A 249,870-nucleotide genomic window follows, 5' to 3' on the forward strand; every position below is an offset into this window, starting at 1 on the left:
GCATTATCTATTCAGGTCTTTTTTCCACTTGCAATTGTATATTCTCTTGATACTGAATTTATAATTTCTGCATCTTATGCCCTCATCAGCTTGTTTACACATGTCTTCTTCTACTCTCTAGTTTCTTATGCTGTTTCTTTTGCCATGCATAAATGTTTTAATTTGATGTAGCCCCATTCATTTGTTTTGCTTTGGATATCTTACTTTTCAAAATACTTGCTCAGACCTATTATATACAATATTCCCTGAGGTCTAATTCAGAAAATTCAAAATGCTCCTAAATGTTCACACAATGCCAGAAATGGAAAATTCTACTTGACCATAGGTGACAGGTTGTAGTCAAAATCCAGGCATACCAATTGTACAAATGAGTTCAGGTGTGTGTAAGGTACACATATACAAAATATAGCAATTTCATGGTTCCCTCTTTAAATTTGGTCATTTCATCCCCATGATCTGTCATCCGAAACATTTCTGGCCAAGGCATTTGGAAAAGGATGACTCACCTTGTAGGAGTCTCATTGTTTTGAGTCCAATGTTTGGACTTTGCTTTGAAGTCTTATATTTTGAGTTGATTTCCTGTATGAGTTAGAGGTCTAGCTTCCAAGTATGACTATCGAGTTTTCCCAGCATGATTTATTGATGAGGACCTTCTCACTGTTGTGTACTTTGGGCTTTTGAAAATCAGTTGCCTATAAATGCTGGTTTGTTTCTGGTCTCTGTCCTGTTCTGCTGTTCTTATCCCAGCACCATGCTGTTTGGGTTCCAACAGCTTTGTAGTATATTCTGAGGTCAAACATAGCTCTAGCTTTATACTTTTTCCTCAAGATTGCTCTGGTCATGGTGAGGCCCTCTCTGGTGCCATTAGATTATAGGTGATCATAATGACCTCAATTTAACTTGAATTACTTCTGCAAATACCCAGTCTTTAAAGACATTTCCTTGGGTACAGTTGGTTAGGATTTCAAAAGTTTATTGAAGAAGATTTCCACGCTTGAAATGACAATATCCTTCATCTTATGCCCACTGTGAGCTAAACATAAGTAACTCAGCCCTGCATTCACAGGTATAGCAAGATTATGGAGTTTCTTCTGTTCTAGCAAATAGCCCTACTAAAGGTCAGTGAACAGCTGATCTGGAGTGTAGCTTGGAGCTGTGGGATTTATCCTATATAACTTCTGGGGCCTGATTTTCATGGGTCAGGTGATATAGCCTTAGAAACTGGACATGGACTATGTTCATGAAACCTCCCTGGGCAGAGCTTGTTTGGCAGTAAGGCCTTGGTGACCTTAGTGGATGATTTTGTGGTGATCTCAGGGGTGACCTTGGTGGATCAGACCTTGCTGGAAATTAGACTTGAATTGGAAAGATCCCAAGAAAGCTAAGCCATGGAGGATGGATGCTTCCTGACTGGTAAGAATGGGACTCCAAGGAAAACAGATTAAAAAAAAAATACAGCAGAGGGCCCATCAGCTGTACTGGACATTGTGAAAGTGAGCTAAGCAAATCAAGGGCAGAGATGGGAAGGAGAGAATGAAAGAGAAAGAGGGAAGAGCTTACACTAAGCAAAAGGAAAGAAATATACATATCAACTGATTTGGAAGAAATGGTTGTATTGTCAAAATCTGTAGTGTTCATAAGCTTTATAGACCATGAAAATGTCAGTTCTTGGAAGTGGTGCTGTGGCTCAAGTAGTAGGGCACTCACCATGAGCTGTAAGAGCTGAGGGATAGTGCCCAAGCCCAGAGTTCAAGCCCCACGACAGACAAAAAGAAAAAACACTGTCAGTTCTCCTTGTAAAGGTTACAATGTTTGTGACTAAGTATCACAATCTCACAATACTGTGAAATTTATGCAATTACTTAATCTCAATAAAGACATTTTTGTAAAAAAAATCCTAAAAACAGAAAAAAATGTGACTCCAGGAACCTGTCCTAGCCTCTTAGCAGCAGGTCAGGAGGTGAAGTTTAAGGTATTAGGATGCAAAATACTGACTCTGGCAGGCTCCTTCCAAACTCTCTAGAATTGAAATCCTAATGTGCTTGGGACACATAACTTTTAAGTTATTCACCTCTTTGAATGGGCAGGAGCAAAGACAGAGCTACAACAAAGATGGCATACTACATATGGGTGTCTTAACCTATAGGTAAGACTTGAGACTAAAGACTTCTGGCTGGGAGGCAGGCTAGCTTCCTGGATCTGGGTGTACCAGTCCTGGATCTCTGAACTCTGCTCCCTACAGATGGCAGCCACCATCTGGCTTGAGTCAAGCAAGGGATATTTCTGGACCTAGTTCCTTCTGTGTTTGCTGTTGTTATGTTTTCTATCTGGTGTACATGTCCAGCACTGAAACATAACCAGATATTGGAAGTAGAAATCTTCCCTGAGTCCTTTCTTGTGACCTAGCCTAAAAGGGAAAAACACACCAGATCTCCCAAAGATGCTTGTCACTACAAACACAGGAAGTCTGTGATGTAACATTTAGGCACTTTTCTCATTTGCCTCACTTTATTGTCTTCTGGACAACAGTTTGAAGAGTTACAATTATCCTGTGAGTGGTGCATTCATATGACAAATATGGAAACATACTTGGTTCTATTTTTGAACTTTATTCTTCCAGGATTGCAGTAACTTTCCTCTTTTCAGAAAAGAGCACAGGAGATGAATTATATCCTCTTCTGTCCTCCAGAACATCCCATTCACATTGAGTATCGTTTCAAACAAGGCTCAAAGCAGAGGCACTCATGCCTTCCATATCAGATCAGAGGCCTTCTTGGATCTGAACCTGTTTGTTGACTAGCCATAGTGGGAGTTATCCATGAGCCTACCGAGACGAGAGCAGCACTGTCCCAATGTCATAATCTCTGTCTAATCCAATTCTATGCAAGGTCTATTCTTCAGTGATCTCAAGACTATCTTTGACTAGATGGAGAGCCTGGAAGCTGTCCACAGGTCTTCTTTGGTGCTACATAACTCCTGAAAGTTGGTGAAGTTTGAGGCAGGCATCTTGTTCTGTGGTTTGGTGTGGCAGAGCCTGGAGATGAGTCTGCACCTGCGGGCTGGGAACAAAACCCATTCCAGGGTCTCTGTGGTCACAGCAGCCCACTATGGAGGGATGTGTCATGCTGAGACCTTGCTAAGCCAGGTTAAACGCCATGGAGAAGATGCATCTAAGGATGAAATGAAACCTTTTTTTCTTGTGGATGACTGAGTTATATTCCTGGTCTTCAAGTTGTTTTTCTACCTGCTAGGGTAGGTGTACCTGTATGTCACCCATCTCATTGCTTGGGCATCTGGAAAGTTGGTCTGCAAGGTTGCTGGTTGGTGTAAAACGTGATCTCTCCCTCATACATGGTGCTTCCATCCCTGGACTTGGGCAGCACATATACCTTGTATGTGGCAGGTGGTATATACATTATGTGACTGTCGGAGGTCAGGGTCGAACCCTTTCTTTGATCTTTATTCTTACAGGTATATTCTAAACCTGTTGTTGTCCTTCAATACCCTTCAAGTTTTGTGCTATTATTTGTCTACTTTACTCTCCAGGTATGGCACAACATATACTAGACTATATTGCTCATGGTAGCAAGTTGTATGGCCATCTCTAGGGGAACCATGAGGGCTACAGCATCTCCATCTTTTCTGGGATGCAGCTTTGCATCCTGTTGGCTTATCTTGCACAACTAGCTCTCCCTGCAAGTATAAGCCTTGTGCTCCCTCCTGGGTGCTCAGTTACCCTGCTTGTGTCCTACTCGGCTTTCCTCATTCTGAAGCACTTCTCCTGTCCATGGCCCTGCTGCCCTGTGCATTGTGCCTGTTAGGCTACTTCTGCCTGGTTTTCTTAAGTTTTGGTGAGGGTTCCAGATGCTTCTGTCTTGGTACTGCCTCTTGATAAGTCACATGCTGCTTCCATGATGTGGCTTTTTTTGGCGAGGTCAATACAACTGTCATTGATCTGGCCTCCAGAGGGCATCCTAGCAGCAGCTCCCCACTGGAATCAAATGGAATTCTCCTTTGCACTCTCCTGTCTTAACCTCTTAGGCTTAGCATATTCTCCTAAGGCCCTGTTGGCTTTATCTTCCTATTGCTCCTGAGTCTACTTCCCTGTTATATCTGCATAAGTGGCAGGAAATTCTCATGCTTTCTCTTTCTCCAGGCATGTGGGCTTTCTTCCTGTGATTGCTCAGGACAATCATGTCCCTGAATCTTCTGGTGATATCCACAAACTTTGAGTAGATGACTATTAGGACATTATGGGTGTTTGTAAGTTTTAGGGAACTATTTATATAATCTGCCAGCTATTCATCGGCTAAAAGCTTAATAGCCAAAAATTTTCCTCCCATTCTGTGTGTTGTCTCTTGATTCTGACAATTGTCTGTGTATGTGTGTGTCAGATTTCCCCTAGCAGTTTCAGGTCTTTACCATAAGATCTGTGATCTACTTTAAATAGCTTGTCGGGGGGGAAGAGAAGGCTCTACCTTCAGTCTTCTACATATTGCTATCCAGCTTTCCCAGCACCACTGCTTTTTAAAAATATTGTCAAGGTGATGTATAGAAGGGTTACAGTTACATAAGTAAGGTAATAAGTACATTTCTTGTTGAACTTCTTACCCCTTCCCTCGCTTTTCTCCTACTCTCCCTATCTCCCCAATCCCCCTCAAGTTGCATCTTGTCTTGTGTATGTCACTGTTGCATTGGTTCCCCCCTTGTCCTTTGTCTCATGACTCTGTTGTTCACTTCTCTTTCTAATTCAAATAAACATATACACAATCCAGGGTACCAAAATCAAATACAGTGACAACAGGGGATGGATATACCATAGGGGGAAGAACAGACAAGAGAAACAAGAAATCACATAGTACATTAAAAACAACAAAGAAAAACCTCTGTGTCCATATCTTGGAGTTCATTTCCCTTAGCATCATCTTATATGGTGGTATGTGCATAGCTTTTGAGCTATTCTGCTCATCTGATAAGATTACCCTAGACATACACTAATTATTGCCAATAAGGGAAACCATGGACCTGTGATTCTTTGGGTCTGGATTACTTCATTTATCATATCACCATGTGGTCATAATTAGCTTAACTTTTTAAGACTTTGTTTACATTTTCATAATTGGAATTGGCCTGTGACTTGCCTATCCAGAACTTTCCATTGCATTCAATCATTCTGTCTCAAAGTGGCAAAGTACAGTTAAGGTTACATTTTCTGCAATGTGTGGAAACAACCAAGCTTGGAAAGAAGGGTTTATTTTCTAGTCCCTCATGCAGACCCTGTGCAAATTTTTACTAGTCATGGTGGGCTTCCTGTCAGAGAGGCGGTGTAACCATGTCTGACCATGGAGCACTTCATCCACCACCCCTATCCCTTTGGAGACTGTTCTGACAATACATGTCTTTTCAAGCATCTCTGGTGTGGGAGACAAGCACACTTTTCCTATAGAACAGCAGAGTCTGTGGCACTGTGGCTCAAGTGGTAAAGCATTAGCCTTGAGCTGAAGAGCTAAGGCACAGCACCCAGGCTGAGAGTTCAAGCCCCATGACTGACTACATAAAAAAGAACAGAGGAAGCTGTATGGGGACCATTTCTAAGAGCTTCATGTCTATCAAGCCTTTGACTTTAGTGAAATAAGACATAGTGTACTTCTCTAGATTCTTCTTTGCTTTTAGCTTTTCTCTTTGATCAGAGCAGTATACTGCCAGAGCTGCCTTCAGCCAGAACACATGTGTTGGAACTCTTCCTCTGAATGTTTCTGTGTATTCCTTTTTTACATTTTGATTGGAAAACTTGTAGAAGGAAATAATGCATAAGATAAAATAAACTTTCTTGTCTAAACCATGTGGCAGTCTCCTTTCATCAAACCTTTCAGAAGGGAACTCAACAACCAGGCTCAGAGCATTTCGCTTCTCTCTATATTCTGAGGACATATTAAGTGGGAGGTCAGGAGAGTATTGATTATCAACCTTCCCACAGGAAAGTAAGATTACTTTGTCAGATCTAATCAGACCCTGCTCTCACCCCTCCTTAGCCCATATATTTGTCAAACACCTATTGCTACCATGTGAATCACTACAGATATCAAGCTACCCATGTTAAATTGGAACAGAAACTCTCGTTCTAAACCGTACATCTAGTCTAACATTTTGCTGAGAGTGCCTTAGAGTTTCTGCTCAGGATGGGTTTGAATCTCAGTTTTCTGCCTCCTGAGTAGGTGGATTACAAGTGTGAGCCACCAGCTTTTGCCCACATCATTTTATACAAAGCACTGAAGTATCCTCAGATTCTGGTAGCCAATGTGGTACTAGAGCCAATTGCATGTCCATACCAGGGGCAAGAACAAACGTGTGTTTTTTGGTTTGATTTGTTGTTGTTGTTGTTGTTCTAGTCCTGAGGTTTGAACTCAGGGCCTGAACACTGTCCCTGAGCTTCTTTTTGCTCAAAACTAGTGCTCTACTAGTGGGTCACAGCTCTATTTCCAGCTTTTTCTGAGTAGTTTATTAGAGAAAAGAGTCTCACAAACTTTCCTACTCAGGCTCCCTTTGAACCTCAATTCTCAGATCTCAGCCTCCTGACTAGCTAGAATAATAAACTTGAGTCACCAGTGCCCACCTACCTAGCTGGTTTTATTTTATTTATTAATTTAATTTTGGGTCCAGTTGTTGGTCAGACCTCCTTAATCCAGTCAACCAGGCACAGGGAGAGGTCAGATGTGACATTTCAAGAAACAAGCCTGAGAGGTGCTTACAATGAAGACCTATGATGGAATTAACATGGTCAACATTTCCAACAGTACTTCACATGCCGGATCTCTAGTTGGGGAGAATTGTTCCTTCTGATCTGCACTGTGACATTTTTATAGTAGCTTCTAAATAAATACATACCTACCATAGGACTTGGCAATCTCTTTCTTGGAATCAAAACAAGTATACTAAAAGTGGATGTCCATCCAAAGTCTGCAATGTGGGTGTTCCTTCCTAACAGCTTCAAGTGTCTGAGCCAAATGTCCATCCCCAGTGAATTGATAAAAACTATACATGTACTAAGTAATACTATCAAATAAACAGTTGTACTTCAATATCTTTCATATAAAAACAAAGAACTAACATTTATACAACATATAGGACAGTATTGTCCTGCTCTTCTGTGGGAAGGTTGATAATCGCTAGTTTCCTGATCTTCTTTTGAAATATACAAAAGTTGAATCTCTGAATCTCTGTTGGGTTCTCTAATGCAAGCTTCAATAAATTGAGACCACAACATCCTTCAGATAGGTAAGAGTTTATTTTATTTTATTGCTTCCAACTATGAAAGATTTTACAAAATTTACAATATTACAAAATTTTACATTACAAATAAAAATATAAAACACCAAAATGTGGAAACATCTAGAGGAAGCATCCTGAGTCAGGATGCTGTTGTTTCTTCCAAAGTTTAGCCATAGCCAGAAGTTTGAGGTTAGCTTGGCTGGCAGCTTCATCTTCTGGAAAGATGTAGTCACAGTATTCTTCCCAGCCTGTATCACACCCGTCATCAGTCAGAACCTTTCTTCTCTTCTTCACTTTCTCTGGCATGAGTCTGTCTAATCTCTCCTTATCTGATACTGTTCCAAATTCATCCTCAAAGCGTCTCCAAGATTGCAGCAGCATAAGCCTCGCTTCCTTTTCTTCACAGTTCTGCATGGTTTTGTTAGCCTCTTCATAAATCTGTCTGCATTTAGACACACTTCGGTTTTCTCCTGCAGACAACTCAAAGTGAGCCAAACTGATCCATACCTTGACATGCTGTGTCCGTTGGAGCAACTGTCGGTAAAGATTTCGTGTTCTCTCAATTTCTCCCTGTTCCATCTCAAAGTCGATGTAGGATTTCCAAAGCACCTCTGGCATGTCTAAGCGAGGCTGGCTGATGGCTAACTCATAGATTGCCCTGGCTCTCTCCACATCACCAAGGATTGTCTCTAGTTCTGCAAACTTAATCCAGGAGGTACAATTTTCAGGTGCAAATTCCAACAGCTTTGCATACAGCTTCCGGCATCTGTCAAATTCTCGAAGCTTCACTTCCAGTTCTATGTAGCCTTTAAATAACTTGCTCTTTGGACACTTGCCTATTGAAATCCCCAAAGCTCTTCTGGCAGAGGGAGCAAGACCAACCTGAGCGCCTACCTGCACTGGAGGGAGGCTGGCCCAGAGACAAAGCTGAGCACCAGCCAGAGGGCTTATATAGTGCCAGGCGGGGAGGAGGCGTGGCCACAGCGGAGGCGGAAATGACCTCAGAGCTTAGGGAGCCTCTCACTGGTGGAAACAGGCAGGGCTGAGCAGATGAGGGAGTGACTGGGCTTATCAGGGTGTGACAGGGTGGATAAGGGCGTGGCTGGGCTTAGGGAGACAGGGCTGGGTGGGTGAGGGGGTGACCTCAGAGGGTGAGGTGGTGACCTCAGAGCCTGGAGCCCTTTGCTGACTCTCATTCAGGACATTGACTGAGGAGATTACTGCTTTCCAGCAGGAGAATTCTGGAAAGGCTACCATGCTGCCCTCTCCTGGAAAGGAGGAGGAGAGCAGAAGGGGAGGGAGTGGTGTTATCCTGGGTACACAGAACATTCCAGCCTTTTGAAGATTCTCTGGGCTACTTCCTGCTGACACAGGGGTATCATTCTTAGGAATAGAATGCAGAGATGTCATCCGGATCAGGACAAGGCAGCAGAGATGGTTCCTTGATTGTGAACGTGGATATTCTTCTAGGGAAAGAAGACTTAGGAAACAGAGTCTGAATAAGAAAGGTGAAAGCTTAGTTTAGAAGTAGAGCGTCTGTTCCAATTTAACATGGGTAGCTTGATATCTTTAGTGGTTCACATGATGGCAGTAGGCTTTTGACCAATACATGGGCTAAGGAGGGATAGGAGCAAGATCTCATGAGATCTGACAAAGGATTCTTACTTTCCTGTGAGAAAATTGATCATCATTACTGTGCTGACCTCCCACTCAAAATGTCCTCAGAACATAGAGAGAAGCCAAACCCTCTGGGCCAGGTTGTTGGGCTCCCTTGTGTAGGGTTTGCCGAAAGGAGACCACCACATGGTTCGGGCAGAAAGAGTTTATTATATAGTATTTTATTTTGTTCCTTCCACAAGGAAGGAATTTTATTCTGCAAGTTTACAAATAAAAATAAAACAAAGGAAAACGTGGAAACGTTAAAAATAACTTTTCCTATTTTTTTTATTGTGAAAATACCATACAAAGGGGTTACAATCACGTGGGCAAGGTAATGAGTACATTTATTATCAAGCATTGTTGCCTCCTGCTTTGCTTCCCCTCCCCATCCCTTCCAATCTGCCACCTCCCCACCCCAGCCAAAGTTGTAAAGTTCGTTTTTTTTTAAAATTTTATTGTGAAAATACTGTACAGAGGAGTTACAATTACATGGGCAATATAGTGAATACATTTCTTATAAAGCCTCCTTATTATAGCTTCCTCCTTTGTTTACCCTTCCCATCCTTTCCCATCCTCCTTCCCCACCCACCCAATCCTCCCAAAGTTCATTTTTTTGACAAAACAACTTGTATATCTCATTGTTGCGATGGGTCTACCTGTATCCCTATTTAATCGACGTGTTTCTTCCCTTCCCCTCCACAAATTATACCAACATCAAATACAGTGAAAGCAGGGGTTATACGGTGGGAGAGGGACACACAAAGCAACAAAGAAATCATCTTATAACTATGTTAGTAACAATTGCAAGAAAGAAAAAAAATTTGAATACTCATTTTGGCGTTTATTTCACCGAACATCAATTTACGTAACCTTTTCTACTTGTCTCAGACATACACTAGTTATTGCAAATAAGGGAAACCATGGGACCTATGTTTCATTGGGCCTGGCTTACTTCACTTAATAGAATTTTTTCCAAGTCTTCCCTTTTCCTAACAAATGGGGCAATGTCCTTCTTTCTGCTGGAGGCATAGAATTCCATTCTGTATATATACCACATTTTCTTGATCCATTCATCTACTGAGGGGCATCTGGGTTGGTTCCATATCTTCGCTATGGTAAATAATGCTGCAATAAACATAGTCATGCTGGTAGCTTTAGTGTGGTCTTGTTTGTAAACACTTGGGTAAATGCCCCAAAGTGGGATTCCTGAGTCCTAGGGGAGCTCTGTGTGTAGTCTTTTGAGGAACCTCCATAGTGCTTTCCAAAGTGGTTGCACAAGTTTACACTCCCACCCACAATGCAGTAAGGTTCCCTTCTGTCCACATCCCCTTCAGCATCTGTTGTTATTAGAGTTCTTGATTATAGCTAGCCATTCTAACTGCGGTGAGGTGGTATCTCAAGGTTGTTTAGATTTGCATTTCTTTTGACTAGAGAGGTTGAGCATTTCTGCCTGTGTCTATTGGCCATCCTTCTTTCCTCTTCAGAGAAGTTTCTCTTTAAGTCTTTAGCCCACTTATTTATTGGGTAGGTGTTTCTTTGAAGATTTGTTGCTGGGGGATTTAATTTTTTGAGTTCCAGGTCTATTTTAGATATGAGACCCTTGTCCGTTGTGTGGCTAGTGAAACTCTTCTCCCAATCCGTGGGCTTTCTATTGATCTTGCGAGCTATGTCCTGTGCCATGCAGAAGCTCTGCAATTTCATGCAGCCCCATTTGTCCAAGCTTTCTTGGATTTGTTGTGTTTCTGGGTCTCTGAAGACAATTTTGGCCTGTGTCAAGCAGACCTAGGCTTTCTCCTCTTCCATCCTGTAAAATTTTCTGAGGGTCTGCTTTGACTCCGAGGTCTTAGATCCATTTGGAGTGGATCCAGATTTGGATTTTACTGTGACCCTTTCCAAAGCATATCCCCACGACTTGCATCACTAGGGTTCTGGATGAAGTTCATTGAGTGGGAAGAGAGAAGTATCTACGGCTTCCTCCTCTTCTTGCCTTCATGCTCATGCTCCTCAGGTCGGCTGGTATCTGCAAGTCTTTTGGAGCCACTGTGCTGTTTAGCTTCTTGCAGAAACTTGTCCAAACCAAAAGGATCCTCCTCAAACTGCACTGGCCCTTCTCTGGCGGTCTGCCTATGTTCTGAACCGGAAAACTCTTGAACTGGAAGAAAGCTGTTGGACTGGATTTTGGTTTTTAGGTCATCACCATCCATGTCCTTGTCCAGATTTGTCCTGGGCCTATAGATGGTCTGGGCCATGTCTTTATCACCTCTCCAGGTGAGATCATGAACGCTGTAAATGTCATCTTCTCCACCTGCAAATCCGCTGTCCATACCTTTGCACTGGTTGAAGAGCCTCTGGTCATACCAAACTTCCTTGGAGGTTCCAGGATTGGGGACACCCAGAGCAATGACTTCAGTGATATCTCGATGTTCCTTCCTCTGCGTTGGTTTCCATCTCTTCTCAGCAGCTGCCCTGGAAAGATGCCGGTTGTGCTGTCTCTGTTTTTGCCTCTCGTGCCGGATCTCCTCCCTCCCACAGGCCTCCCCATCTTCTCTGTCCACACGGGTTTTGATGCCAGCTCTCCTCTTCCTGGCTTTTTGGGCCATCACTCTAAGTTTCTCTTCATGCTTCTCTTTTGCTTTCTGAGCCCTTTTTCTCTCCACTTGGGCCCGTGTTTCCACAGCCTCCCGAGCCTTCCGATCGGCAATGTAGAGAGCTTCGGCGAGTTTGGCAAAGTTCTCATTGATGTGTACCATCTGAAGTCCTCTTGCATCGGCGGCCAGTCGCTTGTCTAAGGGAATTGTATAACCCTTTGCATTTTTCCAGTTGGAGATGCAAGGAGGAATCTTCCACTCTTGTTGCTCCTTGGCAGTCATCTTTTGGCTTGGAGAGTGCATGACAGGTGCAGGAGGAGAAGGTGGTCCCCGGGGAATCTTCTGGTTGATCCGGAACCTCGGAGGCTCCATTGGATCTGTCTGCATCTCTACCATGCGAATGAGCCTCTGTGTAGCTCCAGAGTTCAATGCCACTCCTTGCTGAGATGGTGTGTATCGCAGATACTGAGCAGGAGCCAGTTGATCAGCTGCCCGAACTGGCATGGCTGAGGCAACCTTCTGCTGCACACACTTCTCTAAGGCTACCCTTGTCTTTGCTGTGATCTCTTGAATAGCTTCTTCGCCGGGTCTCTGTGGGTCTGGATCACCGGCATTCATCCCCTCCTGTGGCAGCAGGTCAGTATATTTGCTGTAAATGACCTTGTCTTTTGACTGACCTTGTCGAGCAACTGCATCGTACCGAATTCTTCCTTCTGGATCGACCTGAATGGTCAGCGCATTGGCCCTGGTTTGTTGTCGTCCCATATCTAGTGGATACTGGGCCAAATGGATCTCTGGAAAAGCACCTCCATCTCCAAAATCTTCTAGCGAGCGAGGATTCCAACCTTTTCGGCACCCATACGGGGGAGGTTCTCTGCGTGAGGAGGCCAAGGAGGTCTGCCAGGAACTGTGAGATCTTGCCTTCTCTTCAGCTTCATGTTGGTCCTGGGATAGCTGAGTAGGTGCGGGTAAAAAGCTGGTGAGCGCCATCTTCTTTGGGAAGAGTTGATTTACCCAAAAGCAAGAGCAAGAAGGAGAACACACTGCCAGCCAGCCTGAGCTGGAAACCACAGTGCAGAGAGTGAAAGTTTAGGGCAAGGGAGAGGGATTAAATAGGGGAGGGCCAGGAGGAGGTGTGGCCACAGGGGATTCAGAAAGGACCTCAGAGCCTAGGGAGCCTCTGGGGAAAGCAGGTGTGGCCTGGCCCAAGAGGGCTTGGCAGGTTGGATCTGGGTGTGACCTTGTGGATGAGGGTGTGACTGGGTGGAGGAGGCCTGGACCTCAGAGCATTAGGCAGTGACTGGCAGTCAGAGGATGAACCCTCAGAGTTGATTACTGGTTTCCAGTAGGCCATTTGTGCTAAGGCTACTGTGCTGTCCTTCTAGGGGAGGAGGAGAGGATGGGGGGAGGGGACTATTCTCCCAGGTAGACCTTACATTCTACTCTGTTTCTAGTGATGAAGGGTTTCTGATTCTCCATGGATACACAGGGTGTTATTTTTAGGGGTATAAGCCTGAGATGTCATCAGGGTCTGGGACAAGGCACCAGTAACACTTCCTTGGCTGAGAATGCACATATGCTTCTATGGAAAGTAGTCTTAGGAGGTAGAGGCTAGATAAGAAGAAAGTTGAAAGTTTAGTATGGCTTGAGAACTTCCATTCCACTATAAATGGGTAACTGGATGTCATTAGGGTTTCCCGTGGTGGCAACAGGAGTCTAACCCAGAAGGGGCGAGGGCTGATTAAATTCTAGAAAATGATCCTGCTTTTATGTGGGAAGGTGGATAATCGCCAGTCTCCTGACCTCCTCCTTAAAGTGTCCTCGGTATCTGTAGAAAAGCCAAACCCTCTGGGCCAGGTTATTGGGCTCCCTTGTGTAGGGTTTGCCGAAAGGAGACTGCCACATGGTTCAGGCAGAAAGAGTTTATTATATTGTATTTTATTCCTTCCACAAGGAAGGAATTTTATTCTGCAAATTCACAAATAAAAATACAAAAAAGGAAAATGTGGAAAGGTAAAAAAGAAGTTTTCCATATCCGGTGTCCTGGCTAAGGGCGGCTCTGGATGGAGGAGCCAGGTTTGCATGGGGCTGGGTGTCTGGAATGCTATCGGTTGAAGCTGAATTCCATGCCCAGTACTGGGATTATCCGGTTTGTGATGTTGAGGTGGAAGCCAGTCTGTTTTAGGTCTACTTGCCCATCTGGCTGTAACATAGACTGCCGTTGGAGCTGCTGCGGCCTGGGTCATTTTCCACCTTCTGTGACTTGGTCGATGTAGGCCACTTTGGTAATGTGGAAGGGTCGTTAGCCTCTTCTTCTGGTCTCTGCAGGTTTGCATCATCCACTTTCATAACCTCATTTAGAACCTGGTCAGTATATTTGCTATAAATGACGTTACCTTTTGGCTGTCCTTGTCCAGCAATTGCATCATATTGAATTCTTCTTTTAGGATTGAACTGAATATGCAATATATTTGACCTAAATTTTATGTCATTCCCATATCTAGGAGATACTGGACCACATGGATTTCTGGAAAAGCAACTTCATCTCCAAAATCCCCTAACAATTGCGGTATCTAGCCTTTCTGTTCCCCGTAGGAGGAGGTTCTCTGTGGGAAGATACCAAGGAGGTCTGCTTTGACGTTTACATCCTGCTTCTTTTCAGCTTCAAAAGTCCTGAGATAGCTGAATAGGAGCAGGTAAAAAGCTGTTGAGTGCCATTTTCTTCAGAAAATTTTTTAACAGTTCAAAATGGTTTTCCTTGCAACTCTCCACCTTCAACTAACCCAAAAGAGCAGATACTCTCCTCAGCCTGTGTTTCAAAGGGTGAAAACCTTCATGGCCCCTGATTCAAAGGGAGGTGTTCTTCTTACCTTTTATTTGGGGTTATGTTTATTGGTTTCTGCCCCCATTCTTTCAGTCTAGCTTGTATGCCAAATCCCTGCTAGATTTGGAGTAACTGCTTGGAATTGAATAATACAATTATATCCCTTAGGGTTCTATGAGTCACCTTCAGATATTACAGATAATGTGGGTCCCTCCATCTAGCTGTTGGCTTCATTAGTCAATTTGGTCTCCACAGTCTGGGTCCAGAGTACTTAGAGAAGAGATTGTAAACAGCTGCTCACATCTTGCTCACATCTTGCTTTATTCAGGCTTAATCCTGGATCTGGTTGTTAGATGGGTTATGTCCATATCTCTCAAAAACTCCAGTTTATACTCCTAGTTACATCAGAGTCTTGGTGGTATGGAATTGAAAGAATTTTCCGGTGTCTCTTATTACTATTCATGATTAGAAAGGTGCTCTGGAAAGCTAGCTGTCTGTGCCCCCAGTCATGCTAGGTGGTGTTTGAACTTGGCTCTGGAAGTGTCCCCTCTGAGGCTGGTGGTCATCTGGGAAACACAGGATGAGCCTGTAGGGCCCATGCTCAAAGCTAAGACCTCCATTCTGAATACCTAGGGATATTGGATAGTCTCACTGTGGTCCCAATCAAGCTGGATTTGATGACTTGCCAGGCTTTCTTAGTAGGGCTTCTTGAGGCCTAGTGGAGCCTCTTTTCCCACTTACCTCTTTTTCTTAAGTATTGTTATACACAGGGGCTATAACAGATCATGGTAAGTATCACTGATCTGGGGCTTTGAGTAGGTTCCCTGTGAAGCTTATCGGCAAGAGTCTTTCCTGCTGTGTGGCCTGTTACTGGTATCTTCCACCTTGGCCAGCTATTTCCCTGAACAATTGTGGTGGCAGCTACCATAATAGTCATGTAGTGGAGTCATGTAGTTTTTAAGCTCCTTGCTATAAGTAGGGCCCAATACCTGTTCAGTCAAATCTCCTCTGCCTTTAAGCTGATGCCCCTTGGACCTCTGGAAATGAGCTTTTAGTAACAGCTGTGTTCCCAAACCTACAAACTGGGCAAGTACATCCGGGTTTTGTGAGTGCTAATCTTAGGTTTGATTCCTGAGATTTTGATAAAGGCTTTGCTGCCTGACACCATGGTACCAGTTTTTGCAAGGAGTAATTGACAAGGGGACAGGAGAAATACTGAAATCTGTCTGCCTCATTGGCAGGTAGTGAAGGAATTGAAATGCCCTGAGATTAAGTGTGAGCAGCATCTGGTTGTAACTGGGGTTCTCTGGAAGCTGAAAATCCAATATGAAGGTCGTTGAGGGTCTGTGGTCCCATATTATAGGTGGGTTCCCCTTACCACCCTATGAGTAATTTAGAATCCCTTAGATTCCTATTCTTTCTCTTGCCCTTGTGATGGTTATACAGGATTAGGTGGGCAGATTTGGAGATAACTCCGTACTTGAGGGGGGAAAGTAAGATTCATGGGGCAATCCCTGGAGTCAGATACTATCATGGAGGCCTCCCAGAGGAGAGGCTTAAAATACAATGGATTTAAAGCACACCTTGAAATGAGCTTAAGGGCATACTGATGTAAAATGTTGAAGACTAGTTGGATGTTATTTCTGTTAAAATGTTTCCTGGAATTACTACTCTGATCTTAAATTGTAAAACGTTCTTCAAAACTTTTCATTGACTTAACTGAATACTTATGGGGTATGGTTTGTTACATATATGCATAGTATCATATATGCATGGTATCATCTCAAATACTAGAAATCTCCTCCTAGATTTTTGAAATACTCAATATAATCGTCTCTCTCCTGGGCAACAAACACTAGAATTTATCTGTTCTATTGTACTTGGTGCGTTTTGGCCCATCTTTCGCTATCTTCTCTTTCTATGCTTCCCAGCTTGTGACTACCAATATTCCAAGGGGAGCTTCTTCAACTTCAAGACCATAGATTATCATTCTGTGCCTCAGCACTTAATTCTTCCAGGTTCATGCAAGTTCCAATAAATGACAGGATTTCCCTATGGCTAAATGTTATTCCATTGTGTATACAAACTACATTTTCTTTATCCACTTGTCAACTGATGTCTAAGACTCCATAGCCTGTGAATTATGAACATTATTGTGAGTAATCCTGCAGTAGACTCAGGAATACAGACAGGATTTGTTCTCTGGTTATATACCCAGTAGCCAATCCCATGTACCCAGTAGTAGATCCCATGGTAGTTGTATCTTTAAATTTTAAGGAAACATCCATATAGTTTTCTATAAGGCTGTATATAATGTTTTCCTCTCTATGAACATTTTAAAAACCTGTAAACTTAAAAACACTCTTCTAAATGTGGTAAAGTGACAATTAATTGTGGCTTTTAAGTTACATTATCCTAATTAGCAACATTTTTGTAGGCCTGTTAAGTAATTTGCATGTCTCTTGAAAGGTCTATTCAAGTTTTAGGTCCACTTTTAATTGTATATTCTCTTGATATAGAGTTTACACATTAGGAATGTTAATCTCTCATCAGCGAGTTTGTAAATGTTTTCTTCCATTCTCTACATTTTTTATTCTGTTTCTTTTGCCATGCAGAATGTTTCAATTCCATATAACCCCATTTATCTGTTTTTGCTTTGGAGATCTTATTTTTAAAAATCCTTGCTCAGGCCAATGATATGGAAAATTACCTGAAGTCTAATCCAAAAAACCAAACATGCTTCTAAACTTCCAATTCTTGAGTGTTCACACCATGCCAGAAACGGAAAATTCCACTTGACCATAGATCACAGGTTCTAGGAAAAATGCAAGCATGCCAAACTGTATAAGATGAGCTTCAGGTGTGTGTAAGGAACACACACCACTTAGGAATTTCACTTTTCCCTCTTCAGATCTGGGTCATTTCCAAAACACCCCATTATGTGACATCCAAAACATTTCTGACCCAAGCCTTCTGGAAAAGGATGACGCCTCCTGTATGAGTCTCATTGAGTCTAATGTTACAACTCGGGAACCTATCACGTGGGTTACGATCGTCCCTCTTCTCATCCTGGGCTCATCTCACTGAGTTCTCCATCTGTGCCACATTTCAGCAGTATACGCTTCTGTTCTTTTCCCACATTAAAAATAGCTTCTTTCTTGGAGCTAGGTTGAAGTAGCCCTGGATAAGGCTATGAGTAAGTCATTGTGTCTTCTCTATGTCTTGGCCTGAGCTTTCCATTCCAGATTCTGCTTCCTGCTTTTTGACCTTGTCTTTACTTTGCCTAGTTCAGCTACAGACAGTCCCCTGACCACAAGGTCTTTCTGAGGTCTATGGGAACAAGCACAATTGTAGAGCTCAGACCTGTTGATCCAATAGGTCTGAACTACCTTAATATATGCTACAGTGACAGTGGCTACTTTGGTTTTTGAGGCCCTAAGTACATGTGCTGGAAAGAAGGGAACTCTAGGAATTTGTCCAGGCTCTTAGCAGTAGGCCAGGAGGTGAAGTATAAGGCATTGATATGCAAGATACTGACTCTGGCAGATCCTTCCAACTCTCTAGGCTTGAGATCCTAATGTCTCTGGGACAAATAACTTCCAAACTTTTAACTTCTTCAGAAAGGCAGAAACAAAGAAAAACCTACAACAAAGATGTCATACTACCTATGGGTGTCTACCATCTAAGTAAGACTTGGGACTAAAGACTTCTGGCTGGGAGACAGGCTAGTTTCCTGGATGTCTGACCTCTGTTCCCAACAGATTGCAGCCACTATCTGGCTTTGCCTCAAGCAAGAGATCTTCCTGGATCTAATTTCTTCCCTGTGTTTGATGTTATTCTTTTTCCTCTCTGAGGTACATGCCCAAGACTAACACATAACCACATATTGGAAAGGTAAAAAACCTTCCCTGAGTCCTTTCCTGTGACCTAGCCTAACTGGGAAACAAGACACCAGATGTCCATTAAGGTAGCTTGACATCTCCCAAAGCAAGACTTCCTGTGTTGGTTGTGTCATCTGTGATTTATCATTAGCCTGTTTCCCCAGTTTCCTCAGTGTTGAGAAGTTGACAATAAAGTCTAAAGAATTAGCATTATCCTGTGAGTGTTACCTTGATATGCCAAAAATGGAAACATACTTGATTCTGTTTCTGAACTTTAGTCTTCCAGGATTGCAGTAATTGTCCTTGTTTTGGACAAGACCATAGGAGATAAAGGATGCCTCTTCCTTCCTCCAGAGCATCCATTTCACATTGAGAATCCTTTCAAACAAGGCCTAAAACAGAGATATACATGCCTTGCATATCAGATCAGATCCAAGTAGTAGTTCTAAGTAAAGCCCATTCTTCAGTGTTCTCAATACTGTCTTTGACTAGATGGAGTGTCTGGAAGATGTCTGCAGGTCTCCCGTGTGTCCTGAAACTTGGTGAAGTTTGAGGCAGGCATCTTGTTTTGTGGTTTGGTGTGGCAGAGCGTGGAGATGAGTCTGAAGCTGAGGGCTTGAAACTAGGGCCCATTCCAGGGTCTCTGTGGTCACAGCAGCCCACTATGCAGGGATGTGTCATGCTGAGACCTTGCTAGCCAGGGTAGAGGCCATGGGGAAGGTGCATTGAGTATGGAATGAAACATTTTTTTCTTTCCCTGGACGACTCAACTATAATCTTGGCTTTCAAGTTGCTGTTTAACCTGCTATGGTATGTATACCTCATTACTTGGGCTTCTGGAAAGTTGCTCTTCAAGGTTCTTGGCTGGTGTAAAACCTTATTTCTCTCTCGTGCCTGCTACCTCCATCTCTGGCAGCACATATAACTCCTATGTGGTAGGAATGGCATATTTGGCTTGCTTGAGATCAGGTTTGAAACTTTCTAAGATCTTTAGTCCTACAGGTGTGTCCTAAATCTCTTGTTACCCTTCAAGTCTCTATTATCTGTCTCCTTTGCTTTCTAGGTGTGAGACAAAATATGCTTGCCTATACTATTCAGTGTCCAGTTGTGTGGTCATCTCTGGAAGGGCCATGAGAGCTAGAGTATCTGACCTTATCTTCTAGGACGCAGCTTTCCACCCTCATAGGTGTCTTCCTGTAGATTTATCTTACACAACTAGCTCTCCCTGCAGGTGTAAGCCTGGTTCTCCCTCCTGGGTGCCCACCCCCGGGGGGTCATCACCCCCATGCCCACGCCATCGCCCACTTTGGTGGAACAGGGAATCTTCCTGGTATCGTGGGGCGCCCCTGCCTGCTTTGCCAGTGTGTGCAAACTCAGGGAAGAACCACCTCTACTTCAGGCTGGGCTCAGGGAAGGTCAAGGGGGGGGGTAAACAGGGTCCCCTCCACCCACCACCCCTGCCCAATCTGGTCCCTGGCTGTTCCCAAATGCTTGGTTCAGCCTGGGCCCCAGCAGAACAGCAGCTCTCCCAGCTCCAGCAGCAGCATGCCCAGTGCTCAGCTCCAGGTCCATGTGCTCCTGTGGCCGGACTCAGGAGCCTCTCCCCTGTGCTCTCTCCCTGGCCCCAGCCTCTACCTCTGGCTGTGCCAGCTGGTGAAAGCAGCTGCAGGCAAGCTGGATGAGGGCTGCCCTGCATCTCTCAGGAAGCAGGCTCCAATGCGCCCCCTCTTGGCGCTTCCCAAGGTGCTGCGGCCTCCTGGCAAAAGCATTCCCTGGACTCTCTAGCCCAGGATCTGAAGTTGATCTACCAAAACCCAGGGATCTCAGGGGTGCTCTGGAAGCCATGCAAGTCCCTGGTATGCGCCTCTCTGTCCCTGCTTCTTCCCGGTGGTTAAGGAGCCCTAGCCTTCTATCTCCAATTAAACACCCAAAGACTGGAAGTGACACTGTGGATCAAGAGGTGGAGGGCTCTCCTTGAACTGAAGAGCTCAGGGACAGTGCCCAGGCCCAGAGATCAAGCCACACGACTGACAAACAAACAAACAAACAAACAAAAATGGCTGGATTTGAACCACAATCCTCAGATCTCAGCCTCCTGAGTAGCTAGGATTACAGGTGTGCTTTTTATGGTAGTGAACTGGAGATAAGATTCTCAGGGCCTTTCCTGCGCAGGCTAGCTTCAAACTGGGATCCTTGGATCTCAGCCTCCTGAGTAGCTAGGATTACAGTATGAGTCAACAGAGCCCAGTAAGATGCTGATATTTAAACATGGGTTAAAAATGAAATAGGGGCTGGGAATGTGTCTTAGTGGTAGAGTGCTAGCCTAGCATGCATGAAGACCTGGGTTTCTTTCCTCAATACCACATACACAGAAAAGGCCAGAAGTGGTGTTGTGGCTCCATTGGTGGAATGCTAGCCTTGACCGAAAGAAGCTCAGGGGCAGTGCCAGGTCTCTGTGTTCAAGCCCAGGACTGACTTTAAAGAGAGAGGGGGGGAGAAGAAAAAGGGGGAGAGAGAAGACGAGGGGGGGGAGGGAGAGAAAGGGGGAGAGAGAAGGTAAGAGAGAGGGGGAGGAAAGAAAGAAGAAACAGAAAAGAAATTGAAATAGTTCAAGTATGTCTCCTTGGGGTCACCTGACCGCAGCTATGTTTGACTGACAATCAGGTGGCTTTTTCAGTGGTTTGCAAAGAAATGATATTTAAGCCAGCAGGTAGTTTGGCCTGGAGTCAGGCCTGGAGTCACCCCTGGAGGGTGTGGTCCTGGCCCATGTACTCCAGCTGTGGAGTGAGGCTGCCTCCTGGCAGCTGCAATACTGGGTGAGGTGGACAGTGAACCTCCTGTCAGCTCCTGTTGAGGGTGGGGGAACACTCCCAAATCTGGGGGTTGGCTCTCAGCCTAGGTCACAGGCCAGCAACATGAGACATAAGAGAAATAGCCTAAGTCAGGCCACCCCAAGAACTAACAGATGGGGCCTCACCAGGTCTAAGACCACAACCCTGTGGTCATTCTATGAAATCTTCTCACAGTGAGACCTTGGAGCCAAGAGTCTCCCTGGTCTTAAGCAGGCCCTCTGGGTAGGCCTAAGCCAGACTTCCACAGCTGAATTCCATGCACAGCAAGGGCAGTGGCAACAGGATTCCAACCTGGGGAGTTGGTGATTTTAGCATCAAATTGAAGCCTCTCAACAACTCCAGGTTAGTAGTTTCAGTTGAAAAAAAACAGAAGGAAGGCATGTGCCAGTGGCTCACGATTGTAATCCTAGCTATTCAGGAGGCTGAGATCTGAGGATTGTGGTTCAAAGCCAGCCTGGGCAAGAAAATCATGAAACGCTTATCTGCAATAAACCACCAGAAAATGATTTGGCTCTGTGGGTCAAGTGGTAGAGTACTAGCTTTGAGTGAAGAGCTGAGGGACAGCACTCAGAATTCAAGCTCCATGACCAACAACAACAACAACAACCAAAAAAAAAAAAAAAAAAACGGGACTCAGAGTTCAAGCCCCATGACCAACAACAACAACAACCAAAAAAAAAAAAAAAACTAGAATGCAGGGCTGAGAAGGTGAAGTCATAGAGTGCTTGCCTTGCATGCATGAGGCCCTGGGTTCGATTCCTCAGCACCACATAAGCAGAAAAAAAATCCAGAAGTGGCGCTGTGGCTCAAGTGGTAGAGCGCTAGCCTTGAGCTGAAGAGCTGAGGGACAGCGCCGAGGCCCAGAGTTCAGGCCCCACGACTGGACCCAAAACAATAACAACAAAAACAAACAAACAAAAAAAAACAGAAGGCAAAAACCCACAAAGATTCAGAAAGGTTAAGCAACTTGCCTAAAGTCATGCAGCTGACCATGTGGGGAATCATAATTCAAACCTAAGCATGTGGCACTTCAAATCCCAAATGCTTCAGTGAACTGCTCTGCCCCCAAAGTGGGTTGGAGAAAGCCCTGTCATGTGGCTCTCTACAGGCTATGGGACTGGTCCCCATGTTATGGGGGACATCTGTCTCATCTGTAGAGCTGGGATGGAATCGTAAGAAATCTGGTGAGATTCTCAGGTTTCCCTCCTGAGCTCACCACCAAGCCATGATGGTAGAACAGAGCAAAAGCCCACCCACTGTTCAGGAGATTTGGGGGCGTAGGCATAGCTGGGCCTTGATCATGTGGGGTCCCTGGCTCTGCAGCATTGTGGCCCTAGGGAAGTCACTCCCAGGTGTGGTGCTCCTGCTTTGCTCATGGCTTGGGTAGCAGGCCTGGCACCTGTACACTCAAAGAGCACATGCGTGAAAAAGAGGAAAACAAGACTGACTTCTCCATCACCACTCCATCTCCCTCGAGCTTGGTTAGCAATTGTTAAAATGAAGGGACTGCCTGGTGACATTGATGCGATTATATTTGAGTGGGAGACACTGGTTTGCAAAGCAAGCTTGAAAAAGGAAAAGCAGCACAAACTGAGTGCAGGCCTTGGTTTCTCTTAACTAACAGGTAAGCTAAATATTCAAATTTCTTTGTTACTGTACATATATACCATCAGAATATGAAATGTATATATTGTAAAATCTATGTGCACAAGTGTGTAATGTAGAAAACAGCTTTCTGTATCCAAGAAATAGGTATCATTGTTGTCAATCAAACCCAAAATCAAGCTGGGCACTTGTGGCTTACACCTGTAATCCAGTTACTCAGGAGGCTAAGATCTGAGGATCACAATTTGAAGCCAACCCAAGCAGGGAAATCTGTGAGACGCCTCTCTTTCATTGACCACCAGAAAGCAGGAAGTAGAGCTTTAGCCTTCAACAAAAAAGCTCAGGGACATTTCCAAGCCCTGAGTTCAAGCACAAGACCACACCGGCACACACACACACACACACACACACACACACACACACATATACACACATATACACACACACACAATCACCTCCAATACCACCAGCAACAGCCACCAACACCACCACAACTAAGGAAACATTAAGACATCCAGAAAATCAAGTGGACCATTCTTAGCCATTCCCCAAATCCTGAAGCTATTGTGTACAGACAATCCTGGCTGATGGCCCTCCACTGGCTATCGACTCTGGAGACTTCGGAACAGTAGGTCTCAATATGGAGGCAGTAGAATAGTAATATTAGTGCCACCTGGGAACCAAGCATGTTGGGAGGCAAATTCTCGAATTCTAGCCCAGGCCTACTGAATCAAGGACTCTGGGGATGGGGCCCAGAGGGTGTGTTTTAATAAGCTCTCCAAGTGATTCTAATGCAGGCTGCAGAGTTGAGAACAGCTGATCTAGAAGAATGAGCCCAAGCGGGTCTATAAAAACCTCCTTCCCAGCAAGCCCTCAACTCCGCTTTGTAACGGTGGTTCTAGCCAGCCATGCTGTAGGCCAAAACAGGTCTCTAGTGGAAGCTAAAGTTATCTTTGTCTGACAGAGCAGAGGGTATCTTGGGCTTCTGTCCATGGACTAGAAGGAGTGATTGCACTGGGAAGTAGACCGACCTGGCTGAGTCTGGAGGGGATTCGTGGCTTTTAGGGAAGCCAGGAACAAATGCATGCTGAGGATGAATAGGGACTTTCTCTTCCATAGGGTGTGGGCCTGCTTCTCCAGAAGATGGACTTTGTCTAGGCAGGGAGAAGACAAGTGGCTAGATGAGCCCTTTTGCACTAGGAATGCTCACCCTGGCTTCAGCATGGAGTTCTGGGCACAGGCCTGAAGTCCGGGGGGGCGGGGGGGGGGGGAAGTTGATCCTGCCAGTCCTCAGTTAAGCAGCAGCTTGAGAAGAAAGAACTGTGGGTGGGGGTCAAGAAATTTGCAGAGTGTGAGGTGGAGTGTAGGCTCCCACTGGTAAAAGGTGACAGAAGAGGAGGGAGAAGGAAGTTGGAATTCTAGCAGCTTCTGGTCTGAAGAAAAGTAATGTTGGCTACTGGGTTGGCTGGAAAGGGAGCCAGGGAGGTGCTGCTACCACTGGTTCTGTTCAGATCTGACACCGAGCAATGGTACAAGGGGCTTTCTGAGGCTGCCTGGTCTGCCTGGTGAAATTTAGGGGTTGGGAGTTTGGATGGGAAAAACCATGTTGGCCTCAGTTACTGAAGAGTGGTCCTTTAACCCTGTCTAGCTCCCAGAAGAGCTGAATGCAACCCCAGTTCCGGAGGGAATATCATAGTCAGGACCCCGGGAAAGGCCTCTCCTAGCCCATGCTGGGGTACTTTGGGCCTGGAATCAGGAGGTTTTTGCTTTGTTTTCTAAAAGGGCTGGGGTCAAAACCAGAGGCATCACTCGTCAGGAAGTTGGCTGTTAGATGCCAGGAATAATCTTGTTTGCTTCTAAAGCCTTGTGGCCATCCAGCTCTGGTGCTGGAGTCTGACTTGCCTGGTAGCTCAGGGATGTACTCTGAGCCCAAGGCTTGAGTGTGGACAACCGAAGCTGTCTGTGACTCTTATCTTATCTGCCATGTGTGAGCCACTGCCCAGCCATGACAGGAAGAGGGCCAGAACCCAGAACTTGAAGGGTTCCCTGGATAGGGAGCAAGAGAGGGGGAGAATGGACCCAAGCTGGACCTCAGAAGTGGGCTAATTGGAGCTCATGACAGGTCTCTTGATACAAGCATGGGCAGGGCCACTTTGGCTTGAGGTCTCTACTGTAGCATGACAGGTTTCTAGCTCTTAGGGGAGACCTTATACTGGCTGTGATCTCAGGGAAGGAAGGCACAAATGGCTTCAGTTGTTGGACCAAGGAGAGGGAAGAACCAGAAGGGCCTAACCCTAGCTCAGGTGGAAGATGTTGAAGCCTCCCTCTTCAGTCATGCCGTGGTATGGAGATGACTGAAAATGGTGACAAAGTTGAGGCTTCTCTCAAACAAGAAACCAAGGGCAGGGAGAATGGGCGAGGCCCCATTCCCAAGAGGTTTGAGTAAGGCTAGCAGCAAGCTAAGTGTAGGCAGCTGGGTAAATGAAATCAGGTGTTTGCAAAGTGCCTGCTCTTGGTGGGGGTGGAGAGTCCAGGTGGGCTGCCCTGGAGCTTGTGGCTAGGCTGCGCTGCTCCAGGGAGCTAGGGGATTTGTCCCAGTCCACTCTTTTCTCTATGGTCTCAGGAAGTAACATTCCCGGACTGGGGCAACTTCCTGTATGTTTTTGACAGCAAGGAATTGGTAGTTCTCTGGAAAGGTGCTGCCTCCAAAGAGCCTGGTATCCCACTCTCCAAGCACCTGCTGATGTCAGTCACCTGCTTTCCCAGCTCTGATCTTCCTTTTCAGTAAAGTACATGCCAGAGCCAACTAGCTGGGCCTGAGCTGTGCACCCTGGTGTTCTCTACACTCTCAAACTTAGAATATTCCTTCATACATACCTCCATCTCTTCCCCTCCTCTCATTTCATGTATCTGGAGATGATTTTCTTTTTGGTCAATCCAGATTTCAGTGAAGCTCACTTGTTTTTCAGTTGAAACAATTCTGCTTGCAGAGCCTTTACATACCATATTTGAATGGTTTTTCAGGCCTCATTTACTATTGGCTTATAGCCTTGAGCCCCTTGGCCTATCTTAAATGCTTAACCTCTGACAGGTGATCTAGTAGCTATTGTGAAGGAGTCTGTTTCACTTTGGTTTGAGTTCATTTCTCATGGAGAGCTTTTGTCTGGTCCAACCACATCTATGAGGAGGGCCAGACCTCAGCCCTTGAAGCATTCAACCTCCATCCCTTGGGAAAAGAAATAGAGAAGGATGAGTCTTGGGACAGAGCATCCTGAAAACAGGTCAAATGTCTTCTTGTGCAGAATCTCCATTGTTAGCAGGCAGAGGGTCACAGGAGAGCAGCATGACGTTTATAAGAACTCACTGGTTTTGGATGTGGTGGTAACAGGGATGGTGAAGTGGGTAAAGGAGCTTCCTTGTCAAGGATGGATGTGGGGATTTCTCACCTGTTTTTCCTTGGCTCAGAGATTTCTGACTTCAATATCTTAGGAAAAAAGTCACCAGAGGTAGTGGATTCCGCCAGTATGAAGCAAGCTAGGGCCTAATCTATTTGTGGAGGAGCAGGAGTTGAATGGGTCTTGGTCCTTTCTCCTCTGCTGTACCAAGCTACCTCCACCTTGGGCTAGAGACAGCCACCCTCTTGTACCAGGTCAAAGTAGTGCCTTACCTCGAGACCTTTTCTTTTCCCTTCAGTTTCTTTAGTTGTATCTCTGGGAGGGCGGAGCTTGGCAACTCTGCCAAAAATCTTCAGGGCTGGAACCAGGTCTGATCTTGGACTGAAGAATTTAGTGAGGAAAGTACTGACTTACTGAGCAATGACTTTGCCCTGCTTTGTTGAGTCCCAGTAAATAGAAGCAAATCAAATACTTAGTAATGTGGACGAAAAGTCCTGTTGAGAAGTGCACAAACCTCTGCAGCTGCTCTATACTGACTTCTAGCTGTGTTCCCAAGAAAGGTTCCTTTGCCTTCATGGCAGGGTCAAAGTTTCCAAACTTTGGTTTTCTTTCCTTCCTGGGACACTCATCTGAGCTATGATGTTGGTAATCCTAAAAGTCCTTGCTCAATTCCGGACGAAGCCCTTTGGAGCCTGCTCCTGACCTTGATTCTTCCCCCTGTCACTCTGAGGATGAGGTGATTTGCCTCTTGGTGAGGTTGATGGCTAGATGTAGGGGCAGAAGGGAAGGTCAGCCTGAGCTCAGGGAGCTGCCAGTTACCTGACTGGGGCCACAGACAGTTCACGTATTCTACTTGGATGTCCTGAAGGTAAAGGACACAAAGTTTAAATCTAGGCTCTCATTGCTTTGGTGACCACACAGCATGGGTTCTGTGTTTTGCCTGTCTTCATGCTTTTTGAATATTCAGGAGAACAGAATAGAAATGTGTGTCTGGTGACATAGCATGTTAATGAGGAGAAAAGGATCCAGTCCAGATGGAACCAGATCTTCAGGATTGCATATTTTCTAAGGATTTGGGGAATGAGACATCCAAAGATTGGAAAAGGACATCTTAGATCAGCCCACAGCTTACCATTATTAAGAAAAAGGAAGTGCTGAGAGCCCCTGTCTTGGAATCCATTCCAAGCATAACAAATGACTTTCCTCCAGTTTCCTTTGGGACTCCAGTTATGCTGGGGAAAGCCCTGCTCAGACAGCATGCACACACTTTCCTTTGGTTTCCATTCTTGTGGAGAAGAAAAAGTAGTGAATAGTCTTCGGTAAAAATTTTAGTTCAGCACTTACAAAACAAGAAAAGCTAGAGGTTTGTTTTAATTGTTTGAGTCTTCCACCTAGAATCTCTAAATCTTACCAAGTCAGATGTCAGGTGAATCTAAGATTCTGCTCTCCTCACTAGGACAGATGACGCTTCCTTGGTTATAGAAGCCAGGTTTGCAGTCCACCAGATAAGATTCTTGGCAATGGGTTTTTGGGGTCCTTGACTGACTAGACCAGCTGTGGACTATGGGAAGTGAAAAGTATGTGTGTCTAGGGCCAGCATGGGCAGGTGAGGCTAGAGATCATTTTGGCAGAAGGATAGCAGGGTTACTGGGGTAACACTGAGGTAACTGGCCATGGAAGATGGATTTGTTCAGCCTTCCGCAGTCCTTGGTTGGTCTGACCTCGGTTTTCTCTTAGGCTTGCTTTTGGACCTGAGCAAATTTTCTGCATCTCCATTGTGTCCTGGCTTTGATCATTTCATTCCTTCCTTCCTGATCTCTTCCCTCTCTCCCCTCTCCCCTTCCTCCCCACCCGCCATTTCTAGCTCAGTAGCTGTGAGTCTGTTGGTGTCTCACAGCTTTACAACCTTAACATGTAAAGATCATCATGGAGAAGAACTCTGGCTTCATTTCCTTTCCTTGCACAGGGACGATGATGTTCTACTGTCTTCTGGCTGCTTACTTCTTGGAGATAGTTAATGGCACTGAAGTGTATCAACGTATGGAGGATGAACAAATACTGGGGTCTTGAATTCTTGGTGGCTCTTGACCACCTAGGCCTACTGAGCTTTGACAAAACTATGGAGGTAGTGTCTTGGGCTGAAGCCACCACCCAGAATACCCAGTTTACTAGAGAACCTGCTTCTCCTTGGAGAAGCCAGGTAAGCCTTTCCTATTTCCCCTTGCAGAGAGGAAGCCTCCCTAGGGAATGGTATAGGGGCCATTCTCTTGAAATATGCTAATATATTATATATATTATATGTACATATATATTAATTGCTCTGATGTCCTAATAGCTAATGTCTGCCTAAGAGCTAATACTCCAGGATGTCAGGAACTTGGGGGTACCAGGACATGCTAGAAATCTGAAAGTATCTCGAGGATTCTGGGGGACTACTTTCTTATCTACCAAAATTACTATTGAAGGGGCTAGAAACATAGCTGAACTGACTGATTATGCACCTAGCAAGCAAGAGGCCCTGAGTTCAAACACCAGTACTGCCAAGAAATATTGTTCTGCGCAGTGCATTGTCCAGGTATCCAAACTCTTAATTTTTCTACCAGACATCAAAGGCCAGCCTAAAAGAAAACTCTGACCCAAGTTGAATGGCAAAGATTCAGCAGGAAAACACAAGTGCATCACAAAACGTAGGGGTGTGTAGAAAATGGGAATGCTCTAGAGCTCTTCCTTTTGTCCACATTCAGAATTTGGGGATGCCTCTGGGAGGGAAAACCTACCTCAAGGTGGTCCAGGCACCTCTTCTTCACTCTGGGAATGATTATATCTGAGTGTTATGATGCTGAATCCTGTAGTCAGATGTCCTGAGCAGCTGTGCAGTCTTCCTGTGGGACTAGTCTATTAACATAGTTTCAAGCTCAATTATTCTGGTCCACTGTTATTAAGACATGGAGTTGTTTTTGATGCTCTACCTTTTCCCTTATATCAACCATTTGTTCTCATGATATCTAATTAATAGAGATTTACACATATGTCTTCTCTTTTGTACTTTGCCTGAATACAAAACTCTGAAGATCTGACATCTGATTATGATGCTGAGTGATTCTCTTTGGAATGATCCTGCTTCTGGCATTCACTAGCAATTTTTGGAGAAAGCTAGACATCACCAGTTAGAGAAAGAATGGATGTTGTTTGAATTTTGGTGTTTGAGTTTTGTGAAAAGATGTATGCTCCTTTGGCTAGGAATGTGTCACATACAGTGGTAGCTGCAAGGGACAGATGCTCTGGTGGCCTTTCTCTGGGTTTCCCTAAGGACTCTCAATAGCATTGTCCTGGAGCTTCTATTTAGCAATCTATTATTCCCACTTTCTCTGGGAAAGCTTGTGAAGCCTTATGATTGGATCTCAGGCTTTTAGTGCCTGAAGCATATCTTAGCCTTTCTGGTCCCATCACTGAAGACAGGAGGGCCAGAGTAGGTTGAAGCCAGCGAGTTGTTCTTATGCAGGACAAGGGATCTAGCAATGAGATCTTCAAAGACAGACCCTTGTTAGGGAGGCTGCTAAGCATAGTTCAAGATGACATTCTCCTCCACATTGCCTGAGATAAGCTCCCTCCAATACTCAGTGTTCACAGGAGTAAATGCTAGAATGTACAGCCATTGGCTTTCTAGCTACTTTTCAGATTTAATGATTATTGCCAGCTTACTCTTTCTCAAGCTAGTGACTCTAGCAGGTTCTGCAATTGAGATTCTCTTGGCTGATTCTGTACTTTCCTCAATGTTGAGGTGAACATTTTCTCTAGCACTTAAGTAGAAGTCTAAGAGATAGTTGTTCACCTTTAACCAGTAGGCAGGGAAGGAATTGGTAGCTTCAAACTCCATGCACAAGGGTTAATATCCTCTAAATACCTCCAATAGCAAGAAGACCCTAAACTCTCCAAACTGACCTAGGACCTCTCAGGAATGTGGACTCATTTAAGCATCTGTTATGGAGGCAGAATCCAATAAGAGGAACTGGACCCAGCTCCTCACAATAGAGCTTCTATCTTGATCCTGGGATGCTGAGAAATCTGGGACCATGCTTGCTCTTAGTGCCTTGGCCCTCTTCATTCAAAGGGAACTTTGAATGGGTTTTCAATTTTTATTTATGATGTAGATTCTAGACTTCTCTGGTAAAGGAGGGGAAGAACCTGTTCTGAATTGGCTTCCCTGGCTTCATTTCTTCAGAGACTGAGGTTTCCCTAACATCAACCTCTCTGAGCACTAGGTGAGCACCAAGTGAAGTGATTTAAGCTCCAGTCACTGAGACAACATGGATCTAAAAACCTGGTGCGTTAATCACTAGGTCTAAGGCCATGCAAGTTGTTGCATGGACTTCTTGATTCAAGGATCTCTAATTGTTATTGCTAGGTGAATTTGGCTATTTCATCAGAAAGGCTCTAATACATGTATATTTGTGTGTGTGTGTGTGTGTGTGTGTGTGTGTGTGTGTGTGTGTGTGTGTGTTTGTTGGTGCTGGGTCCTGAACTCTGGGCCTGGACACAGTCCCTTAACTTTTTTTAGTTCAAGACTAATGCTCTACCACTTGAACCAAGTTCCACTTGTGATTTTTTTCTGCATATGTGCTGCTGAGGTATCAAACCCAGGGCCTCATGCCTAGGAGGCAGGCACTCTAACACTGAGCCACCATCCCAGCCCCTCTACTACATTTAAACCCTTACAGAGCTTCAGGCTTATGCAACCACTATGAAACCTCAAATACCAAATGGCCAATTTGGACAGCATGTGTCCTAGGAAGGTGGGTCTTAGCTCTGTGGAATTGGGCTGAGCCTGGAGGAAAATAAACATGAAGTCAATGAAGGGGTTCTTAGAAGAGCCTTTATTGGCTATGAGCTACCCAAGCAGCTATAGTTTACCCCAGCAGCAGGCTTCAGGACCGGGGTATCGTTGACATTGGGGACCGCCAGGGATTCCTTGCCTTTCTGGTGCTCAAGGGAGGGAAGGATTGGGCAGTAAGAACACTGCTGCCCCACTGGTATCTGTGGCTCGGCTTGATCTGCTCTGTGGGGCTGAGGATACCATGGCTAGGTTCTAATCTTTTGGGGGAGCATTAATGACTTTTATTTGTACAATCTTCAACTGTCAGCTAAACAGTGCTAAGATGGTACAAAATACCATGGTATCCTGATAAATGTGGACAGAGATTTCTTCCCATGCCTGATTCCCACATTGATTTTTCAAGATTATTTTAGAAGTCAAATAAATGGAACTCAAACCCTTAACACAGCAAACTAACCATTTCCACTATCCCCAATTCCTTTCCTGACTCCAGGGCAGGAAGGGAGAAGGCTAGACTCCAATGGAGCCATGGTGGCTGGCATCTGAGAGTGGGGATGAATCACCTAAGGACAGCATCAGCTCCTTCAGTGGGATGTGTTCCCTTGAGACCCTTACTTCCAGTTAGGGTTACCTAACTGGGGATTCATCACTGTCTGACCCTCATGTTAAAACATGATAAACCAAGTTTTTACATGTTCAAAATCCACATTCCCCTCTGAAGAAAAAGCCTACAATATCACCTTTATGCCAGGAACCACTTTCTTCCTTTGAATGCTCAGGGCTTTCAGCCCCAGATCTGCCCTCAGATGGCCCACTGCACATTGATTCCAATCCTGACTCATAAAATGACTTATTTTCCTGCTTTGGAAGTGGAAAAATCAGAGATGTTATTGTTATTGGTCTTATTTTTTGGCTTTTTAGGAAGTGTTCTTGACTAATGCCTGGGAAAGGGTATGGGACTAGGAAGAGATGATCCTGTTTTTCCTTATGTTGTCTTCAATAGCCATCCTTTTCCTTGACTTAATTTCATCTGTGATCTGTTGAGGTGGAAGTAGAAGAAGCTCCATCTCTCGGTCTTAGCTTCTCTTAAAGAGTTGCTCAGCCTGGGGTCTGTTCTTGTGGGAGTACCAAGGTGTTTTGATTACTATGGCTTTGTAGTAGGGTTTCAAATTGGGTATTGATGTTCCTCCAGCACTGCTCTTTCTGTTAAGGATCCTTTTTGCTATCCGGGGTCTTTTATTGTTACATATGAAGTTTTGGATAACTCCTCTATTTCCTTGAAGAATGAGGCTGGAATATTGATAGGTATCGCACTGAATTTGTAGATAGCCTTGGGAAGTATTGTCATTTTCATGACGTTGATCTTTGCAATCCAGGAGCATGGGAGTTTTTTGCCACTATCTAAGCTCTGTTTTGATTTCCTTTTCAAGTTTTTAGCATTTTCATCGTAGAGCTCCTTCACTTAATGGGTTAAGTTTATTCCTAGGTATTTCATTTTTTTTGTGGGGCTATTATGAATGGAGTTGCTTTCTGGATTTAAGCCACACTTTTCTCATCGGTTGCATAAAGAAAAGCGATTGATTTTTGAGGGTTAATTTTATACCCTGGCAGTTATCTGTACTGGGCTGGAGCTTTCATTTGTTACCGTAGCCACTTTAGGAATCCATTGTCTACTTATAGTGATGAAGACTGCTATGTATGCAGGAGGGGACCCCAGAAATCCTCCCTCACACTTGAACCCCAGAAACCTGACCAAGAACTTGCAGACATTAGGAGGCTTCCGCACAAAACCGAGTCCCAGGAAAGAGTTTATTTAGTTGTAAGACCAAAATGCCAGCCTGCTTCCCCAGCAGCTATAGACGTAGGTAGTAAGAACACTCCTGTCCAAGGGCAGCATTTTTGTCTTGAGGATAGTGGTGATTGTGGCTCAGCTTGATCTGCTCTGTGGGGCGGAGCACAGCATGACTGGGTGCTAATCTCACAGGGTTTATTTTGAGGCATTTTAGGAAGTACTCTGGACCAATGTCTGGGAAAAGGGTGTGGGACTAGGCAGAGAGATGAGCTGGGTTGAAGTTTCCTTTAAAGCTTGTCAGATTAATGGAAGGGTTTGGAAACTAACCAGCTCTAAAGGTTTTCAAGTTGGGACAGAAAAATAGGTCAGTCTGGAAGTGAGTGGCTTTTCTTCAGAGGCATTGCCCTGTAGGGCTGGGCTCTGAAATTTCTGGAGGCCAGGGGTAGCACCATTCCTGCAGAGGGATGTGGAAGCCTATTGGTGCCTGCCTACTACACTTTTGGTCTCTGCCCTGCTGTAGTGGAGTGAAGACTTCAGAAATAGGTGTGCTGTCATGATATCGTTTAGAGATCTTTGGGGCAACTGTTTCTAAGGTCATAGCATGTCCTTGTTATGTGCATCTGACCTTAGGCTCCTGTCTCCTGTGTACTTGCAAGGTCTAAGGATTGGCCACTTCTAAGCCTGATATGCCACAGATCAGGTTCAATAAGTACAGCTCCAAGTTGAATTGGTTGCACAGCCATTCCCACTGTACCTCTATCTCCACTAGAATGCAGACTTGTATCTTGTAGGTGAGAAATAACCACCATGAACCAGTGGGCAGACTGATATATAGTGTGCCTGTCATTGTACAATTCATTGGCATATCCTTCCTCACTGTTCTAAACTCATCAATCCCCTTCCAATATTGCTGTGATTTCCCTACTTTGGAGATTCTCCTTGTCTAGGAACCTATTTTCATATTGCTGAAAAATCTAACATTGGTCTAATTCTGATCTGACTTATAGACAATAAGAATAAATTGATGCTCCTCCCTGTCTTTAGTCTTCCGACTTGATTTTTAGTGTTAATAGTGTTAATAGTGTTATTCCTTCACTGTGAAGACTATTCTAGAAATTTCAAACAGAAGTAAAGCAGAATATTTTGGTTTTGAAGTTTCTGGTTTGTGGAGGTTCACTGTTCAGGAAGTAAAGCTAACTTTCCAACTTAGTAGGGGGAAGGTCAGATTCTGTTCAAAATGCTCTGGTTTTTTGAAGCCTTTTTTAACCCCATCAGGAACAATGGGAATGTCTCTGGCAGGAATGCAAAAAATTGGATGACTTGGAGATAAGAAAAGGAAGGAGGTAGACAGGGACAGAGAGGAGAGCAGTCAGCCCAGTGTTACTCTCATCTTCAGAGATGGATGGTAGCTTGATGTTAGTCGGTCTGAGAGAGGAGCTGGGCTACCTTGGAGTCAGTGTTGATATAGAAGGGGCAGGAGAACAAGCATTTTTTACTCTTGATTGATGAACCCATTGTGGCTGTCCGTTGAGCTTTACTGCGGTGGCACTGGTCAGCAGGACATGGTGAGGGCTTGTCCAGCTAAGATGTAAACCCGATGCATTAAGGGTTTTGAGAAAGACTTGATCCCCAGACAAACTCTGAGGAGAAGGAAAAGGGCCTTGATGAGGACAGGGGTGTATTTTGTCAGCATGTTGACATCATATATGTCTAAGACAAGTTAAGACAGCAAGAGAACTCAAACATTTCCTTTCTCAAAATGGATTATCTGACTATGACCAGGAGAGCTGGTCTTTCTTCTGGACTCCATGTTAGGCCTCTCTGAGCCCCCACCATGTGTAGCTAGTATGAACCATCAGGAAACTGTATACCTGAGAACTCCGTAACTTCAGAAGCTCCTCTCAATTGAAGCCAGTCAATAATGCTCTACTACGGATATATTCTGGAGCATTTTTTTCCAGTCCTGGGGCTTGAACTTCGATTGCTTTTTTTGCTCAAGGCTAGTGCTGTACCACTTGAGCCACAGCACCACTTCTATCTTTTCCTGTGTTTGTGGTACTGAGGAATTGAACCCAGGGCTTCATGCATGCTAGGCAAGCACTCAACCACTAAGCCACATACCCAGCCATTCTTGAGTACTTTTTCAAACTAACAAATAAGATTCTTAAGTAGGAAGACTCTTTGAAGTGGAGAAGACATGGAAATGAAATTCAGATGCCCTGTTAACACTGTCAATCGAATGGAAGGGTGTATTTTGTCAAGGCAGGAGCACTTGGACAGGTCACAGAATGGTAGATGAGCTAGTAGTTATGACAGAGGTATGAAATGATCTTCCTGTAGTATTTTTTTCACCTTTCATGCTGGGGCGGGAAAATGCTAGATGAAGTACATTTCTAGCCCTTGGTTTTGGCAATGGGGTACCTTGAATTTGTGGCCCTTCTTCCTCATCCTCAAGGGCATGTAGACATGAGGTGTTCTCACCTCCTTGCCTTCCCATGTTGTCTGTGGCTATAATACCCAGTGGGTGCTAAGGATGGGAGAAAATGAAGATGTACTAGATTCAAATGCTACTTGATTCAGGAGGCCCTCTGTGGCATCTTCCTGAAAGCCTGGGCCTGTGAGTTGACTTGATGTCCCTGAGTAGTTCCTGTTCCTGAGCAGTTCTTGTTTGGCTCACAGGAGATAAAACCCTGAATCTTATTATTGGAGGTAGACTTGACAGTAAGAGTACTCCATTGAGCTAATCCTGACATAAGCCTAACTAATGTGGACCTTAGTCAGTCTGTGAGAGGAGCAGGTGTACCTTGGAGTCAGGGTTGGTATAGAAGGAGCAGGAGCATAAGGCTTTTTTACTCTTGACAGATGAAACCATTATGGCTGTCCATGGAGCTTAACTGCAGTGAGAATGGTCAGCAGGACCTGACAAGGGCCTGTAAACCAGAAGCATTAGCAAAAAGCTCAGGGACAGTCCCAAGGCCCTGAGTTCAAGTCACAAGACCAATAACCCATGACTGACCAAAAAACCAAAACCAAACCACACACAGCCATGAGGTTCTGAGTTTGAAACCCAGTCCAGAATGATATAAGAATATAGGCATTCACACAGAGTGAGACCAAAGGAGGATATTTTTAGGAGATGAACGCAAAGGTGCAATGCCTACGTAGTCTGATCATACAAAATAATTATTTATTAACATGAACTCCAGGTAATAGCAACAAGAAAAAAAACAGATGCATTAAAGATTTTGAGAAAACCTGAGAGTAGTTTTGGCCCCTAATGATCAGCAGAGGATATGATCTGCATTCTTCTTAGAGATTCACAAGGGAGCCCAGGAAAAGACTTGTGAGCATATTTCATTTGCTATCATGTCCTAGTATTCAATGAGCTGAAAGAAGCTTGTCTAATTTTCAGAAATGTCCTATGTATGTGTGTATTTACATATATACATATGTAGATATTTGTGTCTTTCTATAATGTGTGTGTGTATATACATACATATACATATGTAAGTATTTTTAGGTCTAGATTCTGCAAATTGGAAAGCATGTAATATATCTCAACTGAATACAATGAATTTAAAAGCCAATATAAATGGCAAAACAAATTTGAGTCTCATACATTCTCGACCCATGACTCAGGTTCAAAGTGAGTAGTTTTTATGTAATGATGCAGCCTATGGAACACTGTGTTCACCTTGGTCAGCTAAGCACACAGCAGATGTTTGGAGGCATCTCCAAGACATGGCTGAGTGGCTGCCATGTCTGTGCTTCTCTTTTCTCTTCTCTTTGCAGCGATGGGCCTTTGCTCGCCGAGACATCTGCTGTGAGGGATGGATGGCCAGAAACTCCTCTTCTTCTCCCCTGTCTTCCATTGAGTCCTCTCTTGTGTAGGGCGAGGTTCTGATTGTGATCTCCGTTGGGGGATCTCTCTGCTCCCCTTGTTCAGCGGAGTCCTGCTTGGAATCCCTGTCATTAGAACATTTTAAGCGTTCTATCTCTGCTTTCTCCTCTTGTTTTCTCCTTCTCTTCTTTTCTTGGAGAATTTCTTCTAAAGTTTTCACTCTTCACGAGTCCTGTCCACCACCCATTTGAATTAAAACCGCCTGTGGTGGACTTCTTCTGAAAGAGATTATTCAGGAGAAAGACCAGCTTACTGGCCTGCCAGAGATGGAGATGGGCAGAGAATGAAGGTTTAGGACAGGGGAGAGGAATTATATAGGGAAGGACAAGGAGGTATGGGCCACAGCAATGCAGAAATGACCACAGAGCCTAGGGAGCCTCTCACTGTTGGAAGGAGGCAGGACTGAGCAGATGAGGGCCTGGCTGGGCAGCTGAAGACAACACAAGGAGGGTTGAGGGCGTGGCTGGTCGAATGAGGGTATGGCTGGGAGGATCAGGGCCAGGTAGCAAGGCTTGAAGGCCGGCCCATCAGATGAGGGCATGGCTGGGCCACAGAGGTGATTTTGGATCAGGCTGTGGTGGGGTCCTTCTGAGGAAGATAAGCTAAGGGGATGATGGGTGCTGTTCTCCTGGGCAGATCTATCATTCCTACCTTGTTATAGTTCTGAAGCACATCCATGCTGCCTAATTGTGCTGATTTTTCAAGGCCAAGATCAGTAGTAATACTTCCTTGGTTGTGACTAGGCTTATGCATCTAAGGAAAGTGGTCTTGGGAGACAGGGGCTGAACATTAAGAATAAAGCCATTAGAGAAGTTATTAGAGGGCACACAAAAGTCACACGGAAGGGCAACTATCCATTCAGGGAAGAAGTGAGAAAAATGACTTGGAAATGACAAAAGAAATGGAAAGGATTACAGAAGAGGGCAGTGAACTGGGTGTTAATCTTAACTTCAGGGATGAAGACAGCTTTACCTTAGTAGGCCTGAGAGAAGCAGGTGTACCTTGTAGTCAGTGTCAGTCTAGGAGGAACCGGAGCATAAACCTTTTTCACTCTTGACAGATGAAACCACTGTGGCTGTCCACTGAGCTACACTGGGCTGGGAGTTGTCAGCAGAACCTGGTGAGACCCTGTCCAGCTAACATGTAAATCAGATGTATTAAGGGCTTTGAGAAAGACTTGATCCCCAGAAAAAAAAAAACTGGGAGAAAGGAAAAGGCTTTGATGAGTGTGGGGGAGGCATTTGTCAGCTTGTTGGCATAGCATATGTCTAAGAAGAATTAAGATAGGAAGATAATCCATTTTGAGAAAGAAAATGTTTGAGTTATCTATGACCAGGAGAGCTGATCCTTCCCTCTGGTCTCTATGTCAGGCTTCTCTGATTCCCAACCTTGTGTAGCTAGTGTGAATCATCAGAAAACTGTATACCTGAGATCTCCATACCTTCAGAAGCTCTTCTCAATTGAAGCCAATCAAGAATGTTCTACTTTTCATGTACTCTTGAGTATTTTTGAAAACAGAAATAGAAATTTTTGTATGAAGTATGAAGATACTGTGATGTGAAGAAGACATGGGAATGGAGAATAGATGGCTTGTTAACACTGTGAGGAGAATGGAAGGATGTGTTTGTCAAGGCAGGAGCACTTGAACTGACAGGACACAGGTGATAGCTAAGCCAGCACAGTTATCATAAAGGTAGGATATGATCTTCCTTTAGGATTTTCCTCCCCACCCCCCACCTTGAAATTGGGGATGGAAAATGCCAGCTGAACTACATTCCAGGCCCTTTTTTGAACTTGTGACCCTTCTTTCTCAGGCTCATGAGCTCCTGATAATGAAGGAATGCACCACCTTTTAATAAAAGATCCATGACAGGTGGATAATTGGCTTTTCTGTTTCCTCAACATTGTTTTGTGTACAGGCGTAGTGATGGCAGGTCTAAAGCTGCCTTAGAAAAATTGGGGATCTCTGAAAACGAGCATATGCAGACATGAGAAATTCTCCCCTGATTGCCTTCCCCTGCTGTCTGTTGGCTATAAATACCAAGTGGGTGCTAAGGATGGGAGAAAATGAAGATGGACCCAATTCTAATGCTGCTGGATACATGAAGCCCTGTGATCCATCTTCTTGAAGCTGTGGGACCATGTATTGACTTGCTCTTCTTGAGCATTTCCTGTTCCTGAACAGTTCTTGTTTGGTTACCAGAGAGAAAACCCTGGATCTTATTATTGGAGGTAGACTTGACAGTTAGAGTTCTCCCTTGAGCTAAGCCTGTTTTAAGCCCAACTAGTATTGGCTTGACCTTGACCTGAGGGTTGTCTCTGCCTTCTGCTGATCAGGGGAAGATATGATCTTCTGGATTCTTCTTTGACCTTTCATAAGGGACCTCAGAAAAAGATATGCGAGGAGGTCTCAGTGGTATTTAGAGGACGTTTCACTGGCTATCATGTTCTAGTGTTCAATGAGAGAGAATTAGTTCTAAGTTTTAGAAATATTTCATGCATAAGTATCTGGCTTTATGGGTAATGTGTGTATACATGTACATATGTATGTATATGTATTTTAAAGACTACATTCTACGAATTGAAAATCATGTAATATATCTCACTTACTGTAGTTATAAGCCATGATAACTGGCAAAAATATTTAGGCTTATCGTTTTTCCACACATGGTTTAGTTTCAGTGACTAGGTTTTACATAATGATACAGCCTATGAAACACTGTATTCACCTTGGTCAGCTATGCACACAGCAGATGTCTTGGAGACAGCAATTCTGTAACAATGATCACTCCTGTGAATGCTTAGGTGACTTCAAGGGATACTTGAGTGCTAATAGAAGAACCTGCAGAGTGAGTTAGTCTTGTCTGGGTCATCTGGGAGTGTCATTAGGAGCCATTAATAAGAGTACTTGCAACACTGAAACCATTCCGACATTTTAAAAAGTCAAAAATAGAACTTCTGCAGTGCCAGTAAGATGATGATCCTAGGGAAAGTGATGCAGAGAAGTGGTTCTTCTCATCCTCAGGAAGATGCTGGTCCTCCCAAGACTGCAAGTCTTCTCTCTTTGGTCACAGGCTAGACTGTGGTGGTATACCGTGTTCTAAGCAGTAGACCAGGACATGAAATGCTTACCTGTCTTCTTTTAGGTCTATAACAAAACTGGAGGACCAAGAAGTCAAAGCCCCAATGTGGAAGGGAGGTGGCTGAACTCTGAACCATAGAAAGGAATGATTGTATTCTGTGAGGTGAGAGTAACCTCTCAGCCACTGAGGTTGGGTCTTTCAAATTGCTGGTGTTGATAACAATAGGTTATATTAGCAAGAATGATGTCAAACACACAATGCTTATCCTCCTTGGAGTTTGTCTTCTAAGCCAGTTACTCTAATCTTAAATATTATCAACTGTAAATGTGTAATTTTGAAATCTCCAGAGAGTTGATTTGACTTTAAAGTGAATTACAAGTCACATTAATAGGATATGCATGACCTGGGAGACAATCCCCTGTCTCCATCCTAGATCTAGCCAGTATGTGACTGTTAATACTAAGTACCAACCACTAAGAGATGAATACATATACTTGCCCTATTTCTAATTTTAAACTGGAATCCATCCCCTGAACAGCCCCTGGAAGGGAAATTTCCAAGGATGGAAATGAAATGAAACGTATTCTGCTAAAGCATGGATGATAACGAGCGTCTATTGAGGAACTTGGTCTTGGTTCCTATTTCAGAGGAGCAGTTACGGTGTAGCTATTTTAATTAGTCCATGGGACAGAATGGGTGAGTGCGGTTTGAGAGTTCTCTATTTATCCTCTCCTACATTGCAGCTCACAAAGCAGTGCTCCCTCTTGAGGCCCTTGAAATCTCAGTCCCAGAGACCATGCCATCTGCTGCTCACCTGTGTGCCATGGCAGCAGATAAACAAGTCACCAGTGGGAGGTTTCTTGAAGGTTGTTTTTTCCATGCTGTCTTGTGCCTTAAGCTTTCAAGTTCTTGAAACATGTGTTAAAGGAACTTCTTTTCCAGTAGTGACGGGGCTAATACTGAGCACATGTTCACTTTCTAGTGACTCCCTGGGACTCTCAGGCAGCCACAAGTGTGCATTAATATTGTTGGTATGGACAGAACCCACAAATAAACTGGAAACATGGCATGTGGGAAATGCATGTTTCAGACCACTAACTGAAACTAGGTAGGTCATATTTCTTTGTTTCCCATTGAAGACTGGTATCCCAGCCAGTGGTGCTTAGTAGAAGCAAAGCAAACAAGGCTGCCCTTGTCTTTGTATGTCCCCAATTCCTGCTCATGTGGACAATGGCATTTTGGAGTGAAGCAGACAACAAAGCTGCACTGGTTTCTTTGTGAGCCTAGCTGTCTCAGATGATAATTGAGAAATTTTCAGACACATACTCTTTGTTTACAATATTATTATTATTATTATCTTTAAGTAGTTATAGAAAGAAGTTTCCATTCTACAAAAGAGTATATGAATATAAGGTGCAGAGACATACTCTTGAATTTCTTTTCCTCCCACTATGGTGTCTTGTTCTTGGTAGGAATGGCTTGTCCATGAGGAGTTGTTTTGGTTGTTGCTTAGATATCTGCCTTTAACACCTGGATGTTCAGCTTGAACCCCTGCAAAGGCTCTGTTCACATCTTGATGGAACGAACAGCAGCGGCCTTGGTGTCTGTACAGTGGATGGCCTCTGAACCATCCAGCCTGTCCTGAGAATATGCATTGATTGTTGTGCCCAGGTCACAGGACCCCCACCAAGAAGACCACTGAGAATCAGACTTTACAGATGTACTAAAGTTTTATTTAGATGGGTTGTAGCTCGGGCCTTGTCCTATACTCTGACACAGTGGAGCCTAGGAGGAGAGCCCCAAGCTAAAGATTTTCAGGGCTCATGAAGACACACAACCAACCAGGTGTTTGGATTACCACCCTGTATTGCTCTGCTAGACAGAATTTGCTGATCTTAGGTTTAAAGAAGCAACAAGTGGTCACTGCCTCAAGTACTTTAAGCCTTCATTGATCTCATGGGTCTACCTGATCTGCTGAGAAGCTGAGCTGCTGGTGATGTTGATGTATATGATTGGCTGAAAGTCCACTGTTCCCTTCATGTTCTGCTATGGCAGGTGTTGTTCATGAGGACAGAAAAATTCTTAGTTTCCTGTGGGCTGAAGAGTCAAGAATTATTTTCCCAGTACATGGCTTGCCTATTTTGTGTATATCATGAATTCCTTTGGATTCTTTGCTGGAGGCTTCTGAAGGAGGTGAGGTGCATATTCCTGGAGGGTAATGGCCAGAATGGGGTAGAGTTCTTCCAGAAGCTTGAACAAGAGCAGGTATGAGGTGATTCTCAAGACCCCTCCCCCTGTGTTTTTCTTCTGGGCTCAGTGTTGAGGGGTAGCTCATGCAGCATCTTTCTCTGATTCTTGTTCTTAATGAAAAGGCAGGTAATGTCATCTTGCTGTGGACATGTTCCCTTATGGTTGCTCATGCAGCTTAGGCCCTTGCTCCTTGCTGGGTCTTGATGGTTGCTGGAGTTTGTTCTTCTAGGACCCCTCTCTTATCATGAAATTGCTATTGTCCTTGGTATTGGCATGGAATGGCATGGCCTGGGGTGAGGCTGTCAGCTGTTGGTCTCAGCATCCATCTCCTTCCAGGGAGGGTTTTTGCCTGGCTGGGACAGTTTGAGCTCTGTCCGTGGAGTGGTCTCTGTCTACTGTTTGCATAGTAAATATGGGAATTGTCTATCATATGTGGGCTCAGAGTTAGTTCAGGACCCATACTTCCCCTGTGGGCAGGTGTTCTTCACCTGAAAGCTTCATGACCATGAGATAGTAATGGTCCTTCTCTCTCCTCCTTGGACTTCATTCTTTCCTAAAAATGCTTAGCTTCATTTTGAAGAGGAAATGGCCTTTAGCCTTCACTCAGACGAGGATAGCTTTGAGTAAGACCCACTTCTGCCAACTCAGGTGTAGCCATTGTTTTCCCTGCAATCAAAATATTTTTGGAGCCTCTGCAAGACAAAACTCCTGAGGAGCCTGCATGTGCTGGATCATTGGTCAAACCCATGCCCACTCTTCAGGGTTATGGTGTTTGGTAATATATATCAAGTATACAAAGTGTGGTCTTGCTGCATGAGTGAACATGTTTGCTCCACATTGTCTATGGCCTAGAGGTTCTCTTGCTTCAGTGTCTAGTCTACTTTTCCTTATGCATCATCCTTCAGACTTCCCTTTGACTATGAAATCACCATGAGTATGGGCCTTGGGTTTCCAGGCCACCTGTTTCTCTCTTCTATGAGTGATGGTGTCTGTGGGCAGGTACTCTTCTAGCCTATATTTCAAAGGTTGGAGTCCTTTCTACCCTTTACCTTGAGTTTTGTTTATTGGTCTCTGCTCTCATCCTTTCAGTCTAGGTGGTAGGTCCAATCCCTGATTGATTTGGAATTACATCTTGGAATCAACTAATACATTTATATCCCTTTAGAGTCCTATAGTCACTTTCAGATATGAAAGATAATCTGATTCCCTCCATCTAGCTGTTGGCTTCATTAGTTAATTTGGTCTCCACAGTCTGTGTCCAGAATACTTATAGAATACTTATAGAAGATGATGTAAACAGCTGCTCACATCTTGCTCACATCTTGCTTTATACAGGCTTAATCCTGGATCTGGTTATTGGATGGGTTATGTCCATTGGCCAGGTAAATCTCTCAAACTCCAGTTTATACTCCTAGTTACATCAGAGTCTTGGTGGTATAGGAATTCGAAGAATTTTCCGGTGTCTCTGATTACTATTCATGATTAGAAAGGTGATCTGGAGAGCTAGCTGGCTGAGTCCCCAGTCATGAGAGGTGATGTTGGAACTTGGCTCTGGAAGTGTCCCCTCTGAGGCTGGGGTCATCTGGAAAACACAGGATGAGCCTGTAGGGCCCATGTTCAAAGCTGGGACCTCCATTCTGGTTACCTAGAGATCTTAGAGTCTCACTGTGGTCCCAATCAAGCTGGATTTGATGACTTGCCAGGCTTTCTTAGTCAAGCTCCTTGGGGCCTTGTGGAACCACTTTTCCCACTTACTTATTTTTCTTAAGTATTACTATACCCAGAGGCTATTACAGATCATGGTAAGTCTCATTGATCTGGGGCTTTGAGTTGAATCCCTGTAAAACTTCAAGAGTGTTTCCTGCTGTGTGGCCTGTTACTGGTATATTCAGCCTTGGCCAGCTATTGCCCTTAGAAGTTTTGGTGGCAGCTACCATAATAGAAGTGGAGTCATGTAGTTTCTAAGCTCCTTGCTATACTTAGGGCCCAATACCTTTTCAGTGAAGTATCCTCTGCCTTTAATCTGATGCCCCTGACCTCTGGAAATGAGCTTATGGTAATAGCTATGTTTCCACACATAGAAATTGTACAAGGACCGCTGAGATTTGTGAGTGCTATTCTTAGGTTTGATTCCTGAGATTCTGATCAAGGCTTTGCTGCTGAACACCGTGGTACCACTTTTGCAAGGAGGAACTGACAAGGGGACAGGAGAAATACTGAAATCTGTCTGCCTAATTGGCAGGTAGTGAAGGAATTGAAATGCCCTGGGATTAAGTGTGAGCAGCATCTGGTTGTAACTGGGAGTCTCCAGTCTTTTCTGATCCTTCTCCAAGTCTGATGGCTCTCATTTCCTTATAGGATGGTAAAGCACTGTTCTCATGTTGCAGGTAAGACCTGTCATATTCTTTGGTTCTACCAGGCTCTTAAGTTGTCAGCTCATGGGGCTATTTCTATTTTTATAGGAATGTACAGGCATGTTGTAGGTTCTTGGCTAATAATGGGGCCTAGGCTCTTCTGGAGGCTGAATATCCAGTGTGAAGGTCCTTCATGGTCTCTGGACCCATTTTATAGGTGGGTTTCCCTTCCTACCCTATGAATAATTCAGAATCCCTTAGACTCAGATTCTTTATCCTTGTACTTCTGATGGTTGTCCAGGATTAGATGGCCAGCCTTGTATACAGCTGGCGACTCTCCTCACATGGGGGAAAGGAAGATTCATGGAGTAGTCCTGGAGTCAGATACTGTCATGGAGACCTCCCAGCAGAGAGGCTTAAAATGGAATGGATTAAAGTATTCCTTCAAATGAGCTTAATGGCATACTGATGCAAAATGATGAACCCTAGTTGGATGTTATTTCTGTTAAAGTGTTTCCTTGAATTCGTACTCTGGTCTTAGATTGTGAGTCGTTCTTCAAACTTTTTCACTGACATAACTGCATACCTATGGGGAAGATTTTGATACTTATATGCATAATATCATATATGAATGCTCTCATCTCAAATACTTTACAGTTCTTTGTGTAAGAACACTAGAAATATCCTCCTAGATTTTTGAAATATTAATAGTCTCTCTCCTGGGCATCAAATACTAGAATTTATCCATTCTATTGAGCTGGTACTTTTGGGCCACTCTTCCTTATCCTATCTTCCCAGCCTCTGACTACTATTCTGCCAAGGTGAGATGCTTCAACATGGAGACCATAGATTATTGTTCTGTGCTTCAGCACTGAACTGTTCCAGTTTCATGCATATTGCTATAAGTGATAGGATTTGATTATGGCTGAGTAGTATTCCACTGTGTATGCAAACTCTATCCATTTATCAATTGATGCCTAGGGTGAATCTATATCTTGTGAGTTATTCAAATTTCTTTGAGTAATGCTGCAGTAACACAGCAGTGCAGACAGGACTTTGATCTCTGCTATATAACCAGTCGTGGATCCCATGGTCATTGTGTCTTTAAATTTATTATTTTTTTGCCTGACCTTGGGAAGTCCTCCGGGCAATCCTGGGTACTCTCCCAGCTGCTTCTGCTCAAAGCTAGCACTCTACCACTTTGCACCACAGTACCACCTCTGGATATATCTGTTTATGTGGTACTGAGGAATGGAACCCAGGATTTCATGCATGCTAGGCAAAGACTTTGCCACTACCCTGCATTCCTAGCTCATGTCTATAAATTTTAAGCATACTTCTATACAGTTTTCCATAAGGGGTACTAATGTACCAATAGTATATAATGTTCTTCAAAATCGTTTAAACTTAAACACACTTCTAATTGGGGAGGAGTGATACCTACTGAGGCTTTTTGAGTTACATCATCCTAATTAGAAATATTGTTTCATAGGTCTGCTAGGTAATTTGCAGATCTCTTGAACTATCTATTCAGCTCTTTTGTCCACTTGCAATTGTATATTCTCTTGATACTGAATTTATAATTTCTGCATATTATGCCCTCATCAGCTTGTTTACACATCTTCTTCCACTCTCTAGGTTTCTTATGCTGTTTCTTTTGCCATGCATAAAAGTTTTATTTTGATGTAGCCCCATTCATTTGTTTTTGCTTTGGAGATCCTACTTTTCAAAATCCTTGCTCAGACCTATGATATGCAGTATTCCCTGAGGTCTAATTTGGAAAATTCAAAATGCTCCTAAATGCTCACACAATACCAGAAATGGAAAATTCTACTTGACCATAGATGACAGGTTGTAGTCAAAACCAAGGCATACCAAACTGTACAAATGAGTAGAGGTGTGTGTAAGGTACACATACACAAAATATAGCAATTTCATGTTTCCCTCTTTAAATTTGGTCATTTCCAATACATCCCCATGATCTGACATCCAAAACATTTCTGAACAAGGCATTTGGAGAAGGATGACTCACCCTGCACGACTCTCATTGTTTTGAGTCCAATGTTTGGATTTTACTTGTAAGTCTTATATTTTGAGTTGATATCGTGTATGAGTTAGAAGTCTAGCTTCCACGTATGACTATCGAGTTTTCCAAGCATGATTTATTGATGAAGACCTTCTCTCTGTTGTGTTCTTTGGGCTTCTGAAAATCAGTTGCCTATAAATACTTGTTTGTTTCTGGTCTCTGTCCTGTTCTGCTGTTCTTATCCCAGCACCATGCTGTTTGGGTTCCAACAGCTTTGTAGTATATTCTGAGGTCAAACAGAGCTCTAGCTTTATACTTTTTCCTCAAGATTGATCTGGTCATGGTGAGGCCCTATCTGGTTCCATTAGATTATAGGTGATCATAATGACCTCAATTTAACTTGAATTACTTCTGCAAATACCCAGTCTTTAAAGACATCTCCTTGGGTACAGTTGGTTAGGATTAGGATTGAAAAGTTTTTTGAGGGAGATTTCCACCCTTGAAATTACAATATCCTTCATCTTAAGCCCACTGTGAGTTAAACATAAGTAACTCAGCCCTGCATTCACAGGTATAGCAAGATTATGGAGTTTCTTCCATCCTAGCAAATAGCCACACTAAAGGTCAGTGAACAACTGATCTTGAGTGTAGCTTGGATCTGTGGTATTTATCCTATATAACTTGTGTGGCCTGATTCTCATGAGTCAGGTGACATCGCCTTAGAAATTGGGCATGGACTATGTTCATGAAACCTCCCTGGGTAGAGCTTGTTTGTTTGGCAGTAAGGCCTTGGTGACGTCAGTGGATGACTTTGTGGTGACCTCAGTGGTGACCTTGGTGAATCAGACCCCTTGGCTATGTTCAGGAGATTGGACTTGAATTGGAAAGATCCCAAGAAAGCTAAACCATGGAGGATGGACGCTTCCTGACTCAATGGGACTCCAAGGGAAACAGGTTAAAAAAAATACAGCAGAGGGCCCATCAGCTGTACTGGACATTGATGAAAGTGAGCTAAGCAACTCAAGGGCAGTGATGGGAAGGAGGTAGTGAAAGAGAAAGAGGGAAGACCTTACACTAAGCAAAAGGAAAGCAATATACATAACAACTGATTTGGAAGAAATAGTTGTATTGTCAAAGTCTGTAGTGTTCATAAGTTTTGTAGACCATGAAAATGTTAGTTCTTGGAAGTGTGCTGTGGCTCAAGCAGTAGAGCACTCACCTTGAGCTGTAAGAGCTGAGGGATAGTGCCGAAGCCCAGAGTTCAAGCCCACAACAGACAAAATTAAAAAAAAAAAAACCTGTCAGTTCTCCTTGTAAAGGTTACAATGTTAGTGACTAAGTATCACAATCTCACAATACTGTGAAGTTTATGTAATCACTTAATCTCAATAAAGACATATTTTTAAATCCTAAAAACAGAAAAAAATGGGACTCCAGGTGCCTGTCCGGCCTCTTAGCAGAAGGTCAGGTGGTGAAGTTTAAGGTATTGCGATGCAAAATACTGACTCTGGAAGGCTCCTTTCCAAACTCTCTAGGCTTGAGATCCTCCTGTGCTTGGGACACATAACTTTTAAGTTATTCGCCTCTTCGGAGGGGCAGGAGCATAGACAGAGCTACAACAAAGATGGCATACTACCTATGGGTTTCTTAACATGTAGGTAAGACTTGAGACTGAAGACTTCTGGCTAGGAGGCAGGCTAGCTTCCTGGATCTGGGTACACCAGTCCTGGATCTCTGAACTCTGCTCCCTACAGATGGCAGCCACCATCTGGCTTGAGTCAAGCAAGGGATATTTCTGGACCTAGTTCCTTCTCTGTGTTTGCTGTGATGTTTTCTCTCTGGTGTACATGCCCAGCACTAAAACATAACCAGATATTGGAAGTAGAAATCTTCCCTGAGTCCTTTCCTGTTACCTAGCCTAAAAGGGAAAGAAGACATCAGATGTCTGTTAAGGTAGCTTGCCATCTCCCAAAGATGGTTGTCACTACAAACACAGGAAGTCTGTGATGTAACATTTAGCCACTTTTCTCATTTGCCTCACTTTATTGTCTTCATGTACCTCTGAGTGGTGCATTCATATGACATATATGGAAACATACTTGGTTCTATTTTTGAACTTTATTCTTCCAGGATTGCAGAAATGTTCCTCTTTTCAGAAAAGAGCACAGGAGAAGAATTATATCCTCTTCTGTCCTCCAGAGCATCCCATTCACATTGAGTATCCTTTCAAACAAGGCTCAAAGCAGAGGCACTCATGCCTTCCATATCAGATGGGATGCCTACTTGGATCTGAACCTGTTTGTTGACTAGCCATAGTGGAAGTTATCCATGAGACTACTGAGACGAGAGCAGCACTGTCCCAATGTCATAATCTCTGTCTAATCCAATTCTATGCAAGGTCTATTCTTCAATGATCTCAAGACTATCTTTGACTAGATGGAGAGCCTGGAAGCTGTCCACAGGTCTTCTTTGGTGCTACATAACTCCTGAAACTTGAAGAAGTTTGAGGCAGGCATCTTGTTTTGTGGTTTGGTGTGGCAGAGCCTGGAGAGGAGTCTGCAGCTGGGGGCTGGGAACAAAACCCATTCCAGGGTCTCTGTGGTCACAGCAGCCCACTATGGAGGGATGTGTCATGCTGAGACCTTGCTAAGCCAGGGTAAACACCATGGAGAAGATGCATCTAAGGATGAAGTGAAACCTTTTTTTCTTGTGGATGACTCCGTTATATTCCTGGCCTTCAAGTTGCCTTTCTACCTGCTGTGGTAGGTATATCTGTATGAGCCATCTCATTGCTTGGACATCGGGAAAGTTGTTCTGCAAGGTTGCTGGTTGGCCTAAAACTTGATCTCTCCCTCATACAAGGTGCTTCCATCCCTGGACTTGGGCAGCACATATACCTTGTATGTGGCAGGTGGTATATACATGATGTGACTGTTAGAGGTCAGCATCTAACCCTTTCTTAGATCTTTATTCTTACAGGTATAGCCTAAACCTGTTGTTGTCCTTCAATATCCTTCACATTTGTGCTATTATTTGTCTCCTTTACTCTCCAGGTATGGCAAGAAATATACTTGTCTATATTGCTCATGGTGGCAAGTTGTATGGCCATCTCTAGGGGAACCATGAGGGCTACAGCATCTCCATCTATTCTGGGATGCAGCTTTGCATCCTGTTGGCTTATCTTGCACAACTAGCTCTCCCTGCAAGTATAAGCCTTGTGCTCCCTCCTGGGTGCTCAGTTACCCTGCTTGTGTCCTACTCGGCTTTCCTCATTCTGAAGCACTTCTCCTGTCCATGGCCCCTGCTGCCCTGTGCATTGTGCCTGTTAAGCTACTTCTGCCTGGTTTCTTAAGTTTAGGTGAGGGTTAGAGATGCTTCTGTCTTGGTACTGCCTCTTGATAAGTCACATGCTGCTTCCATGATGTGGCTTTGTTGGCGAGGTCAATACAACTGTCATTGATCTGGCCTCCAGAGGGCATCCTAGCAGCAGCTCCCTAGTGGAATCAAATGGATTTCTCCTTTGCACTCTCCTGAGTCCACTTCCCTGATATATCTGCATAAATGGCAGGAAATTTTCGTGCTTTCTCGTTCTACAGGCATGTGGGCTTCCTGTGATTGCTGAGGACAATCATGTCCCAGAATCTTCTGGTGATATCCACAATCTTTGGAGTAGATGACTATTAGGACATTATGGGTGTTTGTAAGTTTTATGGAACTATTTATATAATCTGCCAGGTATTCATCAGCTAAAAGACTGATAGCTAAAGATTTTCCTCCCATTCTGTGTGTTGTCTCTTGATTCTGACAGTTGTCTGTGTGTGTGTGTGTTGGATTTCCCCTAGCAGTTTCAGGTCTTCACCATAAGATCTGTGATCTATTTTGAATAGCTTGTCAGGGTAAGAAGAGAGGGCTCTACCTTCAGTCTTCTACATGTTGCTATCCAGCTTTCCCAGCAACACTGTTTTTTAAAAATATTCTCAAGGTGATGTATAGAAGGCTTATAGTTACATAAGTAAGGTAATAAGTACATTTCTTGTTGAACTTCTTACCCCTTCCCTCGCTTTTCTCCTACTCTCCCTATCTCCCCAATCCCCCCTCAAGTTGCATCTTGTCTTGTGTATGTCACTGTTGCATTGGTTCCCCCCTTGTCCTTTGTCTCATGACTCTGTTGTTCACTTCTCTTTCCAATTCAAATAAACATATATACAATCCAGGGTACCAGAATCAAATACAGTGACAACAGGGGATGGATATACCATCGGGGGAAGAACAGACAAGAGAAACAAGAAATCACATAGTACATTAAAAACAACAAAGAAAAACCTCTGTGTCCATATCTTGGAGTTCATTTCCCTTAGCATCATCTTATATAGTCGTATGTGCATAGCTTTTGAGCTATTCTGCTCATCTCATAAGGTTACCCTAGACATATACTAATTATTGCCAATAAGGGAAACCATGGACCTGTGATTCTTTGGGTCTGGATTACTTCATTTATCATATCATGATGTGGTCATAATGAGCTTAACTTTTTAATGATTTGCTTACTTTTTCATAATTGGAATTGGCCTGTGACTTGCCTATCCAGAACTTTCCATTGCATTCAATCATTCTGTCTCAAAGCGGCAAAGTACAGTTAAGGTTACATTTTCTGCAATGTGTAGAAACAACCAAGCTTGGAAAGAAGGGTTTGTTTTCTAGTCCCTCACGCAGACCCTGTGCAAATTTTTACCAGTCATGGTGGGCTTCCTGTCAGAGAGGTGGTGTAACCAAGTCTGGCCATGGAGCACTTCATCCACCACTCCTATCCCTTTGAAGACTGTCCTGACAATACATGTCTTTTCAAGCATCTCTGGTGTGGGAGTCAAGCACACTTTTCCTATATAACAGCAGAGTTTGTAGCACTGTGGCTCAAGTGGTAAAGCATTAGCCTTGAGCTGAAGAGCTGAGGCACAGCACCCAGGCCGAGAGTTCAAGCCCCATGACTGACTACATAAAAAAGAACAGAGGAGGCTGTATGGGGACCATTTCTAAGAGCTTCATGTCTATCAAGCCTTTGGCTTTAGTGAAATAAGACATAGTGCACTTCTCTAGATTCTTCTTTGCTTTTAGCTTTTCTCTTTGGTCAGAGCAGTATACTGCCATTAAGGAAAGCAGAGGGAAGCAAAGTCATTCATCAATGACTTCATGGTTTCATCTCTGGAGATGGCTACAGAGACAATTTGTTACTTCTTCTAGTTCCCTCTATGTGGGAAATGAGCTCAAATTGCATATGCTGTCTTATAACCTCTTTCTTTCACTCTGTCTGCTCACATTGGTGAGTGTTGGTACTTTAGCTTTTGCCCTATTAACCCCAAGTATTTTTCTGGTTTAAAAATTCACAACTTAGTGGCATGTCTTGCATCTGGTTAGATCTAGTCTTAGAGTAGATGGAGAGTCTTATTTCATCTTTTAGAGTTGCCTTGTTTTCTAGGATGGTTTGGCTTCCACTTCTTAATAAGAGTTTATTCTTAATATCTAGAAGCATCTAAATGATTGACTTATTCTAGCCAAAAGAATCTATCATGTTCATAATGTTCCATGTGGAATAATAGCAGATGATACAATTTGTGCTGTTATTTCCACAATATTTGAGTGGCAAAAGTCTGTTTCCTTTTCTCCTGATTAGGCAAGAAATTCAAAGTTCCCAATGGGAAACCAAGGCCAAGTTTGAGGAGAGATGGGAGACCAGCAAGAACAAGTGTTTTTCCAGAAGCTTCAGATTTAGACGTCTAAATTTAGACGTTGTCCATTATTAAAAATTGGGGGGGGGGCAGGTTAGAAAGCCATCGTTCTACGTGGTCATTAGCTAGTAAATTTTAGTTTAAGACTACCTCTGGAGATTGACAGTGCTTGCTGTCTACATTTGGGATGCAGAGTCTCTTAGAGGGGAAGAAGGAAGAGCTGGCTCCTAGTTGTGCCACTTCTTTGTGTCTTCCACATCTCCTCAGTGAGCAGAAGCCACTTCACTGGTGATACCCAAGTACTATGGGTGACTTTGATCAGATTGTATATTTGCTCCAGTAGCTCCCCTTCATTAAAGAGTTCTTCTATCTACTTATATTTCTATTGTAGTCCCAAGCACAGTCTTCTGGGGGCGAGGGCTACTTGGACTAGATGGAGCTCACATCTGACTGCTATGTAGCAGGTCTCCACTGCCAGGGCTTCAGCAATGGACATGGCAGGCATGGAAAGGTCGGCCTTCTTAGAGGAATGAGGCTGAGAGTATAGCAAACTTAATGGTCAGGTGGGACTTAAAGGCCTAGTTCTTGGGAGATAACGTCTCAGGATCTTCTTATAGCTTCACAAACCTATACAACATCAGCCTGGAGAATCTCTGAGACTATTCTGACACTAGCTTTAAGCTCTGAGGTGGGGGAGAGAACCTGTACCTTGGAGGTGTAGAGAGACAGAAGTTCCTGCTTGATGAGGCAGGCTCAGCACCCTGAAAGCCTTAACCCTGACATTATTGACTTATCTGTGTCCTGAGGAGGAACTTGCCTCTGATCAATATACAGCATTGCTGGCCCCAAAGGTAGCATTTGAGGTGAAAGGCAAAAGCAACCACTATGATAGATTACCTTTAGCAATACACAACTATAATAAAGTACAATCAAACCTGACTATGGTTTGCCATTAGATACTGCTAGGGCATTTTCCTGTGCGAAAGACTTTCAACATAGCTCTTCTCGAAAGAAAATGTCCTCTGTATTTCTATAGACCTAGATTGAAGAACCCAAATCCTAATCACTTGGGACTGAGTGCACACACCTGGGCTCAGGATGACGCACGGGTCGGCGTCTGTGTCTGCCGTGGCCCAAGCGGCTGCTGCCGTGGTGCTTGCCCTTGTGGACCCCTCGAAGGAGCAGACCGTTGCCCAGGTCCCTGTGATGGCCCCTCTCGTGTCTGTGATGCTTGGCAGCATAGGAATGATAGTGAGGCTTGCACTAAATGGAGAACAGGACTTTTTCCTCCTATGGCCAGGTCTGTTTGCGCTTTTTAAGTCGTCTCTGGTGCACTGTCCTCCAGGTGAGGAGAGGCGTGGTTGTGGTGGCCCAATGGCCCTCCCTGTGGCTGAGGGACCTGCTGGGGGACCTCAAGCTGTGTGTCCCAGGCCAGCTCCGCCTGTTGCTGCAATGTCTTCTGGGAGTGTGTGATCTAGACCCGTGACCCCGTTCATGACCTCGACTGATCCACACGTCTGCTCTTGCTGCTTCTCTTGTTGCTTCTTTTGCTGTCTTTTCTTACACCATGGTAAGAGCTTTTGGAAACCTGATCTGTCTTCAGATTCCTTTTTTTAAGTTCAAGCTCGAGTTTATTCATACTGGAAGATTTCATGTTCTTGCTGACTTACACTGAGTTAGGTGTTTGTACCCTTCCATACTGACAAGTCTGATTAAATTTTGTGATGGGGTGTTTTGTACAGAAGGGTCTTCCTTGATGCAAAAGAAAGTGTTGCTGACTGCTGTGACTGGGGACAAGACAATAATGGGAAACCAGGCCACAGAACTGAGGTCTTGGGGAGCCAGGTGACTGAATGGGATTCCTGCTACCAAGTCCTAAGGTGTCCCTAGAAGAGTTTTATTGAGTTCAGTTCAGGGGGAGGGACAACTACAGATCATTGCACACACGAGGTATCAATGTATCTTGTGGTTATAGACATTAATGAGGTATAATTTGTATACATAGAAATAATGGACTCCTTTATCATTAGGGAGCAAAAGGGAATAATAAAACATTCCTTCCATAAAACAGACATCCACATTATCCCCAAGGCCTTAAACTCATAGTGTTCAAGCAGCTCCCCACTCAACTGGGGGTAATAACTTTTACTTCTGTCAGCCTCGACCGTTAGGCCTTACTCAGGCTCAGCTCTGAGCATTCCCAGGACACTTCGAGCTGGCATTCCAAGCTCTTGAACCCTTTCAAGTTCACAGCTCAGCATCAGAGGCCCTCATGGTATTAACAGACAATTGAAGCCATATATTGGAAGAACTGGCAAATTCCGACTCAGGTCCAATGTACAGTGACATTTTCAGGTTCCTCTTTGATCATCTTCACACTGAGGGATGCCAGTGACTTCTTTTGGCTATTGCTTCTCTATCTAAGTGATGACAGCTTGAAGGCCCAGGAGAAGCCACCCAAGGTAGACAGGGCTGGGTCTCATCCATATTCAGTCCCTTTGCTTTCAACTTGGCTTCCTGTAAGGCTACTCTTCTCTACTTCCCTTTCTAGAAATTCAGTTAGGCTTTTTCCTGGTATACAGCCAAAGCATCTCTATGCATATTTCTTGAATTTCCTATTCTGTAGTGCCAAAAAAAGAAGAAACCAGTGGGGAGGAGTGAGCAGTTAAATCTGGAGCACCCTAGTCGCCAGGTAGATGCACACACACGATGCGGTCTCTGGTTGGGAGTGAACAAAAACATTGGTCACAGACTATCGTTCATGTAATTCCATCAGGGACTACCTAGGCAGTCTGAATAAGGGTTTGATCACGTTCACATTTTAAGACTTGTAAATACATAGCAATGATCGTCTGGGGTGCTTGACATGCACAGATCCCCAGCTACTTCAGCACCCTCTGCTCTGCCTTAATAACTTGCATTTGCTGTTAATGTTGCTCTGGGCAAGGACCAGAGGGCTTGGAGTCCTTTGTTTTCTTTACTGGTGGAGGTGGTGGAATACACTTATCACATCTCTTATCCTCCTGGGAGCTTCTGAGATTTTTGATGCAAGCTAGCCTTGAAGGACTAGAGTAAGAAGGTGTCTTTCTAAAGGGCAGGACTCTGGGTTGTCATTGGGTTGTCTTTGCCTACTAGGACAAATGGTCTAAAATGAAGTCATTCTAAGTCATGGAATTAGAAGTAGCAACACTATGATTTATTCTAAGTCATGGAATTAGAAGTAGCAACACTATGATTTATGATGAGACTGAGCTGGGGAATATACTGGTGAAGCACTTGGAGTGAAAACACAGTACCCTTGAATACTCAAAGTCCTGGCTATGAGAGACTCAGGTAGTTGAACAATATGGCTGCCCTCAGATGGACCTGCCTCTTTCCCTATCTACTCTACTGCTGACTGAAAGGTCTCACAGATGAAGTGCTCTGGAGGCAAGGATCCATAGGTGGGATCCATGACTTGAATGGATCTAAGGTAGGACCCATGACTTCAATGTCTTTAAAAGGCTGAACTGATACTGCTGCAACAGTGACCCCGATAAACTTCTTGAACCTGGGAGGCAGCCAGCCAGCCAAAGGCCAATTGCTGGCATTCGACTCCTGTGATAGGATGGAGCCACTTGCCTTATAAGATTCTTGCTTGGATTTTTACCTTCTTTGTCTGACAGACACAGTCATTTTTTATAACACTCAGGACTTTCAATGTAATACTTGGTGTCACTGATTCCACATCAGTTCTGCTTGTGATGGACAAAATGCCTTCTTTGCATTGGTGAATCCACAGGCTGGTACCCATGGAACCTTCTGGCATGCAGAGCATCCCAGAAGCAGCTGGCCTTGTAGAACCCTGGAAAGGCTTCCAAAGCCTCCATCATGGCACCAAGGGACATTCTGCTGTGGGAGACTATGGTACTGTCCCTGGGTGAAGCCTGTGTCCTGAGCATTCATATCAGGCAATTGCATTTCCCTCTACCAGGCTGTTCAAGCTCAGACACTGCAGGAGGACAATGAACATGGCATCTCCCATGGCAACACCAGAGAACCCACCAAACAAATGGCTCCCATCTTTGTGATTGCAGCTTTGCTGGTTCAGAGCTATACCAGGAAGAATGCTGCTCTCTTCTTGATGTAGAGGCTGTCTGTGGTCTTCTGTAGCTGCAATTTTGTATAGGCAGAGGGAGCTGAGGAATCGAACCTGGGCCTCAAGCATGCAAGGCAAGCACTCTACCACTGAGCCACCTTCCCAGCCCAAACTTGACTTTTCTGAGTGAGCTTTGTTCTCTAGCTCTGAAGCCTTCTGAAGGGCTGTAGGCTATTAAACTCCTTTCTTTTAAACAACATGCAGCCTGTTTCTAATAGGGCCAGGGGTGAAACATTTCATCTGCTCTGAAAGCATGTTCTCTGGCCTTGATTAACCCACCCTCTCATTCTCTACATGAACTGGACAGCATCTGTCTCCTTAAACCTGTAAAACCTGGCTTACCTAGTCAACCTTCATACCTACACATGGGCATGTGTATGCACTTATGTGCTTGTGTGTTCATGGCCATACCTTCCCTTACTTGGTCTGTCACACCTGACTATGCTCAGGAGTTGTCACTGGGATCAGCTCCCAGGCTCTCTCACTTTTTTTTATTTTATTTGTGAACATGCTGTACAGAGGGGTTACAATTACATAGGCAGGATAATGCATACATTTTTTATCAAGCATTGCAGCCTCCTCCTTTGTTTACCCTTCCCCTCCCTTCCTGGCCTCCCCCCTCCCCCCCACTGACATTGTAAAGCTCGTTTTTGACATGACAATTTGTACTTCTCATTGTTGCAACAGGTCCACCTGAATCCTCTCTCACTTTTGACCTACAGGTGGGCCACCAGGAGTTAGTGCTACTGTCCTCTGTCCCTTATCCTGTTACATCACTGGACCACCTTTGCCCCTCTCACTTCCATGTGGAAATGACTGGTCTTTAGCTCCTCAGACCTAGAGGTGAAAAGTGGTCCAGTCACGTCCTCACCCCTCCCCCATAACCCTCCCCAGAACAAATCCAGTCAAACCACTGTTGGTACCATGGGAACCACTAAGGGCATCAAGTCACCCATTTTAAAGTGGAACAGAACTTTTCATTCTATGCTATACTTTCAACTTCTTATTCAGCCCCTGCCTCTTAAGACTTCTTTCCATAGACAAATATATACATTCACAACCAAGGAACTGTTACTGCTGCTTTATACCAGTCGGGATGTCATCTCAGCCTCTATCCCTAAAAATGACCGCCCCCCCCCCCCCCCCCCCGCTGTCAGCAGGAAATAGCCAGAGAGAATCAGTGGCTCTTCTCAATTGTCAAAAGGCTAGAATGTTAGGTATGCCCATGACATTGGCCCACTCTCCTCCTCTTCTCTGCTAGAAAGGAAAGCTCAGTAGCCATTCCAGAAATCACCTGTGGGAAACAAGTAATCAATCACATCGAAGTGTCAATCCCCTGATTGAGGCTGCAAGGGCCCCAGGCTCTGAGGTCACTTCCTCATCCTCTGAGGTCTTGTGCTTATCTGCCCCAGTCAGGCCTCTTCCTGCCAGTGAGAAGATCCATCAGCTCTGACGTCATTTCCACATCCGCTGTGGACACACCTCCTCCTTGCCCTTCCTATATAATTCCTCTCTCCTGCCCTATGCTCTCACTGTGCATGCATCCAACTCAGGCAGGACATCCGTTTGCTCCTGCTCTTCACTAAATCAACTCTTGCTGAAGAAGATGGCACTCGCCAGCTTTTTACCTGTACCTACTCAGCTATCTCAGGACCAACTTGAAGCAGAAGAGAAGGCAGAATCACACAGTCCATGGCAGATTTCCCTGGCCTCTTCCCGCAGAGAAACTTCCCTCATACAGATACCAAAAAGGCTGTATATCTTGCTTGTTAGAGGACTTTGATGATGCTTTTCCAGAGATCCATGTGGCCCAGTATCCACTGGATAGAGATGACAAAAAAAAAACAGGTCAAATGCACTGGCCATTCAGGTCGATACTGAAGGAAGAATTGAGTACGATGCAATTGCTCAACGAAGACATTCAAAAGATAAGGTCATTTACAGCAAATATACTGACCTGGAGCCAAAGGAGGGTATGAATACCAATGTTCCAGACCCACAGAGAAATGGCGAAGAAGTTCTCAAGAGCTCATAGCAAAGACATGGGTAGCCTTAGACACGTATGTCTAGCAAAAGGTTGCCACAGCCATGCCAGTTGGAGCAGCTGATAAACTGGCTCGCACTCAGTATATGAGATACACACCATCTCAGCAAGGAGTGGCATTTAACTCTGGAGCTACACAGAGGCTAATTCAGATGGTAGTAATGCAGAAAGATCCAATGGAACCTCTGAGGTTCAAGATCAACAAGAAGATTCCCCAGGGACCACCTACTCCTCCTGCACCTGTCATGCACTCTCCAAGTCAAAAAATGACTGCCAAGAAGCAACAAGAGTGGAAGATTCCTCCTTGCATTTCCAACTGGAAAAATGCAAAGGGTTATACAATTCCATTAGACAAGCAACTGGCCGCTAGTGGAAGAGGACTTTGGATGGTACACATCAATGAGAACTTTGCCAAACTGGCTGAAGTTCTCTATATTGCTGACTGGAAGGCTCTGGACACTGTGGAAAGATGGGCCCAAGTGGAGAGAAAAAGGATTCAGAATGAAAGGTAAACTTAGAGTGATGGCCCAAAAGCCAGCGACAGGAGAGCTGGGATCAAAACCCATGTGGACAGATGATAGGGAGGCACCCATGTAGGAGGGATGTGATCCAGCAGGACAGGCAAAAAGAGAGAGGGCATGACCATTATCTTTCCTGGGCAGCTGCTGGGAAGGGATCGGAACTGCAGAAAAAGGAACAGCAGATAATCACTGAAATCACTGAAGTCATTGGGGTGTCCCCAATCCTTGCACCTCAAATGAAGTTCAGTATGACCGACGGCTCTTCAATCAATCCAACGGTATGGACAGTGGATTTGCAGGCAGAGAAGATGCAATTTACAATATGTCACAAGCTAAAAAGAAAATAATACTGACACAGATAATAGCAAAAAGTTTTAAATCCTTTCTTCTGCCTTCCCCTACCATCCATTCAGAAATTAACACACCTCACCAAATCAACAGGAAATGACTTGACAGCTTACTTGGTTTTATGGTCACATCCTACTTTGGGGTGATAACCTTTGTTCCTGTTGTCTATCCAATATCCATAATTTTTCGACAACAATAACCAAAAATATATTCTTTTAAACATGGCCTAACCATGTGGGCCAGGATGCTTCAAACACCCAATCCTCCTACCTCAGTCTTACAAGTGCTGGGATTACAAGCAAACACCATCAGAGCTTAAATCAAAAATCATTCTTCCTCATGTTTCCATGAGTTGACTGATCTCCCTTGGGATCTGCAGTGGGGTGGAAGTCAGGTGCCTGCAGGGGCCGAAGGGTTACTAGGTCTGGACATCCACATGGCTTGCCAGTGGTGAGCAGAAGCTTTGTTTGTCAGACCTCCTTAATCCAGTCAACCAGGCATAGGGAAAGGTCAGATGTGACATTTCAAGAAACAAGCCTGAGAGGTGCTTACAATGAAGACCTGTGATGGAATTAACATGGTCAACATTGCCAACAGTACTTCACATACCTTACCTCTAGTTGGGCAGAATTGTTCCTTCTGATCTGCACTGTGACATTATTATAATAGCTTCTAAATAAATACATACGTACCATAGGACTTGGCAATCTCTTTCTTGGAATCAAAACAAGTATACTAAAAGTGGATGTCCATCCCAAGTCTGCAATGTGGGTGTTCCTAACAGCTTCAAGTGTCTGAGCCAAATGTCCATCCCCAGTGAATTGATTAACAACTATATATGTACTAAGTAATACTATCAAATAAACAACTGTACTTCAATATCTTCCATATGAAAACAAAGAACTACCATTTATACATATATAGGACAATGTTGTCCTGTTCTTCGGAGGGAAGGTTGATAATTGCTAATCTCCTGACCTCCTTTTCAAAGTATCCTTAGTAAGTTTAGAGAAGCTGAACCTCTGGGCCAGGTTGTTGGGTTCTCTAATGTAAGTTTCAATAAATGGAGACCACAACATGCTTGAGACAGGTAAGAGTTTATTTTATTTTATTCCTTCCAACAAGGAAAAATTTTACAACATTTACAATATTACAAAATTTTACAACATTACAAATAAAAATATAAAACACCAAAATGTGGCAACATTTAGAGGAAGCATCCTGAGTCAAGATGCTGTTGTTTCTTCCAAAGTTTAGCCATAGCCAGAAGTTTGAGGTTAGGTTGGCTGGCAGCTTCATCTTCTGGAAAGATGTAGTCACAGTATTCTTCCCAGCCTGCATCAGACCCGTCATCAGTCTGAACCTTTCTTCTCTTCTTCACTTTCTCTGGCATGAGTCTGTCTACTCTTTCCTTATCTGATACTGTTCCAAATTCATCCTCAAAGCGTCTCCAAGATTGCAGCAGCATAAGCCTCGCTTCCTTTTCTTCACAGTTCCTTCATCTTAAGCCCACTGTGAGCTAAACATAAGTAACTGAGCCCTGCATTCACAGGTATAGCAAGATTGTGGTGTTTCTTCCATCCTAGCAAATAGCCACAGTAAAGGTCAGTGAACTGACCTTGAGTGTAGCTTGGATCTGTGGTATTTCTCCTATATAACTTGTGTGGCCTGATTCTCATGGGTCGGATGACATAGCCTTAGAAACTGGGCATGGTCTATGTTCATGAAACCTCTCTGGGCAGAGCTTGTTTGTTTGGCAGTAAGGCTTTGGTGACCTCAGTGGATGACTTTGTGTTGATCTCAGTGGTGACCTTTGTGGATCAATCCACTTGGCTATTTTCAGGAGATTGGACTTGAATTGGAAAGATCCCAAGAAAGCTAAACCATGGAGGATGGACGCTTCCTGACTCAATGGGACTCCAAGGGAAACAGGTTAAAAAAAATACAGCAGAGGGCCCATCAGCTGTACTGGACATTGATGAAAGTGAGCTAAGCAACTCAAGGGCAGCAATGGGAAGGAGGTAGTGAAAGAGAAAGAGGGAAGAGCTTACACTAAGCAAAAGGAAAGCAATATACATATCAACTGATTTGGAAGAAATGGTTGTATTGTCAAAGTCTACAGTGTTCATAAGTTTTATAGACCATGAAAATGTCAGTTCTTGGAAGTGGTGCTGTGGTTCAAGCAGTAGAGCACTCACCATGAGCTGTAAGAGCTGAGGGATAGTGCCCAAGCCAAGAGTTCAAGCCCCAGGACAGACAAAAAGAAAAAAAACCTGTCAGTTCTCCTTGTAAAGGTTACAATGTTTGTGACTAAGTATCAAAATCTCTCAATACTGTGAAATTTATGTAATCACTTAATCTCAATAATGACATTTTTTAAATCCTAAAAAAAGAAAAAAATGGGACTCCAGGAACCTGTCTGGCCTCTTAGCAGCAGGTCAGGAGGTGAAGTTTAAGGCATTGAGATGCAAAATACTGACTCATGGTCAGCCATGCAGAAGATGTATCTAGGATGAAGTGAAACCTTTTTTTCTTGTGGATGACTCAGTTACATTCCTGGCCTTCAAGTTGCCTTTCTACCTGCTATGGTAGGTATATCTGTATGTCACCTGTCTCATTGCTTGGGCATCTGGAGAGTTGGTCTGCAAGGTTCCTGGTTGGTGTAAAACATGATCTCTCCCTCATACATGGTGCTTCCATCCCTGGACTTGGGCAGCACATATACCTTGTATGTGGCAGGTGGTATATACATTATGTGACTGTCGGAGGTCAGGGTCTAACCCTTTCTTAGATCTTTATTCTTACAGGTATAGCCTAAACCTGTTGTTGTCCTTCAATACCCTTCAAGTTTTGTCCTATTTGTCTACTTTACTCTCCAGGTATGGCACAACATATACTAGGCTATATTGCTCATGGTGGCAAGTTGTATGGCCATCTCTAGGGGAACCATGAGGGCTACAGCATCTCCATCTATTCTGGGATGCAGCTTTGCATCCTGTTGGCTTATCTTGCACAACTAGCTCTCCCTGCAAATATAAGCCTTGTGCTCCCTCCTGGGTGCTCAGTTACCCTGCTTGTGTCCTACTCGGCTTTCCTCATTCTGAAGCACTTCTCCTGTCCATGGCCCCTGCTGCCCTGTGCATTGTGCCTGTTAAGCTACTTCTGCCTGGTTTTCTTAAGTTTTGGTGAGGGTTCGAGATGCTTCTGTCTTGGTACTGCCTCTTGATAAGTCACCTGCTGCTTCCATGATGCGGCTTTGTTGGCGAGGTCAATACAACTGTCATTGATCTGGCCTCCAGAAGGCATCCTAGCAGCAGCTCCCCAGTGGTATCAAATAGAATTGTCCTTTGCCCTCTCCTGGCTTAGCCTCTTAGGCTTAGCATATTCTCCTAAAGCCCTGTTGGCTTTATCTTCCCATTGCTCCTGAGCCCACTTCCCGGTTATATCTGCATAAGTGACAGGAAAATCTCATGCTTTCTCTTTCCCCAGGCTTGTGGGCTGTCTTCCTGTGATTGCTGAGGACAATCATGTCCCAGAATTTTCTGGTGATATCCACAATCTTTGGAGCAGATGACTCTATGTTAGGACATTATGGGTGTTAGTAAGTTTTGGGGACTATTTATATAATCTGCCAGCTATTCATCAGCTAAAAGATTGATAGCCACAGATTTTCCTCCCATTCTGGGTGTTGTCTCTTGAGTGTGACAATTGTTTGTGTGTGTGTGTGTGTTGGATTTCCCCAGGAGTTTCAGTTCTTTTCAATAAGATCTGTGATCTATTTTGAATAGTTTGTCAGGATGAGAAGAGAGGGCTCTACTTTTAGTCTTCTACATGTTGCTCCAGCTTTCCCAGTACCACTGTTTTTTAAAATAAATTATCGTCAAGATGATGTATAGAAGGGTTACAGTTACATAAGTAAGGTAATAAGTACATTTCTTGTTGAACTTCTTACCCCTTCCCTCGCTTTTCTCCTACTCTCCCTATCTCCCCAATCCCCCCTCAAGTTGCATCTTGTCTTGTGTATGTCACTGTTGCATTGGTTCCCCCCTTGTTCTTTGTCTCGTGACTCTGTTGTTCACTTCTCTTTCCAATTCAAATAAACATATATACAATCCAGGGTACAAAAATCACACACAGTGACAACAGGCGTTGGATATACCCTAGGGGGAAGAACAGACAGGACAAACAAGAAATCACATAGTACATTAAAAACAACAAAGAAAAACCTCTTGGGTCCATATCTTGAAGTTCATTTCCCTTAGCATCATCTTATATGGTCGTATGTGCATATACTAATTATAGACATATACTAATTATTGCCAATAAGGGAAACCTGTGTTTCTTTGGGTCTGGATTACTTCATTTATAATATCACTTTGTGGTCATAATTAGCTTAACTTTTTAATGGTTTGTTTACATTTTCATAATTGGAATTGGCCTGTGACTTGCCTATCCAGAACTTTCCATTGCATTGAATCATTCTGTCTCAAAGTTAAGGTTACATTTTCTGCAATGTGTGGAAACAACCAAGCTTGGAAAGAAGGGTTTGTTTTCTTGTCCCTCATGCAGACCCTGTGCAAATTTTTACCAGTCATGGTGGGCTTCCTGTCAGAGAGGTGGTGTAACCAAGTCTGACCATGGAACACTTCATCCACCACTCCTATCCCTTTCAAGACTGTCCTGAAAATACAAGTCTTTTCAAGCATCTCTAGTGTGAGAGACAAGCACACTTTTCTATAGAACAGCAGAGTCTGTGGCACTGTGGCTCAAGTGCTAAAACATTAGCCTTGAGCTGAAGAGCTGAGGGACAGCACCCAGGCCCAGAGTTCAAGCCCCATGACTGACAAAAAAACGAACAGAGGAGGCTGTACAGGGACCATTTCTAAGAGCTTCATGTCTATCAAGCCTTTGGCTTTAGTGAAATAAGACATAGTGCACTTCTCTAGATTCTCTAGATTCTTCTTTGCTTTTTAGCTTTTCTCTTTGATCAGAGCAGTATACTGCCATTAAAGAAAGCAGAGGAATGATGAATGACTTCATGGTTTCATCTCTGGAGATGGCTACAGAGACAATTTGGTAATTCTTCTATTTTACTCTATGTGGGAAATGAGCTCAGATTGCATATGCTCTCTTATAACCCCTTTCCTTACCTCTGTCTGCTTACATTGGTGAGTGTTGGTACTTTAGATTTTGCCCTATTGACCCAAAGTATTCTTCATGGTTTAAAAATTCCCAACTTAGTGGCATGTCTTGTATCTTGTATCTGGTTAGATCTAGTCTTAGAGTAGATCGAGAGTCTTATTTGATCTTTTAGAGATGCCTTGTTTTTTAGGATGGTTTGGCTTCCACGTCTTAATAAGCCTTTATTCTTAATATCTAGAAGCATCTAAATGATCTATTCTAGCCAAAAATCTAACGCGTTCATAATGTTCCATGTGGAATAATAGCAGATGATACTACTAGTGCTGGTATTTCCACAATATTTGAGTGGCAAAAGTCTGTTTCCTTTTCTCCTGATTAGGCAAGAAATTCAAAGTTCCCAATGGGAGGACAAGACCAAGTTTGATGAGAGATACGAAAGCAGCAAGAACAAATGCTTCTTCTTGAAGCTTCAGTTTAAGACGTTTTCTGTATCCATTATTAAAAATTGGGGGGGGGGAGAGGTTAGAAAGGCAAAGATCTATGTCGTCATTAGCTAGTAAATGGTAGTTTAAGACTATCTATGAACATCAACAATGCTTGCTGTCTACATTTTCTGTCTACATTTGGGTTGCAGAGTCTCTTAGAGGGGAAGAAGGAAGAGCTGGCTCCTAGTTGTGCCTCTTCTTTGTGTCTTCCACATCTCCTCAGTGAGCAGAAGCCACTTCACTTGGTGATACCCAAGTACTATGGGTGACTTTGATCAGATTGTATGTTTGCTCTCAGGAGCCTGCTCATGCGGCCCTGATTGATGCCCAGTAGCTCCCCTTCATTAAAGAGTTCTTCTATCTACTTATATTTCTATTGTAGCCCGAAGCACAGTCTTCTGGGGGCGAGGTCTACTTGGACTAGATGGAGCTCACATCTGACTGCTATGTAGCAGGTCTGCACTGACAGGGCTTCAGCAATGGACATGGCAGGGATGGAGAGGTAGGCCTTCTTACATGAATGAGGCTGAGAGTATAGCAAACTTAATGGTCAGATGGGACTTAAAGGCCTAGTTCTTGGGAGATAACATCTCAGGATCTTCTTGTAGCTTCACAAACCTATACAACATCAGCCTGGAGAATCTGAGACTATTCTGACACTAGCTTTAAGCTCTGAGGTGGGGCAGAGAACCTATGCCTTGGAGGTGTAGAGAGACAGACTTTCCTGCTGGATGACGCAGGCTCAGCACACTGAAAGCCTTAACCCTGACATTATTGACTTACCTGTGTCCTAAGGAGGAACTTGCTCTGATCAATATACAACATTGCTGGCCCCAAAGGTAGCATTTGAGGTGAAAGGAAAAGCAATGATAGATAGAAAACCCATGATAGATTACCTTTAGCAGTTTGTCATGGCCCATGGGGGCTGTTCCCCAAGGGGCCTGGCCAAATGCTTTTCATGGGTAACATGCAGTGATTGTGAACAGGAGTCCTACCACTCAGTGACACTGTCTGTGCCTTCCTTTGGTCTAGAATTCTAAAAGGAAACCCTTGACTACTCAGCTATTGAGAATTGTCTTCATTAGAAAGCATGCATCATTAAGAATCAGTTATCTGAGGAACCTCCATACTACTTTCCAAAGTGGTTGAACAAGTTTACATTCCCACCAACAATGAAGTAAGGTTCCCTTCTGTCCACATCCCCTCCAGCATCTGTTGTTGTTAGAGTTCTTGATTTTTGCCATTCTAACTGGGGTAAGGTGATATCTCAATGTTGTTTTGGTTTGCATTTCTTTTATGGCTAGGGAGGTTGAGCATTTCTTCATGTGTCTATTGGCCATCCTTCTTTCTCCTTCAGAGAAGTGTCTCTTTAAGTCTTTAGCCCACTTATTTATTGGGCAGTTGTTTCTTTGAGGATTTGTTGTTGGGAGATTTAATTTTTTGAGTTCCAGGTATATTTTATATATGAGACCCTTATCCGTTGTATGGCTAGTGAAGATCTCCCAATCCCACTTCTGGGCATTTACCCAAATGTTTACAAACAAGACCACACTAAAGCTACCAGCACAACTATGTTTATTGCAGCATTATTTACCATAGCAAAGATATGGAACCAACCCAGATGCCCCTCAGTAGATGAATGGATCAAGAAAATGTGGTATATATACACCATGGAATTCTATGCCTCCAGCAGAAAGAATGACATTGCTCCATTTGTTAGGAAATGGAAAGACTTGGAAAAAATTATATTAAGTGAAGTAAGCCAGGCCCAAAGAAATATAGGTCCCATGGTTTCCCTTATTTGCAATATCTAGTATATGTATGAGTCAAGCAGAAAAGGTCAGATAATGTGATGTTAGGAAAATGAACCCTTAGATATGTATTTTAATGATTTTTTTCTTTGATGCATTTGTTTCTAACGTATTTATAAGATTATTTCTTTGTTGCTTTTTAAGTCCCTCCCCCACAGTATAACCCCTGCTTTCACTATATTTGATGTCAGTATAATTTGTGGAGGAGATGGGGGAAAAACAAGTCGTTTAAGGATACAGGTGGACCCGTTGCAACAATGAGAAGTACAAGTTGTCATGTCAAAAACGAACTTTACAACTTTGCTGGGTGGGAGGGAGGATTGGGCGGGGGGACGAGGGGGAGGCTGGGAAGGGATGTGAAGGGTAAACAAAGGAGGAGGCTGCAATGCTTGATAAGAAATGTACTCATTATCTTGCCCATGTAATTGTAACCCCTCTGTACAGTATGTTCACAAAAAATAAAAATAAAAAAAAATCTTTCATAAAGAAAAAAAAAGAATCAGTGATCTGGTAGAGCTGCTTCTAGCCTTGGTTTAGCCAGATAGCCATTGGTTAATAGGCTTTTATATTTATTCAACAATTGTCTAGAAGATGAGGAAAGTCAACCAGAGTTGATGCCTACTTGAATGAGTGCCTGTGTTGGCCTTATCAGAGACAAAGGTGTTGATCACTCTTCTGACTTGTCATTAGACTCCTGCGTGACTAGCCTTTGTTCCCATGTCCTACACAGGTGGCTCAGGATTCTACCTGCTCCATGGACAATGTCTGGGATTCTATTGATGGAGAGTGAGGCTAGAGGCAGGGGTCTGAAAATCAGTGGTTGCTGTTCATCCTGTGGCCCAAGGGACAGCAGCTTCCAGGAGAGTAGGAAGCTGAGGTACATGTGTCAGCATCACTAAAGGGCCAGGTTGATCCTGGACAAAGGCAGCTTGAAGATTAGGATGCCAGTGTTGGGACAGTGTCAGGAATGAGACAAGAACCCAAGTCCAGCTCCAGCAGTGTGTGCCCGTGGCCTGCCAGAACTCTTCCTTACAATCTGTCTTATACCTCAAGAGGAGACAAAAACAGGACACAGCATGCAGTGTCTAGCCTTCCTTTTACCTAAGTGCCCAGCCATGATGTGTATCTGTATATGGAGACTTAATCTTGGTCTCCTGATCTGCTTTGTGCTTTTTCTCCATGGAATTTTTTTATATTCCCTATTTCCAGGATATTGTACTCATTTGCCTGAGTTTTTAATGTGTTTTTATAGGCTGTTTTTCTGTGAATTCTTTCCCTACATCTGACGTGATCTTCTACTTCAGGATATGTCAGTAACCAATTCATTGAGCTGGCTGAACTGGCTTTAGCCATCTTAGGACAGAAATGGCCTGGGACTACTGAGATACTAGGACCACTTCTTATCCAGCCACAATTGAGTGTGTTGTCTGGTGATGTTTTCAGGGAGAGCTTGGATCACTACCATCATTGTCATCAGTTTCTTGGCTACTCAGGTACTCCTTCCCTTCCTCCTCCTGGGAATCTTCCTTTTTTTATATATTAAAAAGCAACATTGTACAAATGCTGTGACTAGTAGGAAACAGACACACAATTTTCAGTGAATATTTTTTTTTCGGTCCAGGGGCTTGAACTCTGGGCTTGGGCGCTGTCCGTGCGCTCTTCAGCTCAAGGCGAGCGCTCTACCACTTGAGCCAAAGCACCACTTCCAGTTTTCTAGTGGCTTATTGGAGATAAGAATCTCAGAGTTTCCTGCCAGGGCTGGCTTTGAAATATGATCCTCAGATCTCAGCCTCCTGAGTAGCTACGATTACAGGCATGAGCCACCTGCGCCCGGCTTCAGTGAATTTTTATAAACAATTCTGCAGTGAAACAAATGTTTTTCACAAGATTTAAAACTTTTTAAATCAGAAATGTTGACTTTCCAATAACAGTACACACACACCCAAGAGCAACATGTGCAAGCTGTATAATAAACTGTGTCCTTACCCTCTGGCCTTGAGCACTTTGAAAATTTACGATTTCTGAAGTCGGAGAGGAAACACATAAAAGCTTCTATGAATCTTTTTTCCCCAAAAGGAGTATTTTTAGTAAAATACTATTGACTGTGTATTGATATTTTTTCTCTATGGTCCCTTTGGAGGAATTTGTCAGAGACAGACTGGTGTAGAATCTCAGGAACCCTGTAGATTAAGTGTCCCTCCAGGACTGATTCCAGCCAAGCTCTTCTGCCACTTTGTGCTTCCCTGTGGAGAATCCTCTTGAGATTGCTCTGTTCCCTTCATTGCTGACCAAATGCTGGAGTCACACTGGGAAGCGGAGGCAAACAGCCCCCACCCACTGCCAATATTTGTAGCTCTTCTCATAACCATGTGTGCTGTCCAGAGACTTGCCATGCCCGATGGGGCCTCCACATCGTTCTTCAGATTCTCTCCATCAAGAAGGTCCATGAAGCCATCATCCTCATCAGACAAACTGGCTGTCACAGGTGACTGGAGTGTGAAAAGAGGAACAAAATTCCCTTGCTCACATCTCTTTCATGTGAAGAAAGCATCCGAGCTGGGGCTGAGTTCTGCCTCTGTGAGAAGTCATCTTTACCCTCATCTAGTCCATGGGCATACAGGCAACCATGAGATGCAGGTGTTATGACCTTCTTAAACTCAAGTGCTTCTTTTCCCTTTTTTTCATCCTAGTCAATGAGCTGAAAGATATCATGTTCCAGAGAATTGGAATGGCTCCTATTCCAAACTGGGCTCTACCCCAAAATCTTCTAAGGCAAGGAATCTATCCTCATAATTTATCCTCCTCATGGGATTTTCAAGGTGTTCTTTCCTGTCCAAGGTCTGGAGAATCCAGACAGAAACCTGCATCAGTGGATTCAGAAGAGCCCGTTCCCTGAAGACTGCTGTTGTTTTACACCTCCAGTGGCTGCTCACACTCAATGCTCAGCTCATGCAACTGGTACATCCTGATCACCACGTTGATGACAGGGAACATTTCCCCCAGCAGCAGATATGCCCACCAAGGCCTGGGACAAGGACTATAACACAGGTTGAGGAGGATTGCAGTCAAAAAGCTCTAGTCCCCAAATCCTCCGGATTACAGAGCTGAACCCTCGCCTCTCAATGCCATGCAATTTTTTGATGTTCCCTATTTCCAGGCTATTGCACTCATTACCTGGATGTGTGTTTTAGTTCTTTGGAAAAACAAGATTTATATTTTATTTTCTTGTCAAAATCTTTGCACGTGCAGGCAAAGAAGTGTTAACGTATTCACCAACAGGTAAGGAAATAAACCACTTAAATAGAACAATGTCTGCACTTATATCTGTATAAAAATAAGATAAATTTTTACAGAATTCATGCTCCAGTTCTTATAGCAATAAACAATACCCAACTATAGTAAAGTACAATGGATCCTGACTATGGTTTGCCATTAGATACTTCCCTTTCTAAAAATTCAGTTAGGCCTTTTCCTGGTGTACAGCCAAAGCATCTCTATGCGTATTTCTTGAATTTCCTATTCTCCAGTGTCCAGAAAAGAAGAAACCTGTGAGAATGAGTAGGCAGTAAAAACTGGAGCACCCTAGTCGCCAGGTAGGTGCACACACACGATATGGTCTCTGGTTGGAAGTGAACAAAAATATTGGTCACAGACTATCGTTCATGTAATTACATCAGGGACTACCCAGGCAGTCTGAACGAGGGTTTGATCACGTTCACATTTTATGACTTGAAAATGCATAGGAATGCTCGTCTGGGGTGCTTGACATGCGTACAGAACCCCAGCTACTTCAGCACCCTCCGCTTCGCCTTGATAACTTGGATTTGCTGTTAATGTTGTTCTGGGCCAACCAGAGGGCTTGGAGTCCTTCTTCTTTACTGGTGGAGGTGGTGGAATCCACTTATCACATCTCTTATCTTCCTGGGATCTTTTGAGATTTTTGATGGAAGCTAGCCTTGAAGGACTATAATAAGGAGATGTCTTCCTAAAGGGCAGGACTCTGGGTTGTCACTTTCTCTTTGCCTAGTAGGACAGACAAATGGTCTAAAATGAAGTCATTCTAAGTCATGGACTTAGAAGTAGCAACATGATGATTTATGATGAGACTGAGCTGGGGAATATACAGGTGGAGCACTTGGAGTGAAAACATGGTACTCTTGAATACTCAAAGTCCTGGCTATGAGAGACTCAGGTAGTTGAACAATATGGCTGCCCTCAGATGGACCTGCCTCTTTCCCTATCTACTCTACTGCTGACTGAAAGGTCTCACAGATGAAGTGCTCTGGAGGCAAGGATCCATAGGTGGGATCCATGACTTGAATGGATCTAAGGTAGGACCCATGACTTTAATGTCTTTGAAAGGTTGAACTGATACTGCTGCAACAGTGACCCTGATAACTTCTTGAACCTGGGAGGCAGCCAGCCATCCAAAGGCCTTCTTTGCACTGGTGAATCCACAGGCTGGTGCCCATGGAACCTTCTGGCATGCAGAGCATCCCAGAAGCAGCTGGCCTTGTAGAACCCTGGAAAGGCTTCCAAAGCCTCCATCATGGCACCATGGGACATTCTGCTGTGGGAGATTATGGCACTGTCCCTGGGTGAAGCCTGTGTCCTGAGCATTCATATCAGGCAATTGCATTTCCCTCTACCAGGCTGTTCAAGCTCAGACGCTGCAGGAGGGCAATGAGTATGGCATCTCCCATGGCGACACCAGAGACCCCACCAAACAAATGACTCCCATCTTAGTGATTGCAGCTTTGCTGGTTCAGAGCTATACCAGGAAGAATGCTGCCCTCTTCTTGATGTAGAGGAAGTCTGTGGTCTTCTGTAGCTGCAACTTTGTATAGGCAGAGGGAGCTTACAATAATGGCTGGGTGATGTCAAAGTCTATGAGATCTCTCAACAAAGCAAGATCACACTGAGGAAATGTAGAAATACAGCCTGGGGATGGGGCGGGGGGTAAAGTTCTCTCTGACTCCCACTCCCTCAGCCCTACAAATAGACCTCCCAATACTGGCCACCCTGAGTTGAGAATGTTCTACCCTCTACATGCCCAATGAGCTGGAACTGTAGAGAAGAAAACATACACCCATGGCCTTCTATTTGTTGCAATGAAAAGTCTTAAATAATCTGCATTTCTCCTCCTTGTGAATAGTGTTTACCTAAACTTCTGAAGGATGCACTATGCATTCCATTAGTGTGCATCATGACAGATTTGGGATACATTTTTTTAAAAAAAGGATCAGAAGACACATGGGACTGGATCACCCTGTCAGGAATCGGGGAATGGTTGGATCTAAGCAACTGCAATGTCATGCCTTCTCAAGTGGTGCTTGGTAGTGAGGACAGTGGACTGTGGGTGGACATCCAGTGTTTTCCTTTTTGTTGTAGACCTTAAGCATGTGTGTAGGTGTTCACCCATTCCCTGTCAATGTGAGCCTTGTCTACAAGGAGTCAATATCTTTAAATCTGATTTTCATAACTGATCTCAGGCTCAGGCTGGGACTAGAAGAGGACAGGAGTAGGATCTGGACCTTGACTTTACTATTTTTTGTCAGTCATGGGGCTTGAATTTTGGGCCTGGGTGCTATCCCTCAGCTCTTCAGCTGAAGACAAGCGCTTTATCTCTAGAGCCACATTGCCACTTCCATAAACCTTGACTTTTCTTTTTTTGTTTTTTTTTTGGGGGGGGGGGTCCAGTCATGGGCCTGAACTCTGGGCCTGGGCACTGTCCCTCAGCTCTTCAGCTCAAGGCTAGCGCTCTACCACTTGAGCCACAGCACCGCTTCCGGCTTTTTTCTTTTTAGCTTATGTGGTGCTAAGGAATCGAACCCAGGCCTCAGGCATGCAAGGCAAGCACTCTACCACTGAGCCACCTTCCCAGCCCGACCTTGACTTTTCTGAGTGAGCTTTGTTCTCTAGCTCTGAAGCCTTCTGAAGGGCTGAAGGCTATTAAACTTCTTTCTCTTAAACAACATGCAGCCTGTTCCTAATAGGGCCAGGGATGAAACATTTAATCCGCTCTGAAAGCATGTTCTCTGGCCTTGATTAAGCCACCCTCTCATTCTCTAGATGGACTGGACACCACCTGTCTCCTTAAACCTGTCTGTACCCGAACTCTCTCTGTAAAACCTGGCTTACCTAGTTAACCTTCATACCTACATGCCACGCCACATACACTTGGTTGAAACTTCTGGAATGAAAGGTTCTGGACAGGAGTTGAGCCTGGCATAGACTCAAGTCCCAGGCATCCCCCAGGAGTTGGTGGAGACCTGGATTCCCTAGAGAAGACAATCAGGTCAGATTTAACCCGTTGTTCTCTGAGAAAGAGAAGTTCCAGTGTGACTGCTGCTCACCACAGTGACCCAGGGCCCAGTGGCAGGATGCCTGTCCTGTGCCCTGACAAGTCCCACCTGGGAGAACGTCTGTCCTGCCTCCAGGCCAGTTCAGGCCTGCCATTGTACACAACAACCCGTTTCCTCCTCTAACAAGCAGCTCAATATCCAACCACCATGGGAACCCAGTCCGAGAGGCACAGGCACAATGGAGGGGAAGCTGCTGAAGCAAGCGTTTGGAAAGGAGCAGAGATCACAGCAGGCAAAACAGCCATGAAGATGTGTCTGCAAGGAGTCCTTAGCTGGGTTCAGCAAAGAGAGGCCGGCGCAGGTGGGCGGAGCAACTTCCATAAAGCTGCCTGTGGTGGATAGATGGCTTCTGATTTGTGGTTCCTGGTATGTCCAGCTGAGTGGACATCTTTCTGTGACCAGTGGGTGCCAGGCCACCTTATGCGGAGTCTGCGTGAGAGATTGCGTTAGACAAAGAGCTTCAAGGAAGCATGCCTGCAGGAAGGAGGTGTTGGTTCAAGGCTTCCCATTCACATGGCTGCACCTTTATAGCCTCTACCTTTATTCTTACTATACTCTTCTTGGCTGTACATTCGTTGCCTTATTCTCGTTTTGACTACTTTTCTATTGATCCGCGAACAGAGCATGTTGTATCTTTCCAGTCCAATAGAGACGGCTTCTCTAAGTAATAAAGACTAAGACTGAAGATTAAATGTGGGCAATGCCCCAATCAATCTATTATCTGATGTGACGTTGCCTCCAGAAACTCCTACAACTTCACAAGGGGTTTTGCAGCTCACGCATAGTAAATATAGAGACTTAAAATTTCCAGATATGTCCAGCAGACAAAATCAATGAATTAAACTAAGTTAGAAAGAGTTATCCCAGTAGTTCAGAGAGTTCTAAAAAAGAAGGGACCTCTGATTATAAAAGAAAAAGGAAGATTCTCCCAACAGTTATGATTAAGTTTAGTCCAACTTACGTTATAGGGAATAGATGGTGTTTTCACACAAAATATAAAGTTAGTAACATATTTCCTGAACCAACCAAGAACCATTTCCTTATACAGGAGCTTATAAAGATGAAAATAGTTGGATAAAAATAAAAATAAAAAGAGTACAATGTAAGTACAGCACTGTCTTAGGTTTGTTAATTAATAAACATAAAAAGGCTGAATAGATGACGCATTCTATTAAACAATATGCTAGACTTGTTTCGCACCACTTAGCTTAAACAGTTGGTGGGATAGTCATCAATTTTCATGTAATTCATCAATGCTTTGCCTTTAAAAAATTGATTAAGTGATTAAATAAACAAAGAATCTATGTCACACACACTGTATAAAAATGTTAATTCTCCTCAATAAAGATACACTCAGATGCAATTCTTTTGAGTCTGTGTCTGTTTGTCACTTCGCCGACTCCCTTGCCCACCTATCCCCAGATCCCTGTCCCATCGGTCCCAGTGCTCCGGCCGAGCAGGTCTGTTGCACCTACACATGGGCATGTGTATGCACTTATGTGCTTGTATGTTCATGGCCATACCTTCCCTTACGTGGTCTGTCACACCTGACTATACTCAGGAGTTGTCACTGGGATCAGCTCCCAGGCTCTCTCACTTTTTTTTTCGGGGGGGGAGGTCAGGTCGTGGGGCCTGAACTCTGGGCCTGAGTGCTGTCCCTCAGCTCTTCAGCTCAAGGCTAGCACTCTACCACTTGAGCGACAGCGCCACTTCCAACTTTTTTTCTTTTTGCTTATGTGGTGCTGAGGAATCGAACCCAGGGCCTCAGGCATGCAAGGCAAGCGCTCTACCACTGAGCCACCTTCCCAGCCCCCTCTCTCACTTTTGACATACAGATGGGCCACCAGTGCTGCTATCCTCTGTCCCTTATCCTGTTACATCACTGGACCACCTTTGCCCCTCGCACTTCCATGTGGAAATGGCTGGAGTTCTGCTCCTCAGACCTGGAGTAAAAAGTGGTCCAGCCAGGTCCTCCCCCCTCCTCCTTAACCCTCCACAGACCAAATCTTTGGTCAAACCCCTGTTGGTACCATGGGAACCACTAAGGGCATCAAGTCACCCATTTTAAAGGAGAACAGAACTTTTCATTCTATGTTATACTTTCAACTTCTTGTTCAGCCCCTGCCTCCTAAGACTTCTTTCCATAGACAAATATATACATTCACAACCAAGGAACTGTTACTGCTGCTTTATACCAGTCGGGATGTCATCTCAGCATTCTACCCCTAAAAATGACCCCCCCCCGTTTCAGCAGGAAGTAGCCAGAGAGAATCAGTGGCTCTTCTCAATTGTCAAAGGCTAGAATGTTAGGTATGCCCATGACATTGGCCCACTCTCCTCCTGCTCTCCTCCTCTTCTCTCCTAGAAAGGAAATCTCAGCAGCCATTCCAGAAATCACCTGTGGGAAACAAGTAATGACATCGAAGTGTCAATCCCCTGATTGAGTCTGCAAGAGCCCCAGGCTCTCAGGTCACTTCCTCATCCTCTGAGGTCTTGTGCTTATCTGCCCCAGTCAGGCCTCTTCCTGCCAGTGAGAAGATCCATCAGCTCTGATGTCATTTCCACATCAACTGTGGACACATCTCCTCCTTGCCCTTCCCATATAATTCCTCTCTCCTGCCCTGTGTTCTCACTGCGCATGCATCCAACTCTGTCAGGACATCAGTTTTCTCCTGCTCTTGACTAAATCAACTCTTGCTGAAGAAGATGGCACTCGCCAGCTTTTTACCTGTACCTACTCAGCTATCTCAGGACCAACCTGAAGCAGAAGAGAAGGCAGAATCACACAGTCCATGGCAGATTTCCCTGGCCTCTTCCCGTAGAGAAACTTCCTCCATATGTATACAAGAAAGGCTGTATATCTCGCTTGCTAGAGGAGTTTGATGATGCTTTTCCAGAGATCCATGTGGCCCATTATCCACTGGATAGAGATGACAAAAAAACAGGTCAAATGCACTGGCCATTCAGGTTGATCCTGAAGGAAGAATTCAGTACGATGCAATTGCTCAACAAAGACAGTCGAAAGACAAGGTCATTTACAGCAAATATACTGACCTGGTGCCAAAGGAGGGTATGAATACCAATGACCCAGACCCACAGAGACCCAGCGAAGAAGTTTTCAAGAGATCATAGCAAAGACATGGGTAGCCAGCAAAAGGTTGCCACAGCCATGCCAGTTGGAGCAGCTGATAAACTGGCTCGCACTCAGTATATGAGATACACACCATCTCAGCAAGGAGTGGCATTTAACTCTGGAGCTTCACAGAGGCTAATTCAGATGGTAGTAATGCAGAAAGATCCAATGGAACCTCTGAGGTTCAAGATCAACAAGAAGATTCCCCAGGGACCACCTACTCCTCCTGCACCTGTCATGCACTCTCCAAGTCAAAAAATGACTGCCAAGAAGCAACAAGAGTGGAAGATTCCTCCTTGCATTTCCAACTGGAAAAATGCAAAGGGTTATACAATTCCATTAGACAAGCAACTGGCCGCTAGTGGAAGAGGACTTCGGATGGTACACATCAATGAGAACTTTGCCAAACTGGCTGAAGTTCTCTATGTTGCTGACTGGAAGGCTCTGGACACTGTGGAAAGATGGGCCCAAGTGGAGAGAAAAAGGATTCAGAATGAAAGGTAAACTTAGAGTGATGGCCCAAAAGCCAGCGACAGGAGAGCTGGGATCAAAACCCATGTGGACAGATGATAGGGAGGCACCCATGTAGGAGGGATGAGATCCAGCAGGACAGGCAAAAAGAGAGAGGGCATGACCATTATCTTTCCTGGGCAGCTGCTGGGAAGGGATCGGAACTGCAGAAAAAGGAACAGCAGATAATCACTGAAATCACTGAAGTCATTGGGGTGTCCCCAATCCTTGCACCTCAAATGAAGTTCAGTATGACCGACGGCTCTTCAATCAATCCAACGGTATGGACAGTGGATTTGCAGGCAGAGAAGATGCAATTTACAATATGTCACAAGCTAAAAAGAAAATAATACTGACCCAGATAATAGCAAAAAGTTTTAAATCCTTTCTTCTGCCTTCCCCTACCATCCATTCAGAAATTAACACACCTCACCAAATCAACAGGAAATGACTTGACAGCTTACTTGGTTTTATGGTCACATCCTACTTTGGGGTGATAACCTTTGTTCCTGTTGTCTATCCAATATCCATAATTTTTCGACAACAATAACCAAAAATATATTCTTTTAAACATGGTCTAACCATGTGGGCCAGGATGCTTCAAACTCCCAATCCTCTTACCTCAATCTCACAAGTGTTGGGATTACAAGCAAACACCATCAGTGCTTAAACCAAAAATCATTCTTCCTCCAGTTTCCATGAGTTGACTGATATCCCTTAGGATCTGCAGTGGGGTGGAAGTCAGGTGCCTGCAGGGGCCGAAGGGTTACTAGGTCTGGACGTCCACATGGCTTGCCAGTGGTGAGCAGAAGCCTTGTTGGTCAGACCTCCTTAATCCAGTCAACCAGGCACAGGGAAAGGTCAGATGTGACATTCCAAGAAACAAGCCTGAGAGGTGCTTACAATGAAGACCTGTGATGGAATTAACATGGTCAACATTGCCCACAGTACTTCACATACCTTACCTCTAGTTGGGCAGAATTGTTCCTTCTGATCTGCACTGTGACATTTTTATAGTAGCTTCTAAATAAATACATACGTACCATAAGACTTGGCAATCTCTTTCTTGGAATCAAAACAAGTATACTAAAAGTGGATGTCCATCCCAAGTCTACAATGTGGGTGTTCCTAACAGCTTCAAGTGTCTGAGCCAAATGTCCATCCCCAGTGAATTGGTAAAAACTATACATGTACTAAGTAATACTATCAAATAAACACCTGTACTTCAATATCTTCCATATGAAAACAAGGAACTACCATTTATACATATATAGCTCAATGTTGTCCTGCTCTTCTGTGGGAAGGTTGATAATCGCTAGTCTCCTGACCTCCTTTTCAAAGTATCCTCAGTAAGTTTAGAGAAGCTGAACCTCTGGGCCTGGTTGTTGGGTTCTCTAATGTAAGTTTCAATAAATGGAGACCACAACATGCTTCAGATAGGTAAGAGTTTATTTTATTTTATTCCTTCCAACAAGGAAAAATTTTACAAAATTTACAATATTACAAAATTTTACAACATTTCAAATAAAAATATAAAACACCAAAATGTGGCAACATTTAGAGAAAGCATCCTGAGTCAAGATGCTGTTGTTTCTTCCAAAGTTTAGCCATAGTCAGAAGTTTGAGGTTAGCTTGGCTGGCAGCTTCATCTTCTGGAAAGATGTAGTCACAGTATTCTTCCCAGCCTGCATCAGACCCGTCATCAGTCTGAACCTTTCTTCTCTTCTTCACTTTCTCTGGCATGAGTCTGTCTACTCTCTCCTTATCTGATACTGTTCCAAATTCATCCTCAAAGCGTCTCCACGATTGCAGCAGCATAAGCCTCGCTTCCTTTTCTTCACAGTTCTGCATGGTTTTGTTAGCCTCTTCATAAATCTGTCTGCATTTAGACACACTTCTGTCTTCTCCTGCAGACAACTCAAAGTGAGCCAAACTGATCCATACCTTGACATGCTGTGTCCGTTGGAGCAACTGTCGGTAAAGATTTCGTGTTCTCTCAATTTCTCCCTGTTCCATCTCAAAGTCGATGTAGGATTTCCAAAGCACCTCTGGCATGTCTAAGCGAGGCTGGCTGATGGCTAACTCATAGATTGCCCTGGCTCTCTCCACATCACCGAGGATTGTCTCTAATTCTGCAAACTTAATCCAGGAGGTACAATTTTCAGGTGCAAATTCCAACAGCTTTGCATAAAGCTTCCGGCATCTGTCAAATTCTCGAAGCTTCACTTCCAGTTCTATGTAGCCTTTAAATAACTTGCTCTTTGGACACTTGCCTATGGAAGTCCCCAAAGCTCTTCTGGCAGATGATAAATTTCTCTGTCTTATTTCAAATTGTGCATAATAGAGCCACATTTTGGCAAATGTGAACTCTTGATGAGGAATTAATTCCAAAGAGGCTTGATACACCTGCCTTGTCCTCTCAGGATCCTTTGCCTGCAATTCTTCATAGAGTGCATAGTTGATCCAGAGGTAGATGTAACGCTTCCAGTGTCTCTTCTCCTGAATGGGTGGAATGTTGGCAATGGCTCTCTCATAAACCTCTCGCACTGTGTCAGATTCTGCAGTGCTTTCCAGTAAGCGCAAGTAATCAAACCACGCATCATAATTGTGGGGACTGGCCCTCACTTCCTCTTCATACTGGAATCTGCGTTTGCTCACAATGATAGCCTCAATACCCCGTCTGTCACCAAACTTCTTCTCAAAGATGGTATAGTTTTTGAAGAGCTCTTGAGCCTCATGTTTTGGGATTCTGTCCAAGGCATACTTGTAGATGACCTGGGCCCTCTCAAATTCTTTCTGGTTTTCCTCAAATTTGGCAAAGGCAACATAGAGGTGTTCATCCATATGCTCCTCTCCGAAGAACTCAACAGCTCTCTCATACACTTTCCGTGCGTGGGCAAAATAAGCATGTTTTTCTTCAGAGTGGGCATATTTGATCCAGTTCTTCACCCGCGGGTGCACAAGAACAAAGCGTTCGTAAATGGTCCGAGCCCGCTCCACCTCTTTGTTTCTCAGCTCAAAGTTAATGTAGGAGTGCCAGGCTTGCTCCTCGGGCTGCCATTCCATCCAGCGCTCAAACACCTGCCGGGCACCGGCCATGTTCCCCAACAGCTCTTCCATGTATGTGTACTTGTACCAGAACTGGCTGACTCGTGGCAGTGCTGTTATGGCACGGTCCCACACATTTCGGGCATGGTTGGCCTGGCGATTCTTCATTTCCATTTCTGCATATTTCAGCCAGAGGGTGATATTTCTATAGTCCACGTCTAAAGCACGCTCGTAGATGGATCGAGCCCTCTGAATTTCCTGGAGCCTTTCTTCCCATTGTGCGTATTTTATCCAGTTCCCAATCACAGTCCGGTTCTTCCTTAAGTTATCTTCAAAGGCCTTCCTTTTCCTCAGCTTGTAGTCATTGAATTCTTCTTCATCTGCGATCCTCTGTTGAGGTGGAGGTGGAAGAAGCTCAAGCTCTCGTTCTTTGGCCTCCCTGAGCAGTTGTTCGGCGGTGATCTGGACGAGAGCTGGAGCTTTGTTTTTGACCTTGGCCACCTGAGGGATCCGCAGTTTCCCGACTGCGGTGGAGACCGCCATGTCTGCAGGAGATCCTGGGAGATGTCCGCACACACTGGGATCGCAGAGAGCTGCCCGACAGAGAGCTCTTGACACTATCAAGCTTCCCAACAACGAAGCGAGTCCGCGGGAAGAGCTGAGTGACAGGAGGGAGCAAGACCAACCTGCGTGCCGACCTGCACTGGAGGGAGGCTGGCCCAGAGACAAAGCTTAACACCAGCCAGAGGGCTTATATAGTGCCAGGCGGGGAGGAGGCGTGGCCACAGCGGAGGCGGAAATGACCTCAGAGCTTAGGGAGCCTCTCACTGGTGGAAGCAGGCAGGGCTGGGCGGATGAGGGAGTAACTGGGCTTATCAGGGTGTGACAGGGTGGATAAGGGCGTGGCTGGGCTTAGGAAGACAGGGCTGGGTGGGTGAGGGCGTGACCTCAGAGGGTGAGGTGGTGACCTCAGAGCCTGGAGCCCTTTGCTGACTCATTCAGGAGATTGACTGAGGTGATTACTGCTTTCCAGCAGGAGAATTTTGGAAAGGCGACCATGCTGCCCTCTCCTGGAAAGGAGGAAGAGAGCAGGAGGGTGTAGGGGGCAGTGGTATTATCCTGGGCATTTTGGCACTTTTGAAGGAGTGCCCATTTGCTCTGGCTACTTCCTGCTGACACAGGGGTATCATTCTTTGGAATAGAATGCAGAGAGTCGTCCTGATCAGGACAAGGCAGCAGAGATGATTCCTTGATTGTGAACGTGGATATTCTTCTAGAGAAAGAAGACTTAGGAAACAGTCTGAATAAGAAAGTTGAAAGTTTAGTTTAGAAGGAGAGCTCTGTTTCAATTTAACGTGGGTAGCTTGATATCCAGAGTGGATCCCATGGTGGCAATAGGCGATTGACCAATATATGGGCTAAGGAGGGGTGGGAGCAGGATCTCATTAGATCTGACAAACTAATCTTACTTTCCTGTGGGAAAATTGAAAATCATTACTGTGCTGACCTCCCACTCAAAATGTCCTCAGAACATAGAGAGAAGCCAAACCCTCTGGGCCAGGTTGTTGGGCTCCCTTGTGTAGGGTTTGCCAAAAGGAGACCGCCACATGGTTCATGCAGGAAAGAGTTTATTATATTGTATTTTATTTTGTTCCTTCCAGAAGGAAGGAATTTTATTCTGCAAGTTTACAAATGAAAACAGAAAAAAGGAAAACGTGGAAACGTTAAAAATAAATTTTCCTATTTTTTTTATTGTGAAAATGCCACACAAAGGGGTTACAGTCACGTGGGCAAGGCAATGAGTACATTTATTATCAAGCATTGTTGCCTCCTGCTCTGTTTCCCCTCCTGTCAGCTCCTGTTGAGGGTGGGGGAACACTCCCAAATCTGGGGGTTGGCTCTCAGCCTAGGTCACAGGCCAGCAGGTTGAGACATAAGAGAAATAGGCAGCCTAAGTCAGGTCACCCCAAGAACTAAAAGATGGGGCCCCACCAGATCTAAGACCACAGCCCTGTGGTCATTCTATGAAACCTTCTTACAGGGAGACCCTTGGAGCCAAGAGTCTCCCAGGCCTTAAGCAGGCCCTCTGGGAAGGCCTAAGCCAGACTTCCACAGCTGAATTCCATGCACAGCAAAGGCAGTGGCAACAGGATTCCAACCTGGGGAGTTGGTGATTTTAGCATCAAGTTGAAGCCTCTCAACAACTCCAGGTTAGAAGTTTCAGTTGAAAAAAAAACAGAAGGAAGCCTGGTGCCAGTGGCTAACGCCTATAATTCTAGCTACTGAGGAGGCTGAGATCTGAGGATTGTGGTTCAAAGCCAGCCTGGGCAAGAAAATTAGGAAACTCTTATCTCCAATAAACCACCAGAAAACCGGATTTGGCTCTGTGGGTCAAGTGGTATAGTGCTAGCCTTGAGCTGAAGAGCTGACAGACAGCAGTGCTCCGGCCCAGAGTTCAAGCCCCATGACCAACAACAACAAACACCAAAAAAAAAAAAAAAACCAGAAGGAAAAACCCCACAAAGATTCAGAAAGTTTAAACAACTTGCCTAAAGTCACGCAGCTGATCATGTGGGAATCATGATTCAAACCAAAGCATGTGACACCTCAAATCCCAAAAGCTTCAGTGAACTGCTCTGCCCACAAAGTGGGTTGGAGGAAGCCCTGGCATGTGGCTCTCTACAGGCTGTGGGACTTGCCCCCATGTTATGGGGACATCTGTCTCATCTGTAGAGCTGGGATGGAATCGTAAGAAATCTGGTGAGATTCTCAGGTTTCCCTCCTGAGCTCACCACCAATTCAAGAGTGTAGAACAGAGCAAAAGCCCACCCACTGTTCAGGAGATTTGGGGGCCTAGCATAGCTGGGCCTTGATGATGTGGGGTCCCTGGCTCTGCAGCATTGTGGCCCTAGGGAAGTCACTCCCAGGTGTGGTGCTCCTGCTTTGCTCATGGCTTGGGTAGCAGGCCTGGCACCTGTACACTCAAAGAGCACATGCGTGAAAAAGAGGAAAACACCACTGACTTCCCCATCACCACTCCATCTCTCACGGGCTTGGTTAGCAATTGTTAAAATGAAGGGACTGCCTGGTGGCATTGATGCGATTATATTTGAGTGGGAGACACTGGTTTGCAAAGCAAGCCTGAAAAAGGAAAAGCAGCAAGAACTGAGTGCAGGCCTTGGTTCCCTTAAGTAACAGGCATTGGTGTTTCTTAAGTAACAGGTATGCTAAATACTCAAATTTGTTTGTTAGTATACATATATAGCATCAGAATATGAAATGTATATATAATAAAATCTAGTTCTGCAATCTGTGTAATGTATCAGCTTTCTGTATCCAAGAAATAGGTATCATTGTTGTGAATCAAATCCAAAATCAAGCTGGGCACTTTTGGCTTACACCTATAATCCTGTTTACTCAGGAGACTAAAATCTGAGGATCACAATTTGAAGCTAGCCCAAGCAGGGAAATCTGTGAGACGCCTATTCCTCATTGACCAACAAGAGATAGAAGTAGAGCTTTAGCCTTCAACAAAAAAGCTCAGGGACATTTCCAAGCCCTGAGTTCGAACACAAGAACAGACCAGCACACGCACACACGCGCACACACACACAATCACTACCACCAACAACCACCATCACTACAACTAAGGAAACATTAGGACACCCAGAAAATCAAGTGGACCATTCTTAGCCATTCCCCAAATCCTGAAGCTATTGTATCCAGACAATCCTGGCTGATGGCCCTCCACTGGCCATAAACTCTGGAGACTTGGGAACAGTAGGTCTCAAAATGGAAGCAGTAGAATAGTAATATTAATGCCACCTGGGAACCAAGCATGTTTGGAGGCAAATTCTCCAATTCTAGCCCAGACCTACTGAATCCAGGACTCTGGGGATGGGGCCCAGCAAGTGTGTTTTAATAAGCTCTCCAAGTGATTCTAATGCAGGCTGCAGGGTTGAGAACAGCTGATCTAGAAGAATGAGCCCAAGCGGGACTATAAAAAAACCCCTGCAGGACCTCGGCTTGGCTGCGTACAGGTCGCTCTAGCTAGCCATGCTGTAGACCAAAACAGGTCTCTAGTGGAAGCTAGAGTTATCTTTGACAGAGCAGGGGGTCTCTTGGGCTTCTGTCCATGGACCAAAGGAAGTGATTGGACTGGGAAGTAAACCTAACTGGCTGGATCTGGGAAGCTAGGAACAAATGCATGCTGAGAATGAATAGGGACTTTCTCTTCCATAGGGTCTGGGCCTGCTTCTCCAGAAGATGGACTTTGTCTAGACAGGGAGAAGACAAGTGGCTAGATGAGCACTTTTGCACTGGGAATGCTCAGCCTGGCTTCAGCATGGAGTTCTGGGCACAGGCCTGAAGCAAGGGGTGTGTAGTGGTGGGGCGGTTGATCCTGCTAGTTCTCAGTTAAGCAGTAGAAAGAACTGGGGTTGGAGGGGTCAAGAAATTTCCAGTGTCAGGTGTAATGTAGGCTCCCACTGGTAAAATGTGAAAGAAGAGGAGGGAGAAGGAAGTTGGAATTCGGGCAGCTTCTGGTCTGAAGGAAAAGTAATGTTGGCTACTGGGTTGGCTGGAAAAGGAGCCAGGGAGGTGCTGCTACCACTGGTTCTGTTCAGATCTGACACCGGGCAATGGGATAAGGGGCTTTCTGAGACTGCCTGGTCTGCCTGGTGAACTTTGGGGGTTGGGAGTTTGGATGGGAGAAAGAGTGTTGGCCTCAGTTACTGAAGAGTGGTCCTTTAACCCTGTCTAGCTCCCAGAAGAGCTGAATGCAACCCCAGTTACGGAGGGAATATCATAGGCTGAACCCCGGGAAAGGCCTCTCCTAGCCCATGCTGGGATACTTTGGGCCTGGAACCACCAGGTTTTTTTGTTTTCTAAAAAGCCTGGCTCAAAACCTAGGTGCGTAACTCATCAGGAAGCTGGCTGTCAGATGCCAGGAAATAACCTAGTTTGCTTCTAAACCCTTGTGGCCATCCAGCTCTGGTGCTGCAGTCTGAACTGCCTGGTAGCTCAGGGAGGTACTCTGAGCACAAGGCTTGAGTGTGGACAACCAGAGCTGTCTGTGACTCCTATCTTATCTGCCATGTGTGAGCCACTGCCCAGCAATGACAGGAAGAGGGCCAGAACCCAGAACTTGAAAGGTTCTCTGGATAGGGAGGAAGAGCGGGGAATGCACCCATGCTGGACCTCAGAAGTGGACTAACAGGAGCTCATGACAGGTCTCTTCATACAAGCATGGGCAGGGCCCCACTTTGGCCTAGAGGTCTCTACTGTAGCATGACAGGTTTCTAGCTCTTATGAAGAGGGGAAACCTAATAATGGCTGTGTTCTCAGGGAAGGAAGGCACAAATGGCTTCAGATGTTGGAGCAAGGAGGGGAAGAACCAGAAGGGCCTAACACTAGCTCAGGTGGAAGATATTGATGCCTCCCTCGTCAATCAGGCTGTGGTGGGAAGATGACTGAAAACAGTGACAAAGTTGAGGCTTCTCTCAAACAAGAAACCAAGGGCAGGGAGAATGGGTGAGGCCCCGTTCCCAAGAGGGCTGAGAAAGGCTAGTGTTTGTAAAGTGCCTGCTCTCGGTGGGGGTGGAGAGTCCAAGTGGGCTGCCCTGGGGCTTGCGGGCTAGGCTGCGCGGCTCCAGGGAGCTAGGGGGCTTGTCCTAGTCCACTCTTTTCTCTATGGTCTCAGGAAGTAGCATCTCCAGGCTGGGGCAACTTCCTGTATGTTGCTGACAGCAAGGAATTGGTGGTTCTCTGGAAAGGTGCTGTCTGCAAAGAGCCTGGTATCCCACTCTCCAAGCGCCTGCTGATGATAGTCACCTGCTTTCCCAGCTCTGATCTTCCTATTCAGTGAAGCACATACCAGAGCCAACTAGCTGGGCCTGAGCTGTTCACCCTTGTGCTCTCTACAATCTCTCTCAACCTTAGAATATTCCTTCATACATACCTCCGTCTCTTCCCCTCCTCTCATTTCAACTATTGGGAGATGATTTTATTTTTGGTCAACCCGATTTCAAGGAAGCTCACTTGTTTTTCAGTTGAATCAATTCTGCTTGCAGAGCCTTTAAATACCATATTTGAATGGTTTTTCAGGCCTCATTTAGTATTGGCTTATAGCCTTGAGCCCCTAGGCCTATTTTAAATGCTTAACCTCTGGCAGGTGATCTAGTAGCTATCCTGAAGGAGAATGTTCCACTTTGGATTGAGTTCATTTCTCATGGAGAGCTTTTGCCTGGTCCAACCACATCTATGAGGAGGGCCAGACCTCAGCCCTTGAAGCATTCAATCTCCATCCCCAGGGAACAGAAGTAGAGAAGGATGAGTCTTGGGACAGAGCATCCTGAGAACAGGTCAAATGACTTCTTGTGCAGAATCTCCCTTTGTTAGCAAGCAGAGAGCCACAGGAGGCCAGCATGACGTTTATAACAACTCACTGGTTTTGGAAGTGGTGGTAACAGGGATGGTGAAGTGGATAAAGGAGTTTCCTTGTCAAGGATTCATGTGGGGATTTCCTACCTGTCTTTGTCTTTAGCTCTGAGTAGATTGTCTTCCTAAGACTCCAACTCACTGCCCTTAGAAGGGGTGTTAACAGAGATGGTGAAGTGGGTAGAGGAGCTTCCTTGTCAAGCAAAGATTTGGGAATTTCTCACCTGTTTTTCCTTGGCTCAGAGCTTTCTGACTTCATTGTCTTACAGAAAAAAGTCACCGGAGGTAGTGGTTTCTGCCAGTATGAAGCAAGCTAGGGCCTAATCTATTTGGGGAAGAGCAGGAGTTGAATTCGTCTTGGTCCTTTCTCCTCCGCTGTATCAAGCTACCTCCAGCTTGGGCTAGAGACAGCCACCCTCTTGTACCATGTCAAAGTAGTGCCTTACCTGGAGGCCTTTTTTCCCTCCAGTTTCTTTAGTTGTATCTCTGGGAGGGGGAGCTTGGCAACTGTGCCAAAAATCTTCAGGGCTGGAGCCAGGTCTAATCTTGGACTGAAGAATTTAGTGAGGAAAGTACGGACTTACTGAGCAATGACTTTGCTCTACTTTGTTGAGTCCCAGTAAATAGAAGCAAATCAAATACTTAGTAATGTGGATGAAAAGTCCTGTTGAGAAGTGCACAAACCTCTACAGCTGTTCTGACTGTTAGCTCTGTTCCCAAGAAAGTTTCCTTTGCCTTACTGGCAAGGTCAAGTATTTTTAGGTCTAGATTCTTCAAATTGTAAAGCATGCCATATATCTCAACTGAATACAATAAATTTAAAAGCCAATATAAATGGCAAAAATAAATTTGAGGCTCATACTTTCTGGACCCATGACTCAGGTTCAAAGTGAGTAGTTTTTATGTAATGATGCAGCCTCTGGAGCACTGTGTTCACCTTGGTCAGCTAAGCACACAGCAGATGTCTTGGAGGTAGCAATTCTGCAACAATGACCATATCTGCAGCTGCTTAACTGACTTGACTGTCAAGGGACACTTGAATGCTAACAGAGGAGCTTATACAGTGAGTCAGTCTTAGCTTGTCTTGGTCATGGTCATCTGGGAGTGTATTTAGTAGTCTTTAATAAGAGTGGTTGCAACTCTGAGGCCTGTTCCCAAAGAATGATGTCAGAAATTAAAGAAAAAAAGTAAAACAATAGCTTCTGCAATGCCAGTAAGATTATGATCCTAGGGGAAGAGATGTACATAAATGGTTCTTTGGAGCCCCAGGAAGATGCTGGTCCTGGACCCTCAAGTCTTCTCACTTTGGTTACAAGCTAGACTGAATGCTAGCTCTTCTCTTATGGTGATATGCCACTTGCTAAGCAGTAGACCAGGACATGAAGTGCTTACATGTCATCTTTTGCATTTACAATAAAACTGGAGGACCAAGAAGGGAAAGCCCCAATGTGGAAGGGAGGTGGTTGAGTCTCCGAACCATAGAAGGGAATGTTTGCATTCTTAGAGGTGAGAGTACCTTCTCAGCCACTGAGGTTGGCTCTTTCAAATTGCTGGTGTAGATGACAATAGATAGCAAGAATAATGCCAAACACACACACAATACTTACTCTCCTTGGAGTTTGTCTTCTACTCACATCTTAAATGTTTTGTCAGTATCTTAAATAGTTTGCCAACTATTCTAGTCTTAAATATTATCAGACATAAATGAGCCATCCTGAAACATCCAGCTAGTTGATTTGACTTTGAAGTGGAGTTGTAAACCACATTAGTAGGGTAGGCACCCTCTGGGAGATGCTCCTGTCTGTAGTGGAGCTAGCTATGTGACTATGTTAATACTGGTTTGAGTAACAAGGACTGATTTATGAATACATATGTTTCCCTTATTTCTAATTTTAAAGGAGAGACTTCATGAGCAGTTCCTAGAAGGAAATCTTCCAAGGATGGAAATGGAAAGGAAGCTTCTAGTAGTAAATCATGGATGATGACTAGCTATAGGTGCCCTCTTGAACCTGGTCTTGGTTCACCTTTCAGAGGTGCTGTTAAGAAGTAGTTATGGTAACTAGTCCATGGGACTGAATAAGTGCAGTTAGAGTTGTCTATTTTAACCCCTCCTATATTCCAGCTCACAAAGCAGTGCTCCCTATGGAGGCCCTGAAAGTCTTGAGCCCAGACCTCATGCATCTGCTGCCCACCAGTGTGCCCATGTCAGCAGGGAAACAAAGAACTACTGGGAGGTTTCTTGAGGGTTGGTTCTTCAGTTTGGGACAACTTGTCTTTTTCCCTTTTTTCATGGTGCCTTGTGTCTTAAACTTTCAGGTTCTTGTAACCTGAAAGTGTTAAAGGAACATTTTGTCCCCTAAGGAAGGGGTGGAACTAACCACATGTTCCTTTTCTAGGGACTCCCTGGGACTGTTCAGTTAGCCACAAGTGTGCATTAACATTACTATTGCTAGTGTGGACACACCCACACTTAAATGGACAAGCCAGTGTAAAGAAACTGCTTGTTTCAGATCATTAACTGAAGGTGGTAGCCATATTTCATTATTTCCCCTTTAAAGCTGGCACCACAGCCTATGATACTTAAGAGGAAGAGCAAACAAGGCTGCCTTTGCTTTGTAAGTCTCCTATTCCTGCTTCTAATATTAATGCCATTTGTGAGCCTAGCTGTCTCAGATGATAACTGAGAAATTTTCATAGACCTACCCTTGAATTTCTTTTCCTCCCACTATGGTATCTAGTTCTTGGTAGGAATGGCTTGGCCATTAAGAAGTCGTGTTGGTTGGTTGCCTAGATGTCTACCTTTAGCACCTGCATGTTCAGCTTGAACCTTGCAAAGGCTTTGCCCAAGTCTTGGTGGAGCAATCAGCAAAGGCATTCATACATGCTCATTGGATGGAAACTGAACTACAGCCTGGCCCTGAGGATAAGTCTATGTCTGCATTCTCTCTCTGTCTCTCTCTCTGTCTCTCTCTCTGTCTCTCTCTGTCTCTCTCTCTCTGTCTCTCTCTCTCTGTCTCTCTCTCTCTGTCTCTCTCTCTGTCTCTCTCTCTGTCTCTCTCTCTGTCTCTCTCTCTCTCTCTCTCTCTCTCTGCCTCCTGGGTATCTCCTGGACTAGGAAGAAAAGCAATTCCCATCACAATAGGTGGGTCAATCACTAGTTCTCATCATTCATTACCTCCATTCTGAGGGACTAGGAGCAGCTGGAGAGGGGAAGGTGGCTCAAATATTGGGATAGAAAGTTCCAAGTCTTCTTGCTCATTTCTTATCTCAGACTTCCTTCTGAGCATAGCTTTTTGAGTCTGCTATTGAAACTCTCATCCCAGTAGATGCTGTAATTTGCTGTCCTTTTTGATGGACAGCAATGGCACGAAATCTGCAGAATTATGATATGTTTATAATACTTGCAATGTACTAGAAGATATAAAACAAACTTCTATTTTTCTTATGCTAGATACAATTGAGTTCTTCCCATCCAAATACCCCGATTCTATTATATGTTGAAGTTGTGGCGATGGTGTTTTCTAACTGAATAATTGTAGTATCTGCCACTAGATAGCTGGTGTGAAAGAAATTGTGGCAGTGTTTTCATGTTTGTTCTGGCCCCTCATGCTACTAAAGCATAGCAGAACCGTCTGCTTGTTCCCTGAGGAACAAGCTATATGGAGAGAGTGTGACAAATGAAACCAGAAGCTAGCCTGAAGTGTATTCTTCAGGTATTTGCATTCCAAGAATCCTTTTTCCTATTTCTGCTTTATGCCTAGATTGTTTTGTATTTTTCTTCAGCCCTACCATCCCGTTAGGAGTTGAGAGTTCTGTGGGGAAATACATAGTCATTACAATGAGTGGAACATTATGCTTCTGGAAGGTTACTGGAGAAGAATAGATGAAGGTGTGTGTGAGTAGGGCTAAGTATATGTTCAGAAGCCTTTTGGTGTAAGTGACCAGTAATGGAGCCTGGGAAATAAATAGGTTTAAGGCTTGGTACAGCAATGACAGTAACAAGAAGTTGAAGTAGGCAACAACCCTAAGTGATCGTGATGTCTGTGCTCAGCTACTTCAGATAGGAAAAGCCACGGGAATTCCAATAAGATATCCATGGGAAAGGCACCAATTTGGTCCTAAGAACTTGGTCTGTCTCCTCTAGGACAGAGTATGAACACCTGCAGGTGAGAGGACAGTTGAACCTAGAGTTAGGCCTAAAATCAGGAAGCTTAAGATGGAAATCCAGGGCTGGGAATGTGGCTCAGTGGTAGAGTGCTTGCCTTGCATGCACGAATCCCTGGTTTTGATTCTTCAGCACCACATAAGCAGAAAAACCAGAAGTGGTGCTGTGGCTCAAGTGGTCGAATGCTAGCCTTAAGCTGAAGAGCAGAGGAAGAGCAGAGGGACAGCATCCAGACTCCGAGTTCAGGCCCAATATCCCCCACAAAAATATCTAACAGTTAGGGAGGATGGTTATCTAAGCAACCTGAGACGATGCCAGCATGGTACTGGCACAAAAACAGACACGAAGACCAATGGAACAGAATAGAAGATTCCGAAATAAATCCACAGGTCTTCAGCCAGCTAATATTCCACAAAGGAGCCAAAGACATACAATGGAAGAAACACACCCTCTTCAACCGCTGGTGCTGGGAAAACTGGGCGGCCACATGCAGAAGACTAAAAGTGGACCCCAGCCTATCACCATGCACCAACATCAACTCAAAATGGATTAAAGACCTTAACATTAAACCTGAATCTCTGAAACTACTGCAGGACAGAGTAGGAGAGACACTTGAACTAATAGGCACAGGAAGGAACTTCCTGAACAGAGTCCCAGGGTCACAACAAGTTGGAGAGAGACTCGACAAATGGAACTACCTTAAAATAAAAAGCTTCTGCACAGCTAAATCTATTGCAACCAAGCTAGAAAGATAACCAACTAATTGGGAAAAAAATTTACCAGCAATATATCAGACAAGGGGTTAACATCCTGTATATACAGGGAACTCAAGAAACTAATCCCTCCCAAACCTAACAAACCAATTACTAAATGGGCAAGGGAACTAAAGAGGGACTTCTCAAATGAAGAAATAAAAATGGCAAAGAAACACATGAGGAAATGTTCATATCCCTGATGGTGAAGGAAATGCAAATAAAGACAACCCTGAGATACCACCTTACCCCAGTCAGAATGTCCCACATCCACAAATCAGCCAACGGCAAATGCTGGAGGGGATGTGGAGAAAGAGGAACCCTATTACACTGCTGGTGGGAATGTACACTTCTACAACCACTTTGGAAAGCAGTCTGGAAGGTCCTTAGAAAGCTAAAGATTGACCTCCCTTACGACCCAGTCATACCACTTCCAGACATCTACCCTGAACAACAGGAAACAATATACAAGGACACGTGCACCTCCATGTTTATTGCAGCACTGTTCACAATAGCTAGGATATGGAAACAACCCAGATGCCCCACCACAGATGAATGGATCCAAAAATTGTGGTATCTATACACAATGGAATATTATGCAGCCATTAGAAATGACAAAATAATGGCATTTGCAGGGAAATGGATGGAGCTAGAAGGAATCGTGTTGAGCGAGGTAAGCCAAGAGTGAAGAGACAAACGGTACATGGTCTCCCTGATAAGTGGATGCTAAATCCAAAATGTTAGGTGATACGACAAAACTAACAAGACTTAAGAAACAAAGAACTCCCACTCATCTGGTTGAACCACTACTAAATATCCCCATGCTGCTGATCACATGTATGGTGTATAACATGTGAACACCATTATATGTTACAGACTGTGATAGACAATTTGCTCCAGGAAAGTTAGAATGAACTGTGACTTTAAATGAGCATCATTATTCCACAATACTGGGAAATTCCGGAAATTATGTAATCACTTAATCACAATCCAAAAAAAAAACAGAACCTTGGGGAAGGTAGGGAGGGAAGGGATGATAGGGGGAAAACAATGGAGGGGGTAACAATGTTCAAGAGGAAGTGTACTCATTACCTCACTCATGTAACTGTAACCCTCTGTATAGTATCTTTACAATAAAAAAAAAGAAAAAGAAAAGAAACATAAAAAAAGAAAGTTAACTTGGAAAATATAAAAATAAAAATAAATTGGGAAACTTGTGTCTTCATCGGTTCCAATGTGGCAAAGGAGCTTGACTAAAGGAATGGGCTGGGGAAGGGGGGGAAGGGATTAAATCTGACAATGTAATCCTGCTTTTATGTGGGAAAGTGGATACTTGCTAGTCTCCCAACCTTCTCCTAAGTTTCCTCACTATATAGAGAGAAACCTAAACCTCTGGGCCCGATGAAATATCCCAGCTTCCTGGGACCGGTGGGACTCAAACCCCCAATCTGCAAACAGTCACCAGCACTCACCAGCCACATGGCATCGGTCTCCAGGTCTGAGTTTCAGAGAACAGCCCCATTTGCTTTTCATGGGAGAAGTTTCTAGGAAGGGGTTTCACCTAGGTGATGGTTGCCAAAGCATCAAGCAAGCAAGGTTACAGAAGTAAAACAGCCTTTGAGTCACAAGAACACAGGCAACAAATAATCTTCACTTGGTCAGCATGATCCATGCTGTCAATTTATTGACACTTGATTACAAAAAACAAACAATATCCTTGGATTACAGAAATCAAAATACAATCTCAGGTGGGGGTAGTCTATTGAACAGAAATTATTGTTATTATTAGCTCCAGACTAACACAGCAAGTCAGCACAGCCGATGACAAGCCTCAAGGTGGTCAGTGGCCTTCAGCAGAGTTTGTAGTCAACTGCAAAGCTGCCAGCCTGGGAAGCTTGAGAGAAGGACAAATGTTCTTTTACTTTTCAGCAAGGAGGTAAAGGGGCTATCGCTGACTGCTGGTCAGCCTTAGCCTGGGGTTTTTCTTTACCAAGAGGTTGACCTCTTGATCAATAATTTTGTTGTTTTGATCTCACATTTTGTTCTCATGGATATCCTTTCTTTGCTGCCTCAGGGAACACAGAAAATTTCCTGCAGCAGGAGGGACTGAGGCCAGACAATAGACGGAACTTTCTGCCACTGAATAGTAACTCAGATACCTTGAATTTTTAGTGGGGATTATCACACCAGGTAGTTGGGTTCCCTTGTGTAAGATTCTCAAACAGGAGACCAATACATGTTTCAGGCAGGAAAGAGTTCATTTTTGTTCCTTCCAAAAGGCAATAGTCATTTAATTATACAAATTTACAAATCAAAATTCAGAACAACTGGAGAGGTTTAGGGGCAGTGTTTCCAGTCAGGTGTCCTGGCTGAGGGAGGCTCTGGATGGAAGGGCAGCACTGGGTGAGGCGGGGTGGCTCCAACTTCAGAACTTGAGGCTGAAGCCTGGCCCCACGGCTGAGGCCCCCTGGTTGGTGGTGGTGAGGTGGAAGCCTGTCTCCATCACCTCCTCCTTCTCACCCAGCCTGTTGAAGCCTAGACCACCGCTGGGGGGCTGGGGGCTAGTGCCACACTTCACCCTCTGCTGCTGCTGCTGCTCACTCTTGGCAGGCCAGGTGGGGAACATGGAAGGGTGGACAGGGAGGGGGTTCTCACGAAAATACTCGTGCTTGAGGCCATCTTCTGCAGTCATCCGTCTCCCAGGGAAATAGGTCAGGAACCTGTTCATGAGATCAAAGCCTTGGTCTGAGAGCAGAGTCCCGAAGCGCTTCCGGAGGTGGTTGTAGGGTTGTTGGCTGAAGGTCATCTTCTTGACTGCCGGGAGCTCATTGTAGCCAGGCCAGATTTTCTCACTTGGAGTCCCCAGATCCTTGAATATCTTGTGGATCTGATCCATCTCCGACTTCCCGGGAAACAGGGGCTTATGTGTCAGCAGCTCTGCGAAGATGCAGCCCACTGACCACATGTCCACAGGTGTAGAGTACTCCTTGGCGCCAAGCAGCAACTCGGGGGCTCGGTACCACAGGGTCACCACCACGGGGGTGTAGGCCTTCAGGGGCATCCCGTACTCTCGAGCCATCCCAAAGTCAGCGATCTTGAGGATGCCTTCATGGCTCAGCAGCAGGTTGGAGGTCTTGAGGTCCCGGTGCAGAATCCAGTTGTCATGCAGGTGATTCACCCCCTGCAGCAGCTGAAGCATCAGCGTCTTCACTTCCCCTGGCAGAAAGGGCTGCTGCATGGTCTGCATGAGGCTCTTGAGGTCATGCTCCACGTAGTTCATCACTATGTAGATCTGGTCCATGTGGCTGCCCACCACGATCTCCCGGATGGTGACAATGTTGGGGTGCTGGGCCTTGAGGAGGATGTTGATTTCTCTCAGGGATGTGATTGGGAACCCTTCTCTCCCCTCGATTTTCAACCGTTTTAGAGCCACAATGGCATCTGTCTTCTTTTCCCTGGCTCTGTACACGACCCCGTAGGTGCCTTCCTCAATCCTGTTCAGGCACTGGAACTCCTCCACGCTGCGGCAGCCCTGCAGCGCTGGCAGGTATTTGGGCAGTTCCTGCTTGGGCTCGGTGGGCGACAGGGCTGGGGAGTCAGGAGGGTGGTCCCCTGCGGTGGACATGCTGCTCTGCGGGGTCCCCTCGCCCACTTCTTCCTCCTCTTCACTGTCCCCGGAATCTCCGTCAGATCGCGACTCTGGAACAGCCAAGATGAGGTCTTCGTGGCCGGGCTCTTCACCCTCACTCATTTCTTGCTCATTTCCTAGGTCTGCAGACTGCTCTGAGGCCTCCTCCCAGTGGCTCCGTGGATCTTCCGAGCCCGAGCCTGATTCCACTGAGGACCTGGCAGAGCAGTTTTTCCTCTCCTTGTCACTGACACTGTCCTGTCGGTTAGACAGCAGATCTCTTGCCTCGGTTTTCTCTCCTTTGACTGGCTTCGGTCTGGCTCCCAGTGCAGAGCTCTCCCTGGGTGGCCACACCGGGCTGCGACTGCAGGGAGTGGCCCTGCCCTTGTCGCTGTAGGCCTCCCTGGTCCTCCAGTGGTGTGCCAAGCCCTCCCTGCGGGCCTCAGGCTCCTGGCGCCATCCCTGTCCCTTCTGGCCCCGCGTCTCCTTCTGGTGCTTGCTCCTCCTGCGCTCCCATCCTCGCTTCCCTTTGACCTGCTGCAGGCGGTCCCCCTCTCTCCCGGGATGTTCTCTTACCAGTTTCCTCCTTTTCTGTCTTTCCCATTCGCGGTGGTCTTGGTCCTGCTCTTCTCGGTGTCGCTTCCGAGGTCCGTGCTTGCTTTCTCCTTTCACTCGAGTATGCTGCCCCCCTTCCGCTGAGCGACTGACATGTCTGTGCTTCTCTTTTCTCTTCTCTTTGCAGCGATGGGCCTTTGCTTGCCGAGACATCTGCTGTGAGGGATGGATGGCTAGAAACTCTTCTTCTCCCCTGTCTTCCATCGAGTCCTCTCTTCTGTAGGGCGAGTTTCTGATTGTGATCTCCGTTTGGGGATGTCTCTGCTCTCCTTGTTCACCAGAGTCCTGCTTGGAATCCCTGTCATCAGAACATTTTAAGCATTCTATCTCTGCTTTCTCCTCTTGTTTTCTCCTTCTCTTCTTTTCTTGGAGAATTTCTTCTAAAGTTTTCACTCTCCAGGAGTCCTGTCCACCACCCATTTGAATTAAAACAGCCTACAACGAACTTCTTCTGAAAGAGATTATTCAGGAGAAAGACCAGCTTACTGGCCTGCTGGAGGTGGAGATGAGCATAGAATGAAGGTTTAGGACAGAGGAGAGGAATTATATAGGGAAGGGCAAGGAGGTATGGGCCACAGCAATGCAGAAATGACCTCAGAGCCTAGGGAGCCTCTCACTGTTGGAAGGAGGCAAGACTGAGCAGATGAGGGCCTGGCTGGGCAGCTGAAGAGAAGAAAAGGAGGGTTGAGGGTGTGGCTGGGCAAATTAGGGTGTGGCTGGGAGGATCAGGGTCAGGTAGCAAGGCTTGAAGGCGGGTCCATCAGATGAGGGCATGGCTGGGCCACAGAGGTGATTTTGGGTCAGGCTGTGGTGAGGTTCTTCTGAGGAAGAGAAGCTAAGGGGATAGTGGGGGCTATTCTTCTGGGCAGATCTATCATTGCTGACTTGTTACAGTTCTGAAGCACATCCATGCTGGCTAATTGTGCTGATTCCTCAAGGCGGAGACTAGTAGTAATAGTTCCTTGTTTGTGACTAGGCTTATGCATCTAAGGAAAGTGGTCTTGGGAGGCAGGGGCTGAACATTAAGAATAAAGCCATTAGAGAAGTTATTAGAGGACACACAAAGGTCACACGGAAGGGCAACCATCCATTACCACTAGAAGTGAATAAAATGACTTGTAGATGACAAAAGAAATGGAAAGGATTACAGAAGAGGGCAGTCAGCTCGGTGTTAATCTCATCTTCAGGGATGCAGTCAGCTTTACCTTAGTAGGCCTGAGAGGAGCAGGTGTACCTTGTAGTCAGTGTCAGTCTAGGAGGAACCGGAGCATAAACCTTTTTCACACTTGACAGATGAAACCACTGTGGCTGTCCACTGAGCTACACTGGGCTGGGAGTGGTCAGCAGGACCTGGTGAGACCCTGTCCAGCTAACATGTAAATCAGATGCATTAAGGTTTTTGAGAAAGACTTGCTTCCCAGAAAAAACTGTGGGAGAAGGGAAAAAACCTTGATGAGACTGGGGGAGGCATTTGTCAGCTTGTTGTCATAGCATATGTCTAAGAATTATGACAGGAAGATAATCCATTTTGAGAAAAAAAAATGTTTGAGTTATTTGACTGTGACCAGGAGAGCTGATCCTTCCCTCTGGTCTCTATGTCAGGCTTCTCTGATTCCCAACCTTGTGTAGCTAGTGGGAATCATCAGGAAACTGTATACCTGAGATCTCCATACCTTCAGAAGCTCTTCTCAATTGAAGCCAATCAAGAATGCTCTACTTTTCATGTACTCTTGAGTATTTTTAAAAACGGAAATAGAAATTTATGTATGAAGTTAATGTGATGTGAAGAAGATATTGGAATGGAGAATAGATGGCTTGTTAACACTGTGAGGAGAATGGAAGGATGTGTTTGTCAAGGCAGGAGCACTTGAACTGACAGGACACAGGTGATAGCTGAGCCAGCACAGCTATCATAAAGGTAGGATATGATCTTCCTTTAGGATCTTTTTCCCCACCTGGGTTCTGGGGATGGAAAATGCCAGCTGAACTACATTCCTGGCCCTTTTTGAACTTGTGACCCTTCTTTCTCAGCCTCATGAGCTCCTGATATTGAAGGAATGCACCACCTTTTAGTAAAAGATCCATGACAGGTTGATAATTGGCTTTTCTGTTTCCTCAACATTGTTTTGTGTATAGGCGTAGTGATGACAGTTCTACAGCTGCCTTAGAAAAATTGGGGATCTCTGTAAAGAGCATATGCAGACATGAGAAGTTCTCCCCTGCTTGCCTTCCCCTGCTGTCTGTTGGCTATAACTACCAAGTGGGTGCTAAGGATGGGAGAAAATGAAGATGGACCCAATTCAAATGCTGCTGGATCCATGAAGCCCTGTGTTCCATCTTCTTGAAGCTGTGAGCCCATGTGTTGACTTGCTATTCCTGAGCATTTCCTGTTTCTGAACAGTTCTTGTTTGGTTACCGGAGAGAAAACCCTGGATCTTATTATTGGAGGTAGACTTGACAGTTAGAGTTCTCCCTTGAGCTAACCCTGATTTAAGCCCAACTAGTATTGGCTTGACCTTGACCTGAGGGTTGTCTTGGCCTTCTGATGATCGAGAGAGGTTATGATCTTCTGGATTCTTCTTTGATCTTTCATAAGGGACCTCAGAAAAAGATATGAGAGGAGGTCTCACTGGTATTGAGAGAATGTTTCAGTGGCTATCATGTTCTAGTGTTCAATGAGAGAGGATTAGTTCTAATTTTTAGAAATATTTCATGCATAAGTATCTAGCTTTATGTGTAATGTGTGTATACATGAACATATATATGTATATGTATTTTAAAGACTACATTCTACAAATTGAAAATCATGCAATATCTCACTTAATGTTTTTATAAGCCATGATAACTGGCAAAAATATTTAGGCTTATAGTTTTGCCACACATGGTTTAGTTTCAATGACTAGGTTTTACATAATGATACAGCCTATGAAACACTGTATTCACCTTGGTCACCTATGCATACAGCAGATGTCTTGGAGACAGCAATTCTGTAACAATGATCATTCCTGTGAATGCTTAAGTGACTTCAAGGGATACTTGAGTGCTAATACAAGAACCTGCAGAGTGAGTTAGTCTTACCTTGTCTGGGTCATCTGGCAGTGTAATAGGAACCATTAATAAGAGTACTTGCAACACTGAAGCCAGTTCCCAAAGAATGCTGTCAGACATTTTAAAAAGTCAAAAATATAACTTCTGCAATGCCAGTAAGATGATGATCCTAGGGAAAGGGATGCGGAGAAGTGTTTCTTCTCATCCTCAAGAAGATGCTGGTCCTCCCAAGACTACAAGTCTTCTGGCTTTGGTCACAGGGTAGACTGTGGTGGTATACCGTGTTCTAAGCAGTAGACCAGGACATGAAATGCTTACCTGTCTTCTTTTGGGTCTATAACAAAACTGGAGGACCAAGAAGTCAAAGCCCCATTATGGAAGGAAGGTGGCTGAACTCTGAACCATAGAAGGGAATGATTGTATTCTGTGAGGTGAGAGTAACCTCTCAGTCACTGAGGTTGGTTCTTTCAAATTGCTAGTGTTGATAACAATAGGTTATATTAGCAAGAATGATGTCAAACACACAATGCTTATCCTCCTTGGAGTTTGTCTTCTAAGCCAATTACTCAAATCGTAAATATTATCAACTGTAAATGTGTAATTTTGAAATCTCCAGAGAGTTGATTTGACTTTAGAGTTGAATTGCAAATCACATTAATAGGGTATGCATGACCTGGGAGAAAATCCCCTGTCTCCATCCTAGATGTAGCCAGTATGTGACTGTTAATACTGAGTACCAAGGACTGAGAGATGAATACATATACTTGCCCTATTTCTAATTTTAAACTGGGATCCATCCCCTGAACAGCCCCTGGAAGGGAATTTTCCAAGGATGGAAATGAAAGGAAACTTATTTTGCTAAAGCATGCAGCTTACAAAGCAGTGCTCCCTCTTGAGGCCCTTGAAATCTCAGTCCCAGAGACCATGCCATCTGCTGCTCACCTGTGTGCCATGGCGGCAGATAAACAAGTAACCAGTAGGAGATTTCTTGAAGGTTGTTTTTTCCATGCTGTCTTGTGCCTTAAACTTTCAAGTTCTTGAAACATGTGTTAAAGGAACTTCTTTTCCAGTAGTGGCGGGGTTAAAACTGAGCACATGTTCGCTTTCTAGTGACTCCCTGGGACTCTCAGGCAGCCACAAGTGTGCATTAGTATTGCTGGTATGGACAGGACCTACACATAAACTGGAACCCTGGTATGTGGGAAATGCATGTTTCAGACCATTAACTGAAACTAGGTAGGTCATATTTGTTTGTTTCCCATTGAAGACTGGTACCCCAGCCAGTGATGCTTAATAGAGGCAGAGCAAACAAGGCTGCCCTTGTCTTTGTATGTCCCCATTTCCTGCCCATGTGGGCAATGGCATTTTGGAGTGAAGCAGATATCAAAGCTGTACTAGTTTCTTTGTGAGCCTAGCTGTCTCAGATGATAATTGAAAAATTTTCAGACACATTTCCATTCTACAAAACAGTATATGAATACAAGGTGCAGAGACATACTCTTGAATTTCTTTTCCTCCCACTATGGTGTCTTGGTCTTGGTAGGAATGGCTTGGCCATTAGGAGTTGTGTTGGTTGTTGCTTAGATATCTACCTTTAAAACTTGGATGTTCAGCTTGAACCCCTGCAAAGGCTCTGTCCCTGTCTTGATGGAACAAACAGCAGAGGCATTGGTGTCTGTACAATGGATGGCCTCTGGACCATCCAGTCTGTCCTGAGAATGTGCATTGATAGTTGTGCCTATGTCACAGGACCCCCACCAAGAAGACCACTGAGAATCAGACTTTACAGATGTACTAAAGTTTTATTTAGACGGGCTGTAGCTCGGGCCTCGTCCTAAACTCCAACACAGTGGAGCCTAGGAGAAGAGCCCCAAGTTAAAGATTTTCAGGGCTCATGAAGACACACAACCAACCAGGTGTTTGGATTACCACCATGTATTGCTCTGCTAGAGAGAATTTGCTGATCTTAGGTTTAAACAAGCAACTACTGGTCACTGCCTCAAGTACTTTAAGCCTTCATTGATCTCATGGGTCTACCTGATCTGCTGAGAAGCTGAGCTGCTGGTGATGTTGATGTATATGATTGGCTGAAAGTCCACTGATCCCTTCATGTTCTGCTATGGCAGGTATTGTTCATGAGGACAGAAAAATTCTTAGTTTCCTGTGGGCTGAAGATTCAAGAATTATTTTCCCAGTACATGGCTTGCCTATTTTGTGTATATCATGAATTCCTTTGGATTCTTTGCTGGAAGCTCCCGAGGGAGGTGAGGTGCATATTCCTGGAGGGTAATGGCCAGAATGGGGTAGAGTTCTTCCAGAAGCTTGAACAAGAGCAGGTATGAGGTGATTCTCAAGACCCCTCCCCTTGTGTTTTTCTTCTGGCCTCAGTGGTGAGGGGTAGCTCATGCAGCATCTTTCTCTGCTTCTTGTTCTTAATGAAAAGGCAGGTAATGTCATCTTGCTGTGGACATGTTCCCTTATGGCTGGTCACGCAGCTTAGTCCCTTGCTCCTTGCTGGGTCTTGATGGTTGCTGGAGTTTTTCTTCTAGGACCCCTCTCTTATCATGAAATTGGTATTGTCCTTGGTATTGGCAGGGAATGGCATGGCCTGGGGTAGGGCTGTCAGCTGTTGGTCTCAGCATCCATCTCCTTCCAGGGAGGGTTTTTATCTGGTTGGGACAGTTTGAGCTCTGGCCCTGGAGTTCTGTCTACTGTTTGCATAGTAAATATGAGATTTGTCTATCCTATGTGGGCTCAGAGTTAGTTTGGGACCCATACTTCCCCTGTAGGCAGATGTTCTTCTGCTGAAAGCTTCATGACATGAGATAGTAATGGTCCTTCTCTCTCCTCCTTGGACTTTGTTCTTTTCTAACAATGCTTAGCTTCATTTTGAAGAGGTAATGACCTTTAGCCTTCACTCAGACAAGAAAGGCTTTGAGCAAGACCTGCTTCTGCCAACTCCTGGGTAGCCATTGTTCTCCCTAGAATCAAAATATTTTTGTACCCTCTGCAAGACAAAACTCCTGAGGAGCCTGCATGTGCTGGGTCATTGGCCAGGCCCATGCCCACTCTTCAGGGTTCTGGTGTTTGGTAATATATACGAAGCATACAAAGTGTGGTCTTGCTGCATGAGTGACCATGTTTGCTCCACATTGTCTATGGCCTAGAGGTTCTCTTGCTTCAGTGTCTGGTCTACTTTCCTTATGCATCATCCTTCAGACTTCCCTTTGACTATGAAATCACCATGAGTATGGGCTTTGGGTTTCTTGGCCACCTGTTTCTCTCTTCTATGAGTGATGGTGTCTATGGGCAGGTGCTCTTCTAGCCTATATTTCAAAGGGTGGAGTCTTTCCCACCCTTTACCTTGAGTTTTCTTTATTGGTCTCTGCCCCCATCCTTTCAGTCTAGGTGGTAGGTCCAATCCCTGACTGATTTGGAATTATATCTTGGAATCGACTAATACGTTTATATCCTTTAGTGTCCGACAGTTATTTTAAGATGTGAGAGATAATCTGATTCCCTCCATCTAGCTGTTGGCTTCATTAGTCAATTTGGTCTCCACAGTCTGTGTGGAGAATACTTAGAGAAGATGATGTAAACAGCTGCTCACATCTTGCTCACATCTTGCTTTATTCAGGCTTAATCCTGGATCTGGTTGTTAGATGGGTTATATCCATTGGCCAGGTAAATCTCTCAAAAACTACAGTTTATATCCTAGTTACATCAGAGACTTGGTGGTATAGGAATTGGAAGAATTTTCTGGTGTCTGTGAATACTATTCATGATTAGAAAGGTGATCTGGAAAGCTAGCTGCCTGTGCCCCCAGTCATGCTAGGTGATGTTGGAACTTGGCTCTGGAAGTGTCCCCTCTGAGGCTGGTAGTCATCTGGGAAACACAGGATGAGCCTGTAGGGCCTAAGCTCAAAGCTAGGACCTCCCTTCTGGTTACCTAGGGATCTTAGATAGAGTCTCACTGTGGTCACAATCAGCTGGATTTGATGACTTCCAGACTTTCTTAGTCCGGCTACTTGGGGCCTAGTGGAACCACTTTTCCCACTTACTTCTTTTTCTTAAGTATTACTATACCCAGAGGCTATAACAGATCTTGGTAAGTATCATTGTTCTGTGGCCTTGAGTTGATTCCCTGTAAAATGTCAAGAGTGTTTCTTGCTGTGTGGCCTGTTACCTTGGCCAGCTATTGCCCATAACAGTTTTGGTGGCAGCTACCATTATAGAAGTGGATTCATGTAATTTTTAAGCTCCTTGCTATCCTTAAGGCCCAATACCTTTTCAGTCAAATTTCCTCTTCATGTAAGTTGATGCCCCTTGGACCTCTGGAAATGAGCTTTTGGTAAAACCTGTGTTCCCAAACCTACAAACTGAGCAATAAATCCGTGTTATGTGAGTGCTAATCTTACCTTTGATTGCTGAGGGTCTGATCAAAGGTTTGCTGCCTGACACCATGGTACCAGTTTTGCAAGGAGTAATTGACAAGAGGATAGGAGAAACTCAAATCTGTCTGTGTAATTGACAGGTAGTGAAGGAATTGAAATGCCCTGGGATTAAGTATGAGCAGCATCTGGTTGTAACTGGGAGTCTCCAGTCTGTTCTGGTCCTTCTCCAAATTTGATGGCTCTCATTTCCTTATAGGGTGGTAAAGCACTGTTCTCATGTTGCAGGTAAGACATGTCACATTCTTTGGTTCTACCAGGCTCTTAAGTTGCCAGTTCATGGGTCTATTTCTATTTTTATTGGAATGTACAGGCATGTTGTAGGTTCTTGGCTAATAATAGGGCCTAGGTTCCTCTGGAGGCTGAATATCCAGTGTGAAGGTCCTTCATGGTCTCTGTTCCCATTTTATAGGTGGATGGCCCTTCCTACCCTATGAATAATTCAGAATCCCTTAGACTCAGATTCTTTATCCTTGTACTTCTGATGGTTGTCCAGGATTAGATGGCCAGCCTTGTACATAGCTGGCGACTCTCCTCACATGGGGGAAAGGAAGATTCATAGAGCAGTCCTGGAGTCAGATACTGTCATGAAGGCCTCTCAGCAGAGAGGCTTAAAATGAAATGGATTAAAGTATTCCTTGAAATGAGTTCAGTGGTATACTGATGCAAAATGATGAGCCCTAGTTGGATGTTATTTCTGTTAAGATGTTTCCTTGAATTACTACTCTGGTCTTAGATTGTAAAACATTCTTCAAAACTTTTCACTGACATACATGCATACCTAGGGGAAGAGTTTGATACTTATATGCATAGTATCATATATGAATACTATCTCAAATAGTTTACAGTTCTTTGTGTAAGAACACTAGAAATCTCCTCCTAGATTTTTGAAATATTCAATATATAATAGTCTCTCTCTGTTGCAACAATGAGAAGTGCAAAATGTCATGTCAAAACCACCTTTACAATGTCGGTGTGGGGGGGGAGGGGGGGTATGATTGGGTGGGGGGGGAGGGGGGAGGCTGGGAAGGGATATGAAGGGTAAACAAAGGAGGAGGCTGCAATGCTTGGTAAGAAATGTATGCATTATCCTGCCCATGTAATTGTTTTTTTTTTTTTTTTAATTTTATTTTATTTTATTTGAGAACATACTGTACAGAGGGGTTACAATTACATGGGCAGGATAATGCATACATTTCTTACCAAGCATTGCAGCCTCCTCCTTTGTTTACCCTTCACCTCCCTTCCCAGCCTCCCCCCTCCCTCCCACCCAATCATACCCCCCCACCCCCCCCCCCACCGACATTGTAAAGCTGGTTTTGACATGACATTTTGTACTTCTCATTGTTGCAACAGGTCCACCTGAATCCTTAAACGACTTGTTTGTCTCCATCTCCTCCACATGTTATACTGACATCAAATATAGTGAAAGCGGGGGTTACAATGTGGAGGAGGGACATACAAAGCAACAAAGAAATAATCTTATAAATGCGTTAGAAACACATGCATGAAAGAAACAAAAACATTAAAATACATATTTGAGGTTTCGTTTTCCTAACATCACATTATCTGACTTTTTCCGCTTGACTCATACCTATACTAGATATTGCAAATAAGGGAAACCATGGGACCTATGTTTCTTTGGGCCTGGCTTACTTCACTTAATATAATTTTTTCCAAGCCTTTCCATTTCCTAACAAATGGGGAAATGTCATTCTTTCTGATGGAGGCATAGAATTCCATTGTGTATATATACCACATCTTCTTGATCCATTCATCTACTGAGGGGCATCTGGGTTGGTTCCATGTCTTAGCTATGGTAAATAATGCTGCAATAAACATAGTTGTGCTGGTAGCTTTAGTGTGGCCTTGTTTGTGATCATTTGGGTAAATGCCCAAAAGTGGGATTGCTGGGTCATTGGGGAGCTCTATGTGGAGTCTTTTGAGGAACCTCCATACTGCTTTCCAAAGTGGTTGAACAAGTTTACATTCCCACCAACAATGAAGTAAGGTTCCTTTCTGTCCACATCCCCTCCAGCATCTGTTGTTGTTAGAGTTCTTGATTTTTGCCGTTCTAACTGGAGTGAGGTGATATCTCAATGTTGTTTTGATTTGCATTTCTTTTATGGCTAGGGATGTTGAACATTTCTTCATATGTCTATTGGCCATCCTTCTTTCTTCTTCAGAGAAGCTTCTCTTTAAGTCTTTCGCCCACTTACTTATTGGGCAGTTGTTTCTTTGAGGATTTGTTGTTGGGTGGTTTAATTTTTTGAGTTCCAAGTATATTTTAGATATGAGACCCTTGTCCATTGTATGGCTAGTAAAGATCTTCTCCCAGTCCGTGGGCTTTCTATTGATCTTGCTAGCTATGTCATTTGCCCTGCAGAAGCTCTGCAACCTTATACAATCCCATTTGTCCAGCCTTTCTTTGATTTGTTGTGTTTCCGGGTCTCTATTCAGAAAATTTCGGCCTGAGCCAAGGAGACCCAGGGTTTCTCCTATTCCATCCTGTAATGTTTTCAGAGTGTCTGCTTTGAGTTCAAGGTCTTTGATCCATTTGGAGTTGATTCTGGTGCAGGGTGATATATAAGGATCTAGCTTTAGTTTTCTACATGTAGTTAACCAGTTTTGCCAGCACCATTTACTGAAGAGGCTGTCTGTCTTCCATTCTATTGTTTTAGCTCCCTTATCGAAGATTAGATGGCTATAGGTCTGTAGGTTCATTTCTGGGTTTTCAATTCTATTCCATTGGTCCTGAGGTCTGTTCTTATGCCAATACCAAGCTGTTTTGATTACTATGGCTTTATAGTAGAGTTTGAAATTTGGTATTGATATTCCTCCAGCAGTGTTCTTTCCGTTGAGGAGCGTTTTTGCTATTCGGGGTCTTTTATTGTTCCATATGAATTTTTGGATTGCCTCTTCTATTTCCTTGAAGAATGAGGGTGGAATTTTGATAGGTATTGCGTTGAATTTGTAGATAGCCTTGGGAAGTATTGCCATTTTCACGATGTTAATCTTTCCAATCCAGGAGCATGGGAGGTTTTGCCATTTTTTAAGTTCTGTGTTGATTTCCTTTTTCAAGATTTTAAAGTTTTCATCATAGAGGTCCTTCACTTCTTTAGTTAAGTTAATTCCTAGGTATTTTATTTTTTGTGGGGCTATTACAAATGGAGTTGCTTTCCTAATTTTAGCCACACTTTTCTCATTGTTGGCATACAGAAAAGCCATTGATTTTTGGGGGTTAATTTTATAACCTGCTACTTTGCCAAAGTTTTGAATCAGCTTGAGTAATTTGGGAGTGGAGTCTATGGGATTCTTTAAATACAAGATCATGTCATCTGCAAAGAGGGAGAGTTTTATTTCTTCTTTCCCTATTTGGATCCCCTTTATGTCTGCATCTTGTCTTATTGCTGTAGCTAGGCATTCTAATACTAGATTGAAGAGAAGTGGAGAGAGTGGGCATCCTTGTCTTGTTCCTGAGTTAAGAGGAAATGGCTTTAGTTTTTCACCATTGAGTATAATGCTGGCTGTAGGTTTGTCATATACAGCCTTTATTGTATTGAGGAATGTTCCATGGATTCCTAATTTTTCCAAAACCTTCATCATAAAGGGGTGTTGGATCTTGTCGAATGCTTTTTCTGCGTCTATTGAGATAACCATGTGGTTCTTATTCTTGCTCCTGTTGATGTGATGAATAATATTAATTGATTTGCGTATATTGAACCAGCTTTGCATCCCTGAAATGAATCCTGTTTGATCGTGGTGTATGATTTTTTGGATGAATTGTTGAAGTCGGTTGGCCAAAATTTTGTTGAGAAGTTTTGCATCAATGTTCATCAAAGAAATGGGTCTATAGTTCTCTTTCTTTGATGAGTCCCTGCCTGGTTTGGGGATGAGGGTTATGATGGCTTCATAGAATGTGTTCGGTAGTGAGCTTTCTCTTTCAATTTCATTGAAGAGTTGGAGGAGAATTGGTGTGAGCTCTGCTTTGAAGGCCTTGTAAAATTCCGCTGTGAAACCATCTGGTCCTGGACTTTTCTTAGCTGGGAGGTCTCTTATTGCTGTTTCTATTTCAATGCTTGATATGGGCCTGTTAAGATAGTTTGCCTCATCTTGGTTTAGTTTTGGCATGTCAATATTTGCTAGGAAGAGGTCCATTTCTGTCAAGTTCTCAAACTTATTAGCATAAAGTTTTGAGAAGTATTCCCTTATAATGTTCTGAATCTTGCTTGTTTCCGTGGTGATGTTTCCATTCTCATCTCTGAGTTTATTAATTTGGGTGTGTTCTCTTCTTTTTCTGATAAGATTTGCTAAGGGTCTGTCAATTTTGTTAAGTTTTTCGAAGAACCAACTCTTTGTTTTGTTGATTCTTTCTATAGTTTTTTTGGATTCTAATTCATTTAATTCTGATTTAATTTTGATTATTTCTTTCAGTCTACTGGATTGGGGTTTATCTTGCTACTCTTTTTCAAGGAGGTTTAGATGTGTCATTAAATTGCTAGTTTCAGATTTCTCCAATTTGTTGATGTAGGAGCTCAGAGCTATAAACTTGCCTCTGAGTACTGCCTTTGCTGTGTCCCAGAGGAGCTGGTAATTTGTGTGTTCATTTTTGTTGAATAGCATGAACATTTGAATTTCCTTTCTAATCTCTTCCATGACCCACTCTTGATTCAGCAGTGTGTTGTTCAGCCTCCATGTGATACTGGACTTTCTTTGGTGGCTTTTGGTGTTGAGTTCTAATTTTATTCCCTTGTGGTCTGAGAGAATGCAAGGTATAACTTCAATGTTTCTGAATTTAGACAAGTTTGCTTTGTGGCCTAAAATGTGGTCTATTTTAGAAAACGTTCCATGTGCTGTTGAGAAAAACGTGTATTCTGATGCTGCTGGGTGAATTGTTCGGTAGATGTCTGTTAAGTCTAGTTGATCTATGCAGCTGTTTAGATCTGCGGTTTCTCTGTTGAGTTTTTGCCGAGTTGATCTATCTAGTGGGGAGAGTGGTGTGTTAAAATCCCCAACAATTAATGTCTTTGGATCTATATGGGATTTGAGGGAAAGTAGTGTTTCTTTGATAAATTTGGGTGCTCCATTGTTTGGCGAATAGATATTTAGAATTGTAATATCCTCCTGAAGGAGAGATCCTTTAATTAGTATGTAGCAACCTTCTTTATCTCTTTTCACAAATTTTAATTTGAAGTCTATTTTATCTGATATTAGGATTGCAACTCCCGCCTGTTTATGCGGTCCGTTTGCTTGGTAGATTTTGTTCCAGCCTTTAACATTGAAAATGTGTTTGTTTTTACGGGCAAGATGTGACTCCTGCAGGCAGCAGATAGAAGGGTCTTGTTTTTTAATCCAACTAGACCGTCTATGTCGCTTAATTGGAGAGTTCAGTCCGTTAACATTAAGAGATAGGACTGAGAGGTATTTGGGAGTTCCTGCCATGTTATCTACCTTCTTGGGTGCTGCGGAAACTGGGTTCTTCCTATGGTTCTTGGATTCTCAGTTTGGGTGCAGTTTCTTGGCCTTTATTGCGGTCTTGTTGGTTTTCTATGTGTAGGACATCTTTAAGAATCTTTTGTAGGGCTGGTTTGGTGGAGATGTATTGTTTCAATTTTTCTTTGCTATGGAAGGTTTTTATTTGGCCTTCAGTTATGAAGGAGAGTTTAGCTGGGTACAGTATTCTTGGTTGATAGTTGTTTGTTTTTAGGGCATGGCATACATCATTCCAGGCTCTTCTTGCTTTGATTGTCTCTGCTGAGAAATCTGAGGTGATTCTAATTGGTTTCCCTTTATAAGTGATTACCCTTTTCTCTCTGACAGCTTTAAGGATCTTTTCCTTGTTCTGAGTTGATCCTGTGTGGATTATAATGTGACGGTGGGATGTCCTATTCTGGTCTGGTCTATTTGGGGTTCTAAAGGCTTCTTGTATCTGGACAGGCCTATCTTTTTGCATGTTTGGGAAGTTCTCTGCTAGGATCCTGTTAAACAGATTTCCTAGACCATTAACTTCTGTTTCTAGGTGCTCCTCTACACCCATTATCCTTAGATTAGGCCTTCTGATGGTGTCTTCCAGGTGTTGGATAGATCTATCATATTTCTTGGACTTGTCTTGGATGGTTGTATGTTCTTTCTCTATAATATCTAGGCTGTCTTCAATCCCTGAGATTCGATCTTCTGCATGGTCTAACCTGCTGTCAAGACTCTCTACTTTGTTTTTTATCTCTTTTCCTTCTAGTTGGTCAGCTTTGATGGCTTCAAGTTCTTTGTTGAAGCTCTGTTTTAGGTCTTGTATGAATTTCTTTACTTCCTTAATTTGGTGTTCAGTGTTTGTCCTCAAATCACTTAGTTGATTGGTTATGGTTTCTTTGGGCTCCCATTCCTTCTGTTGGGTTCCATTCAGCATTCCCTTTGTGGTCTCCCTGACTTCCTTCAGCTCTTTGTTAATGGATTCCATGAATGCCTTTAGTGATCTTTGTGTGTTCTCTACCTGGTCTCTCAATTCCTGTATTACTCTTTGATTAGCTTCCTCCCGTTCGTGGGATTCCTGCAGATCTCTTTGAGTGTTCTCAGCCTGCTCATGCCTTTCCTCTCTTTCTCTTTGAGTATTCTCAAGTTGTTCACGCAAATCCTGTATCAGTTTTTGAGTAGCTTCCTCACGCTTATGATATTCCTGTATAAACTTCTGGGATGCCTCCTCTCTCTCCCTATCACGCTCATACAGAGTCCTTTGTACGTTGTCAAACTTTTCATTTATCATGTTTGCCAGCAGTGTTTGTAGAGCTGTTTGGGAACTCTCCTCTGGATTATTCATTATCTGTTCTAACCCCTGATTATCAGGATTGGGAATTGAGATACCCGAATTTGCCATTTTTCTTGTGTTTTTCCGGCTTACTCTGCCCATTTGAGATGAAGATAGCACCAGTTTTGTGCTAGAACACTATCTTAAGGCAACTATCAACCAAAGTTTGCATTTGTACAGTCAATAGTCTACAGATACAATCTAGTTCAACAGATACATCTATTCGACATCAAACAACTATATGTTAAAGGGCTTCGAACCGCAGAGAAGAATTTGGAAAACCAGAAATTATTAGGGTTAGGGAGAGATGTGGGTAAAAAATAGGAATAGATTGGTGTGGGGAGGCACAGGGAGAGTTTACTATGTCCTAATCACAATGCAGGAAATAGGTTGGGTAGGATGTAAGTAGAAAGAGAGAGAATAAGAAGAAAGGGAAAGGGGAATGAAAAGAGACCAGAAAATAAAATAGAAACGTAAAAATTAATGTTATTTTAGAGATTAAAAGACCATCTATTTATAGAGGAATATGAATATGTTGAGAGAAAGGGAGGGACATAGAGGAGATGAGAAAAACTTTTAAAAAATGCTTAAAATATTATATAGGTATAAAGAGGTAGTACTGCTATTAATGAATTTAAGTCTCAGAGGTTTTGAATTGAGTAATAAGTTTGTGGATTAAGTGTGTACACAATGGGGGATAGGGTCTACTGGTTAACTACGGGTTTATCTGAGGATGTGCAGGACAAGAGTTAAGTCACATAAAGATTAACAAAGAGGAAAAGATGGAAAGGATAGGAAAGTGAGAAGAAAAGATCAGAAGTTCAGTAGAGCTAGAAAAAAAAACAAAAAGATAATTAAGAATGAAAGAAAAAGAGAAAGAAGACAAGAAAAGAAAAGAAAACACACATTCACGTATTCCTAAAATAAAAATTATAAGAGGAGAAAAAAAAAAAAGTTAATGGAAAACAATTATTTTTTCAGAAGAGGCAAAAATTAAAGATTAATAAAAGTTTTAGAAAAGCAAAAAAAATTTTATATATATATAAGGTAACAAAAAATGAAAAAAAACAAAACAAGAAAAAGAAAAAAAAGAAAAGAAGAAGAAGAAAAAAAAAGTTCTTTGATTTTTTTTTTTTTTTTTGGGGGGGAGGGGTGGGAAGAGTCCTGTATCTCCCTTTTGTCTGTAATCAGAGTCTGGTTGGAGTCTCTGGTCAGCTTGAGGTCCTGTGGCTTGATTGGTTTCTTAAGTCAGTTTGTTGGAACAGGCAGAAAAATGCTCTGCTTTACCCAAGATTTTGAGATCCCCCTCCCAGGTTAGTTTACTGGGAGGGTGATCTGCTTTGAGAATCACAAAAGAGGGGGATGCAGTGATGAGGCTAGGTTCTGGGTAGAGTTGAGGCCTTTCAACGAACAGTAGCTTTTCCCTGGGGCTATTTTGTGAAAAAAAACTCACAGCACCCAGCCTGGAGCCATTCTCAGGGTTTCTGTTTTTCAATTGATTGTGGTGGCTGCTAGAGGGCGGGGCAGCCTCTGGCTCTGGTTACCCGGTGAGGAGAGCCACTCAAATGGCTGGCGCCTGAGCTGGGTGACTTTTCCCTGGATGGAACTGAGTCTGTGAGGTCACTTCGCCGTTAAGTTCTTGTGACCTGCTAAATGACTCGTTTTATTCCAAGGCCTGAGCTGGAGCTAGCCGCTCCTCCGAGCTTTGTCGGTATCCAAGATGGAGATCACCGGTGCTGGGGGGAGAGGGGTGGCCTTCCCTCCTCTGCTCCCAGAGGAGGAGTGAGGAAGTGGGGCTTCTACTCACGCGGAGTCCTGGATCCCGGGTCGTCTCTGGTCTGCAAAGTGCAGGATGAAGTTGTCCGCTCCTTGTCGGTTCTTGCTGGTGTTGAGTAGAATCCGCTCGTCCGCTGCGTCTGGCTCCTTCGTCCCGGACTGCGTCTCAGGTATGCCTCCGCGGCGGTGGTCGCCGCTGTGACCCTGCCGCCGCAGCGGCAGCTGCTCAGATGTGTCTGCTTGGCTTCCCCTCTCTTGACTAACTCTCTGTCCTGTGATGGCACACTTGGTGTGATTCTCTGGCTTGGGACTGTTCACTGGAACTCTGAAACTGTTTTCTATGCAAGAGCTTGTTCAGATTCCAGCTTCTCCTCCGCCATCTTCCCGGAACTCACCCCTGCCCATGTAATTGTAACCCCTCTGTACAGTATGTTCTCAAATAAAATAAAATTAAATTAAAAAAAAATTAAACAGAAAAAAAAAAATAGTCTCTCTCCTAGGCATCAAACACTAGAATTTATCCATTCTATTGAGCTGGTGCTTTTTGGCCAGTCTTCCTTATCCTATCTTCCAAGCCTCTGACTACTATTCTCCCAAGGTGAGATACTTCAACATGGAGACCATAGATTATTGTTCTGTGCTTCAGCACTGAACTATTCCAGTTTCATGCATATTGCTATAAGTGATAGGATTTGATTATGGCTGAGTAGTATTCCACTGTGTATGCAAACTCTATTTATCCATTTATCAATTGATGCCTAGGGTGAATCTATATCTTGTGAGTTATTCAAATTTCTTTGAGTAATGCTGCAGTAACACAGCAGTGCGGACAGGACTTTGATCTCTGCTACATAACCAGTAGTGGATCCCATGGTAATTGTGTCTTTGAATTTATTATTTTTTTGCCTGACCTTGGGAAGTCCTCCAGGCAGTCCTGGGGACTCTCCCTGAGCTGGTTTTACTCAAAGCTAGCACTGTACCACTTTGTACCACAGTACCACTTCTGGCTTTTTCTGTTTATGTGGTACTGAGGAATGGAACCCAGGGTTTCACACATGCTAGGCAAACACTTTACCACTAAACTGCATTCCTAGCTCATGTCTATAACTTTTAAGCATACTTCCATACAGTTTTCCTTAAGGGATGTACTAATGTACCAATACTATATAATGTTCTTCAAAACCTTTAAACTTAAGCACACTTCTAATTGGGGAGGGGTGATACCTATTGAGGCTTTTTGAGTTACATAATCCTAATTGGCAATATTGTTTCATAGGCCCACTGGGTAATTTGCAGATCTCTTGAACTATCTATTCAGGTCTTTTTTCACTTGCAATTGTATATTCTCCTGATACTGAATTTATAATTTCTGCGTCTTATGCCCTCATCAGCTTGTTTATACATGTCTTCTTCCACTCTCTAGGGTTTTTTTTAATTTTAATTTTAATTTTTTGTGAACATACTGTACAGAGGGGTTACAATTACATGGGCAAGATAATGAGTACATTTCTTATCAAGCATTGCAGCCTCCTCCTTTGTTTACCCTTCACATCCCTTCCCAGCCTTCCCCCCACCCCACCCCACGCAACCCACCCCCCCCTAGGGTTTTTATGCTATTTCTTTTGCCATGCATAAAAATGTTAATTTGATGTAGCCCCATTCATTTGTTTTTGCTTTGGAGATCCTACTTTTCAATATCCTTGCTCAGACCTATGATATGGAATATTCCCTGAGGTCTAATTCAGAAAATTCATAATGCTCCTAAATGCTCACACAATGCCAGAAATGGAAAATTCTACTTGGCCATAGGTGACAGGTTGTAGTCAAAAGCAAGGCATAACAACTGTACAAGTGAGTTCAGGTGTGTGTAAGGTACACATACACAAAATATAGCAATTTCATCTTTCCCTCTTTAAATTTGGTCATTTCCAATACATCCCCATGATCTGACATACAAAACATTTCTGACCCAAGGAATTTGGAGAAGGATGACTCACCCTGTAGGAGTCTCATTGTTTTGGGTCCAATGTTTGGAATTTGCTTTGAAGTCTTATATTTTGAGTTGATTTCATGTATGAATTAGAGGTCTAATTTCCAAGAATGACTACCGAGTTTTCCCAACCTGATTTATTGAGTACCTTCTCTCTGTTGTGTTCCTTGGGCTTCTGAAAATCAGTTGCCTATAAATACTGGTTTGTTTCTGGTGTCTGTCCTGTTCTGCTGTTCTTCTGCCAGCCCCATGCTGTTTGAGTTCCAATAGCTTTGTAGTATATTCTGAGGTCAAACATAGCTCTAGCTTTATACTTTTTCGTCAAGATTGCTCTGGTCATGGTGAGGCCCTCTCTGGTTCCATTAGATTATAGGTGATCATAATGACCTCAATTTAACTTGAATTACTTCTGCAAATACCCAGTCTTTAAAGACATTTCCTTGGGTACAGTTGGTTAGGATTTCAAACGTTTTTTGAGGAAGATTTCCACGCTTGAAATGACAATTTCCATCTTAAGCCCACTGTGAGCTAAACATAAGTAACTCAGCCCTGCATTCACAGGTATAGCAAGATTATGGAGTTTCTTGCATTCTAGCAAATATCCACACTAAAGGTCAGTGAACTGATCTTGAGTGTAGCTTGGGTCTGTGGTATTTCTCCTATATAACTTGTGTGGCCTGATTTTCATGGGTCAGATGACATAGCCTTAGAAACTGGGCATGGACTATGTTCATGAAACCTCCCTGGGCAGAGCTTGTTTGTTTAGCAGTAAGGCCTTGGTGACCTCAGTGGATGACTTTGTGGTGATCTCAGTGGTGACCTTGGTGAAGCAGACCCCTTAGCTATGTTCAGGAGGTTGGACTTGAATTGGAAAGATCCCAAGAAAGCTAAGCCATGGAGGATGGATGCTTCCTGACTCGTAAGAATGGGACTCCAAGGGAAACAGGATAAAAAAAAAATACAGCAGAGGGCCCATCAGCTGTACTGGATATTGATGAAAGTGAGCTAAGCAACTCAAGGGCAGGGATGGGAGGGAGAGAATGAAAGAGAAAGAGGGAAGAGCTTACACTAAGCAAAAGGAAAGAAATATACATATCAACTGATTTGGAAGAAATAGTTGTATTGTCAAAGTCTATAGTGTTCATAAGTTTTATAGACCATGAAAATGTCAGTTCTTGGAAGTGGTGCTGTGGCTCAAGCAGTAGAGCACTCACCTTGAGCTGTAAGAGCTGAGGGATAGTGCCCAAGCACAGAGTTCAAGCCCCACGACTGACAAAAAGAAAAAAAAAACTGTCAGTTCTCCTTGTAAAGGTTACAATGTTTGTGACTAAGTATCACAATCACAATTTCACAATACTGTGAAATTTATGTAATCACTTAATCTCAATAATGACATTTTTTTAGAAACCTAAAAACAAAAAAATGGGACTCCAGGAACCTGTCCAGCCTCTTAGCAGCCGGTCAGGAGGTGAAGTTTAAGGCATTACGATGCAAAATACTGACTCTGGCAGGCTCCTTCCAAACTCTCTAGGCTTGATCCTAATATGCTTGGGACACATAACTTTTAAGTTATTCACCTGTTCAGACAGGCAGGAGCAAAGACAGAGCTACAACAAAGATGGCATACTACCTATAGGTGTCTTAACATGTAGGTAAGACTTGAGACTAAAGACTTCTGGCTGGGTGGCAGGCTAGTTTCCCGGATCTGGGTACACCAGTCCTGGATCTCTGTTCTCTGCTCCCTACAGATGGCATCCACAATCTGGCTTGCGTCAAGCAAGGGATATTTCTGGACCTAGTTTCTTCTCTGTGTTTGCTGTTATGTTTTCTCTCTGGTGTACATGCCCATCACTAAACATAACCAGATATTGGAAGTAGAAATCTTCCCTGAGACCTTTCTTGTGACCTTGCCTAAAAGGGAAAGAAGACACCAGATGTCTGTTAAGGTAGCTTGCCATCTCCCAAAGATGGTTGTCACTACAAACACAGGAAGTCTGTGATGTAACATTTAGCCACTTTTCTCATTTACCTCACTTTATTGTCTTCATGCACCTCTGAGTGGTGCATTCATATGACAAATATGGAAACATACTTGGGTCTATTTTTGAACTTTATTCTTCCAGGATTGCAGTAACTTTCCTCTTTTCAGAAAAGAGCACAGGAGATAAATTATATCCTCCGCTGTCCTCCAGAGCATCCCATTCACTAGAGTATCTTTTCAAACAAGGCTCAAAGCAGAGGCGCACATGCTTTCCATATCAGATCAATACCTACTTGGATCTGAACCTGTTTGTTGACTAGCCATAGTGGGAGTTATCCATGAGACTACTGAGACAAGAGGAGCACTGTCCCATTGTCGTAATCTCTTTCTAATCCATTTCTATGCAAGGCCTATTTTCAATGTTCTCAAGACTATCTTTGACTAGATGGAGAGCCTGGAAGCTCTCCACAGGTCTTCCTTGGTGCTAGATAACTCCTGAAACCTGATGAACTTTGAGGCAGGCATCTTGTTTTGTGGTTTGGTGTGGCAGAGCCTGGAGATGAGTCTGCAGCTGGGGACTGGAACCAGCACCCATTCTACGGTCTTTGCAGTCACAGCAGCCCACTATGGAGGGATGTGTCATGCTGAGACCTTGCTAAGCCAGGGTAAAGCCCATGGAGAAGATGCATCTAAGGATGAAGTGATACCTTTTTTTCTTGTGGATGACTCAGTTATATTCCTGGCTTCAAGTTGCCTTTCTACCTACTGTGGTAGGTGTGTCTATATGTCAGCCATCTCATTGCTTGGGCCTCTGGAAAGTTGGTCTGCAAGGTTCCTGGTTGGTGTAAAACTTGATCTCTCCCTCATACAAGGTGCTTCCATCCCTAGACTTGGGCAGCACATTTACCTTGTATGTAGCAGGTGGTATATACATTATGTGACTATTGGAGGTCGGGGTCTAACCCTTTCTTAGATCTTTATTCTTACAGGTATAGCCTAAACCTGTTGTTGTCCTTCAATACCCTTCAAGTTTTGTGCTATTATTTATCTCCTTTAATCTCCAGGTATGGCAAGAAATAGATTGCTCATGGTGGCAAGTTGTATGGCCATCTCTAGGGGAACCATGAGGGCTAAAGCATCTCCATCTATTCTGGGATGCAGCTTTCCATCCTGTTGGCTTATCTAGCACAACTAGCTCTCCCTGCAAGTATAAGCCTTGTTCTCCCTCCTGGGTGCTCAGTTACCCTATTCCGCTCTCCTCATTCTGAAGCACTTCTCCTGTCCATGGCCCTGCTGCCCTGTGCATTGTGTCTGTTAGGCTACTTCTGCCTGGTTTTCTTAAGTTTTGGTGAGGGTTAGAGAAGCTTCTGTCTTGGTACTGCCTCTTGATAAGTCACATGCTGCTTTCATGATGTGGCTTTGTTGGCGAGGTCAATACAACTGTCATTGGTTTGGCCTCCAGAGGGCATCCTAGCAGCAGCTCCCCAGTGGTATCAAATGGAATTCTCCTTTGCACTCTCCTGGCTTAACCTCTTAGGCTTAGCATATTCTCCTAAGGTCCTGTTGGCTTTATCTTCCCATTGCTCCTGAGTCCACTTCCCTGTTATACCTGCATAAGTGGCAGGAAATTCTCATGCTTTCTCTGTCTCCAGGCATGTGGGCTTTCTCCCTGTGATTGCTGAGGACAATCATGTCCCAGAATCTTCTGGTGATATCCACAATCTTTGGAATAGATGAGCATTAAGACATTATGGGTGTTTGTAAGTTTTGGGGACTATTTATATAATATGCCAGCTATTCATCAGCTAAAGATTGATAGCCAAAAATTTTCCTCCCATTCTGTGTGTTGTCTCTTGATTCTGACAATTGTCTGTGTATGTGTGTCAGATTTCCCCTAGCAGTTTCATGTCTTTTTGATAAGATCTGTGATCTATTTTGAATAGCTTGTCAGGGTGAGAAGAGAAGGCTCTACCTTCAGTCTTCTACAAGTTGCGATCCAGCTTTCCCAGCACCACTGTTTTTTAAAAATATTGTCAAGGTGATGTATAGAAGGGTTACAGTTACATAAGTAAGGTAATAAGTACATTTCTTGTTGAACTTCTTACCCCTTCCCTCGCTTTTCTCCTCTCCCTATCTCCCCAATCCCCCCTCAAGTTGCATCTTGTCTTGTGTATGTCACTGTTGCATTGGTTCCCCCTTGTCCTTTGTCTCATGACTGTATTGTTCACTTCTCTTTCCAATTCAAATAAACATATACACAATCCAGGGTATCAAAATCACATACAGTTACAACAGGGGATGGATATAGTATAGGGGGAAGAACAGACAAGACAAACAAGAAATCACATAGTACATTAAAAGCAACAACAAAAAAACCCGCTTGTGTCCATATCTTGGAGTTCATTTCCCTTAGCATCATCTTATATGGTCATATGTGCATAGCTTTTGAGCTATTCTGCTCATCTGATAAGATTACCCTAGACATATACTAATTATTGCCAATAAGGGAAACCATGGACCTGTGTTTCTTTGGGTCTGGATTACTTCATTTATAATATCACGATGTGGTCATAATTAGCTTAACTTTTTAATGCTTTGTTTACATTTTCATAATTGGAATTGGCCTGTGACTTGCCTATCCAGAACTTTCCATTGCATTGAATCATTCTGTCTCAAACTGGCAAAGTACAGTTAAGGTTACATTTTCTGCAATGTGTGGAAACAACCAAGCTTGGAAAGAAGGGTTTGTTTTCTTGTCCCTCATGCAGACCCTGTGCAAATTTTTACCAGTCATGGTGGGCTTCCTGTCAGAGAGGTGGTGTAACCAAGTCTGGCCATGGAATACTTCATCCACCACTCCTATCCCTTTCAAGACTGTCCTGACAATACATGTCTTTTCAAGCATATCTGGTGTGGGAGACAAGCACACTTTTCCTATAGAACAGCAGAGTCTGTGGCACTGTGGCTCAAGTGGTAAAACATTAGCCTTGAGCTAAAGAGCTGAGGGACAGCACCCCGGCTCAGAGTTCAAGCCCTATGACTGACCAAAAATAAAAAAAAGAACAGAGAAGGCTGTACAGGCACCATTTCTAAGAGCTTCATGTCTATCAAGCCTTTGACTTTAGTGAAATAACACATAGTGCACTTCTCTATATTCTTCTTTGCTTTTAGCTTTTCTCTTTGATCAGAGCAGTATACTGCCAGTAAGGAAAGCAGAGGAATGATGAATGACTTCATTGTTTCATCTCTGGAGATGGCTACAGAGACAATTTGGTAATTCTTCTAGTTCCCTCTATGTGGGAAATGAGCTCAGATTGCATATGCTGTCTTATGACCCCTTTCCTTAGCTCTGTCTCCTCACATCGGTGAGTGTTGGAACTTTAGATTTTGCCCTATTGACCCAAAGTATTCTTCATGGTTTAAAAATTCCCAACTTAGTGGCATGTCTTGTGTCTTGTATCTGGTTAGATCTAGTCTTAGAATAGATCGAGAGTCTTATTTCATCTTTTAGAGATGCCTTGTTTTCTAGGATGGTTTGGCTTCCACGTCTTAATAAGCCTTTATTCTTAATATCTAGAAGCATCTAAATGATCTATTCTAGCCAAAAATCTAACGCGTTCATAATGTTCCATGTGGAATAATAGCAGATGATACTACTAGTGCTGGTATTTCCACAATATTTGAGTGGCAAAAGTCTGTTTCCTTTTCTCCTGATTAGGCAAGAAATTCAAAGTTCCAATGGAAGGCCAAGGCCAAGTTTGAGGAGAGATACGAAAGCAGCAAGAACAAATGCTTCTTCCAGAAGCTTCAGTTTTAGACGTTTTCTGTTTCCATTATTAAAAATTGGGGGGGGGGGGGGTTAGAAAGCCAAAGGTCTACGTGATCATTAGCTAGTAAATGGTAGTTTAAGACTATCTATGAACATCAACAATGCTTGCTGTCTACATTTTCTGTCCACATTTGGGATGCAGAGTCTCTTAGAGGGGAAGAAGGAAGAGCTGGCTCCTAGTTGTGACTCTTCTTTTTGTCTTCCACACCTCCTGAGTGAGCAGAAGCCACTTCACTTGGTGATACCCAAGTACTATGGGTGACTTTGATCAGATTGTATGTTTTGCTCTCAGGGACCTGCTCATGGGGCCCTGATTGATACCCAGTAGTTCCCCTTCATTAAAAAGTCCTTCTATCTACTTATAGTCCCAAGCACAGTGTTCTGGGGGAGAGGGCTACTTGGACTAGATGGAGCTCACATCTGACTGCTATGTAGCAGGTTTGCACTGCCAGGGCTTCAGCAATGGACATGGCAGGCATGGAAAGGTAGGCCTTCTTAGATGAATGAGGCTGAGAGTATAGCAAACTTAATGGTCAGATGGGACTTAAAGGCCTAGTTCTTGGGAGATAACATCTCAGGATCTTCTTGTAGCTTCACAAACCTATACAACATCAGCCTGGAGAATCTCTGAGACTATTCTGACACTAGCTTTAAGCTCTGTGGTGGGGGAGAGAAACTGTACCTTGGAGGTGTAGAGAGACAGAAGTTCTTGCTGGATGAGGCAGGCTCAGCACACTGAAAGTCTTAACCCTGACATTATTGACTTATCTGTGTCCTGAGGAGGAACTTGCCTCTGATCAATATACAACATTGCTGGCCCCAAAGGTAGTATTTGAGGTGAATGTAAAAGCAACCACCATGATACATTACCTTTAGCAATACACAACTATAATAAAGTACAATCGAACCTGAATATGGTTTGCCATTAGATACTGCTAGGGCATTTTCCTGTGCGAAAGACTTTCACCATAGCTCTTCTCGAAAGAAAATGTCCTCTGTGTTTCTATAGACCTAGATTGAAGAACCCAAATCCTAATCACTTGGGATTGAGTGCACACACCTGGGCTCAGGATGACGCACAGGTCGGCGTCTGTGTCTGCCGTGGCCCAAGCGGCTGCTGCCGTGGTGCTTGCCCTTGTGGACCCCTCGAAGGAGCAGACCATTGCCCAGGTCCCTGTGCTGGCCCCTCTCGGGTCTGTGCTGCTTAGCAGCGTGGGAATGATCGCGGGGCTTGCTCTAAATCAAGAACAGGACTTTTTTCCTCTATGGCCAAGTCTGTTTGAGCGTCATCTCTGGTGCACTGGCCTCCAGGTGAGGAGAGGCGTGGTTGTGGTGGCCCAATGGCCCTCCCTGTGGCTGAGGGACCTGCTGGGGGACCTCAAGCTGTATGTCCCAGGCCAGCTCCGCCTGTTGCTGCAATGTCTTCTGGGAGTGTGTGATCTAGACCCGTGACCCCATTCATGACCTCAACTGATTCACACTTCTGCTCTTGCTGCTTCTCTTGTTGCTTCTTTTGCTGTCTTTTCTTATACCATGGTAAGAGCTTTTGGAAACCTGATCTCTGTCTTCAGATTCCTTTTTTTTTAAGTTTAAGCTCGAATTTATTCATACTGGAAGATTTCATGTTCTTGCTGATTATATCATACTGAGTTAGGTGTTTGTACCCTTCTCTACTGACAACAAGTCTGATTAAATTTTGTGATGGGGTATTTTGGACAGAAGGGTCTTCCTTGATGCAAAAGAAAGTGTTGCTGACTGCTGTGACTGGTGACTGGGGACAAGACAATAATGAGAAACCAGGCCAGAGAACTGAGGTCTTGGGGAGCCAGGTGACCAGATGGGATTCCTGCAACCAAGTCCTAGTGTGCCCTAAGAAGAGTTTTATTGAGTTCAGTTCAGTGGGAGGGGCAACTACAGATCAGTGCACACATGAGGGTATCAATCTATCTTGTGGTTATAAACATTAATGAGGTATAATTTGTAAACATAGAAATAATTGACTCCTTTATCATTAGGGAGCCAAAGGGAATAATAAAACATTCCTTCCATAAAACAGACATCCACCTTATCCCCAAGGCCTTAAACTCATAGTGTTCAAACAGCTCCCCACTCAACTGGGGGTAATAACTTTTACCTCTGTCAGCCTCGACCGTTAGGCCTTACTCGGGCTCAGCTCTGAGTATTCCGAGGGCACTTTGAGCTGGCATTCCAAGCTCTTGAACCCTTTCAAGTTCACAGCTCAGCATCAGAAACCCTCATGGTATTAACAGATAATTGAAGCCATATGTTGGAAGAACTGGTAAATTCTGACTCAGGTCCAATGTACAGTGACATTTTCAGGTTCCTCTTTGATCATCTTCACACTGAGGGATGCCAGGAACTTCTCTTTGGCTATTACTTCTCTATCTAGGTGATGACAACTTGAAGGCCCAGGAGAAGCCACCCAAGGTAGAGAGGGCTGGGGTCTCGTCCAGATTCAGTCCCTTTGCTTTCAACTTGGCTTCGTGTAAGGCTAATTTTCTCTACTTCCCTTTCTAGAAATTCAGTTAGGCTTTTTCCTAGTGTACAGCCAAAGCATCTCTATGCATATTTCTTGAATTTCCTATTCTGTAGTGCCAAAAAAGAAGAAACCTGTGGGGAGGAGTGGGCAGTTAAATCTGGAGCACCCTAGTCGCCAGGTAGATGCACACACGCACACACACACACACACACACACACACACACACACACACACACACACACACACACACACACACGATACGGTCTCTGGTTGGAAGTGAACAAAAACATTGGTCACAGACTATCATTCATGTAATTCCATCAGGGATTACCCAGGCAGTCTGAATGAGGGTTTGATCTCATTCACATTTTAAGACTTGTAAATACATAGCACTGATCGTCTGGAATGCTTGACATGCACAGATCCCCAGCTACTTCAGCACCCTCTGCTCTGCCTTAATAACTTGCATTTGCTGTTAATGTTGCTCTCGGCAAGGACTAGAGGACTTGGAGTCCTTCTTCTTTACTGGTGGAGGTGGTGAAATACACTTATCACATCTCTTATCCTCCTGGGAGCTTCTGAGATTTTTTTTTTTTTGGGGGGGGGGGTCTGGTTGTGGGGCCTGAACTCTGGGCCTGGGCACTGTCCCTCAGCTCTTCAGCTCAAGGCTAGCACACTGGGCTGGGAAGGTGGCTCAGTGGTAGAGTGCTTGTCTCACATGCATGAGGCCCTGGGTTTGATTCCTCAGCACCACATAAGCAGAAAAAGCCAGAAGTGGCCCTGTGGCTCAAGTGGTAGAGCACTAGCCTTGAGCTAAAGAGCTGAGGGATAGCGCCCAGGCCCAGAGTTCAGCCCCATGACCGGCAAAAAAAAAAAAAAGGCTAGCACAGTACCACTTGAGCCATACCACCACTTCTGGCTTTTTTTCCCCGCTTATGTGGTGCTGAGGAATCATGCATGCAAGGCAAGCACTCTACCACTGAGCCACCTTCCCAGTCCCCTTTAAAAAATTCTTGCTTGTATTTTTACCCTTCTTTGTCAGATACAGTCATTTTTTATAACACTCAGGAGTTTCAATGTAACAATTGGTGTCATTGATTCCCCATCATTTCTGCTTGTGACAGAGAAAGTGCCTTCTTTGCACCGGTGAATCCACAGGCTGGTGCCCATGGAACCTTCTGGCATGCAGAGCATCCCAGAAGCAGCTGGCCTTGTAGAACCCTGGAAAGGCTTCCAAAGCCTCCATCATGGCACCATGGAACATTCTGCTGTGGGAGACTGTGGTACTGTCCCTGGGTGAATCCTGTGTCTTGAGCATTCATATCAAGCAATTGCATTTCCCTCTACGAGGCTGTTCAAGCTCAGACACTGCAGGAGGACAATGAACATGGCATCTCCCATGGCAATACCGGAGGCCACCAAACAAATGACTCCCATCCCTGTGATTGCAGCTTTGCTGGTTCAGAGCTAAACCAGGAAGAATGCTTCTCTCTTCTTGATGTAGAGGCAGTCTGTGGTCTTCTGTAGCTGCAACTTTGTATAGGCAGAGGGAGCTTACAATAATGGCTCAGTGATGTCAAAGTATATGGGATCTCTCAATGAAGCAAGATCACACTGAGGAAATGTAGAAATACAGTCTGGGGGTAGGGGGGTAAACTTCTCTCTGACTCCCCCTCCCTCAGCCCTGCAAGTGGACTTCCCAATGCTGGCCACCCTGTATTGAGAATGTTCTACCCTCTACATGCCCAATGAGCTGGAATTGTAGAGAGGAAAACATACAGCCATGGCCTTCTTGTTGCAATGAAAAGTCTTAATCTGCATTTCTCCTCCTTGTGAATAGTGTTTACCTAAACTTCTGAAGGATGCATTATGCATTCCATTAGTGTGCATTATGACAGAATTGGGATAGAGAATTTTTTTAAAAAAGGATCAGAAGACACATGGGACTGGATCACCCTGTCAGGAATCAGGGAATGGTTGGATCTAAGCAACTGCAATGTCATGCCTTCTCAAGTGGTGCATGGTAGTGAGGACAGTGGACTGTGAGTAGACATCCAGTGTTTTCCTTTTTGTTGTAGACCTTAAGCATGTGTGTAGGTGTTCATCCTTTCCCTGTCAATGGGAGCCTTGTCTACAAGGAGTCAATATGTTTAAATCTGATTTTCATAACTGGTCTCAGGCTCAAGCTGGGATTAGAAGAGGACAGGAGTAGGATCATGGAGCAATTCTGGACCTTGGCTTTACTTTTTTGTTGTTGTTGTTGGTGATGGAGCTTGAACTCTGGGCCTGGGCTCTCCCTCAGCTCTTCAGCTCAAGACAAGTGCTTTATCTCTTGAACCACAGCACCACTTCCATGGACCTTGACTTTTCTGAGTGAGCTTTTTTCTCTATCCCTGAAGTCTTCTGAAGGGTTGTAGGCTATTAAACTCCTTTCTCTTAAAGTACATGCAGCCTGTTTCTAATAGGGCCAGGAGTGAAACATTTAATACACGCTGAAAGCATGTTCTCTGGCCTTGATTAAGCCACCCTCTCATTCTCTAGATGTGCTGGACAGCACCTGTCTCCTTAAATCTGTGTGTCCCCGAACTCTCTCTGTAAAACCTGGCTTACCTAGCTAACCTTCATACCTACACATGGGCACGTGTATGCACTGATGTGCTTGTGTGTTCATGGCCATACCTTCCCTTACTTGGTCTGTAATACCTGATTATGCTCAGGAGTTGTCACTGGGATCATCTCCCAGGCTCTCTCACTTTTGACCTACAGATGGGCCACCAGGAGTTAGTGCTGCTGTCCTCTGTCCCTTATTCTGTCACATCTCTAGACCACCTTTGCCCCTCTCACTTCCATGTGGAAATGACTGGTCTTTAGCTCTTCAGACCTGGAGGTGTGAAGTGGTCCAGTCAGGTCCTCACCCCTCCCCTTCCACTCTCCCCAGACCAAATCTTTGGTCAAACCCCTGTTGGTACCATGGGAACCTCTAAGGGCATCAAGTCACCCATTTTAAAGTGGAACAGAACTTTTCATTCTATGCTATACTTTCAACTTCTTGTTCAGCCCCTGCCTCCTAAGACTTCTTTCCATAGACAAATATATACATTCACAACCAAGGAACTGTTACTGCTGCTTTATACCAGTAGGGATGTCATCTCAGCCTTCTACCCCTAAAAATGACCCCCACCCCGTGTCAGCAGGAAGTAGCCAGAGAGAATCAGTGACTCTTCTCAATTGTCAAAAGGCTAGAATGTTAGGTATACCCATGACATTGGCCCCCCCTCCGCCTGCTCTCTTTCTCTTTTCTCCTAGAAAGGAAATCTCAGTAGCTATTCCAGAAATCACCTGTGGGAAACAAGTAATCAATCACATTGAAGTGTCAATCCCCTGACTGAGTTAGCAAGGCCTCAGGCTCTGAGGTCACTTCCTCATCCTCTGAGGTCTTGTGCTTATCTGCCCCAGTCAGGCCTCTTCCTGCCAGTGAGAAGATCCATCAGCTCTGACGTCATTTCCACCTCCGCTGTGGACACATCTCCTCCTTGCCCTTCCTATATAATTCCTCTCTCCTGCCCCATGTTCTCACTGTGCATGCATCCAGCTCAGGCAGGCCATCAGCTTGCTCCTGCTCTTGACTAAATCAACTCTTCCTGGAGAAAATGGCACTCACCTGCTTTTTACCTGTACCTACTCAGCTATCTCAGGAACAACTTGAAGCAGAAGAGAAGCCAGAATCACACAGTCCATGGCCGACTTCCCTGGCCTCTTCCTGCAGAGAAACTTCCTCCATACGGATACCAGAAAGGCTGTATATCTCACTTGCTAAAGGACTTTCAAGATGCTTTTCTAGAAATCCATGTGGCCCAGTATCCACTGGATATGGGACAACAAAAAACCAGGTCAAATGCGCTGGCCATTCAGGTCGATCCTGAAGGAAGAATTCGGTACAATGCAATTGCTCGACAAGGTCAATCAAAAGACGAGGTCATTTACAGCAAATATACTGACCTGGTGCCAAAGGAGGGTATGAATGCCGATGATCCAGACCCACAGAGACCCGACGAAGGAGCTATTCAAGAGATCACAGCAAAGACAAGGGTAGCCTTAGAGAAGTGTGTGCAGCAGAAGGTTGCCACAGCCATGCCAGTTCGGGCAGCTGATCAACTGGCTCCTGCTCAGTATCTGTGATACACACCATCTCATCAAGGAGTGCCATTTAACTCTGGAGCTACACAGAGGCTCATTCGCATGGTAGAGATGCAGACAGATCCAATGGAGCCGCCGAGGTTCAAGATCAACAAGAAGATTCCCTGGGGACCACCTTCTCCTCCTGTACCTGTCATGCACGCTCCAAGCCGAAAGATGACTGCCAAGGAGCAACAAGAGTCGAAGATTCCTCCTTGCATCTCCAACTGGAAAAATGCAAAGTGTTATAAAATTCCCTTAGACAAGCAACTGGCCGCTGATGGAAGAGGACTTCAGATGGTACACATCAATGAGAACTTTGCCAAACTGGCTGAAGTTCTCTATATTGCTGACTGGAAGGCTCTGGACACTGTGGAAAGATGGGCCCAAGTGGAGAGAAAAAGGGCTCAGAAAGAAAAGGAGAAACTTAGAGTGATGGCCCAAAAAGCCAGGGAGAGGAGAGCTGGGATCAAAACCCATGTAGACAGAGGATAGGGAGGCACGTGAGAGGGAGGAGATCCAGCAGGAGAGGCAAAAAGAGAGACAGCACGACCAGAATCTTTCCAGGGCAGCTCCTGGGAAGAGATGGGAACTGCAGAGAAAGGAACAGCAGATAATCACTGAAATCACTGAAGTCATTGGGGTGTCCCCAATCCTTGCACCTCAAATGAAGTTCAGTATTACTAAAAGCTCTTCAACCAGTCCAAGCATATGGACAGTGGATTTGCAGGCAGAGAAGATGGAATTTACAATGTGTCACAAGCTAAAAAGAAAATAATACTGTCAGTATTTTGCTCTGTGTCACAGAGCAAAAGGTTGTTACTCTACAAATCTACAAGAGACATCCTAGAAGTAGAAAGGGAGGAGATGGCAGGCAGGTGAGTCAGGGAAGAAGGAAAAACAAGAAAGCAGGCATTCCTGAGCAGGTGCTTGTCAAATCTTCCTGAAGGTCTCCCAAAGGATGATGTACAAAGCACCAGGATCATCCAGATTATGCCCAGTGAGTCTTTACCCCCATCCTGTCCACCACTGTCAGAAACAGAACATTCTGTGTCACTGTCCCCTGCAGTCCACTGAGCACCCAGACATTCTGGGGACATAGGCAGAAAAGGCAGGCAGTCAATGTCCTGAAGGTGACCTGCATTCAGCCTGGGATGAGGGTGCACAGGTAGCAATGCCAGCACTTGAGAGACAACATCCTATTTCATCTCTGCAGTCACCCTCCAAGGCCACCACTATCGTCACCTCTTTTTTCTCAGGACACCGATGCTCCAAAAGGCAACTGGCCCAAGATCCCAGACTAAGCAAGTCAGAGGCAGCAGGCACCATCTGGGACCTGAGCAGGTGCAGGGTGGGTAAGGAGGGGGTTGTGACTTTCTCCTTACACCCAGTTGTCTTGTCTTCTTTTCCTTCCTCCCTTCTTTCCTCCCTCCCTTACTTCCTCCCTCCCTCACTTCCTCCCTCCCTCACTTCTTCCCTCCCTTTCTTTCTTTTCTTTTCTTTCTTTCTTTCTTTTCTTTCCTTCTTTCATTCTTTTTCTTTCTTTCTCTTTTCCTTCCTTTTTCTTCCTTCCTTTTCTTCCTTTTCTTCCTTTTCTTCTTTCCCTTCATCTCTTCCTTTTCCTCCTTCCCTCCTTCCTTCCTTCCTTTTGTGTTTTCTAGTACTAGGGCTTAAATGCAGGGCCTTGGTGCTGATCTTCAGCTTCTTTGCTCAAGGCTGATACCCTACCACAGCTCGACTTTTGGCTTTTTGCTGGTTAATCAGAGATAAGACTCTCACAGGATTTCCTGCTCAGGCTGGCATCAAACCATAATACTCAGATTTCAGCCTCTTGAACAGCGAGAATGACAGGTGTAAGCCCATCATTTCTTTGTCTCTTTGCTTACTATAAGCATGTGTTCCTTCTATAATGAAAAGGAAACAGCATTTGGAAACCTTTCTGGATTGCTAGCCTAGGACCTCATTTGTATTCTGTATTGACCTCTACTAGGGCAATACAGTATGCCGGTAGGTAAGTATTAGAGGGCTCCGCCATGGTGTTCCCTGCCAGGGAAGGCCAGAACAGCACAGGAAGCCTTCCAGAATGGGACCCATCCAAGGACCAACCTGTCCTATAAACAAATGCAATGGGCTAAGCTCATGCCTTGTCTCACTTCTGCTCTCCCTGTCTCCCTCCTGCTGAGCTGTGTCACAGCAAGTATTGGGGATCTGGCTAGGGGCCACTTGAATTGAGGAGACATCTTTGGGTTTAAAAGAGTGTGCTTCTGGGGTGACATTGTCCAAAAAGAAATGTACTCTTTACTTCCCTTATGTAACTGTAATCCCTCTGTACTTCACCTTTACAATAACAATGGTATAAAGAAAAAATAAAGGGCATATTTCTGTGACTATCTGTCACTGGTATATCTAGTTACTGCCACCTGTGCTGGTCCCATTCCCCTACCTCTTCTGGAAGTGTAACCCCTCTGTACTGCACCTTTATCATAGCAATGATATAAGGGGAAAAAAGAAGTGGCATATTTCTGTGACTAGTTATTACTGGTATAGCTAGGCAAATAACTGCCACCTGCCCTGTTCATAGGAATGCCTTGCAGCAATATTCTCACTCAGGCTGGTCCCATCCCCCCACCCCAACCTCCAGAGTACATGATGGTGGTGGAAAAACAAGGCTCAGATGGACAGAACCAGTATCTCTGGGGATACTCCAATCAGCAAGCCTGTGAAGTTTCTCAACAGGATCTTTCTTTTCCTCCTTCTCTCCCTTCCTCTGTTCCTCCCTCTATCCCTCCCTTCCTTCCTACCTCCCTTCAGTGCTTTCTCCCTTCCTTCTTTCCTCCCTCCCTTTCTCCTTCCCACCCTTCTTCCTACCCTTCCTTCCTCCCTCTCTTCTCTCCTTTCTTCCTTCCTTCCTTCCTTCCTTCCTTCCTTCCTTCTTTCATTCCTTCCTTCCTTCCTTCCCCCTCCCTCCTTCCCTTCCTCCCTCTGTTCTCCCTTCCTTCCTTTATTCCTTTATTTGTTCCTTCATTTTGTTCTACATTTTCTTTCTTTCTTTCTTTGACAGAAGAAACCACAGCTCCTTCTATTTCACCTCAAATTTGTGACCCTCCTGTCTTAGCCTCCCTGAATTTTGGAAGTATAGACCTGTGCCACCATGCCTGGTTCATCTATTTTGCTTTTCTTTGTTTCCTTTTATTTTCTTTTTTCTTCCTTCCTTTTTTATTTTGGTGGCACTGGGGATTTTAGTCAGCCTTGAGCACCTGTTTTAATTTTACAAATAGATTGTTCTTGAGTCTTTTGTTTTTTGTTTTCATTTTTGTAATGGGGCTTAACTAAGAGTCTGTGTGCTGTCCCTGGGATTTTACACTCAAGGCTACTGCTCTACCCCCCCCCCTCCAGCCACAGCACCACTTCTGGTTGTCTGGATGGATGAGGTAAAAGCAGACAGCCTGAAAACATTACAGGAAGGACTAAGAGAAACTCTAGAGCTTCTTGGCACAGGTAGAATTTTTCTCAAGAAAGACCCAGAAACGCAACAAATCAAAGAAAGGTTGGACAAATGGGATTGCATTAAACTGCAGAGCTTCTGCATGGCAAAGGACACAGCTAGCAAGATAAATAGAAAGCCCACAGATTGAGAGAAGATCTTCACTAGCCATATAACAGATAAGGGCCTCGTATCTAAAATATACTTAGAACCCTAAAAAATAAATCCCCCAACAATAAATTCTCACAGAAACAACTGCCCCATTAATAAGTGGGCTAAAGACTTAAAGAAAGACTTCTCAGAAGAGGAAATAGGAATGACCACTAGACATATGAAGAAATGCTCAACTTCTCTGGCCATAAAAGAAACTCAATATCAAAATAACATTGAGATTCTACCTCACCCCAGTTAGAATGGCTATAATCAAGAACTCTAATAACAAAGGTGCTGGAGGGGATGTGGCTAGAGGGAACCCTACTGCATTGTTGGTGGGAGTGTAAACTTGTTCAACTACTCTGGAAAGCAGTATGGAGGTTCCTCAAAAGACTACACTTAAGAGTTCCCCTATTATCCAGCAATCCTACTTCTGGGCATCTTCCCAAATGACCATAAACTATGCCATACTAAAGCTACCAGCACAACTATGTTTATTGCAGCATTATTCACCACAGCTAAGATATGGAACCAACCCAGATGCCCCTCAATAAATGAATGGATCAAGAAAATGTGATGTGTGTGTGTTCATATATATGTGGAATTCTATGCTTCCATCAGAAAATTACACCTCCCCATTTGTAAGGAAATGGAAGGACTTGGACTTGATGGAATCAACATGGTCAATGTTGTCAACAGTACTTCACATGCCTTATTTTTCTGAGGCTTTTTGAGATCTGATAGTGTCATTTAACTCAGGCTGACTTTGAACTTGCAGTTCTCCTGCTTCAGCCTCATTGTGCCAACATTAAGACTTGTCTGGAATTGTCTTATTTCTTTTTGACTTCTTTTATTTTTCTCTGGGATACACAGAGTTATGGATTCATCCTATGACTTTTATAAATCTTCTACAGTTTTTGTCAAATAAATATAAATACTATGAAAATCAGCTTCCTTTATGTCCTTTACACAGAGCCAGGCTCTCCTGAAGTCACTTTACAATCATTTTGAAATCCATGAAGATAGGACAGTACGTTCCTTATGCTGTCTTCATACATAGCTGTACTGTATTTCAAAATTATTCACCCACCATCTTTCTTTCCCTCTCCCACAAAAACCCATAGTTAGAATCATGTTCTATATATACATATATATATGTGTGTGTGTGTGTGTATATGTATATATGTATATATATATATGTATATGTATATATGTATATGTGTGTATATACATATATATGTATATATGTGTATAATCCATATTACATATAACTATGATAACTATTTACTATGCATATTGTATATGAGTGTACATATACACACATTATATATATATGTGTATATATATATATAGTTGTATATTACCATGGCATGTCAGTGACATGCACTAAGCCTCTTCTCTGTGCCCTTCACCATGACCAGACTCAACATTTGAATCCCAGGAGTTTGGACCTAGTGCCTTCAACTGCAATGTCAGCTTTAGCAAATCACACAAGACAAAAATATACCCTTTAGACAATATCCCCTCACAGCTGGCCCACCCTGGACAGAGAGGGAAAGATGAACTGGGTTCCCAAAGCTACTAGCATTACATTTCTTCCAGGAACTTCTTACCTTTGCTCTTCTATCAGCATCAGCAACTTTGTACCATCACTTGGTAAGGAAAAGAAACAACCTTTATACTCTAGAGACCCTGAAGTCTGACCTTTCCAGTTCTTCTGAATAGGTTCCCCTCCTACCTTCCTCTTCCTGTTCCTATCATCTGGAAACACTTCTCAGCCACTTGGGGTTTGTGTATACTGACTTTGGCCTTAGTAGCCTGACAGGAAAACTTTGCACCCATGTAACTTGGAGCCACAGTAATGGCTTAGAGCCCCTTTGGGGTGGTTGAACATTTTGGGTTTTGTTCCCTGTGTATCAAGGAACATAACAGGGAATCCCTGTTCAGGGATTCTTCTCTTTATGCTGTCATTGATCAGGATAGGAATGTAAGATACAAAGAGAAATTAGTGATTGTGTTGGAAATCTCTCTTGTGGTTTGCTAGTAAGTAAAATGATCTATCTTGTTCCACAGGAACAAGTCTAGCCATTTGTATGAGATAAGAAAAATAGTAAGCAGGATGGTTGATATAAGAGTGTACTCTGAATTAATGTAATTTTCCTGTGTCATTTTTAAGCTCTATGACTGGCCATTTTGGCTGTGTTGGAAGGTCCTAAAAGACCTATGTATGTCATTTAGGAGCACTGTCACATGACCCTCCCCCCCACACACACACACCTCTAGCCACAGCTTCTTTAAAGCCTGACCATTGGCATCCATGAGCAAAGTAGAAGTTTCCCTTTTCACAGGCTACAGTTAGAACAGCATGGTATCATTCTGGTCACAGCAGGCTACAAAAGCCAACCCAGATTCAAGGAAAGGGAGAATAGACTCCCACTCCCAGCGGGAAGCAAGATAATGATGTTCGCTGAAGAGGATCACCACAATGTCCTCAAGCAGTCATTGTCAAAACTCTTGTCGAGTGTGAGACTTGGTGATGAGGACAAAGGGAGCTGGTGTTCTTCCTTCCACATCACTAGTTTTTATGTGTCATGAACCAGGAGTCGGGATCGACACTGTCCCAAATACACGGGAAGTCACAAATAAGACCTTACATGTGTAATGTCTAATTTTCAAATTGCTTCCTTCAGTAAGGCAAACAGAAACTGGAGTAAAAAAAAATTATATTTTGTTCAACCAACACTATTCAACAGATATCACATCACTGTATTTCACTAAAATATTGAGATTGCTTCAGGAGCAGGGCCATGGTCTTACTAAGCAGGAAGGCCTGCAGGGATTTAACTATGATATCATGGGGACTGCAAAGCCCTGTATGATTTTTCTATGCATCAGTGGGGGGGGGGTCCCTCTGCATCCACACTCACAGTGAGGCAAGTAGATGCCTCCTGGTCTCACACTGGGATATGGATGACCAGGCCATGTTACCCAGTTGGCCCGTATCATGTGCAGCACTGAAAAAAACAGCAGGCAGCCAGCAATAAGCATCAGGCCCTATCTGGCTGATGTTAGACTGTTTATGGCCCATGGAAGCATTTGCTCTTCCCCAGACAGCACATAACCTGATTGATTTGCAGGTATCCTGGCCTAGGGGTGAAAGCCTGTGGGGACTGGAATTAATTCCCATGGGGCTTGGCACTCCCCCAAATGCCAGTCCAGTCTAGGGGGAGAAACTGACAGGATAACAGGATCTCAGTTTCCCAGCACTTGCTATTGCCCAACAGGACACTGTCCCTTTACAAACTGTTGCCCCTCACACTGGGAAGAGGAAGAAGGGCATGGGCTTGACTAGGGAGCTTACAGTGATGGGCTGACCACAGTGACCCTCCCTGGGCTGGGTGGAGCAGTCACGGTGAGGCTCTGATGGGTCTGGGGAGAGCAGAGTGACAGCCATATCACCTTCACAGCCCATGGTACATGGACTGCAGGATTCATGGATGCCTCCTGCCAAATGGCCTTAGTGGTATGGTGTGGGATCTGAGTCAGTGCCTCAGATGAAGCTGTGGCCAGGTCCTCCAAAAGTTGGGAGGCAACAGAACATGTCACTCAGCCTTCTCAGGAAAAGTGAAATTGGCATGGGACAGTCTCTAAGACTGTCTCTAAGAAAACATAAGTTCTGAGGACTGTGGCTGCTGATTGCCAAGGGGATGGTAAGTCCCCTCTGGCATCTTGACCCTTAGGGCATTTTGCCTACACATGCATACCTATTGCTTCCGAATCCACTTTGGGGATTGAAGTAAGGAGGCCAGGTCTGGCCGGCACCATATTGGCCACATGGTGGATGGTAGGGTCTGGCATCTTGTCTTCATTCTGGGGGGAAGGAAACCACCACCCCCCCACATCATCTGCCTCCCAGGTAATGGGCGTGCCTGGACCCCTGGAGTCAAGGGCAGGCACCTGGCCAATAGGTTACTGAATCTGTCAGTCCAGTGCCTGGAACTGGGAATTTCCTGAGGATCTGCCCCTTGTGCCAACCTATTTAGGCCTGGACCACCTAGCTGCCAAACTCCATGCTACCTGTGTCTCTGTGATCGTGTCCTGTGTCCTGTCTCCTGGCTCATCTCCAGTCATCATGGAGTCCCATTCCACTCTCCATTGGAGCTGAATTGGCTTGTTGGTATTGTTCTTGTTATTTCTTTCCTCTTTAGCATGTTTCCTGGCTGTGTCATGTGTATTTGCACGCTGCAGGCCTTTGTAACAACTGGCAGCCTGCAGCCTGTTAACTGTATATTGAAGACTCCAATATTCTATATTTTAAAATGTGGCTTCTGGGATGATTCACCTTACAACAGGATCATCTCACTCGAATTCCAAAGGGCAGGAACTATTATGAGAAAAGGTTACAAAATTAACTTGACAATTGACCAGTATAAAAGAAATCTATAACTTTACTCTCCTTATCAGAGGATCAGATGGTCATCTGTTGTTAGGCCTGCAAATAATGTCCATCACTTGTATCTAAATCCTTGGGGTATGGTATAGGTACATCTTCCCATTTGGAATAATGTGAGACAGAAATGTGGACTGTCAGTCCGCAAAAAGAACAGTGCTGAGGAAACACAGCTCATCTCTGCCGTGTAGGATTTCTCTGTATAATTTTTTAACTTTGGTGAGATGAAATTTCTGACAAAGTTTTCCTACATAGGGTTTCTCTCCTGGGTAAATCCTCTGCTGCTTGCTAAAGTTTGACTTCTGGTTTAAAGCTTTCTCACATTCTTTACATTTACCAGGTTTATGCCTTTTGTCTAGATTTCCGACACTGTTATACAGGAATTTGATTAGGAGATACAGAAAAGCCGCATTTTGAGAGGTTAAAATCAGGAGTCTTTATTAGAAAGCCAGAAACTGCGAGCAAACACATATCCCAAAAAAACTTGCAGCCTCAAATACTTAATACTGTTAGGAAAATGAGCCATGAGGGTAGAAAAAAACAATCTCATGTACAAGTCGTTGTGTCAAAAACGAACTTTACAACTTTGGTGTGTGTGGGGGGGGGGAGGGGGCCGGGGAGGATTGGGGGGGTTTGGGGGGGGAGGATGAGAAAGGATGGGAAGGGGAAACAAAGGAGGAGGCTACAATGCTTGCTAAGAAATGTACTCATTATCTTGCCCATGTAATTGTAACCCCTCTGTACAGTATTTTCACAATAAAAAAAAGAAAAACAATCTCAATAAACCAGATTAACTTTAATGGCCAGTTGAAGAGGGACACCATGGTGACCGGAAGAGACTATCCTAGGTACTAAGGAGGATAAGGTTTGGAAGCCAGCCTGGACAGCTTGGCATGATGCCAAATGGCAGCTGAGCTGGTCTGGGCTTAAATAAGGTCATGGTCAGAGGGCAAGGTCAGAGGAAGCTCAAGAATTCAAAGAATCTCCTGAGTTCATGGTACAGGTCTGCCAGGTCCAGTAAGCTATTGTCGAAGTCCCCGCCCCCAGACTCTAGGAATTCGGGCATACCCATCACCTGGGAGTGGAACTCTACCTCCAATAGTTTTTGGAAATCCCCTATCATCCACCAATTGCCAAGATGGCACTAGTTAGACCCAGTATCCTTATTTAAATGCCTCCTGAGTTGTGTCTTCTAAGGTTTCTCTCCTATGTGTGTGCTCTGACAAACAGTGAAGACTGACTAATAGAAGATACATTTATTATATTCATAAAGTTTCTCTCCTATATGGGTTCTCTGATGTACAGCTGAGTTCTGGTCTTGGGTAAAAAAAAATCTGGGGCTAGGAAGGTAGCTCAGTGGTAGAGCACTTGCCTTGCATGCCTGAGGCCCTGGGTTCGATTCCTCAGCACCACATAAGCAAAAAGAAAAAAGCCAGAAGTGGCACTGTGGCTCAAGTGGTAGAGCACTAGCCTTGAGCTGAAGAGCTGAGGACAGCGCCCAGGCCCAGAGTTCAGGCCCCACAACCAGACCCCCCCCAAAAAAATCCCACATTCATTATTGTCATAAGATTTTTCTCCTGTGTCTTTGCTGATGCACAGTGAGGTCTGACTTTTTTCTTTTTGTTGTGGGGCTTGAACTCTGAGCTTGGGTGTTGTCCTTGAGCTCTTCAGTTCAAAAACTAGCACTCTACCACTTGAGCCACAGTGCCACTTCCCATTTTCTGGTGTTTATTGGAGATAAGAGTTGTTAGTGAGAAACTCTAAACATGAAATATCTAATGTTAGGTTGAGTTTATTCCTACATAAGCCATTAACAATCTTATTATAGTATCAACTAACTGAATTTTAAATGTTCAGTTAAGAAAAAAAAAATCACAGGAGCTATAGCCTATGGCTCAAGCCTGTTATCCTAGGTACTAAGGAGGATAAGGTTTGGAAGCCAGCCTGGGCAGATGGCTCCAGTTAAGCAGCTGGAGAGTTAGACAGCCTGGAGGCATGGCTCAAGTGATATTGCCAGCAGTGAGTGAGCAAGCTGATGAAATGTTTAAGATTTCTCACTTCAAGTTCCATTACTGGCAAAAGAAAGAATGAAGGGTCAGGAATGATGGGAGGCTGTGGTAGGAGTATCGCTTGAGCTTATGAGTTAGAGACCAATCGAGCAATACAACAAATTCCCATCTCAGAAAACAAAGCCGGAAGAGGAAGAAAAAAGAGGAAGGCAGAAGGGAGGGGAACCTTTATGACATTAGATTTGATGGTTACTTTTTAGATATGACACCAAAAGTGCAAGTTACAAAAGCCAGACAAGTTTAACTATATAAAATTAAAACCTTGTGCACCAAGGGTACTCATTATATCTCATAAGTGATCAGTTACCAGATTTTTTTTGTCAGTTGTGTGGCTTGAGTTCAGGGCCTGGGCACAGGAATTTGTTGTATTGTCCCTGAGCCTCTGTATTCAAAGTTAGTGCTCTACCACTTGAACCACAGGGCCACTTCTGTTTTGTTTTGTTGGTCATGGGGCTTGAACTCTGGGCTTGGGAACTGTCCCTGCGCTCTCCAGCTCAAGGCCAGCACTCTACTGCTTGAGCCATAGTGCCACCTCCGGTTTTCTGTGGTTTATCAGAGATAAGAGTCTCACGGACTTTCCTGCCCAGGTTGGCTTTGAACCATGATCCTCAGATCTCAGCCTCCTGAGTAGCTAGGATTATAGGCATGAGCCACCAGGTGCCCAGCTCCACTTCTGGTTTTTGAGTGGTTAGTTAAAGATAAGAGTCTCTCCGGGACTTTTTTGCCTGGCTGGCTTCAAACTGTGATCCTCAGATCTCATCCTCCTGAGTAGCTAGGATTACAGGCATGAGCCACTGGCACCTTGTGTAGAATTTATTTTTAAAATTACAAAACAGGACTGGGAAGGTGGCTCAGTGGTAGAGTGCTTGCCTTGCATGCATGAGGCCCTGGGTCTATTCCTCAACACCACATAAGCAGAAAAAGCCAGAAGTGGTACTGTGGCTCAAGTGGTAGAGCTGAGCAACAGTACCCAGGCCCAGAGTTCAGACCTCACGACCAACAAAATAAATAAATAAATAATAAAATTATAAAACAAGCTGAGTGCCAGTAATCCTAATTACTCAGGAGGTTAAGAGCTGAGGATTGAGGTTCAAAGCCAGCCTGGGCAAGCCAGCCTGGGCAGAATAGACCATGAGACTCTTACCTACAAAAGACTCAGAAGAGGAGCTGTGGCTCAAGTGGTAGAGACCTAGCCTTGAGCAAAAAAATGCTCAGGGACAGAACCCAGACCCTGAATTAAAACTTCGGGGTGGGAGGGGGGAGGGGGGAAGCGGGGAGGATGAGAAGGGATGGGAAGGGGAAACAAAGGAGGAGGCTACAATGCTTGATAAGAAATATATTCATTATCTTGTCCTCTGTACAGTATTTTCACAATAAAAAAAAAACTTCAGGGCACACACACACAAGAAGGAGGAGGAGGAAGAAGAGGAGGAGGAGGAAGGGGAAGAAGAGGAGGAAGAAAAACCCATAAAATCCTACAACCTAAAAACAAATTCAGACTCTGATTTTAAAATGGACAAATGATTAAAGAGACTGTCCTGCAAAGAATATAGACAAATGGGTGATTCACATATGAAAAAATGCTCAATATCAGTAGTCAAGAGAAAATTCAAATGAAATCACAATGAAATATATACCACTGTATACCGATTAGTATGGCCATATTTTCTTCTGAAAAACTCTGATAATGCTGGGCACCAGTGGCTCATACCCACAATCCTAGCTACTCAGGAGTCTGAGATCTAAAGCCAGGCTCTGCACAAACTTTAAGACTCTTATCTCTAACCACCAAAAAACAAAAACAGAAAGGCTGGAAATGCAACTGTGACTTATATGGTAGCACTGGTCTTGAGCAAAAAAACTAAATGTCTTCATGTGTTGTGCCCAGGTCGCAGGACCCCCCACCAAGAAGACCACCGAGAGTCAGACTTTACAGCTGTTTTAAGGTTTTATTTAAACGGGCTGCAGCTCGGGCCTCGTCCCACACTCTGACACAGCAGAGCCTCGGAGAAGAGCTCTGAGCTAAACATTTGCAGGGCTTATAAAGGAACACAACCAACCAGGTGTTTGGATTGCCACCACGTGTTGCTCTGCTAGACAGAATTTGCTGATCTTAAGTTTAGTTAAAACAAGCAACAAGTGGTCACTGCCTCAAAACTTTAACCCTTCATTCCCCCCCTTGACTTATGGTCCTGAGACACAATCTTGTGGCTCCGGCCCAAAACTAAACTCCAACAGCTCTTGATCTTGAATGGGTAGTCTCTCTCTGACCTTAGCCATACTATTAAACAACAATACCAATAACAATCAGTCCATTTTTCTTTTCTTGAGGCGTATGCGGAGTGGTTGGGTAGGATGCTTGGAGACTTCCCATGTTTCCCCATGATCGTCCAGGGCAAAGGGGTCAGCCGGTCTGGCGTGGGAGCAGTGGATCCAAGCAGCAATGCTGTCCACCTTAAGGGCAGTGGGTGTAGCCAGTAGCACCATGTAAGATCCCTTCCACCGTAGTTCCAGAGATCTCAAGTTGTGCCTTTGAACAAACACCAAGTCCCCTAGTTTAAACAAATGGGGGGTAGGAATAGAAGCAGAATTATATAATGCTCTAAGCTGGGGCCACATACCCTTATGCACCAGCTGTAAATAGTCAAGCTTACAGACACTCAGTATCATCCAAATCAGCAAGCAATTCAGTCTAAAGGCTAGGGATAATGGGTGGAGAGTGTACATATATTATTTCAAAAGGAGTAAAGCCAAGCTGATAGGGTGAATTTCTTACTCTAAACAGGGCAAAAGGAAGGAGCGATCCCAGTCTGCACCAGTCTCCAAGGCCAATTTAGTCAAGGTCTCCAATTCATTCTTTCTACCTGCCCTGAACTCTAGGGTCTATAAATACAGTGCAATTTCCAATCCATCCCCAGTGCCATGGCTATTCCCTGACTTACTTTTGAGATGAAGGCTGGTCCATTGTCCCACCTGATGGTGGATGGGAAGCCATACCTAGATAGGATTTTTTCCAGTATCTTCTTAGCCATGATGTTCATGGTCTCATGCTTTGATGCGTAGGCTTCAACCCATCCTGAAAAGGTGTCTACAAAAACTAGCAAATATTTATATCCAAATTTTCCAGTTTTAATTTCTGTGAAGTCTACTTCCCAATACACACCTCGCCTATCTCCATGGAGGTGAGCTCCTTTTGTAACCGGTTGATTGGGGGCATTGGTGAGCTGACAGGCTTTACAATTTTTAACAATGTCCTCAATGAGTTGATTTCCTTGCCTAATTTTTACTTCTGAGTGTTGGAGCAAGTCCTGCATTCTTTGGATTCCCATGTGAGAGACCCAATGGATTCTCTTAAGAATCCCCTTGCTCAATCTTTGTGGCAAGATAAATTTCCCCTCACCAGTTGTCCACCAGTCTTTATTTCCTTCTCTGTCTAGGGGTTTATAGGCCATGGGAATTTTCTTTATCCACTCCAAGTCTTCTTGGGAGTACTGAGGTTCAGGAGGCAAAGCTCATGGCCCTGAATCTACTTCAGCACTTCCGCTCTGGGCTGGAGGGCCACCTCCTTAGCTGCCTGATGGGCCACGTTATTTCCTGTGGTTATAGAATCAGTTCCCTTTTGATGGTCAGGGCAGTGCATAATGGCAATATTTGCTGGTTCCCATAAGGCCCGGATGAGGCTTAAAATTTCTTGTTTGTTCAGGTGGACCTGTTGCAACAATGAGAAGTACAAAATGTCATGTCAAAACCAGCTTTACAATGTCGGTGGGGGGGAGGAGGGGTATGATTGGGTGGGGGGGAGGGGGGAGGGTGGGAAGGGAGGTGAAGGGTAAACAAAGGAGGAGGCTGCAATGCTTGGTAAGAAATGTATGCATTTTCCTGCCCATGTAATTGTAACCCCTCTGTACAGTATGTTCTCAAATAAAATAAAATAAAAATTTAAAAAAAAATTTCTTGTTTGTTTTTAATAGTCTTTCCCTCAGCTGTCAGCAGCCCCCTCTCTTGGTAAATGGCTCCATGGACATGCACAGTGGCAAAAGCATACCGGCTGTCCGTGTAAATGTTTAGTCTCTTCCCTTTTCCCATGTGTAGGGCTTTTGTTAGTGCCACTAGTTCTGCTCTTTGTGCAGATGTTCCCTGGGGGAGTGCTTCTGCCCACACTATCTCAGTGTCCGTGGTGACTGCTGTGCCTGCGTACCTTTTTACATCTCGAATGAAACTGCTGCCATATGTGAGCCAGGTATGCTCAGCATGTGATAGTGGCGAGTCCAACAAGTCTGGCCTCTCTGGTCTCTCTTTTCACGCTCAATTTCACATTCTCTGTCCTTCCTTTCCTGTCTTTGCTCCTCCATCTCTTATTGTAAACCTTTTCCACCGCGGCTACTAGATCCCTAATATACTTTTCACCAAGTCTGTCTAGAGCCTGCAATTTTCATTATGTCTGGTGCAGCTTGATTTATATAGGCAAACATAATCATCTGAGCCAACTCCTGGGTCTCAAGATCATACAGGGTATATTGACTAACAGCTTCCATGAGCCACTCAAGATATGCTGCCAGACTTTCACTTCCTACCTGTCTAACATCATAAACTTTGGCCATATTAGTAGGTCGGCGAGCCGCCACTTTGAGACCTGCCAACAGAGCCTGGCAATAGACAAGGAGTTGGACCCTACCTTCAACCGTACTGTAATCCCATGTTGGTCGAATCTTAGGAAAATAGGCAGCGATCAGGGCAGGATCTGTGATGGGCGCTCCTGTGGGGCCAGGGATCTGTTTCTGGGCCACCTCTCAGATATGGTTTCTCTCTTCGGTGGTAAAAAGGACCTGTAAAATCTGACTGCAATCATCCCAAGTGGGCTGATGAATAAAGAGAATAGTTTCAAGCAAACAAATTAAATTTTGGGGTTTCTCAGAAAAGGGGGCATTTTGGGTGCACCAATTGTATAGATCACTGGTAGAAAATGGCCAATATTGGAGTTGCTGTTGTCCAACTGCATCCACAGAACGTAAGGCGCATAAGGGAAAAACAGCTGCATTAGAAGGGGGTTGATCCCACGGCATCGTCGACTTACTGGCCCCTCAGGAACTTTAAGGGCAGGTGCCCAGGGTTCAGTTGCTGGTTCTATAGCTCCCTCCTCCTCTTGATCATTCTCAGGTTCTGCAAAAGGAACCTGGGAAGGGGAGTATGGGGGAGGAAACATTTTTTTCTTCCAAGTTATCTCCCTGAAAAACCTGGGGTACAATTTCGTTTCCTCTTAGTTTATTTTTGTAAGTCTAGGGGCTAGATGGAGTGTTGTCCATAGTTTCCAGTCCCGTCAGTCTTACAGTCCAAAAAAACAATAAACAGTACAAACAAAACATATGCAGGCCTGACAGTTACAAAGTGGAGATCTCCCAAATTGGTCCGCTGACTCTTGTCACAACGGGGTTCCACACCCATGCCCCACAGCAGAAGAAGCAGACCCACAGTGGGCGAGTTGGGCCTTGGTTAGGAGGCCCTCTTGGTCAGTTCCAGCCCAACATCTAACCAACTCCCACCCCACAATTCACACGGCGGGGTTCCAAGGACCCTGCCCCACAATTCACACGGTGGGGTTCCAAGGAACCCCCCCTCACAAGAGGATCTGGGACGTCTCCCAGTTCCTCCAGGGTTGTTGTGCAAGTGCATCCACTTCGACAACCCTTTACACGATACAAATCAGAGCGGCCATCCTCACAAAGGAAAACGAAAGTAAAACAGACAAATGACAGGACAAGACAAATTAACAAAGACAGCACTGTTTTACCTTTGACATTTGAGGTCTCGGGGGTCTTTGGGAGGATCCCGGATGAGCCCCCAGTAATAAGTTGTTCCCAGGTCACCGGAACCCCCTCCTCCCACCAAGAAGACCACCGAGAGTCAGACTTTACAGCTGTTTTAAGGTTTTATTTAAATGGGCTGCAGCTCGGGCCTCATCCTACACTCTGACACAGCAGAGCCTAAGAGAAGAGCCCCAAGTTAGAGATTTGCAGGGCTTATAAAGGCACACAACCAACCAGGTGTTTGAATTACCACGTGTTGCTCAGCTAGACAGAATTTGCTGATCTCAGGTTTAGTTTAAATAAGCAACAAGTGGTCACTGCCTCAAAACTTTAACCCTTCACATGCAGGCACTGAGCTTAAGCCATAAGATTAGAAAGAAAAAACTCCAAAAAAAAGAACAAGGGTTGGGAAGAATGTGGAAAAGTGTTAACTTTTTTGCATTTCTGGCAGGAGTGCGAAATAGTCCAAGATAGCTCATTTTATGATTTTCCATACGAAATACAGCCAAGTGCTGGTGGCTCATACTTAAAATTCTAGTTACTCAGGATGTCTAAGAATTGCAGTTCAAATCCAGACCAAGCAGGAAAATCCATGAGACTCATATCTCCAATGAACCACCAAAAGACCAGAAGTAGAGTTGTGGCTCAAGTGGTAGAGCACTGGCCTTGAGCAAACAAACAAATAGCTGAAGGACAGCACCAGGCCCTGAGTTCAAGCTCCAGAAACTGGCACCAAGAAATAAAATAAAATTTAAAAAGACACAGTTGTATATCCAGCAGTTTATTTCTAGGTGTGTATGCAACAGAAGAGAATGCAGCCAGCTGCCGGTGGCTCATGCCTGTAATCCTAGCTACTCAGGAGGCTGAGGTCTGAGGATCTCGGTTCAAAGCCAGCCCAGGCAGGAAAGTCCATGAAACTCTTATCTCCAATAAAACACCAGAAAATCGGAAGTGGCACCGTAGCTCAAGTGATAGAGTGCTAGCCTTGAGCTGAAGAGCTTAGGGACAGCAACCAGGCCCAGAGTTCAAGCCTCACAACTGACAAAAAAGAAAAAGAAAGAGAGAATACAAGGCCTAGAACAGGTATTTGAAGAATCATTTCTCACAATAAAACAACCTGTGGATTCACCAACAGATAAATGAATAAGTAAAACAGTAAACACATATAATACAATATTACTCTGCTTTAAAAAGGAAGAAAATTCTAATACATGCTACAGCATAGATGATTCTTGAATGAAGTAAGCTGTATAAGACAAACTAGTCACAAAAGAATAGCCATGGTATGATTTCCCTTACTTAAGTTCCAAGGGTCAGCAAACTCATACAAAAAACAGGATGGTTCCAGAGCCTGGAAAGAAGAAAAAACTGCATATTTAATGAGTATACAGCTTCACACAGAGAAGATGAAAAATGCTACACATAGAGAGAAGGGATGGTCGCACAATATGACCATATATAAAAATGGTTAATGTAGCCAGGCATGGTGGCATGTGCCTATTATACTAGAACTTGGGACAGTAAGGCAGAATTACCATCCTTATATTTGTTCATATAGAACACTCAATAGAGTGTTTTCTATTATTATAGACTTTTGCTTAGACCCAGTCTCCTTACTTCAGTATCTTTTCATTGACTGCTATTCAGATGTGTCCCACTAACTCCTGAATGCTTTCTACCAATAGATTCCTTAAAAGATGTTGCCACATGTTGGCTAGAAGCAGAATTCCTGAAGGATCAAACCTTATTACAGACCAAATGTCCTTCAGGTTTTGCCAAGAATGACACTTCCAATGTAGAAAACCACATCAGTCTATTGTTTATTAGAACCACCAGTTCCTCTTCTGACACTGGCAATGGGTACAAATATGAAGAGAAGAACAAAAAAAAAGCACCAATATCAAACAAGGTTAAACCTGAAATAGGATGAAATCAGGAGAAATCCATTTTATTGCTGCAGGTCACTAATGGAAGTAATTTGCCTATACAACGGGTAAAAGAATGTCAATTTAGAGATTCACCTCAACCAAAGAAAACTAAAGAGTAAGAAGAATTAGGCCCAAGGTAGAGCACCTAGAGAAAAAAGAAAAGGAGAGGGAAAGAGGGATGAATGGAAGAAAGATGGGGGAAGGAAAAAGAGACAGGAAAAAATAAAGTAAAAACTATCAGGCCACCTAGAAAGGAATGGACAAGGATTTCTAGAGAGACCAGGACATAACCACAATCCCAACCCTAACCCAGCCCTGATCCCTAGTCATAATCACAACCTGTACTAACTCAGCCCTAATCCCTACTCATAACCCTAAACCTAATCCTAACCAAACACTGATCCCTAGTCATAACCACAACACCAACCCTAAACCAGCCTAATCCCTAGCAATGCCCCAAGCATAACTCTAACCCTAACTCAGCCATGATCCCTAGTCATAACCTTGACACCACATCCAACCTTAAGACTAAGTATTCTTAGTCATAATCACAACCCTAACCCCAAACCTATTCCGGCCCTGGTCCCTATTCATAACCCAACTCTAACCTAGGCTTGATCCCTATTCATTACCTTAACCCAAATCCTAAGGAAGCTGTAATTCTTAGTCAAAATCATATTCTCAACCCCAACATTAACCAGCCTTGATCAATAGTAATAAAACAATTTCAACTCAAACCCTAAGCCACCCCAGATTCCTAGTCTTAACCCTACCCCAAATCCTAAACAACCCTGATCACTAACCTAAGCCCTAAACCTAACCCTGTCCTGATCCCTAGTTACCTGTAGCCAAAACCACAAACCTAACCAAGCCCTGATGCCTAGTCATAACCACAACCACAATCCTAACCTAGTCCTGATCCCTAATCATACTCCAAGCCTAACCCCAACCCTAACCCAGCCATGATCCCCAAGTAATAACCCTACTGCCAAACTTCAGCCACAATCCCTAGCCATAACCACAACCCTCAATCAGCCCTGATCCCTAATCATAATCATAACCCATCCCTAACCAAACCCTAATCCCTAGACATGACCACAGCCACAACCCCAAATATAACCCAGCCCTGATTCCTAGTCATGACCCCAACTCCAACCCTAAGCCAGCCCTGATCCCTACTCATAACTACAACCAAAATGCTAATCTGGCCCTGATCCTTAACCATGAATACAACCACAATACTTACCCAGCACTAATCCTTAGTCATAACCACAATCCCAACCCTAACCGAGCCCTGGTCCCCAATCATAAGCCTAACCTCAAACCCAATGCTAACCCAGCCCTGATCCCTAGTCATAACCACAACCACAACCACAGCCCTAACCCAACCCTGTTCCTTGCTCATAACCTGAACTCCAACTCTTACACAACCTTGATGCTGTGGTGGTGGTAAGCCTAACACAAATCCAAGCCTAAGCCAGTCATAACCCTAGTTATAACCCTAGTTATAACCCTAACCCTAAATCTAACACAACCCTGGTCCCTAGTCATAACCACAACCCAAACCCTAACCCATCCCTGATCCCTACTCAAAGCCACAACCAAAATCCAGCCTTGATCCATAGTTATACTCCAAGCCTAACCTCACCCCTAATCTAGCCATGATCCATAAGTGATAACCCAAACCCAGGACTGATCCCTAGTCATAACCACAACCATAACCCTAAACCAACCCTGATACCTAGTCATAACCCCAGCCCAAACCCTAACCAAGCCCTGATCCCTAGTCATAACCAAAACCACATCCCTAACCCAGACCAGATTCCTGGTCATAACTAAACCACAACCCTAACAGCCCTGATCCCGAGTCAACCACAACTACAATCCTAACCCAGACTTGATCTCTAGTGATAGGATTAACCTAAACTCTAACCCTAACCCAGCCCTGATCCCTAATCATAACTGTAAACCCAACTCCAATGGTAACCCATTCCTGATCCCTAGTTATACCCCTAACTTCAACCCCCAACCCAGCCCAGATCCCTAGTCATAACAACAACCACAACTCTAACCCAGCCCTGCTCTCAATTCAAAACCTAAAAACACAACCCTAAATCAACCCTGACCCCAGTCATAACCACAATCACAACCCTAACTCATTCCTGATCCCTAATCATAACCACAACTAAAATGCTAACCCTAAAATGCCTTTACCCCTACTCATGAGCCTAACCCCAATCCCAATGCTAACCCGGTCCTGATCCCTATTCATAACCACAGCCCTAACCCTAACTGAGCTGAGCCCTCATTCCTAGTCATAATCACAACCCTAACCCTAACCCCAACCCTAGTCCAGCTGTGATCCGTAGTCATTCCCCCTAACCCATAACCCAACCCAGTCCTGATTTCTAATCATAATCAAAACCCAAATCCTAGCCCATCCCTAGTCCCTAGTCATAAAATCACAACCCTAGCAGGGTGCCGGTGACTCACACCTGTAATCCTAGCTACTCAGGAAGCTGAGATCTGAGGATCATGGTTCAAAGCCAGCCTGGCAGGAAAGTCCAAGAGACTCTCATCAACAATAAACCACTAGAAAACTGGAAATGTCTCTACGGCTCAAGTGGTAGAGCGCTTGCCTTGAGCTAAAGAGTGCAGAAACAATGCCCAAGCCCAGAGTTCAAGCCCCAGACTGACAAACAACAACAACAACAAAAACCACAACCCTAACACAGCCCTGAATCCTACTCTTACCTTTATGCCAATTCTAACCCAGTCCAGATCCCTACTCATTACCCTAACCACAAACCTAGCCCAGCCCCGATCCCTAGTCATAAACCAATCACAAGGACTACATTCACCAAGCCCTGATTCCTGATAACCCTAACCCCAAATCTAATCCAACCCTGATCCCTTGTCAGAACACTAATCCTAACTCCAAGCCTAAGAAAGCCCTGATCCCTAGTCTTAAATGTAGCCCCAACTCTAACCCTAACCCAGGCCTGATCCCTAGTAATAACCCTAACCCTAATCCAGGCCTGATCCCTAGTCATAACCCTAACCCCAACCCCAATTAATTCATTCCCTAAACATTATCTTAACCTATTCCCTAATGATTAACCAAAACACTAACCTACACCTGATCTGTAGTCAAAACCACAACCACAACCCATTAACCCAGCCCTGATCCACAATCATATCCAAAATCTAAAACCAAACTCAACCCTGATCCCTAGTCATAACAACAACCCTGACCCAGCCTGATTGGTAGTCATAAGCCTATCCCACCCCCAAGCTTAAACCATCCCTGATCCCTAGTCACAATCCTATTACAAACAACAACCCCAATACCAGATATGATCCCTAGTCATCATTACAGCCACAACTCTAAACCAACCCTGATCCCTAGATAGTAACCTAACCCCCACCCTAACCTAGCCCTTATCCCCTAGTCCTAACCACAGCCACTACCCTAACACAGCTCAGAACCCAAGTCCTAACCACAACCACAAGCCCAACCCTAAACCAGCCCTTATCCCTAGTCATAACCATAGGGAAAACCTTAATATATCCCTGATCCCTAGTCATTTCCTTAACCCAAAACCTAACCCAGCTCTGATCCCTAATCATAAAACTATTCCAATGCAAACCCTAAGTAAGCCCTGCTCCCTAATCATACTCCTAACCCCAACCCTAACCCAGCCCTGATCCCTGCCAATAACCCTAATCCAACCCTTATCAAACCTGATCCTAGACATAAGCCTAACACAGACACAAGCGTAAACCAGCCTTGATCCCTAGGCATGACCCTATTACAAACACCAACCCTAACATCAGAAATGATCCTATTCATAACCACAAAGACAACCCTAACTCTCAGTTCTGAACCCTAGTCATTACCCTAACCCCAAAACAAACCACCCATAATCACAACTCCAATCCTAACCAAGCTCTGATCCCTACTCAAAATCACAGCCACAAACACAAATCTAACCCACCCTGATACCTAGTTATTACACTAACCAAACCCTAACCCAGCCCTGATCTCTGGTAGTAAGCAAACACACAACCCTAACCCAGCCCTAATCCCTAGTCATAAACAAAAGCTCAGCCCCAAACCTAATCCAGCCTGATCCTCAGTCATAATCATAAATCCCAAATATAATCCAACCCTTATCTCAGTCAAAACCACAAACAAAAAGCTAACCCAGCCCTCAGCCCTAGTCATAACCACAATCCCAACCCCAACCAATCCCTAATCTCTAGTCATAACCACAACCACAACCCTAACCCAGCCCTTATCCTTAGTCATAACCACAGCCACAACCTTAACTCAGCCCTAATCCCTACTCATAACCACAACCACAATCTTAACCCAGCCCTGATCCCTAATCATAAACACAATGCCAACCCTATCAGCCTTAATACTTAGTCATAATCACAACCACAATCCTAAACCAGCCCTGATCCCTAGTCATAATTTTAACCCAAACCCTATCAACCATGATCCCTAGTTATAACTGAAAGCACCCATCCCAGAAGACCACATGGCCACATTTATGTACAGGAAAAGTAGTTTATTGACAGCCAGGCCACCTCTCCCATAGGAGAGAGAGAAATGGCACTCGTCCTTTGTTTGGGGTCACATATATAGTCAGGAACTAGGGAAGCTGTTTGTGTGCCTGCACAGCTGAACATTAAAACATTGTGCATAGCCAGGGTGGGGTTTTCTGACTAACAGTTACAATTAGGCAGCATTCCCTGATGCAGCTGGGGCTAGGGGTAAAACATGACTCCAGGAAGTGAAGTGAGGAACAGCCAGGGCTGAGGCCAAGTGCAGTTAGGCCTGGCCAGATCACCTGGTTTTGAGGGAGGGGCTGAGGACCTGAGATGGAGGGCATGCTAACAACAACCACAACCTCCACCCTAACACAGCACTGATCCCTACTGTATCCACAGCCTAACCCAGCACTGACCCCCTACTTATAACCACAGCCCCCACCCTAACCCAGCACTGATCCTACTCATTTTTTGGGGGGGGGGGGAGGCCGGTCGTGGGGCCTGAACTCTGGCCCTGGGCACTGTCCCTCAGCTCTTCAGCTCAAAGCTAGCACTCTACCACTTGAGCCACAGTGCCACTTCTGGCTCTTTTCTTTTTGCTTATGTGGTGCTAAGGAATTGAACCCAGGGCCTCATGCATGCAAGGCAAGTGCTCTTCCACTGAACCACCTTCCCAACCCTGATCCTACTCTTAACCACACCCCTACCCTAACCCATCCCTGATCCTATCATAACCATACCTCCAATCCTAACCCAGCCTAAACCCTAGCCATAATGCTAAACCCAACCCCAACCTAAACCATCCCTGATTTCTATTCATTAACCTAACCCTAATGCTAACCCAAGCCTGATCCCTAATCATATCCAGAACGGCAATCCTAACCAAGTCCTGATCCTCCTTACAACCACAACGCCCACCCTAACCCAGCCCTGATCCCTAGTCATAGCCACAGCCACAACCATAACCCAACCTAATACCTAATCATAAGTCTAAGCCCAACCCTGACCTAGCCCTGATCACCTTACCACCAACTCCAACTTTCACCCAGGCCTGAGCCCTAGTCATAAACCTAACCATAACCTTATCCCAACCCTGATCCTTAGTGATAACAACCCCAACCATAACCCAGCCATGATTCATAGTTATATCCAAAACTCTAACTCCAACCCTATTCCAATCCTGATCCCTAGTTATTATCCTAAACCCAAACCTAACCTAGTCCTGATTCCTATTCATAACCCAAGCCAAAATCCTAACACAGCCCTGACCCCTAGTCATAACCCCAAACCTAATCCAGTCCTGACCCATCATGACCACAACCACAACCCTAAACCTAACCCAGCCCTAATCTCTACTCATAATTGTAACCCCAACCCTAACCAATCCCTGAACCCTAGTCATAACCCTAACTCCAACTCTAATACAAACCAAGCCCTGATCCCTAGTCATAAGTCTAATTTCAACAGACCTGATCCCTAGTCATAATCACAACCACAAGCCTAACCCAGCCCTTTTGCCCAGTCATGATACAATCACAACCCTAAACCCAACCCAGCCCTGATCACTACTCAAACATAATCTCAACCTTAACAATTCCCTGATCCCTAATCATAAGCCTAAACCCAAAGCCCAGACCTGATCTATAGTATTAACTCTAACCCTAACCCAGCCATGATCCTCAGTGATAACCACAACCCAAACCTAACCCAGCCATCATCCCTCATCATAATTCCAAGCCCAAACCCAACCCATAACCCATTCCTAATCCCTAAGTGATAACCCTAAACCCAACTCTAACCCAGCTCTGATCCCTAGTCATTAACCTAACACCAATTGTAACCAAGGCCTGATCTCTAGGCATAACCCTAACCAAATCTACAACCCTTACCACAACTCCCAGTTATCACCCTAATTCAAACTACAAACTTAACCCAGCCCTGATCCGTAGGCATTAGTCTCACACCAACTCTAGGAATCAGGTGTGGCTTAGGGATAGTGATAACCCTAAATCCAACCCCCACCCAGCCCTGATCCCTAGTCATAACCACAACCACAACCCTAACTCAGCTCTGGATCTCTAATGATAATCACAACCACAATCCCAAACATAATGCAGCACTGATTTCCTAATCATAACCCTAACCCTAATCCAGCCCTGATCCATAGTCATTACCCTAACTCAAACCCTAACCCAGCCCTGATCCACAGTCATTACCCTGACCCTGATCCCTCATAGCCCTAATCTTATCCCAACCCTGATCCATAATCATAACACCTACCCTAACTCAGCCCTGATTCATAGTCAAAACCAATACCCTAACACCAACCCTATTCCAACTCTGATCCTTCCTAATAATCACAACCACAACCCTTACCCAGTCTTGATCCCTAGTCATGACCACAACCACAACCTCAAACACAAGCTAACCCCAACCCTAAAAATGCCCTAATCTCTAATCATAAACCTCACCCCAACCCCAATGCAAACCCAGTCCTGATTTCCAGTAGTAACCCTAACCCTAACCCAGGCCTGAACCCTAGTCATAACCACAACCCCAATGCTAGCCCAACCCTTAACCCTATTCATAATCCCAAGCTTAACCCAAACCATAACCCTTCCTTGATCCTAAGTAATAACCCAACCCTGATCCCTAGTCATTAACCTAACCTCAGTTCTAACCCAGACCTGATCTCGTCACACACTAACCATATCCCAACCCTAACCCACAGCCCTAACCCAGTCCTTTTGCCCACTCATGATCACAATCACAACCCCAAACCCAACCCAGCCCTGATCACTGCTCAAAACCATAACCCCACCCTAACAAAGCTCTGATCCCTAGTCATAAGCCTAACTCTAACCCCAATGATAATCCATACCTGATCTCTTATAGTACCCCTAACCCAGCATAGATCCCTAGTCACAACCACAACCTAACCCTAATCCAGCCCTGATCCCTAATCATAATCCCAAAACCAACCCCAACCATAACCCATCCCTGATCCCTAAGTGATAACCCTAAACCCAACCCTAACCCAACCCCAATCTCTAGTCATTAACCTAACCCCAATTGTAACCCAGACCTGATCTCTAGTCATAACTCTATCTCCAACCCTAACCCAGCCCTGATTCCTAGTATTAACCCTAACCTCAACTCAAACTTAACCCAGCCGTGATCCCAAGTCTTAACCAGAACCCCAAACCTAATCCAGCCCTGATCTCTACTCATAAACCTAACCCAAATGCTAACCCAGCCCTGACTTGTACTCATAACCATAACACTTACCCAGCCCTGATCCCTAGTCATAACCACAATCCCAACCCTAACCCAGCCCTAATCCCTAGTCACATCCCAAACCTAACCCAGACATGATCCCTAATCATTACCATAAGCCCAACCCTAACCTAGCCCTGGCAGCTAGCCATAATCTCACCACCAACCCAACCCTAACCCTTCCCTGATCCCTAGTCATAACCCTTACTCTAATCTTATCCCAACATTGATCCCTAGTCATAACCACCCCCCCAAACATAACCCAGCCCTGATTCACAGGCAAAACTACAAGCCTAACTCCAAATCTATTCTAACCCTGATCCCTAATTATAACCCTAAACCCAAAATGTAACCTGTGAAATCAGAAACAAAAGTATTGATTATTAAAAATGGGCCAAAACAATAACAGACCTGAGGACCAATAGAATTGAACTGAAGACCCATAAATGAACCCACAGACCTATAGCCATTTAATCTTCAATAAGGGAGCTAAAAAACTAGAATGGAAGAAAGACAGCCTCTTCAGTAAATGGTTCTGGCAAAATTGATTTAACACCTATAGAAAAATAAAGCTAGATCTGTATATATCACCCTGCACCAGAATCAACTCCAAATGAATCAAAGACCTCATCAAAGCATACACCCTGAAAACATTACAGGAAGAAATAGGAGAAACTCTAGGGCTCCTTGGCACAGGCCAAATTTTTCTTTAAAATAGAGACCCAGAAACACAACAAATCAAAGAAAGGTTGGACAAATGGGATTGCATGAAATTGCAGAGCTTCTGCATGGCAAAGGACATAGCTAGCAAGATCAATAGAAAGCCCACAGATTGGGAGAAGATCTTCACTAGCCATACAATGGACAAGGGTCTCATATCTAAAATATACTTAGAACACAAAAAATTAAATCCCCAACAACAAATCCTCAAACAACTGCTCGATAAATAAATGGGCTAAATACTTAAAGAGAAACTTCTCTGAAGAGGAAATAAGAATGGCCAATAGACACATGAAGAAATGTTCAACTTCTCTAGGCATAAAAGAAATGCAAAGGGCTGGGAAGGTGGCTCAGTGGTAGAGCGCTTGCCTTGCATGCATGAAGCCCTGGGTTCAATTCCTCAGTACCACATAAGCAGAAAAAAAAAAGCCGGAAGTCACGCTGTGGCTCAAGTGGTAGAGTTCTAGTCTTGAGCTGAAGAACTGAGGGACAGTGCCCAGGCCCAGAGTTCAAGCCCCATGACCAGACCCCCCCAAAAAAAGTAGAAAAAAAAAGAAATGCAAATCAAAACATTGAGATTCCACCTCACCACAGTTAGAATGGCTATAATCAAGAAATCTAATAACAACAGATGCTGGAGGGGATGTGGCCAAAAGGGAACCCTACTGCATTGTTGGTGGGAGTGTAAACTTGTTCAACCACTTTGGAAAGTAGTATGGAGGTTTATCAAAAGACTCCACATAGAGCTCCTCTATGACCCAACAATCCCACTTTTGGACATTTACCCGAATGATCACAAACAAGACCATACTAAAGCAACCAACACAACTATGTTTATAGCAGCATTATTTACCATAGCTAAAATATGGAACCAACCCAAATGCCCCTCAGTACATGAATGGATCAAGAAAATGTGGAATATATATACAATGGAATTCTATGCCTCCATCAGAAAGAATGACATCACCCCATTTGTTAGGAAATGGAAAGACTTGGAAAAAATTATATTAAGTGAAGTAAGCCAAGCCCAAAGAAACATAGGTTCCATGGTTTCCCTTATTTGCAATAACTAGTACATGTCCAGGACAAGCGAAAAAGCTCAAAAGCTATGTATGTACATGTGACTACATAAGATGATGCTAAGCAAAATGGACTCCAAGATAGGGACACAAGTGTTTTTGTTTTTCGTTCCTGCTATTGTTTTTTAATGTACTTATAATGTACTAGGTGATTTTTTTTGTTTGTTTTGTATGTTCTTCCCCCACGGTAAAACCCCTGTTTTCACTGTATTTGCTTCCAGTGCCCTGCATCTTGTATATACATTTTCTAATTTGGGGAGGGGAAGGGAAATAACAAAATGTTGAAATAAGGATACAGATTGACCCATTGTAACAATGAGATGTACAAGACACTATTTGAAAGCAAACTTTACTATTGGTGAGGGGTGGGGGGAGTTGGGGAGGTGGGAGGGAAGGGATAGTAGGGAAAAAAACAAAGAGGGGGTAACAAGGCTCGATGGGAAATGTACTCATTACCTCTTCATGTAACTGTAACCCTTCTATACAGTATTTTTACAATAAAAAACATATTAATAAAAAATGAGGCCAAATAGTAAAGGCAGAATCCCTCTGCAGAGAGAAACTCCAGGTCAAATGGTCACTAGTCAGCCTAAGCCTTTTCCATCCTTGCTAAAAAGCAAAAGAACGTCCTCCCTCAGCTTTACCAAGCTGGCAGCTGTGCAGTTTACCACAAACTTTGCCGAAGGCCACTGACAACTTTGAGGCTTATCACCAGCTATACTGAGTTGCTGTATTAGTCAGGAGCTTATAATAAAAATCATTTCTGTAAAATAGACTATCCCCACCCAAGGGTATGTTTTGACTTTTGTAATCCAAGGGTATGTTTTGACTTTGTGTAATCAAGTATCAATAGTATCAATACCATGGCTAGTATTGGTCATGCTGACCAAATCAAGATTGTTTTTCCTATGCTTTTTGCATCTCAGGGATATATTTTGTTTCTATAACCTTGCTTTGGCAAACATCACCTACATGTAACCCCTTCCTATAAAACTCCCCCATGAATAGCAAATGGGGATGTTGTTCAAAGCACTGTGAGCTGGAGATAGTTGCCACATGGCTAATAAAAGGCTTCCAGACAGATTGACTGAGTGCTGGTGACTCCTTTTGGCAATTGTGGGTTTGAATCTCACTGGCCCCGTGAAGTTGAGATACTTCATGTGGAGGCCCCAGCGAGAAAACCAGCCTCAGGCCTTGATCTTGGAAAGCATGCTACAGAAGGGACATATCCATCTCAGGGGGCGGCTGCTGAGAAGACATTTCTCAGCCCCAAGACTGTGATAGGCCCCTTTCACTGCGGATACCTCCTGAGGTCTGGGAAGCTTTATTTGGAGCCCTCTAGAGGTAAATTTGGGGCCAGCCATTGGGTAGGCATGGTGGAAGCCTGGACACAGCATAACTTTCCCCTCCACCCCCCACGGGTGGTGGTGAGATGTCACCCTGCCTGTGGGTCCTTCTGGGCCATTGGAGGTGCCTTCTGGTGCCCTTTGGGGCCTTCTGGGCCGTTTGGAATTTGTAGTGCTTTCTGGTGCCTAGGTCTGTCTAATCATTTGGTTTGTTTGTATAGCAACTTGTCTGTGTCTGTTTTGCTTGTCATTTCTGTGTGGCCACTTGGCTTTGTCTGTTGGAATCTGTGGTGCTTTCTGGTGCATTTTAGGTCTATCTGGACCATTCAGTTTGTTTGTGTGTGGCAACCTGTCTGTGTCTGTTTTGCTTGTCATTTCTTTCTAAATGTCTGGGAACCCTTTCTGTTTGTCTTGTCAGTTTGAACTATTTGCTGCCTATCTCCTCCAGGACTGGTCTTATCCTCCTTCTGACTCCCTTGAGGATTTATATTTGTGGACCACTGACTTGTTTTCATCAGGGAGTTCTTTAAGATTTCTCTCCTTATGAAGTTTACACTTACGATTTGGCTTTCCTTCTCTCAGACTTATGATGGACATACTGACTCTTGTTATTGTTCTTGTTTATATCTTCACAATCCTGATTTTCTTTTTGTGTGAGTAGTGTTACAATATTGACAAAATTCCAGGGTATAGGCTTATTTGGCCCAAGTAGGAAAAGCAGGAAACAACTCCTGTTTGAAATTTGAAATCACTTGATTGTTTTCTTTTTTACATAAATGGGTCAAACCTCTTCATCCACCCCTTTAGATGTGCTTTTAGATCATGTTTGTCTGAGGTAGAGACATTCTGGTGGCCCAAATGGGGAGTGGTTCACTCAGTAGACTCTGGATTTAGCCCTAACTCAGCCTTCGGTTTTTGTCTTGTCTTGTTCTTAAAATTGGTACCAGTTTTAAATGTGGATCCTTGTTTTCTGTGTTTTTGTTGATCATTTGTGTTGCTTTTTCCACAGTGGGATCTGGGAAGGCAATGTCTGGCTTAGGCAGGAAGGGACTACACCATCGGGTATAGACAAAGTTTGTTAAAACATCACATGCTTATATACAGCACACAGGCAGGAGAAGTAAATCTTCACTCAGGGGACAGGAGAGTTAATCTTAAACAGTTTACGGGAGCACAGACAGAGTTTAAGTCAGTAAGCAGGAAAAGCTAATCCTTGTCAACAAATGTGGAGTAGTTCCAGCAATCAAGGTTGTAAAAGTAGATAATGCACAGGTGAGTACACAAAGGAGATCTCGAGCCATTGTTCTATGAAGTTGACTAGGAGAAGCACGAATGACACTTCCTGCAAAATATCACCTAAGTCTGGCGCCGGGCGCAGGACTGTTGCCTTGCATGGAGGAAGGGGCGTCCCCTTTTGTCCCCCAGAGGAATGCATGCCAGCATGCACCCTCACGGCACGCAGAAGCTCAGATGGGGTTTACACGGGTTGATGCCTCTAACAATTTGGACATCTCCAGGGGAATAAAAGTCCCAGCCTTCATCTGGGCCTGGTCACAGACCTAATATGTTTTGTCCTCGTGTTGCAGCAGTCAAGAGGTAGGGCATGGAAGGTTGCAACAGGTACCCTACCAGACTCAGGCTGCATGTCCTTGCAGAGGCAGTCAGAGGTGAGGGTGTCGACAGCTGTGAGCCTGGTTTGGACATTTGGCTGGTCCTGACAGTATAAAAAATTGTAAAGTGCTCTTGTCTAAAATTGGATAAAAGAGTCAGGCCAGTTTAGTTTCAGGTGACCCCCCACCCAGCCTTCCTCCAACTGAAGGTATTCAAAAGGCCAACTGGTAAAAATGCCTTTTTAAACAAGCAAGTTCTAAAAAAAAGAAGTGTCCCAGCAAAAGTGCCTTGTTAAAAGTTTTGTCTTAAATCTTTGTTATCTGCAAGGATAAGACTGGCAAAAAGACCTCTTGCTACTAAAAATTCTGGAAAATGTAAGACTGATTTTCATTTTTTTGTGTGCTTTAAGATTTGTGTGAATGTTTGTATGTCTATGAACATGTTCAAGATTTAAAAAAAAAAAAAAACTGTCACCATGCTGTAAAAGAAAAAGAATGGATGAGTTTAACCTCCAAGAAAGGTTATCAGATATGGATGCCAAATGTCTTGAAGGATTATTGCACTGTTTTAAAGAGAAACTTTAGGTAAAAAGCCTAAGGATTCTTTAATTTGAAAATCAGAAAATTTGATATTTAAAAAGTTGGTATTTTAAGATGCATAAGGCTGTTTACACTGCAATCAAATTATTTGCCTTAACAAAAAGGAATTGGGGATTTGGGATTTACTTCCCTCAGTTAAAATTTGGGAATAAGAAATTTAAGAATAAGAAATTAGAAATTTAAATGTAATGGTTTGTTTCCACTGCCAAAGACTTTACCTGTTCTGTCTGTCTAAAACTGCTTGGGTATTTCAGTCAAGAACCAAGAGAAAAGAAAAGGGAAAACTTAGAAGCCAATAGAAGACCTATCTTTAGGGGTGAGAGGTGAACAGGCAGAAGTGCAGCTCAGCTGGTCCACACATGGCAGGACAGGTCCTAGTGGGGAGTCCACACATGATGGACGGGAGTAAACTGGCACAAATGCAGTTCATCTAACCCTAAAGAGTCGGATGGGTATATGCACATTCTATAGGAGGGTCTGAGTAGCCTGTCTTTGTCCTGTCTCTTTTCCTTGCAGATAGACAGTAGAAACCTGATGGTAAAATGAGTGACGTGATGATGGGATTGGTATTGGGAGAACTGCCCCTTAGACATATTAAAAATTGAAAAAAGTGCTAAAAAGAGGGTTAAAAAGTTTATCTGTGTAATATGATTTGGTTTCACTGCTATTCTGCAATTGGATATTTTTTTTAAATAAAGACAAAAAATGTTAAGTCTAGATTCTTGGTACCGTACTGGTGGTTGTAATTCTTGCATTAAGGAAAAACTGTCATTTGAATTCAAAAGTTTTCTAATTCAGACTGAAAATACACACATACACACACACACACTCACACACACACACTCACACACACACACATGTTTTAAAACAAGCAGCCAAGAGGCAATGGGTGGTACCTAGCCCCTCAAGATTTCAAAAGTTCTTCAAATGCAAATAAAAACTGAAGTATAAAGTGTTAAAGCAGAGGTTAGTAAAAGGTATAAAAAATTAGGAATGGATTCCTGGACATGAAACTTGGAAGTAAAGTTGTCCTAAATATTTGTTTCAAAGTACAAAAAGGAAAAAATTAAGGCTACAAAAGTGATTGCTTAATTGCTATTTCAGTTTGCTCTTATAGATCTTTTGTAACAGTTTCCAGCAAGCCCACAAAAAAGGAATGAGGATTCTTACAAGTTTGTCAGATGTAACTTTTGACCCTTAATAAATTCCAGGTAAGACCATGCTTGAAAAACTATTTCCAATTACCGTCTTTGTTGCTTTTAATTGGAGTAAAGTGGCCTTTTGTAAAATTTATTGATCTGAAAACTGCAGTTCAAAGCCAGTCCTGTCAGAGAAAGGTCCCCATAAGATTGTTATCTCTAATTGGCCAGCAGAGTGCTGGAACAGCAGGCAGAGTTGCTTTGGGGCTCAAAGTAGCAGAGTGCTGGCCTTGAGCTAGAGAGCTGGGGGACAGCACTCAGGCCCTGAGTTCAAGTCCAGTGACCAACCAAGGGAAATGACAATGGGATATTTATCTCATTTTGGAGAAAACACTCCTGAGACAAAGGCAATAGAGCATCCAGAGGCAGTAAACTACTGCTTGGATAATAGAGATGGTGTCAAATTCTGGAATCACTTGTGCTTTGCCCTTCAAAAATTGATCAGAGCTGGGAGGTCATACAAAAATGGTTTGTAAACATGTCTTTCTAATGCCCATGTTTGTCTACTTCATAACTGGGCAGGAGCTTTCCAGTCATCTGTGGTAGTGGGAGAAAAAAAAAAAAAGCTTAGGCTGTCAAATGGGGGTGGTGCATGCAGGGGTAGTTTAAAATCCCAACCCCCTGTATATGCTCAAAGCCCTAATTGGCAGTGACTTTTGGGCTGATACAAGCCACATGAGTTCAGGAAAGGAAGTTTGTGAACCTGAGAGTGTGTCCCTATTGATATTTGTCTAAAGGCCTGCGCAAATAACTTAGGTATTAGGTATCAGGGTCACAGAGATCATGTTCCTCAGCTAGCCAGAAAAATGCTTTTGCAAACCAAAGTGCTAAACAGGCTACACTGCTGTAGCCCAAGAGAAGGTTTGTTGTTAAAAGTTAACTGTTGTATATAGGGGCTGGGAATGTGGCTTAGTGGTAGAGTGCTTGCCTAGCATGCATGAAGCCCTAGGTTCAATTCCTCAGTACCACATAAACAGAAAATGCCAGAAGTGGCACTGTGGCTCAAGTGGTAGAGTGCTAGCCTTGATCTAAAGAAGCTCAGGACAGTGCCCAGGTCCTGAGTTCAAGCCCCAGGACTGGCAAAAAAATGTTGTATATAATTTCCAGTATGGGGTAAAATATTGTTCTTAATGACATCTAATCCTGGTAATCCCTTGGTAAAAATAGGCTAAGGTTATAGGTTCCTGGCTAGGTAGGGTCAACACCCCTGTGTCAGCTTGAAGAAGTTACAGAAGATGGATCTTCACCCATTAACCCTCTTTTAGGATCAAGGATCCAGAGTCATTTTTGGAGAAATAAGGCAGAAGAGATAAAAGGAAAGAGGCATAAGAAATAGTGATAACAAGTGTGCAAGTGTAGAGACTACACTTGTTGGAGATGGTTGCAGGCCCAAGCCTTCTATGTCTGTTTAGGAAAATATCTGGTTAATAAAAAGTTGTCACCCAGGTACATTGTCCCAGGCCACTGCCTAAAACCATCTTAAAAACCAGTGGGGCCTCAGTCTGCCAAGCCTATGTAATGTATCCTTAACCAGTCTGTGTAGAAATCTGCAGCCCAGAAGGAGGTATGGCGATCCATTGGAGCTGCTGAAAGATTCTGCTGCTGCTACTGCCCACCTTTGGGGTAAGTTCAAAGACAGCCTGACAGTCACCTGGAGGGCAATCTACATCGTCATCCTGACCACCTCCACTGTAGTGAAAGTAGACTGGACTCCTGCCTGAGTCCATCACCCATGACTGCTTCCTGGTAGAAAACTGCTTCAGATCTGCTGAAACTAAGATTTCTGTGAGGCAGACTTTCTATGATATCCAGCAACCCGCTCTACTCCCACAGTGGATACTGAGGGCAAGGACAACCTCCCTGGCCAACATTAGACACTTCGAGGCACTGGAAACTGGAGAAATCAACTCTATAGACACAGCCTTGGTGGGTTCTGGTATGGCAATAACCTGATTCCTTCTGTGTGTGCGCTTAGGAGCACAGTCCCACAAGACTGGCTGCCTTTTCAACTTTAATCTGTGGTTAGAGGCACAGTAAATTCCCTTGAGCAATTCTAAGATAACCTGGTTCCACAAGCCAAAGGAAAAAAAGTGGGCAGTTTTAAACGCAAGCTGCAAAGAAGCTCAAGGAAATGTAAAAAGGAGAATAGTAAGTTGTTAATGAGATAAGGAAGCAGAAAGAAAAAGGGATGTGTTAAGGTTTATATGACAGACCTTAGAAAACAGTATGAAGAAAGAGTTTGGAAAAAGGACTGAGGAAACATAAAAATGGTTTCCATTAGATTAAAGAGGACTTGAAAAGTAAGAATCATCTTAAATGTTTGCTCAAAGAAAGGACATTAAGACAAATCACAGGATGTTCAAGTAAGTCACATATGGTGCGAGTAAGTAGAAGATGATGTAAGTATGACTTTTAACACAGAGCTTATCTTTGTAAAAGACCTAGTGGCATCTATAATACTTCAGAGAGCCCAAGACCAAGGCCACATCTATGCTGATGCCTCTGACTAACAGAGAAACAGTTGAGACCTTGAACATTGTTCATCTACCCCACCTAACTTTGTCAGTCTTTTGCCTGATTTCACCCGTCTATTGCCTGAAGTTTCTAAATTCATAGTGCCACATATGCAGGCTTGTTATACACCCCTGGCTAGAGAGGAACACGAGTCATATCAAAGATTTGAAATGTACAAAAAAAGGAGGGAGGAATGTAACATGTGAATCAGAAACGGAACAACATTATTGATTATTAAAAATGAGGCCAAATAGTAAAGGCAGAATCCCTCTGTGGAGAGAAACTCCAGGTCAAATGGCCACTAGCCAGCCTAAGCCTTTTCCATCCTTGCTAAAAAGCAAAAGAACGTCTCTCCCTCACTCAACTTTACCAAGCTGGCAGCTTTGCAGTTTACCAAACTTTGTTGAAGGCCACAACCTTGAGGCTTATCACCAGCTGTACTGAGTTGCTGTATTAGTCAGGAGCTTATAATAAATATCATTTCTGTAAAATAGACTACCCTTATCCAAGGTTATGTTTTGACTTTTGTAATCAAATATCAATATTATCCATAGTACTGGACATGATGACCAAGTCAAGACTATGTTTTGCTTCTACTTCTGCAATTCAAGGCTATGTTTTGCTTCTGTAAATCTTCTTGGTTGCCTCTTGTGATATTTCCTTTGAAAGGCCCTCATGGGAAAAAGATCTCACTGCATCCCACTACTCTATTAATCGGGTATAGTCACCATGTGGCTAATAAAAAGACTCCTTGCCCTGTTCAACTTAGTTGGTGGTCTTATTTCCAGATTTGGGATATTTGAAAACCTACCTAGTCCTGAGCCCTATTCATAACCCAAACCCAAAGCCTAACACAGCCAACACAACCACGACCAAAACCCTAACCCAGTCCTGATCCCTACTCATGACCACAACCCCAACCCAGACCTGAAACCTAATCATAACTCTAATTTCAACCCTAACCCAGCCCTGATCTCTATTAGTAACCCTAATCCTGATCCAGCCCTGATCCATAGTCATAACCACAACCACAACCCTAACACAGAACTAACTGATCCTAGTCATAACCACAACCACAACCCCAAACCCAGCCTTTATCACTACTCATAACTGTAACCTCAACCCTAACCCAGCTCTGATCCCTAGTCATAGCCTAAACCCCAACCCCAAGGCTAACCCAGACCAGATCTCTATTAGTAACCCTAACCCTGATCCGTAGTCACAACCACAACCCTAACACAGCATTGATTCCTAATTATAACTCTAACCCTAACTCTAAACCAGCCCTGATCCATAGTCATTACCATAACCTAAACCCCAACCCAGCCATGATGGCTAGTCATAAACACAACCACACCCCTAATCTAGCCCTTATCCCTGCTCACAACCCTGAGCCCACACTCACCGTTCCAACCTTCTGAATTCTGCGCATTTTCTCCTCACAGTGCCTGCAGGCAGAGGAAGTCACCATACAAAGAAGGGTGGGCATCCTGGAGCATCTACAGAGCTGAACTAGACCCAGAGTGTAGCTGACAGGGAAGGGGAACGCCCGCTGGCTCCTGCCTAACTAACCCCTCTCCGCACAGCTCCAGATTGGATAATTGATACAGTGCCCGCCTTGGGTCCTGATTGGCTTAGTAGAGAGAGACACAAAGGGGGTGTGGCTCAGTGTTGGAGTGCTTCCTGAGTGTCTGGCCCTGCAACACGACACCATTTACATTCACTAGAACCGAAATCAAATACCTTGAGATGCCTAGTAACGTATAAGACCTAAGCACTCAAAAAATACCTCCTGGCCAGGGTGGGCACTGCACTTATGGGCACCTGACTGCCCGGTGTCCCGGGTGGCAATAAAGACTTTCTATTGGTTGTACTCTATGTCAGTGTAGTCTCTCCTGGTGGTCTCTCCACAACATTCTCATGACATATAAATAGGAGAATTGTGGTCCAGGCCAGCCTTAAAAAATAATGAAAGCAAAAGGGCTGGAGGCGTGGTTCAGGTCTTCAGTTCAAACACCAGTGCTGCAAAAGTAAATTTTAAAATACCAAATTTGAAAACTTCTATTTGTCTGGTACCAGTGGCTCATGCCTGTAATCCTAGCTATTTAGAAGGCTGAGATCTAAAGATCATGGTTCAAAGCCAGCCCAGGCAGGAAAGTCTCTTAAGACTCTTATCTCCATCAAAAAGTCAGAAGTGGAGCTGTGGCTCAAGTGGTAGAGCACTAGCCTTGAGCAAACAAACAAAACACAGGACTCAAAGCCTAGAGAAAAATGAGTCAGCCCTAATTTCACAGATTTTCCTGCCCAGGACTGGCTTTAAACATTGATCCTCAGATTTCAGCCTCCTGAGTAGCTAAGATTACCATGAATTATCAGCACTTAGCCTTTTTTTTTTTTTTACAGAATGGCTGTTACAAGCTGACTTGTGTATTCTTAGATTTATATGTTGGAGTGCAGTCTCCCTGTGCCTCACATTGTAACCAGATGTAGAAAGAGGCCTTCCTGAAGGTTATTTAAAAGAAGCCAATAGCATGGGGCCCCTTCCATGTGCCAGAGATAACCTTGTAATGAGGAGAGCCCACAGCAAGCCTGGTGGAGAAGCCTAAGGAAAGCAAGGCTCATTCCACTTTGTCTGAGACTTCAGAAACAAAGTTCTGTTGTTTAAGACATTTTGGTGGCATTTTCTTATGCTAGCCCTAGAAAATTAATATAGCAGAGATATTATTTATACCAACAATATGTTACACATTCCTGACAGTCTTTTGTCAAATATATGGTCTGAAAATGCTTTTCTCCTAGTTTGTAGCTTAGTGCTGTCCTGGAGCTTGAACACAGGGCCTGGGTGCTATCCTTGAGGTTTGTGCTCTCTGACAGTTCTGCCTTTCAGCATGTTGAAAGTAGAGACTGGGCCCTCACCAGCCCCCTAATCTGTTAAGGTCTTAATCTTGGGGTTTCCACCTGCTCAGAAATAAATTTCCTAGAAGATAACTTTCTGTTATTTATGAATTAATCAGCATCTGGTCTTGTGATAGCTGCACACACAGACGGAGACACGCCTGAATAGTGCAGGTTCCACGCATCGCTTGAAGTGGATCTCCCTCTATCAGCCTTGCCCTTGTACATTCAAAATACACCAAGACCTGTCTGACTTTGAAAGGTGGTCAGCAAAACTGCTGTGCAGGAGGGTATTTGACCTCTGCCTCAAGCAATGTTGAAAACTCAATTTTTTTGAGGTTGCAATTAGGATTTAAATTCAGAGCCTCACACTTGGTCAGCTGGAGTTCTATGACTTGAGCCACACCTCCAGCCCTGTTTTTTGTGCTGTTTCTTTTTTGGAGATGAAGTGTTATGGATTTTTCTACCTCATGCTTGAGTCCTCCATCTTCTATTTCAGCCTAGAGTTACATACGTGAGCCATCAATGGTGTACAAAAGCTGATTTGTAGACCAGTCTAAAGGAGTTGTATAATGGAGGCATAGGATCCATTTTCTAAATCTATTTCCTTACTCTTTTCATCCCCATAAATAAAATGAGGACAGTGGTTTCTATGTCCCAAATAAGCCTAAGGAAAAGTTTCATAGCCATTACGTGGGTACACAAATTTTGTTTCCCAGGGAAGAAGATAAAAGTCAGATCATTCCTATGCTGATTGGGAAGTGGTTGTCCAGTTGTCCCTAGAGAATCATGGGAGTCCTCAGCCATTGCTCTATAGATTGGACCAGGCCCCCAGGCCTACATGAATCATTATATCACATCTGTCCCAGCACATAGTACCTGGATATGACAGGTTATAACTGTAACTTGGCACAAAGTGGAAGAGTTTCTCAGAGCACCCATTTCTGTAGTTCCCATTTCAGGGAGAACAGAGCTTCAAAGTGCAATCAACCCAGAAGGGGACCCAGACAGGTTCCCCCAGACCTTAAAGCACCTGTGATTTAGGGGGGGATAGGGTTGGGAGAGTTTAGAGAGTATCCCACTTAATCCTCAAATAGAAAATCAAAAACTCATCCAAGATCACACTAGCCAGTAACAGATCCTGAATTCAAACCCAAGTGTTCAGAGATCTTTGATTTTCTTAAGGGGAGGGGAGAGGTTGTTCTTGTCTTGTTTTAGAAAAAGCTCCAATCTCATCCCAAGAAAGACATGTTCAATCTCCCTTTAAACTCACATTTTGGTCAAATTGCCTTGGGTAAGGAAAAAGATATGTTAGAAATAACACAAATAGGTATGAATGTGGGTACAACAGTAATTGCTTCAATTTAATACATTACTAATAATTTCCCCTATTTGTCTATGGAATTTGAAACCAAGTAAGTAAACAAATTTTTTTTGTGGTTTCTTTTTTTGTGTGTGTGAAAATACTGTACAGAGGGGTTACAATTACATGAACAAGATAGTGAGTACATTTCTTATCAAGCATTGTAGCCTCCTCCTTTGAGTAAACAAATTTTAAGTGGGAAATTTACAAGGAAAATATCCCAGTGAGGAAACTTTCTATGAAATAAAAATGAAAAAAGCCAGACAGAAACAAATACTTGACTCAAGCTAGAAGAACATGTCATTCCTAATTTTGACCACAAGGTGGCAGCAAAGACCAGCTATGGAGTCATCTCAGCCTTGCCTCTGCTCTCACCAGCACTGGAAGGGGGCGTGATGTAATTAGAAGCAAACAAAGCCCTGCTGGGAGCTCATTAGAAATGCAGATCCCAGACCCACTGAATCAAGCTTCTAGGTGTGGTGGAGGAGTGATCTGCATGCCAATCTGACCAGGTAGCCAATTTCTTCCAAATTCAGCACTACTCTTGCAAGTTGATCATAGATTTCTTCACTTTGCCAAATAGTTTGTCTAGAGACAAAACTGCTTTGTTTTGAAACAAACAAAATGCAGCTAATTCAATTTCAGACTCAGATGTCTGAGCCTGGGAGATGTGGCTAGGACCTGCTCACCCTCATCTTGCCCCACCATTTCACCTTAACTAGGCACTGATTGCCTATAATGGGACTCTGCTGATGGATGTGAGCTCTCCGGGAGTCTGTGGTCTTCCCAAGGGAGTGGGCTCCATATTTCTTTCTTTTTTTTATTGTGAAAATACTGTACAGAGGGGTTACAATTACATGGGCAAGGTAATGAGTACATTTCTTATCAAACATTGTAGCCTCCTCCTTTGTTTCCCCTTCCCATCCCTTCCCATCCTCCCCCACACATAATCTTCCTCCCCCCACCACCAAAGTTGTAAAGTTCATTTTTCCACATAACAACATCTCATTGTTGCAAAGGATCCACCTGTATCCCTATTTAAATGGTTTGTTTTTTCCCTTCTCCTCCACAAATTATACCAACCTCAAATACAGTGAAAGCAGGGGTTATACCATGGTGGAGGGACATTCAAAGCAACAAAGAAATAATCTTATAAATGTGTTAGAAACAATCACCTGACAGAAAAAAACATTTGAATACATATCTTAGGGTTCATTTCCCTAACATCAACTTACCTGACCTTTTCTGCTTGACTCAGACATATACTAGTTATTGCAAATAAGGGAAACCATGGGACCTAAGTTTCTTTGGGCCTGGCTTACTTCACTTATTATAATTTTTTCCAAGTCTTTCCATTTCCTAACAAATGGGACAATGTCATTCTTTCTGATGGAGGCATAGAATTCCATTGTGTATATACCACATTTTCTTGATCCATTCATCTACTGAGGGGCATCTGGGTTGGTTCCATATCTTAGCTATGGTAAATAATGCTGCAATACACATAGTTGTGCTGGTAGCTTTAGTATGGCCTTGTTTGTGATCATTTGGGTAAATGCCCAGAAGTGGGATTGCTGGGTCATAGGGGAGCTCTATGTGGAGTCTTTTGAGGAACCTCCATACTGCCTTCCAAAGTGGTTGAACAAGTTTATGGGCTCCATATTTCTGACTTAGCTTCTCCCAGCCCTGCATGAAGGCTTGTTTACCCACTCACAACAGAGATTCCCTTTTCCACAGTGCCCCCAAGTGATAAACTAGAGGGAAATCCAGGTTTGACCTTCCTGACACAAGCTCTGCTCTGCCCTCCTGCCCTGTCACACTTGGTGAGAGCTTTCTACAAGTATGGCTGGGGCCTGGTGGTGAGATGGCAACAGGGACCTTTAGCCTTGGAACCAATGTCCAAGGCTCAGCAGTTGACACATGGCTGACTCTGGAGGAAGGCAGACCTGTGTGAAATACCATAGTGAAATACCTTAGTGCAATGAGTACACACACATATGCACACACTCACATGCTCTCTCACGCGTGCTCTCTCTCTCTCTCACACACACACACACACACACTCGAATGTAAGCAGAATAGAGTAGGGAGGGCATCAGTGGGAAAGGGAGAGCTAACAAAGAGAGAATGAAGATGGAGATGGTCTATGTAATTTCTTTGCATGTGTGAAAATAGAACTCCCATTGCCTGCACTGGAAACAGGAAATATTTCTTTCTCTTTTTTTTTTTCTCCTACTTTAACTAAAATAAATCATTGAGCCAGTTGCTGGAGGCTCACACTTGTAATCCTAGCTTTTCAAGAGGCTGAGGTCTGAGGATGATGGCTCAAAGCCAACCAAAGACTCTTATCTCAGTTAACCACCAAAAAGTCAGAAGTAGAGCTGTGGCTCAAATGGTCAAGGGCTAGGCTTGAGCAAAAGAACTAGGAGACAAAACCCAGGCTCCCAGATCAAGTACAAAATAATAATAAATAAATACTTGCTAAAATTTTCAAACAAACAAAAGAAAATAGAATGCTGAACTGTGTTGGAACTGCTCTAAGTGGGCAGTGACTTGAGGTTCTAGAAAGCGTCTGCATCCGAGGGAAACACCCACCCCGGAGAAACCAAGTCAGGAGAGTGCTAGATGAGTGAGCAGGGGAAGAGCAAGAAGCAGAAAGAAAGAAAACAAGTGAAACTTTCAGAAACGTGGGGGGAGAGGGGAGCATTGGGAGGGAAAAACTGGGAGGAAGCCAGGGAAGAGGTAACAAAAAGAAATGTACCTGACTCATGTAACTGTAACCTCTCAGAACATCACCTTTACAATAGCAAGTTAAAAGAAAGAAAGAAATGTACAGGGTGTGATCTAAACTAGCAAATCAAAGCAGTAGAAAATATTATTCAAGTTGGGCACCAGTGGTTCATATCTGAATTCTGGGTACTCAAAAGACTGCAATCTGGACAATAGGAGTTTGAAACCAGCCTAAGTAGAAAAGCTGGAGAGATGCCCTCTCCAATTAATCAGCAAAAAGCTGAGTTGGAGATGTGACTCAAATAGTAGAGCAACAGCTGTGAGCAACCAAGTAGAACAAGAACATAAGGCCCTGAGTTCAAGTTCTCATCCACTCAAATTTTTTAAAAAATACTTTTCATTTGGGATGATAATGGAGGAGGGTGGGACACAGAAATGACATTGTCCAAAAAGAAATTTACTCTTTACCTGACTTATGTAACTGCAACCCCTCTGTATATTACCTTGATGTTAACAATAAATAATTTGAAAATACTATTCAAATCATCTTTGCTTGCTTCAATTCTAGAGTGTCTAATTCTCCATTTAACACAGGAATATCTGTAGTTACACCAATGTTTGTGTCTATATTTCTATAACAATCTATTCAAACATACAAATTCATATCAATTCTCCAATTCCAAAGAGTTTGTGGTAGTTTTTTTGTACCTTTTTGTAGCTGCCAACTTCTCTTACAGTGAGAAATCTAGCTCTTGGCCATCTCCATAATTTTCAAAATCCAGTGAAAAATGAAACTGGTGCTGTCTCTCTTGTTGTCTGTATTGCTTTTGTTAGTTAATGCCATTTTAAGGAAAGAAAAACTGAAGTTTTAAATAATGAAGGAGAAGAGGAAGAAGAGGAGGAGGAAGAAGAAGAAGAGGAAGAGGAGGAGGAGGAAGAAGAAGAGGAAGAGAAGAGGAAGAGGAAGAGGAAGAAGAAGAGGAAGAAGAGGAAGACGAAGAAGTAGAGGAAGAAGAGGAAGACGAAGAAGTAGAGGAAGAAGAGGAAGACGAAGAAGTAGAGGAAGAAGAGGAAGACGAAGAAGTAGAGGAAGAAGAGGAAGACGAAGAAGTAGAGGAAGAAGAGGAAGACGAAGAAGAAGAGGAAGAGGAAGAGGAAGAAGAAGAGGAAGAGGAAGAAGAAGAGGAAGAGGAAGAAGAGGAAGAGGAAGAAGAAGAGGAAGGAGAAGGAAAGGAGGAAGAAGAGGAGGAAAAAGAAGAAGAAGAGGAGGAGGAGGAAGAAGAAGCAGAAGAAGCAGAAGCAGAAGAAGAAGCAGAGGAGGGGGGGAGGGAGCAGCCAGGTGTGGGTGGCTCACACCTGTACAATACTAGCTACTTAGCTGAGATCTGAGGATCACAATTCCAAGCCATCCTGGACAGAAAAGTGCTTGAGATTCTTATCTCTATTTAGCCAAAAAAAAAAAAAAAAAAGGCTAAAAGTGGAGCTGTGGCTCAAATAATAGAGTACTAGTCTTGAGCAAAAAGCTAAGAGACAGTACCCAGCCCCTGAGTTCAAGGTTCAGTACACATAAAAGAAAGGAGTGATGTGTGGGAGAGGGGCAGAAGAAATGAGGTTGATCAGGATACACAGTATGTATGGAGGAGGAGGAGGAGGAGGAGGAGGAGGAGGAGGAGGAGGAGGAGGAGGAGGAGGAGGAGGAGATGACAGTTGTGTGCCTGAAGGGTTTGTGCATGTCACCAAATGTTACAAAATCTCAGTTTCTACATGATCACCTGTGCCAGGGAAGCTCCAACAGGGGAGACAGGGTCTCACCCCAGGAAACCCCGAGGTCCCTATGCATGGCAGGGAAACTTGTAACAGAGCTGGAGGAAACGTGAGAACATGGCTTTGTGTTGTCTAATTTTGCCAGCCACAGGAGTAACGATTACAAATTTTAGGCCAATAGTTTGTGGCCTAGGAGTTTGCACCCTGGGGAGCCACAGCCACCCTGGGGCGTCTGGGAGACTGGGTGAAGAACCAAATGATAGAATGAGCTTTTTGTTTTGTTTTGGTTTTGGAGTTTGTTTGAGTGCCAGCGATCAAGTCCAGAAGCTTCTGGCTGCTGAACTATACCCTCCAGCCCTAGGAATACATGTAAATCAAGCAGGGCTGCAGGAAGGAGGCTGTGCTGAGATATGGCCCAGAGTCCCATGGCCTCAGAAATAGCAAAGTTAAGATCCACCTCCAGGCTGGACTTGAGACCTCTTGTCTGGGGCTAGAAATGGTGACTGTTTTCCTGAGCCCCCAGAACCTGTGTCTCAGAGCCAAACAGCCGTGTCTCTGGGTGCATATGATCCCAGCGAATCAGGATTCCTCCTCTTCCTTCCAAGGTGGTGGGCTGCTGGGCCCAAGCGCCCCCCAGCACAGGCAAAGATAACCCCCTGCCCTGAACTGGCAGGCCTGTGAATGAGCTCACTGCGCAGGCCTGGCCTGGCTCTGTGGCCTTGGCACACTGCTTTGGTCCTCAGACCTTCAGCTTGGGTATGGTATAGACCCGCAGTCCCCTAGCTGGCATGGAAATTCCAAAGCTTTCTTGTGACTCATATGGCTCCAGAGCCATCTCAGTCAGTAGCAAAACCTGACCTGAGATGACACAAGTCTATTTGTGGTCTTAATGGATCTTGAAAAAAAAATAGGGTAGTTGTACATTTCTCTGCAGCCAATATTAATTAATTTGGTTATGGGATGTGCCCAAGGCTCTGAGGAGAGCTATAGAAGATACACTGTGTGTGGTACAGTGGTACAGTGTAGGTCCGCTGTCTTAGTAACCTTAAAATGCCACAGATTTTCCAGGCCTCAGGTGGGAGCTTGGGCAGCTGAGATCCCCCTACAAGGTGCTCAGGGATGACCATATCGTGCTGACTAAAGACACAAGGCGAGTGCTCAGGATGCCAGCCGTGAGGATCATGGCTCTGAACTGTTCTCTGCAAGGATGCCTGCACGTTCGGCCGTCTCCCTGTCCTTCAGCTTCCTTGGGCATTTCCAGCTCTGCCAGTCCTCGTGGGGTGTCCCCCTTCCAAGTTGACTTTGCTCTGCATCTTTCTCTTCCGTGCTCCACATCCTCTTCCTGATGCAAAAGATGGGGCTCCCATGGGCCCCCCATCTTCAGTACAGCTTGATCGTGTGATTCTTTGCAGAACCGGTTGCTTGGTCACTAGTGGTAGGCGAGTGGAGGCCTCTTGGAACACTTGGCAACTTCTACTCCTGGGGCTCCAGACCTCCAGGCCTCTTCTGCAGAAGACAGAGCTGCTCTGTGCCGACATGGCCCTCGGCCCAGAGCTCAGGGCCCAGAAAAGACAAACACTGATGGTACAGGAGTAAGTTTCTCTTGAGACCATGAACAAGCTGAAGTGAACGCTGAAAGGTCAGTGATCATAAGGTCATGAGGTCAGAGGTCAGCCTCCCTGAGCTGAGGTCATGGCTGGGGTTGCTCAAGTTGGATATCAGTGCATTCCCAACCCCAGAGAAACATGGACACTGAGAATCTGTCCTTTCCTAAAATCTCCTCCCAACCTTGCTCAAGACAAGCACCGCCCTCTACACACCCAACATATTTTGTTTGGTTTTGGATTTTTTGTTTGTTTGTTTTGGTGCTGGTCTTGGGGCTTGAGCTGGGCCTGGGAGCTGTCATTGAGTTTCTTTGGCTTACCGTTAGTGCTCTACTACTTGAGCCACAGTGCCATTTCTGGCCTTTTCTGAGTAGCTTATTGGAGATAAGAGTCTCATGGATTTTTCCTGTCCAGGCTAGCTTCAAAGCATACCCTCAGATCTCAGTCTCCTGAGTAGCTAGGATTACAGGCATGAGCCACTAGCACTTGTATCCAACATGCTTTGAGGGTGCTGACTCTGTGATCCATGTCCTTCAAACTTGTTTTTTTTTATTTTTTATTTTTTGTCTGCCATGGACCGTGAACTCAGGGCCTGGGCATTGTCCTTAAGCTTTCCACTCAAGGCTAGCACTCTACTGCTTTGAGCTACAGTTCCACTTCCAGTTATTCTGGAGGCTAATTGGAGATGACCCATTGTAACAATGATATGTACAAGACACTATGTTGAAATCAAACTTTACAACTTGTGGGGAGGGAAGAGCTGGGGAGGTGGGAGGGAAGAGATGGTAAGGGAAAAACAAAGGAGGAGGTAACAATGCTCTATAGGAAATGTACTTATTACCTTACTCATGTAACAGTAACCCCACTGCACAGTACTACAGACTTTGCTCCCCAGGCTGGATTGGAACTGCCATCCACAGATCTTAGCCTCCAGAGTAGTTAGAATTATAGGTGTAAGCCACTGATTCCCAGCCTGCATACTTTTATTATGGCCATACTATTCTTCTTTCCCATCCCGAGATGCAGGGAGAGGAGGTGATGTAAGCCCAACCACACCATGGGGAAGATACAGAGCCAGGATTGGAACTCAGGCAGTTGACCCCAGAACCTCTGCTCCCATGCCTCCAGCAAATGTGGCTTTGATGACCAGTCAGAGTTCACAACGCTGGGCAGCTCACAGGACAGGAGAGCACCCTGAGGCTGCCTCTGGAGCGGCTTGAAGCTCTACCCCTCCTTGCAAAGTGGCAGAAGAAAAGAAGAAACTGGAGCTTTAGCCATCCTGATGGATCCAGCTTCAGGTGCAGGCGGGGCTGTGCGTGGCATTGCAAAGGTATGGGCACAGCCAGCTTATGCTGAAGTGATGGGTATCCAGACTTCTCACCAGGGATCTGAAAGCCAGGCTGGAACCAGGACAGGAGCCAGCAGAACCGGATGAGCACAAATAGGACCGGCAGATGTAGGACAGCACTGGGCAGCAGACAGCAGCTGCCTGACCATGACACGCTCATTACCACACACAACTGCAGGCCAATGATGGCTGAGACTTCAAAAATGAGGACCCCTGGCTCTCTCAGATCTTCACCACTGTGTCCCTAGCACCTTGCTTCATGTCTGGCATGTGTGGGATGGGCAATAGGAAGCAGGAGTAGTTCCTGTCTTAGTGGTATCCAAAGATGTTAAGCCATGACTAAGGTGGACACCAGTGGCTTGAGACTATAATCCTAGCTACTCAGAAGGCTGAGATCTGAGAATCATGGTTCAAAGCCAGCCTGGGCAGGAAAGTCCGTGAGATTCTTATCTCCAATTGACCACCAAAAAGCTAGTAGCAGAGCATTAGCTCAAGTGGTAAAGTGCAACTTGAGCAAAAGAAGCTCAGAGACAGTACCCAGGCCTTGAGTTCAAACCTATGGATTGTGTACTCTCTCTCTCTCTCTCTGTCTCTCTCTCTGTCTCTGTCTCTGTCTCTGTCTCTCTCTCTCTCTCTCTCTCTCTCTCTCTCTCTCTCTCTCACACACACACACACACACACACACACACACGCATGCATGCACATGCAAAATCCACACATGCCTCAAGAATATCAGGGCCTACACTGTGCCCACATAAAGGTGTCCACAAGAGGAAAGGTCTGGGTGGGTGAATGAAGAGCCTGAAGGGATCTATCACTCAAACTCCTGATGACATGGGGGGGTGCTAAATGACCATCCCTAATTGGGCATGGGGATGGTTCTGGATACCCCTGGCAGACCCCAGCGGTCAAGACTGGACATCTGGTCAAGTTGGACAGCTAGGCTTGACCCCATGCTTGTCTGAGCAGACCAGGGGGAGCCTCCTGAATGGTCCAGATGGTGACATGACAGGGACCTGGAGACAGGAATGCAGGCATGGCCGTCTCCTTTCCTGCAGCATGACTCAGGGAAGGTCACCTGGGGCCTCAGATTCAGACAAAAATGTGATCTACTTTGAGTGTCAAGAAGAAGCAAGCCAGTACTGGTGGCTCATGCCTTTAAGCCTAGCTACTCAGGAGGCTGAGATCTGAGGATCACACTTTAACACCTGCCTGACCAGGGGCTGGGAATGTGACCTAGTGGTAGAGTGCTCACCTAGCATGCATGAAGCCCTGGGTTCCTCAGTACCACATACACAGAAAAAGCCAGAAGTGGTGCTGTGGCTCAAGTGGTAGTACTAGCCTTGAGCAAAAGAAGCTCAGGGACAGTGCCCAGGCCTTGAATCCAAGCCACAGAACTGGGGGTAAAAAAGCCAGAAGTTGAGTTGTGGCCCAAGTGGGAGAGCAAAAAAGCCATTAAGAGAGCAAAGCTTGGGCTGGGAAGGTGGCTCAGTGGTAGAGCGCTTGCCTTGCATGCATGAGGCCCTGGGTTCAATTCCTCAGCACCACATAAGCAGAAAAAAAAGCCAGAAGTGGTGCTGTGGCTCAAGTGGTAGAGTGCTAGCCTTGAAGTGAAGAGCTGAGGGACAGTGCCCAGGCCCAGAGTTCAGGCCCACGACCGGACCAAAAGATAAAAAGAGAGAGAGAGAGAGCAAAGCTTTGAGTTCAAGCCCCAGTATAAGCCCAAAACAAGAACAACAACAACAAAACCAAAGTAATTGTGATGCAATTTATTAAACTGCATTTGCAGCTAGTGTCCAGCTGATTCTTGATGACACATGCGTATGTCCCTCATAGAGAAGAGCGTTATTTCTCCCTGGCTGAGTGGTCCCAGTCAGGTGGCCCTGCCTGGCTGGCTTGGAATAAACAGTCTGTATATTTGTAATAGCAGGTGCCATTTCTTCACTTGAACTCCTCAGAAACCATCTGGTAACAGACTGCATGACCTAGAACCATGTCATCTGACCCCGGCTATGGAGTCTGTTCTAGACTCTCTTGTGGAGCATTTAGTCTTCATGGTTATTGACTCAGAATGCCTCTGCCTCCTCTGGTGACCAGAAGGAGAACAGCAGGGCTGAGTCCTGGATGGACCTTGTCAGCCATTCCCAGCCAGGGAATACAACTACTGAACGCGGCCTACAGATCAAAAGGGTTGCCAACTGGCCATCTATGGCTAAGCAAAGGGAATAATACAAGGCTTATATGTTAGGAAATTTCCCTAAGGATACTGTCCCAGATGTAGGATGATTGTTCTAAAAGATAGAAACATTTGTGTGTATTTGTGCCAGTCCTGAGGCTTGAAGTCAGGGCCTAGGTACTGTCCCTGAGCTTTTGTGCTCAAGGCTAGCATACTACCAGCTTTTTCCTGGTTAATTGGAGGTGAGTCTTATGGATTTTCCTGCTAGAGATTGGCTTTGAAACTCAGTCCTCAGATCTCAGCCTCCTGAGTAGCTAGGATTACTGGCATGAGCCACCACTTAAAAGGTAGCCCAGCTAAGATAGGAATGTTTTACTATCTCAACACATAAATCCAAATGTCTTCTAAAAGCCTGGCCTTGGATCCCACTGTGCCCTGAAAAAGAAAAAGAAGGAAGAGGAGGAGGAAGAAAAAAATAAGACAGCAAGTTAGTTAATTGGGAATTTGTGCCATCATTTATATATACATACACATATATACACCATATATATGAGATATATATGTCATGGGGCTTGAACTCCGGGCCTGGGTGCTATCCCTTAGCTTTCATGCTCAAAGCTAGTGCTCTACCACTCTGAGCCTCAGCTCCACTTCCAGTCTTCTGGTGGTTAATTGGGAATATGAGTCTCAGGAACTTTCCTGCCCAGGCTGGCTTTGAACTGGGATCATCAGATCTCAGACTCCTGAGTCTCTAGGACTACAAGTGTGAGTCACCAGAGCTGGGCAGAGTGCCATCTTATTTGATTACTGTTCTTTGATGATTACTGAGGTGGGCATCACAACCTTCCAGGTCCTCCATGATGCAAAGTCCACCTTCCCTCTGCGAGGCTGCCTGAGCCCATTGTCTTGGGTCCTCTACAACCTCCACTCCACTGAGCTGAAAAGGCGTCCATTGTGTATCATTACCTCATCACCAGGATGTCTGGGCTGGCCCAGGAGCCTCCTCAGACCCTCTTATCTTAAACTGTACCTCCACCCAGTACCAGTGGCTCATACCTATACTCCTAGATACTCAGGAGGCTGAGATCTGAAGACTATGGTTCAAAGCCAACTTGAGCAGAAAAGTCCGTGAGGCTCTTATCTCCAATTAATCATCAAGAAAGCTGGAGCTGTGGCTCAAGTAGAAGAACACTAGCCTTGAGTGGAAAAAGCTCAGTGCCCAATGCCCTGAGTTCAAGTGCCAAGACTGCTAAACACACACACACACACACACACACACAAAGTTGACTCTGAGCAGTTTTGGAGGCCAAGACTTACTAGCATGATGTTAACACCATAACCAGGGGATCTACCAGTCAACACTGCTACAATCGTTCCAGCAAGACTGAAGAAAGGTGAAGGACAGGATAGCTGGAGAAAGAAGAGAGAAAGGATGCTTGTGTCAGGGCTGCATAGTCCTTAGCCCTTGGGGACAATGGTAGCACCCATCCGGCACGGGCTGCGGGGGTCAGGGTGCTATGGAAATGGAGAGGCTTTGAGGACCACAGAAGAATCACAACCCCTAAACACCAAAACCACAAGCCAAGCAGTGGAGCAGACATGAGTGAACCAGTGACCTCAGCATATGGTTCCACTTCTTGCTGCAGATCTTTAATTGATAAAATGGCCCAGAGAGGACCTACCTCCAAGGATGTATGGAGATAGAAATTTAGTAATGTAATAACTGGCATTGGGCCGAGCCTATTATTGTGATTGGTCCTGGCTTCTGTCCGCCACCACACTCACCTGGACAAGGCAGCCCAGAAAAGGGCAGACTGCAACTATGCAAGACAGATGGCCACTGAAACTGGCTGGCCACAGACTGCGGTTTCAACAGCCGGCACTCTGCAGCGAGGCTGGTGGGTGCAGAACTCAGGCTCTGCAAAGCTTGACTTTCCCACTAGGGGGCAACTCTTCCTTGCTGCTCCACCATCCACTTCCACACACGGAAGCCTGTTTTCAGAGACTTCCAGGCAGATGATCTTGAATTTGTGACACAAAACACACACTTGGAGGAAATATTGCCATCTACCCATTCAGAGTGACTGGCTCTACCACAGGCCCTCCATCATACTGTCAGGGTACCCAGTTCCAAAGCCACAGGGCAGATGGCTCCTCTTTCTAAGGCAGTTCTGCCCAGGACCCTCAAACAGTCCCTACTTGGTGTGGGTAGATGGGTGGGTGGAAGGTGTGTGTGTGTGTGTGTGTGTGTGTGTGTGTGTGTGTGTGTGTGTGTATGTGTGTGTGTGAAGAACTGGGGCTTAAACCCAGAGCCTGAGCACTGTCAAGGGCCAACTTTTTCACTCAAGGCTAGTGCTCTACCACTTGAGCCCCACTTTTTTGGGGGTATGGTTAATTGGAGATGAGTCTCAGAAAGTCGGGTGCCAGTGGCTCACACCTGTAATCCTAGCTACTCAGGAGGCTGAGATTTGAGGATCGCGGTTCAAAGCCAGCCTGGGCAGGAAAGTCTTTGAGACTCTTTTTTTTTTTTTTTTTTTTTTTGGCGGGGGGGGGGGGGGGGGGGGGGCGAGGGGGGGAGGGGTCTGGTCGTGGGGCCTGAACTCTGGGCCTGGGCGCTGTCCCTCAGCTCTTCAGCTCAAGGCTAGCGCTCTACTACTTGAGCCACAGCGCCACTTCTAGCTTTTTTCTTTTTGCTTAGGTGGTGCTGAGGAATCAAACCCAGGGCCTCATGCATGCAAGGCAAGCGCTCTACCACTGAGCCACCTTCCCAGCCCCGTGAGACTTTTATCTCCAATAAACCACTAGAAAACCAGAAGTGGTGCTGTGGCTCAAGCGGTAGAGTGCTTGCTTCCTCTATAGTGTGGCTTTGATCTTAGCCTCCCAGGTAGCTAGGATTACAGGTATGAACCACCAGCACCCAGCATCAAACCTATACTTTCAAGTCTAAAAATGGAAGTAGCTGCTTAATCACTTTCCAATCACAGCAAGCTTCAATTTGAAGGAGAGATGGCTGGCAGTATCCATCCGTCTTCCTGGCTTTCCTGACAGAACCAAATCTGACAGTAAACTGCAGTTTCCCTTCAATATGTTTTGCCTACTTGTTTTCTGGGCTCCCTGAGGGACTCAGGGACTCAGTAAGGGCCCAGTCCATTCCAGGCTCAATGAACTTTTAGCCCTATTTCTTTTCAAAACTGATGAACAAAGCCAGGCACTGGTGGCTCATGCCTATAAATCTTAATCTAGGCAGGAGGCTGAGATCTGAGGATCATGGTCCCAAACCAGTCATGGGCAGGAAAGTCTATGAGGCACTTATCTCCAATTAACCACCTAAAAGCCAGAAGTGGAGTTGTGGCTCAAAGTACTTCAGCGTTAGCTTGAGCAAAAAAGCTCAGGGACAGCACCCAGGCCCTGAGTTCAAACCCCACCACTGGAAAAAAAAAAAAAACTTTATAAAACTTGGCTCATTCTTCCATTCTACCACCATCTCTTCATAGAGTGTTTTGTACCAGCCAGGGAACCACCTAACTCTACACCCTGAACCACCACGCTTCCTGTTGCTTGGCACCATAACCCCTGGTATTATCCACAAACCAGTTTTGTAGATGAGAATACAGGTTGGTGAGACCTACTTATACAAGATAGAAGAAAGAAGCTTGCAAACGAAGGACAGATACTAGACCCATAACATTTGGGTAAATTTGCTCAAGTTTAAAGAGATAGAATCAAATCTGGGCATCACATTAAACCACAGATAGATGGATGAGAGAGGACCTTTAATGTCAAGCTAAAGGACTTGGACTCTCTCCCACTGCTGATGAAGATGCTCTGAAGGGTTTTAATTGATGCAGTAGCCTCACATCCACACTAATTTATCTTTCCCAGTAAGTACAAGCCTTCAGATGTAGTGAAGAAGTAGCAATAATTTTCATCTCAGTGGACAAGTCTGGGGCAAAGATATTCCTTTTTAAATGTGAATAATGCTTCCAACTCAGAAAGACAAAGACAAACAATCTAATTTTTTAAAAACAAACACACAGAAATAAAGAAACAAGAGAAACAAAGAAACAAGTAATTTTCATACACACAACAAGAAGGAAGGAGGAGAGGGAAAGAGAAGGGGGAAGGGAGGGAAACATAAATGGCCAATAAACATATGAAGATTCTCAGCCAATTACTCTATTAAGTGATTGAAATGATACTGGATACAGGTTTTCCCCCTCAGACTGAGCAAAAAGGAAATGGCAGTGTTGGCATGGGCCAGGGGTACACATTTATGCAACTACTCTGGAGAGCAATTTGGAAACTTCTTGTTTCTTGTTGAGCCAGTGATTTGTTTGTGAATGGCTTGGGAAAGCAGCTCCACACAGCTTTGTAACCCCATGAGTCAGAAACAGCCCAGATGTCTATCCGTAAACAGAATAGGAAATACTGGGCTGTTCATCAACAAACAGCAACAAAACTCCACTACATAGCAGCTAAGAAAATCCAGCTATTTTAACCTTGTGTGCCAGTCCTGGAGCATGACCCCAGGACCTCACATCTTATTTGGCTTCTCTCTTGAAGCTAGCGCTCTACCACTTGAGACAATCCTCCACTCCTGGCTCCCTACCACCACCACCACCACCGGTTAATTGGAGATAAGAGTGGCAGACTTTTCTACCCGGGCTAGCTTTGAGCTGAGATCCTCAAATCTCAGCCTCTTGAGTAACTAAAATTACAAGCATAAAACAATCCAGCCATTCTTGTAATAGACTGAAGTGGTTATAAGGTTGAATGGAGAAAGAGAGAACTTCAAAATGCTACATACATGTACACATATACATAACATTTACATTAAAATATGCTTGATTAAACATAAATGTTTGTTAAAAATCATATGAGCTTATAGTTGTGTATAGGAAAAAGTTCAGTAATTGAAAACCACACATAAGACAGTGCAGTGGTAGAGGGGACCAAACATCCACAATGCTCTAATTTCCATGAACAGAATATATTTCAGTAAGACTCATGTGATGAATTTTTATTCTAATAAATGCAGAGATGGACTTGAAAACCACTGACACACCAGTTCCCATGCAAATTTCCACAGCTGATGCCATGAAGAATGTGCAGCAAGCAAACACAGACCTTCTATCTGAGGAGTTCCGGGGCTAGAATGGGAAGATAGCTCCAAGGATGTGTGGGATAAAGGCCACAGGACTAGAGAACCCAACAGGATTTGGGGATTGAGGATGCTGTTCATCTATCTCAGGATCAAGGGGAGGCAGACCCAGGCAGGACCCAAAAGAACACTGGTTCATAGGTAGGCAGGTGGGAGCTCTGGGGCCTGTTAAGAGAATCTACAATATTCAGGAGTGAGGAAAGCGGGGCTGGGCTTCAGGCCCAAGCAGCAGCAGGCTGAGAAGACTGAAAGCTTGTCTAGAACTTTACAGAGAAAAGAAACTTCGTGGCCATATAAAGGCAGGTGAGGAGGTGAGCCAAGTTGAGAATGCTGACTGTCTCAGTCTTGGAGGAAGAAGCAGAGTCTGGATCAGGAGACAGAGATGAGCCTTGGGAGACTCACTGGATAGGGATGGGAAGAAAGTTTGGGGACAGAGGGGGATATTCAGGCCCTGCTTCCAGCCAAGAGAAATATCTCCAAGTCAGAGGATAGCAGCAGATGGGAGTGGCAGAGAGGAGACGGAGGACTGCCTCACACAGGAGAGGAGCCACCACCCTTGTTTCCTACCTCTGTTTTGTATGAGGCAGGTTTGAACCCTCAGGACTAGCAAGACAAGGACATCCAGGCAGGCACGTAGGCCTCTGGCTTCCAGCCATCAGACTCACGGGTTTCCGGAAAAGGCCGACATGGGCCACTCTGTTCCTTTGCATCTGAGGATATATGGCTGTAGAAGCCTAAATTAATTAAATGCACACAGGGGAAGGGTTGGGAGGCCTGAGAAAACTGCTCCCTGCGCCTGCCCCAGTGCTGGAATCCAGACGCTCATGAGCTTCATTGGAACTAAGCCCGCACTTAAGTGCTCCCAGAAGAGACAAAGAATAAATCAGGCACAGGCACCTTGCTCTCCTGCTGCCTCCACCATACCCACCTGCTGTCCACAGAAAGATGAGCAAGTGGCCTCTCATAAAGATATCTCGGGTGGGGGAGTGTAGCTGAGGAGGTGGGAGGGAAGGAATGGTAGGGGAAAAACAAAGGAGGAGGCAACAATGCTGGGTAAGAAATGTACTCATTACCTTGCTCATGTAACTGTAACCCCCTTGTACAGTATTTTCACAATAAAAGGCTTAATTTTAACAAAAAGAAAGAAAGATGCCTCCAGGAATGGACAAATGAAAAAGCTCTGAAACTGATGTGGCCCTATGATCTTCTTAGAAATGAGGTCAGGCTGGGCTAGTACCTCCCCCCCTCCTCCCACTGCAGCACCCACAATCTCTCAGTCCTCCTCAGAGCCCTTCATGTGTGCACATTGGACATGCTTCTCCATGCTTTGGTGTGGGACATCTGTCCTTCTGCTCCCTTCCCATGTGCCAGGACCAAGTGTTCCCATGTGTCCCCACCAAGCTCCCTGCACAAGATAGACTTTGCTCCGTCCTATCAGACTGCACTAGATGTATCCCCTGGATAAAACAAGAGAAAAGCTTGACCCCCTCCAAATCTCCAACCCGACTCCAGCTACACAAAGTCATAACAAGATTTCTTCTAAGGATTACATAGAGCCACATGCCCCCTACACCCAGAACAGTAATGGTGGCAGAGAGTTGCTCCTTGTACCCTTCAGCTACAGTGGCAGAACAGCAATAGCAGCAAAAAGCCTGATGCTGGAATGGATAGCCTGTGCTAGAATTCATGCCTACAGCTTGTGAGCTCTCTGATCATGAACAATTTACTTAACCTCCATGTCACTGGGCTTGAACTCAGAGACTCTTACTTTCCTTTGATGTTTGTTGCTCAAGACTGGTGCCCTGCCACTTGAGCCACGTCTCCACTTCTGGCTTTTTGCTGGTTACTTGGACATAAGAGTCTCACAAAGTTTCCTGCCTGGGCTGGCTTTGAACTTTGATCCTCAGATACCAGCCTCCTGAGTAGCTAGGATTACAGACATGAGCCACCAGCCACTGGGTTGATAAGAGGATTAAGTGTGTTGATACTTGTAAAAGGCTTACAACAATGCTTGGCACACTGTAAGTACTTCTATGTGCTGAACAAGTAACTTCCTTCCTTTATGCACTCAACTTATACTGGTTACCAGCCATGTTATCTTGTACCAACAATTGAGAGAGGAGAAACAAAATGCCTTTGTTTTCTCCCATAAGGTTGGATAGGAAGTTCTCATATTCCTGTAAGTTATGCTCAGATAGAGAAGCCTTGGGAAAGGAAGCCAGGGTTGTGGGAAGGCAGGAGAGTGAGGTCGCTTGGAAGCTGACGGGCAAGCAGCAGACCTAGAGGCCAGTACCTCGGACAGCTCCAAACCAGCCTGGGGAAGGGGGCGTGCCCTGCCCAAACTCAGGGCACGCCCTGTACTTCGAGGGCATGTTACCTTGCAAATGGACAGCACAGTACGATGAGGTGCAGCAAACAGGAGGGCAGCATGAGGGCCACAGGGCAGGTCCCACAGCCTGGGCTTAAATACAGGCTCTGAGGCTGGTCTTGCAGGAAACTGTCACAGCTTCTCCACGCCCAGTTTACCAATCCAGTGCAGGACAGAGGAAGGATGTAATTCAACAGCACAGAGCTAGAGCTTAATAAATGAGTGTACTTTCTGCCCAATAGGAATGGGGGGGGGGAGGAGATTAGGAATAGACCCTCCCCCTGCAGGTGGGGTGTGGGGGGCGGGGGCTTGTCTTCACACTCAGGAACCACCATGAATCCATTATATGGGCCAGAGAGCTGAGAAAAGAGGCATATAGAAAGCTTCTCTTCTAGAAGATTCCATTGTTCTTCAGCTATTAGAAAACTGCCTCCAATCCTTTCCCACCTCCTGTTTTATTCAGACAGGTCAACAACATATGCATAAGCAATCACTTTTCTGCAGTCTATGCTTTTAAATGGCTCAGAAGGAGAGAGTCAAAAAAGCCCAGTCTTAAACTCAAGTGGCTGGAGAACCAGGCAGATGATATAAACATGTGATGCTATGGGTTGGGGGGGGGGAGGGAGTGGCACTAGGAGCTGTAGTGAGTGTGTGTGTGTGTGTGTGTGTGTGTGTGTGGTATCTGAGTCAGATAACATTTAATTCTCCCACACCCAAAGAGCTTCTTTCTCAGCATGTGTTTCTGTCTGAAGATCGCAGTGGTGGACTTTCACAACCCCTTACTAGACAGCCCCCCCCCACCCCAGGAGGAGTCCAGGGGAGGGATGGTGACTTGCCCAAGGTCATCCAGGACCAGGCATATCCCTGTATTTGGTTCTTTCCCTCTCTTGGACAGAACAGGTAAGCCACAGTAGAGCATGTACAAGCAGGATGAGTGCCGGGCTGGGTGAGGAGACCAGGCAACAGATGGCAAGACTGTTACCTCTTATCCTGATGCTCTACTCTCCATCATCTCATCCCTCTGCTGGCTCAGGAACAGAAGACAACTTCTCAGTATATGCTGCACCAGCCTAGGCAGAGCCCGGTCAAAGAGTGCTCCCCTAACCAGAAGGACCAGCCGATACTCTCAGGGGAAGAACACAAAGGCACAATGCCTATGTGCCTCTAATCATATAAAATAATATTTATCTAAATGAATTCCAGAAAATGGAAACAAGAGGATTTCTCTTTGTTGTTGCTTTTGTTTTCTTTTCTTTTTTGTCATGTTTGTTGATCTGTCTTTGGGAGGGTAAGGGAGAGGCATAGAAATGGAGGAACAAAGGGTGAACAAATGCAGCTGTGCTACTCACTGGACACTATGCTGAAAATGGACTATACAACTTCTGGATGAGGATGGGAGGCAAAAACGGGGAGAGAGCAAAGAAAGGGGTGACGCTGACCAAAAAGAAATGTACTCATTATCTGATTTATGCAACCATAACCCCTCTGTACATACTTTTATAATAATAACCCCCGGTTAAGGGGAAGGACCAGCCAGGTAACCAAGGTTCTCTTGTTCCTTTTATTTGTTCTTCACAAGAACTTCAACTGTGACAAAAGTATATGAAAGCATATCTGCCAGAAGGTGGTGGCTCACACCTGTAATCTTAGCTACTAAGGAGGCTGAGATCTGAGGATCATGATTTGAAGCCAGCCAAGGTAGAGAAGTCTGTGAGACTCTTATGTCCAAGTAACCAGCAAAAAAGCAAGAGGAGATGTGGCTCAAGTGGTAGAGAACCAGCCTTGAGCAAAAAAATCCAAGCCTCAGGCCTGGAGTTTGGCCCAGTAATGGCACAAAAAATGCAAGCCAGCACGTTACAATGACAGTAATAGTAAGTATTTACATTGCTTACTAGGTGTCGGGCACCCTTTACAGACACAAAAGAGACACAAGGACAGAGACGGAAGAACTTCCCCAGAGGTACCTTTATCTAGTAAGTGGCCAGGCTGGGAGCAGTTGTAGTTGTCTGCATCTAAGGCCCAGATAGGATGATGCCCCCAGCTGGGAATCTGGAAGACAAACCAACTGTCAGCTCCACACATCAGTCTCCACAATGCTAGCTGCCCTAGATCCTTTCTGCTGCCAGCCCGAGCACTGGAATACCGGCTCTATGTGCATGCAGGGTCAAAGCTCTTCTGAGGACACACCGGCACTTCAGTATGTAGAGCCCTCTCCGGAAGGTGGGCCTCCTCCAGGCCTGGGCAGTCAGCAAAGCTGCCAGGCCCTGCGCAGTGAGTGGGCGCGAGGGAGGACCGCGCCGGGCTTCTCGGCTCAGGAGAGGACCTGGGCCCGCTCCACTCTCATGCCCACCGGGGGCCTGGCGGCTGCTCTGGAGAAGACGGAGGGAGGGTCTGTAAAAAGTGGGCAGGCTCCGAGCAGAGGGAGGGCTTGGGGTCCGGAAAGAGGGTCTGGGAGGAGTTAGGAGTGGGGAGGAATGGGGAGGAGGGAAAGGAGAAGAGGCGGAGCTGGGATTCCCGTGCTGGGAAAACGGAAATCTAGAGTCCGAGCAGGGGGAAGGTGCCAGGGCACTGCGGGAGATTCAGAGGAGCAGCTCTGACACTCGGAACCCCGCGTGGGGTCGAGGGGACTTCTCCCTTCCAGTCCTCACAGGCTCACAGTTGAGAATTCCCTGCGTGGCATTCTCCCCAAGGGCCTTGGGTGGATTTGAACCCGGCCGGGCAGTCTCAGCGCTCCCCTCCCTTCCCCCTGGGGGTGGAAGGGGCCAGGGGGGCGGGGCTAGGAAAGGGTTCGGGGTCCGCACCCAGCCCCCTCCACCCCCTCCAGGCGGACTCCCCACTCCACCTGCGAGCGCAGAGGGACGTCGCCGGCTCACCTCGGGGGCTCCCTGCCCGCGGCGCAGATCCGGGCTGTGGCTGGAGTCTCGGGACTCCCCGGCAGTCCCCCTCTCCTTGCGGGCCGCGAAAAGCTGGCTGCCGGGCTCCTCTTCCCGGGAGAGCAGAGCGAGCGCTCGCCCCGCGGGTGATAGGACCTGGGGTGGGTGGGGGGCTCGGCGGAAGGGCCGCTCCCCTCCCTCGGCGCCCTCTTTCCTCCCCACGGGCTTCTCCAGGACTCTTCCTCTCCAAGACCCCGGCCCGGGCTCCCAGCCCCGGCGCCCCGGAGCGGACCCCCGCCCGGCCCCGCCCCGCCCTCGGACCCGCCCCGCCGACGTCGTATTAGCATGAGCGACGCAAGTGGCCGGGGCGCCACTCGGGGGCTGAGACTCGCCGCGTCACAGCCCCGAGTGGAAAGGAAAAAAGAGGAGGCGGCGGAGGAGGCAAGCGCGGCGCGAGGGGCGGGAGCGCGGCGGGCGAGGGCGCGGGCGGCAGCGGGCGCCCTCGGCCGGGCGGGCGGGCGAGGGGAGGGCGGGCTGCTCGGAGCGCTCCCGGGGCACGGCGCGCCCGGTCTCCGTCTGCGGCCGCCCCTGAGCTCGAAGCGGGTCGGCTGAGAGCCGCGGCGGCGGCGGCATCGCGGGAGAGAGCCCTTCCCTTTCTCTAGGCGCGGGGGCATGAGTCCCGCGGCCACCTGAGGAAAGGAGGCGCTGCGCGGCGTGGACCGCGCCCCCCGAAGTCCCGCACCCTCGTCTCTGCACTGCGGGACGCCCTCGCCGGGTCCTCGGAAGGGCGGCGGGTGGGGGCATGGAGCCGTCGGCACCCGCGGGCCAGGCCCGGGCGGCAGCCGCCAAGCTGTCGGAAGCGGTGGGCGCGGCGTTGCAAGAGCCACAGCGGCAGCGGCGCCTGGTGCTGGTCATCGTGTGCGTGGCCTTGCTGCTGGACAACATGCTGTACATGGTCATCGTGCCCATCGTGCCCGACTACATCGCCCATATGCGCGGGGGCAGCGAGAGCCCCACGCCGACCTCCGAGGCATGGGAGCCCACCCCGCCGCCGCCCACCCGGGCGAATGCCAGCGCCTCCTGGGCCAACGCCTCGGCGTCCCCGACGGCCGCCGGGCCCGCCCGGCCGGTCCTGAGGCCCCGCTACCCCACGGAGAGCGAGGACGTGAAGATCGGGGTACTGTTTGCCTCCAAGGCCATCCTGCAGCTGCTGGTGAACCCCCTGAGCGGGCCCTTCATCGACCGCATGAGCTACGACGTGCCGCTGCTGATCGGCCTGGGCGTCATGTTCGCATCCACCGTCCTGTTCGCCTTCGCCGAGGACTACGCCACGCTGTTCGCGGCGCGCAGCCTCCAGGGCCTGGGCTCGGCCTTCGCGGACACGTCCGGCATCGCCATGATCGCCGACAAGTACCCCGAGGAGCCGGAGCGCAGCCGCGCTCTGGGCGTGGCGCTGGCCTTCATCAGCTTCGGAAGTCTGGTGGCGCCTCCCTTCGGGGGCATCCTCTACGAGTTCGCGGGCAAGCGCGTGCCCTTCCTGGTGCTGGCCGCCGTGTCCCTCTTGGACGCGCTGCTGCTGTTGGCGGTGGCCAGGCCCTTCTCGGCCGCCGCGCGCGCCCGGGCCAACCTGCCTGTGGGCACGCCCATCCACCGCCTCATGCTGGACCCGTACATCGCGGTGGTCGCCGGAGCGCTGACCACCTGCAACATTCCCCTCGCCTTCCTGGAGCCCACGATCGCCACGTGGATGAAGCACACGATGGCGGCGTCCGAATGGGAGATGGGCATGGTCTGGCTGCCGGCCTTCGTGCCGCACGTGCTGGGTGTCTACCTCACCGTGCGCCTGGCGGCACGGTACCCGCACCTGCAGTGGCTGTACGGGGCGCTCGGCCTGGTGGTGATCGGCGCCAGCTCGTGCCTCGTGCCCGCCTGCAGTTCTTTTGCCCCGCTCGTCGTCTCCCTCTGCGGCCTCTGCTTTGGCATCGCGCTGGTCGATACCGCGCTGCTACCCACGCTCGCCTTCCTGGTGGACGTGCGCCACGTCTCGGTCTATGGCAGCGTCTACGCCATCGCTGACATCTCCTATTCCGTAGCCTACGCGCTCGGGCCCATAGTGGCGGGCCATATTGTGCACTCGCTTGGCTTTGAGCAGCTCAGCCTTGGCATGGGCTTGGCCAACCTGCTCTATGCGCCGGTCCTGCTGCTCCTGCGCAACGTGGGCCTCCTGACGCGCTCTCGCTCCGAGCGGGACGTGCTGCTGGACGAGCCGCCGCAGGGTCTCTACGACGCGGTGCGCCTGCGCGAGCGGTCCACGCCAGGCCCCGACGGCGACGCTGGCAGCCCGCCCGGCCCTTTTGATGGGTGCGAGGAAGACTACAACTACTACTACACCCGCAGTTAGCAATCCGGCTCCTCCCCCAGGCCACCCTCCCCCCCCACTTGGCCCTGGGTGGCTTGCTCTGCGAGCTCACCCTCACGGGGCCGGCCGACTCAGGCTTAGGGGCCGCCTCCTCCAGCGTGTACCCCAGTCCCTCCCCCGTCTTCACTTCCCTTGCCAGTACCCCTCTCTGCAAGCCATTTTCTCCTCCTCTCTCTAATCCAAGTGAGCAGGGAGCGGGGAGATACCGAGAAGCCCCTGCGCTCCCAGCAGAGGTGGGAGGTGTGCGGGCCCTCACCTCAGCTCCCCAGAGCAGAGCTGGGCGTCTCCGTCCTTCCGTCCTTCCGTTTCTTCAAGTTGCCAAACGTGGCCTGCTGCACCGCAGTGCCTCCCGCCCCAATTAATAAACCGTGTCTGTCTGAAGAGGCCGAGTCTCTTTACTAGTGAGGGGTGGGTGGCCTGGCACAGAGCTGGAGAAGGGAGGATGAACCGAAGAACGCGGGAGAGTCTTGTGGCTCCTTTGCTACTGGGTGGGGAGGGGGAACATCAAAGGAAGCAAACGCAACAGGGGCTCTCACCCACCGACTCGCTCCTGGGCATGGCGCAGCGCCCGAGGGTGCCGCCCGGGGGAGCCTGGGATCCTCTCACGCGGTACCGGCCGGCCCTTTAAAGACACGCCCAAACCACAAAGCTGCGGGGAGCCTGGGCCGGGCTTCCCTTCTTCTGGGATCCCGCCCCATCCAGGCTTTCGAAAAGGAGTGAGGCCGAGGAAAAATGAGGCCCGTCTTCCCAGGGCTGACTTTGGACTATGCGAGTCCGTTAGGGAGCTAGAGTCTGTCTCAGAAAGGAGTGTCTGCTGGGTCACAGCCAAGCTGGTGTGAGTCCCCAAACGGAAGGAATGGGGAGGTGGGAGGGGTGCCCACTCTCCCCCCAAGTCGTCCTGAAGTGGAGGTAGCCACTCAAGGCTGCTTCGCCCTCTGAGTCCCCATGGTGTGGGTGCCTTCAGTCTTGGAATCAAATCCCCCTGCCAGGGAGAGGCGGTGGGGTCGGGTGAGTCTGCTCTGCTGGTGTGCGCTTCCTGTGTGTCTGTCCTGGCTCTGCAAATCTGACTGGGGGAGGGTCGTGTCTGTTTTTGTGAGTCTGTCTACCTGTATTCTTAAGGGGGTGGGTGCTTTGGGAAGTGTCTTCTGGCCAAATGTCCCTAAGCAAGATTTGGTCTGCAGAGTGGGCCCATGTCTGTATTTCTTCCTCTCTACCTCTCACCTCAAAGATCCAGCACAAATGGTATGGGAGGGTGGGGGTATCCCTACAATGATCAGCCAAAAGATGCTGATGCTTATGATAATAATAATTATTATTATTATCATTAGGGACGTAGTAGGGTTTGACCCTCAGCTGGGGGCCAGGGCAATGTGCAGTGATTTCCTGTGACTCAACATGCCCCAGGATTCTGTAAATATCGCTGCAGAGGGGACAGTGGTGTTGGGGGACTTCAGGGACCGGGCAAGGCTGGGCAGGAGGGCAATCAGTGCCCCTTCTTGGTACCAGTGAAGGAGCTCCTCCTGGAAGCCACCAGGGCTTCTGGAGGACAGAGACCAGAGGTGGGATGGCAAGGCGGGGCGAGGGCGGGGGGTGGGGACGGAAGATGGAAAGGAAAGGGGAGGAGGGAAGGGAAGGGAGAGGAAGGAGGAGCCGGAGGAAGGAGAGGCGCGGCCCTTTGGCTCGCTGCTAGTCGGGCGGCCGCTGGGACCCCGCGACGTCGGAGGCTCTCCCAAGGACTCAGGCGGGCGGCAGCCTCCACACCTGCGCTGCGAACTCGCTCCCTTCCCAGCCCTTGTTGCCAACACCCCATCCCCGGTCCTGCTGAGTTCTAAGTAGCGGCAGCCGAGATAGCAGAACCCAGGAGAGCAGGTGAGAAGGGCCGGGCTGGGCAGGAGGAGCGGGGCTCGGCGCGGGCGCGGAGCCCTAGGGACCAAAGGCACCAGGGACCAAGGCGCTGCTCTCGGGGGGCGCTGTCCACCCAAGAGCAATGCCCAGGCTGATACTGCGGTCTTGGGGTTCACCGCGTTGAAGCGGCAGCGGCCGTCGGGGAACGGAACGCGCTGTATGCTGCGGGGTGCCGCAGCGTGGGTGTCTGGGCTTGGAGAGGTTTTAATACCAGGGCTCGGGGACTCCCCGCGCGGGTTCTGCTCCGACTCCACCTAGAGCGACGTCTGCGGAGCGCTGAGGTCTGCTTTGTGTGTGAGTCGAGGGTCGAGGGTCGGTGGGACGTATTCCTGTCGTACTTGGTGGGTGCCTAGCTCTTTCCAGCCCCTTGTAGGAAGATGGGGGAGGGAGGAAGTCGGCTTCAGTCTGAGCCAGGTGGCAGCGCAGAGCACGGAGACGGACCATGATACTGGACCAGCCAAGGGCTGGACTTCCAGAATAGAGCAGGGATCTTTCCCAGTAGCCTTGCAAGCCAGGCTAGTGAAACACCAGAAAAATATGTATGCAAAATCCTATGGCTGCTGGCCCAAGGGCAGAGAGGGAAGAGGAAGAATCACCAGGAAATGATCTGTCTGGGTTCTGTGCCTCTCTCTAAGATGCAGGGTCTCTGAGGCCTGACCAGTGCCTCTGGCATTTCCCTTTGCCGACTGGCATGACTCTTGAACTAGTGTAAGAGGACACAGCAGCTACTCCAGCGGTTGGGCCTTTTCTAATCTGACTTCATCTCAGTGTGCCCCTGTTCAAACAGCACACACTAAGATGGACCCTCATCCAAGGACTGATACCCTAATTCTGCAATCCAGGGCAGCCCCTCACTCTTTATGCAGGACTGGGCTTGGGGTTCAGGGAGTACCGTCCACCTGCCTGCAAGGGCCTTACGTTTTCTGTTCAGATGGGCCATCCTTGGGCCTGCCTCATCCATCTTTCTGAATGCTGCGTCTCCAGGGTAAACTGAGCTGTGGACCAGTACCTGGGCCTTGCCTCTGAGTAGGGTCAGTGGTATGGGCAAAACAACTTTAGGCTCTTGAGAGAAGAAGAAGCAGGTTGATGGGCATCCTGAGTGCTAATTAGGTTAGACAAGAGATTAGAAGTTTAGATTTAGGTAGGGTCTGAGGGCGGATGGTACACTTCAAAGCTTTAGAAAGTAGTGTGTGCCTTTCTTAGCCTGGATGACTTCTGTATATTGTCCCTGAGTTTCAGGTGGCTCTTCAGGGTCCTGACTACCCAGCTTCCTGCATCACCTCTCTCCATAGTCCCATGCTACTTATACTTGGATCCTGCTGACCTAAATCACAGCCCACCCCAGTAAGCCTGAACGCCCTTCTTTTTCTGGCCACAGGTCAGATCCCGAGCAGCCCAGGGTGCTACCAGAGCTCAGGTCTTAGAGGCACAGGTTTGTTCACATATATAGGCATTCCTTTCCTCAACTGACCTACCTCCCCCTCCTCCACACATGCCCAGGCCGACTCTGAGCACATCAGGCAAGCACATCTTGTCCTTGGGAAGCTCACAGTCGAGTGGGATAAAGAAGAGATTTGAATGAATTAGAGTCACAGTAGCGTCTTGAGAGCAGGTACCACTTGAGGACCCGCCCTCTCCCATCTGGTCATTGTGATCAGGGGACAGGAGTGAGGTCCAAGATTAGAGCCCCACCTGCAATGAGGCTCTTGTTAGGCTCTGGGGTGAGGGGTTCATGGCAGGTCTACATGACTCTCGTGTGATGCTGCTACTTCTTGGTCCCCAGGTCTGTACCTCTGCTTCTCCAGACCAGGAGTCACCACGATGCCCATCCTGGAAAAAGTCCCCCATAAGACTGTCGTAAAAACTGCCAGCACTGAGGAGGAATCTGTGAGTGACTTTGACGTTATCCATCTTATTCCTTCTCTCCCTACTCCCATGCCCTTGCATTCAGGACAGTCTTGAGTGGGACTGGCCCTCGGCATTTGCTGGTTCCCCAACCCTGCCTTCTCTAGGAGACACTGTAGCCCTTCCCTGGATGGGCTAGGATGGTACCCATAACCATACTTACTAATCCAAGGCCAGGGAGAGCCTGTCACTTCTACAGGTACTGTCCTCCCAGCTGATACTTTTCTTCCCTCTTCTTCCCTCTACTCTCCCCTATACCCTAATGTCTGTTTTCTGCTTCCATGGCTTTAAGTCCAGTGGGGTAGCCTAGGGTGAGGCTGAATTCTTTATCCTCCCCCTTGCCACATTTCAGCCCCAGCTGTCATCACTGGTTCAGCCCTGGAGCATTAAAACAGCATCTTTCCCACTGGTTTGAGACAATGCTACCCTCCCTGGGCAGCTTCTCTGGGCAGATGTTCTCCCTCCACCTGAGCAGCCCTGGAGTGATAGAGTAATAAATCTGACTTCAGGTTGTTGCACATGCCTGTCCCTCTGCCACATGCTTTCCATTCCCCAACTTCACATGCATTTGAAAGACTAACCAGAACTTCCTGGCCTTCACCTGTGAAGTCGCTCACTGCACTGCCCTGATCTGTGCTGCTCACCTATGCCCCTGCCGTTTTCCCATCCATGGACTTCCCACAGTCCCCTGTATTGGACTAAAGTGTAAGCTCTATCTCTCCATTACCTCTGAGTCCAGTCTTGGGCTGACTCACACAAAAGCTACAGGGAATATAGATGGATCAGAAACTCTTGGACTTCAGGGTCTGAAGTCCAGGAGAGTCTGAGGAGCCTTCCTAGGGCCGAGGTGTCAGATCTGAGATGTCCTGCTTTCTTGGTACCCAGGCTGAGTCCTCGTCCCTCTGAGAGCCCTGAGAAATGGTGACCTTTCTGAAGCCTGTTACACTTTTGTATACCAACTGGGCTGGGCTTTCTATAGAATCTTACCCAGCCACTGGCCACCCAGGCCACTCAAAGAGAGCAGAGTGGCTGGGTAGGAAGGCTGGACCTGACTGGAAATGGGTTGAGCAACCTGGGATGCTGCCCAGACCTGTCCTGGCATGGTTCCCCAGGGCAGAAGCAGCCCATAGTTGGTACCAACAGCTCTGCCAGAGCAGTGAACTCTAGAGACAGGATGAAACAGGTAGGGAACTGACATTCATCCATAAGTGCATACTCCCATGTTCCACCTCTGCCCAGGACTCAGCAGCAAGAACAGGTACAGGGTTGTTGGGGTTTTTTTTGTTTTGTTTTGTTGTTTTTTTCCCATGAAGCCCCCTTATCCCACAGCACACTAGGGTAGACTGATTGTTTGGCTGCCTCCACCCAGAACTCCCTAAAGGAAAGCCATCTATTATCTATTAATTGCATCTGCAATTAAAGCAGTAATATTAAAAGTCCTGTTTTCCTATTGTTAGAGCCAAGCAGGAAGAAGAAAAGATGGATGGGGAAAGATAGAAAGAGGAAAGGAGAAATCACCATTAGAAAAATGGAAAAAAGATGTTGGATGAAGAGAGATTTCAGTATGACCTAGGTTCCGCTTCTTCTTCTTCTTCTTCTTCTTCTTCTTCTTCTTCTTCTTCTTCTTCTTCTTCTTCTTCTTCTTCTTCTTCTTCTTCTTCTCCTTCTCCTTCTCCTTCTCCTTCTCCTTCTCCTTCTCCTTCTCCTTCTCCTTCTCCTTCTCCTTCTTCTTCTTCTTCTTCCTCCTCCTCCTCTTCCTCCTCCTCTTCCTCCTCCTTCTCCTCCTCGTTGTTGTTGTTGTTGTTGTTGTTGTTGTTGTTGTTGTTGTTGTTGTTCTTCTTCTTCTTCTTCTTCTTCTTCTTCTTCTTCTTCTTCTTCTTCTTCTTCTTCTTCTTCTTCTTCTTCTTCTTCTTCTTCTTCTTCTTCTTCTTCTTCTTCTTCTTCTTCTTCTTCTGCCAGCCCTGGGGCTTGAACTCAGGGCCTGGGCACTATCCCTGAGCTTCTTTTTGCTCAAGGCTCACACTCTACCACTTAAGCCACAGTGCCACTTCTGTTTTTTTCTGTGTATGTGGTACTGAGGAATTGAACCCCGGGCTTCATGTATGCTAGGCAAGAACTCTACCACCAAGCCACATTCCCAGCCAGTTTTTTCTTCTTTGAATGGGATAAAAATCCCTCTCCTGGATGTGATAAAATTGAAGATACACATGATCCTTGGCCAAATGTGGCTGATTGGCTAGGAGGTACACTGCCCATGGAGGAGGATTGGCTAGGAGATGCGCTACCCATGGAGGAGGATTGGCTAGGAGGTGACTGCCCATGAAGGAGGATGGTACAGGGTTCCTGTGACTCAAGCCACATTTGGGAGGCCCCCCCAAGATTTCAGGTTTTCTCTTGGGATTTCCTCTGGAGGAAAGTTCCTAACACTTAAGTTCCTAACACTTAATGGTATGTCTTGCTGGGGTTAGTTATTTCTGTCACTGAATTCTCTTGGTGTCCCTCTCAGATAGGAGTTTGTATTTATGTCCTATCAATGAAGAGCTGACCCTTGGAGAGATCTAGATAGGAAGGACTTCCATATTCACCCTTCCCCCTACACTCCCCCCACCCCACATACATACACACTTCAATTTCCATGTGAAGCAAATCCCCTGCCTGGATTTCATACCTGGGAGGCCCGAAATGGGAAGGACCCCAGGAAGCATCTTGCAGAACATCTCCTAGAACTCTGGTATGGCAGCACTGACCAGGTCTCCTCTCAAAGTCAACTTTGACCCATCCAGCTCCATAAGAGTTTGACCCATCTGGTTCTGAGAGTAGACTATGGAACCCCTGCTGGGAACAATTCCTACATGAAGAGTGACTAGCAAGTCCAGTATGATGACACATCCCTATAATTTCAGCTACTTGGTAAATAGGAAGGATCACACTTTGAAGCTAGCCTGAGTCCTCAACTCAATACACAAGTCAGGCATTGTGCTACATGCTTGTGATCCCAACTACTCAGGAGCTGTAGGTAAGATGGTCACAGTCTAAGACAAGCTCTGGGCAAAATCCTGAATCCCTATCCACAAAAGGGTGTGTATAAAGTGCTAGAGCACCCATATAGTACATACAAGACCTTGAGTTTAAACCCAGTTTGAACCACTCAGAATAAGGGAATGATCAGCACCCAGCAATACCAATACCTATGTCAATTACAGTATCAATAATCCTTCAACTTAGGCCCAGCCTTAAGGTTTGTAATTATTCTTCCTTTGATCCTATGAGAGAATCATTTTACTTGGGGGAGAGACTGGCTCAAGATCATCACAAGGTCAGGGTACTGAGTCAGGCCTATTGGATGCCAAGATTAAGGCCATTCCCTCTGTGCTGTGTACCTTCCTGGTACATGACCAGGGCAAAGGCAGGGAAATCAAACAGGAAGGCCCTTCATTCCTATTTCTGCTGAGCTAAGGCCTATAAATAAACAGGTCCCAGGATAAAACACATTCAGAATTAACTTGGGGAACAGACACAAGGAGTGCTTGTGGATCCTCTCTTCCAGGGATTGCCTAAATTACCAGTACCCCCACTACAGCAAACACTGGCCACCTACCTGCAATGCATGCAGCACCTGGTGCCAGAGGAGCAGTTCCTGAAGAGCCAGGCCATTGTGCAACGGTTTGGGACCCCTGGTGGCCTTGGTGAGACCCTGCAAAAGAAACTTCTGGAGAGGCAGGAGAAGACAGCCAACTGGGTAAGCACTTCTGGGAGGAAGCTGACAAAGAGCTCTTCCAAGATGGGCTGGAGGTAGATATGGAGACAGATGGAGGGGTTGTGTGAGGGTCAGATAGTGACATAAACGTAGCAGAGGGGATGGTACAGGGACAGCTGGGTGCAAACAGCAGAGACTGAGGGACAGCAAGAGGGGAGAGAGGCAAGCAAAGTGAGAGAGAGGATTGGAGAAGAGGGGGACAGATGAGAGGCAATGAAAATACAGATGAGCTTAGGAAAGCAGAGAGTGGAAGGTAGAATCAGACCCTGGAAAGGATAGTCAGGGAATGGGAAGGGGGTGTATCATGAAACATCCAGGATGAGGAAAAGTGGGGGGGAGAAAGGAAATCGTTTGGGAAGCACACAGGCTCAGTATACATCTCTGAAGAAAGAATGGATGAAGTGAATAATCGGGTGAAGTACTTCGGTCGTCCTTCAGCGAAGCCAGGATGGGACTGGCCACCTCCACTGGCCAGATGCCCAGTGTGGGGTGATGGTGCTCTGCCTTGTGCTGCCCTGCAGGTGTCTGAATACTGGCTGAATGACATGTATCTCAATAACCGTTTGGCCCTGCCAGTCAACTCCAGCCCAGCTGTGATCTTTGCTCGGCAGCACTTCCAAGACACCAACGATCAGCTAAGGTGAGGTTGCAGAGACTGGTGCCTGCAGCATGGGGGCCACCCAAGGTGGGGCATGGGCCCAGCACCAGGAAGGACAAGCTGAAGCTGTGTGTTGGCTGAGCTTTCTCAGCCAAATGTCTTGAAATGATAGCTATCTAGGCCACCTAGTCAGGAAGTGACCACATGGTCATCCTCAACATACTTGTTTGGTATGTGACAATACTAGAGCTTGAACACAGGGCCTGAGAACTATCCCTTAGTTTTTTGGCTCAAGTTGGGCCCTCTACCACTTCAGAAATCCCTCTACTTCTGGCTTCTTGGTGGTTAATTGGAGTTAAGAGTCTCATGAACTTTCTTGTCCCTGCTGGCTTCAAACTGTCATTTTCAGATCTGAGCCTCCTGAGTAGCTAGGATTACAGGCATGAGCCACAAGTGCCCAGCAAAAAAATACATTTGAGCTAAGAGGCATATAATAAAATATTGACTAGACTGAGACCCTGGGAGCTGGCCTATGTTCTGCCACCTCAACACATTGCCCAGGGGCCTAAAGAGCAACTCTGTACCTCCAGAGTCCAGGCCTAACAGACTCCACAGGCTGGGGACTGTCCCTCCTTCCCAGCCCCGCTGCCAGCCCTGCTGCCATCTGCTGCAATTTCAGAGCTCACTGAGCCGCTGGAAGGGCCGCTGGGCCCGCTGAGGATGATGGCAACAGAGGCATAGTAGAAGCAGGAGGGTCTCCCTGCTGGCATCTGTCAGAAGGTCCTGCTCTGAATATCTAAACAGGGAGACAAAGATGGCTTCTCTCCCTTTGAACCCCAGATTGCCTTCCAGTAGGGCATAGTTGGAAGAACAGCACCCCTGGACCAGTTTCCCAGATATCCAGACTCACCCAAATAGTTTCTTCCCCCCTCCCCTGCATCCAGACCTCCTCCAGGCAGAAGGAACTATGTGGATGAATGCATTTCTGCAAACCGTTCTTCAAATTGCATTTGAGGGGCATTCTTCTCCTCCCCCTTGCAATTAAACCAAGCCTCATCAGCCATGGCCAGTGAAGATGGTTTGGTCCCTGGCACAGTTCTCTGGGGCCTTTTTCCCACCAGAAATTGCTTTCCTCTTCATTAGCCACTAAGGGGACCACATTATAGACTTTTCCCAGAATACCCAGTATCCAGCTCAGTACAGCCCCAGGACTGGACTGTTTCTAGGCAGAACCTGACCTTCCCCATCTTCCAGCCTTTTCTAACCCTCTGGGCCCTCTCTGACTCTTTTCCTCCTCTTCTTCCTCTTCCTTCCCCACTTCCTCCTCCTCCTCCTCCTCCACCTCCTCCTCTTTCCCCTATTCCTCTCCCTCTTTCCCTCCTCTTCCTCCTCCTCTTTTCTCCCCTTCCTCCTCCTTTTCTTCATCACGTTTCCTCCCCTTCTCCCAGCTTCTCTACTTCCCAGTTCTGACCAAAGGAATGGTATGTTTTGTGTGTGTGTGTGTGTGTGTGTGTGTGTGTGTGTGTGTGTGTGTGTGTGTGTATGTGTATGCTGGGGCTGGGGTTTGAACTCTTAGCCTGAGCATTGTACCTGGGCTTTTTAAAAGTAACCTTTATTTAACATGTGCATTAAAAAACATATACAAGCAAAGAACAAAGTATCACAGCCACAAGCAGTACAGTTGGACCTGACTGTCTAGATCCTCCATATATACACAACAGTCCCTTTTAAGAAACTGAGATCCTTTGACATATGTCATGCTTTTCCAAATGTTATGTGTCCCTGAGTTTTTGTGCTCTATGCTAGTGCTCTACCACTTTGAACCACAGCACAAAAGCTCCAGATTTTTGATAGTTAATTGGAGAGAAGAGTTTGAACTGCAATCCTCAGATCTCAGCCTCCTAAATAGCTAGGATTACTGTCTTAAGCCAACAGCAGCCTGCTCAAAGGTCCATTTTTTATCCAAAACTTTGGATGGGCTGCCGGTATTGGGAGAGGGGCAGCAGGAGCCACATCCTATTCATAAGAGGTTTGGAACAGATGGAGGGGCAAGGAGAGCTGAGGAGAAAGGTAGGGAAGGTGAGAATGCCAGAAGAATAAAAAGGAAGCACTGGTGTCTCATACCCGTAATCCTAGCTACTCAGGAGGCTGACATCTGAGGATCCCGGTTCAAAGCCAGTCTAGGCAGGAAAGTCTGTGAGACTTCTACCTCTAATTAACCATCAAAAAGTCAGAAGTAGAGCTATGTTTCAAATGATAGAACATCAGCCTTGAGCAAAAAGTGCTCAGAGGCAGTACCCTAACACCGAATTCAAGGCAAAGACCAGCACAATAAAAAAATGTGGGATGGAAGGGAAGCAGGGGGGTAGGACTGGAAGAACCCCTGAATTCTTGCATCTCTCCTCTGCAGGTTTGCAGCCAGCCTCATCTCTGGTGTGCTCAGCTACAAGGCTCTGCTGGATAGGTAAGATTTCTCCTACCTGAGCAGGAAGAGCTTTAGCTCTGGACAATCTAAGTTCATGCATCTGTCTCCATGCCTAGCTAAACAAGGAACTTGGAAAGCAGAGACTTTGTCTTTTTCTAGCTCTGTGTTCGATCACAAAGCCCACTATCTACTCTCCAGCGACAGGATGGCCTTTAGGTCAGCTAGCCTGCTCATGAAGTGTCCCTTTCCTAGAGTAAGCACCAACCTTCCCTGATGTTGCTTAACTGCTTTCCTCCTTTCGTACCTCCTGTGTTTTCTGGTGGTGTGAATTAGAGTGTCTGGAACCTAGAGAATTCATGGAAGGTGAAAGGCTGTAAAGAGCTCCACTGTGCCTCACTTGGAGGAGGGTGTCTCATTTTCCCACTCCCATCAAACTCAATGGACACAGGCTGCCTTCATGGGAGAGAACTGCTTAGACAGAGTGGGTAATCTCTAGTTCTAAGGAGGCCCATCTCCTGGCCAGGGTTCTTAGAATCAACAGAAAAAACAAAAGGGTCTGAAGAAACCTTCTCCTTCCTATTGTTCCTCCCTCCTCCTATCTCAGCTACAGCCCTCTTCTTGGTCCTTTCTGGAATCCACTCTCCTGTTCTTTCTTTAGTTCACTCTCCTCATGTAACCAGAGTCATTGAAAAGTCAAAATAGGGCTGAGGCTGTAGCTCATGAGTAGAATGTGTGCTTAGCATGGTCCAGGCCCTGGGTTCAATTCTCATTATGTTCCTGCATGTTAAAGCCTTCCAAGGGGCTTTTATTACATGAAGACGAAGCCACTAACTCCTCACCACTGCCACTGAGTGCACAGGACCTGGGCCAGCCCACCTCTTCAGCCTGTTCTTCACTTTGCCTTCTGCCTTTCACCCATCCACTGGGGCTTCTCAAACTATCATAGGAATGGACCTTTTTGTGTGTGTATGTGCCAGTCTTGGGACTTAAACTCAGGGCCTGGGCACTGTCTCTGAGATTTTTTGCTCGTCTAGTGCTCTACTACTTGAACCACATCTTCACTTCTGGCCTTTTGTTGGTTAATTGGAAAGAAAAGTCTCACAGGCTTTCCTGCCTATGCTGGCTTGGAACAGAGATCCTCAGATCTCAGCCTCCTGTGTAGTTCAGATTACAGGCATGAGCCACCAGGGACTGGATGGGGAAGAAGTTTTTTTCCATGAAATTTTATAAAATTTTTGCAAAGCACAAGAAAAAATGGACTTCTAGAAGAATGTTATCAAAGTACAAAATGCAAGATCATAAATTTTGTTATAGGTATCAACAGACATAAAATTATCCTCTCATTGTTACAAATGCTACTAGATTCTGGAACTCACTTTGTCATGGCTCAATTTTGAAAGTTTAGTGTGATGACCTGACCTTGAGTGACAGTGTCATGGGATAGTTCATCCTTTGAATTTCAATGTCAGCCTCTTAGCCTTAGGGCTCAGGTCAATCAGCCAGACCTCAATGAAATTGAACACACACACATACACACACACACACACACACACACACACACACACACACATTACTACCTCTTCCCACCCCTACTTGTTACTTCATCTCTCTACTTGAAATTCTCCTCACTAGTTTGCTTCTTGTTCTCTACTCCCCACCAGCACATCTTAAAACTTGCACTTCATCATAGTAAGAAACCATATCTTATTTGCCAATATGTCCCCAGACCCCATACCTGGCACTAAGGAGGTGCTCAGCAAAAACCTGTTGGCTGAAGAGAGAAAGGATGAGAGGATGAATGGATGGATGGATGGATGGAGGATACATAGATAGATGCATGATGAATGGATGGTGATCGAATAGGTGAATGATAAATGATTGGTGGATTAATGGATAGAAGGAAGTAAGAATGACACAAATCATGCAAAGACAGGAGAAGGGAGGCTTTGAAAAGAGCTGATAAAGAGTAGGGTCTTTGGATATCAGTGGCTCCCACTATAATCCTAGCTACTTAGGAGGCTGAGATCTAAGGAATGTAGTTCAGATCAAGCCCCAGTCAATATATCCATGAAACTCTTACCTCTAGTTAACTGGCAAAAAGCTGGACGTGGAGGCATGACAGAGCACCAGATATGAGCAAAAAATCCTGAGGGAGAGCAGGGTGCTGGTGGCTCACACCTGTAATCCTGGGTACTCAGAAGGCTGAGATCTGAGGATCACAGTTCAGCCTGGGCAAGAAAGTCCGTGAGACTCTTATCTCCAGTAAACCACTCAGAAAACTAGAAGTGGCCCTGTGGTTCAAGTGGTAGAGCACTTGCCTTGAGCTGAAGAGCTGAGGAACAGGGCACAGGCCCAGAGTTCAAGCACCAGGACTGGCACATTTGCAGAAATATGCATACACATGCACATGCCCATGCACATACGCACACCACGAAGATTGAGAACTATGCAGGGGTTATGTAGAAGGGAAAGTATGACAAAGAAAGATAGCATAAGCAAAGGCACAGGGGCTAAATGACAAGATGTGGGGTGAAGATGGAGTAGTGGAGGTTTGAGAAAACCCTGAGGCTCTCCCTGAGCCATAGAAATGGGGCATTGCACTACTTCAAGTGTCATGATAATGTAGTTCTGGGTGTGAGTGTCTCATTTTGCTTAATCAACTTGTAATAGGGGATTTGAAATTCAGTTCCGCTGTAGAACTCTTGTTCAAGCATATGGCCTTGGATTTGATCTACAGCACATAAACAAGCAAACAGTTACTTCAAACCAATTCCAGTTCCCTCCTTTCCCCTTCATCCCTCTCATGGCTGCCTGCCTCTCATCTGCTTTCCTCTCCTTCTAGCAACTCAATCCCCTCGGACTGCGCCAAGGGCCAGCTGTCAGGACAGCCGCTCTGTATGAAGCAGTACTATGGCCTATTCTCTTCTTACCGGCTCCCTGGCCACACCCAAGACACACTGGTGGCCCAGAAGAGCAGCATCATGCCGGAGCCTGAGCATGTCATTGTGGCCTGCTGCAACCAGGTAAGTAGCCTTTTGTCACCTCTGCGACCCTTTGGACCCAGAGCCTGTGAGGTATGCAGTAGATGTGTTCCCCATACCTGCTTCCTCAGACCATTTGTTTGAGTCACATGAACCAAGGTATAGTAGCCCCAAAGTGGCATCTTCTCTACTGCTGCCTTAAGAAGAGGGAGAACCTCCATTAGGTAAATGCCCTTCCTGAGCTTTCAGTGAAGCCCTGAGGCACCAGGACAAGGCCTTCCTGAGGCCACACACAGTGCTCACAAGAACTGAGAACCAGACTTCTCCTGTGCTGTGCACTGGTGGCTCACACCTATAATCCTAGCTACTAAGGAGGCTGAGATCTGAGGATCACAGTTTGAAGCCAAACTGGGCAGAAAAACCTATTCAGACCCCTATCTCCAATTAACCACCAAAAAGCCAGAAGTGAAGTTGTGGCTCAAGTGGTAGAGTGCCAGCCTTGAGCAAAAAAAGCTCAGGGACAGTGCCCACACCCTGAGTTCACGTTCCCAAACCAACATCAAAAACAACAACCCCCAGACTTCTCCTGTACCAGACTATGGGCCTGGGATTATACTTATTTAATCTTCACCAATAGCCCTGAAGAGAGGCTTTGATACCTCACCTGATGACAGATGAGGGAGTGAGGCTCAGGCAAATTACGTGGTTTTCCCAAGAATGAGCAGTGTCCCCAGGCCATGCTCTATGCTCGGTAACTCAGGTCTTCGGCCATGGTTCCATAGGGCTAGTGAGGATCCAAGATGGGGGAACAGGCTGAACATGGGAGCTCCTGAGCCCTCCTGAGAGCTCACCCACTATATATTCTACACATTGAGACTTCACAAAAGTGTCTCATCAGACAAATATTGGTTTTGTTTTGCTTGCTAAAACCTGAGTTTCACTATAATCCCAAAGATACCTCTCCTCCCCCATACTTGTCCCATAATGTTCTCTTGTTGGGCTCATCTCATCTTTTTTTCAAAGGAATATAAAATGATTTATGGACCACTGTTCACCATTATTTACAATAAAGTAAACAATATACAGTTGGGTAACATTCTGATTACTACAAAGTTGTTTCTCTGGCTTTTGTGGAACCAGTAACCCAATACTGAAAGAAATCAAGCTTACCTGTAAGGAATGAGTTGGGGTAAAGAAAAAGCATGCACGTCAATAATTATAAAATTTTGATCATGTAGGCCAACAGGTCCTAAAGAGTCGAAGTCTCTAACAAGTTGATTTTACATTTCCATGAGCTGAGTGTTAGCCTATGACCTGTGAACCTTCAGTATTCAGATTCCAATATTCTGTTAAGGAACCCTCACTACAGAAACTTTTAATGAAAAGAAATCAAAATTTGTCTTAGTTTTCTCATCTGGAAGTTGTTGGTAGTGATATTTTTTTTTCCTTTCAAGAAGTTTTGCAAACCTGTTGCATTTGTCTATCTATGGCAGAGGCAGGAGGACCTAAAGTTTGAGGCTGGCCTGGCTACCTAGTAAGTTCAAGGCCAGCCTGAGCTGACTAGTGACCCTGTCTCAAAAAAATAACAACAAAAACTAAAACAAGGGTCATTTGCCTACCTATGCAAGGCTCTGGGTCCGTTGCCCAACACTTCTAAACAAGCAAAATCTCCGAAACAAAAAACTTCCTATATATTTTGTTTACATACACACAAACACACACACAAAAATTCAGCATGGTCCTTCAACATAGCAGTTAAAGACAAGCTGTTTAGATTAATGACCCAAAAATTGTCTAATATTTAAAAAAATCACAACCTGTTCCTGAATGCACAGGAAATATACATGCAATTAAATATTCTTATCTCATTTTTTTAGAAAATTGGAAATTCAGGGGAAAATCTGTCATCTGTCATCTGGTCAGCCAGCCACACAATGAAAATCTTTTCTCCATCTTCCTTCAACACTCAGACCCAACTTTTCTCCATTACCTGCTTGCATAGCACAGTAGCCCCATCTTCCAGAAACAGTCTTGGGACTTCTGCCCTAGACCGGGCCACAGGGACACTGTGCAGGATGGTCAGATACTCACATTAATCAACTGAAAAGGATACTTCAGCCTGTGTCAAGAAAGACACCCTTAGCTGGGTGACCATGGCTCAGGCCTGTCATCCTAGCTACTCAGGAGGCTGAGATCTGAGGAGTGTAGTTTGAAGCCAGCCTGGGCAAGAAAGTCTGAGAGACTTATTTCCAATGAACCAGCAAAAAGCTGGAAGTGGCATTATGGCTTATATATTAGAGAGCCAGCCTTGAGCAAAAAAGCTAAGGTCCTGAGTTCAAGCCATAATAAAACCAGCACACACACACACACACACACACACACCACCCTTTACAAAACACAAAGTTCTAGCTCTCAAAGCCTCAGAATGACAACACCACAGGGCTTACATAGGAAGCACATGTGCGTATGTGCACATGAATGCAGTGTGTTTTGTGTTTTGGTTTTAATCTTTTACACACCTTAACTGCTGGTTGGTTTTTACCCCCATTCCCTAGTGTGTTTGAGGGCTATCCCATAATTCTTTTTTTTTTTTTAATGTCAGTATTGAGGCTTGAATTCAGAGTCTGGGTGCTATACCTTAACTTTTAGCCACAGCTCTACTTCTGGCTTTTTGCCAATTAATTGGAGATAAGAGCCTCACAGACTTTTCACCCCAGGCTGGGTTTGGGCTATGATCCTCAGATCTCAGCCTCCTGAGTAGCTAGAATGATAGATGTGAGCCACCAGGTTCCATATAGTTTTACAGAGCTAGTTCATTCTAGTTCATTCTGCACTGGATAAACATACTTTATTTTATTTAGCTGTGTTCTTTTGGAAGTCTTCCCATGAGCATAGGTGTGTTTCTCTAAGCCTTAGGCTAAACTATGCATGTATAACTGAAATTGATGATTCATAGGTACATTTGATAGAAACCATTTTCCAACAATGGTTGCACCAATTTATACTCACGGTTTCTGCAAACATGAATCGTTTTGCATGAACTAGGAACTAAAAGAGCAAGCTTTCTTTTGGCTTAATTATCTGGCTTTCTTTGACTGGGGAGGGGCAACTTGGGTCCAGCATAGTTAACAGCCTCGGGTTGCTCCCCAAACTGGGGTGAATCAGAATCTACCAAATTCCCTGGGAACCGTGGGCCTGAGCTCATCTGTGAAGGCCTGGCTCCTTGGGATGGCTGCCACGAGTGACCTATTTGACCTGTTTCCCCCACAGTTCTTTGTCTTGGATGTTGTCATTAATTTCCGCCGTCTCAGTGAGGGGGATCTGTTCACTCAGTTGAGAAAGATAGTCAAAATGGCTTCCAACGAGGATGAACGCTTGCCTCCAATCGGCCTGCTGACATCAGACGGGAGGAGCGAGTGGGCCGAGGCCAGGACAGTCCTCGTGAAAGGTTAGCTGCAGTGTCCATGCTCATCTCATCCTCATGCCATTGGCTTCCCCTCCTTCAGGCGTGGGCACCACAGCCTCATCCTCATTAGCCACAGCATGGGGAGCTCAGAGCACCCTTGGACTCAGGGCAGATCAGAGGGCTCTTGAAAACTGAAGGCCCCTATTGTACCTCATGCTCTGCTGGATGATTTTCTAGCTTTTTGGGTGAGACTGAAGAGCAGTGGAATTGTGGGACCCCTGGGAATGGGGCTGGCAGGAAGTAAATGACAGGAAGGTTGGCTGTAGTCAGCAGCTGTGTTGCACTGGTGGCCTGGCTGGTGCTCATCTGAGTTGCTTGGGGAGCAGTAGGTGGTGGAGGGAGCAGGATGGAGTCCACCACTGGGAGGATAGTTGGTCATCTCTTTCCACTTGTTTTCTTGGTTCAGGTTTTCATGTTCAGGCTGACCCTCATCCCTCTGGCTGGCCACTGTTCTTATGAAAGATTGTCTGAATTCCCCAAAGAAGCCAATAATAGCTTGTATGTGTGTGCAAGTCCTGGGGCTTGAACTAAGGACTTGAGTGCTATCCCTAAACTTTTTGGCTCAAGGTTAATCCCTTACCACTTGTGCCACAGCTTTACTTTTGGCTTTTTTTTTTTTTTTTTTTGGATGGCTTCAAACCATAATGCTCAGATCTCAGCCTCCTGATAAGTTAGGATTACAAGTGTGAGCCACAGGTGTCCAACAACAATAACATTTTTAGTCATTTCCTGGAAACTACATTTCAACTAGAACTGGGTGGCATCCTCACTTCTCATCTTGAATGCGAAGTGGGATTTCTAGGAGTTGTCATCAGCTCTGCGGATTTTATAGGGCCAGCCAATTTATCCAGACTCCCTGCATGTATGTAATTGAGGACTTTGGACCATGCTTGGGATGTTAGACAGAAAGGATGAGATTCTGCTCCTGAGCAGTGATAAGGCTCTAAGCATGGTAGAAGAGGCCCAATACCTGGGAATCATGTTTACCTATACAAGCAAATGGGACAACATAATAATCACTGTCCTGGTCACCAGAGAGAGAAAATAACCCTTTCAATTAAGGTTGCCAGCATCTCTTAGCTTGGATGACAGGTGCCTGTCATCTTAGCTACTTAGGAGGCTGATATCTGAGGATCCCAGTTTAAAGCCAGCACGAGCTAGAAAGTCCTTGAGACTCTTATCTCCAATTAACCACCAAAAAAATGCTATCCTTGAGCAAAAAAAAAAAAAAAAAAAAAAAAAAAAAACTCAGGGATAACACCAAGAACCTGAGTTCAAGTCCCAGGACTGGCACAAAAAATAATAATTTGAAAGCCGTGAGCCAACAGTCAGAGGAAGTGAAGGGATGGATGTAGGCAGTTCCTCCGGTTAGTCAGACAGTATAGGCAAAGTCTCCTACTCAGCAGTGACCTGTGGGTCCTGGAGACCACAAGAAAAGCAGCTTGTTGGCAAAGATGACTGAGTTGAGTAGGTGTATGGAGCCTGGCTCTTTGATAACAGACACACTCATTTTCTGACCCCTCTCTCTAGAAGGTTCTTTACCCATTCAGCAGAGCTCAGTTCAAGTAAACCTAAGCTCCTCTCTGGGAAATCCTTTACCCACATTTCACTCTGTTGCCCTGGCCCTTTTCCTTATCTTGAGTTATTGGCTAGCTCTCTGTGGGAAGATGTGTACCCATTGGGTTAGTGCTGCTCCTCTGCCCCGCCCATAATCTATAAGATCTAAAGAGGACAGAGCCCTGTTTGGTTCAACTTTGCCTTGGCTGTGGCTACAATGGCCGCAGCCCAGTTACATTTATTCATATGAGAGATTGAAGTCAGGCTCTGTAATGCTTATAATCCTAGCTATCAGGAGGCTGAGACCTGAGGATCACAGTTCAAAGCCAGCCTGGGCAGGAAAGTCCATGAAACTCTTGTCTACAATTAATTGCTAATAAAGCAGTGGCTCCAGTTCTTTTTTTTGGGGGGGGGGGGGATGCGGAGGAGGGTCCGGTCGTGTGGCCTGAACTCTGGGCCTGGGCGCTGTCCCTCAGCTCTTCAGCTCAAGGCTAGCGCTCTACCACTTGAGCCACAGCGCCACTTCTGGCTTTTTTTCCTTTTGCTTATGTGGTGCTGAGGAATCGAACCCAGGGCCTCATGCTTGCAAGGCAAGCGCTCTACCAATGAGCCACCTTCCCAGCCCCAGTGGCTCAAGTTCTAAGGCAATAGCCTTGACAAAAAAGAAAGAATGAAAGAGAGAAAGAGAGAGAGAGAAAAAGAGAGAGGGAGGGAGGGAGGGAAAGAAAGAATGAAAGGAAGGAAGGAAGGAAGGAAGGAAGGAAGGAAGGAAGGAAGGAAGGAAGGAAGGAAGGAAGGAGAAAAGAAGAAAGAAAGAAAAGAAAAGAGCCAAGGGATAGCACCTAGACCCCCGAGTTCAAGCTGGCACAAAAAATAAAAATAAAAGAATGAAATAGCAGGTCCCTGACTTTCCCCCCACTTGCCAATTATTATTCTTTCATCCAATTATTGGGACCTGCTGAATGCTTGATCCTAAATAGAGGGGCCACAGGGAGGTACAAGGCAAATCTGTTCTCAAGGACGGACAACCACTTTGGCACATTAATAATTTATTATTTGAAAGTGAGTTAATTCCCCCAGGAGACTGTGGTGAAATCACATCCCACTCTTCTACCCTCAAGGGATGAAGACAGGCATCAAAATAATCACCTCAGCTTCCAGCACAGTTTCCACTTTATTAGCAGACCAGGCCTGAGTCGACTGTCGGGAATTGCCCTGAGGTCTGAGTGCTTGGGCTGTGTTAATCAGAATTAATTTGTTAATGGCACTTGGTCTGGCTTTCTGAATGAAAGTACGCTGTCCTAGGGAAGTTCAGCAGAAAGAAGGGAACACACATTCCTCCCCCTGGACAAACCAATTAATCCAATTAGCACCACTGATTGTCGTGAGCACAGAAGGAATCCAGTCCCTTGGGAGGAGGGCTGCTCCCAAGAGCAGCTGCTGCCTGCTGCCTGCTGACAGGAAATAGGAAGACAGGTTCAGAAATGAGTTCAGTTCTGAATGAAGGACTAGGGCAGGGTGGGTGGGACTGCAAGTCAAGATGGAAAGATGAGGTGAGAGCTGGTGGCTCAGGCCTGTAGTCCTAGCTACTCAAGAGGCTGAGATCTGAGGACTGTGGTTCAAAGCCAGCCCTGGCAGGAAAGTCCATGAGACTTTTATCTCCAATTAACTACCAAAAAAAACCTGTAAATAGAGCTGTGGCTCAAGTGGTAGAGCATTAGCCTTGAGCAAAACAGAAGCTCAGGGACAGTGCTCAGGTCTTGAGACCTAGCTCCAAGATTGATGTGAGCGTGCGTGCACGCGCGCGTGCACGTACACACACACACACACACACACACACGCACATTTGGAAAGATATATGTAGGCCTCAAAGCAGAGGCATCAGGGAGGAAAAGGGAAGTGAGAGGGATCTCCCTGGGCCTTTTTTTCTTTGGGTCACTCATTATGGTACACCATTTACTGAAAAGAAAACAAGGTGGAGAGGGGTGGGAGTGAAAGACCTGTCAGAGCATGTTTGATTTGAGGTGCTTTGAGTCATCTAAGTGGAGATGTCAGGTTAGATCTATGTGTCTGGAGCTCCAGGGAGAGGTCACTGGAGAGATATAAATTTGAGAGCTACAGCACCTAAATGATATTTAGTCCTGGGCCTGGATGACATCATCTAGAAGTAGTAGAACAGGGTCCTAGAGGTCAGACAGAGAGAGATGCAAAGGAGAGTGAGAAACAGCAGCCCATGGAGCACAGGAAAGCAGGGGGCTGAGTCATTGATTTGAGGGGAGGAAGCACAGGAGCAGCACTGGGTCTAGGTGTAGCAGCACATGCCTGTCATCCCCAGTGACACAGCGAAGCACAAATAGGAGGATCGTAACCTAGGCTGACCTAGGTATAAGACTGAATGCTACCTTAACAATAACAACAAAAGGAAAGTAAAACAGGCTCAGTTTGGAGAAGAGGAGGGAGGGGAGCAAAGAGGGTAAATGAGGATAAACATGGTCCAGGTTGTTTATTTGCATATATTAGAATACTACAATGAAATCTGTTGAAATTGCTTTAAGAAAGGAGATAAGGAGAGAAATGGAGAGGTGAGCTTGATCTGGATACATTGTTTGCATGTGTGGAATTGTCATAACAAACCTCCCCCTGGTACAAATAATGTACGCTAATAAAAATCATAAAAAAAGTTTTTTTCATATAATCCAATAAAGAAAGAGCTAAGGGTGTGGCTCAGGTGGAGATGTGGGCACAGTGCACTTCGGAGACACATGGAGGTAGGGTATCACTGCCAGACATGCTCTTAATGTCTGGATAATTGTTCTTTCCTGTCCTGGGTTTCTTTCTGGACAACAGCCGTGTTAATTAACACCACTGAGCTATTTCAGGGCATCATAGTCCCAGCTCTCTCTGCTGGAGGCCTGAGCTTCTGTCTCCCTCCTTGGGCAGGGGCAGGGCTAGGTAGGCACTGTCCAGCAGGAGGTCTAAACAGAACAGCTCCTCTCACCCTGGCATAGAGGGCTGGACTTGGAGACTTTTTAGACAAAATGTGACTCCCCTATAGTTAACTGAGAACTGGAGGGCCAGGAGTTTGTCTGCTTCAGACCTTCATCTCATCTATTCTCTCTCTTTGCAAGTAGCTATTCTAGTCTTCTACCAGTCTTCAGCCAGGTCTGCTCCAGGCTGTCCAGCTTGAACTCCTATCCTGACAATGTTGGGTAGGGCTTGGAGTACAGAGGGATCTTGAGATTTCCAGGTATCCTAGCACCTGGGGAGCTATAGGTGGCCATTTGCAAACACCCATTCATATTCTCCCTGATAGAAACAGCTTGGGATGTTGGGGTGTCACATGAGAATAAGGACGCCAATTTAAAAAGGAAGGTAGCAAGGCAAAGTTTACTTCTGCAGGAGGGTGCACCACCAGCCCAAAATCTGGCAAGCAAGCAAGCACAGAGAGCAGACAGGCTGCTCTCTTTTTATCCCTAGTACAGCAGGCCCCGCCCCTCTGCTCACATGGGCTGAGTTCAGGTTCTCAATCACCTTACAACTGGCTAGGCTGAAGAGGGTAGGATATCTTAATCACTCCCACCCTCTGCAACTTTACTTGCTGATAATGTCTTAGCAGAATAATCAGCAAGAGCCAAAACAGGAACTTTTAAGCAACCCACTTTGGTAGAAAAGATGGCTTTTCTCACATTCCCCTCCTTGACCGAGAGCTCCCTTGGACCCATGCTGGTGTGTGTTTTCCTCACTGTAGATAGCTCTAGCAGGTACCAAGTACTCTCCTGGGGGCATATGGTGCCAGGACAGACAACTAAACCCGAAGGAGCCCTCCAGACTGAGTCCTGAGGGAAGATGGAGGCTCCTTTCCTGGCTTGCTCTAGCATAAGAGGAAGTGGGACCTGTGGCTCAGACCAGGTGAGCTGAGGTTAGTGTGACTCAGCTCTGACTGCAAATAAGGTGGGCTGGGCCAATAAGCATCATCCCAAGCGCCCATTAAACACTAAGCATTTCTGAGCCCTGGTGATGTCCTAGAGGGACAAAAGTGGACAGACAAAGCTATTTTTAAAACACCCTTCTGACTTCATGTGCAGCTCACTGGGGACTCAGTCACACTGAGGGCAAAAACACAGTGTTGTTCTAGGTGTTTCCAGTCCCTTATGAGGTGGTTTCTCCTACAAGGAGCGTTCATCTCCTCTGAACAGTAGAGGTGGCCACATCTCCCATGGATTGAATTGTTCCCCATCCTGAGAGGTAGTGGCTGGGGACCCCTGGGGCACCAGCTTCCCAACCTGAGATCTGCAGGGTCCAGTGGGTGAAATGTAGTGCTGAAGACCATCTTGAGCAGTCTGAAGGGGCTGCGCACATCCTTTCTGGACCTCCCTCTCCACCAATCTGTTGAAGCTGTGGCCTCCTGAACCCAGGAGAAGCTAACCCCGTTATCTTGGTCTGGAAATTTAATTAGACGTTCGGCCCTGAGTCTGGAAGACTACAGTACTTGTCAATTTGTAGGAAAAGGATGGCCAGCTTGGAGAGTCTTCCCCCCTCCCAGCCCATGGCTTTCCTGGACACTGCATGGCAATCCTTGGACAGACCTCACAGGCAGATGCTCTCTGTTTGCATAGTCCTGTAAAATATGTGTCTCCAGCAGCCAATTAGAGCTGAGCTGCTGCTTCCGAGGAGGGAACTGACAGAAGGAGGCTGCAGCTGCAGAAGGCCATGGTCATGCTTTCACAAGAGCCACTCAGGACTGAGTGGGGAGGGGGAAGCATCTTGCTGTTTAAACATTGTCATCCAGAGCTAGGCAAGTCTGCTGATTTGAAAACCAATTACACATTAGCAGTAACAGCCTCTCTGATTGAATTGGCCCAGCAATACCTCCTATGTTCTCGATCTTGAGGCAGAATGTGATTTTCTTTCTCTGGGGAGGGCCTGGGGCCACATCTTCCCGAATAGTAAAGGCATGATGGTCTTTATGAATGAGGGCATCCAGACAGGGCCAGGGCCAGGGGCTTGGGTGAGGCCTGCCTCTGTTGTGTCTCCTGCAGCCCAGCCTACCTGGTCTGTGGAATGGAAATGGTGAGCTGTCCTGTGGGTCGAATCAGGGCATGGCTGCTAAGCAGATGGATGCCTGGCATTCCGAGGGTCTTCACTAAATGACAGGTCTTATTAGATTTAGAAAAATGCTCTGTGGACACAGCCCCAGTGCCACAACCTCTCTGGAAAAAAATCCAATGAATTTGGACATTGGCATCTGCTCGATAAACACTGCTCATGTGGGCGGAGGCAGTGATCCCCAGGCCACAAGCTACATGGCCTTTATTTCCTTATGCAACCCTAATCTTCATTAACCTTATTAATTCCAGGAGCAACTTTTGCTTCTCCCATCTTTCACTTGTCACATGCTATGCATGCATACACCACACACCTTTCTTCACATTTTCCCGAGTCACTCAGTCTCTAGCCCTCATTTCACATTAGGTAGCACAATAGTATTTGGAGTACAAGGCACCTGGGGAATGGATTTGTGTGTGTGTGTGTGGGGGGGGGGGGGGGGTGCGTGTACTGGTCCTAGGACTCAAACTCAGGGCCTGGACGCTGTTCTTAAGCTTCTTTGCTCAAGGCAAACACTCTTACCACTTGAGCCACAGGTCCACTTCTGGCTTTTTGGTGGGTAATTGGAGATAAAGGTCTTATAGACTTTCCTGCCCAAGCAGGCTTCAAACCACAATCCTCAGATCTCAGCCTACTGAGTAGCTAGGATGACAGGTATGAGCCACTGGTGCCCAGCAAAGGAAATGCATTGTTTTTGTTTGTCCACTCTTCTTAGCCTGCATCCTCCTTCCTAGTTGTGGAAGCATGAAAGTTCTTTGTGGAAAGGTGGGTTGGAACTAGGAGAAAGAGAACTTTTTGGTTCTTGAGTTCTTTTTTTCTCAATGTCGGGTAACATAGACACATGTACAGTTGTGTGAAGTGCTAGAAAGCACATGTCACTGCTTTCTGTCCATGGCAACACATCACAAACTGTAATAAGTATCACATCCAGGATATTGGCAAGAGACAGCATTTTTACCAAAGGGCTCCCCATCTTTAAAGTGCATGCATATTTCTCCCACCTCAACCACTTTTTAGCTCCAGGCAACCTCATATCTGCTCACCATTTCTGTAATTTTGCTGTTTTAAGAGTATCACAGGCCAGCCAAGTGTTGGTGGCTCACACCTGTAATCCGAGACTCAGGAAGCTGAAATCTAAGAATTGCAGTTCAAAGTCATTGGGAGCAGAAAAGAGTTTCACATACTCTTATCTTCAATTAACCAGCAAAAAGCTGGAAGTAGATGTGTGGCTCAAGTAGTAGAGCACCAGCCTTGAGCAAATAAGCCAAGGGAGAGTGAGAAATCCTGAGTTTAAATCCCAGCAAGTGTACGAAAGGAAGGAAGGAAGGAAGGAAGGAAGGAAGAAAGAAAGAAAGAAAGAAAGAAAGAAAGAAAGAAAGAAAGAAAGAAAGAAAGAAAGAAAGAGAAGAAGAAAGAAAGAAAGAAAGAAAGAAAGAAAGAAAGAAAGAAAGAAAGAAAGAAAGAAAGAAAGAAAGAAAGAAAGAAAGGAGAGAAAGGAGAGAAAGGGAGGAAGGGAGGAAGGGAGGAAGGGAGGGAGGGAAAGGCTAAGAATGTGGCTTAGTGGTAGAGTGCTTGCCTAGCATGCATGAAGCCCTGAGTTCAATTCCTTAGTACCACATAAATAGAAAAACTGGAAGTGGCATTATGGCTCAAGTGGTAAAGTGAGCAAAAGAAGCTCAGGGACAGTGCCTAGACCCTGAGTTCAAGCCCCATGACTGGCAAAAAAAAAAAAAAAAAAAGGAAAAATATCCCACGCCTAGCGTGGTTATTCACACCTGTACACCTCTAATCCTAGCATTCAGAGGTGGAGGCAGCAGGAGTGAGAATTCAAGGTCAGCCTGAGCTACACAGTGAGACTTTGTCTTAACAAAAGAGAATATTAAGTTGAACGCTGGTGTCTGGTCTTATAATCCTAGCTATTCAGGAGGCTGAGATCTGAGGATCACAGGAAAATCTGTTTGACTCTTATCGCTAATTAACCACCAAAAAGCCAGAAGTGTAGCTGTGATTTAAGTGATAGAGTGCCAACAGCGCCCAGGACCTACACACACACACACACACACACACACACACACACACACACACACACACATAGAGAAATATATAAATGAAATCATACAGTGTGTGGGATGCTAGGATTGACTTTTTTTTAACTCAGTGCAATTCTCTAAAGATTCATTCAAGTTGTTGCATTTGTCAATATTTCATTCCTTTTTATTGCTGAACAGAATTCTATGGTGTGAAGTACAAGTTCCTTTAACCATTTACCTATCAAAGAAGAGCTGAGTTGTATGTGCTTCAGGGTAATTACATATAAAGCTACTCTGCATAGTACATAAGTACAGGTTTTATGGAAAGGTAAATTTTCATTTCTGGAATAATATCCAGAAATGAATCTAGTACTGGGGCTTGAACTCAAGGCCTGTGTGCTGTCCCTTAGCTTTCTCATTCAAGTTGCTCTACTACTTAAGCCACACCTCCACTGCAAGGTTTTTGCTGGTTAGTTGGAGGCAAGAGTCTGACCGACATTTCTGCTGGCCTGGCTTCAAATCACAACCCTGAGATCTCAACCTCCTGAACAGCCAGGATTGGAGGCCTGAGATACTACTTCCCAGTTCATTTGTGTTTTGTATAATCAACATAAAAGTTCCATATACCTTTTATTAGATTTGCACTAAGTATTTAATTCCTTTTGATAGTTATAGTTGGTATAATAGTTTTAATTTTGGTGTCTATGTATTTCTCATTATCTCTTGTATGATGGGCTTTTATCTTGTAAGTTCCTAAGTTTACTTATTAGTTTAGTTTGCTTGTTTTCATAGATCACTTTAGATATCCTAAGCATTACTTAGGATGAACAGATTGTATGAAAGTAGGAGCATTTTTTTTTCTTTCTGATCTGCAAGCTTTTTTTCTTAGATTACTGTGCTATCCAAAACTTCTAGTACCATGATGAGCAGAGGTGATGAAGGAGAAGGTTTGGACTTTTTGTCTTGTTCCTGATCTTAAAGGAAGCATTCAGTCTGTTAGCTACAAAAATTTTGTAGATATTCTTCAGTAAGTGGAGGAAGTTCCCTTGTATTTTTAATTGCCTAAGAAATTTGATCATGGTGAATACTGAATTTTGCCAAGTGCATTTTCCTATATCAATATAATTATGTGACTTTTCTTCTTTAATCTTTTAATATTATTGATTATATTGAGTTCTGAATATTAAAACTAGTGTATTCCCCTTTTGACTAATTGGATATTGTCTAGTATACTCCTTTTTTGGCTAATAGATACCTTTCAAACATATTGTGTGGTTCCCAAATATTTGGTAATTTTTCCTGCTGTTTTATTTTATTGATTTCTGTTTTGTTTCCACTGTAATCAAAAAACACATTTTGAATTATTTCAATTACTTACTACTTGTTGTAGGTTGTTTTGTGATACTGAATATAGTCTACCTTACCATATGTTCAGTGAGTGGTTGAAAAGAATATCGATTCTGCTGGGCACCAGTGGCTCACGCCTGTAATCCTAGCTACTCAGGAGGCTGAGATCTGAGGATCGAGGTTCAAAGCCAGCCCGGGCAGGAAAGTCGGTGAGATTCTTATCTCCAATAAACCACTAGAAAACCGGAAGTGGCACTGTATGGCTCACATGGTAGAGCGCTCGCCTTGTGCTGAAGAGCTCAGGGACAGTGCCTAAGCCCAGAGTTCAGTCCCACAACTGATAAAAAAATAAAAGATTTAATCCTGCCCATGTAATTGTAACCCCTCTGTACAGTATGTTCTCAAATAAAATAAAATAAAATTTAAAAAATAAATAAATAAAAGATTTAAAAAACAAATTTTTTAAAAAAGAATATCGATTCTGCTTTTGTTGTGGGCAGTTTTCTAGAAATGTTGGTTGATAATGTGCTAAATTCTTCTGGACCTTGCTGAATTTATGTCCAGCTGTTTTATCAGTTCTTGACAGAAGTGTATTGAAGTCTCCAAGTACATTAGTGGATTTCTCTATTTCTCCCTTCAGTTCTTCACATATTTTGTGGTATATTGGGTACATATGTATTTAGAATTCTCATGTCTTCTTGGCTGATTTTGCCCTTTATTTTTATGGGATTCGCTCTCCTGTCTCTGGTAATTTTTCTTTGTACTGAAATTTATCCGATATAAACGTCGTGATTCCTGTTTTTGTTTGATTAATGTTTACATAATAGTCTTTTCCTTAAAACAAACCTATATTATTATATTTATACAAGTTTCTTACAGAATATTTTAATACATTCTGTCAGCATTTTTGCTGTTATTGTTGTTGTTGATACTGAAGTTTGAACATAGAATCTTGTGTTTGCTTAGTTGGCACTCTACCACATTAGCCACTAGTGGCTCCTGCAGGGCTTTTTTCTGGTTATTTTGGAGAAAGAGTCTTGAGAACTTTTATGCCCAAACTGGCCTCAACCCATGATCTTTTGGGTCTCAGCCTCCTAAATAGTTATAATTACAGATGTGAGACACTAGCACTGGATCAATATTTTTTGTTTTGTTTGTGCCAATCCTGGGGCCTGAGCACTGTTCCTGAGCTTTTGTGCTCAAGGCTAGTACTCTACCACTTTGAGCCATAGTTACATTTCTGGTATTTTAGTAGTTAGTTGGAGCTAAGCAGGTTTTGAATCATGATCCTCAGATCTAAGCTTCCTCAGTGGCTAGGATTACAGGAATGAGCTACCAGTCCCCAGTTTAGTATCTATTTTTAACTGATGGAGTAACACCATTTATATTTAATTTAATTATAGTGATTATAAATTATTGCTTATAATTAATATAATTATATTTATAATAATTATAAATATGTTTGTACTACCTTTGCCATTATTTTTGTTGTTTTTGGTTTTTCAGTTCTTTCTCCTCTGTTTTTTGTTGTTGTTGTTGTTGTTTGTGAAAATACTGGGTTTTGGGGTTTTTTTGTTTTTGTTTTTTTTTCAGCTGTCATGGGGCCTGAACTCTGGGCCTGGGTGCGTCCCTCAGCTCAAGGCTAGTGCTCTACCACTTGAGCTACAGCAACACTTCCGGCTTTTTTTTTTTCAGTTCTAAAATCTGTATCTTGTTCTTGTTCTTCTTTTTTATTTTGAAGTATTTCTATTTCTTTGCTGTGACTTTCTGTGTGTTTTTAATGTTTTAAATGCTTGTTGATATATTATGGTTACTGAGTTTAAAATATGTGTTACATCGTTCTATCATTTCTAACATCGCAGTGCTATTATCTATTTTTTTTTAATTGAGGTCGAGATTTACCTAGTTCTTGGTATGTGTGATTTCCTATGGAAATTGGGATGTATTATTAAAACCTACTGTTTTGACTGGCCCACTGCCACGATTGCAATAGGTAAAAGGGATGGTGCTGGCTATGACAGCAGGTGAATTTAGAAAGCCAGTTATTCACTGAGCTTTATTGGGTTCTAGGAGAGGGTACATCCTATGACTGTTGGGTGGAATATTCAGGCTCCCTACATTGTCTCTTCTGATGCTGTGAGAAAGTCTAATTATCACAAGCAGAGATGGAAGTTCCAGCTTCCACGTGAGACCTCTCTTTCTCTGATACTCCCAAATGTCAAAGTACTTCATCACAAATAGATTATGATAGACGTGAAGGCTTACCATTTGGCCTTGGACAGAAGCAAGAGACGGATGATAAGGAACCTATAGGCATGGGCTGTGGGCAGTGGTGGTTTTGCCTGTGATATGTAGCTTAAGCTATTCCAGGAAATGGAAACAAGAGTTTTTTCTTCATTGTTTAAGATTTCTTTTCTTTTTGTCTTGCTTGTTCATTTATTCGTGTTTAGGATGGTAAGGAGGGAAGCACAAAAATGGAGGGACAAACGGTGAACAAATGCAGCAGTGGTCCTCATTGGATACTATGTTGAGAATGAACTATACAACTTGTGGGTGGAGATGGGAAGAAAAAACACAGAGAGAGGGTGGGAAAGGGTGGTATTATCCAAAAAGAAATGTATTCTTTACCTGACTTATGAAACTGTCACCCCTCTGTAGATCATCTTTATAATAATAATTAAAAATCACATATAAGAAAAACCAAGGGGCTGGGAAGGTGGCTCACTGGTAGAGCACTTGCCTTGCATGCCTGAGGCCCTGGGTTCAATTCCTCAGCACCACATAAGCAAAAAAGAAAAAAAGCCAGAAGTGGCGCTGTGGCTCAAGTGGTAGAGCGCTAGCCTTGAGCTGAAGAGCTGAGGGACAGCGCCTAGGCCCAGAATTCAGGCCCTACGACCGGACCCAAAAAAAAACAAAAAAACAAACAAACAAAAAAGAAAAACCAAAATCAGCAGGAAAAAGAAAAAAAAAGCTGTTATCTACGATTTAGGTCTTACTAAGCTGGGTTTTTTTTCTTTTTGTCAGTCTTGGGCTGGAATTCAGGGACTGGGTGCTCTTCCTGAGCTCCTTTGCTCAAGGCTAGCAGTCTACCATTTTGAGCCACAGTGCCACTTTCTAAGCTGCTTTTTTTTTCTGGCTCTCTGGATAGAGAGCTCAGGGTTAAGTTACAGTTTTTATTTTTATATGCATTTGAGATTGAGATATTGCTGGCTTTTTAGAATACCCATATTTGGGATATTTTAGCAGGAGGAGCATCCATAACAAAAGACCACAGACTGGGAAGCTTAAATGACAGGAATGTAGTTCTTACAGTTCTGGAGACTAGAAGTCCAAGGTTAAGGGTTGGTTTCTTCTGGGGCCTCTCTCCTTGGAATACAGATGGCTGCTTTCTCACTGAGTCCACACATGGCCTGTTGTTCTGTGTGGCACATCCTGGTGTCTCTAGACAGGGTCTCATTAAGTATCTGAGGTTGGCCTTGAACATTTGCTCCTCTTGCCTTGGCCTCTCAAGTCTTGGATTACATGTGTGTTCCACCTCCACACTTAGCTCCTCCTTCCTTTTTTAACTATTGGTCCTGGGGCTTGAACTCAGGGCCTAGGTGCTAACTCTGAGCTTCATTTTGCTCAAGGCTAGTGTTCTACCAATTGAGCCACAGCTCCATTTCCAGCATATTTGGCAATTTATTGGAGATAAGAGTCTCATGGATTTTTCTGCCTGGGCTGTCTTTAAACTGTGATCCTCAGAGCTTCCTGAGTAGCCAGGATGACAGGTGTGAGCCACCAGCACCCAGCATCTCCTTTTTTTTAAAAAAATAGATATAAGTTTCTTTATGACCTTTTTTAACCTTATATTTCCCCTTTAAAGGTTCTTTCAAGAAATACAGTCACATGGAAGTGATAATGTATGAGTTTGAAGAGGACAAGTTAGATTCGTCATATGCTGTCATGCCTTTTCAGGTCTTGAAATCCCTAGCTAGTTTGCTTTCCTCTCTCCATCTTCCAGAGTTTCTTTGTGTTTGTATTTAATGTAATGTTCAGCTAGGAGAAATAGGGAAAAGACTACTCCATACTCCTAGTAGCTGAAGACCCTCTTAAGTTGTGGGTTGTTTTTTTTTTTTTTAGTTTTTTTTTTGGGGGGGGGTCCAGTTGTGGGGCTTGAACTCTGTGCCTGGGCGCTGTCCCTCAGCTCTTCAGCTCAAGGCTAGCACTCTACCACTTGAGCCACAGTGCCACTTCTAGCTTTTTTCTTTTTGCTTATGTGGTGCTGAGGAATCGAACCCAGGGCCTCATACATGCAAGGCAAGTGCTCTACCACTGAGCCACCTTCCCAGCCCCCCTCTTAAGTTTTTTAAAGGAGGCTGTTGTAATGCAAATCAAATGTGCAGTTCTAATGTGCAAGACCCATTTTTCACTAGAAAAGAAATACTCTTGTTGGAAAGCCAGGCACTGGTGGCTCATGCCTGTAATACTAGCTACTCAGGAGGCTGAGATCTGAAGATCTCGGTTTGAAGCCAACTCAGGCAGGAAAGTCCATGAGACTCTTATCTCCAATTAACCATGGAAAGAGCTGGAAGTGGTGCTTTGGCTCAAGTGATAGAGTGATATCCTTGAGCAAAAGGAGCCCAGATACAGTGCCCAGGCCCTGAGTTCAAGCCCCAGAACCAGCAAAAAAAAAAAGAAAAAAATAGGAATACTCTTGTTGGAATCTCAAAGCCTCTAGGAACTGGAGTATAAAGATTACCCGTAGGCCATGGATAAGTGAAGTATGTGGTAGGGGTTATTCACAAAAGGGGATGAAATCTCCTGACTTGAAAGAAAAGAGGCTCAGATGGGAATGACAAAGTATTACAAGCTCTGTGCCTCTGAGGAGGAGCCCAGGACCTCCATTTTCCAGAACTGTATGAGAGAGACGAGCAGCTTCATAGGAACCTACCTTGTGCTACTTCCCTGGTAACAGATCAGAGAAGAAAGTTGCTCCAAAGAGAGTCTTGTGTGTATGGGGGGGGGGGGTGTGCTCACGTGAATGCACATGCAAGCACATGGGCATGCACGCACAGTTGTTCCTGGAAAGAAGCAGCAGCTGAAAGCACTGTAGGGTTCCAAAGGCAGAGGTTACAAAGTGTGCACCATAGCTGGTAAGGCTCACACCTGTAACCATAGCTACTCAGGAGGCTGAGATCTGAGGATCACAGTTTGACATCAACCCAGACAGGAAAGTCTGTGGGACTCTCACTCATCTCCAAAAACTATCCTTCCTACCCCCCCCCCCCCAAAAAAAAACTGGAAAGTGGAATTCTGGTTCAAGTGGTAGAGCACTAACTAGCCTTGAGCAAAAGAAGCTCAAGGACAGTGCCTTGACTGAGTTCAAGTCCCCCCACTGGCATACACAAAAAAGTATGCATCATATCCATGCTCATCTAAGTTTTGCCAACCTCTAACAGTAGCTTTGGGTGTCTGCAAGGCACCAGGCCTCTGGAGTTTCTGTGCCACTAGAACTGTCAACCTCCCAGGGAATGGGTATCAGAGCAAGCTCCTCTTATTACTCAACTCCCACTTCGCACAATATTAAGCAGGGGCTCCTTGAGGAAGATTGATTTACCACATTAACCAAGTCCCAGTGTATTCTGTGAGGATGCCACAAGACAAACGGCTACTGCCTCAAGCCTCCAGCCCACCACCCTGCATTTCCATTACATTGCACCAGTCATGGTGAATGAGTTTCAGTGTAGTTCATTTTCTGCCTTACACGATGAACTTGTCAGCATTTGACCGATCAGCACTTGTGTGCTAGGAGTTCATTTGCAAGGCCACCTGGCCTCCCAGGTTTGCTGTCCTGCTTCCATTTCATGCTGTCTAATGAGCCAGGACCTGGCTCCTGTTGGTAGCGCTGAGCTGCCGGGGTCTAAAAGCTTGCATGTACATGACAGCGAGAGCTTATTCCCCCTCCAGGATCCTTCTTTCTTCCCTGGTGGTCCTGGTGCTGGGGAGGGGGCATCCTTCCTTACTGCCAGCCTTGCATAACTCAGCTGGGAGGAAGTATGCCAAGCCTCCACTCTCCCATTCAAAGATTCCATTCACCAATCTTGCTCCAGCCCATGCCATGACAGGCTTTTGCTGGGTTTATTAGAGTTGCAGCCTCACCACTCACACCAGTCTTCAAGCTGTCCTGGTCAAAAAAAGATCCTCAGCCAGGTTCTCAAGCTCTCTAAGGCATAGGCCACAAGGCCAAGATGTGTATCACTGGAGCTGCCTATGGCTCTTGATTGGCCTCCAGGCCCACACCCTCTCCATAGTGCTGAGCATCCTTGACTTAGCTCTGATGGCATCAACCTTGGCCTGACTGTCTGTAGTGACTCTCATTTTCCAGGGCCTGGAATTTCAGTGGCCATCAATGGTCTTCCCCCAACCTGGGCATGAGAGTTGGATGCCTTGGATCAAAACCAGCTACTTCTCATTCTGAGATAACTTTTGTCACCCTTACCATCTTTTACAAATGAGGCCTTGAAAATAACCTAAGATCAAGACCTTTAATTTCTCTACTTGTCTGTCAATGAAGAACAAAGATGATAGCTACCTGCTATTCATCAGTAAGCATGTGTTTATGGAAGCCTGGCAACAAAAGTTGGCTAATAACCTCATGCATTGCTCCTCACACTGATGCTGGACGAGGCTGACAGGCTACAGAGGTGTGTGCTCTCGGTTTCAGGAGTCCTCAAAGGTTACAGCATTAGAGAGCTTGAGGAAGGTGTTACCAGCTAGGTTCTGACAGGCAGAGCAAGAGAGGGTCCCTCAGAGCAAGAGAGGGTACAGGAACTGGGTGTGAAATATGCACAGGCATTCTGGGTGTAGCAGGAGGTGGGCTGTGAAGTCATACATGGGCTCTGGGGAGCAAGAGAGGCAGCCAGCACCTTGTCCTACCCGTGTGTAGCTGGAAGTCTCTGGGCAGCACAGATCTTCCCCATGACACCTTGGTCTGATTCCTTAAAATTTTAAACTAAGGGGTAGGAATGTGGCTTTGTGGTAGAGTGCTTGCCTAGTATGCATGAAGCCCAGGGTTCAATTCTTCAGTACCACATTAAAAAAAAGAAAGAAAGAAAGAAAAACAGAAAAACTGGAAGTGGTGCTGTGGCTCAAGTGGTAGAGCAAAAGCCTTGAGCAAAAGAAGCTCAGGGACAGTGCCAGGCCCTGAGTTCAAGCCCCAGGTCTGGCAAAAAGAAAAAGAAAACAATTTTAAACCAAGTTCCAGGCATCCGTGGAGGCTGAGATCTAAGGATCATGATTCAAAGTCAGCCCAGGAAGGAAAATCTATGAGATTCTTATCTCTAGTTAGCCACCAAATAGCTGGAAATGGAGCTGTGGCACAAGTAGTAGAGTCCCAGCCTTGAGCAAAAAAGCTTCAGGGGCTGGGAAGGTGACTCCGCGGTAGAGTGCTTGCCTTGCATACGTAAGGCCCTGGGTTCGATTCCTCAGCACCACATAAGCAGAAAAAGCCAGAAGTGGCGCTGTGGCTCAAGTGGTAGAGTGCTAGCCTTGAGCTGAAGAGCTGAGGGACAGTGCCCAGGCCCAGAGTTCAAGCACAGGACTGGCAAAAAAAAAAAAAGCTTCAGGACAGCTCCTTGGCCTGATTTCAAGCCCTAGGACTGGCACACACACATAAGAATTTTAAACTAAAAATGTTAAACTTTGGTTTGTGTGGACTTTGAAGATAGGCTCTCTAGCTCCACTCCAGTGTATGATGGTGGAGAAAGACCATGGCTGTGATAGATAGGCTTCTGTCTGGAGGAGGGAGAGACACATGGCAACTGCCATCACCCATGAACAGCACCGCCAGAGAGACTTTGCAGGCCCCCTGGGCTCTGTGGGGGAAGCAGTGGGCTGGCCTGACCTCTCTTTCTGGACAAACTCCCCAAGTCCTGTCCCCAGTGAGAATGTGCCTGACTCCCTCCTGTGTTCCCAGGAGGATGCCTTCTGGCTGTGGGGCAGGGGGAGGGTGGGAGATAGCGGTGGAAGCCCCTTCTTGTAGGAACCAGGAAATCTTCAGAGGTTTAAGAAGAGAAGCAAGCTGCAGGCTAGGTGTGGGGCTCACAGGGCATGATCTCTTGCATATCTACTAGATTTTAGTCTCCTTGTCCTGATGAGTGTGTTCCATGGACCAGAAACAATCCCAGCCAGTTCCAGCGGCAGTCAGGCTCAGGGTCAGGGTCAGTCACATCTTCTGCCTGCCAAGTGGGTGTGCTGTGTGGGTCAGTGTGGTGTGAAATGGGCCAATTCAAACACTTTAACAATGAACCTAAATATTTGAAACTCATAGTTGAGGACTGAAAGTGTGAAGGTGTGGCTCAGGAGGTGTTGTTGGACCAGAAGGTTATAGACCTTCCTGCTGTAGGTGGGTCAAGGGTCCCAGCCATCTCCTTTATCCTGAAAGCAGGATCAATGGCCACATACTAGAGGTGGAGCTGGGCTGTCATGGTGGGGCAGGATTCTGGAGGGGACCACTAGGGTAGGACAGAGGTCCAGGAGCATCTAGGTGACTGCACTTTTGGTCCCAAGGCAGGCCAGGCTGCTGCTCTGCAGTGCAGAGAGGCTCTATCAGGGCCCAGGCCTGGGGCAGAATAAGCTCTGAGGATTGCTCACCTGTCCTGCAGACTCCACCAATCGAGACTCGCTGGACATGATCGAACGCTGCATCTGCCTAGTGTGCCTGGATGCTCCAGGCGGCGGGGATCTCAGCGACACCCACAGGGCACTGCAACTTCTCCATGGTGGAGGCTGCAGCAAGAACGGGGCAAACCGCTGGTACGACAAGTCCCTGCAGGTAAGTACGTATCACTCGCCATGGCCTTGCAAGACACGGCCATGTACAGAGCCAGCAGGTATACTCCCTGCTCTTCTTAGGAGCAAGTATCTGAGTTCAACTGAATCTAACTATCCCACACTCAGCCTGTGCAGGAACATCTGGGCCAAACTTGGATAATTCCCATTGTACACTGTAAGGTGGGGTCATTTCAGGGGTGGGAAAGCGCCACAGTTCCAGCCAGCCATTTCTTAGCACATATACCAGGAATCAGGTCTGTTGTGTGAGAGGTCAGCATTTCTGAAGGTGTACTATGTGGTCTGGCCATTTCAACACACTGTCCTTAAATCCAGAGAAGTAAGGCAGCCCAAGCGTCTTGATAAAAGTAAATCAAATAATCCAAATTTTTACATTCACGTGAGATTAGTCCAGAAACATGATGACATCTACACTGGCCTAGAAAAAATTACACAGATGGGAATGCAACTGAGGTCTGGCTATTTGTTCCCGGTCCTCCATCCTTCCCTAAGCATGCTGATCCTGGATCTGCTCTTGTTAATTTGTCTTATTTAGTTTTATACTAGTACTGGGGCTTGAACTTGATCCTGGGCACTATAGTTTAGCTTTTTTGCTCAAGGTTAGTGCTTCTACCACTTGAGCCACAGCATACTTCCAAGTTTTTGGTGGTTAACTGAAGATAAAAGTCACAGACTTTTTCCTGAGTGGGCTGGCTTCAAACCACAATCATCAGATCTCAGCCTCTAGAGTAGCTAGGATTACAGATGACAGCTACCAGAACCTAATTTGAGCTCCTTTCCTTTCCTTTCCTTTCCCTTCCTTTCCTTTCCCTTCCTTCCTTCCTTCCTTCCTTCCTTCCTTCCTTCCTTCCTTCCTTCCTTCCTTTCTTTCTTTCTTTCTTTCTTTCTTTCTTTCTTTCTTTCTTTCTTTCTTTCTTTCTTTCTTTCTTTCTTTCTTTCTTTCTTTCTTGTTGATCCTGGGGCTTGAATTAAGGGCCTGGACACTGTCCCTGAGTTTGTTCACTCAAGGCTAGATCTCTACCACTTTGAGCCACAGCACCATTTCTGGTTTTCTAGTGGTTAATTGGATAGAAGAGTCTCATGGACTTTCCTTGCCCGGGCTGGCTTTGAACAATGATCCTCAGATCTCAGCCTCCTGAGTAGCTAGGATTACAGGTGTGAGCCACCAGCACCCAGCTTTCTTGTTTATTTTTTTAAAGCTACCACACTTTCTCAGTGATAATAGGAGAGCTAGCAAACCATCTCTCTACTTTGGCTTGCCATTAGTGCACCTTGGTGGGCATTTTCCTCTCTCCTTGTCTCTGCATTCAGCAGGTTGTTCTTTTTATCGGTTTGCAGATTGATTCTGTTATTTCTGATGAGCTCTCCCACTGCTCTGCCGACTGTTTCACATCCACAGTGGTGCTAACGGCTTGTAATCTTTCCCAGAGCAGCTGCAAGATTGAAATGATGTAATAGATACACAGGACGCAGAACATAGTAAGCCTTGGGAGAAGTTTTGTTTTGTTTTGTTTTGTTTGGTCGTGGGGCCTGAACTCTGCGCCTAGGCCCTGTCCCTCAGCTCTTCAGCTCAAGGCTAGCACTCTACCACTTGAGCCACAGTGCCACTTCCGACCTTTTCTGCTTATGTGGTGCTGAGGAATCGAACCCAGGGCCTCATGCATGCAAGGCAAGCAGTCAACCACTGAACCACCTTCCGAGCCCTGGAAGAAGCTTTTAAAAGATACTGTTTTCCCTGTTTCTGAGTGACAAGGACAGACAGGCACTCATGTGGAGGTAGGGCAGTCCGGGCCAATCCAAGAGTGCCAAAAACCTGCAACCGAATTTGAGAAGGTAGCGGTCTGCATGCAGAAAGGCGGAGATGCTGGAGGAGAGGAAGAAGCCAGGGGTGTGTTCAGAGACGCTCTGTGGGAAGTTTGTTGATTTGTTTATTTGCCGACTTGTGTGTTTGTTGAGTGACAATATGATTCAACATCTGGCCCACCATTGTAGAGATTGGGGAAAGACTTGGAAGCAGGCAGTTCAAAATATGCACAGTGCAGCCCCCTGGAACAGAGTTTGGTAGAGATCATGAGAGTTTTGTTTTCTCCTTTTCAGATAGAAGAACATAAGAAATATGGTGAGTTACAGGCAGCTTGACTTTCTGCCTAGTCTAAGAACCAAACCTTATAATTCATAATATTTTCTCCCAGTCTGTTTTTGGCCTGAGTATATTTCCAAGCCACCTAATGTAAAATCATTTTTTAAAAAGCCAGGCACTGGTGGCTCCTACCTGTAATCCTAGCTACTCAGGAGGCTGAGATCCGAGGATCACAGTTTGAAGCCAGCCCAGGTAGTAAAATCCCGGGATTCTTTTTTTTTTTTTTGGGGGGGGGGGGGTCCAGTCATGGGGCCTGAACTCTGGGCCTGGGCACTGTCCCTCAGCTCTTCAGCTCAAGGCTAGCGCTCTACCACTTGAGCCACAGCGCCACTTCTGGCTTTTTTCTTTTTATTTATGTGGTGCTGAGGAATCGAACCCAGGGCCTCAGGCATGCAAGGCAAGCGCTCTACCACTGAGCCACCTTCCCAGCCCTCCCCGGGATTCTTATCTCCAATGAACCAGCAAAAAGCCAGAAATGAAGCTGTGGCTCAAGTGGTACTAGTGCTAGCTAACCTTGAGGAAAAAAAAGAAAAAGAAAAAAGCTCAGAGACAGCACCCAGGCCTAGGTTCAAGTCCCAGGACTGGCACAAAAAGAAGAAAAGAAAGTTGTAAGAAATCTTTACAGTGTCTGCTAATCCTTCAGATACTTTCTCTAATCCTCAGCTCTGAGTCTGAGCTCAGCTTTGCTGATCTCCTTTCACACAATAGCAGCCTGAAGTCCAGGAAGTTGGGAGGTCAGAAGATATTCTCCTGGTTGCTGGCAGCACAGCTGAGCTGGAGACCAGCAGCCATTTATGAAGGTCCCTTGTATACCCTTTCTGTCCAGGGACTTTGTAGGCCTTTTCCCCTGGGAATCTTTTGTTATCCAAATCAAATCGTTGTCTTTCATTCAATCATTCAACATAGTTATCCAGTGTCTGCTCATATGTGGAATTGTGGACACTAGTCTAGATCCTGGGAATGAAATCAACGGTGGCCAAAATAAGCAGAGGATGTCAAGCAAATGATTTCAGAAAGCAGTGTGGACTGGTGTGTGTGCAGTGAGGGGACTGGGGCTAAGGGGAATGGCAGGCATGTGCTCAGCCTGTGCTTTGTGAGCTCCCAGGGAGCCTCTGGCCTGTCTCATCTATGGAACCTGGGTGCCCCTTTCACTGCCAGACCTTTGTGGGAGCTAGGACACCCAGAAAGAGCTGCCTTGAGCCTCATATTCTCAAGCCACTGTAGTCACGATAGCATTATTTTCAAGAACTAATGTGACTTTGTGTTCTTAGAGGGGAGATATCTGAGAGGCCAGGGAGGCCTGATCTGAGGCCGGGAGCTTTAGGCTCAGGTCATCTGTCCTTGATCCTTCCTGTTGCAGTTTGTGGTGGGCCGAGATGGCACCTGCGGCGTAGTGTGTGAGCACTCCCCATTTGATGGCATTGTCCTGGTACAGTGCACGGAGCACCTGCTCAAGCACATGTAAGTCTGGGGAGGGGAGAGGGAGGACTGCCCAAGACTTAGAAAAGACTTAGACTGCGTGCCAAGCTTAGAAAAGGTAGAAGGCCACCTGGGGGAGGAGAAGGGCTGTGTCAGTCTGGACCGTGGCTTAGTAAATGATAACTTTGGAAAGCAGCATGAATCCAGCACCAAGGGCTACAGATAGAAGGTGCAGGCAGAAAGAGATTTAGGATCATCAGGGAAGAAGTGTGGCCAAGAAATTTCAGGAACATCTACTGTGCTCTGAAAGATCCCAGATCTTGTTGGTCATCCTAAGTCAGGACTGATGGTCCACCACAGAGAAAGTTGAATCTCTGGTTCTCTGGGGGTTTTGTTGTCAGTTTTAGTAACTAGGGCTTGAGCTCAACATCTCACACTCTCACTTAGCTTTTTCCACTCAAGGCTGGCACTCTACCAATTAGCCATGCCGCCACTTCTGCCTTTTCACGGTTAATTGGAGAAAAAGAGTCATGGATCTTTCAGCACAGGCTGGCTTTGAACTGCAATCCGCAGATCTCAGCCTCCTGAGTAGCTAGGATGACAAGCTGTGCCATTAGTACCAACCTCTTCTCTGTCCTTAAGCACTCTGCATTCCCTTCTTCCTGTCCTGTTTATGCTCTTCTAGCATCTTCTTCCTGCTCAGTCTCTTTCACAGATCTCTTTGGGAGGTCCCTAAAACACAGCTCTTAAAGAGAACAGCACAGCTTGCTGCCACTTTCTCTCCCAGGCTTGTGTAAGTGTTGTTGGTGTATACTGTGACCTTACACCATGACAAATAAAATTAGGCAATGCCCTTTGGAACTAGATGGAACTTGGTTACTGCCATTTTTGATGTGAGTGCCTTAGTTTATTCATCTGCTCAGGGGTTAGGAGACAGCTCAGACCTCTCCAAAGCTTTAGGGCTGCGCATAACAGCTATGATGTTTGTGGGATCCAGCAGAGAGACAGCACAGTGGTACTTCAGGGGTCCAGGCCCCCAGGTGATCCCCTTTGTGCCTACAGGATGAAGAGCGACAAGAAGCTGGTCCGAGCCGACTCTGTCAGTGAGCTGCCCGCCCCCAGAAGGCTAAGGTGGAAGTGCTCCCCAGAAATTCAAGGCCACCTAGCCTCCTCAGCAGAAAAACTTCAACGGTGAGGAGCGATCCAGCTGTCCTACCAACCTCCCAGCCCCCAGCCCTCCAACTGCCCAGGCATCTTAGAAGTTTCCAAACACTTGGGCAGCTCTGCTCCCTTCTGGGCTCTGCCCACCCCACTATATGGAAATGTAGTCAAACTAGAGGGGAGTTATAGCTCCCTGGCTGAAATATCTGTGATTTCCATAAAATGCAAACTTGGAGCTATTTTTTTTTCTGTAGGTTTCACCTGACTGAGCAGAGTCAAGGTTGGGAACCCAGCCCCTTTTCTCAGAGAGTCATAAACAACTGGTTTGAATAGGTCATTTAAATCCAAGCCATTTCAATTTGCTTGCATTGACTGCAACTTGACAAGCAGGCCTTTTTCCCAGAGAGAGGGGCTGGTTCAGGACCTAAAAGTGGGCCAGAGGGCTGGGAGAGAGGACTGGGGGGAGGGTGTGAAGGCTGAGAACCCTTCTGGGTGGTCAGGAGCAAAGATAGCTCCAGTAGGAAATGTGCTTGTAACCAATCTGACCACGGCTATAAGCAGGAATACATTCATTCATTCATTCATTCATTCATCAGATGTGTGTGTATGGGAGACCTAGGGTAAGGCTCTGGGAATCACAGATAATCTGCCAAAGGGCCTGTCCTCTACACTTTAGAAAAGGAATTGGATCCCAGAGTAAAACATGTATGAGACAAAATGTACAAAAACTAGAGGTACATGTAGAACTGAACCCCCAACAAGGAGGCTAAATTTTGCATGAACGTTGAGGAAAGAAAGACTGGCTTTTCACCAGTGGGCCTTGTTCAAGATGTTTAAGATATAAGGAGATGGAGATAAGGCAGAAAAGCAGCACATCCAAGCCTGTACAGGTGCATTAAGATCCAAGCTGGTGTGTAAACCAGTGAGTGAGAAGAGTCCAGTGTCTTCATGTTACAGGTCCAGAGCCTGCCTTGCCACCAGTGAGGAGCCCCAGGAGGTGTCTCCTAGCTGGAGATCCAGGGATGGAGGCTACCCTTCCATCCTACTAGGAGTCCACTACACTAACTACTTGACTTTAGCAGGGGTGAGGGAATGGGATTTTGGTTTCTGTAAGGCCCCAGGAAAGTGGGCTTCCAGAGGAAGGAATAAGCAGACAGGTGGGTGAGTCCTGGGGAAGGGAGGATTTGCCCCTCTTGGGGACCTAAGCAGGTCCCACCTTCTTCCCAGCCCCCTCCTTCCCCCAGGGCAAGGAGGGGAGTAGATGGAGCTGTGCAGTCAGAGAAGCTCCTGGGAAGGAGGGCAGAGTAGTGGAGCTTTGGAGGAGGTTTCCAAGCGTCTGTGGTGACGGAGCACGAACTATCCAAGAAGCCTGTCAAAAAGCAGGACTAGCCATCACGGATGGCTCAGCCTGTAATCCTAACTACTCAGGAGGCTGAGATCAGTGGATCATACCTTGAGGGCAGCCTGGGCAAGAAAGCCATAAGACTCATAATTAACTACCAAAAAACCAAAAGTGGAGTTGTGGTTCAAGTGATAGAGCACTAAGCTTGAGAAAAAAAGCTCAAAGACAGAACTCAGGAGGCCAAGTTCAAGCTCCAGGACTGGCACCAAAAAAGGGAAAGAAAGAAAGAAGGAAGGAAGAAGGGAAGGAGAGATGGAGGAAGGAAGAAGAAAGGAAGGAAGGAAAGAAAGGAAGGAAGGAAGGAAGGAAGGAAGGAAGGAAGGAAGGAAGGAAGGAAGGAAGGAAGGAAGGAAAGGAAGGAAGGAAAAGAAAAGAAAGAAAGATCAGGACTAAAGGTTAAATTTCTGCAGGCTCTGGGCCCCTCACTTTCTCTAGGTCCATAGCACCTGGCATGGCCCCAGAGAACTAAGTTCATGTGAGGCAGGGGAATAACTCAGGGAGGAACAGGAAATGAACAAGGAGATCACAAGGGAAGGTATGAGTGAGGGTTAGGTCCTTAAGCTCACATGGGTTTGGGCAGAGATGATCCCTGCTGGTATTATTCAGGGGGCAGAAAGCCCAGATACCAGATGAGAAGTGACTCAGGCTCAAGACTTTCAGTATACCTGGCTGCTGGTGGCTCACACTCATAATCCTAGCTACTCAGGAAGCTGAGATCTGAAGATCAAGGTTCAAAGCTATCACAGGGAAGGAAGTCTGTGAGACCCTTATCTCCAACTAACCACCAGAAAACTGGAAGTGGCGCTGTGGCTCAAAGTGGTAGAGTATTAACCTTGAGCAAAAAGAGCTCAGGAACAGCAGCCCAGCCCCGAGTTCAAGCCCATGACTGACAAAAAAAAAAAAAAATCTCAGTATAAACACATGGTAGTTTCCTATGTCCCCAGCACCTGGAATAGCCCCCTGAGAACTAAGCTTACATGCCTTACTCAGACAATAACAGAGACATGGGCGTATCATGAGAGGCCCAGCAGGAGTTTTTGGATAAAATGAAGTTTTAAACGTAGGTAAAGATTCAGGTGAATAAACCTGGCTAAGATAACCATGACAAATGGCTCAGCTCCGAGGCCCTTGTGCCTCATACAGTAAGGACAAGTCTTGGTGACAGGGACAGCAGACACTCCTTTTCTGATGAGTCACCTGGATGGCCAAATGAATATCCTCTTTCAGGCCTACTTTGTGGGTAGCAGGCACCCAGGACTTTGCTTGTGGGTCAGGTTCGCCCTGGCCATGCAAATGTCTCCCATTGCCCATACATCTTCCTGCCATGACACTCTAGCCAGGCCCATCCTGACCCTCCAGAGCGGGACTATCCCCACTCGGCACAGCTCACTTTCTGCTCAGCGGAGTCCTGATTTGGTGTACCTTTTGCTAAATGCCCAAATGAAGGCATATCTCTGACACCCCTGTGTACTTCTGGGGGACAAAAAACCCTGTCCTCACCCTCTGGAGCAGCAGGACATGGACCAGATTAAGAAACTTGGGTGGGATCTGCAGTGTGTGTAATGTAATCCAAGTATCTATTTTTGTCTTCTGCAGAATAGTAAAGAATCTAGACTTCACTGTTTATAAATTTGATGGCTATGGGAAAACATTCATAAAGATGCAGAAATGCAGCCCTGATGCCTTCATCCAGGTAGCCCTCCAGCTGGCCTTCTACAGGTGAGTAAAGGCAGGATGAACCTGTGTTCAGGTGAGCTGCCTGCCAAGGTACTTGAGATTCTAGTCTAGAAGAATTCTGGAGGAAGGTCTGGATTTCTGGGGGGTGTGGGGAGGTCTCACCGGACTAGGGATAACCTACCCAGGCTGCAGGGACTAGATGCCATTCCAATAGGGTATGACTATACACCTACTCTCAGGAAGGAGAAGGGAGAAGGTTGTTAGTAGGGGAGCTACCTAAGCCATGGGGGTCTGAAAATAAAAGAGAAGATCAGAGATAAGGAGAGCCAAGTGGCTCTTTATCCCATTTTATCCAGTCCATTTGAGCTGGTATTACTAGCTCCCAACTAGTCTTCCCAACCTTGATCAGGACCAAGGTTGCCCAGTTGATACAGACGCGATTTAGGCTCGTCCTTGGTTCATCACTCCTTTCTCTCACCCCCATTCCCTATGTCAGTTGCCCTCCAAATGCCCCTCAACTAGGTCCTGTGTCCTCTTTCTACCACCACTAACCATTGCTTGGGCTGTCTTGCTTGACCAACATTACATGCCCTAGAGCTTTGTGCACCTGCTCCTTCCCCCATAATTCTGTCTGCAGGAAGCCTGAGCTCTTAAATATCCAAATCAGACTCTATCACTTAACATATGCAACTTTCCAGTGCCTCCCATCATGCTTTGGGTCATCCTACAAGCTCTTAGGCCTCCACACCAGTCACTTCCAGCCTAGGCATTACTCATCAGATACCTGTCTAGACTGATTTATTTGAGCAGCTGTCCCAAGCTCCCTTGCTACCTAGTTCACAATCAAACCCCATAATCCCTCCAGAAACTCACCGAGTGCAAAAGGGACAAGACTTGCTATGTGACTGTCCCACCCCCGACTTCAGAGCTCTGACCTTGTCCTACCTTACAATCAACACCAAGGACTTGGTGGCTCTGGTGAGAAAGGAAGTGTGCAGCCAGGCATGCAAAGCCAGGGATGGTCACCTGGTCCTAATGTACTGAGCGTTACTAGTAACCAGGAGGAGATGCTGGACACACCTCTGACTGGCCAAAATTGCACGGGTGGCCCCTCTTTCTGGCTAACCCTGTGAAGGAGGCCCAGCATGGCTGATGCCCACAAGCCTGGCCATCCTAGAATGGTAGGCAGCAGTTCACTCACCACCATTGGGACCCCTTCATGCCTCAGCCAGAGATGATGGCTAAATTGGCTTAACTAAAACAGGATTCCTTCAAGGGTATGAGTGATAAATTGCTTGATTATCCCTTTCTGTGCTATTAATCCAACATTCACTGGGTCTCAAAAAGTTCTAGGCTTCCCAACCAATTGGAATTTTTATGTATGTGAACTTGAACTTGGGGTCTAGATGCTGTCTCTTAGTTTTGTTTTTGTTTTGTTTTTTTTTTGCCCAAGGCTGGCACTCTACCAGTTGAACCATAACTCCATTTCTAGCCCTTTTGGGAGATTGGAGATTAATTGGAATTTTATAAACTTTCCTGCCTGGGCTTGGCTTTAAATTATGATTCTCAGATCTCAGCTTATTGAGTAGCTAGGATTACAATCATGGGCCAGACACTGGCACTAGGCAGGAATTTTTTTAAGCAAAACAATCTCTTTATATCAGTGTATAAAATCAGTGTATGAACATGTACATGGCTCTTCATATTAGAAACATCCTTTCCCCTACCATTCATCTGGAAATTCTCTTCTAGAATGCCATTAATATTAAAATGAAATACTATATTGAATCAAGTCAGGATTATAAAATAAAGCCAAGGATATTTCTCTTTCAGCATTTATGATTCCCTGTGAATAAATTACCATCTGTCAAGAATCCTTTATCTCATACAGGCTCCACCGGAAACTAGTGCCCACCTATGAGAGTGCATCCATTCGCCGATTCCGGGAGGGGAGGGTGGACAACATCAGATCAGCCACTCCAGAGGCACTGGCTTTTGTAAGAGCCATGACTGACCACACGACGTCCAGGCCTGTAAGTCCTTCTGTGTCCTGATAGCCACAAGGAGACCAGAGAGACCACTGTGGGCTGACCAGCCTCTCAGCTCTTTGGCAAAAGCTTCCTTGTCTGTTTGCCACTGGGCAACTTCTTAGGTCCTTTGTGCTGACTTGCTCTGTCTACAGGCTTCTGAGAAGCTGCAGCTCCTGAAGGTTGCCATCCAAGCCCAGACCGAGTATACAGTCATGGTGAGTAACTGTGCTACTGCTATGTGAGCTCAGAGCCAGTGAGTGTGGGGTCCTTGGCACAAGTCCCTCATGACAGGTCAACCACCAACAGTTCAATGACCCCCCCCCCCAAGGCCACCTCCTGCTCAAAGATTCCATTTTCTTATTTTTAGAACATGGGTAACACACTGTTCTTGCTCTTTCCACAAGATTTCACAGGAATACAATGAATGCTATTTGAAATAGGTTGACCTACAGTCATGATAATAGCCGCACATGATATGGCTGATAAGAGAAGTCAGATGTGAGGAGATGGACTCTGGCTGGTAAATGGCTCCTTTGCACAGTTATATTTATCCCATCTAAGACTGATTGCCTCTTGTTTCCTGTATATTTACTTCTGCTATCTATGATCGGAAAGCTTTGCTAAAAATTAATAATGAAATCAAAATTATAAGAAGAATAATTCCCTAGTTTAAGGAAATAATTTATCCTGTGTGGCTACAAAGCCATTATTCACAGACAAACTATGGAGAATAAGCATCTACTTGAGAGGTGATCAATGTGCTAATTGTAAATCATTCTAAAACCATATTTGAAGGAACATGTAATCTGTGAAGAGGTTTGACCTAGTTTCATCCTATGTGCTTGAAAGCAAATACAATGTATTTCTGGGTTTTAGAACAAGTCAATGGAGACTTTTCTTTAAATAAGTCCCTAATTGGACATTTATGATTGTTTGGTTTGGGGAAACTTAAGCCCAATATTAGTCAGCTTGTTGTTGCTGTAACAAAATACCTGAGACAATAAATTTTCAAAAGAAAAGGTTAATTTTGGCTCAGAGGTTCAGAGGTTCGGCCCGTGTGCAGTGGGCCTCATGGTTTAGGACCTGTGGCAAGGCTGCCTGTCATGGCAGGCAGCCCATGGTGGAACAAAACCATTCACCTTCATCAGGGAACAGAAAGAAGGAGGAGAGGAGGGATCCTGGAGCACCACAATCCTCTTTAAAGGCAATGCCCTCCTGATAGCCCCCACCTCTTAAGTTCCCTGTCTCCATATGTCAGCCTAGGACCCAAGCCTCTAATTCATATGCCTTTGGGGGAAAATCCATCCCCAAACTGCAGCAAGGAATACCCTGCACTGTACTCAATGTGGTGCTAGGGAACCAAGATGGACGTTCATAGCCCTGTCCTTAGGGGTTTCCGCATGCAGTTGGGGGCAGGTCTTTCAAAGTTAAGTCCCATCTCATGTGAAGAGACCCTCGGAAAGTAATAGAGAACATGGAGTTGGGAGTTCTTTTCTTTGCTTGGGAAAACCAAGAAGACTTCCTGGAGGAAGTGGTGCTCAAAATGAGACTTGAGATGAAAAGAAGGAAGGATAACCCAAGAAGGGAACAGCATTGTGAAGGCAAAGGATCCTGATTGCATAATATATGTCTAAGAAAACCAGTAGCTCACTATATGCATCCTGCAAAGGGCAGGGGCTGATGTTGGGTTTCTCATTGCAAAGCTCCACCCAATGTAGGGTGAAAGGACTCTGAATCTGGTGTGGCTTTCCTCTGGGGCCAAGGTGGGAGACTGAAGAGGAAGACATGAGCTTCTGATTCAACATAGTGAGTTGAATACAAAACTTGACTGTCACTCACTCTGCAACTCCCAAGGCAATAGTGAAGGAATTTTTTTAAGCCATAAATACACTGAGGTAAATAAGAACAGGAAAGAAAATGACAGCAAAATGTTAGAGCTGGAAATTAGTACTGATAGAAACTGGCTTAGGATCAAAGGGACCCCAAAAGAGTGGAGGATAGGACTGAAAATAAGGGTGTCTTAGTCTGTTGGAGCCACTATAACAGAATACCAGGGACTAGATAACATGAAGAGGAGAGATTCATTTGTCACCATTCTGGAGGCTAGAAATCTAATCAGAGGGAAAGCTGCTGGAGGTGCTGCTTGGTGCTTCCAAAATGGTGGCTTTCCCAGCATCCGTGGATGAATGGCAGAGGGCAGGATGGCAATAAGCCCAGAGCTGTTCCCTCTCCTCTAAGGGCCTCCAGGAAGGAGCCCTCATGAACGAATTGCCTTGGGCTTTATAAATTTTACAAATGAAAATTCCATAAATTAAGAACATAAATCTCAAAACATTTTCTGTCAATAAAATTAACTCTGAATGAAAATACAGCAGTAAAAATTCAACAGAAGGTTTAGAAAATGTAAGGTGTGGTTGCAGGTGTGGCTACGTTGGTAGAGCACTTAGACAATGAGTAAAAGCCACCAGTACTGAGTTCGAGTCCCCATCTCAGACCTAAAACAAAAAGGAAAAAAACTTATGAGAAGGCAATCTCCTCTAAATACCAACAAAACAAAGATTTAAAAAAAAAAAGAAGCAAGGCACTGGTATAGGCTCATGCCTATACAGTAATCCTAGCTACTCAGAAGGCTGAGATCTGAAGACCTAAGTCTGAAGCCAGCCCTAGGCAGGAAAGTCCATGAGACTCCAACTCCAAAATAACCAGCAAAAGGCTAAGCTGGAGGCATGGCTCAAGTGCTAGAGCACCAGTAGAATGAGCAAGCCTAATGAATACAAAGCCCTGAGCTCTAATCCCATGACTGCCAAAAAAATTAAAAGATCAAGGAACCACAAAAAAAAAATCAATAGGAAAATCTACTCATAGTGTACTGTATAACTCAGCTGTGAATATTTACATAATGATATTATGTAAACACTACATGGTAGTCAAACAACAAAGCTAAAACAGAAATCTGCTGAGAAGATGGGGAAGTGGAAGTGTGCCGGGAAGTAGAAGCCTTTTAAAAGGCTAAAGTTTTGTAAGGCACCCGTGGCTCACACCTACAATTCTAGCTACTCAGGAGGCTGAGATCTGAGGATCAGAGAAGCCAACCAGGGCAGGAAAGTTCATAAAACTCTTATCTCCAAAAAATGACTAAAAAAGCTGGAAATGGAGCTCAAGTGGTAGAGGGTTAGCCTTGAGCAAAAGCAGCTCAGGCCCAAGCCCTGAGTTCAAGCTCTAGGACTTGGGAAAAAAGCTGAAGCTTTTCCTCTTTAACAAAAAGATTATAGGCAGAGCAGAGCATGCATAGAAACGCTGTTTGGGCTCGCTGGTGGTCTTGCTAGCTGGAGTTCAGGGGCCACCCGCGATTTAGTGGGAATTCACGTGTCGACCACTAACTGGGACTCGAAGTTTCTGTGTTGGGGGAGAAGTGTGACAGAAGGTATCAGGACTTGAATTCAGAGCCTTGTGCTCTTGTAGGGCTTTGCTCATGGCCTGTATTCTACCACTTGAGCCACGGTTCCAGGCTTTTTTGCTGACTAATCGGAGTTGAGTCTATGGTTTGACTGTCCAGGCTGGCCTCAATCCTCAGATCTCAACACCTCGAGTAGCTAAGATTATAAACATGAGCCATGGGTGCCTAGCTCCTTCCATTTTTCATTCAAAAGTGTTTTTGTTGTTGTTGTTGGTGGTGGTGGTGGTGGTAGTGTGTGTGTGTGTGTGTTTTGCCAGTCCTGGGTCAAAGGCTTCTGAAGGCTTGGGTGTGTAGTGGGTCCTTTGTTAGACAAAGGGTTAAAAATACACCGGGCTTGGAAGTGGCGCTGTAGCTCAAGTGGTAGAGCGCTCGCCTTGAGCTGAAGAGCTGAGGGACAGCGCCCAGGCCCAGAGTTCAAGCCCCACGACTGACAAAAAAAAAAAAAAAAAATACACCGGGCTTATTCTTAGGAGTTTCCAGACGCTGGGACCTCACCCAGCAGGGTTGGGCTATGACTTCTATGTCACCTGTTGGGATGCTTAGGTTTCTTCAGCCCTCCTCTGCTGCAGAAATAAAAGGAAACCTTTGGGTTATGGTGAGCATTAAAAAAAAAAAATGATTATAGGCAAAACTGGAAAAAAGCATTCATGGTGTTCTAAACAAGTATTTGGTAAATAATAAAAGAGGGGGCTGGGAAGGTGGCTCAGTGGTAGAGTGCTAGCCTTGCATGCATGAGGCCCTGGGTTCGAATCCTCAGCATCACATAAGCAGAAAAAGCTGGAAGTGGCACTGTGGTTCAAGTGGTAGAGTGCTAGCCTTAAGCTGAAGAGCTGAAAAACAGCGCCCAGGCCCAGAGTTCAGGCCCATGACCGACAAAACAAAACAAAAAAGGAGATAATTAGAAGTTAGGCCATCAGTCTCAGCCGAGTGATGTAATCCTTTTGCTTATTTGGATTGTGAAACTATAAATATATATCAAGTTTACCGCAAATTTAAATTCATGAGAAATTTTGGAGAATATCCCCCAAAACATTTCCCTGGGATTCTGTTATGTTTTCCTAACAGTTGGATTAGAGATAGGGGTGAGGGAGGAGAGAGGAAGGCAGTGAGTTGAGAAATCTGGAATCCTGCTAGCTTTGGAGCATAAGGAAGGGGGAGAGAAGAAAGAAGATAGCTTCTTGAGAGCTGGTAGTGAGGGTAAAAAGGCAATCCCAAGTCAGGACAAGATAGTCCAGCTCCCCTCTCCCGTGCTCGTATCTCAGATTATGTCATATGATGCTGATTTTCCCTACCACACCCCAGTCTTGGCTGTTCTGTTCTCCATTCTTGCCACAGCATCTAGCAGCATCAGGCATCCATTCACAGAACCTCAGGAGTTGCCGGAATACATGCAGAAAGGACTGAACCAGAGCCCCATTACTCATTACTACCCATGGCTCTCATCCAAACAACTCCTCATTCTCTCTCACCCATTACTGCTACTCTTCTTTCACCCCTCCAGCTGTGGTTGGTTCAGAGATGGTGAAACCATGAGTGGGCTAGCTGCTCTACCGAGCATCTGATTCTATGGACTTACACAAACCAGAGATTAAATAGAGGTAACTAAGAAAGGAAAGGTAGCATCTACCATATGGTTGAGTTCTCATAGCCCTTCCTCTGTCCTGATGGGATGATAAGCTGTGGGGTTGGGATAAAGCATAGTGGTAGAATGGGTGGCTAGCATGCATGAGGCCCTGGGTTCAATTTCTGGCATAATAGATGAATAAATGAATGAAAATTAAAGCAAGCTGTGGTTTTGTAACTTGTCTTTTCAGACTGTAATTGGGTGCCTTCAGAGAAACTCATTGTCTGTACATATTTGATCTCAAGTAAACGAGACCAGCTGTCAGATCCTGAACGTGCCTTGTAAACCCAAAAAAAAGGTCATTTGGAAGGGCGTTTTCCTCCTGTGTGGGGCTCTAACAGCTAAATGATGATCTTATATAACTTGGAATCCTCAGGAGTTACAATGACTGATGTTTACCTGAAGTTCATTGCCAGAGACCGGCATGGGCCCCTGAGTCTCCATCAGGCCTCAAAGTTGTTCCAAATACATAATCAAAAAACAATATAAAACAGTAGACTACACACCCAGCCTCAAGTAGAAGAGATGCGTTGTCTTGGCCCCACTTCCAGCATACAGCTTTCCCTGAGTTCCATCTACACTGAGATTCTGATTTTTAAAAAAGAAAGAAAATAATAACTTTTCACCATTCAATTAGCTCTTTCCTCTTACAAATATCAGCTGAGCTTGGCACCAGTGATTCATACCATGAGGCAGAGATCTGCCAGCCCAAGCAGGAAAATCCCTGATACTCTTAGCTTAATTAACCAGCAAAAAGCCAGAAGTGGAGCTGTGGCTCAAGTGGTAGAACACCACCTGTCTTGAGCAAAAAGTTTGGGACAGCGCCCAGGCCCTGAGTTCATGCCCTGCTGCCAGCACATGCACACAGAGATAACAACTTCTGTTTAGATGTCAAGTTCCTGACTTAAAATCAATCTAGTCAGGCTCTGGAGGCTCACTCTGTGATCCTAGCTACTCAGGAGGCTGAAATCTGAGGATTGTGGTTCAAAGCTGGCCCAGGCAGGAAAGTCCTTGAAACTCTTATCTCCAGTTAACAACCAGAAAATCAGAAGTAGAGCGGTGGTTCAAAGTGGTAGAGCAGTAGCCTTGAGCAAAAAGAGCTCATGGACAGGCCCTGCGTTCAAGCCCCATGACAGACAAAAACAAACTAGTCTTAGGGCCCCCCACAAATGGCTAAAACTCAGAGAGAGACCTGGGGCTCTCTAACTCTCTTCTCTCCTTGGTCTTTCTTGGGAAGCATTGGTTGTGGTGAGTCTGCCCCCTCATCATGCTTGATGGGGCACAGCAGTCCCTGGACCCAGACTCTCTCCCCATCTCAGACAGGCCAGTACTTGGGATGACCAGGCCAGAGCCACTCTCTCCCTCTAAACCCTGTGAGTACAGATGCATAGTGGAGGCTGAGATGTGTTGACTATTAACTTAAGCAAGCATGAAGTTCAACCCAACCTGCTCTCGACTCCTTTGCATGTACACATAAGAGCCCAAGCAGCAGAGGCTATGGGGTGGATAGCCTGTCGGCAGCCCTTGCTGGGTCAGCAGGACTGTGGGAGTCACCATTAGTACTGTGGAGAGAGGAGGGAGTTCATGGCTCATCACCTGCTCTTCGTTTCTGATTCTCAGGCCATCACAGGAATGGCCATCGACAACCATCTGTTAGCTCTGAGGGAGCTGGCTCAGGAGCTGTGTAAGGAGCTGCCTGAGATGTTCACAGATGAAACTTACCTGATGAGCAACCGATTCATCCTCTCCACCAGTCAGGTACAGCCCCTGCATGTAACCCTGGCCTTCCGAACCCAGATGTGTAACCAGTGAGCTTTTAGGTTGGTGATGAAAAGGATGGCTGGAATCAGCAAGTCCTAGCTCTGCCTTTGCCATTTCCTTTTTCTTTAAAAAAAATGTTACCAGGTGCCAGTGGCTCATGCCTGTAATCCTAGCCACTCAGAAGGCTGGGATCTGAGGATTCAAAGCCAGCCTGTGCAAGAAAGTCCATGAGACTCTTATCTCTAGTTAATCCCCCAAAAGCTGGAAGTGAAGCTGTGCTAGTATTGAGTAAAAAAGCTCAGAGACAGTACTTAGGCCCCAAGTTAAACCCCAAGACCAGCACAAAAATATTCTATTTTAATTGGCACTTAATATTATATATACTTAAGATGTACAGTATAATGTTGACAATATCTTTGTACAATGTGACAAGGTCAGATATGCTGATGACCTGTTATCTCAGGGAATATATATTGGGAATATTTTATATTCCCAATATTTCGAACTATCTAAACAATTATTGTCCAATCTAGTTATTCTACTGTGCTACAGAACACTGGAAGTGATTCCTCCTATCCATCTGCAGCCCCATACCAACTAACTATCCTCTCTCTCTCCTCCCTCTCCATCTGGCTCTGTGTGTGTGTGTGTGTGTGTGTGTGTGTGTGTGTGTGTGTGTGTGTGTGTGTGTGTGTGTGTGTGTGTGTGTGTATGCCCATCCTGAGTATTGAAGTCAGGGGTTGAGCACTGTTTGCTCAAAGCCAGCACTCTGCCACTTGAGCCATAGCTCCACTTCCAGATTTTTGCTGGTTAATTGGAAATAAGAGTCTTCCCAGTCTTTCCTGTCTGGGCTGGCTTCTAACCTCAATCCTCAGATCTCAGCCTCCTGAGTGGCTAGGATGACAGGTGTGAGCCACAGGGGCTCACCTTGGCTTTGCTTCTTATGAGATATGACACCTTGGGAAGAACGCTCTAACTCCTTAGAGCACTGGTTCCCATCTTCTCAATAAGAATGATCCCAGACTCCCTTTCAGCCAATGTGGAAACAGCATGGAGCACACCCATCCAGGGGTGCTAACCATTAAGCATCACTGCCTTCCACCTGCTACCTGAGAGGTTGTGACCCACGTGGACACCATTGGCTCTGAAGGCCTAGATGGGAGCTCAAAGTAGGTCATGGGAATTATTACAAAGGTCAGGCCACCCACCAATGGCAGATTGGCTGCCAATGCCCATCTCCTGGTACTATAGACAGGCCTGTGTGCTGTCTGCTGGAAGACTTTGGTCACAAAGACAAAATAGAATACATTTACAGGAGGTCAAAGTGGAGGGAGGAAATATCCCACAAGTCAAATTACTAGAACTTTTCCTCGTGAGTGGCTGATTGTGGGCAGAAAAGGGAACTGATAAAGTCGTGTTTGATGATAAAAGCCCACTCAGTAATTTGATGTTTGTCATGATGGCAGTGAACTTGCAGACATGAATAAATGTGGACAGAGCACAACAACATAAATCCTACAGGAAACCATCCATAGGCAAAAGAAGTGCTCTGGAATGGCTTGATGGCCTCTGGCTATTGCACGGCAAATTTATCTGACAATGCAATGGCTCTATTAGCAAGACTAATGGCTTTTTCTGCCCCATTAAAATGGCCAGGGCCACTTCTAAAGGCCTGAGAACACAGCACCAGAAACTTGTGGGTTTAAAACAAGCCCCATGCCCAGACCTGTCCCCTAGGACTAGCTAATAAAATCACTTGGGGGGAGGGGGGAGGTTCGGTGGTTGTTTTCTAACTGGAAAGTGGGATTTATAGCTTGAATGCCCACAGAAACACATTGTCTTGGTTTGTGATCCTACAAATGCTTAGCATTCTAAATTTAAAGTATCTTAGGTACATAACTAAAATTGCAATTGATAGGAACCTTTCAAACACCCCGTGCTGGGTAATTGTGCATGACCAGGCTTTGGGGAGAAAACTCAGACCAGCCAGGCAATGCTGACAGTAATTAAGAATCTGGGGAAAATCAACACAGAAGATGAGCCAGATTTCCTCCAGTTCATAAATTACTCCCTGTGGGAAGCCATCTAGCAGTCGGGTGCCACCAGGGTACCATTTAGTAAATTACCCTGATTGCCACAGTACCTCAAATGGCCCCTAGGTGAGGAAGAGAGTCAGACCAAGCCCCGGCACCAGGACTCCTTGGGAACATCCAGAGCAGCAGGTAGAACGGACTGTCCTCTGGGGTGGGTTTGGGGCCCTCATTCTCTGAAACCATGCAGTTAGCTGGGTTTATTTTTCTGACTCTCACTGTGTCCATCCATGCTGAAGCAATTGGTTGGTTTGGTTCATTCAGCCAACCCCCCCTGGGCAGAAAGTACTCAGAAAAACAAAGATCCTAGGATGTTAGAACTTTCTAGAAGGTTCACAGGTTGCATTTCAGAACCAGCTACTTCTGACCTATGCTCTCCTCCAGGTGCCCACAACCATGGAGATGTTTTGTTGCTATGGCCCTGTGGTTCCCAATGGGTACGGCGCCTGTTACAACCCCCAGCCGGAGAACATTCTCTTCTGCATCTCTAGCTTCCACAGCTGCAAGGAGACCTCTTCCACGGGGTTCGCAGAAGCAGTTGAAGCAAGCCTGATCGACATGCAAGACCTCTGCAGCGCTGCACAGCTGCCTGACAGCAAGCCCCTGGTAACAAAGGAAAAAGCCACCAGGCCCAGCCAGGGCCCCCAATCTTGACTCCTGCCATTAGGTGTCAACTCCCCAAGCCCAACCCTCTGCAACTACCGGTTGCTGTCACATCCCTGCTCCTGTTCCTGCCCTAGCTTATCAGCTTACTGGCCACATAGAAAGGCATCACAAAGCTGGAGTGTCTGCAGAAAGGGTCCCTCAGTGCACATAGGAATTGTCTCTCCCTACCAAGTTCCTTTCAGCCCTTGCACAAGTCAGACACAAAACCAGCCTGGTCTGGCTTGAGGTGGCCTGAGTGGACGAGGGTCCGTGGTAAGGACTTTTCTCTGTAGTCCTTTGAGTTTGAGGTTCATGTTTCCTTCCCCAGAAGGACCTAGAATGTCCAGATGATGTTTCTGCTCAAGGAAAGAATGAGTCACCCCCACTGTGTGCCCAGATGAATGAGCCCAGATGAATCACAAAGCAGAGGCCAGCTCTACACCATTACCTCTTATCTTTTGGGAAGAGCAGGGACTTGTTTTCTGATTCAAAGCCGTGGTCATGGCATTCTGGGGTCTCCAACGAGCCCTGCAGACCTGTGTATCCTCCTTCTGTATACTCACCAACACCCCTCTCACACACACACACACTGACACACTACACACACACAACCGCCATGCACATACCTTCCACACATGCCATGCACCCACAACAAACACCACACACACGACACACTCCTCCCAACACACACACACACACACACACACACACAGAGCCCTGGTTCATTTAAAATATACTGACCTGTGTCTCACACACCATGTTTCATCTTTTATCTCCCAGCTGCCTTCCTTAAAGTTTGGGCCATCATAGTTAGATATCCAGAAAGAAAAACACAACACTCTCTGTGTCTGCTCCAAAGTCTTTGCACCTCTCTGAATTCCAGGAGGTATCAGGGGTAGTCAGAATGAATGAACCTCATAGCCCGAGCAAGTACCTTTGACTGAGTGGTGGGTGGACAGAGGACTTTTACTCTCCTTGGTGCCGTCACTTGCACTTTTCTGATTCTTTGCTACCCCATTTCCCACTAAATAGGACCCGTAGTCAATCTGTTCAGACAGGATGCAGCACAGAGCAGGTTGCTTTGAGCTTCTCCATTGCTACTGTTATTGATTATCTATCTCTTGCTTGTTTGTTCTCAAGAGAAAGATTTTTCAAGAAATCTACTGTGACATTAATTTCAGAAAATGATAGCAGCCCAGGCAGGATATCTTACCACCTGGGTTACCCAGAGATTTGAGCCAAAACTTAGATGGAGAAGCCCCACAGTTAATCCTGACAGACCCCAGACAAGGTCAAGGGATTGTCTTTAGGGGCAGTGACCAAAGAGGAGTGAACCACAGTGAGCCATAAGACCACCTCTGGCTTTTTGATGGTTAATTGGAGATGAGAAGGATGAAAGATGGAGACACTTTTTTTGTTTGTGTTTGTGCCAGTATGGATTTGAATTCAGGGCCTTGGGCTCTTGCCTGCCTTCTCCCACTTTTCCCACCTCAAGCCTGGCACTCTATCACTTGAGCCACATCCCCATTTCTGGATATTTTTTTCTGGTTAATTGGAAAGAAGGGTCACTGGAATGTGTTCATCCAGACGGTCTTCAAACCTTGATCCTCAAATCTCAGCTTCCTAAGTAGCTAGGATTGCAGGTGTGAGTCACTGGCGCCTAGCCTGGCACTTTTAATTTACAGATGATAATTTACATACTTCTGCGTTACAGTGGGGTGCTTGGGCACATTTCTATTGTGTTATAATCAAGGCAAGGTCAGCTGGCAGGTCCATCACTGTCAAGAATTCATCATGTCTTTATAGTGAGAATGTTGACTATAGTCACCTCTCCTATGCATGGAACACCAGAACTCATTCCTTCTACTGACTAGCATTGTACCCATTGACAAAGTTCCCCATTTCCCCTTCCCCCACAAGCCCCTGGCAAATCTTATTCTAGCATCTACTAAGAATGGGATGACTCTGTGTGTGTGTGTGTGTGTGTGTGCGCGCGCGTGCGCTGGTCCTAGGGCTTGAACTCAGAGCCTAGGCACTGTCCCTAGGCTTTTTTGCTCAAGGTTAATGCTCTACCACTTGAACCACAAAGACCACCTCTGGCTTTTTGATGGTTAATTGGAGATAAGAATCTCATGGATTTTCCTGCCCAGGCTGACTTCAAACTGCAACTCTCAGATCTCATATCTCAACTCTCAGATCTCTCCTGAGTAGCTAAGACTACAGGTATCAGTGCCCAGCCTGGAATGACTTTTTAATGGAAGGCTAAGTGAACAGAGGAGGCAGACTGGGAGACTCAGAAACTCAAAACTGAAGAAAGTAGAACACTGCCACAGCCTCTCACTCCATGTGGCTGCTTTGCCAACCCCAACCCCACCCTTGCAGGGCTTCTGGAAACATCCTGGTCTCAATCCCATGAGCTCTGCCTCATCTTGGGCACTCCACACTGATCCAGAGACCCTGCAACTGTCCTTCCTTTGGGTTCTTGTGTAAGCTTTCCTCGCTTTGACTTGGGTTCCTGCATGTGGGCAGGCATGTAGCTTTGCTCAGCTCCCAGAAAACATGGAGGCAGGGAAGTCCTTGGGCCCCTGGCTTTTGATGGAAGACCTTGATGGCATGATGACAAAGACTTAGGCCTTTCAATGTGCAAACTTAAATCATGGAGCTCAGGATCTCTTTGAAGTTCACAGTCAATTCCCCCCCACCAGGAGTTGTAGCCTGAAGATCCCAGGGATGTCTGGGACCCCCAGACTCCTATTCTAAATTGGCCCAAAACCAGTTGTCTGACCTTTTTCAGTGTAGACCTGAGTTCTCTAACAATTTTCTACATTGATTTCTGGGCAGGCAATGTCCTGATTTGAAGTCACCTAGTTTGCCTAAGTAATTGGCTGCCTAAAGACTCAGTTTCCCCACTGCCAGATGAGGACAGCTTTTGCCAGGCTGGGTAAAGCACTTGGTACAGCAGCAGAACACAGCGCTTGCCTTGGGGATGCCATTCCCGGCAGGCATTGTTTGAGAGATTTTCTTTTCTATTTTTCTCTCTCTCTCTCTTTTTTAATGCCCATACTGGGGCTTGAATTGAGGGCCTGAGCTTTTTCCACTCAAGGCTGACACTCTACCACTTGAGCCGCACCTCCACTTCTGACTTTTTGATGGTTAACTGGAGATACGAGTTTCAGATTTGTCTATCCAGGTTGTCTTTAAACCACAGTCTTCAGATCTTAGCCTCCTGAGTAGCTAAGATTTCCAGGCATGAGCCACCAATGCATGCCCAGCTTGTCTGAGAGATTTGCATTTTAACTATTGACTTGTCTGAGAGAGCCAAGCTCATTCCTGCTGTCCTCTGAGCACAGGAAAAGGAAGCTCTCCCTCTTAATTCAGATATCAAGCCATGCACTATGAGGGCTTTGAGAATCCTAAGAGATAAATATTTGGTTGGAGGGAATGTCTCTTTTCTCTGAGAAATGAGCTGGAAGCTGGTCTTCCCCCTCTAAGAAGAGATGGCTGCACCCCTATTTATGCAAAGGCAACACTGAGCCAAGGCCATGGGTTTTTCAGTGGGGACCCTGGGAAAGGAGACTAGTCCATGTGTCCCCAAAGAGATGCACAATGAGACAGTCACTTGGCGCAGTGATGCGTAATCAATGTGGCCGCGTTATGACACTTCTAAGTTGCCAAAATGTATAAAGTTAATATTTGAGTTCTATTTTTATAAAATAGTTCTAGATTTATGGCAATCTGTACATGTGTATTTATAGCCTTTCCATTTTAATTTATAGTTTGTGCTTTAAAGAAATATATGTGTAACTAAAGAACAGTATATTGAGAGCATTCTATTCAAGTTATTTAATGACTGTAAATCTGCATTCAATAAAACAGAATGTCAAAGAAGATGGAGTTGGCTATCATTCCTTCCAATGGTGCTTTGAAATGTAGTGTTGTAAATGCTCTGAGCGGTGTCAGAAGTCCATTGGCTTGGTCTAGGTTCTGCCAGCAGCAGTGGAGGATGTCAAAAAGACACGGAGGAACCAAGGTTGGTAGTGCACATATGCAGTCTTAGCTGCTCATGACGCAGAGCCAGGCGGATCGCGTGAGCTCTGTTCCAAAGCCAGTGGGCAACACAGCAAGACTGTCTAAAAAGACAATGAAATGAAAACAAAAGATACAGGAGCCAGAAGAGAAAAGAGAGGTAGAAAGTAAATCTCACTTGGTGTAGAGAAAGGGAAAGAGTACAAAGGATTTCTCATCAGGTTAGGTATGATCAGATGGGTTTCATCCCTTCCACCCACCCAACACCTGTAGGCAGCACGAAGTGGAGGTGAAACACCTGGCTCGGGGCCTAGATGCCTGGACAGTAAACCCCATGGCATCTTTGCTGTGGACTTAGGGGACGTCTCCTATGTCCTACCTGTAAAGTAGAGATGGATGTTGAGATCAACGCTGGGCTCGGGAGGGCAGATGAGGCAAGATGGCCATTTGCTTGAAAATGGAGGAAGTGATGGAAACATTTATTATTCTTTTTTTGGGGTGGGGTCCGGTCGTGGGGCCTGAACTCTGGGCCTGGGCACTGTCCCTCAGCTCTTCAGCTCAAGGCTAGCGCTCTACCACTTGAGCCACAGCCCCACTTCCGGCTTTTTTCTTATGTGGTGCTGAGGAATCGAATCCAGGGCCTCGAGCATGCAAGGCAAGTGCTCTACCACTAAGCCACCTTCCCAGCCCCAACATTTATTATTCTTGTTGCTCACACACACACACACAGCGGGGGGGCACAGCTGGGGGGGGGCGGCAGATACCCTCTCTACTGGTGCAGCAATCAGATCATGCCAGAATGGAGATTCCAGAAAAGAGGTCTCGAGCTGCTGTGAAGAGGAGCTTCAGCATCTGTCAGAACAGACGCAGACCCCAGGGTGGCCATCGAGGGGCTACAGCCTCATAGCTGAGACCACCTGCCAGCCACAGAAGTTAGCTGAATTCCAGTCCCAAGTCAGGATGCCTAGAGGTGCCCCCCGCCTCTGGGAAAGGGACTAGAAAAAAAAATTCCTATCAACTAGGAGAGGAGCAAGGAAATCTGCCATCTACTTAGGGCTATGGCTCAGGAAAAGAAAGACATTCATGAGAAATCAAAACCACAAACTTGTGCATGCACTGATGAAAATTCTGAATTTCTGCAACCTCAATCTAAAGCTAGAACTCCAAGCCAATCATTTTAAGAGGCCAAACTGGCTTAAGTAAAGCTCAAAGGACTTCAGCAAAAATCCCCTGCAGAACTACTTTCCTCCTGGACACCCATAGAGAAAAATATTCCACTACAAAGAAGCTTACTGTGAGACGTACAAATAATACAAGAAATGACTCATAGATAGACTCACAGAAAATGGAATTAATATCACAGCAAATAGAATTAAAATCACAAAAGCCTGAGTTAGCAGATGAGTCAAGAACCATTGATAAATAAGCTGAATATTATTAAATAAACTATTTAAAAGATACAAAGAAGATAGAATAAAGATATATATGTAGAAGCCCAAGGAGAGATTCACTAGAATAGAAAAAAAGCACTAGTCAAGGAGAAAATGCTAAGAATTTTTTAGAATTGAAGACACAATTCTAAAATACATGAGTCCAAGAAGACATTGTAACACAAGCTCTGAGACATTTAGAGAAGAAAAATAAATATACTTCATATCAAAAGAGCAAACATGATTATGGAAAATTATGGTTTTTAATATTTCCATCAGAAAAAAAGAAAGATAAGAAATTGAAGCAATTAAGTACATATTTATTGGTTAACTGGGTAACGTGAGGTTTGTGCTCAGGGCCACTTGTTAGTTAGGGGCTTGATCACTGGAGACATACCCTGGCCCTTTTCTGCTTTAGTTATTTTTCAGGCAGTTTCTCTTGACTTTGCTCAGGACCAACTTGAAACTGAGCTCCTCCTGCTATGGTTTCCCACATGCTGGAATCACAGATACCCAGTACTATCTCTGTCTACCTAGAAAACATAAAGCCCTAAGAAAGAAGGAGAAACTGTTTAAAAGCATAAAGAGAGCCAGGCACCCATGGCTCATGCCTGTAATCCTAGCTACACAGAAGACTGAGATCTGACAGCCCAGGGAAGGAAACTCCATGAGACTTATATCTTTAACCATCAGAAAACCGAAAGTAGAGCTGTGGCTCAAAGTGGTAGATTGCTAGCCTTGAGCAAAAGAGCTCAGAAACAACATCCGGGCCCCGAGTTCAAGCCCCGTAACTGACCAAAAAAAAAAAAGCATAGTTTACTGGATCAAGGTCAGGGAGAAGATGGGAGTCAGGGAGCACAATACAAGGATTGTTTCTATGCACAGGGCCACCTACAGACCCTGAATAGGCAGCCTGGGGATGAGCTGTAGGTTTAGAATCCTTGCAGAAGCAGTGAGTATCACCAAGGAGGACCCAGGATCCCAAAAGACCATTCACAGAAATGAGGATAGAAAATAACACCACCGAAATGAGTAAAATACACAAATATACCACCAGGCACGGTGGAGCACACTTGTAGCCCCACCTACTTGGAAGCTGGGGTCCAAGAACAACCTGGCAAAACTGAAAGTTGCTATGGTTTTTTGTTTGTTTTTTGTTTTCTAGTATATTTTCATTGGCTATTGTTGTGGCATAGTAGTAGCTTTAGCTTCTTTTCCATTTAATTCAGATTGCATAAAACACTGATGGGGAAATTAAAAAATACTATAAAACTAGTTTGAAACCCTGGGATTTTTTTTTGTATCATTCTAATACAATGGAAGTTCAAGCAGTTTTTGATTTGTGGTTATTAAGTAAAGAGGGTTTCTTTTAAAGATTTTTTAAATTGTTATTTTAAAGGTGCTATACAATGGGATTACAGTTCCATAAATCAGGTAAAAAGTGCATTTCTTAGGGGACAATGACATCCCTTCCCTAACTCTCTCCCAGTTTTTTCCTCCCATACCACCCACAAGTTGTACAATTCATTTTCAACAGTGTCTAGTGAGTACTATTGCTGCATTTGTTCACTCTTTGTCCCTCTATTTTTGTGCCTTCCCTTATACTCCCAAAGACGTATAAATGAACATTCAGAACAAAAAGGAAAGAAAACAAAAACAGCGAAGAAGAAAAGAAGGAGGAGGAGAAAGAAGAGGCCTCATTTTCGTTTCCTTGAGTTCAGATAGTTCCTATGTTAAAAAAAACAAAAACCTAACTATAAACTAAAAACCCAGTTGAAAGCACCATCCCAGAAAATCCACAGGTACACAGTCACATACAGAGGAAGGGGGGTTATTGTCAGCAGAGCTAACAAGGCTAGTTCTCTCACTGGAGGGAG

At 45.2% G+C, this 249,870-nt stretch overlaps 5 protein-coding genes and 6 pseudogenes across 5 annotated transcripts; 5 read left to right on the top strand and 6 right to left on the bottom strand.

The window, feature by feature from the left end:
* Positions 1-10,828: 10,828 nt before the first annotated feature.
* LOC122122343 (SNW domain-containing protein 1-like) lies at positions 10,829-12,506 on the bottom strand. Its single transcript, XM_042696503.1, has one exon. It carries the CDS (start codon positions 12,504-12,506, stop codon positions 10,893-10,895), a length of 1,614 nt encoding a protein of 537 aa, XP_042552437.1. The 3' UTR covers positions 10,829-10,892.
* An 8,453-nt stretch (positions 12,507-20,959) lies between these two features.
* On the bottom strand, positions 20,960-56,060 carry LOC122122234 (annotated as a pseudogene).
* Positions 56,061-57,780: 1,720 nt separating this feature from the next.
* Positions 57,781-67,315, top strand: LOC122122235 (annotated as a pseudogene).
* A 1,262-nt stretch (positions 67,316-68,577) lies between these two features.
* Positions 68,578-70,838, bottom strand: LOC122122236 (annotated as a pseudogene).
* Positions 70,839-75,397: 4,559 nt separating this feature from the next.
* On the bottom strand, positions 75,398-95,599 carry LOC122122289 (cyclin-dependent kinase 11B-like). The gene is made up of 3 exons (XM_042696399.1): positions 93,361-95,599; positions 92,549-92,551; positions 75,398-75,408 (listed from the first exon to the last, which is right to left on the bottom strand). Exon 1 carries the CDS (start codon positions 95,597-95,599, stop codon positions 93,362-93,364), a length of 2,238 nt encoding a protein of 745 aa, XP_042552333.1. The 3' UTR covers positions 75,398-75,408; positions 92,549-92,551; position 93,361.
* LOC122122237 lies at positions 75,597-77,306 on the top strand (annotated as a pseudogene).
* LOC122122238 (crooked neck-like protein 1) lies at positions 78,091-80,141 on the bottom strand. The gene has a single exon (XM_042696310.1). It carries the CDS (start codon positions 80,122-80,124, stop codon positions 78,091-78,093), a length of 2,034 nt encoding a protein of 677 aa, XP_042552244.1. The 5' UTR covers positions 80,125-80,141.
* Positions 95,600-100,033: 4,434 nt separating the features above from the next.
* LOC122122240 lies at positions 100,034-122,135 on the bottom strand (annotated as a pseudogene).
* A 3,068-nt stretch (positions 122,136-125,203) lies between these two features.
* Positions 125,204-184,953, top strand: LOC122122241 (annotated as a pseudogene).
* A 652-nt stretch (positions 184,954-185,605) lies between these two features.
* On the top strand, positions 185,606-187,204 carry Slc18a3 (solute carrier family 18 member A3). The gene has a single exon (XM_042696555.1). It carries the CDS (start codon positions 185,606-185,608, stop codon positions 187,202-187,204), a length of 1,599 nt encoding a protein of 532 aa, XP_042552489.1.
* A 937-nt stretch (positions 187,205-188,141) lies between these two features.
* On the top strand, positions 188,142-242,546 carry Chat (choline O-acetyltransferase). The gene is made up of 16 exons (XM_042696492.1): positions 188,142-188,178; positions 189,056-189,091; positions 190,911-191,014; positions 194,580-194,771; positions 195,311-195,429; positions 197,798-197,851; positions 200,655-200,835; positions 204,064-204,241; positions 222,945-223,114; positions 226,632-226,732; positions 227,753-227,881; positions 230,850-230,972; positions 232,822-232,963; positions 233,113-233,175; positions 239,662-239,799; positions 242,277-242,546. Exons 3-16 carry the CDS (start codon positions 190,949-190,951, stop codon positions 242,544-242,546), a joined length of 1,926 nt encoding a protein of 641 aa, XP_042552426.1. The 5' UTR covers positions 188,142-188,178; positions 189,056-189,091; positions 190,911-190,948.
* The last annotated feature ends 7,324 nt before the right edge of the window (positions 242,547-249,870 follow it).

Source organism: Dipodomys spectabilis, unplaced genomic scaffold (genome assembly GCF_019054845.1).
Source record: "Dipodomys spectabilis isolate Male_0828 unplaced genomic scaffold, ASM1905484v1 ptg000207l, whole genome shotgun sequence".
Taxonomy (NCBI): domain Eukaryota; kingdom Metazoa; phylum Chordata; class Mammalia; order Rodentia; family Heteromyidae; genus Dipodomys; species Dipodomys spectabilis.

What these genes read in the sequence shown, in the direction of transcription:
- LOC122122343 (XM_042696503.1), bottom strand. Translation starts at nt 12,506, where the DNA reads ATGGCGCTCACCAGCTTTTTACCCGCACCTACTCAGCTATCCCAGGAC.
- LOC122122238 (XM_042696310.1), bottom strand. Translation starts at nt 80,124, where the DNA reads ATGGCGGTCTCCACCGCAGTCGGGAAACTGCGGATCCCTCAGGTGGCC.
- LOC122122289 (XM_042696399.1), bottom strand. Translation starts at nt 95,599, where the DNA reads ATGGGTGGTGGACAGGACTCCTGGAGAGTGAAAACTTTAGAAGAAATT.
- Slc18a3 (XM_042696555.1), top strand. Translation starts at nt 185,606, where the DNA reads ATGGAGCCGTCGGCACCCGCGGGCCAGGCCCGGGCGGCAGCCGCCAAG.
- Chat (XM_042696492.1), top strand. Translation starts at nt 190,949, where the DNA reads ATGCCCATCCTGGAAAAAGTCCCCCATAAGACTGTCGTAAAAACTGCC. An exon ending in AGGAGAAGACAGCCAACTGG is followed by an intron (nt 194,772 to 195,310) that starts GTAAGCACTTCT and finishes GCTGCCCTGCAG; the next exon opens with GTGTCTGAATACTGGCTGAA. An exon ending in AGACCGAGTATACAGTCATG is followed by an intron (nt 233,176 to 239,661) that starts GTGAGTAACTGT and finishes TCTGATTCTCAG; the next exon opens with GCCATCACAGGAATGGCCAT.